Source organism: Sturnira hondurensis, unplaced genomic scaffold (genome assembly GCF_014824575.4).
Source record: "Sturnira hondurensis isolate 20B ecotype Veracruz unplaced genomic scaffold, ASM1482457v3 Scaffold0002039, whole genome shotgun sequence".
In the NCBI taxonomy this organism is placed as follows: Eukaryota; Metazoa; Chordata; class Mammalia; order Chiroptera; family Phyllostomidae; genus Sturnira; species Sturnira hondurensis.
Genome location: NW_028074670.1, coordinates 2336141 through 2614728, shown reverse-complemented (window position 1 = coordinate 2614728; position 278588 = coordinate 2336141). Strand labels below are relative to the sequence as shown.

The following is a 278588-nucleotide window of genomic DNA, read 5'->3' as shown; positions in this document are numbered from 1 at the left end:
ACAAAGCACGTGTGATTTTGTCAGGCGTTGTCGAGCTATAGAGGCAATAACAGTTCACCCCAGGGTTTGGTCTTCGATACTATGCTAACTGAAAAATACCATCTAAGAGTAGTTTTATTTGACATTTCTCTTATCATGAGTAAAGTTGAGCATTTTTTCATATTTAAGAACTATTTATATTTCCTTTTGTGTAAACTGCCTACATCTATGTTTTACTACTGGGTTTTGGTTATTTTTTTCTCACTGGTTTGTAAGATTAATTTTTAACATATTAAGTAAATTAGGCCTGTATTGGTGAGATGAGTTGCAAAGAGCTGGTCAGGTAGGTTTTTTCAAGCTCTAACAGGGGACAGGTGTGGCTGAGCAGAAAGACGGGAAAGGAGGGGACTGCCTCACTGAACTTCACTTACTCAGAGCCCTGAGACCTATAACAGAACCAAGAAATCTGTATATCCATATAAGAATTTTTTAAAAGATTTTATTTGTTTATTTTTAGGGAGGGGAAAGGAGGAAGAGAGGGAGAGAAACATCAATGTGTGGTTGCCTTTTTTGCACCCCCTCTTGGGAACCTGGCCCACAACCAAGGCGTGTGCCCCAACTGGGAATCGAACCAGTGATCCCCTTGCTTCACAGGCTGGCACTTCCCCACTGAGCCACACCAGCCAGAGCTATATAAGAATTTTGAGATAGCATTAACTCAGTTTTTTGCAGTTTTTAAAACTAAATTAAACAGCTTTCTTTTATAGTATTCCTTGTTAATGTCTTAGGAATTCACCCATTTTGTGTGTGTGTGGTACTGGGTAAAGGTGTGACATTAAAGCTGTTGTCTTTGGGATTGGCATGTGCCCAGGAGATTGACTCTGGTTTGTCTTTCAGATTGAAGGTGTGTCTGCTGGGTACTGTCCACCAAGTGATGAGGACAACAGCGCTTTTCTGGCTTTTCGAGAAATTCCTGTACATATTGCCCTCACCGTAGTACCTCCTGCCAATATAAGTTTTTGTTGCATGCCACTGTGTGGTACCAGGAAGACATGACACAGGATGGCATAGACCCTGTCCTCTGGGAGCTCACACTCAGGGGAAGGCGTGTAGGGCACAAACAAGCAAAACAAGCTCTATCTAATTAAGATCATTGCTGTAGTGAAGCAGAATATAAAGTGCAGCAGGAATAGCAAAGGCATACCACAGTGTCAGCTGAGTTGTGTGCATTTTTGTTTGTTTACTATTCATGGAAGGCAAACACTTATCCCCACATCATCCAACTTCTCATCGTGTTGGAGTGTTCCAGGGGCCTCTCTTTAAGACTGGCTTTAACCAACCCATCAGAGTAGAGTAGATGCTTCTGGCCTCCAGCTTCAAAGACATTCAGTACAGTGGGTGGGGTGTGTTTGTGTGGAGGGGGGACATCAATTCCACCTTCATACTAAAGATTGTCCCCTCTACAGATCTCGCAGTTGAGGAGCCACCGAGTCCTTCAGGCCCTGACAGCAGAAGCCTGTGGATGGGTGCCGAGCGGTAAGGTCCTTTTCAGGCCCCTGGGGCCTGGGTGGGGCCCAGGTCAAAGCCTCCCATGGATCTGCTTTTTATCATTTGAATCCCTCACTACTTGTCCTACAGAAGTTTGTAGATTTATCATTATTCAAGGAGAATTAGAATCAACACTGGAGGTCAAAAGATCTGAGTTCTAATCTAGCCCCACTGGCCCTGCTAGTGATTTACCACTGTGTGCCTTTGGGTGATTATGAAATCTCTGTGTCCACAGTGGACATATTAATGCCTCTTTTATCCTTCAAAGGATATTATGATAATGAAATGAGACAGTATATGCAAAGAGGCTTTGAAAAAGCACCCTATTTTACCTGCTTTATGTCACTATATTTAAAGTTCATTCCACAGAAAGGCATAGTCACCAATTCAGAAGCACCGCTGCCCAGACCCAAATAGCTCTGACTTAAATACTGGCCCTCTCACCCACCAGCTACATGAGCTTAAGCAAGTTACATAACCTTTCTGACCCTCACTTTTGTCATCTACTGAACGTGTATGATGGGGATTTTATAAGGATTAAATGAAATAAGGTAAAGTGCTTAGCACACAGAATGTAAATCACAGTGAGAACTTGCAAACAAAATGTAATCTCCAAAAATATGAGGCTTATTAAAAATATTCCAAGGTAGAAGAATTATTTGGAGGTTGATGAAGTGTATTTTAATAGTAGTTTATTTTTACTGTGTGGTGACAAACCTAACATTTATTAGAGATTTTTTACCTTAAATGCCAAAATATTCTTTATTTCAGTACAGCTGGCATTATGTGCCAGATATTTTAAATTTTATTGAATAATTATAATTTATTTGAGATTGCTCTCAACTTATTTAAAGTAGTAGGCTAAGTCAGCAATGCTGTTTACTATATGAGTAGGTGGAGAGCTTAAATAAAGAGGCAGTTGCAAAAAGGAAAAAAGAGACATAGAATCATACCTAAAGTGAGCTGCATTTGTTACCCTGAAGATTTCTGTGTTGCCTGTGTGTTCTGTTAGGAGGAAATTAGCATTCATTTAATTATCATCTTCAGATGGAGAGGGAGTCTGCCTGGTTTCAAAAGGAAAGGAGACACACGGTTTGGCTGTTTGTCTCCAGTTGTAGGCTCCAGATGGCTAGGTGCCTAGGTTACCAGGCCATTGCTAGGTTGAGACCTGTACTTTCAGTTGACTGATCTACCATCACAGCAAAGTCCCACACCCTTGCTGGTGCAGTTTTTGCTCCTTGATCACAGTCTGTCAAGTTGTTGGTGAGGGTGTGTGGGGGGTGAAAGATTGGTCAAGTTGCTTGTCACAAGGACCTGAAGGGTGAAGAGTCAGTAAAACTGGGTGTGGCTGCGGGATGAAGGGCAAGGAGCCCCCTTCAGCATCATAACGAGCATTCACTGCTGCTGTTCCACTCATCTCGTTCTGTTCAGCCACTTTGTCCCTCATTTTTATCTCCCAAGGGTCCAGCATGCTGGAAACGAGTTTTGTTTGTTTGTTTGACCATTCATGCATGGTTGAGTGTTCTGTATCCTGTTGAAGTTAGCCAGCTTGGAAGCCCTGAGATTCTGTGTCTGCTGCCCAACCCAGAGTTTGGGGCTGGCGAGACTGAATTTCCCAGAGGCCCAGACATTCAGGACTCTAGACTCGACTCATCTGCCACCACTGTTCACTGCCTTCTGGGCCCAAGTGCACTACTGTGACCATATACTGCTGTGGCCATATATTAGCTGTGACCATAGCTAATATATTTTGAGCACATAACCTTTGAGCCACATACTCCCCTGAGAAGTTGAAGCGTTACATCATCCTTACAGTAGTCCCATGAGTAATGATAGATGGTTAAGCAACTTGCCCAAAGAAAACAGCTAGTAAGTGGTGGAGATGAAGACGTGCACGAGCAGTGAGGCCGTAGATGTGCTTTTAGCAGCCGTCCTCTACTGCCCCCTAGCAACCCCCTCTTCCTCATCCATTAGAGTTCTGAGTTTGGGGTAGGATTTTACTTAATTTGCAAGTATACTTTCAACACAGTTTATCATCATGGGATGTCCTTAGCCAGGCATTCAAGGCAGAAAGGAACATTACTAAACTGCTTTTACCACTGAGGCTGGAGGGATCACGACTTAGGGTATTTAACTGAAGACCTTCATCCTTTCCACTCTGTTAATGTCCTCCCAGCAAATGGGAAAAGCTAGGGACAGGACAGCCACTGGCAGTTTGGGCTTGAGAGTGACACCTGTGCTTTGGAGACAAGGGCTGTGTAGTGGCTGTAGATGACCTGTCCTGCTTCTTTTCCCCCTCTGCTTCCCTACCCCTTTTTATCATGCTGTTATTCATTCATCAAATGCTTGTTGAGTGCGTACCATGTGTCGGCCAGTGGGCTGGGTTCTGAGAGCCCTGCCCTCATGGAGCGCCCAGTGCTGGTCACAGCACCGTGACGAGGCATCCAGGTGCGGGTGATACTCAGAACTGATGGAAGGATGGGAGGGAGCTGCAGCAGAGGGCCTGGAACCCAGGGTGCCGACTCAGCAGAGGGAGAGCAGTCAGTGCCAAGGCCTGATGGCGGGAAGTGTGGAGGAACTAGATCTGAGTGTCCTAGGGCAGAGCTAGAGAGGTACGAAGGGTCCAGAGTGTGAAGGATGCTATGCTGAACAGTTGGCTTGCACCTTGAGAGTTAAAGGGTTTTGACCAGGTGGGACATGAGATCTGCCTTTTCAATAGCTCACTCTGGCAGCCATGTGAGAGGGGCCTGAGGGCAACAAGACCAACAAAACCCAAGGCAGGCGGGTACAGCTGGGGGCTGAGTGATCCCGACTACCTAGATCTCAGAGGGTCTTCTTTTCTCACCATTGCAGTTGTGAGCACAGAGGTGCTCAAAGCCCAAGGAGAATGGGAAGCCGTGGACAACATCCAGCCAGAGACAGGTAACTGCAAGAATATACAGCAGCTAATTACATCTCCAGGTAATCAGCTGTTGATAAAGGTGCTGTCTCACATGTGAGGCTGATGTCTCTGTGACTCTGGGATTAGGAGACAGAATTCCTGAGTGGTCTTATTTGAGCTTTGTGATAAAGAATAAAACTTCCAAAGCCAAATACGACATTCTGGAGGGAATGAGAATGCATGCCTCTGGGAAAGGGCTGAGCAGAGACAGGGAGGACCATGGTCAGGGTCTGCCCCAGTAGGGTGATGAGATTAGGCGGAAGGATGGAGGCAGGCAACCAGGGCTCCTGTGTAAAGTTGAGCAGATTAGATTGTTCATAGTACAAGGAAGTCCCTGGAGTCAGGGGCTGAAGCCATCTGCTGGAAGGCTTGAAGGGCTTGGTAAAAACGGTGTCACCTCCCTTTTGAGAGCTAGAGGGAAGCAGAACTAGGACCCGTGTTTAGCCTGAGCCCCACTTGAGCTCCTGGAGAGATGTTACTATTAACTGATGAGTTAATTCCCTGTGGACTGGAACAAAGGATGGAGAGGGGTCATTCTTATGCATGGTGCGAGAAGGAGCAGAAAAGAAATTGGGAAAGACCCCTAAGCAAACCTGTGGTACATTCTTGTGTGGGTACCTACTCCAATCAGTGACTTGCCACCTCACAGATGGGTAGAAGTTAGGGAGCCCCTGAGGGGCGTATCTGTTCCTCCTCGCTGCATAGGTTGGCAGTCTGAAAGGGGGGTTGGCCCAGCAGACGATGCCAGGCCCTTGAAAGAGGATTAGTTGTAGTAGCTTTGGGTGTCTGATGTTTATAGCTGGAAGCCGGGTCTGGGCTTAGAGGTGGCAAACGTTTGCTGACAGAATTTCAACTGTTGTAAGTGCTGGGGTGTCTTCCTCTTCATTTTGCCACAGGGAGCCAGAGCAGCTCAGACCAGCCCGGGCAGCTTATCTCCTTTGGTGAGGCCCTGCAGCATTTCCAGACTGTTGACCTCTCCTCCTTCAAGGTATGACAGTATGAGGGTTTGGGGTCCCAAGCAAAGCACCTTCTTCCAGGAGCCAGGTTTTTATCCCACCAGGACAGGGCACAGGGTCCTGGTTGCCAAAGACTCGTGTTTATTCAGGGCCCCAGTGGCGTTTCTGGGACTGTGGCCCAGAGTTTATGTGACCCTGTCATACAGAGGTCCCATCATAGGGATGGGAGGTCTGGGGTCAAATGCTAGGCAGTTCCTTGGGATCAAAAGCAAGGCAGACTGTCCAGAGAGCCAAGTTATTTGTGGCTAATGTAAGAAAATCTTTCATTCCTTCAAGGTATCAGAAGCTATTGGGGAATGTAAAAAACTATGATTGAGAAAAGAAAGGATGTTGAGAGTAACAGCTGGCAAACTTTCTGGGGCATCTTGAGTGACCCAGAGTAAGTTTAGAGGAATGGGATTTCTGATCTTCTACCTGGAACCTGGCCCAAGAGAGAGGCTAAAAAGACAGGAGTCGGGTTGCCAGAAGCTGCTCAAGTCAGTTTGTTAAAAGACCTGTGGCAGTGGCCCTGAGCGATGAAAAGTCAGCGTGGCCTGGTTTAGGAAGGGCTGGTTGTGGTAGTGGCACAGGCTCTGGTTACCCCTCTGAAGTATCTAACTCCAAAAAGAGGTCTCCACTAAACTCCCGTCCCCACTGGCTGTCTCATCCTGGAATCTGAGAGTACTGCTAGATTTTAAAAACTATGTCCTTTGTGGAGAGACAGTGACAGACACCCAAAGGCTACATACACACAGCCCTGCTGGGAAACCCAGTCTGGTGTTTGCGAGGCCACATGGGGGAGTCTCCGCGGCCAGTGCTCTAGCCTCCATGACAGTCAGTGGAATAGCTAGTTCTGGAAGAGCCCGAAGGACCAAACGTAGACAACTGACTGATAATGCCTAGGCTTGGGGACCTCTCTCTGTTACAAAGAACCTGGGAGCTAGGAGAGCCCATCTCCAGGGATTCCACAGAAGGTGTTTCACGCTTCTGCCCCCTCCCCTGGCCCAGAGACCAGCCTAGGGGAAGTACTTCTTTCTGCAAGTACAGTCTCTGTGCTCAGCCTGATGATAAGTTCATCAAAGCAGGTGAACCCAGCGTGCTACTCATTACTTGCAACTTTCTCCCCAGAAAAGAATCCAACCAACAGTTCGAAGGACTGGGCTTGCTGCCCTCCGGCACTGCCTCTTCGGGCCTCCAAAGCTCCACCAGGGCCTCCGTGAAGAAAGGGACTTGGTCCTGACCATTGCTCAGTGTGAGTGCACTGGTGAGGTCAGGCAGAGAGCACTGTTTGCCCACCTGGGATGGAGCTTCCCCCGAGGGTCTTGCACTTTCCGTGTTGGTGTGGGGAGCAGGAACTGAGGGGTAAACGTTCAGGAGAACAGGGTGTCTTGAGTACAGTCTGGACCTACCTTGAGAAGCACTCAGCCATCCCCTGAAGGGCAATCCAACAAAGAGCATGCACATGTCTTGGGGCAGGTGGCCTGGATAGCCAAGACCCAGTGCACGGCCGAGTCCTCCAGACCATCTACAAGAAGCTGACGGGCTCCAGGTTTGACTGTGCCCTCCTTGGAGATCACTGGGAAGATCTGGGCTTTCAGGGTAAGAGAGAGGAATGGTTCTCCTCCTTTCCCTGGACCTCTGATTCTAGGACTAGAGTGATTGCCCAGGTAGTCCTCTCCCTGTCGTGCCAGCGCCTTGAGATGGGATATCTGAGGGAAGGAAGGCATCCAGGGAGAGGGTGGAACAGACGCAAAGGCCTTGACCTGAAGCATGCTGAACTCTGATAAACTGGGTGGCCAAAGTGGAGGAGAGAATGACAGGAGAGAAGTCACCTTTCGGACCATTATAAAACACTTACTCTAAGTAGCTGGGAACCGTTGGAGTGATATGATTTAGAATCTAGTTTTTTCTTTTAACTCTTCCATGAATATGGATGAAAATTTTGTTTTATTTTTGAGTGAAACAAAATGATTTCACCTGGTTTGGGGTTGTGCTACTGTTCTTTTCAAAATCATCAAATCATGCTTGTATAGAATAGGAAAATATCTTAATTTAAATAGGAAACTTGCTACACCATAACTAATGGGCAGTCTGCTGACATCGGCATGTTGTCCTCCTCATCTGTAATTGCCCTGAATATTTCCTCTGTTTACATTGAAAATCACACGAGTGTTTGATTTTTGTCTCAACCATTGACCAATTTAAAAATCTCAAGAGAAGAAGCAGAATCTGTTGTATTTACTCATCTATTTACTCTTTTCAGTGTTCTTTCTTCCCATCTGATATTCCAAGATTCCTTCTATCATTCCTTTCTGTTTCAGAAATACCCTTTAGCCATTTCCTTATGTAGGTCTACTGGCAATAAATTCTCTGAGTTTTTCTTCATCTGAGAATGACTCGGTTGCCCCTTTATTCCTAGAGGGTAACTTCTCTGGATATAGAATTTCAGGTTGGCGGTTCTTGTTCAGCACTTGAAAAATGTGCTGCTTCCTTCTGGTCCTGATTGTTTCTGATGAGAAAGCTGCTTTAATTTGAATGATTTCCCCCCGCTGGTTAAGCAGTTGTTTTTCTCTCTGTTGTCAACATATTTTTTTCTTTTCAAAAAAAATTTTTTTCTTTTTTTGGTCTTTGGGTTGCAACAGTTTGATTAGGATGAGTCTTGGTGTGGATTTCTTCAGGCTTATTCCATATGGGGTTTGCTCAGCTTCTGGAATCTGTAGGTTTGTGTCCTTTGCCAGATTTGGTAAATGTCCATCCGTTTCTACTTCGAGGCTGTGTGGGCTCAGCTGTGTGGGCTCTGATGACACAAATGCTGCTCCTTATTATTGTTGCAGGCTCTGTTGTTATTTTTCATCTGTGTTATAACTCATTGATCTCCCAGGTGCTGTTCATTTTGTTTTACTTTTTCTCTCTTTTTTCAGAATGGGTAATTTATATTGTTCCATCTTCAAGGTCACTGGTTCTTTCCTGTTATATCTCTTCTACTGTTGAGCCCATCCACTGAGTTCTTAATTTTAGTGGGGTTTTTTTTTGGTTTGTTTTTTTTTTAGTTCTAAAGTTTCTATCTGGTTCTTTATAGCTGATGTTTCTTTACTGAGAATTTCTGTTTTTTTCATTTGTTTTCTAAGTGTGTTAGTAATTATATATCAAAGGCATTTGTATATAATGCCAGTGGTCGTTTTCTATTGTTGCTGCAACAAAGTATCCCAAGTTTAGTAGCTATACCAACACAGGTTGATCAGTTCTGTAGTTCAGAAGTCTGAGCCAGGTCTTTTGCAGGGGCTTCAGGAGGGACTCTGTTTCCTTGCCTTCTTCCCCTTCTAGAGGCTACCTGCCTTCCTCCTTCTTTGTAGTATCTCTGCTCCTGAATCCGTTCTCAGATCTCTGTTTCTGCTTCCCTCTTTCACTTCTTACATCGGGCCCACCCAGACAGTCCAGGACACTTTTCTTATCTGCTGACAAGCAACCTGCAGTCTTAATTCCCCTTGGCCTGCAACATTACCTGTACATAGGTTTAGGGGCTTAGGATGGGACATCTTTGGAGGGGCCATCATTCATTCTGTCTACAGCAGTTGCTTTAAACTCCTTATTAGATCATTCAAACCTCATTGTTATCCCAGTGTTGCAATCTACTGATTGTCTTTTCTCATCCAAATTGAGATTTTTCTAGCTCTTTGTGTAACAAGTGTCCCGGACATATTGGGTATTGTGTAATGACACTCTGGATCTTCTTTAAATCTTCTGTTTTAGCAGGACTCCTCTGATACTGAGCCAGTAGGGGAAGGGGCATGACACCTCACTACTGCTGGGTGGGGGTGGTAACCCAGTTACCCCACTTGGCATCCACTAATACCACTGGCTGGTAGGGGCCGGGGTGTCTCACCACTGTTCCCATGTAGCCTCTACCGACATCCACTCCACTGATACCCCAGAGGGAACGGGGGCTCCTTAGCCCCAGGAAAGGATAAAAGTCCCACTTTTCTGACTGCCATATAAGGGCATCTAATTAAAGTTAGTCAGGGGAAGTCTAGGCTCTCTCCACTTGGCCTATAACTAAGTTGTTGAAGCTCACGGGAGCAGGAGCTTCATTAGTAGTGTTCCCCATCACCCTCACTCTCCTCGTGGTTTCTGTTATAGGAGCAAATCCAGCCACAGACCTGAGAGGAGCGGGCTTCCTCGCCCTCCTGCATCTGCTATACCTGGTGATGGACTCAAAGACCTTGCTGATGGCCCAGGAGATTTTCCGCCTGTCTCATCACCATATCCAGGTGGGGCTTTGGTGGGAAGCCAGCAGGGAGGGCTGGGGAGCTAAGACCTGGGCATGGGCTCTTCTGAGCAGCAAGGCGGACCTTCCGGGTAGAATCTTTGATCGCTGAGGGCTCTTAGGACAGCTAAGGCAAAGCAGGCGTGGTCTTCCCCCATTGGTGCTGGAATCCAAGCTCCGCCCCACACTATTGTGTGTGTCAGGTGTTGCCTTAGTTCCAGAGTCTTGGGCTCCGGAACTGTGCAATGGAAATCATGGGAACGTCAGCTGGATAGCTGGGAAAATTACATGAGGTAATGTGCAAAAGTACTCGGTGTAATTGTGGTGTTGGCGTTTCTACTCATGCTGAGGAAATCCCTGAGCCTCAAGGAGGAGAGTCAGCCTGTGTGTGCCCCAGAGAAAGTTTGCCTCTGAGGGTCAGGTGACTGGATTTACTGATAGGTCAGAAACGGCTCCTGTAGGCCCAGGTGTCTGTCCAGGCCTGCTCTCTGGGGTTGGGTTTGATGTTTTCCGCAGTTAGTAGAAAGCAGTACTCCCTCCATTTTAAAAAAACAGGTTTGACTTGTTCTTGCCATTCATCTATCCCAGCTTCATGGGACCTGGAATTCATTCACGAAACAAATACTTATTCAGCATCTCCTCTGCTAGTTGTTGTTCTGCGTGCTTTGAGATACATCAGTGAGCAAAACAGAGAAAGAAGCTTCTAGCAGAGGAGACAAGATAGTAAGCATAATATGTACAGAAATTATGGGTTGTGTTAAACGGTGATAAGCGCTAAGGAGAAAAGTGCAAGTGGGGTAAGGGTTGGAAAATGTGGGGAGGGGTTATAGTATTTCATAGCATGGTCAAGGTAGCTTTCATGAGAGGGCAAGACTTAGAACAGGCTGTGGAGAGGTGAGGATGTTAGCCAAGCCGGTTTCTGGGGGGAGAGCATTCATTCCACCCAAGGGAGCAGCCACTGCACCGTCCCACGGGGAGAGTGTGTCCGGCACGGGAAGGAGTTGCAGGGTGGCCGGCTGGAGCGGAAGCAGGATGGGAGGCAGGAGGAAAGGAGGTCCCCGGTAAGAGGGACCAGTGGCTTAGTGCCTGGTGGGTATGATACGGACTTTGGATTTTACTCTGAGCGGAATAAGGGTTTTCAGCAGGCCAGAGTACATGATTCAGCTTGAAATTTTGTAATGGATCCTACCAGCTGCCAGGTTGAGATAGTCTAGGGCAGTGATTTTCAACCAGTGTGCCACCAGAGGCACTCGGGTGTGCGGCAAGACTTTTTAAAACATGCAGTACCTGACTGTTTAGTCAGGGGCACTGATGTCTTCTCCTCATCAAATAAGAAAATGATACCAGTCAACACAACAATAGCAATCCAGTGCGAATGAATCAAACTATACCTATTTTTTCTCAGTTCAACAAAATATTTTTTGGAGTGCCACAGATTTTTAGTAATTAGTTTATGTGTACCACGAGATCAAAAAGGTTGAAAATCACTATTCTAGGGCGTTATAATCAAGTTAGAGAAGATGGTGGTTTGGAGCATGGTATTTTCAGAGGAGGTGGTGTGAAGTGGTCAGAGGCTGCATGTAGAATCTCAAGCGAATGGGCTTAACAGAGTAGATCCAGCATATTTTTCTGATGGATTGGATGTGGGTGTAAGAAAAGGAGAGGAGTCGGTGATGAGTTTTAGTTTGAGCACCTGGAAAGAGAGAGCGGCCGCCAGCTGTAATGGAAAGGGAAGAGCAAGTGGGAGGGTTCAGTTTGCCCCACGAACGTTGGGTTGAGGTCAGGCACTTTTCGTAAGGACGCCGCAGACGTCACGCGCCCTTCTCTGAGCCTCATATCAGGAGCACATAATGTCGGCCCGTCTCTCTGCCGGCGAGGCCAGCCCTGACCATTCAGATCAGGAGATAGCTGCTGGGTCTGCGCTGTGGAGTCACTGTTTCTCCCTTTGTGATTAATAATTGTGTTGAGGAAAATAATTTGCAACAATGCAAATATTCTGTTTCTCCTCAAACAGAGGAGAATGCCAATGTTCTGTTTCCCTCATCCTCCTACATTTATTAATTCTGTAAGAATTAATAAAATTTGTAAGAAGAATTGTCTGTGCTCTTCTATTATTCAGGTACTTTTTTATTATTATTATTTTTTATTTAATTCTTATTCAAGTACAGTTTTTTGTTTTATATTCCCTGCCTTGCCCCCCCCCCACCAGTGCTCCCCACCTCCCTCCCATTTCCACTTCTTATTCAGGTACTTTTATATCAGCTTGGACTCATGGATTTTTTTAACCCTATGAGTTATAACCCAACGTTATCATTTCTTTTGTTGCTCAAATTGTTCCATCTTTGGCCATTTGAGCATTCTTGCAGGGTGGCCCTTTCACCATGCCCTGTCCTGAGAACTTTTACTCTCTGGACACAAAAAGTTGATCTAAGTTTATCTTGTATTTTCCCTGAATAATTCCCAGCCCTGGAATCAACCACTCTCCAGGGAGCCCTTGTTCCTTAAATTAGAGAATGATATTTAGAAACCAAGATCTGAGCGTCAGGCATTCTCACTGCTGTTAAGATCTCTTTCCTTCTAGGCTCTCTCAGCGGACCGAGCTAGTCACATGTGTGTGTTGCTGGTTCACTCCCAACTCTGACAGGAGAGGCCTTCAGTAGCCCTCCGCAGAAACAGGCAGGGAAACAGGCAGGCCGTGTGCCTTCCTGCTGCCTGAGGGGCAGGAGCCCGAGGGTGAGTGGCTGAAGGTCCGACCTGCAGCATTTCAATCAGGTCATTTTACCTTCTAGGCTAGAGTGGGGCAGGCCCGAGGTGTGAAAAGTGTTGTTGACCATATTAGTCCTTGTCTCACGACCTCAGTTTTTTCCTTTGTAACTTGCGAATGTAACTCCAACCCTGTAAAATTATTCTAAATTGAAGATAACCTATGTATGCCCTGGCTGGTGTAGCTCAGTGGATTGAGTGCAGGCCTACAAACCAGAGGACTGCAGTTCGATTCCCAGTCGGGCACATGCCTGTGTTGTAGGCCAGCTCCCAGCAGGGGACCCACCAGAGGCAACCATACATTGATATTTCTCACCCTCTCTCCTTCCCTTCCCCTCTAAAGATAAATAAATTTAAAAAATTTTAAAAAAGATAAGCTATGTAAAATGCCAAGCACATTAGTCATTTAGTGTTACTTATCAAACTAACTTGATTTCCAAAAGTAAAAATACATTTTTTCATCTTATGTATAATACATACATAAATATATCTTATGTGTTTTAAATTCATGAAATACATGTGTGTACACACACACACAACTTTAGTAAGGTAGGACCTTTGAATCCAAAACTTCTTAACTACAAAACAAATAATTATTATACAGTTCCTGCCACCTGGGCATTTTTTAATTTATAATGTTTATAATGTATCTTTTGGGGAAAAACACTCATTAAACCTTAAGACTTCCCATGTGCCTGTGTACAGCAGGAAACACTGGAGGAGGCAGGAACAGGACTTCGTGAGTACCAAGCCTTGAGCTACAGCAGGACCCCACAAGTGAGAATGTGGGCTTGTTCTGTGGTCGTCGTGATGCAGGGGGCTGATGTTCGGGCTGGGTCTGAGAACCGTCCCAGTTAGCTTATGAAACAACGTGGTCTCTCGCACTGACTCTGCTTCACTACAGCAGACTCCCGGTGTTGAGGAGTGTCTTAGCCATCACTGATCTGGCCCTCGTTTCAGACGCAGGGAAATAGAGACCCAGAGAGGGGAAATGGCTTGCCCATGGTCCCACAGCTAATGATTTCCTGTAAATCATCTCAAACCTCAGTTTCTCCCTTCTTGTGATTTATGAAGACTCACAGACGACCTTCCTGCAGAAATATAGAAGCCAGAGCAGAGGGTTATTGCCAACTCAGAGTCCCTCATTTGTTTTCAAGGGTAGGCTTGAACAAGGTGAGGTTACCAAGCATGTAAACATGCCAGGGAGGAGCATCCCTGACAGAAGGAACAGCAAGGTGAGAGAGGAAGCACTGGGTACTTGATCTTCACGGACCCAGGCTGACCACTCTGACCAGTCAGTTCGTCCCTTCACTTGCTGGTCTTTGTGAAATTTGCCGGGATTTTTATTTATTCCGCAGTACTCTCATATGCATGTCAGAAAATATGAAGAAACAGTAGCTTCTTAAGTAAGAGGGCTGGATGGTATAGGTATCATTTGTCTGTGGTTTGAGGCAAGTCTCTGAACCTCTCTATGCCTATTTGCTGTTTTATGAACTAAAGGGTTTGGCTAAAATAATTCTAAGATCCTGTTCAGCTTTATACACACACACACACACACACACACACACACATACATACACATATATACACACATATATATATACATATATATATACATATATATAAATATATATACACACACACACACACACACATTTCCTTGAACTATTAGTAATTCCAAGGTTTTAAAATAAAACTTGATCTCAAGAGCCTATGGCTCTTACCCCTGCTTAAGAGACAGAAACAGATGGGTTCTGGTACAGAGTAGCAGAGGAATTGTTAAAACTTTTCCTTATGGAAATCTCTCTCTGTTTTAAATATTTTATTTATTTATTTTTAGAGAGGAGAAGGGAGGGAAAGAGGGAAAGAAACATCAATGTATGGTTGCCTCTTGCACGCCCCCTACTGGACACCTAGCCTGCCACCCAAGCCTGTGCCCTAGACTGGAAATCAAACCTGCCACCCTTTGGTTCCCAGGCCAGCACTCAATCCACTCAGCCACACCAGCCAGGGCTCAGCCAGGGCATCTTAATAGGAATATCTTTAATTACAAATAAAAATTTTATTCAAGTTTTCTACTTCTTCTTGAGTCAGTTTTGGCAATTTTTTCTAAAGGAATGTGCCCATTTTGCTTAAATTGTCAAATATATTAGCATAAAGTTGTTCACAATATTTTCTTTTTTTAAAAAGATTTTATTCATTTATCTTTAGAGGGAAAGGGAAGGAGAGAAGGAGAGAAACATCAATGTGTGGTTGCCTCTCATGGGTCCCCTGCTGGGAACTGGCCTGCAACCCAGGCATGTGCCCTGACCAGGAATCGAACCATGATTGTGTGCTTCTTAGGCCCGCACTCAATCCACTGAGCTACACCAGCCAGGGCACAATATTTTCTTAATATCCTTCCAAGGTCTTCAGGTTCTATAGTGATATGCCCTTGTTCACTCCCAATACTGGTGATTTATGTCCATTCTCTCTTTTCCTCAATCAGTCTAACTTGCAGTTTATCAGTCTTACAGATTTTTAAAAATAAAATGTTTTTTGCTTAGAAAAAGATTCTATGAATCTTGAAAACACAAGGTTTTCTAGGAGGCAAATATGAGATCGGAGTAACAGCTGGGGGACACAGCCCTGCCAACAGCCAGTCCTGTTTCTCTCCGACGAGGAGAACTGAAGTTTCAGGTACCTGTGGTACATCCTGCCAAAGGGGAATTGGCTCAGAACTAGAAATGCTGGGGAAATGGACCCCAGGGCCTCCACGGGTCCCGACAGTGTCAAAGTGCTTATCCCACGCTGTCCTGAGGAGGAGTGCCCCAGCAGACCCTGCTGCGGGCCAGAGGGCCGAACCACGGGCATGCACGTCCTAGCAGTACCGACACATACAGTGTGTGTAGTCTTCCATGCAGTTTCCATCCATTTGATCGCACCAGCATGACAAGCCTGCAGAGGGGTTGGGCAGAAATGATCCTTGTGAATCTCCTTTTCACAGCGAAGCAGGGTGAGGATCAGAGGGGTGAAGTACTTCTGCCCAAAGCTGGGTAGCTCGTAAGTGGTGAAGCTGGGCCTGGGACCCATGTCTCCTGACAGCCAGTGGGCAGGCTCCTGACAGCAGTGGTTCTCCGCCAGCAACACACTTCAGAGACACCTGGGGGTGCAGAGGCCTGGACCCTCCCCAGAAGTACTGAATTGGAATCTCCAGTGATGGGGCCATGTCAGCAGCCACCAAAGACGATCTGGTCTTCCTCTGCAGTATTCAAAGGTGTTTAAGCCCAAACGTGAGGCATGAAGAGAAGTGAAATTTTATTTGTTTTTTTTTAATATTTTATTTATTTATCTTTAGAGGGGGAGGGAAGGAGAGACGAAGACAAACATTAATGTATGGTTGCTTTTTGTGCATCCCCTGCTGGGAACTGGCCCCTGCCGGGAACTGGCCTGCAACCCAGGCATGTGCCCTGACTGGGAATCCAACCGCAATCGTCTGGTTCGCAGGCCCGTGCTCAATTTACTGAGCTACACCAGCCAGGGCCTATTTGGGGTTTTTTTAAAGATTTTATTTATTTACTTTTAGAGAGGGAGAGAAACATCGAGGTGTGAGAGATATACCTATTGGTTGCCTCTCACACACCCCCAGCTGGAGACAGGGCTAGAGAAGTCAAATTTTAAATGGAATCTCCACAGTGTCCAGGCCTGGTTTCCTCTGCTCTTAGGTCCCTACACCCAGCCTCAGTGTACTATTTTAGACTGAAGGGACACTTTTCAGATCCAAGGGAACTGCCAGAGGAAAGGAGACATTTACATCTGAATTCCAGATTTTCACTGCTTTTTAATGAGTGGGATTTAAAAGAATGTTCCTGAAAGTGAACGAATACAGATGAATACAGTTTAAATCTTCTGCTAATTGTGTTGCTACCGTATTCTTGTTCTCTTGTTTTTAGACTGAAAAAAATCAAAGGAAAGGGTGAAATGCAAATATATATGGTAATTAAATGGGCCATCCGTGAAGGTATAAACGACCTCAGCCACACACTGAGGCAACACTAATAATTATGAACGTTTGTGAGCACCTACTCAGGCTGACGCTGTGCGTGTGGGGTCTGAATTGCTCCTCAGAGCCCCTCTGTGAGGCAGATGGTGGGATAATAGAACATGTAAACTGTAGATAATAAAAGCTATCTTGCCCTGGCTGGTGTAGGTCAGTGGATTGAGCACAGGCCTGCGAACCAGAGGATCGAGGTTCGATTCCCAGTCAGGGCACATGCCTGGGTTGCAGGCTGGTTCCCTGCAGGCCAACTCCCAGCAGGGGATGCACAAAAGGCAACCAAACATTGATGCTTCTCTCCCTCTCTCCTTCCCCTCTAAAGATACATAAATAAATAAATTAAAAATAAAAAATAATAAAAAATAAAAGCTATCTCATAGAATTTTTGTACTGATTAGTCCCCAGCATGGCCCTTGTATCTGGGTGTCGGGGTCCCCAGGAACCCCCAGGTTCTCGGGTTCACTGGGAGGCCTCGCAGCTGAGTTAGCACAGCCAGAGCAAAATCAGCAAAGGGAAGAAGTGCGTGGGACAACATCCAAAGGAAACCAGGGGCAAGCTTCCGAGAGCCCCTCGCAGGGGAATCTCACTGGACACACTTAACTCCTCCGGCATCGCACTGTGCAGCAAACTAAATGGTGCCGACCCGGGGAGCCCACTAGAAATTTGGTGCCTGAGGTTTTTATTGGGGGCTGGTCACACAGGCGCCATCTGACTAGCGCATAACAGAGTCCCAGAAAGGGAAGCAGGTGAACACAAACCATATTATTTGCACAGGGAATTTAGGCACAGTGAGTTGTGCTGAGGGAATGGTGGGAATATCTCAAAATCCAAGTTTCCAGATGCTAGCCAAGGGCTGACCTTGTAGGCAAACTTTCTAAGGACAGCAGTTTTGGGCCTGCTGTGTTAACTCAACGTTTATTTGCTTCTTCGTTTTGAGAGATAGAAAAGCCGAGTCTCACAGAGTGTGGGTGGCCTTCCTAAGGACACACAGCTAGCAGGTGGCAAGGCCGGGCTCTGGGATCCAGGTGTCATGGAAGGCTGGGAAGGAATCTTTGTGGAGCCGAAGATCCTCTGCGGCTCGGTCAGTGCTGCCTGCCTGGACCTCTGCGGTGGCGGACACAGTCTAGATCTGTAGTGCCCGATACAGCAGCTAAGCCTTACCTGTAACTACTGAGCACTAGAACTATTGCTAGGATGACTAGAGAGTGGCATTTAAATTTTGTATAACTTACAATGACATTTAAATGTCCATACGGGACAGCACAGCACATCATAATGTAATGAGTTTTCTTCTCAGAGGAAGTAGATGGGATAAACAGACTTTGCTTCTGGCTCTAAACTAAGGAGTGCACTGATCTGTGTGTCCCTCTCAGTGGATGTCCTTGTCTGTGTGCAACAGTGGAAACTAACAAGTAATATGCACAACCTTTTCATCTGTTTGGTTTTTTGTTATTAAACAGGAAGGAATTTGTGTCTCCGAAAATAAAGCACTGCAGTGGACCCCCCGCAGGGGATCCTGAGGCCCATTCTGGTGAAGTGCCCCGGCTGCACACCATGCCGCCCCCTCTGGGGAGTTTGGGCTTCACAGCCAGTTCTGAGGCCTCCATTACGAGAGAGGGGATGTGCCAGCAAGTCAAGGCTGACTTTCTACCCACTTTTCTCTGATTTTGGATGAAATGCTTACGCGCAGTCACATAACCAGAAGCATAGAGAAGGGAAGAAGTGATAGTTAGGCACCTGGGCCTCACTCCTCTTGTGTTCATCCTGACCCCAGGGGGCGACGCGGTCCTTGGGTGGCACATGGATAGGTCAGGGGAAGGCCTATGAGAGCTAATGGATCTGGATGTTGAAGAGGCGGGACAGCTCTCCCAGGAGTTACGCAGACCAGCTCAGAGCGAATTAACCTCAGTTGGAATCCTGGTTCCACTGCCTTTGGGAAGATATTCAGAGTCACTGAGCCTCAGTGTCCTCATCTGTAAGATGGGACGGTCATGGTGAACATTAGGTGTAAGCACCCTTAGTATCGCTGCTGCCTCTGGGCCATGACCATTGTCATTGCCCTCCGGCTGGGCTGGATGGTGGAAGACGGGAAACACAGAAGGCAAGACCTGGGCTGCCACTGACCTGGTGCCACTTCCATTCCAGCAATTCCCCTTCTGCTTGATGTCTGTGAACATCACCCGCATTGTGATCCAGGCCTTAAGGGAAGAGTGTCTCTCCAGGTGAGTCCCCACACTGCTCAGCCCCCAGCCCAGCTCATTAGTGACCCATCAGGGCCAGGTTCCCTCCCTCCCTGCCTCATCCCCCCAGCTTTCTTCCTCACCTGCTGGCTTCTGGGGGCACTAGGCAAAGTCCCCGTGCACCCGTGCCAGTCTCTCAGCCCATCTCTCCTCCCAACCCTCCCTCAGGTGTGAAGGCTCTCTGGGGAACGACTGCCCTGGGAGAATAGTGGGGGAGGGCGCCCAGGTGTCAGCTTTTGTCCCCTGCTGAGCAGATGACCTCCCTTGTCCTGCAGGGAGTGTAATCGGCAGCAGAAGGTGATCCCAGTGGTGAACAGCTTCTATGCCGCCACCTTCCTCCGCCTCGCTCAGGTCTGGAAGACGCAGCAGAAGACCATCTCAGACTCGGGCTTTGTCCTCAAAGGTGTGCTCTTTCTTCCCTGGAGACCTCGCTCCTGAACTGCTAGTGTCCCCAGGCTCAGGGGCCCCAGGGTCGGGGCTAGACTGGTTTTGGCTGCAGTCTCCTTCCAGCCCACCCTCTGGGGCGTGATAGTTCTCCTTTCTCTGCTACCCTCCCCTGCATTTCTGCCCTCATACCCATGGTGATCCTATTTGCTGAGTCAGAGCGGGGTCTGACACTGGACTGACTGTTCAAAGTTGCCGTTGTCTGGGCCGAGGCAGTGTGTGGCCCCTGGGGCATATCTGGTTCCTTGATCTCCCCCTTGGTGAGCTCCTACTCTTAAAAGTCTCCTTCCCCTGCTCTCCATAGGCTCTGGGTTGGGGGCACTCCCTTGAGCTGCTGGGCCCCGGACTGTGCAGCCCAAAGCCCACTTAAGCCTTTTGCTCCCCAATGTCTTCTGCTCCAGACTTGGAAGCGTTGGCCAAGAAGAGCCCAAGGCGGCTGCTCAAGACCCTGGAGATCTACTTGGCTGGTGTAGCGAAGGGACAGGCCTCCTTGTTGGCAGTGCAGACATGCTATGGGGCACAGGCCCCTCGCTCCAAGGATCTCACTTTCATGGGCGTGTGTGACCTGCCCCCACCCTCCTCCGAAGGCACACGGCTGAGCTGACCAACCCAAGGCCGGCTGACTGAGGGACTGCAAGGCTGGGCCGCAGGCAGGCCATGTGAGGAACACCCTGCCTGGGCCAGACCCCTTCCCATCTCAGCAGAAGGGATGTAGGCAGCTCCCAGGCCTGGTCGGAGGGGCTGAGGACCCTCATCCTGACACATTGGGCAGTTAGACTTGACCCACTCCCTACAGATCTGCCTCTAAGCAAGAACTTTGCTGGAACCTTCGTTGGGCCACAGGTTACCAAGTTGGGTTCCAGGTCATCTTGATGAGAGTGAAAGGATCATGAAGGGAGAGAGTCCAGTCTGGATGTTCCACGTGTCCCCACATAGAAGGACATTCCTAAGTAGGGCTTTCAGGCCCCTGCTGGCCATACAGGAGCCAAACAGGAGCACAGGGTAGTTAGAATTTGAAGGGAGAAGCCAGCAGTGGCAGCTGCCAACAGGGGGCAGCACAAACTAGACCAAGCTGCCCAAGGCTGCAGCTGGGCTGGCTTCATCTCCTCCATCCAGCAGGCCAGTACCTGGGTCCCCCTGGGGTTTCTGGCCTTGTATTCCCACTCTCCTCTCCCCCATCTCTCCTCCCTGCTATGTGTCTCTGTTGCTACCCAGCTGCCTCCCAGCTGGGCTTCCCCATGGAGGCTGCACAGTTCCCATCAGAGATGGTTTTCTAGTCTGGTTGAAGGAAGGACATTCACACATCAGCAGTTACTTAATAAAAGAGTTGTTCTGGGATGATGGTTCCATGTGTTTTCCTCCAAGACAGGCCTTGTACCTTCCTGGGGCCCTGTGAGAACCAGGCGCTTCAGCGGGCCAAGGCATTGGTCAGGGTTCCAGGAGAGGTTGCTCTGCCCCGGCCAAATTCCCACCGAGTTCACGTGACGTCCACCCCGCACTTGCAGGTCCAGAGACTTGTATACTCCCAACAAGTGGGCGAGGCGCCCCTGACTCTTGTTAAGATTGACTGATGTGACTTCCGCCAAGATGGAGGCATAGGTGGAAACACTGTGCCTTCTCCCACAACCAAGTTTGAATACAACAAAGGTTTGGAGAAACAAAGACACGACCAAAGGACAGAAAATTGAATTATACGGAAGTCCGACTACATCTAACCGTTCAACGGGGGACGGTAAGAGGGGCGGAGCCAGCAGCGAGCAGGGCCCCCGACCCAGGCGCGCAGGCAGAGACCCAGGCGCGCAGGCAGACGGGAACCAGTTTGGGTGCGGGGCAGACCGCGGGCGCATATTCGCGCACAGTGAGACAGACCACGCAGGCCCCAGGGGGCGAGGGCTGACGGCGGTGGCACACTTGCGTGCAGTGGGACGAAACACGTGGGCCCAGTGACAGCAGCAACTGCGGCACCGGTGAGGGCCGTGGAGGCAGGGGGCGGACAGGACGCCATAGTCCCTCTTTGACCCCGCCCCCACATACAGCGTCACAACCCAGCGACTTGGTTGCCCTTTGGCACCGGTGAGGGCCAGGGCGGCAGGCGGTAGACGGGACACCAGAGTCCCTCTTTGACCCCGCCCCCACATAAGCGTCACAACCCAGCGACTTAGTTGCCCTGCAATACCAGTGAGAGCCATTGTCGCTCTTTGACCCCGCCCCCACATACAACGTCACAACCCAGCGACTTAGTTGCCCTGCTCTAGTGAACACCTTAGGGCTCTGATCCTGCTATGGAACAGGCACAAACAGCCCAAAAGATGGCGCAAGAAGAACTCAAAGTCCCAGAGCCAATAACTCTAAGCGACCGAGAAATTGCCAGCCTCTCAGAAGCACAATTCAGGACACTATTTATCAGGATGCTCACAGAACTGGTAGATTATAGTCACAAATTAGAGGAACAAAGTCACAAATTAGAGGAACATATGAAGGCTAAACTAATTGAAATGAAGGGAGATGCACAGGAAACCAATAGTGATGGAAAGGAAACGGGGACTCAAATCAATGGAATGGACCAGAAGGAAGAACAAAACATCCCACCAGAAAGGAATGAAGAAATGAGAATTCAAAAAAATGAGGAGAGGCTTAGGAACCTCCAGGACATCTTTAAACGTTCCAACATCCGAATTATAGGGGTACCAGAAGGGGGAAAGAAACAGCCACGAGTGGAAAACGTATTTGAACAAATAATAAAGGAGAACTTCCCCAGTCTGGCAAAGGAAATAGACTTCCAGGAAATCCAGGAAGCTCAGAGAGTGCCAAAGAAGTTGGACCCAAGAAGGAACACACCAAGGCACATCATAATTACATTAGCCAAGACCAAAATGAAGGAGAGAATCCTAGAAGCATCAAGGGATAAGGGGACAGTCACCTACAAAGGAGTACCCATCAGACTGTCAGCGGATTTCTCAAAAGAGACCTTACAGGCAAGAAGGGGCTGGAAAGAAGTATTCCAAGTCATGAAATCCAAAGACCTACAGCCAAGATTGCTTTATCCAGCAAAACTTTCATTTAGAATGGAAGGACAGATAAAGTGCTTCTCAGATAAGGTCAAGTTCAAGGAGTTCATCATCACCAAGCCCTTATTATATGAAATGCTAAAGGGACTTATATAAGAAAAAGATGAAAAATATTAACAGTGAAAGGACAGCAAACACACAGTTATTAACAACCACACCTAAAACAAAAGCAAACCAAGAGGACAGCTAGATCAGGAGTGGAACCATAGAAATGAAGAACACATGGAGGGTTAGAAACAGGGGAAGGGGAGAAGGGGGGAGAAGGCACAGAAAATAGCATAGATGGTAGGTAGAAAATAGATAGGGGGGAGGGCGAGAATAGTGGGGGAAATATAGAATCCAAAGAACTTGAGACACGTGGTTATAAACTAAGGGGGTGAGAATGGTGGGGGAGGGAGTGTGCGGGTGGAGGGGAATGAAGGGGGGGAATAGAACAACTGTAATGGTATAATCAATAAAATATATTTTAAAAAATAAATAAATAAATAAATAAAAAAGATTGACTGATGTGAAACGTCCACACAGGTTTTTCCTACATTCGTTTCTGGGGCAGCTGGCTCTGTTGCTCCATTCACACAAGGGCTATGCTGGGGACGGGTGGGCAGGTGAGAGCCCCACTACACTGCTCCCCTGTCCTCTGCCCTCCAAGTCACAGGAGACCACTGTCCAGCCCTTGCAGGCCTCTCCAAGTCCAACCCTCAGGAGGCAGGGCCCACCCAGCACAGCCACCAAGTGTGGAAGGGTACTTGTAACCGCTCTCAGCAGGACGCCTCAAGGGTGGGGCTTCGATTGAAGCCTGCAGTTTGCCTGTGTCACCTTTGCCAACCTGAACTGATCCTTTGTTCGTCTCACTTCCAGCCCAGGTGCTTAGCTAACCAGCAGAGATGGCAGGGAGACTGGTGGGGCTGGAACACAGGCCGCAGCTCAGCCTCCACGAAGGAGGGTCAGGTTCAGTGGTTCCTTTCCTGCAAATCTCTTTCGCTTGCTCTGACACCAAGAGGCCAACGCAGCAGACCTGACTGTGAACACTCACAGCACAGCGAGGACCCAGGCCAAGCGGGCCTCCACTGGAGGGAGGCCTGCATGCTCCCTTTCTTCTCCATACAATGCTCTCCACATGAAGTGCTCTCCGCTTCACACTCTGGGACACTAGCAATAACATAGCCCAGGGTGGAGTTCTACTGACGGGTCATTAGCAGGAGGTGTGTATAAGCCCTCTGAGAGTAGATGCAAAAATCTTGATCTGCATTTCTTGGTGTGTAAAGGTCTGCCTAGGCCTGTCATGGGAGAATTAAAATGCTTCATAGCCCTAAAAACATCAGAGCCACGGCTTTGGTGCAACTCTTATTCCCCTTTGTAAGATCATCCCTGGAACTTCTGGTCAACATGGCAGAGCAGTGTTCTTCAAAGAAGAAACAAATCTGGTGTGGCCCAGTGGACTGAGCACCAGCCTGTGAACTGAAAGGTCACCAATTCAATTCCCAGTCTGGGCACAAATCTGGGTTGCGGGCCAGGTCCCTAGCTGGGGCATGCAAGAGGCAACCAAATCTCTTCTACGTCGATGTTTCTCTTCCACTCTCCTTTCCCCTCTCTCTAAAATATATGGAATCTTTAAAAATAATTTTTAAAAAATTAAAATCCCTAGTACATGCTCTGTGGAGACAGTCAGGTGGATGGAAAACTGGCTATCTCTGTGCAGAGAGAAAGGGATGTGCAGGGAGCTGACTTTTTTACGATTCTTGGCACAAGATCAACCAGATGAACTTGTTCAGAATTTCTGTTTGGGATGGAAGAATCAAGCAAGTCAGAGCTCAGAAGCCAGATGGCCCTGAGGGCCCACGAGGGAGGGTGGGTCTGGACAGCCTCCACCCAGACAGGCCTTGAAGACACAGCCCCCACCTTGCTCCCCCGACCCATGCCCTCCAGGATGGGAATGCCTTGGGGCTACCCCGGTCTCCCCCTATTTAGCTGTCTAGCCCCTCTGATAGTCCAGCCACCACCCAATCATGAAAGAGCATGAACTAAGGCCTAGACAAGGAAAGGCAACCTTGGCCAGGATGCCATGGAGGCAAGCTGAGAACCGGCACCACGACTCTTGTGCTTTTCCAGCAGCCTCAGGTGGCTCTGGGCTCATCAGACTGGTACTACTTGATGCAATGTGCGTACGAAGTGACAAGCCAGACATCTGCACTTTTGCTTGCTGGGCATATGTCATTTGGAAGCTGCCTTGCAATGGTTTATGAGGGCAGATGGGGAAATACTGGCTTGAACGGAGAGGCACCCCCAGCCTGTTACCATAACTTTCAGCTGGGAACGTGAGACTGATCTGAACCCCTGGCTGAAAGTGATCCTGCGGCCTGGCACTGGGCCACCTCTCTACAGGATTCACAGCAGAACCTGCCAGGCGCACTGGGATTCCTGGCCCCTCTGCCTTAATTATGCAAAACCAGCTCAGGCCTCTTGGAATCGGGGGTGGAATTGTTCCTGGGTTCCACATTACCCAGCATGGGAATAAGCCCTTGCGAGGAGGCTGGGCAGACGGAATTAGCCCAGGGCAAGCAGTTCTGGCAGAGTCGGGAAGACACTTGTCTCCTTTATTGAACAGCTGCAGGGGCACCTTGAGGCTGACCAGGCAGCAGGAGGAGGAGCAAACAGGCAAGCAGGTGGGCGCAGGGAGATGCTCCTCTTACTTCCAGTTCTTAAAGAATTGCTTGAAGATGGGACTCTCACGGCCCTGGGGCAGAATCTCCACCTGCAGGGACAGCAGGGAGACATCTTGCTCACAAGGTTGCCATCTCTGCCTCCTCCAGGCAAGGCCAGAGCCATGGAGGAGGTTGCTGGGCACCGGGCCAGAGTCCACACAGTCCAGGCCAAGGGTGCCCCTCCAGATAAGACAGGAGATGAGAAGCATTACAGACACAGCTGAGGGAAGAGACTGCTTCCAGGACAGAAGTGAGGCTTGACCGATGCACCAATTTCAGATGAGCCTTACCAGCTCCCCTCAAAATGACTTGTGGCATCACTGAGCTTGGGTGAGAAGGGGCTGTCCCAGCTCGGGGCAATGGCCCAGGGGAGGCACACAAGCTGCCCAACATCCTCTTAGAAAATAATATGTACTTTTTAAGGATTGAGAAGGGCTTTTCCACTGGGGGAGTCTGGTAGGGAGGCCTGACTATTCCCGACTGTGTCTGAGGCCTTCCTGCCCTTCTTGTCCTGTCTGAGGGGCAGGAGGCCATGGGGAGGCCCCAGGGGAAGGCTGGGGCACCACGTGTTGCCTCACCTGGGTGTTGGGGGCATATCGCATGCGAGAGATGAAGTCCTCGGCCACTTGGAGGGCCGCCTGCCGCTCCTTCTCGTTAGCTTTCCGCCCTGGATCAGAGGAAGGAGATTTTTTACAAGAGCAGGAACACTTTCTACCCTACATGCCATTTTTCTTCAGGAGACTTAAGGGGGTCCACAGAACGGCTGGCAACTTTTGAAACAAACGGACCAGGAGGTGCTGAGAATGCTGAGGAGGTCCCTGGAGGCATGGGGTCGGCCCCTGACACTTCTCCCAACCTGGCAGCTCCAGGCCAGGTGGAAACCGCCCCTCTGCCTGCTCTCATCACCCTAACCTGTTCAGACCAGGGCCACAGGAGCAGTCACAAGGACTAGTGTGCCCTGGCGTCAGGCATAGAGCCGTGGCCCCAGGACCACGCGACTCCAGGACCCCTGCCTCTTGAGTCCCAACCGCTCCGTGATCAAGCCTTCTTCATACAACTGACCAGGACAGAGGGTGATTTCCTCCAGTCTTACTCCCTTAGTGCCAGATAGCAGACAAGGACTAACAGTTATGCCAATGAAGAGCACATAAAAAGGGAGACACCAGAGTCCATTCTCGCCCGTACGCAGTCCCTGTAACACCAAATGGGCTCTGGCTTAAGGCATTTTTCTAAGGCAACTATGTGGTGAACTATAGTTTGTTCTCCTGTGCTAAAACAAACGTATCAAAATGGAACCTTGTGGTGAGGGACCCCCAAGCCCCACAACGTAATACCCAGCCTCAGAGCAGTTTCAACCTCTTGCAGGAGCGGAATTTTAAATCAACCCAGGTCTGGAATTTCCTGGTAGTGCTAGTGAGGTGATCTGGCTGGTAAGACCCCTGTCCGCCCCAAGGGAAAGTGGCCTTGCCTAAAATGATCCATTCTTTTCACTTCTTTGTCCCACTCTCTTATTCTTTTCTTTTCCCCAAATCTGAGGATGTATTTACTGACTTACGAGTAAGCAAGATAGAACATCAATCAGTTGCCTCCTGCACATACCCCATCAAGGGATCGAACCCCCAACCTGGATATATGCCCTGACCAGGACTCAAACCTACAACATTTTGGTACACAGGATGGCACTCCAATCAGCTGAGCCGCCTGGCCAGGGCTGTCCCCACTCTTTCTGCCTATAGAAGACTTCCGCTTTGTGCAGAGTCTCTCAGTACCTTTCCTCAGCACCGCAGCTGGGATGCAGCTTTGCTCATGATCTTTAAATTTGCCGTTGAAGTTTTGTTCATTAACACCGTAACTGCAGAACCAGCTGGTTAGCCCAAACGGGCCTTATCCTGGTTCTAACATGAAACTGAGCTGTTTTTCAGGGTCAACAAAATAAAATCATCAAGTCATGCAGCCAAAGTATTCCGAGAAAATTTTGACTGTCAGTAACATTCAGTACCAGTTTGCCCCCAACCTCATGAAACCAAAAAAACTGAGATGTGGCCGGGACTTGATCGTGGGGATCTTTTCAGAATCAAAGGGTCTGTTGTCCAGAAAGGTCGGGGGCTGAAGCCCTCCAGCCGAAACCTGTCCTGCCAGCGCTTCCAGGTGCCAGACCATCCTTGCCCAAACCCTCCATCTGGGAGGCAGGTTGGACCTTGCTTCCTGTCTCCTTGCTGGTCGACTTCCCAATAGAGCTTCTTTTCTCTTCTCGAAAGCCAGCACCCTAGTTTTGGCTTCTGTGCATGTCCAGCAGCAAGCCCCTGCTTGGTAAAAACACCACCACCCAGGCTGAAAAACCCAATTACCTACAATCTGACTAAACTGATGTAGATACTTCCTGTGATTTGACCAGCAATCGACAAGACACTTTTCTTCCTGGCTGGAGTTTCCCGTTTCTTCTCCTCTGGTTTGTCCTTAAATGGTTCGGGTCTTTGCTTGGGGTTAAATACACGTCCATGGACACCCCTGCCCCCATACCCACCACCCCATGCTTGGAACTGGTTCTGTGGGAAGGTACCCTGCGGCAGGAGGGCAAGGTGACCCTGGTAGCACAACCCACCCCCCTTCACGCACACGCACACTCACATACCCTTTAACTCTCAGAAACCTGCCACACTGCTTGCTGCTCCAGGCCCTTCCCTGAAGCCACAGGAATTTCACCTAGTAGCCGCCACACTTAGATCACCTAACCCTTCTCTATCTTCTAACCAAGCTAGGGCTGCAAATTCTTCTTGGCCTTGATTGACCCCACAGATATTTACTGAGCAAACACATTACACCATCAAGATACTAGAGATGATACGGCTCCTGCTTTCAAGCAGTTTAAACACTGGTTGGGGAGGTAAGGCGTGCTCCTGAAAAGGCAGGTGTGGAGGCGGCGCAAGGCTCCCAGGGTCCCTCAGACACCTGGTTCTATTTCAGCACCTCAGTCAGACCAGAAAACAGGCCTCCGCACAGATGTTTCTCTGTCCAGCCAAAACAATGTCTCGGAAAGACAAGTTCTACTCATGCACTACCCACTGGATAAAGTGAGCTTCAATGTATCTAAAATTCCTGTTACACCTCAAGGCAGAATGGCAGGAACAGGGTGCTGGGGGCTTCTCGGGCTTCAGCCCAGACCTAGTGCATCAGAACGGAAGCGGGTGGGAGAGGGGTTGTCCAGTGCTGTTTTCCCAGGCCCTCAGCCCTCAGGTATGCTAAAGGTCGGAACAGCTGCCTAGAATTTAGGGGATGGGAACAGAACAGAGAAAACCCTCAGCCTGGAGGTCAGGTCTGCAGTATCAGCTCCCAGAGGCTGTCTTCTGAAAGCAGCCAGGCAGGCCCAGCCCTCCAGGGGGAAGCCTGCTGGGCCTAGAGCAGGCACAGGTCTCAGGCTGGAGAGCAGGAGCCTCACGTACCCTTCCAGATGTAGATCTTGCCACAGAGTCCATTGTCCAGCACAAAGCAGTCATCAGGTATCAGCAAGTCAAGGGCAAAGGGGCTAGAGTCGGCCACCTTGGTCAGGTGCATCTGTCCAGTGGCATCAGAGACCTTGGGAAGGGTGTGTCAAAACAATACAAACACGGCCACTTTAAAAAGGAGCTGAAGCTGAGGTCCCAGAGAACTGCTTTGCACATAACATACCTCAAACTTTTGGAATGTTAAATAGGACAAAGTAACATTTAGATTGGGCCTAAGCAACTCTGTTTCAAAGAACTGTTTGCAAAGACAACAAGAAAGCAGTATGGTGGTGACTGGACTGATGACTACAAGGCGGAAAATTAAAAACACTCAGAATTAGCAGCACTGTTTTATTATCTGTTCCGACAGAACTGCCTTCTTTCTGTTGATGTAACTGTCCCCCTTTCCTTTCTCACAAACACCCTTTGCCTTTGTCTCCTAATCGCAACACTCTCTGGGCTCCTGCCTGAACCAGTGAGTTCCCAACAGCTATTCTTTTGATTTCAAATAAACGCTTGGTGCCTCTCAGTTTAAAAGGCCTTTGTATCTTCAGGTTAACACAGATAAGCAGTGTGGGATCACCTCCTTCTCCCAACACACGGTCCTAACCTCCGTCCAAGAAGGGGGCTGCCCACCTGCACCACAGCCCCGCTCCACTGCCCAGGCCCAAGGAGCAGACAGGGGGCAGGGAGAAAAGCTCTGATGGGCAAATCCTGGGCAGCCCCCACCCTCACATCACGCTTATCACTGCAGCCCAGAGGCACCAAATTCGTCTAGAAATTAAGTGGACTCCACATTACAAATAAATGTAAAGACGTCAAAAAGTAAAGCTCAATATCTCCTTCAAGTCTCCTTCTCCAAAAATGGGCTGGAAGTAAAATAGCATATATCTCCCCAAGAGGGCCAGGCACCCCTCCACTTCCCCTCCTCCACTTCATCCCAGGCCCAGGTAAATTGCCCTGGTGCCTGGACCACCAAACTGCCCACAGCTCTCTCCTCTCCCTTCAGCCCGTGGTGCATCAGGCTCCCACCTCCTGCCTGGGCCCCAGGGCAGGTCCAGAACACCCACCTTGTACAGAGCCGCAGCCTGGGCATTAGTTTGGTCAGCTGTGAGGTCTTCCTCAGGGTTTCCCTCCTTCAGGGCAGGCTTGGCACCCAGGACCTGCAGGAGTTAGGGTAGGCCAGGTTTCGAGGGGTTCCTGTGCACCTGCCCCCGACCTTCCCAACCCATTACACTCAGGGCCAGTGGCTCTGGCGGGGCAAACTGTCCCGCACAAGGGTACCCAGTAGAGGTGAGTGAGGGCTCACTGCCGCCCCACCTGCCAGGCCACTGGTCCATCTGCCCACAGGGGTACTTTACTCGGAATCACAAGGCAGAGAGTAAAGCAGTGGCCCAGATGCTCATGTCCCCGAGCTGGTCACAGCCTCTCAGCAGCTTCCAAGCAGAGGCCACCCACCCCAATGCCCCTTACCTGGATCATCTCGGCAGGCTCCTCCCCATCGGTAATGATCTCCACCTGGGCCTTGCCCTGCCGCTCACTGTCCCGGATGGCCAAGGCCAGGTCCCGCGCCTTGTTGCGCTCCAGGATGTTGGACTTTCCACCACACCAGACGAAGATGTTCTGAAGGCAAGTGGGAGGCCCAGGTTAAAGAAGGCCTGAGAGCGGTCATCACAACACTGCAAGAGTGTTTCTCCGCCCAGCCCCCCGGCTCCCTCTGCTGTTTTTCTCCATGTCACTTATCAGTGTATGTTCCAATGTCTTTATCTTTTATATAATCTAGCTCCCCTGAGTAGAGTAAGCTTCATTAGGGCATGAGTGCTTTGTTTTGCTTTGTTTACTGCTGTATGCCTAGCGCTAAAACAGACTGGCACATATTTAGGCACATAATAACTATTTACTGAATGAATGAATGAATGAATGAGTGAGTGAATGCCATCCCTGAGCATCCCACCTGCACCCTGCCAGGCACAGCCCTCATCTCCTCCCCCTAAGCTGGTCCTCCTGCCTCCATCTTACTGCTTCCAGTCCTTCTGCCAAACAGCTCCTGGGCTGATATTCCTGCCCCAAATCTTCACCACAGGAGGTGGTCCAGACTTCTCAGTCTCCTCCTGGGACTCCCCCTCCTTAGCAATTTGCGATCCCATGGCTCCTGTCCCCCCACCCTGTCCTTGCTATTAATATGCAAGTCTATACGCTTCCCCACCTCAGTGCCTCAGCTCACCTGTCCCTTTGCCTGGAATAGCTTTTCCCCTCCGTGAAGGTCTAGTCAAATGGCAGCTTCCTGGGACAATGGCTTTGGCTCAGGTTTAAGAGTCCCTCCCTGCCCGAGCTCCTCCAGCACATTTCCCTGCCTCTCTTAGAACTCTCATTGCATCCTGCCATGGACTACTGCAAGTGACAGGCCAGGCCTTGGCTGCCTCTTCGGGGCAAGCAATTAGTGGCCCCAAGGCTGGCTCGAAGTAGGCATCCCAGACTCACTGAGTGAAAGGAAGAGTGAATAAACTAATGAACGGTCCAGCGGGCAGCTAACTCAGAGGTGCAACGGCTCTAAAAGGAGGTAGGCTCCAGTGCTAGAGGCAACGGCTAGACAGCAGAGGGAGGTTTCTGTCCTTCTGAATGCAGGGATGTTTCTAAGGCTGGAGCAGCCCCACTTGGAATGACTTACAGCTTCTCAGCTTCTCTCCTTCTCCCCTGGCCTCCCGGTCTCTGCTCTTTTAGAGATGGTGCCCATACAGAGCGCTCGGTCCCACCCTGCCGACCAACCTGGCCCAGGTCCAAGATGAAGCAGTCCCCTGTGTTAAAGCTGTCCCAGCTCAGTGCCCGCTCAGTGGCGCGGATGTTCTTCTTCCCCTTCACCTGGTAGAGTTTCCTGATGGCAGCTGGGGTGGCCTCCGGGGAGATCTTGTGAAATGCTGACTCCACTCCACCTTCCTGCAGCCCAGATGGCCAGCCTGAGTGGGCTGGCGGGGGGCCCAGGGCCCTCCATACCCCATCATCCCAAGGGAGACAGGCAGAAAGGTGGGGAGGACCCGGTCCCGAGGGACCTGGGCCTTTTGTAGGGTGAGAACCAGGTGGAAGGGGGGCAGGCTGAGAGAAGCCACAGGGTGGGCTGACCTGGTACTTGAGGCCCCTCGGGAAGTAGCTCATGAAGAGGTCGGACTCGTTGCCCTGCGCCTCTCGGTGCTGCACAGGTCGCTCCCCCAGCAGGGTGTTGAGGTGCACGGCCAGCACGGCGCAGGCCCCCTGCTCGTCCCGGGATGACTGCTGGCCTGGGGCGGTGGGAGGGGGCAGGGCCAGGCCCATGAGACCCACGCCAGCCCCGAGGGCCCCGATCCCCCCTACCCTGCAGCCCCTCACCTATCCACAGGTGCAGGTGGGACAGCTCTTCCGGGCCATTGTGAAGCACTAGGTAGGAGTCCCCCGAGAAGAAAATGCCATGGTTCTCATAGGCCACTGGCACCGGCTTCAGTTTCTCCACCCGCCACACATGTAGGCCAGGGTCCTTCACTGATGCTGGGAATGGAGAACTGCTGTGGGAGGAGACGGGGTCGGCTGGAGCACAGAGATGACGCAGGCCTGGGGAGGAGGGGTGCTGGGAGGAGAGGCAGCCTTTGGAAATGAAGGAGAGGAGAGTGAAAGGGGATGGGGGCACTGCGTACCTCTGGGGAATGGGTGCGTACATGCTGCTTCCGGATCTGGAAAGACAGAAAAAGCCATTATCATTACAAACGTCACGACCACCACTCTTCACATTGGTCTGGGGAGGCCCTTGTAGGTGACCAAGTGCTGTCATATTTATCAACCACTTCACCTCCAAGAGCCAAGAGGTTATCCCTGGCTCCATTATACACGCAAAGAAACAGAAGCTCAGAGAGTCTAAGTCCCAAGTCACGCAGCTGGTGAGGGGCGAGGGGAAACCAGGCCTCGGGCTCCTGGGCCAGCGTCTTCCCCATGCTGTGGCCTCCCAGCCACCCCTCTTCTGCTTCCAGAACTCCGGGCATGGTGTGAGGCTGGAATATAGTTCTCTCAGCAACAACTGCTTATAGTACAAAAGTCTAAAATCAGTTACTGAGGTATCCACAATTTAAAAAAAAGGAAAAGCAAATTAGACCCCAAATAATCAAAAGAAAATAAATAATAAAGATGATAGCAGAGATTAATAGAAAACAACATACAAAATAGGCAACTCCTTGAAAAATACAAATTATGAAAGTTCACTTAAGAGAAATAGATTAGAGCCCTGGATGGTGTGGCTCAGTGGATTGAGTGCCAGCCTGCGAACCAAAAGGTCACTGGTTCGATTCCTAGTCAGGGCACATGCCTGGTTTGTGGGTCAGGTCCCCAACTAGGGGTATGCAAGAGGCAACTGATTGATGTATCTCTCATACGTTGATGTTTCTCTCCCTCTCTTTCTCATTCCCTTCCCCTCTCTCTAAAAATAAAGAAAATCTTTTTTAAACTTTATTTTTAGAGAGAGGGGAAGGGAGGGAGAAAGAGAGGGAGAGAAACATCAATGTGTGGTTGCCTCTCACATGGCCCTCACTGGGGACCTGGCCCACAACCCAGGCATGTGTCCTGACTGGGAATCGAACCAGGGACCCTTTGGTTCACAGCCTGTTCTCAATCCACTGAGCTACACCAGACGGAGCAAGAAAATCTTTAAAAAAATTTAAAAATAAAGGTGAGCTGCCTTGAAAAAAAAAGAAATAGATTAGAAATCGTTCTAATATCTATTTTTTTTAATTTTAATTTATTTATGTATCTTTAGAGGGGAAAGAGAGAGGGAGAGAAACATCAATGTATGGTTGCCTTTCGTGCGTCCCCTGCTGGGAGTTGGCCTGCAGGGAGCCAGCCTGCAACCCAGGCATGTGCCCTGACTGGGAATCAAACAGCGATCCACTGGTTCACAGGCCCGTGCTCAATCCACTGAGCTACACCAGCCAGGGCCTAATATCTATTAAAGAAACTGTTTTTGAACTTAAAAAGTCCTCTCCCCTCAAAAAATCCCAAGTCTGGATATGTTGTACTAAAAATTTAAGAAAGACATAACACCAATTCTATACAAACTCTTCTAGAAACTAGAAGAGAACACTTCTCAGTTTATCCTACATTGTCAGCATTATCCTGCTATGACAAGACCAGATACATATATTACAGCAGAGAAAACGAGACCAACATCACTCCTGAACACAAGGCACAAAACACTGCCAAAATTTCTGCTTACAGAATTCAATAATATAAAGGATAAAATATTTGACTAAATGGGCATTTAGCTGCGGAATGCAAAGTTGGTTTAACATCTGAAAATCAATCAGTATAATCACCCTATTAACTATTTCTTTATTTTTGTGTTTTTAACTGTAGATCCATTTATTTATCTCTTTATTTTTATCTCAATAGATGCAGCAAAAGCAGTTAGTAAAATTCTACACCCATTCCTGATTTTTTTAAAAAAACTTTTAAAACAAAAGAAAATCAAACAACCTCCCCAAAAAGAAACAAAGAAAACTTTTAGCAAACTTCCTTTTTTGAAAAGACATCTACCCAAACCAGAAAAAACAAAGCAAGCAAACAAACAAACAAAAAACCCTACAGCTAACATTAGACTCAGTATTTATTGAATACCTTCCCTCAGTCTAAACTCCCTCTGAGGAATCTCACCCACCCCCAGGCGTCAGCTGTCCTTTCTATATATCCAGCTCCCCTTAAATGCCAGGATGATGAACATCTTCTTTACTCTGTGGGCCAGTGACAGAAACCTCTTCTGGACAAAAATTATTTAAGGAAAAAAATGCTAAAGGCAAGCACTTAAAAAATATCTTTTTATTTTATTTTATTTATTTTATTTTTTAGATAGAGGAGAAGGGAAAGAGAAAGAGAGGGAGAGAAACAATAATTGTGGTTGCCTCTTGTGCATCCCCCACTGGGGGCCTGGTCCGCAACCCACGCATGTACCCTGACTGGGAATCAAACCAGCAACCCTGACCCTTTGGTTCGCAGGCCAGTGCTCAACCCACTGAGCTATACCAGCCAGGGCTAAAAAGCATCTTTTTTAAAAAAAGATTTTATTGATTGAGAATGCAAAAAGAAAGCTGAGAGGTAGATACACTTTGCTTCCTTGCACAACCAAAAGAAGGACAATAACCAATTTAAAAACAAAAAACAACCAGAACTGCCAGAAAATTGAACAGTATGGAAGTCGGACAACCAAGGAGTTAAAGAAGAAACATTCATCCAGACCAGTAGGAGAGGCAGAGAGGACGTGTGGCAATGAGGAGGCTGGAGGACTGGGTGGTCCCACATTCACGTTCAGATAAACGGAAAGTAAGACAGACAGTACAACTCAGGGTTCCAGTGTGCGGAAATAAAGCCTCCAAACTTCTGGCTGGAAAAACCTGTGGGGGTGGTTGGTAGCAGGAAAAACTGCCAGTCTCTTGAAAGCAGGAAGAGAGCCAAGCAAGGCATTGTTCCCTCTCTGACGCCTTTCCCACACACAGTGCCACAACATAGCAACATGGGTTGCCCCACCCTGGTGAATACATAAGGCTCTGCCTCTTACAATGTAACAGGTGCTCCAACACAAAGAAATACAGCCCAAATGAAAGAACTGATCAAAACTCCAGACAAAGAACTAAGCAACGAGGAGATAGCAAACCTATCAGATGCAGAGTTCAAAATACTGGTAATCAGGATGCTCATAGAAGTGGTCAAGTATGGTCACAAAATAGAGGAAAAAAGTAAAGGTTATGCAAAATGAAATAAAGAAAAATATACAGCCCTGGCTGGTATGGCTCAATGGATTGAGCGCTGGCCTGCAAATCAAGGGTTGCTGGTTCAATTCCCAGTCAGGGCACATGCCAGGGTTTTGGGCCAGGTTCCGACTAGGGGGGCGCACAAGAGGCAACCACACATTGATGTTTCTCTCCCTCTCTTTCTCCCTCCATTCCCCTCTGTCTAAAAATAAACATTTAGTAAATACAGTAGCTATAGCTTCACTCACTGTCTCTTTCATATTTTCCCATTACCAGAGAGTTTCTTTTTTTTTTAGCTTAAAATGCCGACGCCACACCAGCAAAAACTGCAGCATGATTCATGTTGTGCTCTGAACAGCATTTTTATAAAGTGAGCCCCAGTGGTGCAGCATAAGGGCCTGGGCACTGGAGGGTGAAGAGGCGAACGGGCACCATCAGGAGATTCTTGGAGGCTGGGGAAGCAAAGGACAGTCTTTGGGGGAGATGGACGGAAGAGCAGAGGGAATGAGTCTGAGTGGGAGAAACAGCAGTGGTGATGGACGTAAGATACCACCTGAATTATGACTTCCCTTTCCCTCTCTTTTCCTAACTTATAACATAGCCGATGGCATTCTGTGGGTAAGGACACTTCCCCAAAGAGGTAGGCGGGGAGGGTGAGGTTTGGAAGCAGGAACCTGTAACATTTCTGCATCCCACAGAGAGTCACATGCTGTGCCCACATCCCCCCCCCCCCCGCCCCGCAATGGGCAGCCAGCCTGTGACTCACGTCCGAAGTGGTGAGGCAGCAGCCCTCAGTCCAAACCAGGGTGGGGAGCTCAGAGCAGCTGGTATGAACAAAAGGGCCAGTTGTCAGCTTCACTCTTTTTCGCTCTGTGTTACTGATCTGAGAACTCAGGCTGAAACTCAAAAGCAAGCAGCCCACAGGTGGGACCCCAGGTCTGGAAAGCCACTGCGGTGTCTTGATGCAAGGGGTTGGGCAGCCTGCTCCTCCATCAACCTGGCCACCAGCCAGAATGACCTCAGGATCTCATGAACACAGGGATGCCCAAATCCCGACTTGGAGATCTGGATTCCACGGGTGTGGAGAGGGGCCTGTGCACCAGCACCCTGAACTTATGTTGCAGGTGATTCTGATGCTGCCAGTTAACTGTGCAGAACTGGGTCTCAGTTGTCTGCCCATGAGAATGACCCGAAGGGCTGTAAAAAGTCCTGATATCCAGGCCACATAGCTGACCAGTTAGAATCAGACTGAGACCCTGGCTGGTGTGGCTCACTGGACTGAGTGCTGGCCTGACAACCAAAAGGTTGCCAGTTCGAATCCCAGTCAGGGCACATGGGTTGCAGGCCAGGTCCTCAGTAGGGGATGTGCAAGAAGCAACTAATCGATGTACCTCTCATACATCAGTGTTTCTCTCCCTCTCTTTCTCCCTCCCTTCCCCCTCTCTCTAAAAATAAATAAAATCAGAAACTCCAGGACACTCACATTCCCGCTGCCTCTTGGATCCCTGCCCCTCAGCCTGCTGTTCCGAGAGCTCACAGAACTCACAGGCAAGGTCCACCTCACCTCTGGCCTTTCACTCTCCTGTCCTCCCATCCCCTCTGCCCAAGCACACAGCTCCTTGAGCTTCCTCACTGTACACCTCCCTCCTCACATCCATCAAAGCCCCCTCCTCTCTAGGTCCATGTCAAGTCCCAGCTGTCCAAGGAGAATTCCAGAATATACAGTGGCCTTGTCCTTGTCTGGGAGTTCTCCGAGCCCTCACCTGGGAGCACACACTTCAGTCCCTGCTTGCAGGCTCCCTTTTAGTAGGACCCGACACCTTCAAGTCTCAACCAGAGGAGGGGACAGGCCTGATACTCCTGCATTCCTCAAGCAGCCCCCCAAAGGCTCTATTCAATTCCATTCACAGACTATGCAGGGAGTGTGGCACTGGGCAGGATGGGGGTGGGGGGGCTGAAATGAAGAACCACCACTTGTGGCTCCTAGTCTCCCAGGAGGGGCCGTGAAGCAGGGAGCTGTCACAACCACGGGGACCGCAAACTTCCTCTGGGTGGCAGATGTCAGAGAATCACATGTCAGCATTACAAGGGGCCTTAATGCCTATCTAGTCTTACTCCACACCCACCCCTCATACACGCACAGTGCAGAAATCCCCTCTGTAGCATCACTCTCCACCCTCTTCATCGCCAGGCAGCCTCTTCTGTACCTCTTCCATCGAAGCCTTGGCTTTTCCCCTCTCTGCCCGGTACAGTGAGTCGTGGGCCTGCCTGCCTTTCCTGCTAGACTCTGCGGACCTTTTGGGCAGGGACTGAATCGAGCTGGAACCTCACACTGTGCCTGACGCCCTACAGGTGCTCAGAGAGTGTGTTTCATTAGCTGGACTTGCTGGGCTTGGATAATTGGACCAAATGGAGGCTGAGAGCACAGGATTTCAACAGCCTGAGACAGGTGAGGGCAGCCCCAGGCAGAAAGCAGGACTAGGGATCCACTCAGACTTTCCTGGGGCAGAGGTTAGGGGAGGACACACAGAGGATGAGGTGGGAGCGGGGTCTTGCTGATAGGCCTACCTTTAAGGCAATCAATGCTTGGAGGCTGTCAAAATGACAAAGGTCCCTGGTGGATATCTTTGCTCCCTGATTCCATTGATCCCTAACAGGTTCCTTTACCTCTCAGTCCCCGTTTGTCCCTGGTTGTGAAATAAAACGGTCCCTACGCCTCTCCCCCAGAGGGAGGAGGCGTGAGTATCAGTGCTGGAAACGACACCTGATCCTCCCAGTCAGGGACGGGAAGGATTCCCAGGAAGCTGGGTCCACAGGCTTTGTTCAAAGACTCCTCTGCCAGTTCTCTCACCAAGTAGGACCCCTATCCTTCCTCCTGCTCCACCTTCATCTCCCTCTCAGAATCCCACCCCAGGCAGCCAGCCAGACCCTTTGCTGGGGTCTTGCTGAATTTGCAAAATAATACACTGGAATTCAAATGCTTGGCCTGCCCCTCCGGCCCCTGCCCCAGCCACTCCGGCCCACTTATCTACAGTCACACACAGTCCTGTCTTAGGGACAGGTATCCTCAAATCAGAATGTACTTCCAGGCTGGCTGAGGGCCTTCAGGAGTCCAGCTAGCCCTCACCTGCCCACCTAAGAGAGTCCCAGCCAGCCACTGCCCGGCCTACTCTCACCTTCTTGCTGCAACTCTGCTTCCTCTTCTGCTTTGCAGGCTCTACTGCCCCACCCAAGCCTCTCACTTCCTTCTGACTCCTCTGGGGCTACTCCACCCCTGTCCCACCCCTGCTCCAACCCCAGCTCAAGCTGAGGCTGGGCTGGTTCTGGAGAGGCACCCAGTGAGGCTGAATGTACACCCTAGCCCTGGCCAGGACCTCCCCAGTGGCTTTAGCCAGTTGCCAGCCCTCCTCCAGGGTCAGTATCTCTGAGTCTGAGACCAGCGAGAAGAGCCACACACAACGAGAAAAGCCACCTATTCCCTATTCCCCACTCACCAGCCTCAAGCAGGCCTGTCTGCCCAGAGCCGGCCTCTGCTGGGTTAGTCACTTTTTTGGGTGGCGTTACTGCCTCTGCAGTTACTTTTCCCTCCTCCCTGACGTGTCTTTTTCCTTGCTCCGAATGCATTTTCTTTATTTTAATTGATTTTTAGAGAGAGAGAGAAACATCTTTCCATTGCTCCATTGATTTATGCATCCATTGCTTCTTGTGTGTGCCCTGACCAGGAATCAAACTCCTAAGCTTGCTGTATTGGGACGAGGCTCTAACTAACTGAGCCATAAGGCCAGGGCTAATTTTTTTTTCCACATCAGGTGGGTAATGTGCTGATGCCATCACAAGATCTGAGGGAGGCACATCCCACACAAGAGCATGCACACCCAACCACTCTACAAACTACATAAGACTCCTGAATGCATTTGATTTTTTTTAAAAGCTCAGTCCCAAGGCCCTTGGAATATTCCTTACGGATTCTATACTGTGTCCTGCATGCTGGAGGCCTTTTATGTCTACTCTTGGTCAGCCTGTCATTCATTCATTGACCACACGTTCACTGTCACTTAGTCTCCACACCAGGCCCTCTAAGGGACAGCCATAACAGTAAGTGTGATTCTGGCCTCGCCCAGGGACAAGCAGCTTGCCTACATCACATCCATAGGACCCTAGAGTAGGCTGGTCCAACACACTTGCTCATCTTCCAGAGGAAGAAACTGAGGCCCTGAGGACACAAGTGACTCACTCGCCCATGGTCACATAGGGAGCAGGAGGCAGAACCAGGGAAGCTTCCATCCCATTCTGAATCCCGGCAGGAAGGCCGAAGCGGAGCTCGTGTGTGCTCCAGGAGAAAGGGAACACCCAGCTACCCAGGGATTCAGCCAGGCCTGCCCCGGCCCAGGGCTGGTCAGCAGGATGGTCAGAGACAAGGCTCAGCCTTCAGCAAGGCTCCACCCAGGAGGAGAGATACTGTGGGCAGTGGAACTAAATCAATCCACGTGTTAAAATTTCTGGACCAGAACAAGATGGGCAGTTAAATGTTCTCTTCAAAGAAACACAACCTCTAGCTGGTGGCTGCATGTCTGAGCAGCTCCCTGGCCAAACTGCTGGCTTTAAAAATAGGGTAATCTAGGTAGGAACTCTAGCAGGGCCTCATCCCCAGGAGAACCAGAGGCTGGGCAGATAAACTGGTACAGCAGAAAGAGGTGGGCAGTTTGGCTACTTACTGGCTGCGCTTCCTGGGGCAAGTGACTTGACTTCCTGGAGCCTCCGTGTGCCCTAACTGTAAAATAAGAATAAAGATAAATGTGAAGATTATGAGATGGTATAATTAATGAGCAAATAATAGATGCTTAATAAACCTGGACTTTTTTCTCTTGTCAACACTGAGGATTTACTAAGGGGACCTCAGTAAATGGACACGGCATCTTGGGAAGCAAGGCCCCTGGTCCCCCCTCCAACTTGGAGAGATGGAGTTAAACTACAGACCGTCCCTCCTCGCCCCTGCCACCACTCCCACCACAGCACATCGGTCCACTCTCATCTGCACCCACGTAGAACCCGGGTGGCTCTTGGTTCCGGCCTCTATGTGCCCACCTGCGGCACAAGGATGAGGACTCACTGTTCTCTACACTGATGCCTTACCTGGGTAAAGGTGCCCCCCCACCACCACCACAGGGGGAGGGAAGAGGTTTGCAAATTAAGAGAGAAAGGAGTAGATCTACCACACTTTGACTTTAAGAAGGTACAAGATTCTAAAACCTGTTTTTCCTAGACTCACATTTTTCCTCCCTGTCCGGTCTCCCCAAGCAGGAATGCTCCGTTTGTCCCAAGCGAAGTAAAATAAAAGCTTCTTTAGCAAGGACCCGCCCTCTCCCGCCCCTCCTTACGGGAAGCCAGGAGACATTAGTCACGCGGGGGCGCTCCAAAAAGGAGAGGGGGAGCAGGGCGCCCAAGGAGGCGGCCCCGGTGCAGCCAAACGCCGCTGAGCTGCAAAGGGGGGCCCAGGGGCCCCAGCGCACCAGCGGTCAGACCCTAAACGCAGCAGACTCGCTGGCACTTCCGCGCCCGTGGTCCCGGACCGGAGTGAGTGGATGCCTGCGGTGAGTCAGAGGGCGGGGCCGGCCGCCTAAGCCACCTGGGGGCGCTGCTGAAAACTGGCCAGCCATTGTCTGCACTGTCCCTCCAATGGTCCCTCCTGGGACACTGGTGCGGAAACACCTACACTTGGGGCAGGTGCTGAGAAAGCGGAGACGGCGATGCTGTGCGGAACATGGCCTGAGAGGGCCTCCCTGGATCACAGTGAGGGTCACAATCCAGTCAGTCAGTGGAGCCTCGGCACCAATCGAGTTATGACAGTTACTGTTCCCTGAATGCCTACTCTGTACTTTCTGCTGTAAACGTGATCTCCGCTGGTCCTCACACCCACCATCATTCCGCCTAAGAGATGAAGATTCGGGGAGGCTCAGAGAAGGTGGATGTCTATGTAAGAAACGTCCAAACTTGGAGGAGGCTCAGAGTTGTCAATGTCAATGTAAGAAAAGTCCAAACTTTTCGAGAATTTTTATGAGTTTATTTGAGCCAAATTGACAATTTCTGGAAAGCAAAATCTCAGCAAACTGGGCAAATAATCTAGAAAATGGCTGTTTTAGAGCTTATTTTATACGTTGGAATCAAAGGAAGAGATTAAGGGGGGTTACATGAGAGTTATTGGTGGTAGATTAGGGAGAAAGCAAAGCAGGGGAATCTCTCAGACTGGGAAAGAGTAAAATAGAGACACGCACCGGGAGGGTGGTCTTCTCTTCCTGAGAAAGAATTCAGGAAGAGAAGAAAGTCTAGCAGGGGTGTCTAACCTTTTAGCATCTTTGAGCCACACTGGAAGAAAAGTTGTCTTGGGCCACACATTAAATACACTGAGACACATAATCACAAAAAAATCTCATAATGTTTTAAGTAAATTTACGATTTTGTGTTGGGCCACATTCACAGCCATCCTGAGCTGCATGCGGCCCCACTGGCTGCAGGCTTGACACCACTGGATAGAGAGTAAAGATTTTCTTCACTTTCCAAGAAAAGAGAGGGGCATGGTGTAGAGAGACACACTAGCATTGAGGGGTGCGGCTTTGGATTTTTATTGGATTATAATTGGATTTAAAAAGGGTAGGGGGCTGCTGACGTGTGGCCCCTGGGCTGTTGAGGCGTTGTAACTGAGGCTGCAGTTTCTTCCCACGTTATCTTCCGCCTGCGGCTGTAGGAAGCGGTTAGTCACATATGTTCTTGCTTTCAAACTCAGAAGAGTAAAATGGCAGTCATGTTTAACAGGTCAAATCCCTGCTGGGCAAATCGCTGACTTTGTCCTTTCACGTACTCCTCTTCCATTGGTGGGTACAGGGTAGTTAACATTTACAGCACATAGAGATGGTTTGGGGGAACAAGACAACAATGAGGGGTTCTGCGGTCTCCAACTCTGGTGGCGGGTGTGCCCTGAGGGGTCTGGAGATGCTCTGACATTTCGAAGGAATGTTAACTTTGATGCAAAGAGACAACAGACAGGCTCACTTAAGGTGAAGATTGACGTTTGTCAAGGAAGCTGCGGGCCCAGGACGTCACTACCGGCCACGACCCTCTTTTAGTTAGGAATTTTTATGTTCACACCATGCTGTGTGGTTATTTTTGGTCTCTGAGAATGTAAGGCCTGCCGCAAGGGCTGACCCTGAGTTTATCAGGTTTCGTGTGTGCCCCTTTTTTGTCCACACTTCCCCTGTGGGTCATAAATCAATCCGAAGATGCATTAGGGACCAACCTCTTGATTGGATAATGTGGTCCCAGTGTTCCCTGGATGTCTTAGTGTCAGCATTTGTCTTGCTGAAGTGGTGAACCCTTGGAGATAGGGCAAGACTATATAACCTTGGGTAGAAGTCCAGGCTGAATTTCTCTCCAGAGGAAATGGCAGCATCGAAGAAAAGGGGCCACGTGTTACTCTAACAAGCTCAGGGGCACCTGCGAGACAGCCTTACCAACTCAGGGACCCAAAGGAACCGCAGAGGATGGTCTGAAATGGAATTTTATTAACCGAAAGCAGTTCATGGCAGGAAAAATACGTGTCCTGGGCCCGTATTTCCCCCTAACAAAGGTCAGTCTTTACCTTAACTGGGCCTGTCTCCGTCTTTCTGCATCTATGATAACAGACCTTTGGAATGTCAAGGTAACTTCCCTTTTTCCCAGACTCCTGGGGCACAAGCTGAGTCCACAACCCCCCTCATTGTTATTGTTGTCATGTTAATTGTTACCTTTTAACTGTCCTTTACCCACCCATGTAGAAGAAGTATGTGTCTATCATTATACCTTTTATCCAACCCCAGAGGTTTCCCCACTTTGCTTTCTCCTGCCTCCGCTGATCTATCACAATGGACTTCCTGTAACCCCTGTGGCTCCTCCTTTGATTCTAGTGTGTAAAATAAGGTGCCATTCTCTGGAGCATTTCTTAATCCGTTGAGGTATTGCTTCCTGGCAATTGTTGTTGATTTGGCTCAAATAAACTGACCAACTATTTCGACAGGTGTGAATGTTTCTTATGTTGCCAGCAGGTAAATGGGAGGCCATCGGGTCACATGGGCCTTCACTAAGAAACAAACAAGACACTTGTTCCAGCTAATGTGGCTCAGTGGGTTGAGTGCCGGACCCTGGTTGGGGGCAGGCGAGGGGCCACTGATGCGTTTCTCTCCTTCCCTTTCTCCCTCCCTTCCCTTCTTTCTAGAAATGAGTAAATAAAAAGTCGAAAAATAAAAAAATAAAAAAGAACCACTCTCTGTGGCTGGTGTGGCTGGGTTGGGTGGCACATCATCCTGTGTGTGCCCTGAAAATTCACAGGTTCGATTCCTGGTCAGGGCATATACCTAGATTGTGGATTCAGTCCCCAGTCTGCGTGCCTAAGGGAGGCAGCCGATCAATGTTTCTACCTCCTATTGATACTTCTCTCTCTCTCAAATCAGTGACTTTATCCTTGAGGGAGGATTTTAAAACAACAAAACAAAACAAAAAATAACACTGGATCATTTCTACCCTATAGGCTATCATGATCCAGGTTCCACTGTCTGTCTAACTTTTCTGGGTGTCACATCTAGAATACAATGTATGTGCAGGTGAGGGCACACCATACACCTCTCCGGTTTCACAATCAGACCACGAGATGGGTTCTCATTCATTGGTATTATTATTGTTACTGTTATTTTAGTGTGGCCTATCTACTTCCTATTGGAAACACTAAAGTGTTGTTCATTATTAATCTGATTCCTGCTAGTTGTGCAATTAGGAACTGTAACTTTAAGGCTTAATCAGGCTAAAGCTGTAAGAACACAACAGTGTCAATTACAATTACCATCTAAAAACACCCAGAGGCCAGGAGGATAGTAAGAGTATTGCACATAGATTTCCTGTGCCTCAGCAGCCATTGCAGGGGCCAGGTTTTTAAGACACTTCAGCTTCCATCTCAGTGAATACACTTAATAGTCCTTGTTGGGTTAGAGGGTAAGCCTACTCCCATAATTGGGCTCTAGTATTTTTACATAAAATTTCTTTTTCATTATTATTTTCATTATTATTTTTACATTAAAATTTCTTTTTCTAATTATTCTTTTCCTTTAACCTTCTGCAACTTCTCTTATTCTCAGTTTGCCTCTTTTTACTCATTCAGAAATAACCAACATCTTAGGACAAACTACTTCCTTTTAACTTCTCTCAAAAACACACATATACCTTTCCTTCTTTCTGCAATAATACTCCTACTAAATTTCAAATGAGAAACCACAGAAACAGTGCTATGGATAATACAAGTTATACACTTTTAGCAGTTACAAATACTTGGGCTGTGTAAGAACGGGGTTTGGGAAAAGCCCAAAGGACAAGTGTAACTATTATGATGACTAATATTAGCAGACAGGTAAAGACAATCAAACAATTTTTTTTTTTAAGTTCAACACCAGGCTGTGAGAAGATAGGCTTGTGGATGCTTGGAACAGCTGTTTGCCTTTGACGTGGGCAGCTTCATGTTCTTGTTCTCGAAGAACATTTGATGTCCTCTGATAAGGTTCCTTCAACAAGGCTGCAGAGGGTCTTCAACTGATGTCTTTTCCAACGGACAAAATCTGGTTGTAAGTCATGGTCTTTGAAAGCTTCCTCTCCCCGGTGCACACTGTGAAACGAATTGGTTACTAATTTATCAATTTCTTTAAGCTGGTTAATGAGCCCTTGGTAACAATGTAGAATGTCTCTTTTAGTAAGGTTGGTTCGTAAGCCCCTTCATCCAGAGGCATTGGGTGACGAGTGACTAATGAGGAGACAGGCTACATTTTACCAAGAGGAGTAGATCTAGGTTGAGGAGCACTCTAGGGAGAGCTTTTGGCCAAGGAAGATGAAAAGCTTCTGAAAATCTACCTCGCTGAGTTTTAATTGTTCCATTTGTACATTCCACCAATTCAGAGGACTAAGGTGATAAGCACAGTGAAAATGCTGTAGAATAGGCCAAACATCACGAATGGATTGCATTGCTCTCCCAGTGAAACGAGAGTCTGTCAGTCACTGTGTAACTCAGAGAGAATTCCCCAACTGGGGATTTTTTTGTCCCTGTTGATAATTATCTACCATTACAGCTGTGCTCTCCTGCAAGGGGATGCCTCAACTCAGTGAAAAAACATACAATTCATAGCAAATACATATTGTATCCTCGATATGGTTGCATGTGGGTGAAATCCAATTATGTAGCTCAAATAGACCTAAAGAAAGTGGGAAATATCCTTGGGACCTGTGATTTTTCCAAGATTATACAGATAGAACATCTGCCATACACTTTATGAGCTACAGTAGGAGGTTTCCAGTAATATTGTTTAATCCATGATATCATCTTTTCAGGACCCTAATACGTTAGCTCATGCCCAAGTTGAAGTGCAGGTAACTGAGCCCCTATAGGTAAGACTGGTTGCTGACCAGGTCTGAACTATATCTGTTTATCTGGGTCAAAGGTTTCCCATTTTTGTTTCCATATCCTCTTTTCTTCTTCTGCAGCTATAAAAGAGAGCCTTTTATTCCTTCAACATAAAGAAACATTCTTAGGTCTATTGACCAAGGTAATTTGGCTTCTTATTGCTGCTTGTCTAATTGCAGCCTCAGCTAAATTATTTCCTTTTGCTTCCATGGTGAGCACTTTAGAAGGTCCTCAAATTTTGATAATTGCCGATTGTCTTAGTTGGATGTATAGCATCTAATGATTCCGCAACCTGTTTTCCATTCTTTGTGGGTTGTCCTGAGAAGTTAAGAAGCCTCACTACTTCCACACCATTCCAACGTTGGGAGCTACTCCAAAGGCAGAGAAGCTATCAGTGCAAGAATTGGCTCTTTGATCTTTGGCCGATTGACAAGCTTGAGTTAGAGCAACTAATCCAGCATGTGGGCCAGATCACGTTCAGGTAAATAAGAACCTTTAGTTTTGTCTGCCATAGAAGTTATTGCATGTCCAACTTGGTAATGTGCCCTATTCATCTTTCAGATAAGATCCATCTGTAAACCAAATTAAGTTAGCATCATCGGGAGTTTTCTGTAAACCACTTCTAGGAACAAGGAGGTGGTTAATAAGCACAACGCAATTGTGGATGCCTTCATTCTGCAAAGAAGGGAGCAAAGTTGCTGGGTTAAGATTGTTTTTACAGCCCTGGCTGGCGTAGCTCAGTGGATTGAGTGTGGGCCTGCAAACCACATGATCTCAGTTCGATTCCCAGTCAGGGCACATGCCTGGGTAGCAGGCCAGTTCCCAGCAGAGGACACACCAGAGGCAACCGTACATTGATGTTTCTCTCCCTCTCTCCTTCCCTTCCCCTCTGAATATAAATAAATAAATTTTTTTTAAAAAACCATACCCTTTAAAAAAAAAGATTGTTTTTACATTGAGTTAAAGTAATACTAGGTGCAAAAAGCCAGAGTACTTCATGAGAAGCCAGGCGACTAATGGAAGGATTTAGTGTGGTCAGAGTTCAGTGGGGATTCAGCAGAATGCAGAACATAAATAAAGGAGCGCCCATAACTATTTCTTCTGTTTATTTGCATAACATGGCTGTAACGGGGATAGCTGTCATGCAGAAAGAGAGCCCTTTTGCTACGGAATCTAACTGCTGACTATAATATACAATAAGTCTAGGATAATATCTGTGTTTTTGAGGTAAAATTCCTGAAGCATTTCCTTTATTATCATGTATAAAAAGAAATAAAGCTTATAAAAGGTATTCCAGCATGGAAATTTTAGATAATTCGTTCTTTAGAGCTGTTACAGTTTGTTTCCCTTTTGGGCTCCAATGGGTCAGGTTGATCTGATTTTATTTTTTATTTTTTTGATCTGATTTTAATAAGACATATAGAAGCTGGGCCATTAATGAAAAAATTGGAAACTAATTGTGTCAGAATCCAGTAAGACGCAGGAAACCTCTAGCTGTTTTTTATTGTTTGGGTGTTGGTTTTTAGATGAGGAAAGGATTTTACTCTTCTGAGTCTCCAGGGTTAATCAGTAGCCCATTTTTAGATATTAAATGACCAAGGTATTTGACGTGGGGTAAACAGAAGCAAAGCTGTTACAGTAGGCAGCTAGTTACATAGTAACAAAAGAGAAGGGAGCCACATACCTAACTGAACTGGCTTAGCTAGGAAGGGACAACTTCCCCAAAACTACAGGGAACAGATGCTAATCCCCAACTAGGCACAAAAGACTGATTTTCCAATCCTTCCAGGGAGCACCCAGCCTGTTCCTTCAGATTAATGGTGGGTGTTGGGGGATAAAGACTATGGAGGAGCCCTGGCTGGGGTGGCTCAGTGGATTGAGCACAGGCCTGTGAACTAAAGGGTCAGCAGTTCAATTCCCATTGAGAACACATGCCGGGGTTTCCGGGCCAGGTCCCCAGTCAGGGGCATGTGAGAGGCAACCACACATGGATGTGTCTTTCCCTCTCTTTCTCCTTCCCTTCCCCTCTCTCTGAACATAAATAAATAAAATCTTTTAAAAAAAGACCAAGGAGGAAATTAGAAATTCCTTTGCTGGCACATGCATAGTAGAAGCCAGATTGCACAGGGAGAGATCCTTTTACTATGACGCATGCACAGTAGGAACGAAAATGGCAACCATAAAGTGGAGTAAAGAAAACTGGGGGGAAAGCAGCTAGGTTAGGGGCATGAAATCCTGGAAGATCCAGGAAACAGATTGGGTAAGGGGAGACACCAGCCTAGCCCTGGGAAGATCCAGGAAAAATACTGGATAGTTTGAAAGAAAGCCTACTCTCTCCCAAGCCCAAAGAAATATAATCAAAGCTTAACAAAGGTACAAGTCTCATGCTCTCTCTCTTCAGCAGCTGTGTGGGCCAAAGTGTAACAGGGGTGGGATGAGGTCCAGAACTCGGGGTACAGGCCAAGAAGTCCCAAACCCCCACTAATGTGACTAGGGAAAGGGGAAGTGGAAGAGGGTCATTGATAATTACTTTGCACACCTAAAGAACTTGGGCCTGTGTTTTAGTAATGCTAATAGCTGTGCTTGTTAACAATGGCAGCAGAAAAAGGCAGAAGCTACCAGAGTACCGGCAGAGGTAGCTGATTGTGGAAGGAGTTGTAAATGAAGTTTTGGAGGGAGATCTGCACTGGGATTTAAACCCAAGTATGGGGCCGCCATGCTGTCTTGGTCACGTGGCTTGAAAGGATGAAGAAGGACGTCCACCGGCCCACCAGGAGGAGGGCCTATGCCGTTTTGGATTAAGAGCAGGATCCTAGCTGAGCACAGATGACTGAGAGAAGAAGCTGGATTGGAATCTGCCTGGCTAAACTGCAGACTTCTGTTTCTTTTTCTGAGAGACAGTTCCCCTGACTGTCCTGGTTTGGCAAGGGCAGGCAGGACTGTGTGTGTGTGTGGCTATTTAGTTTTAGTTTTAAGGGACTTTGGGACTTAAAAACAGAATCTGCCATTATTCTGAAGCTTCATAACTTTTAAATAAACTGTTCCTTTCCTTTTCATAAGTCTCTGGCATTGGGAGTCATGGTTTTTTTTTGGTGGCGGGCAATAGAACCCAAAGTGGTTCTGTTACAAAAGTGCAGCAATGATCACAGTGGGCAGAAACAGACTAAGCTAGACGACTGGAGCCTCAGATGCCTGGCTACTAGCAGCTCTGGGTCCTGGCAGCTCTGGGTCCTGGCCCTCCTCCTGAGCATGGTGAGCCCAGGTGCAGGCCTGTAGTTCCAGGGGCCAAACTTCTTCTGCAGCAAGACAGAGCTGAACCACCTTCTCAGAGATGAGACATCACCTAAGCCCCTCCTTTATTATTACAGTACTCCAATAAATTTCCCACTCTACCTCAAATCCTCCTGTGTGTAACCCCTGAAGTGCATTTCCTGTGATAGCTTGGAAGAATCTTATTTTCCTCCAGCAACATTTTGGGACCCGGGTCCCTTTGTGGCTAGCTGCTGTAATAGGTAAATTGTGTCTTGGGAGTCTCATACAGTTGTCCCTCGCTATATCGTTCACTTATTGTGGCTTCACTGAATCGTGGGTTTTTTAAAAAAATTATCTAATTCTGTATCGCAGAGTTTTTGCTATATTGAGGGATTTTGCAGTATATAGGTATTTATATAATATTTATTATTTTAATTACTTTGGCTTAAAAATTTTAAAACACTGTAAAAAATATAAAAATGTTAATTGAAACCTATTAAAATAATATGAAATCAAAATAAAACACAGTTTCATCAGTGAACAAATACCATACTGTACACAATGGAAATACAGTAGTGCACTATTGCTTGCGCGAGTTTGCCAACGTGAAATTGTACATGGCACACTATTGGCTGATGGACTGGAAGGCGACCAACCACAGCACGGTGTTCTGTATCCTTGGCGCTGATTGGTTCAGTGGCCCTAGTATCTGGTCTGTTTGCTCTCCCCCGAGTGTTCAGCATCTCTCCTTGTACATTTTACATCAATGTCTGATCACTGCATGTAGTGTTGCTCTGTGGTGTTGTGTTTTTGTGAATTTTTGTAAAAGTTTGAATTTATTTCAAGCCCTACAATGCCACCCAAATGTTCTGTGCCTTCTAAGGCTTCTGACAGTGAACCTAAGTGCCAGAGGAATATGCTTACTATCAAAGAAAAGATGGAAGTTCTCGACATGTTAAAGGAAGGCAAAAGCTACGCGGCTGCAGACTGCCATTATGGGATCAACGAATCTACTGCTTGCTACATAAAGAAAGACGAGAAGAATATTTAGGTCTACGGGAACAATGACTTTTAACAAGACTACAAAGGGGGTGGTCACTTCCCACAATAAGGCCTAAAGAACTTGAGACACGTGGTCATAAACTAAGGGGGGAAGAATGGTGGGGGAGGGAGTGTGCAGGTGGAGGGGAATGAAGGGGGGGAATAGAACAACTGTAATGGTATAATCAATAAAATATGTTTTAAAAATATATTTTATTGATTATACCATTACAGTTGTTCTATTCCCCCCCTTCATTCCCCTCCACCCTACACACCCCTCACCGTCCCTTCCCTCCTTTAGTTTATGTCCACGTGTCTCAAGTTCTTTAGTTTCTATATTTCCCCCACTATTCTTGCCCTCCCCCCATCTATTTTCTACCTACTGTTTATGCTATTTTCTGTACCTTCTCCCCTCTTCTCCTCCCATTCCCCTGTTGCTAACCCTCCATGTGTTCTTCATTTCTATGGTTCCATTCTTGATCCAGCTGTCCTCTTGGTTTGCTTTTTTTTTCTTTTTTAAATATATTTTATTGATTATACCATTACAGTTGTTCTATTCCCCCTTCATTTCCCTCTATCCGCACACTCCCTCCCTCACCATTCTCCCCCCCCTTAGTTTATAACCACGTGTCTCAAGTTCTTTAGATTCTATATTTCCCCACTATTCTTGCCCCCCCTATCTATTTTCTACCTATCGTCTATTCGATTTTCTGTACCTTTTCACCCTTTCTCCTCCTCCCACCCCGCTGTTGCTAACCCTCCATGTGTTCTTCATTTCTATGGTTCCATTCCTGATCTAGCTGTCCTCTTGGTTTGCTTTTGTTTTAGGTGTGGTTGTTAATAACTGTGTGTTTGCTGTCCTTTCACTGTTAATATTTTTCATCTTCTTTTTCTAATATAAGTCCCTTTAGCAATTCATATAATAAGGGATTGGTGATGATGAACTCCTTGAAGTTGACCTTATCTGAGAAGCACTTTATCTGTCCTTCCATTCTAAATGAAAGCTTTGCTGAATAAAGCAGTCTTGGCTGTAGGTCTTTGGATTTCATGACTTGGAATACTTCTTTCCAGCCCCTTCTTGCCTGTAAGGTCTCTTTTGAGAAATCCGCTGACAGTCTGATGGGTACTCCTTTGTAGGTGACTGTCCCCTTATCCCTTGCTGCTTCTAGGATTCTCTCCTTCATTTTAGTCTTGGCTAATGTAATTATGATGTGCCTTGGTGTGTTCCTTCTTGGGTCCAACTTCTTTGGCACTCTCTGAGCTTCCTGGATTTCCTGGAAGTCTATTTCCTTTGCCAGACTGGGGAAGTTCTCCTTTATTATTTGTTCAAATAAGTTTTCCACTCGTGGCTGTTTCTTTCCCCCTTCTGGTACCCCTATAATCCGGATGTTGGAACGTTTAAAGATGTCCTGGAGGTTCCTAAGCCTCTCCTCATTTTTTTGAATTCTCATTTCTTCATTCCTTTCTGGTGGGATGTTTTGTTCTTCCTTCTGGTCCATTCCATTGACTTGAGTCCCAGTTTCCTTTCCATCACTATTGGTTTCCTGGACATCTCCCTTCATTTCAATTAGTTTAGCCTTCATATGTTCCTCTAATTTGTGACTATAATCAACCAATTCTGTGAGCATCCTGATAAACAGTGTCTTGAATTGTGCTTCTGAGAGGCCGGCAATTTCTCGGTCGCTGAGAGTTATCAGCTCTGGGACTTTGAGTTCTTCTTGCGCCATCTTTTGGGCTGTTTGTGCCTGTTCCGTAGCAGGATCGGAGCCCTAAGGTGTTACTAGAGAAGGGCAACTCAGTTGCTGGGTTGCGACGTTATATGTGGGGGCGGGGTCAAAGAGGAACAATGGCGTCCTGTCTGCCGCCTGCCACCATGGCCCCCACCGGTGCCGCAGCCACCACCGTCACCGGGCTCACGCGTTTCGTTCCACTGCACTTGAGTGTGCCACCGCCGTCAGCCCTCCACCACTGGGTTCGCCCCCTGGGGCCTGCGTGGTCCGTCTCACTGTGTGCAAATGTGTGACCGCGGTCAGTCTGCCCCACACCCCGACTGGTTCCGGGCTGCCTGCTTGCCTAGGTCAGGGGATCTGTCCTGCCTGACCCTGCTCCACTGCTGGCTCCGTCCCTCTTACCGTCCCTGTTGAACGGTTTGTAGTTGTTGGACTTCCGTATAATTCAATTTTCCGGTCTTTGGGTGTGTCTTTGTTCTCCAAACCTTTGTTGTATTCAAACTTGGCTGTGGGAGAAGGCACAGTGTTTCCACCTATGCCTCCATCTTGGCGGAAGTCCTCATTAAAATATATTTTTAAAAAAGAAGATATAAAGTGTTGGTAAGCTTCCTACTCATTCAGTTTTATTTTAGGGCTGGCTTTTTCAAATTGCCAATTAATTAATTGGCAATTAGTTAATTGTGCATACAAAATTAATTTACATGTCAAAAAAAGCTCCATTTTGGCCATCCTATGTTAATATTACTTCTAGATACCTTTTCTGTAAGCAGATGCAGAAAGGGCTCCCTGTGAATTATACATCTATAGGAATATTAATAGGGGCTTGGGGCTTGTCAGCCTTGGTGGCATGATTTCCCATGTTAAGTTTAGTTTTCTTTTGAGATCCGCAGAGTCTGAAGAAATTTCAAGGTATATGGGTGGGGGTTGAAGTGTGCTGCTTTATGGGTTGAGCTATAAGGAGTATGTCATCTCCCTAGCCACGTCAACCCTTTGTGTGTCTTGTTCTCTCCCTAGCTAATACAACTTTGGTTATATAGGGTGCTATATAACCAAATTTTTTGTGTGCGTGTCCCCAGATGAATTGATTATTTAATTATAGCTGTGTTGGAATTCCCTATGGGGCCCTGCATATTTTGAGAGATGCCCTCTGACAACACCACATAGATTCTCAGTCACCAAAGAATACCTGAAATTTGAGCTGCAGGGAGTAAATGCCTTTTATCTCTGGAGCTAAACAATTCAGTCATTTATCCAACAAAACGATTTGTTTGAATTTTCGGTAAACAATTCCAATTGAAAGGCCCAAATTAAAAACCAGTCACCCATTGTTTCCCTCCTGCCTCTGAGTTACCTCAACCCTTATTCTTAGCCTGGGTTATCTAAACCCTTAACCTTTGGTGCTACCTAAAGGATTTTTTTTTACTTTATAAGAATAGCTCAAAACCAGGGCTTCCTACCTTGAAACAAGGAGGTCTGGAATTCTAAGAAAAACTCACTAAGTTTACTCAATGCAAAGCAGGGAGCTGGTGGGGCACAATGGGGCCCTGCTGGTACCTAGCACCAGGTGCAGGTCTGCAGGGTGGTCCTAGGTGGGTTTCTTTAGAACCCTGCTGACTATGCCAAGGAAATATTGATGTAAAAATATCCAAACCCATATAGATGACCAACAGACATATGAAAAGATGCTCAACCTCTCTAATTACCAGAGAGATGAAAATTAAAGCCACAATGAGATACCACCTCACACCTGTCAGAATGGGTGTCAATAATAAATCAACAAGCAAAAAGTGTTGGCAAGGATGTGGAACAAAGGGAACCTTTGTGCACTGATGGTGGCAATGCAAATCGGTGCAGCCACAGTGGAAAACATTATGGAGTTACCTCAAAAAAATAAAAATGGAACTCCCGTATGATACATTGATCCTGCTTCTGGGTGTATATCCAAAGAAATCCAAAACAATAATTTAAAGAGATATGCACCCTTATGTTCATCGTAGCATTATTTTTACAGTAGCCAAGATATAGAATCAATCCAAGTGCCCAACAACAGACCAGACAACTGTGTTAAAAAGTTGTGAGATTTTATATATATATCAACCATGGAGAGGGGAAGGAAATTTTACCATTTGCAACAGCATGGATGGACCTAGAGGGTATTATATACTCAGTGAAATAAGATAGTCAGAGGAAGAAAAATACCATATGAGTTTACATAAATGCAAAATCTAAAAACCAAAATAAATTCTTTAAAACACAGAAACAGATAGAGAGACACAGAGAACAAAGTGATGGTTGCCAGAGGGGAAGGCTAAGGGACCCTTAGGGCGGTTGGTGACAGCAGCTGTGAAAGAATCCACAAAGAGAGGAAAAGGCAGAGGGCGAAGTGTATTCACTCCCCAAGAATGCCAAGGGGCTAGGCATCAAGAAATGCCCCAGCAGTGAAGAGGCTTCGAATTTTTATCGGATTATAAAAGGGAGGAGGTTTGTTGTGTGGTGGCTGGGCTGTGAGAGGCGTTGTAACACAGGAGGTTTGGGTTGGTTTTGTGTGAGCTAGAGTTTGTCCCAATGTTCTCTTCTGCCTGTGGCTGTAGGGAGCAGTTAGCTATGTTCTGCTCTTGCTTTCTGGTAATTTCCAGTCTTAAAAACATAACTCAGAAGACAGAAATGGTGGTCATGTGTAACAGGGTCATAGGCCTGCTTGGTAGATGGTGCCAGGGTAGCAAATGGCACCAGCTTCATCCTTCTAGGGACTGGGTAAAAAAGGTGAAGGGATTAAGAAGTACAAATTGGTAGTTACAAAATAGTTGTGATAGGTATAGAGTACAGGGAATAGTCAGTAATATTGAAATAATTATGTGCAGTGCCAAGTGGGTACTGAAAATATCAGGGGGATCATTTTCGTAAAGTATATGATTATCTAACCACTATGCTGTATACCTGAAGTGAATATACAACACTACTGAATGTCAATGGTAACTGAAAAAATTTTCAAATATGTCCAAACCTGTAGAGAATTATGAGTCATTTGAGCTAAATTGATGACAATTGTCAAAAAGTAAAATCTCAACAAACTGAGAAAATAATCCAGAAAATGGCATTTTTACACTTTTTTATACATTAGAATAAAAGGAAGAGAAGTAAGAGGGGGTTACATAAAATTTATCGGTAGATTAGAGAGGTGGGAGAAAGCAAAGCAGGGGAATCTCTCAGAGTGGATAAAGAATAAAACAGAGACACACGCTCTCTGACACTGGTGAGTACAGGGCAGTTACCATTCACAGCACAGAGAGATGGTGTTTGGGGAACGAGATAACAGTGGTCTCCAGCCTTGGTGGTGGGTATGCCCTGGTGGTGGGTGTGCCCGTGTGTCCAAATGGAGATCACCTGGACATTTCGAAAGAATCCAACCTTAGATGCAAAAAGACAATAGGCCCACATAAAGAATAGCCTTTGTCAAGAAAACTGCAGGTGCAGGATGTGACCACTTGCAGCTCTTTTTAAAAAAATGTGTATTTATGGACTTTTTTTTAGAGAGAGGAAGAGAAAGAAACATCAATTTGTTGCTTCTTTGTAAAAGATTTTATTTATTTATTTTTAGAGAGAGGGGAAGGGAAGGACAAAGAAAGGGAGAGAAACATCTATGTGGGAGTAAAACATTGACCGGTTGCCTCTTGCAGCCCATCTGGAGACCTGGCTCACAAGCAAGCAACCCTTTGGCTCATAGGTCAGCACTTAACCCACTGAGCCATACCTGCCAGGGCTGTGACCCACTTTTAATTAGGTATTTTTATGCTCAAAACCTTCCTATGTGGTTACTTTTTGGTCTCTGAGTTTGTAAGGCCTGCCAGGCAGGCCTCCCCTGAGCTTGTCAGGTTTAGTATGTTGGCCCCCTTTTTGTCCACATAGATAACTTGTCCAGGTTCACACTGTCAGTTCAGCAGTAAAACCAGGATCCCAACCCTGGTGGTGCTAGACCGGCAGTGCCTCCCCGGCTTCCTCTTCATTCAGAGGAAATAGGCCAGACAGTGTCTCTGGCAGGAGGCCAAGCATTCAGGAAGTTAGGCAGCAAATGATCTGCTCTTCCACCTTGGCTTCTAAATGAGGAGAGCCATGGGCAAACCCCACGAGATGTCAGGTGGCAAAAGGCATCAGGTTCAGGGCACAGCCCTCGTTCCTGGACACAGTGGAAATAGGGATTTTTCCTTTCTTGGGAAGTAGCTTCAGACATTTGAACCAGTCTGAGTTTCTCCAAGGGCCACTGATGGGGCCTGGGGTAAGGGAAGCAATTCAAAGCTTGGTTCTACCCCTCTTCATTTGGGTGACGCTGGGCAGCAGCACTCTATTGAGGAATGCTTAGAGACCATTCTCCCTCCCCTTGTCCTCCCTCCTCTGACCAGCTGCTCACCTGCAGACTCAGCTTATTAATTCCTTCTCTGAAACATGTAGTGATCCCTAACTCCCTCCACAGTGCTTCCCGAATGCTCTGGGCATCAAGACCACTGCACCATTTGGGTCTGCAGCCTCCAGAACACTTTTCAGCCACATCCCACCAACAAAGGTGGAATTGTATCCATGGGCAACCTGGGCAACCCCTGGCCTGCTTCCAGACAGCTACTAAGTAGGCACAGTCCTTCCAGAGCGTTTCCATTTTCTATATTTTTAAGGTAAAATTTATGGTGAAATGCACAAATCATAAGTGTACAGCTGAATGAGTTTTGATACATGCAAACACTCCTGTCACCCAAGATACCCCTACCAAAAGAGAAAACACTTCCACTACTACCATCCCCAAAAGTGCCTCTTCCACCAGTTGGCTCCTCCAGCACAGGGACCATGTCAGGTTACCCTTGTGACCTCAGGACCCAGCAGAGCACTCAGCAGGTAATAGACACTTCAAAAATTAAAAAAAATCAAATTTTTATTGATTTTTTAGAGAGAGGAAGGGAGGTGGGGGGAGAGATAGAGATAGAGAGAGACATCAATCTGTTGTTCCACCCATTTATACACTCATTGGTTGATCCTTGTACGTGCCCTGACTGGGAATCAAACCCACAACCTTGGCATATCAGGACAATGGATCTAACCAACTGGGCTACCCAGTCCGGGCCAAAAAAATTTTATTGATGTTTTAAGTAGAGCAAAATCCCTACATTCTAGTACTGCTCTAGCCTCTGTCACTTTGGGAGAGTTGCTTAAACAGGTTCCTTGCCCTTGAAGTGAGGACCATACCCCAGCCCTCCTACCTTGAGGAAATGTGGGGGTCTGCTGAGACAACCTATGAGAAGCGGTTTGAAAAAAAGGCCTGGACATGTGCAAGGGCTGTGATCATTACCATCATCATCATTATTATTTAACAGTTTTTAATGAAAGCTGTATATAAGATTACTCCTGCAACTTCTCAGTTGTTTTGTCCTTATAGTTGCTCTTTTCCTCTCCTACTTGGTGAGATTTAGCTTTATGTTTAAGAATCTTTTTACAGTCTCTGTCTAGCCTTAGTCTAGTGATGATCACCTCGCTGGGGTGAACGCCACATGAACAGCTGCACCATTAGTGCGCTCCCGTCGCACCCATTCAGTGTAGGGGATGTGTTTCTGGACCACTTTGCCAATTTGCTGCTCTTTGCAGTGTCCTTGAGCAACCTGAACATCAACCTTTCAGATGGGCACAGATCAAACATTGTGCTTCTGTCTCAGCTCTTTTGAAAAAGGAGACATAACCTTCTTGTGAAGGACTCTGTGGGAAGGTACACTGAAATGCCTCTTACAGTTCTTGCTCTGGTCAGAAATCAGNCTTCCGTATAATTCAATTTTCTGTCCTTTGGTTGTGTCTTTGTTTCTCCAAACCTTTGTTTTATTCAAACTTGGTTGTGGGAGAAGGCACAGTGTTTCCACCTATGCCTCCATCTTGGCGGAAGTCCTCTGTCTCAGCTCTTTTGAAAAAGACATAACCTTCTTGTGAAGGACTCTGTGGGAAGGTACACTGAAATGCCTCTTACAGTTCTTGCTCTGGTCAGAAATCAGAAAGGGATTGAACTTCATTTTGGCCACTGGTGCTTCAGCAATGGCCGCAAATGGGATGAGTAACCACTATTATTAATAAGCTCCTACTTCTAGGACAAACATCCAGCTGAAAGTAACCAAGACAGGAAGGCATCAGACACTGACTTCCGGACTTGGCTGCTTGGATTCCGGCCAAAGTCTGAGGGTGCCAAAGACAGCCAGGTTTTTTTTCTTCTGTGCCCATGGACCCAGGCTGTGAACTGACTTCCAGGGCCATGAATTTCCTGAAATTGCAAAGGATTCTCCCCAAGCTGTCGCACAGCCCTCTCTGAGCTTCAGTTTCCCAGTAAAATGCAGGTGCTAGACAAGGACAGTCTCTTCCGGCTCCTCTGATTCCAGCCTAGAAGTTTAGGCTGAGCTGTTGCCCTTCCTCAGCCTGTGGGGCTGACAAGGATCTGTCACAATACCCCAAAATTCCAGCACCAAAATTCCCCATATTATTCCTTTGACGGCATTGACTCCCAATGCTTCTAGTCCTTAAATTTGATCTGCAATGAATTTTTCTAGATCATTGCAACCAGTTCTGAGGAATGGCCAGGGGTCTGGATGGCCAGATTTGGGTTTTGTTTTGTTTTTTGCATAGAGCTCAAGATTTTAAAGTGTTTTGTTTGTTGTTGTATTTTAATCACTGCTAGATGCTCAGAAGCACCCTAGACAGTGACACTTTGGAATTCCATGGTCACTTTTTGGAAAAGCGGCACTGTCCAGTACAGTAGGAACGAGTAGGCCAGGAGGAGCTCAGGGGGAACACAGTGATGGAAGGGAAGCACACAGCGACTGGGGCAGGAGGGGCTGGCTCCCAGGGAGGACATGAGAGGGCAGGGTTACCTCTCAAGCTTAGGGTCACATCGGATCCTTCCACTACTGTAAGGTCATGATAAGAGCTAAGTAGACATCTTATTATCTTCATTTTACATATAAAAAAAGTGAGGTAAAAATAACTTGCTCCCAGACCCACTAATTAAATGACAGGAAATGGGTTGAGAGTGTGGCGGTGGGACCCCATGCCTCCCTCCCAACCCTCACTGCCCTCAGCTCCCTGAGGTGGAGCTGGGTGAAGATGGGGGCCCTCTCCTCTCCCAAGGCCCACAATGCTTTCAGCACTGAATGCCAGTGCCAGCTGGGTTTCTGCTCACCCTCTAGATACCTTGTTTTTCATTTTTTTTTAAGTTTTAATTCAAAATATATCCACAAGCAGTTGCAAAAATAGTATGGAGTATTGATACATGCTACAACCTGGACAGACTTTCAAACATCACTCTAAGTGAAAGAATCCAGTCACAAAAGACCACATATTATATAATTTGATGTGTATAAAATATCCAGAATAGGTAAACCTACAAAGAGATTAGTAGTTGCCTAGGACTGGAAGGAATGGGGAGGTTCTTAGGGGGTGACCACTAATGGATTCAGGTTCCTTTCCGAAGTGATGAAAATGTTCTGAAGTTAGATTGGGGCCATGGTTGCGCTGTGAAATATACTTAAAAAACATTGAATTGTACACTCAATGAAGTTGTCAAACAGAAAAACAACAGGGCTTTGAACCTTTGAAAGGCAAAGCCATCCTTGACTCACTTGCACCCCACTTAAAACAGAGAGATCCCATGTCTCTATTACCCAGTTTCTCCTAAGGAGGTCATCTTACATAACTATATTAAGTGTACCTTCCTCTTTAAGGTGGGGATCCTGAAGGTCCAGAGCCCTTATTTCAAAGCTTAGGTTCAGATCCTGGTGGTAACACCTCACCCATCCCTGGGGCTTTACAAAATACCTGACCCCACACACAAACACCATTTGACCCTCAAGGAAAGTCTGTGAGCCAGGGCCTCCTCATTACTTGGTTTTCTTGGTCAGGAGATGCTTCCTCCCACCCCAGACTCCCTCTGTAGGGTTTGCCAAATTTAGCAAACAAAAATTTTTACCCGTCAACCCTGTAAAGCAATCAGTTCTAATGTGCCAGCCAGTCCTGGGTGGGTCTGCTCATCATTTTAAGACAGCATTGATTACAGACTTTTGAAAACTGGGTCTCCCAGGCCAAAGCCTCACTTGGGCCATTTTCTCCAGCCTTTCTATTCGTGCCTCAGTTTGCCCATCTAGAGGCGGGTCCAACATTCCCCTGCAGATATATCGCAGGGTGATGGGCCGGCGGGAAGGCCAAGGGGAGCTTGCTGGGGTGGAGAGTCCCACCCCAGGCCTTTTGTTAGGATTTAGGCAGGCAGGAAAATGAGGAATAAGAATGGTACCTCTCCGGGTTTGGCCCGGGTACGACCTCCCCTCCTCCCAAGCCGGGACTAAAATCCCAGCAGGGGAGGACTGCAACCCCTTTGCCAAGCCCAGGTCCAGTGGACTTTCACGGATCCGGTCAAGAGCCTAGAAAGGTCGCAGCGCCCATCCTGACGCCCTCGAAGACGGATACCGCGCCCTTGCCAGTCCCGCCCCCCCGCTCCCCACGAACTACAATTCCCAGCAGGCGTGGGCTGCAGGACCGGAAATCCAGGAGCAGCGCGTTCGCGACCGGAAGATAACGTTCTGCTCGGTGGGAACCCCATCGCCGAGTGGGGACTTCTCTGAAATGGAGAAGCGGGAATCCTCTCCGCTTAAGCCCGGCTCCCGGGCTCTGCACACTCCGTTCCGCCGTGGGGTCGTCGGCGCTAGCCCTCCTCCAGCCTGAGTCCAGCCCTCGCCTGTAGCTGGGGCTGGGAGGAGGAGGAGGAGGGGATGATGGGTGGGGGCTTGGGCCGGGCGCACAGGAGGGTTGCCGAGGGCGCCTCCCTGACCTCTCCTCCAACGCCTGGAGAGAACTCCCTTTGGTGGAGGGAGGAGCATCTCCGACCTGAGGCTCTACTAAGCCTGTTAGGGCCCTTGGGTGGCCGATAGGGCTCCTCGGGAAACCCAGAGGAGGCTTAGTTCCTCCACGTCCTGGGATGTAGGTCCGGGTGTTCGTGCCCAGGTTTCAGCTTTACATGGCAATGCCAGGTAAGGCTGAGGGCACCAGGGCACTCCCATTCAGTATGTTCTCTCCCAGTAGTGCTGGGCTCACACCTCAGGGTCAGGCGCCAGAACCTTTGTTCTAACTTCCGAGGTTACCCAAGGATTCTCTGTGGCACTGCAGAAAGGACTTACCAAACCCTTCAGTGCAAGCCGGGAATTCAGGGGTCCAGCCTGTTCGGTGGGATGAGCTGTGCTGAGGCCCCACTTCATTCACCCTCCGGGCCCAGGGCGTTCTCTCCAGAGGCTTCTCAGCTGATTTCTGGCTCCCAAGTGGGGATTCAGGTTACACCTGTATCGGGAGCAGTGACACCACAGTGACCAGCAACACATTGGACTGTGTCTCCAACCTCATTTTCAGCTTTTACACTTTCTGATCTGGTCATACACTGTTACGTCCCTGACCTTCAGGGTTGATAGGAAAAGAGGCCCAGTATAGCTAGGACCCTCTAATGTCAGTGAGATTTTAGTCTTCTGTAGTTAGTTCAAGACCAGCTACTTCCTGGAAATACTCAATAAGTTGGAAACAACTCCAGAGAGGATGTGCCGATTGCTCCGCTTCCGTTGCTAGCAGGAGTTGGGGGTCATAATAACTGGTCAGGTGGTCTCTAAGCATGCTCAGTTTTGTCTGGGAAGTTCTCAGAGGCTTGGTTTTCCAAACATTTCTGTTAAGACAACCAGCCTTTTGTTCAGTAGCCTCTTTGGCCTTAGACACAAAAGATAGGTACCATAGAAACTTGGAGACTTGCACTGCCCCAGTTCCTGGGCTCGTTAATAGGAACCTGTTCTCTCCTTCCACGGTGAGCTTCTGCATTCCAGAGCATAGCACACGACTTTTGAATGAGTAAGAGCCTGTGTTACTTGCCTGTGATGTGCCAGAACCATTTAATGCCCATCTCTGCTTCCTGAATTGACAGTGAGCAGGGTGCAGTTAAAGTCACAGGGCAGTGTTGATAGGTCATTACAGGGAATGTGGCTGAGGGTACAGTGTACTAAAAGTTGGATTCTTTCCCCTTCAGAATTTTGGGGGCCACGCAGGAACATACTCTGCACATGGAAATGCCTGCACCTACACTGGCTACACTTCCTGGTGCAACTACAGGATTCCCACTGTAGCAGAGGTGTCTTTAGCACATGAATGTTTTCAATAAAAGTTTGTTAGAACTGGCATTTAAAGATGGGGGGGGAAGCGGAGGATGGTCGAGGGGGATTAAATGGTAATGGAGAGACTCGATTGGGGTGATGAACACAACACTGTGTACAGATGATGTATTGTAGGGTTGTGCACCTGAGACCTGTGTACTTTTGTTGATTGTGTCACCGCAGTAAATTCAATGAAAAGGAAAAAAACCTAGCTTTTAAAAATCAAACAAAAGTCATAGTTTTAATAACACCTTTCATGTACAGTGGAATTATGGTTGACTTTTTGCCTTAATATTGTTTGTACATGTATTTTAAGTCTTTCATGTATATAGGAGGACCTCACAGATTTCGAGGCAAGGTCTTCGTATCAATAACAGATAATAAAGCTTGTGTTGGAGGTCCTGCAGGCCACGCCCCTCCCTGTCAACCAGTGCCAGAGGTGAGGGGCGGCCGCCCTGCTTCTTGTCACCACCAGGGGTCACCCTTTCCCCTTGGAACCACTGCTCAGGCCCCTATACGGCCTGGGACTAGGGTGAAGGACTGAGGGCTTTGGTCCTGTCTGTGTGCATAATTAGATAGCCTTGGCTGGAGGTCTAGCATCCACCTCCGCTTTAGTCTCAGCTTTCTTTGGTAAAGGTGGGGAGGGTGATCTCCGGGCCGTCCACACCCATCAAGGAAGGATGTGGGGATGGAGGCACATCCTGGAACATCTCTGTCTTGTCTTTCCTAAGGCTAAGGTAGGAGGCCAGGCCAGGCTGGTTTTCTGGTCTCTCTAGGCTCACCAGTCTTAAGAGAAAGGAACTAGGGTGCCGCGGGAATAGGAGAAGCCTGGCACCCAGGCTCTGGAAGAAGGAAGCCTAAGCAGGGCCACATTACAACAGGCCAGGGAGTTGGTGGTGGGGGGGGGGAATCTGGGGAGGAGGAATACAGCTCCCCCCCCCCTGCCCCCACACTCTGGAAGGTAAATAAAGAAAAGGACCCTGTAGGGTGTTGTCCAGATCTAAGTTACCCAGAGAGGAGTCCTTGGTAATTTGTATGCATTTAGAGGAGGGGGTATTTGTAGGTAACAGGGAGGAAAAGGGTCTCAGGACTCTGCTCAGTCTAGGGCTGGTGGCCAATGGACAAGAAAGGAGAAAGCCATGGGTCTTTCAGAAGACAGAAACCAAGGATGTTTGCAGAGAGGAGGGCTTTGAGTAAGATTTGAATCCACAGCTACAACAAATATTTTCTGAGAGCCTGCTGTGCCATACTGTGGGCTGGGCTCTTGGAATTTGGGGGTGAACCAAACAGACACAGTGGCAACCCATTTAGAGGGTTTACAGTTGAGTACGAGTCTATAGACTAGCTCTGAAATAAACCTGAAATTTGACTATGGTGGGAGCCCCAAGAGTGTGGGGGACAGGCTGCCCTGGTTTGGGATCCTCAGCTTAAGCGGTGGACTGAAGGAAGAGGGCCAGAGTGAATCAGCAGAAGAATGGCAGGTGCACAGCCCTCAGAGAAGAAGAAGCCTGGCAGTGGCTGGGTGCCTCCATCAGTTGGAGCGTCATCCTGTGCACCAAAAAGGTTGCGGTTCTGATCCCCAGCGGGGGGTGCCTATGGGAGGCAACCAATGAATATTTCTCTCCTACATCGATGCTTCTCTCTCTTCCTCTCCTTTCCTCTCTAAGATCAATAATTTTTTTTTAAAGGGCAGAGGGGGCCCTGGCTGGTGTGGCTTAGTGGATTGAGCCCTGGCCTGTGAACCAAAGAGCTGCCAGTTCAGTTCCCAGTCAGGGCACATGCCTGGGGTTGTGAGCCAAGTAGTGCCCCCCAGTGGGGGGCGCTTGAGAGGCAACCACACATTGATGTTTCTCTCCCTCTTCCTTTGCCTTCCCCTCTATCTAAAAATAAATAAATAAATAAATAATTTTTTTAAAAAAAGGATGGAGGGGAATAAAGAGGGAAATGGGACAACTATAATAGCATAATCAATACAATATATTTTTTTTTTAAAAAAGAAGGAGCCTGTTTGAGGTTAGAAGGGGATGAAAGAACCGTGTAGCATTATGTGTTTGCATCTTTCCTGGGCTTTCCAAATACCAGGACACGTCTGGACTCTTCCCTGGATAGACTCTGGGCAGTGGGCTAGTCGATCAAGTTTAAAAACAAAGGAGCTACAGTGATCTGCATAATAAGGAGCTGAAGTGGAGGGGAGAGGGCCCAGGTCTGGGGGAAGGAGAGTGTGCTTGAACCACCTGTGGAGAGGACATTGCCAGGTGCAGAGATAAGAGTGGATTTGGGAGGGGTAGTCAAAGGTTTTTGAAGTATAACATACATATAGTAGAGTCCTTTTTCAATTTATTTTTTATACCGTGTTTTGCTATACATTAAGAGGACCCTCCTTTAAAGATCTAAATTCTTCCAACTGAAATTTCCATAAGTCAATAGGGTGCAGAATGGGCCACCTGGGGCTCCAGTTGTGGAACCACGGAGAGAAGGTGGGTGTTAGTGAGGCCATGGGAAAAGGGGAGATGCTGGGGCGAGAGAAGTAGGTAGTGGCGTGAGCTTACGAGGCAACAAGAAGCATTTGGTGTTCATGCAATCAGTCATGAGCATTCACTCAAAGACTTTAGGCAGAGCCATCACAGGACAGTCTGCTGGAGCAAAAGTTCCGGAACAGGGGAGGGCAGGGGGTGTGAAACAAAGGCGCACTGCCCTGGCAGGGGCCGAGGCAAGCAGGGCAATGCCAGCTTCTGCACCTCACCCTGGAGGCCAGGGAAAGCCAACCTGGACTTTCGGCCCAGCCCTAACCCTTGGAATCTATTGAAAGCTAGTGTACTGCTTTCCAGAAAAACAAAGGCAAACTATACACCAACTTTTGTATCCACATTCAGGAGAGATAGAGGGAGGGTTGGTTACAAATTTCTGAAGGTGCAGTGAAAAAAAAAATCATGTACCAAGGAGGAACAAGAGCCAGAGACCCATTTTAGGAAGCTTGTATGGGCCTCTGTCCATGTGTCCTTTAGTCCTTCATCTCGCATTACACCTGCCACCTGAGGAAGATGACTGGGCAGGCCTAGGAGGACAGTGGGCTGCAGAGGAAGAGGGGTCTGCCAGCTCGTGCTAAACCAGCCCTGACAGTCCCCTTCATTCCTCTTCTCTCCCTATCGCCAACCACCTTCTTCAGGACTGTTCCAGACATTAACTAACCCAACCACAGACAGTTCAACTGGAGCTTGACCTGCTCAGATGAAAATATCCTGAGGGCCGCATTCTCCCTTACACCCCACAGGACCTAGTTCTCCACCCCAGGCTTCCCCTCCACATCCCTTCCTGTTCAGGCCTGTGCCATGCTTGTCCCTATTTCTACCCACCCCCTTCCACTCGCTCCTCTGATTCCAACTGCCCCAGGAGAAAAATCTTCGCATTCTCAGCACCCTTCCCTCTACTTCCCTGGCCATGGGAAACCTGGCTGTCCTGTGGTGGCCTCCCATTCCCAGGCCCTGCCCTTGCCCTGACCTCCCACTGTGAGGGTCCCACCTACCGCTAGGACATTTTTCTCCCAGCACTTCCTCCTGTTTGAAACCTGTATGGATTGCCCTGGCTGGTGTGGCTCAGTTGGTAATGGAAAGGTTGTGGGCTGGATTCCTGGTCAGGGTCCATACCTAGGTTGCAGGTCTGGGCACATAGGGGGAGCAAACAGTCAATGCTTTTCTCTCATGTTGACGTTTCTCTCTCTCCCTACCTCTCTCTCTAAAAGCAATGAAAAAATAGCCTCGGGTGAGGGTAAAAATAAATAACTAAAGATATCTGTACTGACTGATATTTTTAATTATAAAAATAGTTGTTTACCATAACAGACATCTCAAGAGTATAGAAATATAAAGCTATGGCACAGTCCTGCCTGGTCCCACGTTCCTGGGAGATGCGTACACTTGGCTGCAGGGTTTACACTCTTGGCCTCTACGGGGTGATCTCAGTGATGCGCCAGTTTCCTCTCTTCAGGCTAACAAATAATTAGTTAAAAGGATTCCGTAGCTCACAGCCTTCCCAGCAGGGCTACAGAACCAGCCAAGGACATGTCCCCAGGGTTATAGCCAAGCTGGCCTGGTGGAGGCACCCTGAGCACAAACACCACCGTTTGCAGCACAACTGACTCAGACCCCAGGTTGTACCACTAGGGTCTCCATCTCTTCCCAGGGTGTAGTCCTCTTGGTGCCTACTTTACACTCAAAGGCTAGCATGAGGACATTTGATTGGCAGAATGCCCGCACCCCAGCTGCAAGGGAGTCTGGGAAGGCCTCATCTGACTTATGTGAAAGGAAGCAATATTCTTGATGGAGAATGTCCCAGAGGTAGGAAATGCAGGAAGGCAGATGTCCCCGTCAGTTCTCTGGGAGTCCAGCCACCTCCATTTCAGCAGGTCCTGCTCTACGAACCACACCCCTCACACCTGAAACCTCAAGCTACAGCCTGTTTACCTGTCCTTCAGGTTCTCGGAAACCACCAGTCCTCACAGTGCTCCCCACTGCGCTCTGCCAGGGGTCCCAGCTAGATGCCACCACCTTCTCTGTCTGCCGACAGCTGCTGCAGCCATGGCACCACCACTCCGGAAGACCTAGTATCCACTGTGTGCACACTGTGTGTTTCACATGTCGTCATGTCATGTGACCCTGGCAGGAGTCCCACCCCCGGCCCCCGCCTGGAGGAATGCCATATTAATGCCCCCATTTACACACAAGGAGATGGGAGCCCAGAGATCCTGAGCCTGTCCTTGGGTTTGCCCCTCCCTCACTCATAGTGGTCCCTTGTGAGCAGGGTCTGTGTCATGTTCCTTCTCTGCTGGGGATCTTTGCTTCCCAATGAGCTACAAGCTGCACCTCAAAGTGATCCTCAAAGTGTCCCAGCAGTCGAGCCTTCTCAGGCTCCCGCAAGAACAGCCTTTCTCAAACTTGACTGATCACAAGATTGATCTAGGTTGCTTGTTAGGCATAATATAGATTCCTAATTATCTCCTGGAGCATCTGCTCTTACGATTTCAGGAAGGTCGGGAATCTAGGGCATTTGACAAGTCCTCTAGGGACTCTTATGACCACACAGACCAGGAGATACTTCTCCAGGTAGCTGTTTGTTTCCTCAAGGTGGACTGAGACCGCCCTGGGCCTGTAAATTATGAGCTGCTCTCAACGGAGATCAGAACCTGAACAATAAACAGGGAGAATCACTTTGTGCTTTGGAAGGACCATAACACAGGCAGTCATGTGCTGACAGACAGAGGGGCCCTGACACCTTCAAAATATGTTTCCAGAAATTCTCCTTCTAGTAAACCCGTCCCAGGGGAGTAGCCATGGTTGTGCACAAAGCACTCCTGTGCCAAAGATGGACAACGATTTAATATTAGTGTGGCTCCAGCCAACTGAGCCACACTAGCCAGGGCAATCAATGTGTATTTCAAGAGACTTTACATACCACCCCGCTACAAGCACCAAACCCAGGGGGTGGGTTTCCCAATCCACACTGCCTTCACCTCAACCACACCCTCCCTCCATGCAGGGCTTTGCATAGGCAAATGTCACACTAATATTGGAGCCATACTAATATTAAAGATGTTTAATAAATACCTACTGAATGAACACATACATCCGTCAGAAAAAAGAAGCTTTCAAATTAAATAGGACTGCACGTCTCTAAGCTTTTCACTAACCTCCATTTTCTTGGTCACTGATCACGACTCACCAGCAATTACGGCAGTCATGAAGGATTTAAGGAGAGTGTCTGCAAGGACAATTTCCTGTTTTTAATTGGACCTGCCCATTAATGTCATGTCTTGTGAGAATTGGGAAAGGGCTGGTCTGGCTGATCCCAGACCAGGACATTGGGCTCGGACAATGAGGATGTCCACATGGGCCTGTGTGACTAACAGGGCACAGTCCTGCAGGCCTGGCTGGGGGGACAGAGCCAGGAGGCAGGCCTCCTTCCTTTTTCTTCTCCCCATCTGCCAAGGCCAATGACTGCCCCGAGTTGAGATGGCATGGATTCCACCCTCTGCCTGAGGTCCTTTGGCTCACCCAGGCCCTGACATTTGCCTATGCAAAGCCCTGCATGGAGGGTGTGGTGGAGTTGAAGGCAGTGTGTGTGTGTGGGGCGTGCCAGGGAGGAGACCCCCATCTCTGACTCCAGGCCTGGACTGTCTCTTTGTTTTTTGTTTTCTCACGTTTCCACTGCACCAAACAGGCTCCCTGTTATGCCACCCCAGTGACTCTTCATGGCTTCTTAAGTGCCTTTCACCTCTAGGTCTCAGGAATCACCTGACTCAGGTGGTTCCTCTCTGAAGGCTGCGGCAGTTCCTGCCCCGGTGCTCTCTCTGCATAGTCCCCCAGCACCGCGGCCTCCAAAGACACAAGCACATGGCCTTCAGTTCCCCTTCGTGCCAACAGGCAGGACCTCAGCAAAGGAATAAACACAGGAAAGTTACAGTGCCCTACGTCATGAAGGCCTTACATTCATGATCCCAGGCTGTGTTTCCCCATTCCCTAGTTTCAACAGGATCAGACACAGAGTGCCAGCCCTTCTTTTTCCTCCAACTCTTCCCAGAAGTCAAAGTTCCTAAACTCACTCAGGTAGCAGAACGCTGGAAGTCACGGGCTCATTAGGGAAGTCGGCGAGTACCATGTGTCCAAGTTCATCACAGGAAAGTGGGGTCAGGACCCAACCCTAGGTGAAGCACAGGGTGGCTCGGGTGTTTGTGTATAGGCTCTGGGCCAGGCAAATTTTGGGTTGAAACTCACCCTCCACACTTACTGATTAAGTCACCTTGGGAAAGTCATTCAACTTCTGAGTCTCTCAGTGCTATGGATTGAATTGTGTTCCTACAAGATTCGTATGTTGGAGCCCTAACCCCCAATGTGATTGCATTTGGAGACAGAACCTTTAGGGAGGTAATTAAGGTTAAATGAGGTCATAAAGATGAGGCCCTGATTTAACAGGACTGGTGTGCTTATACGAGGAATTGACAACAGCCCTGGACAGTGTAGCTCAGTTGGTTGGAGCATTACGGAGTAATGAAAGGTTGCCAGTTCAATCCCCGGTCAGGGCACATACATAGGTTGCCGTTTTGATCCCTGGTTTAGGCACCTACAGGAGGCAACCAATTGATGTTTCTCTCTCACGTTGATGTTCCTCTCTCGCGCTTCTTCTCTCTCTAAAGCTAACGAGAGCTCTGACTGGTGTGGCTTAGTTGGTTGGATGACATCCAGCAAAGTGAAAGGTCGCCGGTTTGGTCTCGGGGTCAGGGCACACGCCTGGATTGTGGGTTCAGTCCCTGGCTGTGGCACGTACGAGAGCCTGATCGATGTTTCTCTCTCACATCGACATTTCTCTGTCTTTTCCTCCCTCCCTCCCACCTCTCTGAAAGAATAAATAAATAAAATCTTTAAAAAATAAAAGTGATGAGAAAAATGTCTTCGGGTAGAGATTAAAGACATTTTTAAAATAAATAAGTAAACGAGTTCATTAATTTAAAACAGAGAAAGTGACACCAGAGATCTCTGTCCACGCAAGCACAGAGGAAAGGTCATGTGAGGACACGGCAAGAAGTTGTCTGCACGCCAGGAAGAGAGCTTTCACTGGAAACCACCCGTGATGACACCTTGATCTTGGACTTGTAGCCTCCAGACCAGAAATTTGTTGTTTAAACCACCCCACCTGTGGTGTTCTGTGATGGCAGCCTGAGCTGACTCACACACTGGGTTGGTTCATCTGAAAAGCAGAGATAAAAACAGTCCTTGCATCCTGAAGCTATTGCGAGAGTCCGTTGAGGAAATACACGTGTGGTGCCTGCTTGTTCAGTTTTCCTACAGCACCTACAGCGCAGTGTCTGGTGTACAGAGGATGTTTAAGAAATACCTACTGAATGAACACATACATTCGTCAGAAAAAGAAGCTTTCAAATTAAATAGGACCGCATGTCTCTAAGCTTTTCACTAACCTCCATTTCCTTGGTCACTGATCACGACTCACCAGCAATGACAGCAGGCATGAAGGATTTAAGGAGAGTGTCTGCAAGGACAATTTCCTGTTTTTAATTGGACCTGCCCATTAATGTCATGTCTTGTGAGAACTGGGAAAGGGACAGTCTGGCTGATCCCAGGTGAGTCTGAGCCTCCAGGAGGAGGGGAGATTGATCAGAGAGCTGTAGGAAGCCGTGGATCCCCTTCTCTCTTTGCAGCCTGGGTGCAGAGGCCAGAGGGGCTGGGGAGCACAGCTGTGGGGGGTGGGGTGGGGGCTGGGCCCTGGGGGTGGCAGTGGGCGAAGTTGGTCTGGGGTTGGAAGCCACAGCACGCCCACCTTCCAGGTGCTTGTGAGATGCAAATAATGGGAACAATAGGGGCTCTGTCCCCAGGCCCTTTGTGGCAGAAGCTAGACTTCAGGAAGGCATAGCTCCTTCACCTTGGCCATGGTAAGACTTGGTTCTGGGGCAGCCCCAGGTGCACAAACTTGCCCTCCCGTGGGGGCCAAGGACTCTGGGCATGGAAAGGTACCCCGCGGTGCCAACCACTCCCTGATCCGCTCCCTGCCTCTTTTCAGGACAAGCGCAGGGGGAGCAAGCCCTGGTGAGTACTCAGCTCCTCGCTTTCCATCTACCCTTCTCTCTTGCCTCCACCTCACCACCCTTTCCTGGACACGGCCACCATTGGAGCGGTGCCTGCTGTGCCTGGGCCTGCCCACCCAGTGGGGCCGTGCCTCCACTGCCCTGTGAGCACTAGGGCTCGCCCACTGCCAGCTGCCCTTGGCCACCGACTCACCCAGCCGGGTACCCAGGGACACTAGCCCCGTCCCGGACTCTTCACTCCTGCTGCCCTGTCCCAGGCTGCTGTCACACAGCTCCAAGGGGCTCCATTCACATGATCATCAGTGTGAATGCCCTAGGATAGTGCGGTGCGTGGCTGACAAAAATTCAAGGGTCACTTGGGCAGAGTTGACTATAGTCTTATTGCAGGTTGGGGCCACCCCTTCCACCCCCCAAATGTGTAGGTAAGTGACACAGTGCGGGGGGGCGGGGGCTGGGAGAACAGGTCCCTTGCAATTTTGAGTCTCCCCTGAGTGGCCTCTTCGCCATCTGTGTCCCTCATAGTCCAGCACTGCTGAGTCACTGGGGCCTCACTGCCATCTGCCTGGGTCAGAACCAGGAGTGCATGGGGTAGGGGACTGGCCTAGGTGCAACAGGCAGCTTGCCGGGAGGCGTTCCACCACTCCTGCGTCACTGGCCCTGCTGCGGTGCTGGAAAGGCCCGTCCTGAGTGGTTCCTTTAAGCCGAATGAAGCATTGAGGCCTGCTGTGGGAGTGCAGATGGTTTATTGTACTGGGGAGAGAGAGTAAGTCCTTGTGCTAGACTGGGGGCGGGCCGGAAGGAGACGAGGCCAGTCTCATCAGTCTCCCTTCCAGACTCTGCAGGGTGGAGAACAGATGTCCCCTGCCCGTCTCCTCTGTCCACCCCCGGGACCTGGAGAAACAGGGTAAGTCCAGCTGCTGAGCCAGGGCTGGGGGGGCGGGGAAAGTGGGGGCCACCACTCTTCCTGCACTTCTTCCATCCTCCCTGGGCTCATTACCCCTTCCCAAAGGCCCAGGAAGAGGAGGAAGAAGAGGAAGATAAATATGAGCTGCCCCCCTGTGAGGCTCTGCTCAGGAAACTAGCCCCTGCCCACCTTCCTGGAGCCGAAGAGGACTCTTTGTACCTGGGTGAGGGCTGGGAAGTGGAGGCAGAAAGTTGGGGTGGTCAGGCAGGGCAGGAGTGTCCCCACGAGGGCAGAGCCTGCAGGCCTGCTCTCTTCTGTGTCTGCAGGGCAGTGAAGGGACGCCTCAGCCGGCAGTTGCTGGGGCCTTTTGACTCAACGGGGACAGAGAGAATGAGAAATGGAGAAAGGAAGGGAGGAGGAGGGGAGAAGGAAGGCGGAAGTTGGGAAAGGGAGAGGAGTCTGGAGGGGTAGTGTAACCAAGGCAACAGTGGGAAAGCTGGAGGCCCAACTCGGTCCCAGGGGCCTGGTGTTCCTTCTCAGAGATCCCAGCAGTCTCAGAGCAAGGGTAGAGGTGCCCAGAGAACCCACTGGCATCCCACCCCCACCCCTGCGGGGCTCTCCAGGCTGGGCCAGTTGGGGGCAGGGAAGCTGGTCTCCTCCAGTTGCCATGGAGACAGGACTGTCAGGAAGCCAGTGAGCTGGGAGGGCAAGGAGGGAGAGAGGAGGAAATGGAGGCTAGGTTCGGGTAGGGAGGAAAATGGGAACCTACTTGGGAGGGACCTAGTGACTCACAATCTTGGGGCCTTTTCCAGATCACTCTGGACCCCTGGGCCCATCCAAGTCACCAGCACTGGAGCCGGAGCCGGAAAAGGTGAACAACCTTTGTACCAGCATCTCCTTCCCTGTCTGCCGCACCCCAGGCTACCGTTTCCCAGTGAATAAATCTAAGAAGCATCTCATTTGCAAGACCCCCACACCTGCATTCAAGAGACCCCTGAAAAATTAGAGGCATCAGAAGCCTGAACCCTGTGAACAGTCACTGCTCCCCTCTGTTTGGCCTGGTCCTCTCACCCTCCCAGTGTGCATCACCCAGGACTCGCCTTCTGGCCAGAGGTGGGAAGGTTGGGGGAAGGAGACAAAACAGGCTCTGTTGCCCATCCAGGGACCGGGGGCCTGAGGACCCGTCCCTGCTGAAGAGGGAAGAAATCCCCACTCAGCCGCCAATCACTGCCAGTTCTCCTCCTTCATGATCCCACTTTGGGCTTTGAAGGCTACTGTTCTCATCATTCACTTTTATTGGAACAAAAAGGAAAACAAGGAGAGACTCACGACAAAGAGCCACAGGATGGAGGCAAAGGGAAGGGCACCCCCTTTGTACAAACACTGGTGTCGCAGTGTTTTTCTAAGTGGCACAGATATGCACTGCCCTACCATCCTTGCCCTCCCCATGCCTGTTTCTCCTTCCTACCCCTTCCCACCCGGTTCTTCCTCACCCTCATTGTGTCCACAGCTGAAGGCAGCACTGAACCTGCAGGCGGCCGTGAACCAGGGACAGCCCTCTGGGAGGCCAGGTAATGGGGATGTCTTCTCTCTCTCCAGGACCTACGCACCTGACTACCCCGAAGAGAGGGGAGTCCGGCCCCACAGGGGTAGAGCCCAGCTGCCTTGCAGTCGGTCTCATGCTGTACCTGGTCACTGCACGCCCCTGGCTCCTCCCTATTTTCACCTGCCCTGCCATCCCCCTAAGGTGGGCAGTTGAGGGGACTGAGACATGAGCTGCTTTGCCTGAGATCACACAGAAGCAGAGTCCGCTGCGGTCTCCCGGTCAGGTGAGGGGCTCACAGGGCACCTGCTCTGCCTGAAGGACCCTCACTATTGAGACACACCTGAATATCACCCCCACCCAGGGGCCCTCTGATTCCATTCATGTCACTATTGCCTCCACCGTCCAGAGACTGTCCTTTAAGGTAAGTGCCTGGAGGCCTATGACACCAGAGCCCTGGATGTCGGACCGGGAGGGACCTTAGCCCACAGGTTTTTGTCTGAAAGGGGCCCCAGGAGGAGCAGCCTCCCCCTGCGCAAGGTCAGACCCCTAACCTAAGGCACATTTGTGTTTTACATGCTCAGTGGTTGGTAAACCTTCATGCCCTTGAGGGGGGTTTGATTTTTGGAACAGCTCAAAGTCATTTGGAGCCGAGCCTGGCAAATCGGTTGGGAGGTCAAGCCAGGCACTGCCTTGGGGTTGTGAAGGAAGATGACAGTGGTGAGGGTGGCTTTCTACCAGGGCTTCGGTGCTGGCTCCAAGGATACCCCTGGATAAGTTCGAAGGACGCTCTGCTCCTCCAGCCTGTGTGACTCAATTCCCTTCTCCCCATGCTTATGACTGACAGTCCTCTCTTCTTCCTCCCAGAGCTGACTGCACCAGCCCCAGTGGTGAGCGGCCCTTCCATCCCCACTTCACACTCTAGGGTTCTGGCTAGGAAGTCGGCAGGGTTGGTGTGGGGTGCTCCCAGGAAGGGAGGACCAGGAAATGTCCTTGAGACTGAGGAAAAAGGCCCTGAGCTGAGTCCCTCCCTGTTGGCCACAAGCCCTGGCAGGGTGTCAGCCTCTCGTCTTGGGGGTGCTGCCCAGAGCTACTGGCCTTGCCCAGAGCTCCTCCTGGCCACCCACAGTCTGAGAGCTGGAGCCTGTGAGCACCTCTGAGAGGGGAGATGCTCGTGGGGTGCTCCCCTTCCAGGCCAAGGAGCAGTTTTAATCATTCCAGTTGGCTCCCAGAAGGAGGTTCACTTGTGAGTGAGGTGCCAGCAGCCTCCCCTACCCCCAGTGATGGCTCTGCCCTCCCTCTCACTCACTTGTCAAACCCTGGGTCCCACATACCCTTCCCTCGCTCCCTTAGGTGCCAGGCTCTGCAAAGGAATCTGAAGAGGACATCTACCTGGAGTGTGAGCCCAGCCCAGGTGAACACTTCCCTCTGCCCCGGATCCATCACACCCTGAGGCCCTCAGCTGCCCACAGCAAGACACGTACTTCTGACTCCATTTTCTTCCCTCCTCTTTTCTCACCACCCCCACCAATACACGTTTGCCTTTGGACACATGCAGAAGCACACATACTTTCTCCTTCCGTTCTGGTTGGCTCCACAGTAGCCACAGGGGTGGGACCCCATAGAGCCAGGGCTGTGGGAGGGGCTGCCTGGCTGTTGCAGCCTGGTTGGAAGTTTCCCAGGAAGCCCAGGCTGCAGGGAAGCAGCGGGGGGTTGCAGCAGGCCTCAGCCCCTCTCTGGCCTGTGAGGCGTCCTTGCCTCACTCCCAGCCCAGCAGGGCCTGCCCTCTGTTTTAGTCCCTGCTTTGCCTCAGACTCTGAGCTCCCAGGGCCCGATGCCCCCAGTCCCTCTGCCAAGGACATCAGTAGTACACAGGTAAGTGCCCCACCAGGTGCTTGTGAGTGTTTGAGTGTGAGTGTGTGTGTGTGTGTGTGTGTGTGTGAGAGAGAGAGAGAGAGAGAGAGAAAGAGAGAGACATGTACACAGGCTTCCGCAGCCCTGACCCTGGGATCTCTGGGTTCACTGGGCCTTTCTTTTTGAAGGAAATAAAGACCCTGACCTCTTCCCCAATTTTCTCCCCACAGGCCCTCCAGAGCTCCCCAGGAAGCCAGGAATGTAAGAGGCTTGTGGTCACGGGAAGTGAGACGGGAGGGAAGGAGACTGGGGGTGGGACTTCAGGCCCAGAGAAGCAGGCCTGCAGGGCCCAGTAGCTTCTGACCAGACCTCCTATGTCCCAGGAAGCTGCAAATGCCACCTCTAAAGGCAAGTAGAGACATCTTCAATACAAACTCTGAGGAGTACTGCCAGCTCCCACCGAGCCACAGTCTTGCGGGTCACAGACATTCCCACAGCCCACTTGCCCCACTTTGCTGAGGGAGTCCCAGCAGCTCCGCCCCCAGTTGAGAACAAGCTTGAGGAGACCCCCTTGGGCATTTTCTAGGGTCTGCATCAAAACAGGAGGCTTCCAGCCTGTACTTCAGGACCACCCCTCACTTGGAGGCCCCATGTGGCCTTGCTGGTGGGTCATACCAGAGCCCAAGACCTAGAGAGGAGGGGTGAAACACCGGGTGGCCTGCTTTGGGTTTCCGCTTTATGCGCACGCCCCTCCAACTTCCCCCACCCCTGCAGCTGGGCCCCAAGCTTCCTTTGTCTAATCCCCTCCCAGCCCCAGCGCTATGATCTGCTTCTTTCCTCTGCAGCTCCCACCAGAAGCACCGCAGCTGCTGAGGTGAGGAGGGGCCGGGAGAGGGCTAGGGGCGGAGGCCTGCCAGGAACGCTCTTGGGCTGGCATCCACCACTGCAACTCGCATCAAACACGTGTGTGCGGCGCCGTGGGTACCAGGCACTGACACATCTTTGTTCAGCTTGCACAGACTCAGTCTGGGGAAGGCAGCTGTGAACACAAATAACTGCACCTGGGGTTCTCCACTCCCCACCCCCTTTGGTTTGCCAGCACACAGTCTCTGAGTGTGTGTGTATGTGTGTGTAGGACGACGGTCTGCTGGGTCAGCCTTGGTACTCAGGGAACTGCGACCGACATGCTGTTGAGAGTGCCCTGCTCCAATGCCAAAAGGTGGGCAACTGCAGAGCCCCTTGGCCTTCTCAGTCACCCCTTCTCATGGGCTGTGGCTGGTTAAACAGATAGGGATGGTGGGGCAAGGTGTGGGGGATGGCCATCGAGGGCCAGGGCTGCAGGTGCACGCACAGAATATGAGGCTGATGGATGCGTCTCCTCCACAGGACGGGGCCTACACCGTGCGCCCCAGCTCAGGCCCTCGTAGCTCCCAGCCCCTCACCCTGGCAGTGCTTCTCCATGGCCGGGTCTTCAACATTCCCATCCGGCGGCTGGATGGTGGGCGCCACTATGCTCTGGGCCGGGAGGGCAGGCACCATGAAGAGGTGGGTTTTGGACGAGGTGGAGGACAAAAGGGCAACAGGGACAGAGCAAAGAGGTGCCCTGGGCCTAGCCGGGGGTGTTTGCCTAGGGAAAACCCCACATTCTGTATTTTTCTGGAGTGGGTTTAAATGACAGTGGCCAGTGACAGTTGCCAGAGGTCCACCTTGCACTGGAGAAGGCACTTCCTCCTGCTGTCTCAGCCTGCACAGGGCCTAGGTGGGAGCATTTATTTGTACCTGGAGCGAATGAGCTGGGAGGAGGGCAGGGCCCAGATAGTCCAGACTCTTGTCAGTGCCAGGGCTCAGCTGGCCCCCAGCACTCGCTGGGCTGCACACTAGCGCTCGGCTCCGTGTGCTGGGGGACAGGCGTGGAGGCAGGTCCTCAGAGTTATTTCCATCTGGCCTGGGAAACATGAGTTGGCTGACAGCAAGCCCGGGGTGCCGTCACAGGTAAGTTGCACAAGGCCTGGAGTTGGGTAGCACAGTGCCAGTGGAGCCTCGTGACACAAACAGGAGGGAAAATATTTACAAAGTGTCAACAAGCCCTCTTGCCAGAGGCCATCAGTTCCTTCAGGAAGTTTTTCCCAGCACCAGGCCCCAGGGACTCACCAATGCCTCACCTCTCTGTCCAGCACTTCTCCTCTGTGGCTGCCATGGTCCAGCACTACGTGCATCACCCCTTGCCTCTTGTGGACAGACACAGTGGCAGCCGGCAACTCACCTGCCTGCTCTTCCCCACCAAGCCCTGATGCGCACCAGCAGATGTCCACACCCACCTCTGACCCCATGGGTTCCTCCTGCCCCATCCACCTGTCCTCCCTGGGCCGTGTCCCTTCTCCTCTCCCAGGTCTCCGCCCTTCCAGGCCCTCCTTGTCTGCTGTCCCAGTTCCTGCAGGCCCTGATGAGAGGCACCGGTGAAGGTTGCCCAGAGACCCCATGCCATGCTCACCCAGAGCCTAGCCCTGTGCTCCCTGCTGCCTTTCCAAGGCTGGGCTGTAAGGGTCAGGCAGGGCCCCCATTCCCAGCCCTTGGGGACCAGCTGTGCCCACCCCGTTGCTAAGGCTTCCCAAGCAGCTCTGGATGAAGGCCTCCTCAGGGGAAACTGAGCCTCATGGGCACTGCTGGGACACAAAAAGAATCCTCTCACATCCTTTTAGAAGGCTTAGTGCAGGGCTGGCATCTTGGAGGGACTTCGTTGCCCTGCACGTATTTTGCTTTCAATAAATACTTGTTGGATAAATTCTTGAATTTGCTGAGCAAAGCAGAGGTGGCTTCCATGAGGTTCCAAGGTTCTCAAGTGTCCCAGGGCACAGTCTAGTGCTGGGAGTGCCAACAGCGGTGGCCAGGCCAGGGCAATAGGGCCTCCCCGTTTCTGCCCACTGACTGGGGCGTTTGCCCTTACATGGCCTATGCTGAGGACCATCTCCAGGGTGGCTGGTTCTGGTTTTGCTTTGTTTGCCGGTGGTCAGAGAGGATTAGGGAGGGAGGCTCAGTGTGTATTTGCCACTCCTTAAATGGTGAGAATGGAGTGAAGAACAGGCAGACCCCAGGAAACCCCTGAATACTGGGCTCGCTAGTCGTAGAGTACTGAGAGTGGCCCAGTGGCGGCGCTCCGAGAGCAGGAGAGGCCACCCGAGCAGCGCTGGCGACAGGCCGCAGGCCTCGAGGCCCAACGCGCTCCAAGGCTCCCGAGTTGAGAGATGAGCGGCGGGGCGGGGAGAGGCAGGGCGGGGGGAGGGTGGAGGGTCCGGGCCTGGCACGGCGCCCAGAACACTGGGTTCCGGAAGCGCCACGTGACTGTGACTCCGCAGAAACAAAGGGCGGCTCTGCGGCGCCTGGCGCACAGGCAGGCACTCAAGGCCTACACTCCTATCCACTTTGGCCCCAGGCCATACCTCCGGACGGACCCTGGGCTCTGGACAGGCGGGAGGCGCGGGATCCCAGGGATCCGAGGGGAGACCGGGAGAGATGGCGGAGGACACTGGAATGCGAGTGCGAGGCTGGGAGCGATCTTGGTCAGGGCCTGCCCATGGGGCGTTGAAGGTTGCTGCCGTCATTGCCGCTCTTGTAAATTACTTTGGGCCTGGATTTCCGTTACAGAGGTGAAGATAGATAAGCGTCCCCACCCAATTGTTCCGGGGTCAGGAAGCTTAAGTGAGGCTTTCCTCATAAAACGACCAGGATTGTGCCTCGCCTAATGCGCAGTACTCTGGCTCCTCTCACCCAAATAAGCACTTTCCAGTCGCAGCAGGGGGTAGTTTTCCGCCAGGACACCAGGAAGAGGATCAGGACAGAGCTGCTGGCACAGGGCTGAGGAGGGTGAGCCCTGCTGTATACGTTTGTGGGGAGCAGATTAGCAGCTAGGGCCTGTAGCAGAAGCAGGGGGGGTAGGAGACCCCCAAGACAGCCTCCCTCGGTTCTGTTAGCCAGCTCAGGCTCCCTATAGGTACTGGATGGGAGTGGCTTCTCTCCTCTACACTTTCCCCAGATTGACTCCCACGGAGAGGCCCTTACAAGGGCCCCAGTTGAGGGACTAAGTTCAAGGAGCTAGCTAGCCTCCATGCCTTCCTTCCCTGGGAAAAAGAGAGAGGGAGCAGTCCCAGCAGTGGGGACTGTCTGCAGTAAGGGACCCTGAATGCCAAAAAGAGTGTGGTCTGGAGAGTGACTCAGCCTGGCTACTGCCTCCCCAGCCTACAGTTCTATGCTTCCATGTCCCCTTTTCCAGGAGCCCTCCCTAGCGATGGCCTTTTCACTTGCCCCATTACTGTGCACCCAGGGTCTGGAATATAGTAGGTGCCAAATATTTGTCGAGTCAAAGAATAAGTCAAATCTACCCTAGATTCTTTAAAGCTGATAACATTCCTTAAAAATTAAAAAAAAAATCCTGAGGTTATGTGTATTGATTTTAAAGAGAGAAGATGGGAGAGAGACAGGCAGAAATACTGACATTCAGTTGCCTTCCGTACATGGATCTGCAGCCTAGGCATGTGCCCGGAATCAGTGACCTTGTGGTGTACGGGATGAAGCTCGAAGCAACTGGGGCACCCAGCCAGGGCCGATAGCGTTCCTTGATTAGGGTGCCCTTGGAAAGAGAAGTGTCAAAACTAGTGCTGCCCAGTAGAAGTTTCTGTGATGATGGGAGCATTCTATATCCACGTTGTCCAGGACAGTAGCCATGAGAGGTTATTGTTACTTGAAATGTGCCCAGTGTGACTGAGGAACTGAATTTTTAATAATAATGTAATTGATTTTAATTTAAGGAACCACATATGGTTCATGCTATCCTACTGTTCCAAGTCTGTCACCTTCCCAAGTGCGAGGGGCAGTGGTGGGTGAGAAAGTTGCAAAAGCTGGTGGAGGGTGGGGAGGCAGGTCTGGAGGAGCCTGGGAGGCCGCTATAGTGAGTGTGGGCAAAGGGGAGCCATCGAGGCCCTGAGCAGGGGGCACACAGGAGGAACCGTGTTTTAGGAGGAGAACTCCAGCTGGGAAGTGCTCAGTGGGTCGGGGCAGTAGAGTAGCAGGGAGAACCATGAGTGGCTGCTGATAGGTCTGTGATCCAGGTGAGGGATGACAGGTCTTGATTGATTTGCCACGCCAGTGTCCCTGCACACACCTCATCCCCATGTCCTCTCACCCAGCGGGCCAGACTCTAGAAAATTCCAGGCAGGGTTACCAAATGGGGGATCAAGTCTTGGAGAGATGCCATTGGCTGAAGAAGTCCGTGTGTTACTGAGAGTGGTTACCTGTCTCCATTGGCCGGGAAGGATCTGTGGGACTGAGGAGACCTGAGGAAGTGCGTAGCGGGGAAGGACAGGAAAGCCACAGTTTCCCACCCTTTCGAGACCACACCTGCCAGGGCCAGAGTGTGCTCTGCAAACCGCCCCCCCCTGCCCCCCGCAAGCTCTCAGCTGTGGTTTCTCAACCTTGGGAAAAATTGGCACTCGAGTCCAAAGGACCCAGGCCTGAACCTGGCTCACCCACACACTCCTCGCATGAGCCTAACCTCTGTCTCTTCATATTTAAAATGGGGCTAATAACCTGGCTGGTGTAGCTCAGTGGATTGAGTGCGGGCTTGTGAAGCAAAGGATCACGGTTCCATTCCCAGTCAGGGCACATGACTGGGTTGCAGGCCAGTTCCCAGCAGGGGACACATGAGAGGTAACCATTTGTTGATATTCCTCTCCCTCTCTCCTTCCCTTCCCCTCTAAAGATAAATAAATAAAATCTTTAAAATGGGGGTAATAACATCTACTTCTTTGGATTGTGGTGAGGATGAGACACGATGTGTATGAGATAAACTTAACCTAACACGGAGCCTGACACATAGTGGGGCTAAATGCCTCACACCTAGTAATATTGCTAACTATGAGTAGGTCGAGCTTGGTTCTGGTCCCACCTGAGTACTCCATGTTCAGGGGCTCCTCCTGACAGTGGCTTCCCCAACACACACATGTACATGTGACCTTTAGGTGTTACTGAGATTGCTGTTTTGTTTGCTCGCCTGGCTTTCCCATTCCTCTCCTCCTGGTAACACCACCCACTTCTCCCACCGTAGGACCAGGCATGTGACCCACTTCTGGCTAGGACCAAAGCAGGGCCAATCAAAGCCTTCTTTGAGGTGGATTTATTGATGTTGAGAAGGCCCCTTTCCAAACCTGAGTTTGGGCTGCAAACAGTTACCTTCCCCGCCACACAGACAGAGCCTGTCTGCGGAAGTCAGGCAAAGACAGGCAAAAAATTGGTCTCGGCGACATTGAATGTTGCCCCAAAGTCCTGGCTTTAGCCAGCTGTGCGAGCTAGACATTTCTTTTTAAGTCTGAACTAGGGGAGTGTGGCCTCTGGTATTTGTAAAGAAGATGACTGCCTGGTGCAGACCCTTGTGACCTTGAAGTCTGGGGTCATTAAAGAAGCACCTAAAGCACAGAGTCAGTGGCAGAACCAGAATTCAGACTTGCATGGCTGGTTCCAGACCCTCCGTGAACTGTATCACACATCACTCACAAATGTTTTTTTTGTTTTTTTTTTAAAGATTTTATTTATTTATTTATCTTTAGAGGGGAAGGAGAGAGGGAGAGAAACAGCAATGTATGGTTGCCTTTTGTGCATCCCCTGCTGGTAGTTAGCCTGCAAGGAACCGGCCTGCAACCCAGGTATGTGCCCTGACTGGGAATCGAACCGCGATCGTCTGGTTCGCAGGCCCGCGCTCAATCCACTGAGCTATGCCAGCCAGGGCCACTCACAAATGTTTATTGAGTGCACACTTTGTGCCAGATACCAAACTAGCTTCTCATCCCTCCTCCAGCACCTGCTCGAGGGCTCTCTTCCCCACTTCATTCCCATTCGCTAAGGACCCTTGAATCAGGAGATACTAAAAAAAAAAAAGCCCTTCTCCACTAGGACAGGGCCCAGAATACTTACTGCCTTTCTAGAATCAATACTCCCAGAGCCCTCCTCCTGTGCCAAAGATATGAGAGGAGCCAGCCACCTACCTGCCTACCTGCCAGAGTCTGCTGAACAGGGAGCCAGTCTTAGCTCTGGCCCCGGGCACCCAGGCAGAGACCCTGCCTGCACTGATGGCCACTGTGACCATTTATGGGGATACTAAGGCCATTTTAAAACTGCTTTTGGTAACCCTGGCCAGGTAACTCAGTTGGTTGGAGCATCATCTTGATGTGCCAAAGTTGCAGGTTCGATCCCTGGTCAGGGCATATACAAGAATCAACCCCTGAGTGTGGAGATAGGTGGAACAATGCATTGATGTTTTTCCCTCTCCCTCTTTCTAAATTCAATCAATCAATCAATAAAATTGCTTTTGACCTAAGTTCTCCCAGATGTTCCTTTTTCTTCGATTTGCGATTCTGGCTGAGGAGAAAAAGGGGCACAGGAGCAGGGCTTCAGGGTCACAGTTTCCAAGTCCAGTCCTCAAAGCAACCATGGGCCATGACGATGATGTGACCGGTCAGTAACAAAAGGAAAAATGCAGCCCACTGAGGGAGCTTTTCCTGAAGCCAAGAACCATTCTTTAAAGGGACATGAAATTCTTCCTTCTTTTTTGGTCAGATCACTTGATTCTCCTGAGCCTTACCTTTAAAATGGGGTGCAAGGGACAGGGTGGTTGGCCTACATGGCCTTGGAGGGCCTCCCAGCTCCAATACTCCAAGATCCTCGGGCCCTGGGCCAAGTGCACTGCTGCCTGGACTGTATCTCACAGCCCGGCCGGCCTCCCCCACATTGTCTATCTCCACCCGCTCAGATCTCTGCTCAGCCCCATGAGGCTGGCCCTCTCGGCTGAGCTCTCCTGCCTGCTGCTTGGGAGAAGCACCCCATCCTCGGTGTACTCTGGATTACATGATAACCCAGGAGGTACAGTTTACAAAAAGCAAGTGTGGTTTTGAATAGCCTAATGTTTGTCATGAGATAAGGGGTGGATCAAGCCCAGCCCCCACGCAGGCCTGAAAGTCAGAAGAACAGACGTCAGAGACCAGGAGCAAAAATCCGAGAATAAACACCACTGCAGGGGAGCTGGGAGAGGAAGAGCGTCAAAAGGGATGAAAGTTCTGACTGAAGAATGGTAGCACAGAACATCTGAGCTGGGAGCCGCGGGCCATCTTGTGCTGTCTCCTCGTGCTACAGAGGAGGAAGTGAAGGGCCAGGGAGGGAACAGGAGTCTGTGATGGGTGGGAGTTACATACATTTCTTTCTCTAGCACCACCTCAGCTGAGGATAAGGCCTGAAGGCGGAAAGGAATTGAGGGGAACTTGGAAACTGAGTCTAGGAGAGACCAGAAGTGGGAAACTGGGGCTGACCCAGGCCCCAGTCCCAGCAGGAGCCCTGGGTCCCTGCTCCCCAGCCAGCTCACTCTACCTGCCTTCTTGGGGCTCCTTTCGTTTGCCCTCAACCCACAGCTCAGCTCTTAGTACATCACAGACGGGCCCCAGTGGGCTTGAGCGAGGGGCTGGCAGGAGAACACTGGCCAGAGAATAAGGAGAGCCGATGGGTGGATGTTCTCCAGAGAGCCTGGAAACTCCACACACCTTGTTAAGAAGCTGTGGGAAGATGGGAGATGAAGAGGGACTGTCATTGCATTTGGAACAGACTGCACTCCCCCCACGCACTTACACTTTGGAGTCCTAAGGGGTTCCCAGGGCAGGCAGCTTTCATGGATGCTGTAAACCCCAAATACTGGGGCTGGGCTCAGGGGAGAATAGTAGAGGCAGGAGTGTGTCTGTGAACCTCCTGCCACGTTCAGTTCTGAGATGAATCATACATAAATCAAGCATGAGATGAAAGGCCACACTGGAATTCTCCCCATACACTTCCCGCCCATGTCTGTGGCACCTGCAGCTGTGGGTAGAGGGTTTTTATAGAAGCCATGTCAAGGGCCAGAGAGAAATCAGCCCCAAAGTTCCCAGATTGACCTGAGATGCCACCCACTTTAGGAAGGCTTCCAGCAAGGAGACTGCAGGCTGGCTGGGAAATCTCCCAGGGCCCTGAGCTGTGACTGCCCTTGATCACACAGGCTCTGTGCTGCCTGGGAAGCTGAGGCAGCTGTGTGACCCAGAAATGGGGTGCCCAGGCTTGACTGCTTTGCCTTGACACCCTCTCTCTGAGATCAAGAGGCAAGGCCAGGGAGTTCCTGGGAGCCTCCTGCCTGATTCCAAGAGCCTGGGAGTCAGCTCTGCAGAGATGCAAGGTGGGGTGTGGGTGAGCTCAGCCTGCCTCTAGCATACAGAGCTTCTTGCACCTCACTGCAGCCTAGAAAATACACCTGTTTGTTACTTTCTACCTTGGCCTTTCTAGATCTTCACCTCTATTCCTTTTGGAAGTATAGCAGAGCCACCTAAGATTCTGAGAGCAGATGCTGATTAGAGCTGGGGTGGCGCTGAGCACTTCTCAGTCAGCGCGGCCCCCACCTGCATAGGCAGCCTACAAGTAGGGTGGGGAGCCAGAGCCCTGACTGTAGGGGACGTCGGGCAGAATGGAGGGCCTAGGCATCCCTCAGCCCTCAGGGAGCTCCTTTCCATGTGAGCTCATTTCCTCTTCAGGGAGCAGTCAGATCCTCTGATCCCATTAGCAGGGTGGAGCCTTCCTTCGCCTGCCCTCACCTCTCACTCTCGATGCCCAGGCCCAAGGTGGGAATGCCAGGGCCCTACCACCTTCTGGAGGACCCTCAAGGCATCGTCAGCTCATTGTCAGGATGAGGATCCATCCATTCAGCTTCTCTTTACTAAAATAGGTAATAATAATAATAACAACATAACATGGGTAACATGTGTGCCCACCTTTACAAAGTGCTTTCATGACTAATTAGTGCTTCAAGGGATCCTAGCAACAGTGCTGTGACATCGAGGAGGCCCTAGGTGAAGAAGCTGAGGTCCAGGGAGTCCAGGGAGTCCCAGTGGCAGGAGAACCAGGAGTCACACCCACGGGGTCTTCCCACAGCCTCATGCTGCCTTAGTCCTGTCCCACAGACGTGTTCTTTTAGGGGACCCAATTTAGACAGAGGAACTTTTCTTAGGTGCAAAAGGCTGGGAGAATAGGACTTGTGTATTTGGTGTACAAGCTTGGGGCAAAGTCTGCCTGGGAAGGCCTGAAAACATTCTGGGAGCAGAACACGGGGAGGGACCCAGGGCACTGGAATTGCAGCCCTCGTGCTCCTCACTCAGACAACGGCTCTGGCTGGCACCAGCTGGGCTGGGGCTGCTGCTTGGGGCCGAGGCCGAGGCCTTCGCTGGCCTCCCTGTGGATGACAGGGTTGAATGGGGCCTTGCTCGTCGCCTGCCTGGTTCCACCTTGAGCCCGCCCTTTCTCCTCAGCCAGGCCTGAGCTCTCTGGGTGGCCATGCGCACATCTTCACGACCCGCACAGCAGTTCTTGCTGCTGACCTAACTGCAGAGGCCGATGAGTTCAGGCTGCCAGGCTCTCGGGCAGGTGAGCACACAGTGCCTACTGGAAGGAACAGCCTGTACCAGCTGCACCACCCCTCCTGACTTGGCTCCCGCCTGGTGGGAAGAACTTTGGTGGAGCTGGGGAGGGAGGCAGGTGTGCCCTTCTCATTGGAAGGACCCAGAGATGAGACTCCCAGCTGCGGGGCCCCTCGGGCCTGGCCTACAGGGCACTCCAAACCCGTTTTTTGACTCTTCCATCAACCCTATCACCTACACCTCGTGATCAGATTAAGCCACATCTACCCAGGTCCCAGCTTTGCCCTACCTTGAACCCATTTCTAGAACCACTAGAATCATTTCTAAGTTTGAAGTATATTTATTTTTATGTTAGATATTGCAATCACGTGGTAGTAAATTTAAGAAGTGTAAGAGTATAAGACAGAAAAACAAGTGTCTCTCCCACGCCTTTCTCTCAGCTTCTCCAGACAAAAGCAGTGTACCAGTTTCTTGTTTGTATTTCCAGAGATAAGTTAGATTAAACATTGGATTTTAAAATTAATTAATTAATTTATAGGGAAGGGAAGGGAGGGAGAACGAGAGGGAGAGAAACATCAAGGCAAGGGAAAAAGCACTGACTGGTTGCCTCTCCTGTGCACTGACCAGGGGGAATAAGCTGCAATCCAGGCATGTGCTCTGACCTAGAATCAAACCGGCGAACTTTTGCTTTGCGGAATGTTCAACCAATGGAGTCTCACCGGTCAGGGCCAATATAGCGGTGTCTGATTATCACGGCTCACTTAGCCAGGTCACGTCTTGCTTAACTTTTCTGCTTGGGGTGAGAAAGGAGAAATTCCCCTGCTTTGAACACTGCTTGAGAATGGACAGGAAGGGACCACAGATAAACTCCCCACAGCAGCCTGCGTTTCAGCTGTCTCCCCTTCACTGCCCTTTTACCTGTTACTTCGCTGGATGCTTGAGGCAAGAGTGAAGAGAGCGGATAGCATTGGCCTCTTTTCTTAGACAAGAAGCTGAGGAGCTGAGATGTTAAGGGGCCTGAAGATCGCACAGGAAGCTGGGGCACCCTGCTTTTCCCATACCATTACCCCACCTTCCTATTATATTCTCTTCGTCTTCTAAACGACCTGCATTTTTAAATGTCTCTTTGCCATAACCAGACTGAGATGTGAACATCATAAGGGTAGGGTCAAGGACTCTTCTTCTGTCACCACCTCCAGGCTGGACTCTGAGCTGGACTCTGAGCTGTGCACCTCCTCAAGAGGGGCCAGTGTGGCCTGAATCACATGACAGAAGCAGAGGGTGTGCAGTTCTTCCAGAGGCACCCAAGTCCCTGAAGTTTGCTACCTGGACACACGCACACCCCCGACTTCCAAACTCTCTGACCCACAGGCCTGAACCTCATTAGTCCTTTTCTTGCATGGTTGGCTTAGTTTACAGCCTTGCTCCGAAGGCCAAGGTGGTCAGTTGGCTCCCTACAGTCAAATAATCCTGAGGCAAAGCATTCTGTTCCTTGACCATGAACTGTACCAAGTGCTGCAAATTACAACTGGATGACAAAAAGCTCCCGTCCCTCCATGAAGTGCAAAGTGTACAGTTCTCTAGGTCAGGGGATGACTTCCTCTGTGATCCTCTCCCCCTCCCTACCCCTCCCCACTCCCACTTCTGCGATCCTCGGGGTTTGTCTGGTTCATCTTCCCATTCTGTGTTTATGTGAAGATGCCCTTCGGCAAAGCAGGTGTCGCTCTAAAGGTCATAGAGTGCCCAGAATGATTCGATTCTCAGGAAACAAGGTAATAAAAAGGGACAGTGGCTTCAGATGGTATGCGTTGTACCTGTTCAGTGAGGCAGCAGAAACAAGGGGGAGATGACGTGTTTCTGAGAACAGCGAGTATCTGCCACGGCTGGTTTGTGAATCAGTCTCTGTTCTAGTGTGGGTGTGAGGATGTCAGTGGGACGTGGAGCTCTGGGAGGGAGGGGCTGGAGGGAGGCTTGTGGACCAGAGGGGCTGCTAACCTGAGAAACTCTGAGGGCTGGGCTGTTGGAGGGAGAACAGATAGAAGTTGGGGTCCTGGAATCAGAGAGGGGATTCCTGAGCGTGGAGAAGGGTGAGTGGGGTGGCAAATCTAAGGTGCAGCAGGGCTTACAGAGTGCCAGCTGAAAAATGAATCTACGCATAAAACAACTCATCTGCTCTAACAACTGTTTCCCCTTCCTGCCTTCTCATTCTGCTCAAGATGTCACCATCCTGATAGACCACTGCAGCCAGTGTGGGGTCAGGGTCTCACCTGACTGTCACCGAGCTCTCCAGGGACCAAAGAACTTTTGTGGGATCTCACACCCCACCTGCCTTCCTGGAATTCCAGCCACGGCCTCCTGCCAAACCCTACTCCTCACCACACTCCACAGCCTTGTTCTCTGAATTTCCGCCACAGCTGGTTGTGTGAGGCCAAGTTGAACCTGACTGCGAGTGAGGGGGTGACTGCCAGATTAAAGTAGACGGAATTGCTTTGTCAACCATTGACTACTGAAAGCGGTAGTCTCTCTTTAGTATAGCAGCATAATAATACCATTCCTCCAGAGAAACTACTGATGACGTGCTAATAGAATCACCCACCTATAGCCGGGGCTTAGTCCGTCAATAATACTTGCAGCGGCAGCACAAGGGTTCACAGCTGGTGCACACCCTCACTTGGTCTCTGGGTCTCCACTCCTTCTCGGTTCCCCTTCTGTTTCACTAGCCCCTCCTTCTCTGCATAGTTTTCTAGTCTCTTCATTTTCCTGATGTCTCAATGCTGGAGGGTCTCAGAACTCAGTTTTTCTCTTCTCTGTCTTCAAGCACACTCAGATGACCTCATCCAGGTCGATAGGTTTAAGGCCCGTCTCTCTATGGGGACAGCTCCCAAGTTCCTATCTCCATTGTAGGTCTGTTCCCAGAACTCCAGGTTTGAGCTGCCTACTCAGCACTTGACCCAGATGTCCCATAGACAGGTGAACACACTACCCAACATCAACCCTTTACTTTCTCCTAAACCTGCTCCTTCTACAGCCTTCCAGAGCTATGGAACCAGTGGTCAGGCCAAAAGGAGTTTAAGAGTTCAAGGATTCTTCCTTGGTGTCTTTCTTTTGCTCACACTTCATAGTCAACTTACATCAGTAAATCCCACCAGCTCTACTTTCAGAGTGTGTCTGCGACTTCCCTCGCTGCCACTACTCCTAGGCGCTGAGTCTTGACACAGCTGACCAGGCTCCATGTCATCTGGCCCACTGCCACCTTCCTGGTGTCGTGTTCTGCCGTTCCCCCTACTTTGCTCCTGCCACACTGGCCCATTTGCTGCTCCTCTGACACCCTGTCCTACCCCTGCCTCTAGGCCTCTGCGCGGCTGTCCTCCAGGCCTGCAGTTTTCTCTCCCAGGCACTCACAGAACTGGCTCTCTCATTTCCTCCTAGTCTTTGCTTAAATGTCACCTTTTCACTTCCCTGGACCACCCTATCTAAGATAGCAAACTCTTCCACATTGCACACTCTAGACCCTTCTTTGACTTTTTTCAGACTATAAGATAAAGTTTACTTAGAAAGTCACAGAGGTAGAATAAGTGAGCTGAGAAGAAGTGGGCTCAGGAAACCAGTTACAGAGGCAAAAAAGAGCCCTTGGGGCTTAGGAGAGAGAGGCAAGGGAAACACCGGAGGGGAAAGGGAGTGGGGAACGGTGCTGGCGTACTTGGTAGAGAACGTCCCTCATTGCATTCATTCATTCATTCATTCAGGATTTAAAAATATTATTTTAATTGTTGTTCAAGTACAGTTTTTCTGTCTTTCACTCCCTTATTTTTTTTAGCACTTATCACAACTTGGCATACTGTGTGTGTGCGCACACAAATGTGTACCCATAAAATATTTTTTGGTTTTCAATTATCTGCTTCTCCTCTTTGGAATATGAAACTTTCTGAGAGTGGAGAATTTGCCTGAACTGTGTGCTGCAAGACACCAGCATCTCGAACAGTTCCTGGCACATAGCTCCTCAGTTATCAAAGTTGTTGAATAAATGAGGCTTAAAGAGGTTAAATTAGTTTGCCAAGGCCACACAACTAGCAAACATATAAACTGAGGGTTCACTAAATTCCTCAATGTCACAGAGGAAGGGGGAAAACTGAGATTCAGGCCCAGGTCTGAGTTAGTCTCTATCTGTAACCACTGGATCCTCCCGAGGCCAAATAGCTGGATTCCCCAACCACCACCTTACTGATCAATACCCTGCTCTTCAGCCTCCCCCTAGGTTCAAGTCATTCTTTAGAAAGCACAATAAACTTTATGTTCTTTGTATAATTACAGCATAATACATATTCAGCCTAGAAAATAGGAAAATATATGCCCTGGCTGGTGTGGCTCAGTGGATTGAGTGCCAGCCTGTGAACCAAAGGGTTGCTGGTTCGATTCCCAGTCAGACTTCCCTGGACCACCCAGGGCACATGCTTGGATTGTGGGCCAGGTCCCTGGTGAGAGGTTTGTGAGAGGGATGTTTCTCTCCCTCTTTTTCTCCTTCCCTTCCCCTGTCTCTAAAATTAATATATAAAATATTAAAAAAACTAAAAATGCTTAAAAAAGAAAATTAATTACAGTTGACACACATTATTATATTGGTTTCAGGTGTACACCCCAGTGATTGGACATTATATAACTAAGTTATTGCCCTGATCAATCTAGTTCCCATGTGATACTATACCTAGTTACTACAATATTATTGACTATATTCCTTATGCTGTACTTTACATCTCCATGACTATTCTGTAACCACCAATTTGTACTTAACCATTTCATCTTTTTCACTCATCTTCCCCACCCCCCTCCCATCTGGCAACCATCAAAATGTTCTCTAGGAATCTATTTCTGCTCTCCTTGTTTGTTTATTTTGTGTTTTAGATCTAACTGTTGATAAATATATATTTATTAACATATTATTGTTCATATATTTTTAAAGATTTTGTACATTTATTTTTAGAGAGAGGGGAAGAGAGGAAGAATGAGAGAACGAGAAAAATTGATGTGAGAGAGAAACATCAATCAGTTGCCTCTCGCATGCTCCCAGACCTGGGACCGTACATGAACCCGCAACCCAGGCATGCGCTCTGACCTGGAGTTGAATTGGTGACCTTTTGCTTTGCAGAATGATGCCCAACCAAGTGAGCTACACCAGTCAGGGCTATTGTTTATATTTTTGTCTTTTTTTCCTATTAATACTTCTTAAAGAAGACCTTTTAACATTTCATATGACACAGGTTTAGTGGTGATGAACTCTTTTAGCTTTTCTTGTCTGGGAAGCTCTTCATCTGTCCTTTAATTCTAAATTATAGTTTTGCTGGGTAGAGTAATCTTGGTTGTATGTCCTTGCTTTTCATCACTTTGAACATTTCTTGTCAAGCCCTTCTGGCCTGCAAAGTTTCTTTTGAGAAATCAGCCAACGGTCTTATAGGGGTTCCCTTGTAGATAACTAACTGCTTTTCTCTTGCTGTTTTTAAGATTCTCCCTTTGTCTTTAACCATTGGCATTTTATTTATGATGTGTCTTGGTGTGGGCCTCTTGGGTTTATCTTGTTTGAGACTCCTTGCACTTCCTAGACTTGTATGTCCATTTCCCTCACCAAATTAGGAAGTTTTCTGTCATTATTTTTACAAGTAGGTTTTCAATTTCTTGCTCTTTCTCTTCTTCTGGCACCCCGTGATGTGAGTGAATGTTGGCATGCTTGAAGTTGTCCTAGAGGCTCCTTACACTATCCTCATTTTTTGTATTCTTTTTTCTTCTTGCTGTTCTGATTGGATGTTTTTTGCTTCCTTATGCTCCAAATTGCTGATTTGGAACATAAGGAAGCTTCACCTACTCAACCATTAATTACCTGTAAATTATTCCTTTCACTTAGTGTAGCCTTAATTTCTGACCAGTTTTTTTTAATGCTATTGAGGCTATCACCAAGGTCATTGAGCATCTTTATAACCAGTGTTTTGAACTCTGAATCTAGTAGATCGCTTGTCTCCATTCTGTTTAGTTCTTTTTCTGGAGTCCTGTTTTGTTCTTTCATTTAGGACATATTTCTTTGTCTCCTCATTTTGGTAGCCTCCCTGTGTTTATTTCTACATATAAGGTAGGCCTGCTATACGTCCCAGGGTTGGTAGTGTGGCCTAATGTAGTAGGTGTTCTGTAGGGTCCAGTGGCACAGATGCCCCAACATCCAAGTTGGGCTCTTGAGGTACACACTTCTTGTGGCCTGTGTACACCCTCCTCTTGTAGTTGAGATTTGATTGCTATAGGTAGGTCAGTGGGCAGGATTTTTGCCCCTAGCCAATCAGCTACAAAGACTGTTGCTACCATTGACCACCAACCACCATGGAGGATCAACTGTGCAGTGACCCACCCGACAGAGTAGGACTTACTTCAGCAAGGCTCTGTTGCCCACTGAGTCCACCCCTTGAATGTATTGTTTGTGCAGGTGGTTGGGTGGTGAAGCTTTTAAATGGTCTGAATCTATCCACTAGGTGCTCTGGCTCTGGGGCCTCCTGGGAGGTGCAGGCCAAGGTCAGCTACTGACTGTATTATGTCCTGGGCTTCCCCGTATGAGCTACACAGTGATCTGCAGGTGGCTGCTACTTGTGCAAAGTTTGGAAGTGCCCAGATGAGGCCAAGCTGTGAACCAAGACCAACTGCTGTTAGTGCCAGGCCTAGGTTCACTTAGTAAGAGGTTCAGAGCATGCTGAGGCCAGATGCTGCTTATTTGAGAGGATTTAGGAAAGTCTGAAGCATGAGCCAAGATAGCCACTGCAAACAGTTTGGTTTGGCTCAAAGGTTGAATGAGGTGGAGCATTAGGTAATCACCAGGGCTGGCCAACTGCGTGGGCAAAGTTAATGGAGCCTCAGATATGGCACCCACCTGCACACTTCTCTCTGGGAGAAAGCTGTCCCCAACAGCTTTTGCCCTGATGCCAGACAATTCAGTTCCTCACTATATGTCCCTGGTGACTTTGGAGCTCAGAGGGAGTGAATCTGACTAAGTCTGTACCTAGGCCCTTTAAGAGGAATTTCCTGGGACTCCAAGCCCTCTGTTTCCTTCAGAGTCTCAACCCACACTGGTTTTTACAGCCAGAAGTTATGGAGGCTTTTCTTCCTGGGACTGAAACCCTGGGCCGGGGTGCCTGGTGTAGGGCTGGGACCCCAAGCTCCTCAGGAGGGACCTCTGTAGTCAAGATATTCCTCCCAATTTTTATCTATTACATGTGGGTCTGAGACCAGCCTGGTCTGTGTCTCTACCCCTTCTTCCAGTCTCCATGTAGCTTCTTCTTTGATTCTCTGGTTCTAGGACTTCCATTCAGCCAGATTTCAGGAGGTTCTGAATGATTTTTGTTCTGTAGCTTAGTTGTAATTTTGATGTGGTTGTGGAAGAATGTGAGTACTGTTTACTTATGCTGCCATCTTGCCTAGAAGTTGGAAAAATATTTGTAAAAGGCAGAAAAATATTTACCAATTGCCCAGAATCCAGAGACTGTTGTGGTTACTATGTTGTTATTTTATTTCAGTCTTTTCTATGACATTGCGCATATTAGAAACATCATTATAATCTGGGCCACTGGTCATAATCCTTCATCCCGACTAATCCTAACATAAGAAGCAAACACATATGATGGTCGTAGAAAGACAGGCAGGCTTCAAATAGAAGACACAAAGATGGAGATAGCACCAGGCCATGGCAGACAAGCAGGAATGGACCTGAAGGATATGAGGGAGAGGCGGTGAGGGATGGGGTGGCTGTCTCAACAGTGCACCAGGGAATGTTAGTATAGTCAGGTGGGAAGAAGGAATGGAGAGCTATGGACTGTAGCTGAGCCTGCGAAATGTGAACTCAAGAAGGACACTTCCAATGATTCCTGTGTGGGGGGTGGAGATACCGAATATACAGAGACCATTTAAGGATAAAGCGTTCCTATAAAAAAAAACTCAGAGGCATAGGCAACTGACCTAAAGGGGATCACAAGAAAGGGAAGAGTCAGGGATCACTCTCAAGGTGAGTAGAGTAGCTGAGTGACTGGGTGAAAAGTGTAGTTTTTATTGAGACTTTGAAAGGGGGAGGTGCCTGAAGGACAATCCTAGATGTTGATAACTGGCAGAGAGCAGCTGTGCAGCTGCAATGTCCTAAGGGCCATTGTAAACACAGACGTTTCCCTGAGAAGGAGAGACTGGTGAGGGGAGCAGATGGAGAGAAACGAGCATGGGAAATTTTCTGGACAAGAGCTTCTAAGCACCCTTCACAACCCACCAGCTGAAGCCTGCACTCACTTTCTGCTCTGTAGGACCCATCATACTCCAGCACTACCTGCCTCCTCCTGTTCAGGGAGGCTCTGCACTCCGCATGGAGCTGTGCCTTCTCCAGCGTTGGCAGCCCGCCACATTACATAGCTTGCCCCCGGAAGCTGGGCTGCTGTCTTCTCCGATGGGTTCCCACGTCTTGCTTCCCAGCCGGCACATAGCATAATTGCCATAAATACTCCTTAACTTGACTTCCCTTTTCCACTCTTCTCTTGTCATCCAATTTCCCACTCTGTCAGTTTTGTTTTCTGCTTTGGCTGAGCTTGATTCTGAGAGTTGCAGGTAACCTTGGGGTGTTTCTGTGAAACGTTGGTGACTAGGGCCCAACCAAGCCTGGAGGGCTGGTGTCCAGTACAGATTCCTCTAACAACTGCCCAGACCAGCTTTAAAGTGTCTGTATATCAGCTGGGGTTCTTGTTGAGAAGCAGGTTCTGGTTCCTGTGGCCTGAGAGCCTGGTTTCTGAAAAGTTCCCAGGTGACATTGATGGACTCTACTTGGGGACACAAGGACCTAGGTGCCTTTGAGAGATCAGTTTAATTCCTCTCAGCTCTAGCTTCTTTCATCCCCCAAATAGGACTCTGAGCACTTTACTGGGTTATCTCAGAATCAAATGAGTCAGCGTTCATGAAAATAAAACAAACCAAAGACTGTGAACAAATGTCAGATGTCACTATCTCATGTGTGGCTGCCAGGATGAATGTAATCAAATACACAAAAGGCCTTAGCAGGTGTGCAGTAAAAGTTAATTGTACACGTAATAATGGCCTGATACCAGGTAAAGAGACTGCTAAGAGAAACCACACCCACATTTCGGGTAAGGGATTAGTCAGATCTGGGATGGAGGCCGAGGATGGAAAGGAAGGAATGTGTCAGGGATGCACAGTTCCCTAGGCCTGGATCTTTCCAAGTGGGAAATACCCCACCCCCAGCAAGAAAAATTCTGTCCCTAGAAGCCAGTCAGAGCTCCCTGCTCCGTCTTAAGAACCCCCACTAACTCAGCTTTTTGTAAGAATTCACACCTTGAATTCTTACATTTGCCCCACTTGTCTGAGCCCTCTTACCCTGGGATTCTGGGGTTGACCTTAACTACATCCCCCTATTTCCCTCCATGGCCCCTGACCCTGTCCCACTATCCCATCACCACTGTCACACACTTTTGATGTTCCTAACAGACTTCCATGCTGGCACCAGCCTGTTCCAGGTGGGGTTCTGTTCTGCCCGGTCTGTACGACAGGTTGTACACGCACTGCCATCTCACATCAACGGGATGAGTGTGCAAGCCATTACTGGCAGCCGGTGATTATGCCGTGTTGACTAACTGTTACTTGTGCCAACGGAGAGTTGAAAATAACTCCTGGTTTCAAGCCTGGGGGTGGAAGAATGATGATGTCAATTCGGACCAATAAGTTTAAGGGCCAGGGTTGGTCAGACAGCAAAGTGGACATGTGGGACTGGAGTAACCAGAGCCCTCAGGCGAGAGTGACGGGGTTAGAGACATCCATGAACATGTAATTGCTGAATCTGTATGGAAAGAAAAGAACAGAACACTAAAAATTAGACCTTTGGGAACATCTCTGTCAACCCAGGAAGCCAAAATGAGTTTTCAGGAGAGGGTCATTCTGCCCAGATTCTCCAGCAGACTGTGCTCTCTCTGGTCCTAACTGGCTCCCACCCGGGCCCTGTCACGCAGGGAGCTATAGGGCAGCAGACGAGAGGACAACTGAACGTGGACCTCACTTTTCCAGCAGATTCTCAGGCCAGTGTTTCCCCCTTGACCTTCCTTTCAGCGCCCTTTTATAGACCTCCCCAGGGTCCCCCTGCCTGCACCAGCTGGTGTTTCTAGGCCATCTTCTCCCTCATCTAATTCAGTAGAAGCAGAGACTCGGAAGTTTCATGTGGACACCCAACTCCTACCCCAGGAGCTGAGAGGGGGCCCTCTCTCATCCTCTCCTCTTCCTCTCATTTCCCCCATTATAACCGACCCCCCAAAATGGGGGAAACAAAAAGAGCCCCATATTTCAATCTACGTTCTAACTGTAGTAGGTCCTATGGGACCATCTGTCTAGAGCCCTTTCCTGAGGATTTCTCTTCCGTTTCTCCACGAGCCATGGGAGCTGCCCTGTTAGTACAATAAGACTCCACCTCCCCCCGCTCCCGCCCCACTTTTTGGCCTGGTTGGACGGGGATCTACTCTCAGACTCATCCTGGTGCTTGACTCTCCTTGCCAGAATTGATGGATCTGGGAGGAACACCTGATGCAAACTGGACTAATGCTCACTTCCCCAGGGTGTCTGGACTGGGGTTTGAGAGAGTCAAAAGTATTTCTCTACAAAAAATTAAAAAAAAACACACCAAAATATCAGTAGAAATCATTGAATATTTCTATCCTGAAATCCACTAAAATGACAGTGAAGGAATTTATTAAAAAGGCATAAATGAGCAAGAATAAAGGGAACTTTGGAGAATTTAGAGCAACAAAGTTTTAGGAGCTGGAAAGCAGATGGTTGAGTGATAACTCAGTTAGGAGATCTCAGACAACCGAATTCTAAACTGGCTGTGTGTGAAGCCAAGAAACAACCCACTTACATCATAAAAATTCCAAAAGGCTTGATACTGGAGGCACCAGGAACCACTCACTCAAAGGAAGGTTAAAGATGGGCTTAAAAACAGGACTGATCATTGGCTTCTATTAAGAAGCCAATCTCTCCCCAATTGTCCTTAGTGAGTGAGTGTCCCTCCTCCATCTCAGCAGAAGGCACTAGAGACCTCCATTAAGAAAGGATGAGCCCTGGCTGGTGTGGCTCAGGGCACTGAGTGCTGGTTTGATTCCAGGTCAGGGCACATGCCTGGGTTGCAGGCCAGGTCCCCACTTGGGAGCAGGTGAGAGGCAACCAATGGATGTTTCTGTCACACATCAATGTTTCTCTTCCTCTCTCTTTCTTTCCCGTCCCCTCTCTCTGAAATCAGTGAGCATGTCCTCAGGTGAGGACTGAAAAAGAAGGATAAAACAGGTTTTCTGGACCGGGATACATCAGCCACAGTGTCCCACTGGAAACAGGGTGTTTAAGCAGAAGCGCCCTACCTCCTAAATGAGGAGGCTATCACCCGTCCTTTCTCCTCCTGCAGCCAGCATACTGACAGACAGCCTTATGCTCTCTGCATAGCACATTGGCAGAAACTTTTCTGTGAAATCTAACAAAGCCAAGAAAAAGACATACAGATACTGACATCAGAGGCTTCCCAGTGAATTGACTCAGCCAGATCACCCTGAGGCGAGATCCTCAGAAATTTTGATCTGCCCCATATATGCACATGAGACTTCCAACTAGCTTTATTTTGCCCCACTCCCCAGGATGATGGCCAAGTGAGACCCAATGACCACCCTATAGAGCAGACCCAAAGAGCAGCCTGTACAGACTGACTCAGGTCAGAGGCACTGGGAAAGACTTGCTCAAGATGGTGAAACTGATAGAACATCTATTGCATTTGAACACACTGAGAGATTTATACCACTCTGCGACTGGTTAGCAATGAGTATACGGAAAGCCAGGTGAATGAATGAAAATGAGACATTTAGTAACTCTGGGAATAATAGAATTGTGCAGAGTAGAGAACATGTCCATTAGGATGATTGAGAAGTTGGGGGAGGGGGTGAGGTGGCAGGGTGTGGTCTGTGGGAAGTCAGTCTCACCTTCCGTAATAAGAATTCAATATCTAGTACTTGAAACTCTTCCATAGGTACCAGAGGCAACACCACTAGCTTTCCCGTGAATTCTCCCTTTTTTGCTTAAGCTCATCAGGATTATCTTCTATTGCTTGAGAATGAAAATATCATAGCTAAAATGTTAGCCACGTAATCTTGGGCCACTCACTTCCTATCCCTTGGTTGGTGCTCCCTTCCTTATTTGCTGGTTGACACCTTTCAGCAGTCAACCTTTTTCACCTCCTCTCTCCTTTAATTCAGGCCTTACTATAAGTATCTGCCACACCCATTTACCAAAACTCAACTTCCTTTGTGGGTGGGCTGTGCCTGCGTAAGGTGTCATAGTGAAAGATGTTGAGAAACCTTGAATAGAGGAAGCCTGCCTAGGGCTTCTCCCCTAGACGATCCCTGTGGGGGAAGGCTGGGGGGCGACAGAGCTGAGTTTCTAAGAACTTAGTTGTGATTCTACTGCTCCCCAATCTTGGACTTTCAGCTTTGACTGTCCATACTGTAAATTTCAAGTTGATTTATGTATAATTTTTTATCCCACCTATATATTAGACAAATTTTAATCAACCTCACAATAGGCAAAAACAATAAAAAAAAAAACAAAGACAGACCAAAACTCCAGTAAAAGGTCAGAGAAATGAATGCTTCAACAAGCCTGTGATGATAAATTGATTTAATGAAGTGAAAATCTTTTTTTCTTTAATCCTCACCCAAGAGCTTTTTTCTTCATTGCTTTTAGAGAGAGAGGAAGGGAAAGAGAGAAACATCTATGAGAAAGCAAGAAGCATTGATTGGTTGACTCCTCTACATGGGGATCTGCACCTGGACAGGGGTTGTTTGTGTCCAGACTAGGGGTCGCACATGCCTGACCAGGAATCCATCCCACCACCTGGGTATGTGCCCTGACCAGGAATCAAACCCACAACCTTTTGGTTATGGGATGAAGCTTCAACCAAATGAGCCACACCAGCCAGGGCTGAAGTGGTAAACCTTGTTACAAGTTTGTTGGTGGGTAAGACAAAATAGATATCACATAATTTTAGAGTAACTCAAGATTAAAAAAACAATTATTGAATACTGAAGCATTCTGGATTATGTCTCACTGCATATAACAGACAAAAGTAATAACAGTATGTTTCTTCTGAGGTTAGCAGAAGCCTGGAAGTAGGGAAACTGGAGTTAGTATGGCACCTTTCTGGTCACCAGGGACCTATGATCCCTTAGTGTTCAATGCTCCTTTTCAAGCTCCAGGTATCACATTTGCTAAGTGGGCATAGAGATGAAGAATGAGAAGGGTATTTCCCTTCTATTTGAGGGAGACTTCCAGGAAGTCCCACGTAATACTTCCACATACATTTTAACATCCTGCACTTAATCACATGAACACACCCAGGTGCAAAAGAATATGGGAAATGTCATTGTTTAGCTGAGTACATTGTACCCAAATGGGATCATGAATGAGTGCTGGAGTAAGCAACTAGGAGTTTCTGCTACAAACACTCACTATGGGGCAGGTGCTTCCAGGCCCAAGAAATACAAAGATGAAGATGACACATTCCTGCCCTTAAGCAATTCACGAATGTTAGTAAGGCACTAATGATCAACTCAATATAATGTCATTAGAGAAAAACATTTTGTAAAGATGCAAACAAAGACTATGGGAGTAGAAATGAAGTAGCAATGAGTTTTGTCTAGAGACACAGGACGAGAGTCACAGAGAAGGTGACCATTGAGTTGGGCCTTAAACAGAACAGAAATTCAGAGCAGAGGCCAAAGAATTTCAGGGGTGGGAAGGAGCAAGCACAAGGGGAAACATAAACAGGTGGATTCTTCAAGGGTCATTTTCATAAGTTTGTATGTCTTTACATAGAGCTGTCAGAGTCCTGGTAGAAGATTAGGCCAAAGTAATGTGGTGAAGAGCCCAGAAAACTCCCCCTAAGGCAGTTGGTGATTCTGGGATGAACAAGAATCCTCAAAGGCTTGTAAGCAGGGGTATCATGCAGTCAGATCAGTCAGTTCAAAAGAAAAACATGAAATGAGAGAAACAATGAACTAAGCCAGAGAGAAACATGGGAAGCACAGCAATGGGCTAAGGGACGAGCTAACCGTTCAAGGGATCGGTGTTATAGACCTTGAACTAGGCAGAGGAGCACGTGGGAATACCGAGGAGAAAGCGATTTTGAGAGACAAAAGTTGGATAATCATGGGCTGGATATCAAAGAATGAGGATTAGACAAGCAACTAGCAGGCGCTGAGGTGTCTAGTCAACCCCTGAGTGGCTTCTGATTCTCAGTCTCTCCTGTCTCTTCCCTAAACAAGGTGCCATCACGTGCCTGGCACTGGAAATTCAGTGGTGGACAAGGCAGGTGTGCTTCCTGCCCTCATGGACCTCATGCCTGGGGTGAGGGGCACAGATTAACCAAGCCATTTAAACTCAGTGTGGGGTCAGGCACAGTCCTGCCCTAAGAGGAAGCAACTGCGAGAAGCTATCTGGGGGAAATGGGAGATGAGCAGCAAGGCAAAACATGGGAATCAGCACTAAATCTGTCCACTTGGGAATGGTCATGCAGACTCTGGGTTGCACCAAAGCTTCTGTAGAAGACCCAGCGCCCTGCCCCCACTGGCCAGTCTCCAGCTGCGTATTTCAAAGCCTAAGCCTTCAGATAGTGAAAGCATTGCTTCAGGCACTTGAGAAGGTTCAGAGTTTGTCTGGCCTAGAATAGCACGCTGTGCTGGTGAGCATGTGAGGAGGTAATTACTTTCTTTCCTGAACTGTAGGTGGGAACTGTAGGTGTGTAACTGGCTAGGCCTTTCTGGAAGGCAACTTGGCAATAAATGTAAAAAACCACTTGGGGATATACATTCCCTTGACCTGGTGATTCTTCTAGAAATCTATCTCAGAGAAATACTTAAGGAAGTAAGCAAACTGTTTATATTAGCAAAAATTTAGAAATTTTCTTATTGTCTAACAATTAAGAATTTGTAAGTAAATTAATGGGATGGAATTCCACTAAGCCATGAACATCCACCACAGTCATCTTAAGATGTATTTTGAATAGCTAGGTGAATAAATGAATTTTCTTTTTATTATTGAGCAAATCATTTTGGTTAAGTTCTCTTTTAAAGTTTATTCTATTCTCATTTGAGTGAATGAAGGGAAGGGAGAGAGACAAACATTGATGTGAGAGAGAAACACGACTGCCCATCTCCTGCGTGCGTCCCAGCCGGGATCGAGCCTGCTACCCCGCTGGCTGGGATGGAACTGGTGACCTTCCGCTTTGCAGGATGACACTCCAACCAACTGAGCCACACTGGCTGGTGCTGTTTTGGTTAAGTTTTGAACAGTAAAGAAATTTAAGTTACATGATTATGCATGCCATAAAAGCTCTTGATAATAAAAGGAAATTTTGGTTGAAGTTATAGTTTTACTGAATTTTTAATAAATATACCTCTTCAAAGATAGAGGCTGTGCTGCACACAAACCTCCTCTAAGGAATTACTTCACTTCTCAGAGTAACTCTGCACAGGCGGTGCATCTACAGTAATCTACTGAATTATCATCTGAAACGTACATTCTGTTTTCAAATATTGAATTAGTGTATTTTCACTAAAGCCCATTATGTTCATAATAGAACTAAAGTTTACTATTTTAGTATATACAGTAGTTAAATAATTATATTCTCAAGGCAAAGAACAAATTAATGAAGTGTATCACAAATATATTTGTGAAATCATGATACCTTGGAATAGCAACCGACTGATACCAGGAAGTTTAATGATCCAGAAAAATCTAATCATCTTGCATGTTCCAAGAATAATCTATGCTTGGTTATTGAACTTTTACTCTATTATCCAAATTTGAAGCATGTGGAAAATCATCAAGAAGAAAAGTAAAAAACAAAAATAAATTTGATTCCAGCTTCAACACTCAGAGACAATTCACTGTTGACATTTAGGGACATTCACTCCAGATGTTTCTATATGCAAATATATAGGTAAGAATGAGAATGAAAAAAGCGTGTATAGGTAAGAAAGAGAATGGAAAGAGAATTCTCCATTTTATAGAGAATGGAAATACCTACAAGTATCATTACCCAAAAAGGGATCACACTTTTCTTTTAAACAAAAGCATGACATTTATCAGAAGGAAAAACTTGAAGAAATTCTTTTTTTAAAAAATTTTTTATATTTTTTTATTTTTAATATAATTTTATTTAATTCTTGTTCACGTACAGGTTTCTGTCTTATATTCCCAACCCTGCCCACCCCCTGCCCCATGCTCCCCGCCTCCCTCCCCTTTCCACCCCCCACCCTGAAGAAATTCTTAAACTTTAGAAAACATTTCATTTTTTAATAAAAGATTTTATGTGTTTATTCTTGGAAAGAAAGGAGGGGAGGGAGAAAGAGCAGGAGAGAGACATCAATGTGTGAGAGAAACATCCGTTGGTTGCCCCTTACACACGCCTCACCTGGGGACCAGGCCCACAACCCAAGCGTGTGGGTTGATTTCAATCACACTGGGTTGATTTCCCAGTGTGCCCTGACTGGGAATCAACCAATGACCTTTCACTTTGCAGGATGATGCTCAACCAATGAGCTATGCTGGTCAGGGCTCAGGACATATTTCTTGATGCCAAAAATACAGCTTCCTAAAAATAACTCTTTAAAATTAAGAAAAAAGGATAACATTGAAAGTTTTGAGTCAGTTTTAAAAACACGTTTCAACTTTCAACAATATCTACTCACTTCCAGCCAAAAATCATGAAAAAATTTCACACACTTTCTTAATTTCCTCTCCTGTGGCCTCCTCTTTCTAATTTTGTTGATTGTATCATTTTGACATGGGAAAGGTTCATAATACTTATATTCCATTATTTTATCACAATTCTCACAGCTGTCTGGTTGGTTCTATTTTAAAATGGATCTGGTGTTTTTTACCATGACTTCATTCCTATTTGTGGAGCCATTCCTTAATCAGGGGGATTTCTCATCAAGTGGTGTTTTTTTCACATGCATCTCATGGGTTTTCCATGTTTCAAAGGGTCTGTGTCATTATACTTAAAGTGCAAGTTGGGTAAAAATTCTTGGGTCAAATCTTTCCGACATTATTCCTTTGAGATTTACTCTAGACCCACAATTTTCAACTGTTTTCATCTCATGGCACACATAAATTAATTACTAAAGCTCTGTGGCACACCAAAAAATATTTTTTTGCTGATCTGACAAAACAATAGGTATAATTTTGATTCATTCACACCGAACAGCTCTTGTTGTGTTGGCTGTTGTCATTTTCTCACTTAACAATATGAGGAAAAGAGGTCAGTGCCCCTGACTAAATAGTCAGCTGTGGCATGTTTTAAAAATTCTTGTGGCACACCACTTGAAAATCGCTGCTCTAGACATTGCTCCACAGATCTTACAGGACCTTACTCCTTGCCTTCTGACACTGAGTGTTGCTTTGGGGTTTGCCTAAGGCTAACCGACATTTATTTCTTGTACAGGACTTGCTTCTTCTACTTGGACACATTTAAAATTCTTTTCTCAGATTTCAGCAACTTCACCAAAATCTACCCAAATCAGTACACTATTTAGGATATAAATTCAGACAGAAACTCCAAAAAACAGTGGCTTTGAAAGACAGAAATGTATTTGTTTATCATTTAATGATATAAACTGATGCAGCAACAATGTTCTAGTGAAACTGTCGGGGGTTCAGGCTCTTTCTAGGTTGTTGCTCTACCATCCCAAAGATGTTGTCCTTGTCCACATAGACGAAGATGCATTTGCTAACCAACAGGAAGGGGAAAAAGAAAAAGGGAAGAGCACAGCATTCCTTCCCTTTAATGATATTCCCAGAAGTTGCATATAGTAATCTTTGGCTCATATCCCATTGGACAGAACTTGGCCAAAAGACTCTATCTAACTGCAAAGAAAACTGGGAAATACAGTCTTCATTCTGAGTGACCACATATCCAGTTAACAATATTCTACTACTATGGAAGAAGAGAGGATGAATATGGAGAAAAATAAACAATCCTTGCTGTGATCAATCTGTATCATTTTTTTCCATGGGTTATGATCTGTCCTTTCCTTCTGTAGCTTCAAATCTTTGTCTTGGAAAAGGTTTTTTCTGTAACACCTGTGAATATATTTTTTTCTGTTCAATTTATTGTGCTTTCTACTTTAGGAATTTCAAGTATTCATCTTTTGTACTTCTGTATGTCTTATTAATTTTAACATTTGAACTTGTATTTGTATTTTTTGTACATGTCTTCCATATTCATTGTGCCTGCACCTTGATGACTCCCAGAGGGAAAGAGGGAGAGAGGGAGTAGAATGAGAGCCTGGGAGGGGTTGTCTAGGTGAGAATGAAGGTGAGAACTGCTGGTCCAGTGCCCAGGTGGACCCATGCCTACCTCAAATGGCATGATGCCAGGAGGAAGAGTTGATATTGAGGGACAGAATTAAGAAATAAAGTGGAGTCACTATGGCCAAGCTGCTAAATTATTAAAATCAAGTAGGCTGAAGCAAAAGAAAATTATTCTTGCTTTACCTAGCCTAGCAACTTAAAGACTTGGAATTCCCACTTGTGCCTCAGTGCCTGGATGTACTTAAATTCCATAGGTAAACCTCTGAAGAACTTAAGAAAAAAATGTTCATGTGCTGCTGATGTATATATCTCTTATATATCACCACTTGACGTGCTTAAGAAAAAATGTTTCATTTTCCAGACTACCTGGCATCTATTAGGCAGACCACTGGTCACCTAGAAGATCACCATCCTGAGCCAATCAGCAGGCTAAGAATGCAGGACAGACTTTTCTCAAATGTGCTCTTTTTACTATAAAAACTCTCAAACTGGGAAAGGCAGCAGCACCAGACCCAAGATGGCAGCCAGCAGGAGGCTGATGAAGGAGCTTGAAGAAATCTGCAAATGTGGAGTGAAAAACTTCCATAGCATCCAGGTGGATGAAGCTACTTTATTGACTTGGCAAGGGCTTATTGTTCCTGACAGCCCTCCATATGATAAGGGGGCCCTCAGGATCGAAATCAACTTTCCAGCAGAGTACCCACTCAAACCGCCAAGGATCAAATTTAAAACAAAGATCTGAAAAAAAACCCCAAAACAAAAAGCAAAGATCTGTCATCCTAACATCCACGAAAAGGGGCAGGTCTGAAAATAATTAATTTTTCAGTAATTAGTGCTGAAAACTGGAAGCCAGCAACCAAAACTGACCAAGTAATCCAGTCCTTCGTAGCACTGGTGAACGACGCCCAACCTGAGCACCTGCTTCGGGCTGACCTAGCTGAAGAATACTTTAAGAACCATAAAAACTTCTGTGAGAATTTAATAACATTGGTTAAATGGCAACCCGACGTCTATGGCGTGTGACTGAACTCCAGCCTGGCCCGACCTGGCCTGCTTGGGAAAAACTGCAATGTCAGGTCTGCGGCCACCCCAGGGGAGGGTCTGCCAGCCAGAGGACACAGCTCTTATTCGAGAACTTTCTTATCAGAGAGGCTCCTGAGGTCAAAGGTTGGTGGCAGCCATTTTACAAGATGTGCTGGTCACTGCAGACAACACTAAAACCAGAACGTCCATTTGAAATTCCATGGTCACCTGTCAGCAAGTTCCGTCCGAATGTGCCATGGAGCTCACTCTCCAACTGCCCAGTGCAGCAGCCCTCCCTCAGCCCTCCCTCCCCACCTAGCCAGCACGGGTCTGGGGTCACTGGCACCCTGCTGGCCTCTTCTTTCAAAGCAGCTGGCCAGCCCAGCCCAGCAACAAGACAGCCTTCCCTCTCCCTCTGGACTCACAGCCTTTGCAGAGTCAAGCTCCACTTGAAGCTCCCTCCATAATGCCTTTTACATGTGTTTTATATACTTCTGACTGCCTTTTTTTAGTAGAAATAAAAATTGACCTTAGAATTTATCCTCAAAAAACAAAAACAAAAAACCCTCTCAAACTTTTCTTTCTTCTTGGAAACACCCCCGGTATTACCCGTGGCGGGTTTTTTTGTTTTTTTAAAAAAATTGTGCTCTGGCTGGCATGGCTTCGTGGATTGAGTGCGGGCTGTGAACCAAAGGGTTCAGGTCCAGGTTCAGTTTGATTCCCAGTCAGGGCACATGCCTGGGTTGTGGGCCAGGTCCCCAGTAGGGGGCGAAGGAGAGACAACTGAGGCATCCGCACATTGACATTTCTCTCCTTCTCTTCCCCTCTCCCTAAAAATGAATAAATAAAATCTTTTTAAATTTTTATAACAGATTTTTTTCCTCTCCTGAGGACCTGTTTATTGACTTTAGAAAGAGAGGAAAGGAGGGAGAGAGAGGGAAAGAAACATTAATGAGAGAGAGAAACATCAAGCAGTTACCTCTCGTCCATGCCCCAGCCGCGGACTGATTCTGCAGCCTAGGCGCATGCCCTGGCCAGAATCAAACCTGTGACCTTTCGGTTTACAGGACAGCGCTCCAGCCAAGTGAGCCCCATCAGCCAGGGCACCTGTACTATTTTTGAATGGCAAATCCTGAAACTCCTGAGTAAATATTTGTCATTTATTTCTAGCCAGTGCCTCCTGTTTTGAGCTCTTCTGACAGCATCTCTCCCCGCTCTGGAGCTCCGGATTTATTTGTGCCAGAAGAGGTATTGCGTTAGTGCCAAGGGCTCTAAGCCATGGCCTGGAGGAGCGTTCGTGTCAGAGCTTGGTGTGTAGACAAGGGTCGGGTGGCGCAGGTGCCAAGAGAAGTCAGCAGAATCTTGCAGTGCCTGGGAGGGAATTTGTACTTTATCCAGAGCAGTGAGGAGCTGTTAAATGTTCAAGCCAGGAAGAGGCAGGGTAAGATTTTATTGAGAAATATGTAATGACCTTATGTAAGACCATTAATTCATTCAAAGGATTCTATATGCATTAATCACATTGGCACCCACATAGATTACAGCAATGCCCGCATATGGGTAAAACACGTTTTCATTCTGTTGACCATAATTGGCGCACATCATGATTCAGAGACCCTTTACAAAACTTTGGGCCCACACCCTCCGCTCCACTGGGGCCCAGGGCTCACAGGCTTGGCATTGCAGGTCTGGTTAATGTCAATGCTGCACCGTTCCTCCTAACAGCAATTAGCAACAGGTTCAGCTTCTTTCCTCAGGTTGGGAAGATAACGTCCCCAGCATAAAGAGGAATGCTTGCCTTCCCATTTGCTATAAGGGAAAAAACACTTCTAAGTCACATAATAGCTGTTACTTCTAACCACTTAAATACAGTTGGCCCTTGGACAGTGTAGGGACTAGGGGTACTGGAAACCCATGCACAAATTTTGACTCCCTCAAAACTTAAGTGCTAACAACCTCCTGTTGACCAGAAGCCTTACTGATGACATACACAGCTGATTAACACATATTTTGTATGTTATATGTATTATATTCTGTATTCTTATAATAAAGTAATCTAAAGAAAATGTTATAAAGAAAATAATAACAGAAAGTACATTTCTATTGTACTGTACATATTTATTAAAAAACATCCATGTATTAAGTGACCCCACAATTCAAATCCTTGTTCAAGAGTCAACTGTATATGCAAACAATTAGGGAGGACTAATACCTCATACATATTTATAGCAATCAGGACTGTTAGCAAAACTAAGAAATATTATTATGTCATCAGTTTTTAGTTTGCCTGACTCTTTTAATACTCACAACATCTGCTAAGGTAGATGCTAGGAGCACAATTGGAATTAACTACCTAATTATGTGATCTTTTGTTCAGTACCCGTGGCTTGTGATACATTCAAGAGAGCAAGGAGCTCTCTTTCTTGTTTACCCTAGTTTCCTCATGCCTCAGACAGTGCCCGGATGTGGTACACATTCAGAATGCATTTGTTGAATGGATTTTTGAGTCCCCCTTCTACAAGTGAGGACACCGAGGCTTGGAGATATTAAGTAGCTTACATTGGAGATGTTAAGTAGCTTCAACTATTAGGTCACCAGCTAATCCAAACCCGTATCTGTTGGACGTCATCTTCTCACTGACTCCCAGAGAGCTTAAGGTTTTATAAGGATCCCACAGCTTGGTTAAGTTCATAGCTATTAAACAGAAAGCTACTGAAAGATTCATTAACACCTTTAAAAAAATCTTAACCATTTTGAAAACACGAGTCAGAATTCAGAGGTGAGCAACAGGAAAATGGTTATGTTTCAACTTGCCACATCTCATAAACATACTACCCTGGGAAATCCACACCTGGCATTTGAGAACAAAAGCTGGCATAGAACTTGGAGGAAGTGTTATTAGGAATTTACCCACCTAAATCTTCCTAAGCTTATTATCAATAAAGAAGATGTTTTCATCAAAATAGAGATCACTGTGGTTTTACAGCTTTTTTCCTCAATTACAATCCTTATCAGGGGAGGACTCCAGTGTCATGGCCACAGGACATTCATCATTCTTACCTTACTTATTTGAAATAGTTGGCTAAAGAAGGCTGGATCCTGATTCTAGACCCTTCATCACAACCAGCCAGGCCTGGGCACAAATTCCCTTCTAAATACTCAGTATTTTGGGGCCTCTGGAAGAAGCAAAGAAAAATAAGATAACCATTTTCCCTGGGAAGGATATTGATGTAATTTGTACAAGCACCTATGGGAACAGAGGGAACTTGATTCCCTGGGAAAAGGCTCCATTGGGAATAAGTAACAAGTCTTGGGCTATTCCCATTCCAGTCCCTTTCTAGGCAGGAGTCTCACCAAGCTGCCAGGCAGGCCCTCAGCCAGACAATGCAAGAGCAACCCTGTGTGAAGTGCAGGTATTGCATCAACCAGGAGATGAGCCCAGACCTTGCCTTCTGTCCAGGTTCCATCACCCAGAGTGTGACTAGAAGGAGAAATGAAAACCACCAGCATATGACTTCAAACTTTCTCTCTTCACTGAAGCAAGGGTAGAGGTCAGAGTGCAAAGGTCTTAGAAACTTGAATTCTCTATAATTTTAGAAACGAACATTGACATAGATTTTGATGGTCTCTGAGCCATCTCTGAGCTGCAAACAATTTTCCCATGTACCACCCCACCACGGTGGACACACCAATGTTATTATTCCCAAATTAGAGACAAAGAGAGTATATCACACATCTAAAGCCATGCTAGTTCCCCCAAAGCCAGCCTCCCGGTGGACTGTTGCTCAGTCATGTTGTTTTGCTTGCTTTTCTCTCTCTTTAAGTCAATCAGCTACTACTTTTACATCACTCGTTCTCCATCTTTGGTGTCTCATCAGAGAATCTAACGAACGCTTTGCATTCTCTTCCCCTCAAAAAGCACATCTATTCACCAACATACGCATGCATGTGCACACACATGCAAACACACAATTGTATATCAGTGATCAGGGCTCTCAGAGATCCCCTGCAGACCATGGACACAGGGCTGAGAACCCTACTACAAGTAATGTGTGTGAGACCGAAGGGGCATAATAACCACATGCAAGGTATGAACCATATTTCCTTGTTTAGAAAGTAAGCTACAGAAAACATTGCAGGGACTGCAGAGAAATCTGATTTTGAATATGTATATTAGATTTTATGGAATTTTCTTAGCTGATATTAGATTAATTTTCATAGATGTGATGACAATGTTTATGTATACAGAAGAATATCTTGATCTTTAGGAGATGCTTAAGTATTTAGAGGTGAATATCATAAAGTTTGCAGTATGTTTTCAAGTGGTGCAGAAAAAATATAGAAAGATGTAAGGTTGAACCATATGATACTTGCCAAGATTATATAATTTTTACTTTATGAAAACAGAAATTGTGTTTTACTTAACCTAATTTAAAAGTAAATATAGCAAACTACTAATAGTTTAATCTATGCCATGGTATATGGATGTTCACTGTAAAGTTCTTCCAACTTCTCTGTACATAGGAAATTTTCATGATAGAATGGGGGAAACAGAAGTTTCTGTTTGTGATAGCTCTCAAATCTACTCCTCTATTAGTCATCTATTGCTATGTAACAAATTACCCCAGATTTAGTGGCTTAAAACAACAAATATTTTTGGGTATGCACCCAAAAGAATTGAAAGCAGAGACTTAATCAAGAGTTACTCGGACACCCACGATCACAGCAGCATTATTCATAATAGCCCGACAGTGGAGCTACCCCAGTGTCCAGCAGTGGGCGGATGGATAGACAAGATGTGGTACACGACCACAGCGGAATATCATTCAGGCTGAAAAAGGAAGGAAATTTTGACACGTGTTATAGTATGAATGAGCTTTGAAGACATTCAGCTAAGTGAAATAAGCCAGTCACGAAAGGACAAATGTTATATGATTCCACATGTATGAAATCCCTAGAGTAGCTAGATTCACAGGGAGGGAAAGTAAGCGGTGGTTGTTGGGGCTGGGCAACTTCACAAGGCCCTCGAAAGCTGCGTCCCACTGCTGCGTTAGTTCCATGTCCAGAGTTTTGTTATTTAAATCAGGACCGGGTGTGGACCAAGCCTGTAGTATGGTCCTTGAAAGTCCTTCCCCTCGGCAGTGGTTGCCAGAGGGGAGAACAGGGAGCTAGTGATTAATGTATAGAGCTTCAGTTTGAAAAGATGGAAGAGGTCTGGAGATGGATGTCCTGAGGACTGCACAATGTGGGCACAGGTGCTTAATACCAGTGTACTGTACACCTGAAAACAGTTAAATGGTAAATTTTACCTATGTATATTGTACCACAATAAAAAACACATTTATAATCTCACAGTGACATCTCAATATACTATTCAGTACAATCAAGTCTCGAGATTCACTGTGAAAGAGCGACCACAGGAGCATGAGAACCAGAAGGCAGGCTCTTTGGGAGCCATCCTAGAAGCTGCTGACCACAGTTTTCCCTCTGGACCCAATGATTCACATGCCCTCTCACATGCAGAATGCACTCACTCCCTCACGAGGTCCTCAAAAACCACACCCCATTACAGCAATCACTCAATATCCAGAATTTCGTTATTTAAATTAAGGCCAGTGTTGATCAGGCCCTTGGTACAGTTCTTTGAGAGCACTTCCTGTCAATCTGTGGACCTGTGAAAATGAATATAGTATCTGCCTACCCGTGACACACACCGTACACACTAGAGGAACAGGTGTAGGACAAATGCTGTAGACATTCCTTTCCAAAATGAAGAAAGTGGGAGCCATAAAGGAGTCCCACAAAGGTTCACAGCAGTTCCAAAATCCAGCCAGGCAAATGTCGGAAGTTACTTAATTAGGTTTCAAGAACTTGGAATAATTGTCCATGGTTCTAGGTTTTGCCAGCCGGGCCTTTCTTTTTTATGAATGGTAGCACACATGTTTGTAGATGAGTAGATTTCTCAGCCTTTTTCCTGGCATTAGAATTTGGGATGTCCAACGGCCTTTCTTTAGTTTGTACTGTCTCTGTCCCTTTCAGTCCAACTTGGCACTGTTTTTGCTGATATCGTTCTCACAAAAACTTAGTGGGTCTCGTGTGGTTCTCCTTGGGGTTCACTCCATTGGACAAAAGTTACACCCACAAATCTCTGTGACATAAGCCCTTCTCCTTGGCCCCCTGCTGAGACAGCAAACAATGCCCTTAAGTTTCTTGGAGGTCCTATTGTTTGACTGAGAGGACCTATAAAACACGCATCCTTTAAAAGGTGCTTTGTGTCCCTTTATGCTACTGTGAGGTACTGACATGTCTATTTCTGAGGTCTTAACAAAAGACTCACAGTCATACCATTTGCTGCCCTATCTTTAGGTTGCTGTTTGAATTGCACCTTGGATTTCAACTTTTCTCAGGAGCCATTTCTTTCTTTTAGCATCTTCTGCCTCTGGACAGGCTGAGCATTTGTAAAAGCACCAAGTGCTAGCTCCTTTTTGTTTAACAGTCCTTCCCTCAATTTACCCCTCTCCTCTTGCATTTTACTATAAGTAGCAAAAAGAAGACAGGTGTCACTTTAGTCACTTGGCTTGGAAATCTCCATAGCTGCCTACCACTGCCCCTTTCTGCTTCACTCCTACTGTTACTATTCTCTCCAGATGAGCGGTTCTCAAAGTTTTGGGGGTCAGGATCACTTTATACTCTGAAAATTATTAAGAACCCCAAAGTTTTGTTTATGTGGATTATATCTACCAATATTACTACATTAAAAATGAAGCATGAGAATGCTCGATTCGTCAGCACATGTACTAAAATTGGAACGATACAGAGATTAGCATGGCCCCTGTGCAAGGAGGACGGGCAAAAAATCAAGCATGAGAAATTTCAAAAATATTTATTAACTCATTAGAAAAACCATTACAGGCCCTCCTCTAGCCAGGCATCCTCATGAGAGTGACATGATCTTTAAACCCCGCATTGCAATCCCTGTTGCACCGCCATGATGCCCAGGGAACCAGGTTGACCTGACAGTCCAACTGCTTCCTTATGATCCAAACTTCTAGAAGACTATCCGAAGCGCTCTACTGTGGGGGCAGACAATGTGGGCTCCAAGCAGATGTGGCAGCCTTGCATGACCCTCCTGGGAAGGCTGTGGTGCTGCTGAAAAGAACAGCGTGATGGCACCCCAGCTCTGGAGAAGCTCTTCCCTCATATCTTGGGGAAGGTGGGCTTTGTGTTCACCAAGGAGGACCCCACTGAGATGAGGGATATGCTTGTAGCATAGGAGCTCCAAACTCAAACTGGGGAGCAGCTTAAGTGTTTGTGATATTCTGAAAAAAAAACCACCCGGAGGACTAGCAGATGTGGACATGCCATTTATTACTCACATTACCGGGGAGCACACTGACGGCAGCGAGGCGGTGGGAGAGAGACCACACCTCCTCTAGTCTACACTCCTTATAGAGGGTCCCAGACAAACAAGGCACGTGTCCTGTGCGTGACTCTTTACACTATGTTACCTCAGTGTAAAGAAAAGGTCAAGAAGCAGTCACAAGACCAGAAGTTGCTCCCAAAAGGATATAAGGAGGACGTTATAATCCATTCCCAAAACAATACACATTCCTTCTGGCCAGGGGCTGTCTGACTAGCCCTCAGTCATGGGACAGGGAAGGGCCATGCCTGTTGATCCCACAATGCTGCTAGCCAATAAAGTGCCAGCTGCTGCCCGTGTGGTGCCCCTGCCTCATGTAAAGTCACTGTGCCACCCCAGAACACGATCTGGGGCCCGAGAAAACCTCCTCCTCCCAAGCTTTAGGCATCACCACTAAAATCTCCAGGGCACCACTGAAATCCTGAGCGATGAGTGATGTGCAGCTGATTAGTGCTGGAGACAAAGTGGGAGCCAGTGAAACCATACTGCTGAGCATGCTGAATATCGCTCCCCTTCCCTTGGGGCTGACCGTCCTTCAGGCATTTGACAGTGGCAGCATCTACAACCCAGAAATGCTTGACATCACAGAGGAGACTCTGCATTCCTGCTTCCTGGAGGGTGACTGCAATGTTGTCAACATATGTCTGAAGACATATGTTACCAAGTGTTGCCTCAGGACCCCTTTCTATCATCAGAGGTTACAAGCAGGTCCTGGCTTTGTCTGTGGAGACAAATCACACCTTTCTGCTTGCTGAAAGGTCAAGGCGTTCTTGGCTGATCCATCTGCCCCAGTGGCTGCTGCCACTACTGCTGCTCCTGCTGCTGCCCCTGCCCCAGCCCCAGCCGAGGCTGAAGCAAAGAAGAGTTGGAGGAGCCAGACGAGGATTTGGACTTAGTCTCTTTGATTAATCACCAAAAAGCAACTAGCTCAGCCAGCTCTATTTGAGTAAAGGCTAACTTCTCTTAAAAAGAAAACAAAAACAATGTTCAAACATTGACGGTGTCATCACACATGTCAAGTAGCCTCTGGAAAACTCCACAGCATACTCAGGATATCATGAGGGTAAAGAAGGCAAATAATATCTTAGTATTGTTATGAAAATAGTTTTGACCTCACAAACCCCCTGGACGGGTCTTCAGGACTGGGGTTGTCTGAACCACACTTTGGGAACTGCTGTCTGGATCATTCTCCTCAAAGCAACAACTTCCCATCCCCTCAGGAGCAAGTTTCAGTCCCTTGCCCTTCCACACCTGTTTCCTGCTCAGCCTTCCACTCATCTCCAGGACTCCAGTCCTGCCGGCCATTCCGTGCTGCCTTGAGGCCTTTATTCTTTCTCCTCGTACTCCCCATCGCTCAGCAGTCATTGCCACCACCAGACTCCCCTCCTCTCCACGACCAGATGAGCTCAGAGTCATGAGGCACTTTGGATTCTCTGTGCCTTGCTAGCTTTGCTTAAATTTTCTCATTAGAATAAAAATTACGTAGTGGGACCCTAACTGGTGTGGCTCGGTTGGGCATCACCTGCAAGGTGAAGGGTCACCAGTTCGATTCCTGGTCAGGGCACATGCCTGGGTTTTGGGTTTAGTCCCTGGTTGTGGTGGGGTCAGAGTGCCTAACGAGAGGCAACCAGCTGATGTGTCTCTCTCATGTGGATGTTTCTCTCCCTCTCTTTCTCCCTCCCTTCCCCACACTCTAAAAATAAATAAAATCTTTTTAAAAATTACATAGTAGCATATGCTTCTTAAAGAAAAAGGGATATAGAAATATATAAAATTTAAAAAGTCTCTTTACTCCTACTCCCCAGTGGGTAACTACTAGAGACTGCTAGTTAGGCATCCTTTTAACACACACATATGTCAGGGATGTGTTTCTTTTTATTTTTTACAAAGAAAAGACCATATTACACATATGTCCTAGAACTGGTTCCCTTCCTCCCTTCCTTCCTCCCTTCCTTCCTTCCTTTTTCTTTCCCTCTCTCTTTCTTTTGTAAAAGCATTGTAGATATTCTTTTTTTTTAGTTTTTAGCAATTTATTTTTTTCCAAATTTTTTATTTAATTATTTTTCAAGTACAGTTTTCTGTCTATTACTCCCATCCCATCCCACCCCCATGCTTCCCCCCTCTTTCCCATTTCCACCCTTCTCAGTTGTTGTCCATGTATCCTTTATATATGTTCCTCTAAATCCCTCCCCTATTTCCCCTGAAATTCCCTCCCCTATCCCCTCTGGTCACTGTCAGCCTGTTCTCTATTTCAGTGTCTTTGGTTATATTTTGCGTGCTTGTTTGTTTTATTGTTTAGCTTCCTGTTAAAGGTGATATCATATGGTATTTGTCCTTCAACACCTGGCTTATTTCACTCAGCATAATGCTTTCCAGTTCCATCCATGATGTTGCAAAAGGTAGGAGCTCCTTCTTTCTTTCTGCTGCATAGAATTCCATTGTGTATATGTACTATAGTTTTTTGGTAGATATTCTTTGGATAAATCTACTACATTTTTCCCCAATCCCCCCCACACACACAAAAAACAATGCTTATTTATTTGAATGGTTTCATTAAATAAGTTCACAAGGGTAAAAATCTTCAGACAAAGTACCTTTGGACAAAAAAGTACAGTTGTTTTGAGTTGCTGCCAACTCAACTGGTAAAATATCCAGTTAGCAATTGGGCTAGAAACCTCTAATATTTGAACATATTTTACTTTTTACATTTAAATAATATAAAGAAAAACTACAACTCAGGAAAAAATTAATGTAAAAAAAGACACTCAAATGAGAAACAAAATTATTTAAATGGGGACCCAGTCTGTACCATTAGAGGAATATAAGTAAAGACATTCTATGCTTAAAGTTTTCCGTAAGAGGAAAAGCCTCACACAGGCTTTTAACATACACTGATAAAGAACTAAGGGTCTGCCAGTGGTCCCGCTCTGGGCTCTGGGTGACGTCTCCCCTCCCACACTGCTCAGGATGCCCACCTTCCAGTTATTGGGAATCTCCTCTGTTCCATCCTCCTTGCTCTCTCCCAGGCAGTTGTGAGCAAAGAAGTAGACCAAGTGGGTAGATTTCCTTGAAAAGTGTACAGAATTCCTGTCCTCTTCATCTCCACTTTCCAAACACCGTCAGTTTGAGCTTTTCTCATTTTTTCACCTTAAGGACACAATGAAAACCACCCATGAGGAAGAAGGCAGTATATCTCCACCTTTGTGAGTTGGTTTCTTGTGACTTGAGCTGAGTGAACGCCTAGAAATGTACAGTTTCTGTATTCAAGGAACAAGAAAAGCACACAAGAAACCCAGTCCCAGCATCCCTCCCTACTTTCAGAGCACTGTGGAGATCACAAACAAAACCAGTTAAGCAAGAGATTATGCAGAGCTTTGAGTTCTTTTGCACACTGAAATTTAAAATTGTTACATAAATTATAAACCTGTCAGCCTTGTCCTTTTATGGTTTTTGTATTCTCAGTCTTGCTTGGAAAGAGCTTTCCTAATCCCAAGATTTAGGGGGGGAAAGAAGTTACGTATTTGATTTTGGTACTTTCAATATGGTTTAACTCCTCAATCTATCTGGAATTTATTTTAGAATCTTTTCCCAAATTGGTGGATCAAGTAATCCCTCTAGTAGCATTTCCCTATTTATTTGAAATGTCCCCTTTAACAGGTAAAGTATTCTTCTATTCTTTGGCTATTTCTAGATTGTATTCGGTTCCACTGATTTGTCCTATTGATTCTGTGTCTATTTCACACTGTTTTTATCATTAAAGCTTCAAAGTCTGTTTTGATATCTAAAAAGGATATTTTCTCATTTTTCTTTTTAAAAAAGATTGTATTTATTTTCATTTTCAGAGAGAGGGGAAGAAAGAGACAGGGAGAAGCATTGAGGTGTGAGACATACATTGATCAGTTGCCTCTCATATACCCCCAACTGGGGACCAGGCCCGCAACCTTGGTGACATGTGCCCTGACCAGGAATCACACTGGTGACCTTTTGGTTCACAGTCCAGTGCTCAATCCACTAAGCCACACCAGCGAGGCCTCATTTTTCTTTATTTTCCCAATTTTTCTTAACCTTTTTTGTACTTCATTAGTTTTAACAACCCAAAGTAAAACTGAGTGTATTTTCTCATCTGAAAAGATCAAAACTTGGAACTCTACAATCATCTGGATATCAGCGAGGTCCACTCAGGAAAATGGAGTCTTCTCTGTCTTTCAAGCAGAGGGGATCCAACACAGGGAAGTAGTGTCATGAGACAAAAGGACTAAGAAGCCTAATGCAAGAACAGGAAGCTATTTATTATAAGGGGGATGCAACGGGAGGAGGACGAGGTAATATTATAGAGTAGGAGTCATGTGGTGGGACTTAGAACTTCACTCAGGCAGCCTGATGGGAGCTGGGACCACGGAGGGAGGCCTGCAGAACAGTTACTGGAGCCATGTAGGAGACATAGCTGTTGCCAGAGACACCCCATGAAGGAGAGAAGAAGAGAAAAAGAGAGAGAGAAAGATGAGGAGAAATACTCCACTTCTCTAAGCTTTCACTGGTGCTTCCCATTGGTTGAATCTACCTGGAAGCCAGAGGGTAAGGGAGCCTGGGAAATGTAGTCCTCCTCTATGATGTAGCACAAAGGTTAGGAAAGTCAAGGAATTAATTAGAGCAAAAGCAGTTAGTTGGCCACAACTACATACTAGTAATCTTGGGAAATTTAACCTCCGTTTGCTTCAGCTTTCTCCTCCAAAAAGTAGGGATAAATAATGGTACTAGCCTCACAAGGCTACTGTGAGAATTCAATGCATTAATATGTGTTAAATGCTTTGTAAGCATTTAATAAATATTATTATTATTCTGTAAAATGAAGATGACCATTCCTATCTTTCAGAGTTACACTCAACAATAAAGTGAAGTAGTGACTGTAAGATGTCTGCATGATGTTGTGTACATAATACCGGATACTTCACAAATGTTAGCTCTCCTGTGGCCCCACTGCCTCACTCTTAGTACATGCTCAATAATGTCTATAGCTGACAATAATGGTGACCTTGACCTGGGGAGAGGCAGTTTCCTGAGAGTTGGGAGGGCCATTCTTGCTCTTTTGGAGAGCTAAGAGGACTCTGGAGGGCTGGGACTTCAGGCGTCTGGGCAGCGCATAGCCCTGCATCAGCCAGTACACCCAAGTGTAGGGGTGCATTTGAAATGACATCTTGCATCTTTTCGAGGGGGTTCTGCTCCCATTGGTGCCCCTTCTTGGATTGTAGTGTGTTCTTCTTGGCTCATGGTAATAACTTCATTTCTATCACATACACAGTGTGAACATTCATGAGTGTACAGTGCTGTCTGTGTGTTGAGTGCTCTACCATTCATGACATTGCCCCATCTGATCCTCCCAATGAGCCCTCTAATGCAGATCAAGCAAGCTCCACTATTGCTGCTGTACTGCAATGGAAGTCAAGACTCCAAGAAGACCCAAAGGCCCACAGTGACTTGGGATGAGGCCACCTCACTCTAGTTCAGGATTCTTCCTATTCATATCTCAGGCTGCCCCCCTCAGAAGCATGTGTGGATTAATGTATACACACACACACTCACCTACCACCACCACCACATATATAATAGATTCAAAATCCCTGAAGAGAAGGTTCATGATTCTTCAATCTTAGTATCCCCTGCAACAGATAGTGCCTGGCAGCTAGAAAATAAGTGATTGTGAAATTGAGTTGGCTTTAACTTCCGAACTGGGCCCCCTTGGGGAGTGAGAGGGGCACATAGATGAGGATCACTGCCAGAACCGTTGTTCAAGTCCAACTTGAACAAACTCTGAGTGTTGTAGCCCTGGATTCTGGCTCTATTCAGACCATTCTCAGGCCACCCACGGAGAAGAGAGGCCCCATCACCAAGAGAAGCTGTGATGCCCTGGGAAGTACATCTGCCCCCCTGGCTCTACCCCAAGGTGCCGAACAGCTTCTTCTGGAGGGTGGGGGTCCTGGAAGGCAGAAGCTTGTTCTAAAACTATGGTAGTGATAATCAACCAATTGCCTCAGCTGCCCACTCAGGGGCCTGGCATTCACACTCGTCCCTGGCAAACTAGTCAGAGAAGAAGTCTGGCAGGTGAGCATGAAGCACTGGCAGGAAGCATGGAACACTAAACATTACAAGCCTGAATTAATAAAATAGATTGCCATTAGGGCATCACTGTCTGCCAGGCTCTTCTACATAAATATAACTGGTTCTACTTCTCACTCAGCCAAGGCAGGAACACTGCTGAATTCTGACCCTGCCCTTTGTACTGGCTTCAGCTATGATACTTGCTCTCCTCTGATACTTTGCAGAATGTACATACTAACTGATTTGGCTTTGCCTCTGTGCTTTTTCTCCTTACCCTGAAATCGTAGGCCACTCTGTCCTGTCAGCTTAGCACAGGTGGCCCAGGCAGCTGCCCACGCCACTGCTGTGTGCTTTGGAGAGCCCTGGTGATGGCCTCATTCTCTCCTCTGCCCACAGAAGTCCCAGCGCCCTTGAAAGTCAACAGGAAAAGGCAGGGTCATGAATTAGGCTACAGGCAGCGAGTGGGAAGAACCAAAAGCAAAGACTTCACTACAGCCCGAGAGACCCTTCAGTTGGTCCCTTTATCCCTCAGGCCCCATTTCCTCTTACTCTTCTGTCACACCACTCTGTTTCTGGAATATGCCAGGCCCACTCCTGTTGCTGGGACCATGAGTCACTCGGTGCCTAGAAGCCTCATACTCCCTCCAACTTCCTGTTTGGTGCTTTGTTCTAAAGTCATGTTCTCACTGAGGCCTTCCTTGACCCCCCTCTCTACATCCTTTATTCTCTCCCCCTGCTTTTTCCTTGGCACCTCTCACCATCCATCGTAGCTCGTTGGCTACTGTTCTCCCGCCTCGGAGGTTTTGTCTGTTTGCTCACTGCTGCATCTCCAGCACCGACAACAGTGCCTGACCCATAGCACACACTCAGTAATATTCAGTAAATTCTTGCATAAATGAGGCTGGACTCTGAGCTGACACCAGGGAGCCATGTGGTTGGAATCTCCCTTCAGGCCTGACTCAGTTCATCTGTCTAATGACAAGGGCATATGTGCTGCTGTGTAAGCTGCCTTCCAGCAGTAATTATTAATGATTTCAGGCAATATCCTTTTACCACCCTAGAGTGGCTCAGACACAGCCAGCTAGGGATGGGAGGCAAGAAGCGGTTGCCAGATGACTAGCTGGGATCTCAAGTCATCCACCCCCAGAGTTAATCCTCAGTGAGGCTCAGGATTATTAGCTCTTGAGACTCACATGACCTCCTGGCTGGACCAGGCCCTAAATGACCATGAGATGCACTTGAAAAAACAACTCCAACATAGGGAGGTAATACTGAGGCCTGAGAAGAAATAAAGATTTGCTGAACTTCGTACAGAATTTTTGCAAAATTAGACTTGATCTAGCTCTCATTCAACAAATACTTCTCAGGACTCCCTCTGCACCAGGCACTGTTCTAGGGCAATGAACCAGAGGGACGAGGTCTGGACTTGACCTGTGTGTTTGTTGTGAGTCCTGGTGTGCCATTCCTTCCCAAGGCCTAGGGCCGACTTCCCCGTGACCTCCTGCTCTTCACGTGTGAAATCGCCCCTGACCCATTAGCCACACATAGATGGATAAACCCTCTTCATCTCATGAACTACACCAGCCAGACCCATGAGACTCTGCACTGATTCCGCCACATACCCCTCCTTCATACCAGACACATCAACTTTGTACTTCCGTCTAGCTTTCAGGGAATTTCAAAGTTCTTCTTCATCTTACCATTCCCTGACAAACTTACCTTCTGTATGTGTGGGGCTAACTTTCTCAGGGGACCCCAACCTAAACTATGTCTTCTGTGTTCAGCACCGTGATCTGCCTTCCCTATCTGAATCATCTCTCCTTTCCCTTCCCTTTCACCTGCCTCTTCAAAGCTGCTCGTTGCAGCTAATCAACGTCTCATCTTCAGGGGGAGGCAGCCTTCCTCAGATCCCAGCTCTTGACAAACTCCCCACTGCCTAGAATGCCCACTCACCACAGGTGTGTTACTGCCCATACCACCCATCTTTCCATGTAACGACCGGCTGTCTGAGGCTGTTTTGTGCGCCTGTGTCTCATCTCTCTGTGAGACTGTAAACTCCCTGAGAGCAGGGACCACTTTCACTTTCCTGTATCTTATACAGCCCAGTACCCATTCACTGGGCAATCAATCAGTGATAGATTTGACCTGGATTCACCAAACTGTGATATTTAAGAAGAATACATTTGGGGAAATGTGTATTTTTTTAGAGATACAAAGAGAAAAATGTAGAACGCCAGTTTGGAATATGGTCCGATCACCACAATGTAAACAATGTATTCATCTGGGTAAAACTGCAAGGCAATCGGTGAGAATAGGGCTCTGTTAGAGTGATGTGTTGCACTAATCTGTGAACGTTGCTAATTCATTTTGTCAATGTAAGATCATGAAAACCTGTAGAGAATGTTTATAAGAGTTTATTTGAGCCAAACTAACGGCATGAGAAAGCAAGGTCTCAAATGTTCTGGAGAATGACAATTTTGAAGTGCCCTTTATACATCTGGAATTAAAGAGGGAATTAAGGAAGATTACATGAGAATAGGAGAAAGCAAGACAGGGAAATCTGCATGATTGAATTACAGGATAGTTTACAACTCCAAAGGGTATGAAAAAAGAGGATTATTCTGGCTTTTCAAAGGCGTGTTAACCGAGATGCACAAGAGCAGTGGACAGGGCTTGCTTAGGGCAAGGATAAACCTTTTTACAGTCCTGGAGCTCACTACCCACCATGACCCGCCTGGTTAGGAATTCATGATCTGATCACCCTGTGAGGTTACTCTCAGTCAGATTTACTACAGAGCCCCCTGCTTTTTGTCCTTACTTGTTTATGGATTTGAAAAGATTTTGAAAAATACATGGAGAGCTTTAAGTGTCCTGGAAACATCCCAGTCTTGGGTGCAAACTCATTAAGTCTTTCCTAGGAAGTAAGAGAGGGGAGTGGGGTGGGCAGGATTGATGGTCCTTTAGAGACTTTGTTTACACACAAATAACTGAGCAAAAGGGAAAAGTATCTCAAGCCCACTTTTTACTTGCAAATATGGGAATGGGACAGAAAAAGAAATAGTTTAAAATAACCCAGTGAAATCACATGAGCATAAGGATATTTTTTTCTCTCAACAAGAATGGGAAACTCCCTGAGTTTCTCGGCACTTCGTACCCCAGTAGGAGGGAGTATACCTGTCCACCTAGGCAAGAACTGTTCTAGACACTGGCTTTCTTCGAGTCCTTAATCTTTTCTACATGTTCATTTTGTCCATATCAGATATTGGCTCTCAAAGGTAAGGACCCCACTGTTTTTTCCTATAAAAGAGATGGCCCCACCGTACACCTAACATCTAAGAGGAACTTGGGAGATCATTTGGTCCAATCCCCTCATCAGACACAGGAGAACTAAATTCAGAGAGTGGGCATGTGCCAAGGCCATGTAACCAGGGATTTTGGGCGTGGGGTGGGAGGAAGTCCTAGAGAGCTCTGGAGTGTTCAAGCCCAGCCATTACACTATCACTGGTTAGCCTGGATATTTAGAGTGTCCCTCTGGTAAGCGTGCATTGAGCACATACCCCTTGGGCCAGAAAAATGATAAAAGACCAACAATAAACAAATGATATTCCCTAACATTATAGGAGCTGAAAATTCAGAGGGAGAGATGGGGCAAGTTCATGGATAAACACAAAGCAGAAAGGAGGGAGGATAGCAAGAGGCACATCAAGGTGGGCCAAGAAAGGCTCTGTCGTTATTAAGCTGGTCGTCAAAGCCTTGAAGGTTTTCACCACAATAAGAATGAAGACAGAGGCACCATACCAGTTGAGCTGATTTATCAGATACTTATTGATCACCATCCACCACATGCTAAGCAAAGTTCCAGGCACTTGAGAAGCAAATCTCTGCCTTCATGGAGCTTACATTCAAGTAAAAATGGGAACAGATATCTCACAAAATGTATGAGTAAAAGCAGGTTACACAGGCTGGAGAGATTATGAAATTGTGCAGCCACTGGAGAAAACAGAAAGGCAGTTCCTCAAAATACTAAACATGGAATGATCATCAGATGCAGCAATTCCACTGCTGGTACGTACTCACCCCATGCAGAAATCTGGGGTGAGTGGTCCAGACAGAGTGATCAGCAAGTACAAAAGCCCTGAGGCAGAACCAGCAAGGAGTTTAATGTGCCAGAGCCATTGCCATGAGCATCCACTGGTTTAGCTCTGTGCCTCTTCGGTCAGTACCAATGGTATCAGGGAACCTGCTTAAGAGTGGAGCTGGGAAAAACTTCCCTCCACCCTGGGGGAAAATGCACAGTACGTAGGACTTTATTTGGGTGAGGGGTGGGGGAAATGACTTGGTTTTATTAAACTTGTATCAAAGTCACTGTAGATGCTAGCAATGATTCTTCTTTTAGAAACATGACCATTCAGACCACAAGAGCTGCATATGACCATAACTTCATTTCTCTGGAAAGAATTCTGCTGGGACAGGAACTGAGAATTCTTTCTCCATGACCTCTGGGTGAGTTTGTGTTCTATGAGAATATTGGCTTTTGCATTTCTCATTAACTGCTCTCATAGTTCCTGGTTTAACTGTCATTAAACTCTTTTATGACTTTCGCCCTCATGGAACCAAGAATAAAGGTAAGTAAAGAACTCATCCAAGGCAGAACATTCCAACAGTCTGAGGTGATTCCTTTTCATAAAACCTAAAGTTTCATGCCAGGGAATTTATAGAAAAATAAAGCCAGAATAGTCAAGTGCAAATGGTATCATTATAATGATGTGAGATGGAACAAGATATTTCTTTCAAGGCATTTTAATTGCCAGATGCAAAAGATAGTAGAAACTCTTCTTGAAATTTTGTCATCCTTATGGCTAATGACCAGTGGGGCAGTATTAACGACTCTACAACATTTCTGACAACATGTGATGGCCAAGAGCCAGTAATGACTTCAGAGTGAGCTTTCTCAACCTGCCAGCCCACCATCTTGGCTAGGCCTAAATGCCAGCTGCCTGACTCAGCCTGATTTGCAGGTCCATGGTTTGTTAGTCCGTCCTCATGTAGAAGCTGATACTCACAGTAAAGTTTTTAGGATACTAGTCTGAAGTTCAATGCTGAGGAATGTGGTGGACCTCACAGTGATCTCCGGAGGGATCTTCTGTGTAAGCCGCAGTGTTCTGGACAGAGCATGGGAAGGAACAGAAGCCAGGAAGTCTGAGGTGTCATCATGGGTCACATCTGTGCTGGATATCTTTAGTGTGCTTAACCTACCCCAGAGCCACTCCTTACTCTTGTCTAACCAGCTCTGTGGCCCAGGAGAGTGATCTATATTGAACTTAACAGGCAACCTGGTTTTATTGAGGCCAGTGAGGATCTCTCAGCAGGATAGACAGGTTGAGTGTTCGTTCCCCTGATGTCCTAGGTCTCTGTGAGCCACTGTATCCTACTATTGCAGGTCTCTCTCCCTAGGTTCTGGCAATTGTGCCTTCCTCTCCCTTGCAGGCCCAGGTAGGTCTACACAGCCCCATACTGTTCCTTGTAGTTTCTTCTCACCTTGCCCCCTCTTTACTGAAATCTGCTGAAATTTTCCAGTTAGAGTGTGTCCTTCAGGACCCTGGCACTAATGAGCTAGGTGGCCCTGGTCTCACCAACATAGGCACCATTGCTGTGGTTTACTCATCTTTAAATTGGAAATTAAAATGCCAGCTCTTATATACTTGTTTCTCAAAGTTTTCACAGGGTAACAATGGACATAAAGCACTAAACAAACATTTTTAAAACATGCTCCAGATGAAATTGCAGGACAAAATAAAAATAGCCAGAAAAAAAACAGCCCAGCTGGTGTGGCTCAGTGGATTGAGTGCCAGACTGGGAAGCAAAGAGTTGCTGGTTCGATTCCCAGTCAGGGCACAAGGGGCAGGGGCAGGTCCCCAGTATAGGGTGAGAAAGAAGCAACCACACACTGCTGTTTCTCTCCCTGTCTTTCTCCCTCCCTTCCCCTCTCTCTAAAAATAAAGAAATAAAATCTTTAAAAAGAATTCCAGAAAAAAAACAAAAAACAAAATGGAGGGACACAATCTACCAGGTCTAGGGTTCAGAACACTGTATGCTCAATGAACTTAGGGGAAAAATAGATGAACTCAATGAGAACTTACACAGAGAGACAGAAACAATTTTAAAACACAGTAGGAAATAAAGAATACAATGAGGGAAATAAAGAACACAGTAAATGAAATAAACAGCAGATTAGATGATGCTGAGGATTAAATCAATGATTTGCTAAGACAAGGTAGCAAAAGTGCCCATTCAGAACTGCAAAAAGAAAAAATGAATTTTTGAAAATGAAGATAGATTAAGGTACCTCTGGGACAACATTAAGCATAACAACGGTCTCATCCCAGGAGTACTGGAAGGAGGAGAGAGAGAGAACAGGCGCTTGAAAACCTCTTTGAAGAAATAATGACTGAAACTTCCTTAACTTGGAAAAGGAAATAAACATACAAGTTGAGGAAACAAAGAGAGTTCCAAATAAGATAAACACAAGAGGCCCACACCAAGACACATCATAATGAAAATTCCAAAGGTTAAAGGTGAAGAAAGAATTTTAAAAGCAGCAAAATAGCAATTAGTTATGTACAATGGTGCTCCAATAAGACCGTCAGCTTACTTCTCAATGGAAACATTGCAGGCCAGAGGGACTATCATGAAATATTCCAAGTGATAAAAAGCAAGGACCTACAACCTAGATTACTCTACCCAGCAAGACTATCATATTTATTTATTTATTTATTTATTTATGATTTTCTTGTTTGTTTTTTAGAGGAAGGAGAAGGAAGGGAGAAAAAGAGTGAGAAAAAACATCAATATGAGAGAGAAACATCGATCAGTTGCTTCTTGCACATGCCCCGACAGGGAACTGAACCCACAACCTAGGCATGTGTCCTGACCAAGAATTAAACTGACAATCTTTCACTTTGCAGGATGACACCCAACAACTGAGGCACACCAATCAGGGCACTGGCTATCATTTAGAGTCAAAGTGGAGATAAAGAGTTTTCCAGACAAGAAAAAGCTAAAGGAGTTTGTCACCACCAAGCCAGTATTATAAGAAATGGTAATGGGACTTTTTTTAAGATGAAGAGAAATAAAAAAATATGAATAATAAAATGGTAATAACTACATGCCTATTAATAATTATTTTAAACATAAATGAATTAAGTGCTCCAATTAAAAAGACATAGAATGACTAAATGGATAAAATAACAAGACCCTTAAATATGCTGCATATAGAAGACCCCTTTCATATCAAAAGACAGACAGCCTGAAAGTAAAGGGATGGAAAAATATATTACATGCAAATGAAAAAAGCTGGTGTAACAATTCTTATATTAGACAAAAACAGACTTTAAAACAAAGGTTATAACATAACAAGAGACAGAGAAAGACATTGCTTAATAATAAAGGGATTAATCCAACAAGAGAATATAACCCTTGTAAACATTTATGCACCCAATATAGGAGCACCTAAATGTATAAGGAAGACATTGATCAACATAAAGGGAGAGATCGACAGTAATAAAGTCATAATAAGAGACTTTAACACCCCATTGACATCAATAGATAGATCATCTAGACAGAAAATCAACAAGGAAATAGCTCTTAATTAATACATTAGACCATATGGATTTTTAAAAGATTTTATTTATTTATTTTTAGAGAGAGGGGAAGGGAGGAAGAAAGACAGGGAGAGAAACATCTATGTGTGAGAGAAACATTGATCTATTGCCTCTTGCATGCCCAACTGGGGACCTGGCCTGCAACCTAGGCATGTGCCCTGATCTGGAATCAAACCAGCAATTTTTTGGTTTGCAAGACAAAGCCCAACCCACTGAGCTAAACCAGGCAGGGCTAGACCAGATGGATTTAATTGATATTTTAAAAATATTTTTCAAGCACATGTAGAACATTTTCCAGTATAGGTCACATGTTAGGCACCAAAACAATTTCAATAATTTTAAAAGATTGAAATTATACCAAGGTGGCAACCATTTTCTATTGGCATCATGGCTGCCCTTAGACCTCTTGTGAAACTCAAAATCATCAAAAACAAGATCAAAAATTTTATTCTACACCAGTCAGACCAACATGGTAAAATTAAGCATAACTGGCAGAAATCTAGAGGCATTGACGATAGGGTATGCAGATGATTCAAGAGCCAGATCTTGATGCCTAAGATTGGTTATGGGAGAAATAAGAAAAGAAAGTACATGTTGGCCAGTGGCTTTTGGAAGTTTCTGGTCCCCAACATCAAGGAACTTGAAGTGCTACTTATATGCAACATATGTTACTGTGCTGAGACTGTTCTCATCTCCTCAAAGAACTGCAAAGCCATTGTGGGAAGAACAGCCCAGCTGGCCATGAAGCAAAGAAAATGAATATACATCTTGTGTGCACATTGTATCCGTGTTAATAGAATCATAAAATTCTGCCATCTGGTAGAAGGTAGGACAGGAAGGAAGGAAGGAAGGAAGGAAGGAAGGAATGAAGGTAGGTCATACCAAGCATTACCTTTGATCTCAATGATATAAAATTAGAAATCAATTACAAAAAAAAACCTGAAAAAATGCATGAACACATACAGGCTAAACAATATGCTACTAAATGATGAATTCGTTAACAATGAGATCAAAGAAGAAATCAAAAGATAATCTGAGACAAATTACAATGAAAACACAATAACCCCAAATCTATGGGACACAGACAAAGCACTTCTAAGAGGGAAATTCAAAGCAATACAGGCCTACCTCAAGAAACAAGAAAAATCTCAAATTAACACCTAAGAGAACTAGAAACAAAAGCCAAAAGTGAATAAAAGAAAGGAGATAATAAAGATCAGAGCAGAAATAAACAGAGTCTAAAAAATACAAAATATCAATGAAACCAAGATCTAGTTCTTGAAAGTATATAATAAAATGACAAACCTTTAACCAGATTCACCAAGAAAAAAAAGAGAGGACCCAAATAAATAAAATCAGAAATGAAAGAAGATAAGTGACACCACTTATATTTCTGACACTACAGAAATACAAGTGATTATAAGAAGATACTATGAACAATTGTATGCCAACAAATCGGACAACTTGGGAGAAATGGATAAATTCCTAGAAACACACAAACTTCCAAGACTGAAACTAGAAGAAACAAAAAATCTGAACAGACCAATAACTACCAACAAAATCAAATCAGTACAAAAAACTTTCAACAAATGAAAGTCTTGACCAGATGACCTCACAGATGAATTTTACCAAACATTCAAAGAAGAACAAACACCTATCCTTTTCAAACTACTCCAAAAAATTGAAAAGGAGAGAAGGCTCCTAATCTCAATTTATGATATAAGAATCGCCCTGATTCCAAAAACAGACAAAAACATTTTTTAAAAAGAAAGAATTATAGGCCAATATCCTTGATAAATATAGATGCAAAAATCCTGAACAAAATATTAGCAAACTAAATTAAGCAATACATTAAAAAGATCATACACCATAATCAAGTGGGGTTTATTACTGGTATGAGAGTTTGGTTCATATCTGTGAATCAATTAATGGGATACACCACATAAACAAAATAAAAGTTATGTAATTGTATCAATGGGACAGAAAAAGCATTTGACAAAATCCAGCATCCATTTATGATTAAAAATTCTCAGCAAAGTGGGAATATAGGGAACATACCTCAACATCATACAGACCATATATAACAAACCCAGGACTAATGTCATATTCAGTGGTAAAAAGCTAAAAGCATTTTTCTTAAGATCAGGAACAAGACAAGGATGTCTACTTTCACCATTTGTATTCCATGTAGCATTGGAAGTCTTAGCCACAGCAATCAGACAAGAAAAAGAAATAAAAAGCATCCAAATTGGAAAGGAATAAGCAAAACTGTCTTTATTTGCAGATGACATGATATAATATATAGACAGAACCCTAAAAAGTCCACCAAGAAAACTATTAGAACTGAATTAAAATGAATTCAACAAAGTAGCAGAATACAAAATTAATATGTAGAAACTGGTTGCATTTTTATACACCAATAACAAATTCTGAGAAAGATAAATTTAAAAGAATGATCACATTTACAATTGCATCAAAAACAATACCTAGGAATACATTTAACTGAGGAGGTAAAAAACCTGTACTCGGAAAATTATAAGTATTGAAGAAACTGAATAAGATACAATTCAGTGGAAGCATATACTATGCATATGGATAGGAAGAATTAACATTCTTAAATTGTCCACACTACCCAAAGTAATCTATAGAGTCACTGAAATCCCTATCAAAATATTAATAATATTTTTCAGAGAACTTAAGAAATAATCCTAAAATTTATATGAAGCCACAAAGGACATCAAATAGCCAAAGCAATCTTGAGAAAGAAGTGCAAAATTGGGAGTATCATGCTACCTGATATAAAACTACACTACAAGGCTATAATAATCAAAACAGCATGGGACCAGCATAAAAACACACGAATAGATCAGTGGAATAGAATAGAGCACCCAGAAATAAACCCATGCCTATATTGTCATTAATCTGTGACAAAGGAGGCAAGAATATACAATGGGATAGACAGTCTCTTCAATAAATGGTTTTGAGAAAACTGGAATGATACTGCAAAAAAAAAAATAGATCACCTTCTTATACCACATATATAAACTCAAAATGGACTAAAGACTTAAATGTAAGATCCCAAATCATAAAACTCCTGGAAGTAAACACAGCAGTAAGCTTTCCAACATTGCTCTTAGTAATATTTTTTTGATATGTCTCCTCAGTCAAGAGAAACAAAAGAAACAATAAACAAACAAGGCTGCATCAAACGCAAAAGTTTTTGGCCAGAAAAGGAAATCATCAACAAAACACAGAGATGGCCTATGAATTGGGAGAAGATATTTGCTAATGATACGCTCCATAAGAGGTTAATGTCCAAAATTTATAAAGAACTCATACAATTCAACATCAAAAAAACAAACAATCCAATTTATAAAATGAGCAGAAGACCTGAATAGACATTTTGCCAAAGAGGACATACAGGTGGCCAACAGACATATGAAAAGATGCTCAACATCACTAATCATCAGAGCAATGCAAATTAAAACCACAATGAGATATTCCCTCACACCTGTCACAACAGCTATCATCAATAAATCAACAAACAAAAAGTGCTGGTGAGGATGTGGAGAAAAGGGAACCCTCATGCACTGTTGGAGAGATATCAAATTGATGCAATCACTATGAAAACAGTATGGAGGTTCCTCAAAAAATCAAAAATAGAACTGCCAGGGACTTCCACCAAGATGGAGGCATAGGTGGAAACACTGTGCCTTCTCCCACAACCAAGTTTGGATACAACAAAAGTTTTGGAGAACTAAGACACACCCAGAAATCAGAAAACCGAATTATACAGAAGTCCGACAGCTACGAACCGTTCAACGGGGACGGTAAGAGAGGCAGAGCCAGCAACGGAGCAGGGTCAGGAAGGACAGACCTAGGAGCGCAGGCAGCCTGGACCTACTCGGGGTGCAGGGCAGACTGACCAAGGTCGCACATTCGCGCGCAGTGAGACAGACCACGCAGGCCCCAGGGGGTGAACCCAGTGGTGGAGGGCTGACAGCGGTGGCACACTCGAGTGCAGTGGAGCGGGGCGCGTGGCCCTGGTGATGGTGGTGGCTGCGGTGCTGGTGGGGGTCATGGAGGCGGGCGCCGAGGGAAGCCATTGTCCCTCTTTGACCCCGCCCCCACATACAACGTCACAACCCAGCGACTGAGTTGCCCTGCTCCAGTGAAAACCTAGGGCTCCGATCCTGCTACTTAACAGGCACGAACAGCCCAAAAGATGGTGCAAGAACTCAAAGTCCCAGAGCCAATAACTCTAAGCGACCAACAGATTGCCAGCCTCTCAGAAGCCCAATTTAAAACACTATTTATCAGGATGCTCACAGAATTGGTAGAGTACAGTCACAAATTAGAGGAACTTAGTCACAAATTAGAGGAACATATGAAGGCTAAACTAATTGAAATGAAGGGAGATGTCCAGGAAACCAATAGTGATGGAAAGGAAAATGGGACTCAAATCAAGGGAGTGGACCAGAAGGAAGAACGAAACATCCAACCAGAAAATAGTAAAGAAACAAGAATTCAAAAAAATGAGGAGAGGCTTAGGAACCTCCAGGACATCTTTAAACGTTCCAACATCCGGATTATAGGGGTACCAGAAGGGGGAAAGAAACAGCCACGAGTGGAAAACTTATTTGAACAAATAATAAAGGAGAACTTCCCCAGTCTGGCAAAGGAAATAGACTTCCAGGAAATCCAGGAAGCTCAGAGAGTCCCAAAGAAGTTGGACCCAAGAAGGAACACACCAAGGCACATCATAATTACATTAGCCAAGACTAAAATGAAGGAGAGAATCCTAGAAGCAGCGAGGGATAAGGGGACAGTCACCTACAAAGGAGTACCCATCAGACTGTCAGTGGATTTCTCAAAAGAGACATTCCAGGCAAGAAGGGGCTGGAAAGAAGTATTCCAAGTCATGAAATCCAAAGACCTACAGCCAAGATTGCTTTATCCAACAAAACTTTCATTTAGAATGGAAGGACAGATAAAGTGCTTCTCAGATAAGGTCAAGTTCAAGGAGTTCATCATCACCAAGCCCTTATTATATGAAATGCTAAAGGGACTTATCTAAGAAAGAGATGATGAAAAATATTAACAGTGAAAGGACAGCAAACACACAGTTATTAACAACCACACCTAAAACAAAAGCAAACCAAGAGGACAGCTAGATCAGGAGTGGAACCATAGAAATGAAGAACACATGGAGGGTTAGAAACAGGGGGGTGGGAGGAGGATAAGGGAGGAGAAGGCACAGAAAATAGCATAGATGGTAGGTGGAAAATAGATAGGGGGAGGGCGAGAATAGTGGGGGAAATATAGAATCTAAAGAAGTTGAGACACGTGGTTATAAACTAAGGGGGGAGAAGGGTGGGGGAGGGAGGGTGTGGGTGGAGGGGAATGAAGGGGGGACTAGAACAACTGTAATGGTATAATCAATAAACTATATTTAAAAAGAAAAAAAAAAGAACTGCCATATGAGAGAGCAATCCCACTTCTGGGTGTTAATCCAAAGAAATCCAAAATACTAATTTGAAAAGATCTAGCTATATGTATCTATATATCTATATCTATATCTATATCTATCTATATCTATAATATCTATCTATCTGTCTATCTATCTATCTATCTATCTATCTCTATGTTCAGTGCAGCATTATTTACAACAGCCACGATATGGAAGTAAAGCAACCTGAAGTGTCCATTGATAGATGATTGAATAAAGAAGATGTGGTACATACCTACAATGGAATATTACTCAGACATAAAAAGAATGAAATCTTGTTATTTGCAACAACATGAATGGACTTAAAGAGTATGCTAAGTGAAATAAGTCAGACAGAGAAAGACAAATATCATGTGATTTCACTTACATGTGGAATCTAAAAAACAAAATAACCAAACAAAAGAGAACAAGCTTATAGATACAGAGAACATTTTGGTGGTTGCCAGATGGAATGGGCATTGGGGGCCTGAATGAACATGGTAAAGGGATTAAGAAGTACAAATCAGCAGTTACAAAAGAGTTGTGGGGATGTAAAGGACAACATAAGGAATATAGTCAATGATACTATATTAACTATGTATGGTATTAGGGGGTACTAGATAATATAAGGAGATTACTTCTTAAGTTGTATAATTGTCCAACCACTATGCTATACACCTGAAACTAATATAATATTGAATGTCTGCTATGTTTGAAAAAATAAAATACACATGGGTTTTTATTAAATACCAAAAAAACTAATTGAACTTCACTCTGATAAACATAAAGACATTAGGTGGCCTATAACAATTAAATCCTAAAGTCTATCCTCAAATCAGGAAGGTAGATAAGACAAAAACATTTCTTTTCTCTTTTTTAAAGATTTTATTTATTTACTTTTAGAGAGAGGGGAAGGTAGGGAGAAAGAGAGGGAGAGAAACATCAGTGTGTGAGAGACACATCAATCGGTTGCCTCTTGCATGCCCCCATCTGGGGACCTGGCTGACAACCCAGGCATGTGACCTGACTGGGAAGCGAACCAGCAACCTTTTGGTTCTCAGGCCAGTGCTCAGTCCACTGAGCCACACTAGCCAGGGCCATTTTCAATATTTCGTATCCATCAGGGTAGTAATGATTAATCTTTTTATTAGAAAAATTTCTAAACATAGATAAGAACATGTTTTTCATTATGAATAAAAATAGCTTTGTTCTCATTACTATCAAAAAGTAACTTATATAGGAAAAAGTATATTTGGGGGCTGAAAAGACTGGTATTGACTTTAAGTGCCAGTCCTGACACATTTTTATGTCTAACTTTAAGCAAAACACTCAATCTCTGTAATTTTTTTTTCTGATCTGTAAAATGGGGATGATAGTTGTCTCCCTTATTTACATATGAGATAACAGTAAAAGTCCCTTGTAAACGAAACCAGGCTATCTTGTAATAGGTCCCCCAAGGCTTCTTTAAATCCATCACCTCAGATTATTCTCATCTAATTAGGGTAAGTGAGGGCACTGAATACTGACCTGATTTGAGAGAGGGATGGTGTAGGTTTGGGGGAAAGGCACTGAGGGGACAAGGCAGAGAAAGTGCCACTGTCTGATTACCCTAGCATCGAGGAGGTTTTAGCTGATCCAGCTGGCTGCAGTCCAGAAACAGAAGTGAGTTCAGCAGTGAACAAGGCAAGTCCTTGCCCTTGAGGACTTTAGCCTTCAGCTTTAAGCCAGGAATCTGAGTGTAAACCACTGAAAATCCTTCAAGAGGGGGTTATAATCACCAAAATGAGTGGTTCCCACAAAGCCCCATGCTGGTTGTGCAAGGTACTCTCTGCCTCCGGCTGAGAGAGAGAGCTCAGTACACTCAGTAGGGAGTGGGCTAGTATATGGCAGGGTAAGAACTTCAAGAAGATAGGAAGGGGCCAGATTGCTGGGGCCTCAGAGCCAGGCTTGATGACATTTATATTCCAAGCATTAGGAAACAGAAAACCACCATACATTGTTAAGCAAGAGTCCCGAGGTGAAAGTAAATGTTTACCAGGATGGGTTTTGCAAAGATGGGCAAGATGGAATGATGAAGAGACTTCAAAGAGAGAGAGAGCAAGAGGGAGACTTTTTTTACTCTTTTATTTATTTTGCATTTTTATTTATTATTTTTATTTTATTGTTCAAGTACAGTTGTCTGCAGTTATTTGTTTTTAATTATATTTGCTTATATATACATATATATATTGTTTATGCTATTACAGTTGTTCCCACTTTTCTCCGCCTCTTATAACCCATGAATTAGGATATGTGGTTCCACTTCCTACCAAAGGCAAGTTCTTCCCAGAATATTTGTTTTCCTTCTAAACACAGTTTATTTACCCTTCAAAACAAGAAGCTTACACAACTGTGAGGTGACTGTCATGGCCCCACAGGTGCCAAATCAGATGAGGTTTCTACTCAAGGCCCTTGGCCTTTACAACAGCTTGTCACACTCTACTTACCAAAGGTGTGTGGGACAGGAGGGGAGGCATTTTTAAAAAACATTTGAGCTGATGCAATATTAACCCACCAGTATGTCAGAGATGACCACTGAGGTTTAATTTGGCACTTTTTTCTTTTGTAATCGGCTTCCCTTTATTATCAACTCATCTTGCATACTTGGTCCAGCAGCAGCTGCCGGTTTGGCTATCCAGGCCAGGCTTTGGCTTGGCTCAGACTCAGAAGCACCTGGATTGCTTCCCTTTTGTCTCAGGTCCAAGTTGTTTATTTATCTTCCCTAGGCTAGCTGAGTCATTAAAAGACATGTATTGGTTTGCTTTTTCAACTTCTCTATTCCCTAGAATTTTGCTTTCTTATTTTATGCAGGATAGGATAGAGTATGCTGAGTATTTTATAGCAGAATTTGGGGTATGAGTGGGGGAGGAAGGCCTAATCTGAAACAAAGGGCATTATCCTTTTATTTTTTTTATCCCCTGCATTATCATATTCACAACCATATCACAAAATGCAACATTTATTGGTACAGAAGATAGGGAAGGTACTGACCTACATACACGTTATGATTCCTGCTTACAATCTGGAAAGGAAGGAAGGTGGGAGGGAGGGGGGAGAGAGAGAGAGAGAAACGTCGACTGGCCACCTCCTCTGTGCCCGACCAGTGGATCAAATCCACAGCCTTTTGGGGTACAAGATGATGTGCTAACCAACTGAGCCACTTAGCTAGGATGGAAATGAATGTTTATAATATCACTTTCATTTAGGTGAAGAAACATTAAAGCCTTTATTATCTTAAGAAATGAATTGATAATAATGTTCTTTTTAGACCCCTGTTTGGTTTTTAGAGAGCTTTGGGGCAACAGAATTTGCTCCTATCTATGGAGCGATGAGTGGTGCTTATGAGCCAGAGGGAACCCGCTCAAGTCACAAGGGGGTATTTTCTAAGTGGCCCAGGTGCTTGAGCCAGAAGTGGGGGCCATCACAGGGCAAGTTCAAAGCCCATTTCTGACAGGTCTCATAGAACCAGAAGATGAATACAGCAGGGACAGAGGATTCAAGTTAGCATTACCTAGATAAGTTGAAAATGTATAAACCTTAGAATCCAGGGAAAAAAAACAGAGAAGATCTCCACCATAGGCCTTAGTTGTTACATGTAAGAATGTCATAGCAGCACTGCCAGCAACAGCAAAAACCTGCAAACAGCCCATACAGCCAATGAGAGAATGAAGAAGAAAACAACAGAGTATTCGCAGTAGAATATTACACAGCTATCTGCCACAGCACAGACAATTGCCACAGACACCAGCAGTGCTATGTGGGAAAAGCAAATCAAAGAATACATACTGCATGATTTATTTTACACAAAGTTCAAAAACATGCAAAACCAGCATATGTTCAGGAATAGGTATTTTTAAGGTAATATATGAAGAAAAACAAAGGAATATCAATAAAAATTAGGCAGGGGCTGGGGTGGGGAGGGAGGTACAAGGGGCATTCAGGAATTTGGGTTTTACTTATATCTTAAGCTGCGTTATAAGTACTTGGGTGTGCATTTTTAAATATTTTGCTCATATGACCTATTTTTATATGCATTTAATATTTAATTAGATTTTGAAAAACTAGATAGGGGTGGAAGTTTCCTGCAAAAGACGTAATTACAAAGCCTTATCCTCATAATCCTGGAACTTGAAACTCGTTAACTCTCTCTTTGTTTAACAGCCAGACAAACAAAATGAAAAGGCCAAGCAGATGAAAGATATATTAATAGATGAAGAAAAGTGACCCAAGAACCTCAGGTTTCTCTGTCTTCTGGATCACATTTGCCTTTTACCATTTCTTCTTCTCCTTTCTGAAATCCTCACTGGAGGATATGTTCATTGATTTTTTTTAGAGAGAAAGAGAAACATTGATATGAGAGAGAAACATTGATTGATTGCCTCCCATATGCACCCTGACCAAGGATGGAACCCACAACCTAGGTAGATGTTCTGACTGGGGATCATACCCACAAACTTTTGGTATACGGGACAATGCTCCAACCAACTGACCCACTCAGCTAGCATCCATTTCTTCTTTTTAATATTTCATTTATTATTATAGTCAAAAGCAAATTTGCCCTGGCTGGTGTGGCTCAGAGGACTGACTGCTAGCCTCTGAACCGAAAAGTTGCCAGTTCGATTCCTGGTCAGGGCATGAGCCTGGGTTGTGGGCCAAATCCCCAGCTGGGAGTGTGCAAGAGGCAATTGATTGATGTATCTCTTACACATTGATGTTTCTCTCCCTCTTTTTCTCCCTCCCTTCCCCTCTCTCTAAAAATAAATAAATAAAATATTTAAAAAATACATTTCTTACAAAATAAATAAATAAATTAACAAACATTTTTTGAGAACAGATTAGATTGTCAGGATTGGACATAGGCTGAGCATAGTTTAGATCATAAGGAATGGACAGTGGAAAGCAAGACATACGTGGGTCCTGTCCTCATGAAGACAGAAAATTAAGCAATAAAGANTCCCTTCCCCTCTCTCTAAAAATAAATAAATAAAATATTTAAAAAATACATTTCTTACAAAATAAATAAATAAATTAACAAACATTTTTTGAGAACAGATTAGATTGTCAGGATTGGACATAGGCTGAGCATAGTTTAGATCATAAGGAATGGACAGTGGAAAGCAAGACGTATGTGGGTCCTGTCCTCATGAAGACAGAAAATTAAGCAATAAAGATAAAGGAGGTCAGGAAGTACACAGAAGTACAAGAAGCTGGGATAGCACAAACCATCACAGGCAACTGAGCCTTGGGAGATGTATTGCAGAGAGTAGTAAGGGCAGAGCTTATCATGTGCCAGGCCATGTGTTAAGCACTTTACCTATTCTATACACTATATGTGAGTCATTGAATGGTCACAACAACCTTAATGAGGTAAGAGCTGTCACTATCCCCATTTCACAGATCAGGAAACTAAGGCATGGAGGGGTTAAGTGACTAGCTCAAGGTCATACAGCCAGGAAGTGCTGAGCCAGGATTCAAACCCCGACACACTAGTGTGGTTAAGCACCATACTCTGCTGCCCCTCATGCTTCCCTGAGCAAATGACATTCTGGCTGAGACCTCAAAGATAAAGAACATCAAGCAGGAGTAGAGGAGGAAAATGAGAATTCTGAGCATGTATGTATGTGTCATTTGAAGGTGGTAAATACAAGTGCTAAAGTAAATATTTTACCACACGAAGTTTAAAAGATCTAGTTGAAAAGAGTGCTCTTTAATTTCTTTCTCTCTCTTTTTTTCCCCCTAGACCTTGGTCTAGAAGAGACTGTGGAGGGATGAGGTGCAGCCCGGTGTCAGGGAGGTGGCCTGGGCACTGTCAGTTTCCATGGGCAAGACACAGACTGTGGTGCCAGAGTTCTGAGGGTTTTTAAAGGCCCATGGCAACAACTGCCAGGGCTCCTGGGAAAGTCCCCAGGCATCCAGGATCCTACGGCCTTGGCAGTCCCTCTGCCCCTCTTGGCCTCATTTCCCAAACGGACCCAACATTAATCAAGCACGAGAACCTGAGGCACGACCTAGCAAACGGCTGGCAAACTAATTTTAAAATCCAATTTAAAGTTGTATATGTGTAAGTCCCCGTGTATTCCTCTAGAGGATTCTATCTTTCAAGTAGAAAATTTTTAAGTCAAATAAGGTAAACTGTATTTTGATTCCCATCGAGCCTCAGTGCAGGGCCCAAAGCCTCAGGTCAGTGCTAATCCTCTCTAAGTGCCCTTATAAGCAAGTCACAGCTTGGGAGTCAGGGCGACTCCACGGCCCAGAGAGAAAGGTCAGGGCTGCTGACATTTATTGTGTTAACACTGTTGATGTGTATTTGGCTTTGTCTGGCAGGAGAGAAAAAATAGAAGACACGAATTACAGTTGCTGGAGTTGGGGAGAGCGAGGCTTCCGGGATCTGCCACATGTTGTCCAGCTTCCTAAATCCTGGGCTCCCTCTAGCCTCCTACCAAAAAAAAAAAAAAAAAAAAAGGATTCAGAAGAAACAAGAGTGAGGAGACAGCAGAGTTCTGCGGCAGGGAATGGAGCAGAGAAAGCAAGACAGGGGACAGAATGTGGGGAGAAAGCGAACACAGACGCCAGCACTTCATAATACCTGCTTGTCTAACTCAGAGTCCTGTCTTTTTAGTGATTCTGTGTTTGCCAGGTCTTGGCCTCAGGCGCCAATGGCGAGATAAAGCGTCCTGTCCCAGAGCCAGCAGCAGAGCCTGTCCTGTGAGGATGACAGCATCTTGCTTCCCCTAACAAATGCCTTTTGCATTCAGCAACCCAGATTTATTTGTCCAGGCTTTTCTTCTTTCTGAGGCCTAAGCTGGGTAGATACATCTAGAAAATTTCTCCAGGTTTTTTTTTAAGGCACTTTCTAAATTTCATTGCCCCTGCCTCACACTTTTTGTCTCAAAAGAACAAACTTTAGGATAACCCAAAATGACTCTTGGCTACCTGAGGGGTCATCCTGCTGTGGCCTTGCCCCTGCACCCCCAGCCAGAGTCATCATCCATGCAGGTAAAAGTTTTGAGTGACTGGAAGAAGAGAGCAACACTGGACAGACATCCTGGAGAAGAGAGGAGGGGTGCTGGCTAGGATAGGTGGGTGGGAGTAGAAGGAAGCTCCTGACAGAAACACTTGATAATTTGGTTGTTGTGGTGGGATCCAGGGAGGCTCTTCAGGATATGACTCTCAGGAAAGAAGACACTTCTATTAGGAGGTGAGCAGGGCAACGAGACAAGTCATAGGAGGGCTTTTCCATGATGTTATAAATGTGACTCCCTGGGGCACGACCACCAGGGTCTGCAGCCAGGAAGTGGTCACACTTTCACTAGGCAGCTCACAGAATAATGGATACCAAGCCCTAAGCACATGCCAGAGCCTGGTATATGGTAAGTGGTCTTCAGATATGAGCCAGTATCATGATTGTTATTGAGCAGAAAACTGCCTCACAAAGTATTTAGCCATTGGCCCAGTGTTGTCTTCAAAAGCAACCTGGTCCACATCTGAGCCCCTTTGTTTTTGTTTCCATAATAAATGTCTCGGAGCCTTGCAGCATACCTGGCACTGCATGGTTTATAGACAAACCACCATGGTCACCTTCCATAGGCAATTCAAGTTATTAATGGCCCCTTTTAAACATTTTAAATACAGTACCAGTATTGAGTCTAATATTTCAGGTATTATGTGACCATCCAAGAATACAGTGGAAAAGAAGCCCTTCAATTCTCTCACCTGTTTATAAACAAGCCATTATGCCAGGCATGTGTGAAATGCTGGAGGTATGAAGATGAATAAAACATAGTGCCTGCTATTTGCAATAGCCCCAAATGGGAATACTATCATCATAGTTGATGGATCAATAAATTGTGGTCTATTAACGCAATGGAATATTATATGGTAATGGAAATGGATGATGACTGCATACAACAATACGAATAATTCTTACAAACATGATGTTGGTCAAAAAAGCCAGGTACAAAACAATATATACTATTTCTGGTCTATTTTTGAAAACTGTACAGAAACAGCTGAAACTAATCTATGCTGTTGAAAGACTGGATAGAGGTTCCCCTGGGGAGGGAGACAGAGAGAGTAAGAGAGCACAGGAGGGTTCTGGGTGCTATAATGATCGGTTTCTTTATTTTGTATTTTATTTTTTTAAAGATTTTATTCATTTATCTTTAGAGGGGAAGGGAAGGAGAGAGGGAGAGAAATATCAATGTATGGTTGCCTCTTGTGCGTCCCTTGCCAGAAACTGACCTGCAACCCAGACATGTGCCCCAACTGGGAACTGAATTGCGATCCTTTGGTTCACAGGCCCGCATTCAATCCACTGAGCTACCAGTCAAGGCTAATGTTTGGTTTCTTTAATCTGGGTGTTGATTGCATACATATGTTCAGTTTGTGGAAATTCTGTGAGCTGTACATTCACAATATGCGCATTCTTTTTGCTTGGATGTTATGTATCAGTAAAAATTTAAGGGGGGAAATATCATGCAGAGGATATCTCATCCTCCAAGCTAGTTGGAGGAAAGAGGTAAATTTAGTTTACCACGGTAAACATCATGATAAAGAAATATATAATGTGTGATACAGTGATATAGACAGAAGAAGGAGCAAATGACTGAGGTTCAGAAATGGAGCAGGGTTAGCAGGCCTCCTGGAGGGACCGTAGAGCGAAATAGGAGCTGAACCTCATCCTCTGAGGCTTAATACTTGGGAAAGAAGGTGAATACTATTTTAGATACATTTATAGAGAGAGGGCTGAGATGTTAAAGACACTCACCCCCAAGGGCCTCATTGATTCCCTGATGAGAGTGGAAGCGAAATGTGAGAAGTGAACATGGTGATAATTTAGAATAACTGGGAATAACTCTGGGAATGTTCCCAGAGTCAACCAGAGACAAATAAAAATAAATTGATGGGTTGTATGGAAAGAGCCCTGAGGAGGTATAAACCATAAACTTGAAGTGGGGCCATTCTCATTAATTGGATGGCCTTTTTCAGGATCATAAAAAGAAAATCCAGGTTGAAAATTTTACTTGGAAGATGTGGCAAAAGCAGAGAACCTGGCAGTAGTGAGCGAGCAGCTTCAAATATCAGCTCCAGGGTTCAGCCAGGAGCAGAGAACAATAGTCTGTGAACCCACCCCACCCTCAGTTTTCCTTTCATGGCTCTGACCACTACTCAGCCTCACTCCAGGTTCTTCTTTCTCTACTCAGAAGTGAAGGATTAGGTGATCTCTAGAGAGTCCCACCTTGTACCAGGCTTTTTTTTTTCCCTACACAATTTCCTTATGATCAGTTTTGAGTACCTAACCTGATCTGATGTATTCCATCTCCAATCCAGAATTCTCTATGAGTTCTCTGCCTTTATGTCTATTCAACATGATCAAATTCAGTATGTTCCTCAGCTCAACATGTTCAAAAATTAAATTCATTATTTTCTTCCCCACCTTCTTCTGGGCCTTGACCCTTTCCTTCCTGCTGAGCATTTCCTTGGGCAGCACTGCCATCCACTCAGCTGCCCAGAGTGGGTGCCTGGGCCTCCAGCCCTCCTCGCCTATTCAGGCATCAAGACTGTCAATTTCCCTTTTAATAACAACTCTCCTCTCTGGGGCAGTCTCTTCAGACTCACCTTTATTTTCTAAATCTGAGCCCCCTCCTTTGCAACAATTTTATGGCCAGTTGCCCTGATTCAACTGTTATACCTCCCTTCCAACCTCCAGGCCCTGGTGGTCTTCTAGAACTCAGATGATCCAGTCACAATGCTTTTATTAATGCAGCTAAAGCCAGGTGATACTGTGCCAGGAGATGCCATCATCTCGCATCTAAGGGACCTCCCTTTTCTCTCTTCTTTCTCCCTCATGTCCTTGTCTGCTTCTACCATATTTATTTTAAGAAAAGTCTTATATTCACATGGTATAAAAAAAGTAGACATTACAGAAAAGTGTCGAATAAAAAGCAAGTTATTGGACTTCCAGCCAAGATGGAGGTGTAAGCAGACACACTGTGCCTCCTCGCACAACCAAAATAAAGAAAACAACAATTTAGAAACAAAATAACAACCAGAACTGACAGAAACATTGAACTCTGTGGAAGTCTGACAACCAAGGAGTTAAAATAGACACATTCATCCAGACTAGTAGGAGGGGCAGAGTCAGGTGGCCGGGCAGAGTGGGGTCATGGCAAAAAAAAGTGGTGGCACCATGCACACAAGGCAGCAGCTGACAAACCCTGGGCACCAAGACAGCAGCCAGCAGACCCAGCAAGGTGGCGATTGTGAAATGGGACATGGTGTGCAAGGTGGCTGGTTGACTGGGTGGTCCCACATTTGCATGCAGATAAACCAGGCAAAACTGGGGAACGAGACAGACCACACAACCCAGGGTCCCAGTGCTGGGAATTAAAGCCTCAAAACACCAATTGAAAATACCTATGGGGGTTGAGGTGCCAGGAGAGACTCCTAGCCTCACAGGAGAGTTCGTTGGAGAGACCAACAGGGTCCTAGTATGACACAAGACCACCCACATGGGAATCAGCACCAGAAAGGCCCAGTTTGCTTGGGGGAAGGAGCGGAAGGAACTGAAATCTGACAGAGAGTAGAGCAGGGCCATTGTTCCTCTTTAGACCCTGCCCGACGTACAGCATCACAACGCAGTGACTTGGGTTGCCTCCCCCTGGTGAACACATAAGGCTCCTCCCATCATACATAACAGGTGCAACAAGACAAAAAAAAATGGCCCAAATGGAAGAACAGATCAAAACTCCAGAGCAAATACAACTAAGCAACAAAGAGGTAGCCAACCTACCAGATGCACAGTTCAAAGCACTGGTGATCAGGATGCTCACAGAATTGGTTGAATTTCGTCACAACTTAGATGAAAAAATGAAGGCTATCCTAAGTGAAATGAAGAAAAATGCACAGGGAACCAATAGTGATGGGAAGAAAACTGGGACTCAAATTAATGGAGTGGACCAGAAGGAAGAGAGAAACAACCAAACAAAAAGAATGGAGAAACAAGAATTCAAAAAAATGAGGAGAGGCTTAGGAACCTCCAGGACATCTTTAAACGCTCCAACATCCGAATTATAGGGTACCAGAAGGGGAAGCGAAATAGCAAGTGGAAAATTATTTGAACAAATAATAAAGGAGAACTTCCCCAGTCTGGCAAGGGAAATAGACTTCCAGGAAGTCCAGGAAGCTCAGAGAATCCCAAAGAAGGTGGACCCAAGAAGGAACACACCAAGGCACATCATAATTATACTAGCCGAGATTAAAATGAAGGAGAGAATCCTAGAAGCAGCAAGAGATAAGGGGATAGTCACCTACAAAGAAGTTCCCATCAGACTGCCAGCTGATTTCTCAAAAGAGACCTTACAGGCAAGAAGGGGCTGGAAAGAAGTATTCCAAGTCATGAAATCCAAAGACCTACAACCAAGATTACTCTATCCAGCAAAGCTTTCATTTAGAATGGAAGGGCAGATAGAGTGCTTCTCAAATAAGGTTAAATTCAAGGAGTTCATCATCACCAAGCCCTTATTATATGAAATGTTAAAGGGACTTATCTAAGAAAAAAAACATGTATAGTAAAATGACAACAAACTCACAGTTATTAACAACCACACCTAAAACAAAAACAAAAGCAAACTAAGCAAACAACTAGAACAGGAACAGAAACACAGAAATGGAGATCACATGGAGGGTTAGCAACAGGGGAGTGGGAGCAGAAGAAGGGAGAAAGGTACAGAGAATAAGTAGCATAGGTGGTAGGTAGAAACTAGACGGGGGAGGGCAAGCATAGTATGGGAAATGTAGAAGCTAAAGAACTTATGATCCATGGACATGAACTAACGGGGAAATATGGGTGGGAGGGGGTATGCAGCGTGGAGGGGAATGAAGGGGGGAAAATGGGATAACTGTAATAGCATAATCAATAAAATATATTAAAAACAAATAAATAAAATAAAAAGCAAGTTATCTTTTTCTCTCTCCAAACTCCAGTCCTACTTTCCAAAGTTACTACCAGTTCTTGCATACATATCCTGAAAAAAATGTCTGTGTATCTCTGTTTATCTATTTTTTCATTTTAAACAAGTAAGATCATTGCTTCTTGGCCTTTTGGCTAAGATCAAGTATAGTAATACAAATAAGATCATAGTGCTGTGCACATTAGTTTTTTGAAAAACAAAACACACTTAGGAGATCTTCCCATGTTCACATATATAGTTCTACCTCATGTTTTAGTAACTGCATACTTCTCCATTACACAGATGTATTTAACCTGCTGTCTGATACATGCCTAAGTGCTTTCCAATGTTTCAGTAAACACCGTGCCAATGATTTTGGCATAATTTTGCGGGAATATCCCTTGGGTAAATTCCTAGTGGTCGAATTGTTGAGTCAGTGAGAACAAGCATTCGAAATGTTGACATTGCCCTCTAGAAGGGCTGAATCTGATTACACGCCCAGGAATACTGTAGGAGGGTGCATATTTCCCATAAAGTGAACACTGGGCATTACTAAACTTTTGTTTTGAAATGAAATTTCATTGTTTAGTGATGCATTTCTTTAATTATGAGTTAATTCTTTAATTAATTGAAGACCTTTCATACATCTATTAGCTATTTCTTTTTTTTTTAAATCCCCACCTGAGGACATGCTTATTGATTTGAGAGAGAGGGGAAGGGAGGAAGAAAGAGAGGGAGAGAAACACTGATATGAAAAAGAAACAGCAATCGGTTGCCTCTCATACGCACCCCAATAAGGGCGAAACCTGCAACCCAGGCGTGCGCCCTGACTAGCAATTGAACTTGTGACCTTTGGATTATGGGACAGTGCTTCAACCAACTGAGCCACAACAGCCAGGGCTATTTCTTTTCTTGTAGTTTACTCATATCCTCTGCCTTTTTGGTGATTAGTTTATGAGTCTGGGTGTTTGAACCATTGTCTAGTATCCCAGGAAACTTACTACATTAAATAACTCGGTGAACTTTGGTGGCCCCTGAAAGTTCAAATAAGGAACTGCTCTTGGAGCTTCTGTTCACTGGTACTTGGCCCAACCAGCTGATCACACCCTACTTCTTGTGTGCCATCATCCCGAGAAAGAAACCACCACCCATCAGCAATCACCCTATTCTTTTTTTCTGTTAGCCCCTGGCCACCACTAATCTATCTCTGCAGATTTACCTATTTTGGACATTTCACACAAATAACATCATATAATATGTGATTCTTTGTGACTAACTTCTTTCACTTAGCTTAAAGTTTTCAAGGTTTGCCCATGTCATAGTATGATTTAGTATTTCATTTATTTTTATGGATAAATAATATTTCAGCATATGGATATACTACATTTGTTTATCCATTCATCCATCAATTGGGTCCCCAGTTGGGGGTGTGCAAGAGGCAATTGATGTTTTTCTCCCTCTCTTTCTTCCTCTCTTCCCCTCTCTCCAGAAATAAATAAACAAAATCTTTTTTAAAAAATTGTCTTTGGTGATTTTGGTTGCTTAGAGTGAATGAGTAAAAACGCAAGACTCAGGTATTCAACGCCTACTCTCCCTGCTCAAGTGATCTGACATGTGTCTGAGGGAATTTCAGGACGAAAACATGGCAGAAGGCCAAAGGGAAAGGTCAGAGCCTGGCGCTTTCACTGGTAGGAGCAGTAGGCCTGGCATGGGCAAGAGTCCAAGGAGAGGGTGAAATCTATGCACACCAGGCCATGCCAGCAAGGGCTACCCACAGGATAGATTGTGAGAGATGGTTGTCAAGGTCCCGCCAGAGTCCAGACACCATTAATGTAGTCCAACCTCCAGGTGAAATGCTGAATCCAAAGGGATGCCTAGGGCAGTATCTCTGAAATAGATTCTCTGGAATAGGGTACCTCAGAACATTGTAATTTAAGCTGGACTGTGGGCAGTATCCAGGGTATGTGTTGGTGGGCAGAGGAGGGGGGAGAGATTTATTTTTGACAGTTTATTTTGTGAAGTTTATATATTTTTAAAAATTAAAATTCAGTTTTCTCCCTGGGGATATATGATTTCAGAAGAACCAACACAATGTAACATGAGGTGGGTGTCCTCACAAAGGGGTCTGCAATGATGCTGGTATCTCAGAAGCAGGTCGTCTGGATTTGGGAGCTTCCCACACAACATGTGCCACAGAAATGCCTAATCTCCCTAGGGAGGCTGACTAGAATGAAACCTCTTCATCCACCACACTCCACATTCTAGAGGTAGCTCACTTCTGCTGTTGTTGTTGTTAATCTTTTTTGTTTTAACTTATGAAAATAATTCTTGCAAATTTTTACAATTTTAAATAACATAGGTGTAGATACAGAAAAAGTGTAAATCTTACCCACAGAGGTAGCCACTATGAAGTTTGGTACTGAGACTCCCAGAATTTATTCTATGGATCCAAATACATTATATACTTGTATGTTTGGACTTACATGTATACAATAATTTTTAAAAGTTTTTTATCCTCACCTAAGAATTTTTTAATTGCTTTCAGAAAGAGCAAAAAAGGAAGACAGAGCAAGGAATGGAGAGAGAGCAAGGAAGGGAGAGAGAGCAACACTGATGTAAGAGAGAAGCACCGATTGGTTGCCTCCCATATGAGCCTGGACTGGGCACTGAATCTGCAGCCTAGGTATGTGCCCTGACTGGGAACCAAACCTTTTAGTTATGGGATGAAGCTCCAACCAACTGAACCACACTGGCCAGGGCTGTATATAATAATTTTAACAAAAACCAAGATGATACTCTATATTCTTACACATGTTTTTTACATAGCAGACTATCATGGACCTATTTTCAATCTGTACAGATAGTTCTATCTCAGATTCTCTTTAATAGCTGCATAATATTCCATTGTAAATCAATTTAATTAATGTCTCAATTTTCCTATTAGTATCCATTTAAACTGTTTCTATATTTTTGCTACTATAACAATACTGCTATAAATACACATGACATATTTACACACAGAATGCTAATATTTCTTTAGAATGGATTGCTAGAGGTAGAACTGCAGAATACTAGGGAATGTGAATTTAAATTTATGAGAGATATTAGAAAGGATTCTTTGTGCATAAGTGGTACATGTTTCTAGGGAGAGATTCATAGCTTTCTTCGGATCTAAAATTTTAAAGGGCTATGAACCATTGAGTCACAGGGAGCTGGCATTTCCCTGTGGCGCTGGACCGTGGGTAGTGAGTTTGCAGGTCTTGAGCAATATTGAGCAGGTACTTGTCCAGCAAGGGCCACTTCTGTCCAGGTCTAGGACTACCTGCAATGAGAGTAGGTAGCGGCATTCACCAGTATGTCTTGCTCCTGGAGTAAAGGTGAAATGCCACTCAGAAACATAATCATGGCCACAAACACTTCCTGTGTTCCTGGATGGCGCTTGGGCTCAATTAAATCAGATATGTGTGATGTAGTGGTCAGCTGGTGTTCTTGGTTCTCAGGTTGGGAAGCCATTTCCACACTGCCTATGGCTTTGTCTACAGGCAGTGAGGACAGTGGCCAGCCTCAAATCTGCTTCACCACCTCTCCTCACCCATGTTGCCCTCACACCCGGTGTCCATAAACCTAACCAAGTAAGACTATTCCCTATCAGACCCAGAGACAACAGTCTGTGGTAGTCCACAGACAGGGGCCTTACACTCTGCAGGGCCATGGGCTTCATCATTCAAGACTTAGGGACTTACGGCTTCATTCCAATCCCCAAATAAAATGAAAATAAGGCTGCAGGGTACAGGCAATTTGGATCTTGACTTATGAACTTCAGCAATAACCCTGCAATGTTTCCAATAGCTCAGAGGTTCTTACCTGGGGAGTATATTTTTTGTTGTCACAGTGTGATGGGCTGGGGGGCAAGGTGCTATCACATTCAGTGAGTGGAGCCCAGGGTTACTGCTATGCATCCTTCAGTGTACAGAACAGCTTCCCACAACAAAGAATTATCCAGCACACAGTGTCAATACTGCCAAGGTTGGAGAAACCCTGCAAAATATTTGATTAATAGCACTATACACTGTTTTGGACCAGAGAGTGATCACACTGTTGATATTACTTCCATATGTTACTTGGACCTGTTCACTTGCACATCCTGGGCTGTCTCTTTTATAATCACTCTCACATGAACTCAGAGAAATCCCTTCTAAACAACCGAGGTTGAATTCTTAGCCTACCCTCTCCTCTCAATTGGTCTAGGTAAGTGGTCTTCAAATTTTTGCAGCTTTTAACTCCAAAAATAAAAAATTTAAAATATGTTATCAACATATTTTAAAGTAGATATCTAAAGTTTTTCATCACAAGTACAGTTGAAAGTTTGTAACTTTCATTATGTTGTAAATATTGGCATTTAAATATAAAAACCATCACTCTTAAATATATCCAATAGAATCTAAATATCATAGTTAACACCTGCCATCACTCATTTTTAAAATACATGAAGAAAAAATAAATACTTGAACAAATTCTTCTTTAAGAGTGAGAAAAATTTCTATAGTTTCTTTTTCTCCATGAACTCCAATCTACCTCTCCAACAGGATTTTATACTAACGTAATCTATTTTATATTTTGTGTTGAAAGTCTTCGATCACCTTATCACCTACTCTGTACAAAAATATGCATATAAATTGAAGTACATTAAGAAAATGTTTATTCTAAGAGTGAAAAATATTTCCCTTGGTTTGACATAAAATCAGTCCACAAATGATCGAAATATGAAATATAACTTTTTATTATTATCAATTAAAAATGTGTGTATGGTTTATGAAGTGAATGTTTTCCTTTTCCAAATAATTTTAAAATCCATGGAAGAATATTATTTACTTTTAGGAAGAGACAGGGTTCACTATTGATTCTAATCTTATTTTTCATTTTTATAGATGTTACTGGGTAACACTGTTCATATAAATAGGTAAAGTTATGAAAAGAGTTTTGTTAGAACAATGAAAAACTTAATATTTTTAATTTCTTGTGAGTTAAACACCAAAACAACAACCAACAAAAATCCACACAGTGATCTATCATCCAAAATTATGTTAATGATCAGTAAAATCATCATAAATTCATCAAATTATGTAGAAACAAAGGATTAGACAAGATTCAACTTGCAAAAAAATTTTTGTTATTAGAACTATTCACTTTCTCAATACCTTTGTTAAGCACCCTAGAGATTCAGCTGGGATGGAGGTTTTCCTTCTTTTAATCGAAAAAGAGAAGGAACATTTGCCCGTGCATTTAAAGTTGCGGGTTCAATGCCCAGTCAGGGCACATACCCAGGTCATAGGGTCAATCCCCTGTTGGGGCACTTACAGAAGGCAACTGATTGATGTTTCCCTCTCACATCTATGCTTTTCTCTCTCTTCCCCATCATCTCTTGCTAAAAATCAATAAAAATAACCTCAGATGAAGATTTCTTAAAAAACTTTTTCAAACAGGAGAGAAAGGCCACTTGTGAAAGGAGAATTGGAAGATAAGAATATATTCTTCCATCTCAGGCATGTGAGTTTTAGAAAATAGTTCATGCAGGAGTTGGGGATCTGGAAATTCATTCAATTGAAACTACTAATGTCTGAGCAGACCTGGGAGAGCTTCATGCAGTCCCAGTGCCCTATCCTGATTTGCAGACTGCTCCTCTAGATCCTTGCTACTCAAAGTGTAGTCCATAATCCAGCAGAATCAGCACCACCTGGAAGCTTGTTGGAAATGCAGAATCTTGCTAAAATGCACAGATTAAAGAGATCCACAGGTGATTCATATGTACATTAAACTTTGAGAATCCACTGCTTACAGCAAATGTGTCCATGGTCCTAAAGAACAACACTTTAATCACACACATAATATGGGTCTTGCAGGCCTCTTGAAGATGTAAGGTTACTAGCATTGATTCAACCACCAACTGAATAGCATAATAGGTTTCAACACCGGCTCTTTATTAGAATCACCTGAGTTTCTTTTTAAATTATTTTTAAAATTTTTCAATTACAGTCAACATATAATATTATATTAATTTCAGGTATACAACATAGTGATTAGATGTTTATGTAACTTACAAAGTGACCACCCCAATAAGTCCTTGTTTTTTAAATATACCCAAGGCTTTCCCCAAACCCAGAGATTCGGACTTAAGTCTAGGGTGGGGTCCAGGCATCAGGTGATTTAAAGTGCTCCAGCGACTCTAGTGTGCAGCCAAGACTGAAACCACAACTGTTCCTCCAAATTACTTTTCTTGAGAAAGGTTGCCCATTACTCTGAATCCTAGCTGTTGTAGTTGTCAAGGAACCCCAGAAACAGATTCCACCAGTTCTAACCTGCACATAACCTAATCTGTAAGAACTGGGTTGAAGCCTCCCACCCAGTTGAAAGCCTGAAAGGAAGGAACCCATGTAGGAACCAGTGCAGAGGAAAGGTCTGTTCCAACAGGACATACTGAGTGACCACTCTGTAAGACTCCCTTCTTGTGATAGATGCCACGAACCCTTTGGGATTACATATAAAGGGTAATATCACTCCAGATCAAGTTTGGGGGTAAAGACTAGAGCTCTGCTCCCCAGCGGATGAGAAGATCTCAACCTCAGTGGATCCTGACCTTGATCTGGTTTGTACTGTTGTCCTCTGCCAGGCTGTTAATTATAGTGCAGTTAAACCAAAATCTCTTTACATTTCTCTTCATTGTAGGGTAAGTGGAGGCAGTCTGGCTTCCTTGTCCAGGTGTCTGGGGAACTAAGGGAAGCTGTGTCCCATAGCCTTGGAGGGGCCTGATAACCAGTGTTCTCATAGCCTTCAGACTGGGTCTGATAAACCATTCCCATAACATGGAGTGGGCTTGTGTGCGCAGAATTATGTTATGTTATATAATGTTCTGGTAGTTTTCTGGCTTTGTTCCCCTCTAGTACTTAAACAGGTAGGGACTCCCTGCTGGGGGCGATGATGGAAGACACACACAAGGGGACAGGTGCCCCAATGGGTGCCACTCTGGGGAGCAGGGGCCATGACATGTGCCATTCAGATATATGCAGACAGACACGTAGCTTGCAGTGTGCATGGCTCACCCACCCATGAATAAAGGCATGCCAGGCATCCCAACAGCTCTGTGGATATTTTTCTGTTGGCACGAATACCACGAACCTGCCTGGCCTTGAATGATGGCAACACATTCATGGATTGCTTTTTCCAGTTAAATGGACTGTAAGAACACCAGCTACTCAGGCTTCCTGGAGAACTGGGTAGCCTGGACGACTGAAAAACTATCTAAGTACTGTATGGCAAAACACCTTGGCAAGCAGGTAAGGTCTCTGTGAATTGTAAAGGTAACACCATTGAGGACAGGGTCACATGCTCCCAAGTACCTCACCAATTCAGCATTCTCTCTCTTGGGGCAACTCCATTCTCCCTCAGAGCAGAATTAGACAAGACAAAAGATAGAGAAGTCCCTTCCTACTTCTATGCCAACAGCCTCAGTTTAGCAGGAGATAGAACAGGATCTTCCTTTGGCTGCCTGGGGAGGGAGTTCACCATGGAAGGATTCCAAGGCCAAATCAGGTATCAGTGGGAGGTTAGTCCAAATGCACTAAGCCAAAAATACATACATACATACATACATACATAAATGGAAAAAGAGAGATGAAAAGGTGGGGCAGGGAGCCTTAAGTACCAAGCAAACAAAGCTGGAGACAGAAACAAAAGCAAGTAGGTATATACTAGTAGGACTAAGCTGGCAATCATCCAGGGGAAGATTCAGCCCTGAGTTCAGGGCAAGTCTAAACTAAGGCCAGTTGCAAGATTCCTGAAGTGTGGGGGAGGGGTCTAAAGAGGAAGTCCCCAAATGGTACACTGTCAGTAAGGAATAGCACCAGCCTTCAGAAGAAAGCTGAGGATTGTAGGTGGTAAGTATACATGATAGCAAAAACAATCTCAACCTCAACCTGTCCCAACAAAGATACAGGCATAACTTGGAGTTATTTTGGGTTTGGTTCCAGAATAAAGCAAGTATCACAATAAAGCGAGTCATAATCTTTTTGTTGGTGGAGGATCTTGCTTCTCTAAGGTACTGATAAATTTCCTCGGCATATTCAGTCACATTTATCACATCTGTACCAGTATCTGATGTGTCCTCAGGCTGGGAATAGAGAACTGAATCTACCAACATAGGGGAAACTGCTAAAATCCAGCAGGAAGTGAAAGTCTGACTTAAGTGTCTACTGTTGTCTACTTCATACACATCCTCGAATGCCATCCCATCACTCCCTGTGCAGCTGTTTCTGTCTTCTTACTCAGGCTCATCCATGCAGGTAACGTAGGTTATCAAATCCTTGCTTGGCTGACACACAGGCCCCACAGTCAGAGAGTGCTTTCTTCTGACTTGAGGGAAGACAGTTTCTGATCAAGAGAAACACCTGAGTGTTTTGGTCCCCTGGCCACAGGTCCTCCTGAACTGCCCATTCTCAGTTAACTCACCTGGCACTGTTCTTTTAGGGGATCCTTGCTGAGCCAGGCTCTGGTTATCATCTGACAGGCATGAGGACCTCAGGACACTGGAGCCAGGACCACTCCACTCTTAGAGCTGCTGAAATGCATCACTTCAGTCTCCACAGGCTGCTGTAGGAGAGACAAGGTGGATTAGTCAACCTCTTCCACCAGGATCTCCAAGGATGCAGTGAATCTCTAGGACAGAGAGCACTAAGACTATGATTTTCCCTGTAATTGTTATGGCTGAAAGGGAAGAATGTACTCTTTACTCCAAGAACTTACCTTTTCTTTTCTTCCTAAGAACACTCTGGGTATTGCCTAGCTGTGTTTCTGGTTTGCAGATCCTAGTCCCTTGAATAAATCTTTGCCATTTATTTCTAGCCAAAGCCTCCAGACTCTTTTTGAGTTCATTTGACAGTATAAATGTTAGATAGAACAAGAGTCTCAAGGTCTGGGCAATTCTTACTAAATGATATCTTGCTAAATGTTAAAATGTAGCAAAGTATTTTGTAAATACAGTTTTAAACAGAACATGCTCTACAGGAACTCAACAAGATGAGTGTAGCTAACTGAAAAAAAATCAATGTGTAATTGACTAAATAGTGTATATAGGCAATAGATTAGCCTCCCCTCAGGGAGGCCAAGCTTTGGGTGTGAATCCCCTGTCTCCCTTACTTGCTGCAAGTAAATAAAATTACCAAATGACAACCATATCTTGTTCTGGAATAGGACACCCCAAGAGGGGAACCCCTTGAGTTCTGGTGCTACAATGGGCAACTCAGATGGAACTCTCCTAAAGGGACTCCCTCTGGGCCTGGTGTGTATGCTCGGTGAAGCAGTCAGCAGCAGCAGCTTGTCCAAGGCTTACTTGCCTAGGTCTCCACTGAATGAGGGATCCGTTCTGTTGGAGACTCCTGCTTGATGCCGACCACTGGAATTGCTTCCTGGCCTGCCTCGGCCCTGAAACAGCGGCCATTTGAACCTGGGTTTTTTTTGGGGGGGTTGGTGCTTCAGAAGGGAAGTAGGTAGGTCAGCCCATGGTTGCTTTAGTTAGTATTTTTATTCCTGTTTTGAACATAGGGTTGTCAGAAGGATAGTTTAATTTCTGGTTCTCTCTTGGTTTCAGGTTGTGTGACATCAGATTTAGGGCTCCAACTACTTCTAACTTGGGGGTTGGGAAATCACTGTAGGGCAACCCAAAACATCCTCTAGCGACAATTTCTGGTGTTGCTGTCTAGTGGTCAGGGAACCCTGGGTCACTGATAGGGTTTTGGGTGAGCTAAAGGTTATGAGATCATAGACTCTACCACCCTCTAGTTTCTTTCTTGTAGAAGGTGGATTTTGTTTTTTTTCTGCGTATGTTTGCATTTGCTTTGCTTGTCTTATATGTAAATGTGCTGGCTTGGGGAGGGAATGCAAATTTGGTGCCTGAATGTAGCCCCTTGGGGTGCATCTTCTAGAAATGGGTAAAAAGAACAGTGTTTATTTACTTAAAGAAATTAAGTGCTTATACAAATTAATGTAATGAATGGGTCAATGGTAGGAAACTGCCTGTCCTGTCCAAGGTGAATTCAGGAGGCATTGTTTTCTAAGTGCAGCTTCTTTGCTTCCTCAGGTTTCAACATATCCCATGAGACCATTTACTTTATACACAAAGGCTTCTCCCCTGCAACTCCCACCCTGCCTCCACCCGAGGAATGCAATTTCTGGAGCACCGACAGCCAAGGTGGAACTCATGATGTGAAATAGGAATGGCATCCAAACCTTGCAGTTCCCTGCACAACAATGAGATTCCCACCAGACTGGCCTCATGCTTTTCAGTGGAGTGATCTGGGGTAGAAGAGAGGGTCTCTTACCTAGAAGACTGAGCAACAAAGGTTTGGCTATAAAACTCAGGAGCCAGTCTATGGTTATTGGTGTAAAGATAATGCTTGGGGTTGTGTGGTAAGAAACTGGTTTTATCTGAGCCAAAAAAAAAATGAAGCACATTTTGTAGGCTGTCTTAATAAGACTCCCACTGCTTCCCTTTGTCTGAAGGATAAGGGGGGGGGGAATTACATGCCACATCTCTTCAAAGAGTCCCATTGATATAAAGAGACACTCTTTTAGCAGGAGTGATTTCAAAAATTTTATCAAAGGGGTGGTAACACAGGTCAAATACCTTAGGAATATTGAAAATGAAAGAAAACTAAGATTACCTGATTGGATTGGTGCCCCCCCAAAAAAGAGATAAAAGTCTGCTATGATTTTAAAATGTAGGTAGCCCCGGCCAGTGTGGCTCAGCTAGTTGGAGCATCATCCCGTGTATCAAACGGCTGTGGGTTCTGGTCTGGGCATTACCCAGGTTGCAGGTTTGATCCCGGTTGGCGTGTGTAAGGGAGTCAACCAGTCGGTGTTTCTCTGTCACATCAATGTTTCTCTCTTTCTCTCCCCTGCTCTAAAAATCAATAAATATAAATAAACATATTTTTAAAAATTGTTTAAAATGTAGGTAGAATCAACTATACGTACATATTTTGATTAACAGAAGCCAAAAGTCTGGGCTTCCTAGCCACATGATGTGGAGGAAGATGGAAACAACATTGGGAAATGAACTGCTCATAATATGATGAAAATTTTGTTAAGAAGCCGTTTACTGGTTCCCTGTCCATTTATCTGCAAGGATGGTTTTGAGTGGGCAGGTACACAGTCATACATTCCCTTGTGTCAGCCCAAACAAGTTAAGAAGACTCTTGAGACCTTAGCTTCTTTTTTAAGCAGCTTCTCCTCTCTCTTCCAAAGCTGTGGGGTGGAACAGGTTGAGGTGAGAGAACTTTCTCTTGGCATCCACTAGATGCTTCTGTGTCTCCTCCTTGGGGAGTGGCCCCACTCAGCCAGGGCACAGGCCCCTACGGCTTTGGGAGTCTGCTGACTGGCAGCAGGATGGGCTGGCCTGGACACTTGCCCTGCTGTGGAGGCTGCAGGTGGAGCAGCCCAGTGTTTTGTCACAGCCAGATGCAGTTATGGATGTTTAGGAACAGAACCCTGCACTGCTCAGGCGTGCGCTGGAAGGGAGACAGGTGCAGGGAGGCCACTGCACCCAGAACCTCTTTTAGCAGAGTAGATCTGAATTGTGGCATGTGAACCAAACTATTAAACAAGGCATCCTGGGCCTGTCCTCTGCCTTTCACAATTCCACATGCCTGGGACATGGGGGCAAGCCTTGGGGGGGGCGCTTTTCAGCCCATCTTTTCTAGAAGTCTAGAAGCTAGAGGGCTGAAAAGAACAGCAACCTATAACTGTAGTAGGAGGCGACTCCGCCACTGTGGGTGTCTTAGGCTGGAGAGAAGAGGTGAAGCAGGGTGGTGCCTTATGTGAGCAGCCTTTCATGACATTGCTGATTCTCCTTAATTTCCTATTTTATTATCTTTTTTTTAGGTTTGCATTTGGGTTTTATTTTTTTATTTTTACTTTTTTATTTAATTCTTGTTCAAGTGCAGTTTTCTGTCTTATATTCCCAGCCCTGCCCCCCCCCCCACAATGTATGTTTGCTTCTCCTGTGTCCCCCCTGCTGGGAACTGGCCTGCAACCCAGGCATGTGCCCTGACTGGGAATCGAACTGGGGCCCTTTGGTTCACAGGCCCATGCTCAATCCACTGAGCTACACCAGCCAGGGCCCATTTTATTATCTTAACAACCTCTGCCCGCAGCTGTTTTCAGTATCTTCTTGAGGTCAGAATCGAAGTTTCATGCCTAATGTTTCTAAACTGGAGATGGGGTGGAGGGGGTGGAGGGGGTGGGAGGGTCGCAGTCTGTGAAAGATGTATACCCTGTGGGTATATAGGCCCCAAGTGATCTGCTCATCAAGCCTTGTCCCATGCTGAACTAAAAGGGGCAATGAGGTTGTATAGACACCACTTAAAAAATAATACCTGGGTTTGGACTCCCCAAGACCTTTCAAAATGACAGTGGGCCAGCTTTCACAGTAGCCATAATAAAGGGACCAGTAGGCTCTCCAAATAAGGTGGGCCTTCCATTCTTCATGGAGACCACAGTCCTCAGGAAAAATACTCAAAACAACCCTGACCAAACTATGCTAGGAAATCAGGGAGGGCTGGCTTAAATTACTACCAATTACTCTGACCTGGATCACCACAGCACCTAAAGAAACCCTTAAATTAAGTACTTTTGAATTTGAGTATGATAGGGCTTCATGGGGCTCCTCCCAAATTTTAGGATGCCCAGACCCATTAGTAGAACAGGTTGTTAAACATATTATCCAATTAGAAAATATTGGAAATATTTAAGTTTTCACGTAACTGAAAACTTAAATCTAATTTGAATTTACCAGCACCAACAGATACACCCATATGATCCAGGGAACTGAGTATATTTAAAAACCTGGAAATCAGGATCCCTGAAAGATCAACTGAATTCAATATGCACAGATCCTCATTTGGTAAGAATTCTTCTCAGTTGAGAAGAATTCAACTCATTCTTCTCCAAGACTATATGATAAAGCTCTGTGGATGGGATATAGCTTTCTCAGATGATGCCAATTATACCACTCAATGAAAAAGAGGAAACAGATCCACAGTACTACTGTGAACCAGTCTGACAAGTGATGCCCATTTACTATTATACACTCCTGTTCTCAGAAATCCCAGAACCTAGGGTACCCCGTAAGTCAGGCAGCCAGAGAATTTCACTCCTCTAACTGAAAGATGTGCCCCATTCCTGCTGAGCAGGAAGCAGTTAAAGAGGTATGACCTATATCCCCATGCCCTCAAGAATGAGTGAAAAAAACAGTCTATCTCTCGTACATTGATGTTTCTCTCTCCCTCACTCTTTTTCATTTTTTAAGATTTTATTTTAGAGAGGGGGAGGATAGGGAGAGAGGGAGAAAAACATCAATGTGTGGTTGTCTCTCACACAAAACCCAGAGTTGGGGACCTGGCCTGCCACCCAAGCATGTGCCTGACTGGGAATCACACCAGCAACCTTTTGGTTCACAGGCAGGCACTCAATCCACTGAGCCACACCAGCTAGGGCTCTCTCCCTTTCTCCCTCCCTTCCCCTCTCTCTAAAAATAAATAAATAAAATCTTTTCAAAAAATGATTTTGCAGAACAATGTGAGTGTACTTAACACCATATAACTGTAAATGTAAAAATAGTTTAAATAATAAATGTGTTATGTTTACTTTATCACAATTAAAAAAAATAGAATGACTCTAGCTCTACATAGTGTCCTGGAAAAATGGCCATGAAAATTGTTGAGAAATCCACATTTCAGGTCAAATGTGTGTTTGTGCGTGAACATGTTCATAGAAAAAGGCATGCAAGAATACAAACCAAATTTCATAATTAATTCATGGAGTGTGAAGTATTTATTATTTGACTTGTAACGAGGAGCATTAGATTTAGAGCTCAGAACCAGGCTAAAGTTCCAGCTCTATTACTGATCTGATGTGTGACATGGGCGAATTACAGTTAGTTTCTTCATTTGTAAAACAGGAAAATAGTACCTGCCTCATTAGAATTGTTGTGAATTGGAAATATTAGAACAGTGCCCGTCATGATAAGTTATATTGTCATCATTATATTATTGCCTCCTTCATTGTCCTTGAATTCTGTGCATTCTTCCATCCCTCACTATTTTATTGGGATTGAGAAAATATTTGATTAAGTGCCAGGAGAGAAAAACAGAAAAACAAAAACAAATTACGAGTCACCTAAAACTGAGTGGATTCACATAGCACTTATTTCAGATCCCATTAGAGCTAACTTGCTTCTACAGCTATCTGAGGTGATTCTGAGGCCCTTAACGACTGGTACAATTTTAGAGACTTCCTTCTTCTTGGCCTGTCGTCACACAGAAGGTACTCTTAAGACCCACAGCTTAGGAGCTTTTTCCTAAGCATCTCTACATCTTCACTATTGCTCTTTGGTATACCCCAATAAATCACTTCTTGTAGTGCTAATGGTTTCTCTTACTAACTAGAACTCTCTCCTTGATGGTTGACTGATAAAACCTGGAGTTGTATTTGCTGTCTGAGTCAAAAACACAAGTTTATACCATCTACTACCACATTAATATTCTTCAGGCTGAGAAATCTGGCACCTTTTAGGCAGTGATTAGATTTTTCCTATGTCTTTTAGAACACTTCATGTTCAGCAAATCTCATTAATGTTAAATAGGAAACAAACCAGTAACTTCTCCTGGTTTACTTTACCCTAAGGGCACTATATGGAATCAGAAATCTTACTTCTTTCAGAACAGGATGGCAATGAATTTCCCTAATAGTAAAGAATTCTCAATTTTATTAATTATAATGCTTGTGACTAAAGCAAAGCAGTAACTCCTTTCATTGATTTTACATTATCTCCAGGGTTTCTCATCTCCTCTTCCCTTTCATCCTTTATATTCATTCTTTCCTCTTGTTTCCTTCCCTTCCTCTCTTCTCTCTCTCTCTCAAAACATTCTTAAGCACCTCTGTTTGTTAGGCACTCAGCAACAAAGGCTGAGGAAAAGACAACCTTCTCATTGTTGTGGAGTTTACGCATGCATTGGGAATTGAGACATTCCTTAAATAATCACCAAATCTGTAATTTCAGACAGCATTTGGTGCCATATAGGAAAACACAGAACCCTGTAAGAAATCTGTTGGTGTAGGCTTCATCCAGGAAGTGCCAGCTGAGCTGGAGTAGGAAGGATGAGGAGGAGTTAGTCAGTCATTTCCCCTGCATTTAGAGCACCAGTCCCTGAATCTGCCTGATAAGAGGTGCTCATAAATATTTGGACGAGGAAAGGACACTATGAAAAATGTGTCCAGCTTTGTTTTGATACTAACCACTTAATAAAATTGACTGTTACTAATGAAAGGAAATCCAAAGTAGAATACAGAAGGACAAAGTGACACGAGGATGAGAAGTAGCAGCTAAATAACACTCAGGCCTTTCAGGGTATATAGAGTCTTTATCCTAACAGCAACGAGAAGCCACTGAATGATTATTTATTACAGCTGACATTAAACAAATATGCCTATTATGTGCTAAATACTGTGCTAAAGACTTTACTTGCATACTTTCATTTAATCCTTGAAGCAATCATATAATAATACTACTATTTCAATTTTACAAACTGAGGACACTGAAGGGTAGAAAGGTGATTTGCTCAAAATCTTAAATGTACAGAGGCTGGACTTTATAACCCCTACTATCAACCAGGATATCACACATGCTACGAGCAATTAAAAGGAAGCCAGTATGAACAGCTAATCCTAATCTCCTTGGTCGGAACAGCCCCACTGTGGAGTTGGTAGCAGAGATATCAGGGTTTAATGAACTAAGCATTGAATTGAACTAATCCCATTTTTCCAACTCCATATTAATCAAATAACCTTGTAATTATATTCTGGCTCCCCATTTAGATTTTTCTGCAGAAAGATAATGCACTGACCAATCTACACATGCGGTTTGTTCCAGTTGGCAATTTTATTGCTCATTATGCATTAATAAATTGGCATTCTACTATTTTTTAAAAAGGTGAAATACACTAAAATATATGAAATAATCTTAAAGTTTTTTTTCATGAAATTAGTTTAAAAAAGAAAAATAATATATATTGTCTTTTTTATAATACTTGCTTTGAGTGACCACAGATATGGTCAAGAAGTCTAGAGATGAGTACTTTCTTTATCTTCTTTGTCAAAGGCCCTAGCACAGCCCAAGAGCTTCCATTGTTTTCCAACTGGCAAACTCCTTTCCTTCCGCATATACTCAGAGGATTGTTCTTCATATGAAAATAAGCAGCAGGAGATTGCTACTGGGGTCTCATTCCTGTCCCCCGGGGTAATATACACCCTATCCTAGGAGCAGGCGGGTTCCCAACAACATCATTAAACACGATGTTAATGTCCTTGAGGCCACAACCACAGCAGCCGCTGCCAAACCTGCACTGTCTGCAGCCCCTACACCAGACGAAAGGACACCCGTCTTCCTTTCCACTTGTGGGCTCCTTCCAAACGGGGACTCCATGAAATGTTACTGACGCCCTACTCCTTGTTGGCTCAAGTTTTGTTCTTTTTTTCTTCTCTCTACAATTTCTTTAATGGGCAAAACCGGGACAAACGCAAGTGGATATTTAAAAGTGAAAGTTTCATGAAATGTACCATTTCTCCTAAGATGTCTGCTTAATGACATACAATGGCTAAACAGTGCTTTCCTCCAAGAAAAATATTCAAGTCTCTTGAACAGAAGATTGAAATGACACTCTAAATATCGATTCCCCCGCCCCGGACCCCCACCTCGGCGACGTAGGAAAAGTCAGCAAGTGCAAGGTCAGCCTCCTGAGAGGCCTCTTTCTTGAATGGAGAAAAGAATGAAGCTGAAGGCTCAACAAAGGGTAGGGCCTCTCAGCAACTTTAGCGCTGGGTGTGGAAGGGGGACTGCAATCGTTTAAATCGATGACAAAACTTTCACTATTCTGCTTTTTAGTCATTTTCACCACAGAGTCTTTAACCAAGAAATTACATACAGGAACACATCTTTCTAGCCAAAAAAGAAAAAAAAAATTACTAGCAACTAGGCGTCCCTCCTCAGGATTTCCATCTGCCAGCAGCATGCAGGGTTGGGAGGAATTAGGCGGTGCGAAGAAGCGTAAGCCTGGCCGCCAAGATGGCCACTTTCACAGGACTGAGGGACACTGGCTCGCTGTCACCCGACCATCCAAACGTGGGGCCGCCGGAAAAACCCACGGGAAACAGCCAAAAGACAAAACCTTCACGATTCCCATCGCTGCCGCTGGGGGACGCGACCTCGCCGCCACACACCCGGCCAACGGTCGGGAGGGAGGTGCCATGTCACAGCACAAGGGGAGCAACTCCACTAAGTCCATGCTGCTTTTCCTCCCACATCATACGCAGAAGCGTACAACGACCCGTACACTCGTGTTTCAACTTATCCCTTGTTAGGAGTGCTTATAATAGCTAAATATTCGCCGGCGGTAGCATAACCTCCGCGCCCTCTCACTGCCTCGCAGAGTGGTTTAGCCCGAGCTCCCCTCGTCGCGCCTCCCCCTCCCCCTTGCGCCAGCGGCGCACAGGCGCGCAGCGTCGAGAGGCGGGCCCAAGCCCGGCGCGCGAGGGCGCTGTGTATAAATACTGCGCCGCCTCGCTCACCGCCTGGTTCGCTCCGCACCGTCCGCCCCGACTTGAGCTTGAAGTCGTGCTTGCGCGTTTCGCACTCGTCGCCTCACTGCTTCCTTTTTCTCTTTCCTCAACGTCACTGTCACTCGCCGCCACTCGCCAACACCAACATGAACGGGCAGCTCAACGGCTTCCACGAGGCGTTCATCGAGGAGGGCACGTTCCTCTTCACCTCAGAGTCTGTCGGGGAAGGCCACTCAGGTGAGGTGACGGGGCCTGGCGCTAGGTGAGGGTGGGGCTGCACGCCCACCCCGGCTGGCTCCGACGGTGGCGCCCACACAGGTTGCCTTTGCTTGCTGGGCTGTGGGAAAAGCGGCGGCCGCGCGCCCTCCGCGTGTCGCCCTCGATGCTGAGCGCGTGTCCGCCGTTCCCCTCCCCCTTCCTTTCCTTCTCTCGCATCCGGCCGCGCGCCCCGGCACGCGGAAGATTCCAGAAAAGAAGAAGGGCGGAGGCCGCGGCTGCTTGTGCTCTATTCGGGGAGGGCACTATTTCTTCCTCTCCCTCCTGGTTTACGAAAAACCTCGAGTGGGCGACCCGCCCGGAGTGCTCGCGCCCGGGCCTCGGGAACGCGCTCCCCGCATTGCAGCGGCAACCACGTGTCTGCCTCACTTGGCATCTGGGTCGGGGTAGTGGCGGTGTTGCCGGAGCGCTCGGAATTGTGGAGTCCGGCCCTGGTACCCAGAGACGCCTCTCCCGAGTTCCTTCGCTTGGGTCATCTCTACTCCCGGAGAATACGGTCCATCCGTTAGGCAGTACATGGCCTCGCCTTCGAGGTGGCAGTCTCCTACTAAATATAGCGCGTGTTGGAGAAGGCATGCCTTATTTGGGCCGTACTTGAAACAAGGATGGGAGCGTGAATTAAGCCTAAGTTGCCATTGTGTTCTCAAGTTTTTGGTGCTTACCGTTAGGCAGGGTTTTACCTCGTTTCCTTCTCCTGGCTTTGTCCACTGCTCCGCCATTATGGGGATCGGTTCACACGTGGACGAGTGAAGCTCTTTCAAGGAACTTTGAATAATTCTGAAAACCTCACCTGGTAAAGATCGTTTATTTTGCTGAACTGCTTCTGCTTTTTCTCAGGTTGACCACAATATATGCTTATCTAGTGTGGTGGTTTAAGGGTCCATTTCTCTCCTGTAAGTCTACTGTCCCTTTGATGAAATTCCACAAGCATAACCTACTGGTGTGGAAACAAAACCCGAGATCCTGATGAGTAATGGTCGAATGACTTAATCATTTGAGTCACAGGCATTTGTAACAGTTTGTAGATTGTCTTGAACCTTTGGCTTGACTGGAGTGTGCATTTTGCTTGGGTATAAAAAATTCAGGAAAGCGATAGGGGTATTTCTCTTCCTTTGCCAATTTTTAATAGATGACGATAGAGAAGAAAAATCATCAAGGATGTGGAAGACATTTGGGCATTTAGCAGTCTGGTCAGCTTCTTTTATTAGACAATGCATAACAATCACATAATTTGCCATTTCATTCCTTTTGTTCATAAAGTGTCTTTGCTTTCGTTGTTTAACTCTTGTTGACATCATTTCTCATTGCCCTAATTGGTGTACCTCAGATCAAGGAGAAATTGATGAGGAAAAAAGTTTCCCTTTCTGGTTGGTTGCATTTATAATGCAAACTTTAAATTTTGGGGATAAAATGTTAAGTATGGTTTGAAAATGAAAACACTAAATAAAGCCAAATGTTTCCTAGCTTTGCTTTTAGATGTGAAGATAAAATCGTTCTGTTTCTACGTTCACTTGAGTAATCTTGATAATGTGGATGTTATATTTAACGGTGGGAATTATATGGCCTGGGAACTTAATTTTTCAAAATGTAACATACTATGCTACATCCAGTATTTATTCTATAGGTAAATAGTTCCTGGTAAAACAGTGCCTTAATTACATAATTCTTAAGGTTTCCACTATTTGAAATGTTACTGAATTGTACACCTGAAAATGTTTAGTGGAATAGTAATATTTATTATATAGGTGTTAACCAGAGTTATGAGAAGAAAGCTCTACCAAAGATTTTTGACAGCTGTGGTTATCAGAAAGTGGGAATGGCATAACTTACATTACATTAACAGTAAGTTAAAGAAATTCAGCTAGGAATTTTTTTCCCCCAGATAAGATTTGCGATCAGATCAGTGATGCTGTCCTTGATGCTCACCTTCAGCAGGATCCTGATGCCAAAGTGGCTTGTGGTAGGTTCAGAACGCTGCTGCTACTTGTTTTATTTTATTTTTTAAAGATTTTATTTATTTTTGTAGAGGCGGGGGGTGGGGACAAGGATGTGCCAGAGAAACATTGATTGGCTCTCTCTCGCATGCCCTCAACCAGGGACCTGACCAAGAATCAAATCAGCAACCATTTGGTCCAAAGGACGATGCCCAACCCACTGGACCACACTAGTTAGGGTCAGAACAACTGATGAAAGGGTAGTGTCATGAAAATTATAAAAGTGACACTTGAGTGTGAACCTCTGTTTTATTAGAAACTGTGGCTAAAACTGGAATGATCCTTCTTGCTGGGGAAATTACGTCCAGAGCTGCTATTGACTACCAGAAAGTGGTTCGTGAGACCATAAAACACATTGGATATGATGATTCTTCCAAAGGTATATTTTAATGAGTTGGCTTTTCTAAGCTCATTTTCCATATATTTTCTAGAGTGTTCTCTAGCTCTATCTTCTAAGGATGTTTCTGTTAATCTTTAACTCCACTTGTATAGTTTTATTATCCTTCTGTTCTAACCCTATTTCATCCTGAAAGTACTGTGTTTAGTTATATTTGATTTCTTTAGCAATACAGGTGATTCTTGAATAGCACAGAGGTTAAAAGCATAGACCTGATCACTAGCACCCTGCTGCCCTCTTCTCCCCACCCCCCCCAACCCCCATACACAGTTGACTTGTCATTTATGGCCAAATAGCAGATGTTATTCAAGGAATAATACGGAATCCCAGATAATAGTTGCAAGAAGGTATTACTATAGTTTTAAAGGAAACTGCTTCATTTTATTACAGGGTTTGACTACAAGACTTGCAATGTGTTAGTGGCCTTGGAGCAACAATCACCAGATATTGCTCAAGGTGTTCATCTTGACCGGAATGAGGAAGACATTGGTGCGGGAGACCAGGTATTGTGATAGGTGCTATCTCCATCTCTTCTAACATTGCATTTTGAGGCTTGGATTGATAACATTGGTGACTTTCCTTTGTTAGGGTTTGATGTTTGGTTATGCCACTGATGAAACAGAGGAATGCATGCCTTTAACTATCGTCTTAGCACACAAGCTCAATGCCAAATTGGCTGAACTACGCCGCAATGGCACTTTGCCTTGGTTACGCCCAGATTCTAAAACTCAAGTAAGTAATGATCATATAGTTAAATTACATATATGCATTGGCCCAGAATATTAGTAAGTTACTTGATTACAGCTGACTAATTGAAAATTGAAAAAAGACTAGCATTTGTCTTTTGTAACTTAGGGTAGAAAACCAAAAACAAAACTTGTTTAGTAGACTGATGTCCTGTGTTGCCTTTAAGGTGACTGTGCAGTATATGCAGGATCGAGGTGCTGTGATTCCCATCAGAGTCCACACAATTGTTATATCGGTTCAGCATGATGAAGAAGTTTGTCTTGATGAGATGAGGGATGCTCTAAAGGAGAAAGTCATCAAAGCAGTTGTACCTGCAAAATACCTTGATGAGGATACAATCTATCATCTACAGCCAAGTGGTAGATTTGTTATCGGTGGGCCTCAGGTAAGGCCTTCAGTGTACTCTTTTGGATCTTCTGTGATGGTTACTGGCAAGAATTTGGCCACTGTCACCTTTTCTCTCTCTCTCTCCTTTTTTTTTTTGTTGTTGTTGTTGAAACCCTACTTGTGAATCTGGAGGTTATTGCGGAGTGATACAGAATAGACATTTAACAAACTTGATCTAGAATCACTTACTGGAAAGGATAAGGCATAAAATGACTTAAATTCTTGTAATTTCAGGGTGATGCTGGCTTGACTGGCCGGAAAATCATTGTGGATACTTACGGCGGCTGGGGAGCTCATGGAGGAGGTGCCTTTTCAGGAAAGGATTATACCAAGGTGGACCGTTCTGCTGCTTATGCTGCTCGTTGGGTGGCAAAATCCCTTGTTAAAGGTGGTCTATGCAGAAGGGTTCTTGTGCAGGTATGTATTCTTTAATAAAACTGGAGTGATTCAAAGGCATGTAAGTGGGAGGGCATTTAGTAATTACCTACTTGTATTTTTTTCATACCAGTGTATCCAAGAGTGGATCTGTTGATGACTGACTCTTATTTCAATCCTTTTAGGTCTCCTACGCTATTGGAGTTTCCCATCCATTGTCTATCTCCATTTTCCATTATGGCACCTCTCAGAAGAGTGAGAGAGAGCTATTAGAGATTGTGAAGAAGAACTTTGACCTCCGCCCTGGGGTCATTGTCAGGTAAAGATGGTAAAGCCTATTGCCAGTGAAAAATATTAAGGGTGTGGGGGTGTGAATATGTATGAGATATATTTAAGTCTGAGGACATGAAAGGAAGACTCCTTAAGTAGGGGAACATTTTTAATTTTCTAGAAATGTGTTGGTGTTATAAGTTGCCTTCAGTAAGGCTTAAATTAAGAAAAATCTAAAAGTATAGTGCTCCATGGCTTGGACTTTAACCACCCTAGAGAGTCTTCCATATTTGATATTGGGCTTTGTGCTCATCTTTCCTAAGAATGTTTACTTCAAAGAAATTAGTACAGATAAATGGGATGTTCAAGACCATTAATAAAGAAAATAACCATGTAGGGTGTGGGCATGGGACTTTGGTGGTAAGTATTTCATGATCTAATGAGTTTTTAACACTTGAAATTTCTCAGAATAATGACAAGTTTTTATATTTGTTGAGCCAGGGATGGAAAAACAAGAACTATAGTTACTAATTAAGGACTGTACAAGGAGTTTGGACACCAGGGAAGTAACAAACACTTTTGCCACAAACTTTTTTCCTAGCAAGCTCCAGGGAACTGAACTCATTTGCCAGAAGTCTTGAGAATGAGTCTTGCTGATTGTTTTTGCTTAATTTTAATTGATTGCTACATATTAAGTTACGGACTTATATATTCCAGGGATCTGGATCTGAAGAAGCCAATTTATCAGAGGACTGCAGCCTATGGCCACTTTGGTAGGGACAGCTTCCCATGGGAAGTGCCCAAAAAGCTTAAATATTGAAAGTGTTAGCCTTTTTCCCCCAGACTTGTTGGCGTAGGCTACAGAGAAGCCTTCATGCTCTGAGGGAAAGGGCCTTTCTTCCTAAATTTTCCTGTCCTCTTTCAGCTCCTGATCAGTTGCAGTCACTCTAGTCAATGACATGAATTTTAGCTTGTGTGGGGGAGTGTAAGTTCGGCTTGCTATTCTGTCCCTAGGTTTTTTGTTCATTATAATGAATTTAGTGAGCATAGGTGATCCATGTAACTGCCTAGAAACAAACCAACAACACTGTAGTAAATAATGCTTTGAAATTGAAACTTTGTGCCCTATCACCCAACCCCCTAAAATTCTAATTGCATTGACTTGCTCACCAAATGCTGAAAATGTCCTTGTAATGTGCACGTAAAGTACTTGTAGTTCCATTATAGCTTCTGTCTGGCAATGCCACAGCCCTGTCAGCATGAATTTGTAATGTCTCGAGCTCTATTATGGATGTGAAGCTTTCCCTTTACCCTCCCTATAACCTCCCTATGATCCATTTTTAATTATGTAGCTCTTTGTCAGGGAGTGTTCCCTATTCAGTCATTCTTGCATGTAACGCAAGTTCCAGTTGGAGCTCTAGCCTGACGTTAAAAAAAAAAGGGGCAGTTACCATTAAACCATCTCCCTGGTGCTTATGCTCTTAATTGCCATCTCCTAAACAGCACCAAATCAAATCTCTCCACTTACTCAGCTGTCTTTTGGAGGACGTACGTAATAAGGTTTTTTAGTAAACCAATCCTATGCATGGTTTCAGCACTAGCCAAACCACCCAACTCCTAGCTCTAGAAAAACAGGCACTTGGCACCCTCGTGATGTCATACAGAGAAGTCATAGGGCAGTACCTGAGGGTCTGTAGGTTGCACACTTTGGTACCAGATAACTTTTTTTTTCTTTATAAGAAAGACTAAGTACTCCACACTGCACAATAACTCCTCCCAGGGTTTTAACTTTGTTTTATTTTCAAAACCAGGTCCAATGAGCTTTCTGAACAGCTGGTGTAGCTACAGAGAAACCAGCTTTCTTCAGACAGCAGTGCTTTTGGCGGGGAGGAGGAAAATCCCTTCATACTTGAACATTTTCTAATTGCTTATTTATTGTATTCTGGGGTATGGCGTAAGTACAGAGAAGCCATCACCTCAGATGGCAGCTTTTAAAAGATTTTTTTTTTTCCTCAACACCATGATTCCTTTAATGTTTCCAGCATTCCCAGGTAGGCCAAGGTGTCCTACAGAAAAACCTTGGGTTAGACCTACAGGGGTTCTGGCTGGTGTTAACAAGGGAGGGCAGAGCTGGTGCAGCTGGCCATGGAGAAAGCTGACTTGGCTGGTGTGGTACAGAGAAGCCAGCTTGTTTACATGCTTATTCCATGACTGCTTGCTCTAAGCAGAAAGTGCCTTTCAGGATCTATTTTTGGAGGTTTATTACGTATGTCTGGTTCTCAATTCCAACAGTTTAATGAAGATCTAAATAAATGCTAGGTTCTACCTTAACTGTGTCTGTTATTTTAAAGTTTTGGTATGAATATGATCCGAAAACAATCTTGAACCCTGATTGTAATTGTAATCTGTTCTGGGCAATCATATCAACCCTACCTGCAGGCATTTTATTTAACAGGCTTGAAAATCCTATCCCTTAAAGATTTGGTTTTGGTTTCTCAAGTGTTGCCTTTTTCAGCCAATGGAATAGCCCATTTCATTCCTTATTTTGCAGTAAGCCATAATATAAATTGCCATTGTTTCAAATTATCTAAGATTAAGGGGGTAAAAACGACTAATAGAATACAGGCTTCCCCCACTATCTTAAGTCTTTTGTAACCCAAAATGGAGGCTGCAGTCCCCCCCAATAAACTTCCCAATAAAAAGGGAAGAAAAGCAGAGTACTATAACTCATAAATGCAAAAACAAACCCCTGCCTCATAGGATTTCTTCGGTTAGTCCAAATGGCTTAGCCCATGCATACTAATTTAATGTATGTCTTACGTGAAAATGAAGTGGCTTAATGCGGATATGGAAAATGAGGGGCATACCTGTACTTACGAAAGTGGTTAGTCAAACTTTATTTTTAGACAGTTGGGAAGTGGAGTGGGAGACATCCATTGGCTGCTTCTCATGCCCTGTCCCAGACTGAACCTGCAACCTAGGCATGTGCCCTGACTCAGATGACCTTTTGCCTTGTGGGACCATAGTCAGGGCCAGTATTGAAAATTTCAACCCACTACATTTCATCTTGACTAATGGTGAAAAATTCTTAAGTATTAATCCCTTTATAAATAAGTGTAAAGGGCTGTGATTATGTGTTCACACATTGCAATTTGAAAAGTTCTTAAACAGGAATCAACTTGCAAAATAAGATAACAAATGAACTAAAATTTAAAGTAATGGAGATACAAGTTTCCAGAAGGTTAAGCTGTATTTGTAGCAGTTTACAGAAAGTTGATCAACATAATTTTAACTATTCTTTCTTGAGCCCAGAGCTAAAAAGTACAGACGGGAGCCTGCCCTGCTGCAGATGTGAGACCCAAGGAATGCTTGCTTAAGAATACCTGTTTGCCTGAAGGCTTATGAATTTAGAAATGGAGGGGAGACTAGTTTATATCTTGGTATCAATGGATCTTCTCTGATTTGCTCAGGAACTTGAGAACTTTGGCTTTCATGACACAGAAAAGCTCCAGGATGTAAAAAGTCTGTAGATGTCAATGCATTACTGTTTAAAGTTAGATATGCATGTTCACCAAATAAGGTGATCTGAGGATGTCTGGATACCTGTAACCTGGTGGGGCAGCACCAGAGAAGTAACTGCCTTGTGGTTAGGTTCAATATTTGTCAGGAAGATAGGTACCTAAGAAGTGTTTGTCCTCTATCTACTGGGGGAAGGAGGGGAAGAGAATAAAGATAGGAAGGAGGAGGAGCACAAACCCAGGGAGGAAAGTAGGGAGCAAAGGCATGAAACAGGATGAAAGTGATTAGTTAGGAATATATGACAGACCAAAATGTTGGGCACAATGAAAATACTACTTTTCCAGCCAAAAAGGACATTGATAACCCACTCCCAAAACAGCTGCCACTTGCACAGTCTAATTTAACTCCCTTGAACAACTTAGACCAGCATTAAGATGACGTTACTTCCTCTTCATCCCAACATCTTCATTGGGAAAGTGAGTCAAAGCATTGGTATAGTAACAATTTGGGAGTAGCAGCATTCTTGTATACATTGAAAGTGCTTCTGCAAGAGTGAGGAGTGACTTTTCTTAACCAAAGGGAAGAGGGTGATGGTGTTGAGGAAACACGATAGCTGAACTTACTAGCAAAGAACAATATAATGCTGAGGTACACTGTCACTGAGAGATGTGCAAAAAGATTAGAACCAGTGTTTCCCCCACAACATTCTTAATAAGTGCTCAAGGCATACTGGTGTATAGCTGTTGCATACAATGCTTGTATGAATCACAACTTACTGCTATGGCCCACTTGGCCTCAGTGGGGTGCCCTCATTCAGGCCCCACCTCTAACTACATTGTAGCCCTGCTGTGGTCTCCCTAGCTAAACTCCAATATAAAGGCTGAACACAGAGTAGAGACGAAGTTGACAAATTTAAGAAATAAGAATTGCTAGGACTTGAAGTTATAAGAAATGTGAGGAAAAGGTTTAAGGCCAATGACTCAAATGGCTTGGTGAAAACAATTGCCATTCACTAATAAAGGAGCAGGTCTTGAGTTGGGGATGAAGGTAAGTTCTGCTCAGGACAAGAGTTTGAAAGCTCTGTGGGATATCCAGGTGGAGATAGGTCTAGGTCTAGGACACAGGAGAGAAATCTAAGCATCACTAGAAACCATGGAATAGACATAATCATGCCAAGTGTGTACAGTGGAAAAACTGTCTAGAGTGAGATCACTGTCCGAGCAGGAAAGGTGGGGTGAAACATAAGCATGAGGGACTTCTGGCCAAGATGGAGGCATAGGTGGAAACACTGCCTCCTCACACAACCAAGTTTAAACAAAGTTTTAGAAACAAACACAACCAAAACAAAACTGTACGGAAGTCTGACAACAATGAACCATTCGGCTACACTGGTAAGAAGGGTGGAGTCAGCGGCTGGTGGAGCAGGGTTGTGCAGGAAAAAGCAGTAGGACCAAGCCAGGCACGCAGGCAGGTCCCAGGAGCAGGGTGGCAATGGGTGGACCCAGTGGGGCACAGGGTGGCTGGCTGGCTGTAGTCACACATTCACACTCAGATAAACCAGGCTAAGGAGCAAGCAATAAGATAGATTGAGCAGGGTAGGGCCCCAGCGACAGGAATTAAAGCCTAAAAGCACCAATTGGAAAAACTTTCGGGAGTTGAGGTGCCCAGAGGCTCCCGGGCTTACAGAGTTTGTTGGAGGGACCCACAGGATCCTGGAGGGTGCACAGGCCCACACACCTGGGAGCCAGCCCCAGCGCGGCCCTGGTTTCTTTGTGGGAGGCAGCAGAGGGGACCAAAATCGGAGAGAGCAGAACAAATGCCACTGCCCCTCTCTGACCCTGCCCCCACATACAGCATCACAACCCAGCAACCTGGATCGCTCTGCCCCTCATAATAGGTGCAAACAGACCAAAACATGGCTCAAGAACACCTCAAAGCCCCAGAGCCAATACTTGAAATAGCCAACCTATCAGATACACAGATCAAAACACTGGTGATCAAGATGCTCACAGAACTGCTTGATTTTAGTCACAAATTAGGGGAACAAATGAAGGCTAAACTAATTGAAATGAAGGGAAATGCACAGGAAACCAACAGTGATAGGAAGGAAACTGGGACTCAAATCAATGGAATGGACCAGAAGGAAGAAAGAAACAACCAAACAAAAAGAATGGAGAAACAAGAATTCAAAAAAATGAGGAGAGGCTTAGGAACCTCCAGGACATCTTTAAACACTCCAACATCCGAATTATAGGGGTACTAGGAGGGGAAAAGAAACAGCCATGAGTGGAAAACTTATCTGAACAAATAATAAAGGAGAACTTCCCTCATCTGGCAAGGGAAATAGACTTCCAGGATATCCAGGAAGCTCAGAGAGTCCCAAAGAAGTTGGACCCAAGGAGGAACACACCAAGGCACATCATAATTACATTAGCCAAGATTAAAATGAAGGAGAGAATCCTAGAAGCAGCAAGAGATAAGGGGACAGTCACCTACAAAGGAGTGCCCATCAGACTGTCAGCTGATTTCTCAAAAGAGACCTTACAGGCAAGAAGGGGCTGGAAAGAAGTATTCCAAGTCATGAAAGACAAGGACCTACATCCAAGATTGCTCTATCCAGCAAAGCTTCCATTTAGAATGGAAGGGCAGATAAAGTGCTTCTCAGATAAGGTCAAATTAAGGAGTTCATCATAACCAAGCCCTTATTATATGAAATGTTAAAGGGACTTATCCAAGAAAAAGAAGATAAAAAATACGAACAGTGAAAGGACAGCAAACTCAGTTATTAACAACCACACCTAAAACAAAAGCAAACTAAGAGGACGGCTAGGTCAGGAGCAGAACCACAGAATGGAGATCACATGGAAGGTTAGCAACAGGGGAGTGGGAGGAGGAAAAGGGGGGAGAAGGTACAGAGAATAAGTAGCATAGATGGTAGGAAGAAAATAGACAAGGGGAGAGCAAAAATAATATGGGAAATATAGAATCTAAAGAACTTGTGACACAGAGACATAAACTAAAGGGGGAGGAATGGTGGGGGAGGGGGTGTGCAGGGTGGAGGGGAATGAAGGGGGGAATGGGAAAACTATAATGGCATAAGCAATAAAATATATTTTTAAAAAAGAGAAGCATGAAAACAAATGCAATCCTTTATCAAAGTTACTGGGATTGCCAATTTACTACTAATCTCTCTCACAAAACTGAGTTGTTTTTTGTTTTAAATCTATGCATTCTCACTTCCTAGCCTGGTGCCAGGCATTTGAATTTTCAGAGAACTGAGGAGCTTCTATGATCATCCTTGTATATACAAACCTACAAAGTGACCAGACATTCCCTAATACCTCACCAAGTTTGGTTAATACTTCACATTACCTTCTCACTAAATGACAGAATAATGCTAAATATTAAGCTTATTTTTAGGAAAACACTACTACCAATCATCTAAATTTCCTTACTGGTTTAATTCTGCTATTGTAACTACTCTCATAATTGCTAGTGAAAAACTTACCAGCTGTATAGATAGAAGAGAAAATTGCTCTGTGTGCATTTAGAACCTGATCACCATCCTAATCATACTTAAGAAAACAAGTTTTTTTCTTAAGCTTCATTATTTCAGAATTATTGTAAGTGACTCTGAAAATTACAAGAGGCAAGGTGCAAAACCTTAAGTCAGACAGGAAGTTCAAACCATCAACCCAATCTTTACTAGGTTTATGTCTGAACAAACCATATTACCTGTCAGCCTGGGTTTCTCCAACTGTAAAATAGGAGTAGTGACCATTAAGGACTAAATGTAATAACAGGCACAGTGCTTTGCACAGTGCTTAGCATATAACAAGCACTTGAGAATAATTAGCTATTATTTTCATTACGGTACATCAAATATCTATAAGGATTTTTTCAAATTTTTACTGCATAGATAATGGTCCTGTAACTGGCTGCTCCCACATCCGTACCCAATGTCTGGCCCCTTTAGAACTCTGAGTGGGTATGGTCAGAATTTGAAGATTCTGTTTTGGAAGGACTAGACTCTTCAACTGGCTCAAAGGGTCGCAAGTTTGCGTAAGTCACCTCTTGGGCCAGTTGCTCCAGGGAAGGGCGGCCTAACGCCAGATTTCGAAGTGAGATACAAGTCATCAGGAAGCTGAAAGAGAGGAGAAAGGCCATCCAGTTCAACCTCCTGTTTCAGCATAGGCATTCCTACCACAGTCCTTGGGGAACACCTAGTTCTACCTCCTCTCACCCAGGCATAAATGAGAATTCCCCCCTGCCCCAGAGACCCTCACATCCCGGATGGAAGGACACCCTACTTATACAGTCTGGTAGAGGATTCCAGGGTGAGGCAGGAATAACCCATGGGGAGGGTAGAGGTAAGATGAGGCAGAGCAAGACAGCTAGGCCATCAGACACAGGTCACTTACTCTCCCATTAAGTCAGGAAGAGGAAAATGGAAGAAAAAGGCTAGCCCTAGATCATCCTTTCCTGGGAGAGAGTCCCTACTCTTACCCTCACTAGAGAAAAGTTGCCCACCTTGCAAATAACGACAAAATGGTTAAGTACTGTTGGTAAAACTTACCTGCGGCGAAAAATATAGAGCTTTCGCAGCAAGAAACGAAAGAATCGCTCATGGAAAGGGGTGTTTCGCCGGCGTTCAATTTCCTGGAGTCTTTGCTGACGTTTAAGAAAGGTCTGAACCAGAGGTATTGGCTCAGGTCCTCCTTTTACTTCCCCTTCTAGCAGAGGTTGCAGCTCTGGAGGTAGAGGCCCCGTTTCTGCTCAGGTGTCAGCAAAAAGAGGAATCACTGAGAGATTCACAGATCATTCTCTTCTAGAACTCCCCTTTCAGCTAGAGGCTTCAAGTTAATTTTTTAATGGCTAGATCCTCATTTACTACCCTAACTTCTTGTACCCAGGGGCTACCTCAGCCCAAATCTTTATATACTCACCACTTCCATTCTCTACCTTCTCTTTCAATTCTTGCAGATATGCCAGGTCTTGCTCCAGTGCTAGCTCCGTAGTGTTGACATAGATGTACATGTAACATGAAGGGCTGGGTGATATTGTGTACACCTTATGGTATTCACCAGCAGGCAGCTGACAGAGGAGCAGAAATGCATTATTTCACTTGTAAACTTTTCCTAGCCAGCCTATGGGCTTCTATACCACCCACTCCCCCACCCCACAAGCATCTTCTCACTGTGACTTGGGAGTCCCAAGGAGCTGACCTCTAGAATCCTGCATGAGACTATTCACAGCCAGGGGTCTTTGCTCTTTGAGACCTCACTGCATTACTGGTATGGTAAAGCATTTTGAGTCTATAAGTTAACTCCACTCATCTAAACTTTTCTGCTATTGTTAATTCCAGCAAAATACCTGCATTTTTTCTCCCTCCTGAAGAGTCTGGTTCTTCTGTTCTGCCACCAGCTCCACAGTAACCTCTCCTTGCAGCAGTTGGATGCTAGTGTTGCCCAGGTCTTCACTCACAAAATTCTCTAGGTGCAGCCCTGACAGAGGCAACAAAGTTCCCCAACTCACACCATGACAGAGTGAGCTCAATCCCAGCAAGAACAGAGACATCAGCTTCACCACCTCCACCCATCAGATTTCATAAATATTCCTCTCCCCTCTCCACCACATGCAATGTCCGTGACCAAGGAAGCGATGAGGAAAGACAGCAAAGCCTCCCCTAGCTTTCTTCCATACCAGGGAAATCTGCAATGAAGACCACCTCAGTATGGTTGTCCAAGCTGCTCTTGATTTCTTGTAACTTGGCCCTCCAAGGAGAGAGATCCATCAAAAGTGGCTGCAGCCACGATGTACGCTGGAAGGGGGACCAGGCAGCCTGCACAATGTCCACACGAGGGTCAAAAATCCTTAGGAAAGAAAGCCATGTTTTAAGAAGGCCACAACCACCTACCCACTAGAATTTCCAGTTGTTTCTTTTATCACCATTCCCAATAGAACAGGGTTTCTAGATAGAAAAAATGGCTTAAGTCAGCATGATATTACCAGTCCCGGGCAGACAGAGAGGGGAAAGAGATTCTGGAGCACTGGGAAGAATGAGGATTAGTGGCCATCTGAGAACTGTGTTAAGTTTCTAGCAGAACAAGTCATTATCTTTTCTTTGGGATGATGGTGCCCCCTGCTGGAAGCAATCAGCTATGCCTACAACCAGGTCAACATGGACATGCAACAGAGGACAGACAGCCTTTCAAGCAAGACAACACTAGAGAGCATGGGCCATTCATCTTGGCAAAAGGAGCTGGACTTCATTCCCCCCCCTCCTCTGCATCCCTTGCCCACCTCTGCTGGAAGCGGTCATTGATGGAGACCCAAATATCAAAGTAGATCTGGGGCTCAGTAACATTGTACTTGGGAAGCAGGCGGCTCAGGCAAGTGGCATATTGCTTCAGCATGTCTGCATGATCCTTCCATCGCCGGCTCTGTGTGAATACCTGCCCCAAACCCCTATATTAGTCCCACCTCATCGTTATCGACCTACTGGATGAGTCATGCACCACCAATGGTACAGGGAGATCTGGCTATTTAGACCAGAAGAACAAAACGACAACAAACTTGTCTCTAGGGAAGGATTTTTCATTGCCTGGCCTAGTGGTGGTACTTACCTTTCTTAAATCTAATCTCGACTCAAGAAAGTGAATGATATTGACTTATTTCAACCCATATAAAAGAAGGTTCAACCTGGCTCCTGAGAAAAGGCAGTGACCCAAGTTTGTTTCATTTTATAATTGTGTTGAGGCCCATATCAGATCCTAAAGCTCAAGGGAACTTTGAAAAACAGTAAACTGTCAGCATCAGAAATCTCACCCCAGGGTTAAGGTAGCCCAGCTCGCCAGTGTGTCCATCACGGTAGGTGATCTTCACGTGCTGGTGGGAACGGGAGTGCACCATCATGTCCCAGGAATAGCCATACAGCCCATTTGTCCAATTGTTATAGCCCTAAAAAGGTAGGGCAGAGGAAGTCAGCTCAGTGGTTCTTATGCTAATCCCATCTTCTACCAAGAAAGAGCTATAGTACCAGTCCCATTTTTCCCCTCTACTTTTCCCCACTTGGAAAGTGGCTGTCACCTCTGCCACTTTCCAAGCTAACCCCCTACCCTATACATACCTGGGTGAGGAAATGGGAATAGGGTAGGAAAAGCTGCTCTAGGAGGTAGAGCAGGGTGAAGGCAGCACCTAGCTGATGGCGCAGGCCTGGCTTCTGGCCACCTTTGCCCCGGTTCCTCTTATACATGCAGGAAGCACTGGGCTGAGGGGCAGCCTTGAGGGGCAGCAGTTCTTGCAGCCTTTTGGGGCAGTTAGACACCAGCTTCCGAGGCCACTCAGGGGAGCAGAAGAGAGGGCTGCTGGCCAGCATGACATAGGGGAACATACCTAGAAAAGCAAGTAGAAATAAGCATTTCAGGAGTTTGGTTTGGGGAAATGTAGGTAATTTTCTCAATCCCCTTTCCTTAAGAAACCTCTCCCAAGTATCCCACTTATGACAGAAGTTCTTAACTAAAAGATACTTACTTTCCATGGATTCCTTACTATACAATAACTACCTGAGCCCAGAAACCCAATCTTCTCCTCCCCATTTATTTCCATTCCACAATGATTGCACCTGGCTCAGTTTAGCTGCTGTTCTCATCTCCCAGTCTCAAACAATGCCTCTGGCAAGTCACTCCCTAAACACCCATGGTTTCTTATTTCCTACCAGATGATAGGTACTGACCAATGCTGAAAAGCTGCGAATTCATGCAGTGGAAGTAGGTCACGAAGAGGAAGCCAATGGATCTTGAAGCATCGAAGAAGAGCAGGAAACCAGCTGAGAGGTCAAGCAGCAGTCCACACCAGTGCACCACTAGTAGGCTCGTCATCTCCTCGGACAATATCAGTCTGTGGACGTCAGGGGCAGGGTCAGGCACCAGCCCACTGGAGAACCCAGCTTTCATAGCATATTCATAGAAAATATACACCGACTACCTTGTTCTTGCCAAAGGATCCATCCAGTAGGTGGGTAGAACCGTGCACAAAGACACCCACGGGTTTTCCAACCCCTTTACATTCCCCACTTTAGGTGTCCAGTTGTTTTCAACATACCCTATGTAATAAGCAAGGGCAAATCTCCTAGGGCAAATCTGATTGAGAAGTGAGTGTGCTGTGGGGGGCAGATTCCTCATAGAGGTTATAAATGAGAAGAAACTTTAAAAGGTGAATGCTTGACTAACATGATACTGAAGTCCAGCTACAGGGCATAGGAAATAACAGAGAAGAGAAAAAAAAAAAACAAAGCAAAATAAGAGAAAAGGAGAAATAAGAGGAAGAGAGAAATCAGAGAGGCAAACCTCTGCTTTGTAAAAAGTTGGTAATACTGGTTCTCTCAGGGCAGGAATACTGCCTGTCTGCCTTCTCAGTCGATGGCTAAGGAATCCTAGTGAGGGGATGGGTGGCAACCGAAGGACACAGACACCACCATGGCAACCACTCAGGGGATCAAGTCACCTAGTTCTGGCTCTTTCCTTTTCAAATTTCTTTCCCTTCATTGCCCCCAAACCATAAGCTGCACAGGGGCAGCTAGGCCTAGATCCTTTTTTTTTTTTAAGATTTTATTTATTTATCTTTAGAGGGGAAGGGACGGAGAGAAGGAGAGAAACATCAATGTATGGTTGTCTCTCGTGAGTCTCCCGCTGGGAACTGGCCTGCAACCCAGGCATGTGCCCTGACTGGGAATCGAACCTCGATCGTGTGGTTCACAGGCCCGAGCTCAATCCACTGAGCTACACCAGCCAGGGCAAGATCTTTTGATATCATCAATTTTGCCTTCTGCTGAAAAAAGAGATGAGTGGACAGAGAAAAGCATGCTGCAAACTGAGGCAAAGTAGGAACTGCAGACATGACAGGTAAGTCACCTACTCTGGACCTGTGCCTCAAGGAGGCCTCTGCCCTGACTGCCACTCACTTAAAGGGACTGAAGAGCCAGTGCCGGGACAGGTGCTCCATGGAATAGCCTTCCACCCAGTCTGCATCCAGCTTTTTCACACCCGCAATGAAATACACAATGAAAATCTGCAAACACAAAATGCAAAACAAATTATGAAAATTTAAAAAAAGAATCTTATTTTGTGCAGTCAAACATAAAGTAAGTTCTGATCTCAGTTCAGGGTCCAAAGAAGATTAGTTCCATTCTTCTACTCACTCACCTCAGATATTCTCTCCTTCAACAAGCACCTACTGACATCCCACCAAGGCCAGGCACAGTATTAGGCACCAGGGAAAGTCACAAAGCACAGACATTATTCTCTCACAAGGATTCTAACCTGGTAGGGACAAAGGTCTATTCTTTCCATGACAAGGTGAGAGCTCAGAGACTAGGGTATTGGAAACAACAGAAAAGCCAGCCTACCCTTCCAGCAAAAGGAAAAAAAGGAAAAGATCCAGGGAGGCCAAATAGAGTACAGCCTGGCAGTGGGATGGCCATGCTGATAATGGCTATCAAAGAACACCTCCCCCTCCTAAACTCTTGTACCTGGCCACGCAGCACAGCATAGTTCCAAAGGGGCACGTGGGCATTCCGCTTTCGGGCATTCAGCAGGCCATCCACAGACCTACACCAAATGAGGTAAGGATTGAGGAGAGCTTCTGAGTCCAGCCATATTTCTACCTTCCTTTTTCAATGTAATAATCTATCTCAGGACAACTTCCATATCTTGTCTGGCTCACTGGGCTATTTTGAGGCCCTTTAGAATAGGAGCAAATTTTAGCGGTGATTATTGTAACTCATAACTGAAATCTTACTAATGAGTCATAACAACAAGTTGTGTTTAAAAAACACAACCAAGGTCCCAAGGTCTCTGCCCCTCTGGGCTCACAGAAAGAAAGTCTGCTCCCTCTTCCATGTGACCACCCTCGAAGTATCTGAAAACAGCTCTGTCTGGCTTTAGTCTTCTTCTTCTCTCTAAAAGGATTACAGGAAGTGGAATAGATCAAGGTACCTGGGGAGATATGGAGAAAGTGAAGGGGTAGGAATGAAGGCATTTTGCTTTTGCCATCCCAAGTGCCCCAACCTCACTGACCCTTCACCCTCTCAAATTCATCCAAATTAAAATCTGACCTTTGCCAAGCATGGTTGAAATTATGCTTGCTGGGGCAAATTCTAGGACCTCAACCGGTCCCTATCTCTGGTAACCATTCTGACCCATCCAACACCTCCCCTTTTTTTCCCTAGACTCATACCAGTAGTTGTTTGCATCCGTGAAGGTCAGCTGAAAAGCCAACAAACCATACAGATAGGAGTGGTTGTTCCATGACGTCTTGTCCAGGAGAAACACATACCAGTATGGCAGCAGGAATAACACACAGCTTATCCGGTAGCAGAAGCCCAGCATCATGCCCAGTGCCCCTGGGATTTGTGGGGGAGAGGATTAAGAGGTCAAAGGGTCATCACAGGCCCAGCTCCCCTAGGACAGGCTGTGAGTGGGATTAAGAAAAGTCCTCAGACATTTTATAACCAGGTACAACTAAGTGAAATTAAGTGTTATTTTAATATTTTTTTAAAAAGAGCTATAGGGTCACATCTCAGACAACACATAGATCAATGGGGTGAAATTATGACCACAGCCAAAGTGAAATAAGGAACCCAAGACCTTGATCATTCACCAGCATGCTTTGTATTTCTCTGTTTTAGGTAGGCCAATCAGTATTCCCACAGTTTTCCTCACCCAGAAACATGATAGTATAGACAAGATACATCCAGTCAAGTGGCAGTGGTTGCAGGGCATCCAGCAAGGGGAAGCGGCACACGTCTAGCCCATCCAGGTATCTTCGGTCCAGGGAGCTGAGCCCCCGCTCCTGCGGAATGTCCAGTACCATCAGCAGCCCTGAGAAGGCAGTTGAAGGGGTGCCATCAGGCCTCATCAAAGGAAGCAGTCGATCGAACCTAGCTCCAGGGTCAGAATTCTTTCCTAATCCTGGCTCTTCCATTTATTTATTCATTAAACAAAAATTACTGACTGCACTATGCCAATTGTATGATCAGCTACTCCCCCTCATAGCCAATTCCCCATCTGTAAAAGGGCACTCATAATATCTTACCGAGTTACAGAGAAGATTAAATGAGAAAAGCACACAAAATACTATAATGGCTGTTCAGGTTTTGATAGTTAATATTTATACAGGTCTGTGCTACAGAAAGTAGTCTAGGGTGGTGCTTCTCAACATTCTCCACTTCTTGGCATACCCAGAAACAGCAGTGTTTGGCTAACACACTGGGGTAAACAGAAGGGGCTACTCAGGTCAGGAAGCCAGCCCCAGTTAAAGCAGGGTTTTGCAACCTCTGGACCATTCACATTTGGGGTGGTTAATTATTTGCTGGGAGACACTATCCTGTGCATTATAGGTCAATTAGCCACCTGTCCCTCCCCCCAACATACATATGACAAATAAAAATATCCAAAGACATTGCCAAATGTCCCCCAGGGAAGCAAAAATGTTCCATGTTGAAAACCACTGGGCTACGGGATTAATAGCGCAACCTATCTGTAACCCATTCAACAGGAAGCTCTGGATTAGGGAGTCACAGCCAAAATGTCTGCTCTGTCACCTCTGCCATTTCTCTGAAGTTTATTCCTCTGCCTCTATAGTTCCTCCTCAGATCAAAGCATTTCTGGCTCCAAACCCCAATCAAAGGAGACAAAGCTGGGTTTGATCGTAAATTTCACAAATACTTCTTCCAGCATACTGAGAAAAAAAGGAGGTAAGTCCACCAATTAAGTAACCAAGAAATGGACAAGGGACGGGTGTCATTATCCTACTCCAACTACACGGGTCCCTCCCAGAAACTAGACTTACCAAAGAGAAAACGGAAGACAGCCAAGCTTGCAGGATCCGTCGGTCGATTCAGCAGGGTCACCAGGCTCCCCCAGCTGGATACATCTGTCCACTCAAAACCCAAGAGTTTCCTCATGCAGCTGGCCTGACTGGACCTTAAGGTCTGTCCAGCCTTGCCTTTCTGTACTTTATCTGCAACCAATAAATAGAAAAAGATGTGTTCGTGTATGAAGTGTTGGTGTTTTAAAATCGGCTCATTCCCAAATCACAGCCCCAACAGCCCAGGGTTTCTGCCTACCTGGGTTCTCCCACTCATCTCTACCAGAAACACCCCTGCGGTGTAGCCCATGCTCCAGGATCCGCCAATGCCCCAGAACCTCTCTCAGACTACAGCCCCCTAACCGCTAATCCAAAATCATTATCACCCCGAAACGGCAGACTAACATCTTTCTACAAACCCCTTCCCAAGCGAGCCCCCTTCCTTCCCCAGGACCCACGGGACAGTCCTCCTGCCTCTGCTACTCTGAGACCAGAGTCTCCCAGCTCTCTCCACCTCAGGGTGGGGTTCTGCGCCTACCTGAGCCGGGCGGGCCCCGCACAGACCTAGCCGACACTGCCATGGTTCTGCAGAGGTCTAAGTCTCTCACAGCAACCGCCTCCGAGGTATGGGCGTAGCGTGGGGCAGCTGCCCTAAGCCACGCCTCCCCGACACATCAGCATGGAGCGCCCGCCGGAAAGCGCCGGGACTGTCGCGCCGGGACTGTCGTGAAGGGCCGTATCCGGCGGCTCCTGGCTCCCCGCTTGGCGGCACAATGCGAAGCTGGAAGCCTTTGGGGCGGAGCGGATGAGGGCGGGCGCGACGGGGAGTGGGAGGGCTTTGCTTCACCTACGGAGAGAGGAGGCGCGAGGGTACCGCTGAGGCCTCCAACCCCACTTCACTCTTTCAACTCTAGGAAGACTCGGATTCCCACAACTTTCCTGGTTCCTTTCCCATCCCCAGTGGGCCTCTCCCTGACATGAGCAATGCAGGCACGTATGTTAGACTCTTCCCCAGAGAGGTTGACCGCTGAGTTGAGGACGCACTTGGAAGGGCCGCCCTGCCCAGAGAGAATGCCCACTTTCCTTTATATTCTCTTCCAGTACATGCCAAGACCAGAGGTTTGAAGCAGTCGAGGAAACCAGAACAACGTAACTGGAGAGATGATGCAGAATGTATGGTTCATCAGGGTGTCACAACCTGTCAAAGCCGGGCAGATACACTCTTGCCTTTGGGAGATGGAAGAAAATGTGCATAGCCTTAGGGATGCTTGCCATACTTTTACTCACTGGTGGGCGAGCCAGGTACGCTGCAAGCTGCATGTGTAACTAGGGGTAAGCGCCTCTTTGTTTAGGGGGGAACAAAGCCAAAAAACTGCCAGAACATTATGTAATATAATTCGTGCATGTGAACCCACTCCATGTTACGGGAACAGTTTAACGGACCCAGTCTCAACGCTATGAGAACACTGGTTATCAGGGCCTTCCTAAGGCCATGCTCCCCTTAGTTACCCAGACACCTGGATGAGGAAGCCAGACTGCCTCCACTTACCCTACAATCAGGAAGATTTTTAGAGAAGCCAGTCTCAAATAGCACTGTAGTATCTTAATTTTCTGCCCTGGATTTGGCCAGCAGGATAAGAGGAGGGCATACAGGAGCAGCAGTTCTCACGGATTTGGTCTCAGGACTCCTTTATGCTTTACAAACCATACTGAAAATCTTAAAGAGCTTTTATATATATGGATTATATTTACCATATTGAGAAACGTCTGTTGATTCACTAAAAATGTGTAAGTCCATTAATGTTTACATAATGTTCTTTTTTTTAAATATAATTTTTATTTAATTCTTGTTCAAGTACAGGTTTCTGTCTTATATTCCCAACCCTGCCCGCCCCCTGCCCCATGCTCCCCTACATAATGTTCTTATTAATAAAAGTATATTTGCACAAAAAGTGTAGTTCATACAGTCTTACATGTGAATCTCTACTGTGAGGGCTTCATCGAAGACAGCTGGATTTTCATAACTGCTTCTGCATTGGATTGGTTGTAAAATGGGGTTGACTGATACAAGGGTAAGAAGGAAATCTGGCCTCACAGATACTTACTTAGTTCGGAAAGGGAGAAGCATTTTAATAGCCTCTTAGCTAATTAAGGATATCCTTCTTTAATAGCACACCTAAACTTGTAAGTGGTAGTTTTTAAAGGTTACTCAGATATGGAAATTGAAATCATATCAATGAACTTCATGCTCAGTTATACGAAAACTATTGGTATATCTTGTACTTTGAATGGACATTTTACTCATGCTATTATATTGTAAAATCATGCATGAGTAAAACATTGGAAGACAAAGTCATTTGCTGTCGCATTGAGTATGCAGCTCTTCCAAAGGCAGAGGCTCTTAAATGTAGGGAAGCTGCCAAACTCACAGTGGCCGATACAAATTCTAATTTTTTTAAATTAGAATTTTAGTTTTCACCTGCAAGTTTAAATTTTATTATTGGCAACAATTACCGTCTATTATTTTCCTTGAAGATTCAGGCTCACTCCCTTCATTTTTAGGAAAATATCAGACAACTGTGCCAGTCTGAATAACGATAGTTTGTCTGTTGTCCCTTCAAGTAAATTGTGCTTAGTTATACAAACAAACAAACAAAAAACCCAGAAGAAGACAAAAGCAAAGGTGCACAACATCTTATTTTATTAGGGAATTGAAAATTAAAACCTGTTAGAATGGTTTTAATTTAATATTAAAACATTAATATGTTTTATTAATATTAATATTTAATATTAAAACAAAGATTAGCCCAGCTTGTAGTTTAACTGTACAAATGCTTTTTCTTAGAACTGTCAGACAACCACCACCCATGCATATGCAGGAGTATTGTGTGCTTAGTTCCCATTTCTTCACACAAAATAGTAAAAAGACATGTACTCTAGTGTCAAGAGTTAATAAAAATAATTTGTACTGCTTCATTAACGGTGTTCTTAATTGAAAATAGCATTTTAAAATAATGTATTTTATTTACTTTTAGAGAGGAGAAGAGAGGGAGAGAAACGTGGGAGAGAAACATCAATTGGTTGCCTCTTGCACACACCCAACTGGGGACATGGCCCACAACCCAGGCATGTTGCCCCAACCAGGAATCCAACTGGAGACCTTCTAGTTTGCAGGATGACACCCAACCCACTGAACCACACGGCAAAAAAATGGCACTTCAAAAAACTGCAAACGCACAGCAGGGAGGAACGCTATGACGACTACTACAACTTGGTGCTACTGTGTCATTCTGCTAAGTTGTCAACAGTTTTACCCATTTTTGCTTTTGTATCAGTGCAAATGTTCACACAGTTAAAAAGGCAAATAACATCAGTATTATTATAAAAGTAGTTTTGTCTTTAAAGACTTGAGGGGTTCATGTGGAGGACCACTATCCTAAAGGAAAAGAATGGCAGGGGTAGATGTAAAAATAGGGATTACTGAGGACAAATGTATTTGGTAGCTGGAATCACTGGGCCAGCAGGAACAAGGTGGGACAAATCTCTGGAAGCCACAGATCCATTTAGGTGATGGATCTCTTTCTCTTTCTAAAGATTGTATTTATTTATTTAGAGAGAGGGGAAGGGAAGGAGAAAAAGAGGGAGAGAAACATCAATGTGTTGTTGCCTCTTGTGCACCCCCTACTGGGAACCTGGCCTGCAACCCATGCATGTGCCCTGACTGGGTATTGAACCAGTGACCAGGTATTTGGTTCACAGGCTGGTGCTGAATCCACTGAGCTACACCAGCCAGGGCTAGGTGATGGATCTCTTAATCAACTGTCAAACCTCTGTCCAAAGGAACTCAGAGTGGGTTGGGAAGTTTGGGCTAGCTCTACTAGGACCACTCAAAATTAGATGATTCCATTTAGTTCAGCATTTGTGATCTATGTTCCAAGAACTGGACAAATTAAGTTGTGGCCTCTGTCCTATCAGAGTTTCAGGGTGAGGAAACAATGATAAAAGAATATAGAAATAAGCCCTGGCTGGCGTAGCTCAGTGGATCGAGCATGGACCTGCGAATCACACAATCGCGGTTCATTTCCCAGTCAGGACACATGCCTGGGTTGCAGGCCAGTTCCCAGCAGGGGGCTCACGAGAGGCAGCCATACATTGAGATTTCTCTCCTTCTCTCCTTCCCTTCCTCTCTAAAGATGAATAAATAAAATCTTTAAAAAATAAAAAAAAATTAAAAAAGCTAACATCATAAACCTAAAGAATTTTTTTAAAAGAATATAGAAATAATAGAATAACAGTAGAATACAGAAAATCATAAGTATTAAATAAAGTTCAAAGTGCTATGGGAGCACTGACAAAGGAATGAGGTAAGACTGGAGAAATCAATAGTTTTTTTTCAAAAAACTGAGGTGAGCTTTGAATGATGAGTACAATTTTGAAAAGAGAGAAGGAAATCAAAAGTTTCTAATAGTCCTTTAAAAAGTTCTTAATAGCTCTTGCAATGTGGCTCAGTTGGTTAGAGTGTCATCCTGCAAACCAAGGGGTCACCTGTTTGGTTCCCAGTCAAGGCATATGCCTGGGTTGCAGGTTCAGGTTCGGTCCCCTGCTGGGCACATTCGGGAGGTGGCCAACTGATACTTCTTTTTCATATCAATGTTTCTCTCTCTCCCCTTCTCCCTCCCTTTCCTTCTCCCTAAAATCAAAAATTAAGAAAAAAATTATTTAAATAAATAGATGAAAAGTTCTTAATAGTCTTCGATGAACTGAGAGCATTCTAAGTAAGAAAAATACAGCTAATAAATGAACACCTTTCATTCCATGATCTTAATTTTTTTTTGTTCAAGAGGTTGATCTTCAGTTTATCCTTTTAAGACCAACATACAAAGATCCATGGCATTTAGCACTAATTTATTCACAAAGTAGTCCAAAATTTAGGAAAGAAATTTCTTTATGGGTTTCTGCTAATAAAGAGTATATTTGTCTTGGTTCAACCACTGTGGAAAATAGTGTGGATGTTCCTCAAGAAATTAAAAGTGGAATTGCTTTATGACCCAGTGATTCTACTTCTGAGAAAATACCCGAAGAAACCTGAAACACCAATTAGAAAAGATATGTATATCCCTATTTTCACTGCAGCATTTTTTATAATAGCCAAGATATGGAAGCAACCCAAGTATCCATCAATAGATAAGTCGAGCTTGGCCATGAAGTTGCATGTGCCAGGCAGCTGATGGAGGGGTGGATCTGGACCCTCAGCTACAGTTACCAAGCCTGCAGGCTGCTGCTCATGGTGCCCAGCAAGGACCAGTACTTCCAGGAGCCAGCACTTCTAGGAACCCGATGTTGGCTGCTGCAGGAAATACTCCCTGTCTGGGTCCAACATTGTCTTCTGGGTGCTGGGAGCCCTATTCCTGGCCATCAGCCTCTGGGCATGGCGTGAGAAGGGCATTCTCTCCAACATCTCAGTGCTGACAGATGTGGGAGGCCTTGACCCTGGTGAGGCAGTTCGTGGTGGCTGGAGGTGTCATGTCAGTGCTGGGTATTGCTGGCCCCACTGGGCTTGCCAGGAAAACAACTTCCTGCTCAAGTGTTTCTCAGTGTTTCTTAGCCTCAGTGTTTCTCAGTGTTTCTCAGTGTTTCAAGTGTTTCTTAGCCTCATGTTCTTCCTGGGGGTTGGTGACAGGGATCCTGGCCTTCATCTTCAAGGACTAGATACAAGAACAACTCAACCTTTCCATCAACAACAATATCAAGGCCTAGCAGGATGACACTGACCTCCAGAACTTCATTGACTTTGCTCAGTAATATTGGTCTTGCTGGGGAGCCCAAGGGCCTGATGACTGGAACCTCAATATCTATTTCAACTGCACTGACCTGAACCCCAGCCAGGAGCCCCACCCATGGGGGGTGCCCTTTTCCTACTTCATGAGGGACCCTATGAAAGATGTTTTCATCATCCAGTGTTGTTACGATGTCCGGCTCAAACTGGAGCCGGATCAGCAGGGCTCTATTCACACTAAAGGTTAAGTGGGCCAGATTAAGTGACCACCAGACAACCTGATCGTTGTGGCCTGTGTCATTGCAGGCATAGCCCTACTCCAGATCTGTGGCATCTGCCTGACCCAGGACTGCATGAGCATTACAGCAGTGAATGCCAAATGGTGAGGCTGCCACACTGGCCATGGCTACCTGCCTGGCTTACCCAGGAACCCTCCACTGTGATGTGATGGGCAAGGCTGCAAGAGGTATCTCTGCTTGGACCTGAGCCCCGTGTAGGGCTTCTGTATGGCTGTGCTGTGTTCTGAGAAAGCCACATGGCTCTGTCCAGGCTGCCTGTCCTGGACCTGTGTGCTTGGAGAGTGCACGTGGCAGTGTGCACGTGCACAGGAAGCCCCTGTTCCCTGTTGGGGTGGTGGGCTCTCCAGGGGACTAGGAAGGGTACTGGCTGAGACCCGCCTCTCTGCATGGTGGTGTGGGGCAGGAGTTTGGACCTGCTGTTGCCTGAGACAGGGTCTCGTGCAGATTCAGAGCTCTCTTCTCTATTAGCCGTGACCTTGATGTTCCAGGAGCGTGCTTCAGCCTCAGTGTCTCAGACTCTAAAACAAGTCCAAGAATTTTCTCCTCCTTGCTTGCCTCTCAGAATCAAACATGATGATGGCTACAAAGTACTCAAATAAACAAAACTTTGAGAAGCCCCCCTGCCCCTCAAAAAAAGATTAAAAAGCTGCGGTACAAAGCAAATAGAGACAGACTCAGAGAGAGCAGGATGACAGCTAAGGTCGGGGAGAGTTAGGGGTGGAGAACAGAAAGGAAAAAGGACTCAGATGTGAACAACAGTGTGGTGATCATGGGGGGTAGTTATAAGACGACTCAATGGTGATAAAAATATATATGGTGTCTAGCAGAAGTAATGCTTGCTTGAGTGTGGGTGGTAGGGTACGTGAATGTCTCACATGAACTAGACAGCAATTTGAACATTTCACCTAAAATATTATATGGTGTGCTTGAGTGTGATATTGCTATGTTACAGAATTACATTCTTATGATTTTGTAATATAAGATTTTGTATGAAGAAAAGGGCATTATTTGTGCTGGACCCTGTACAATTTTTTAAAAAAATGCTGTTTCTGAAAAAGAAAAAAAAACCCTATGGTACATATACATACTGGAATACTACTCAGCCATAAAAAAGAATGAAATTTTACCTTTTGTGACAGTATGGATGGACCTAATGAGTATTACATTAAGTGAAATATGTCAGACAGAAAATGACAAATACCGGAACTTCCGCCAAGATGGAGGCATAGGTGGAAACACTGTGCCTTCTCCCACAGCCAAGTTTGAATACAACAAAGGTTTGGAGAACAAAGACACACCCAAAGACCAGAAAATGGAATTATACGGAAGTCCGACAACTACGAACCGTTCAACGGGGATGGTAAGAGGGATGGAGCCAGCAGCGGAGCAGGGTCGGGCAGGACAGATCCCCTGACCTAAGCGAGCAGGCAGCCCGGAACCAGCCGGGGGTGTGGGGCAGACTGACTGCGGTCGTACATTCACGCACAGTGAGACGGACCGAGCAGGCCCCAGGGGGCGAACCCAGTGGTGGAGGGCTGACGGCGGTGGCATACTCGAGTGCAGTGGGACAAAACACGTGGGCCCGGTGATGGTGGTGGCTGCGGCACCGGTGGAGGCCGCAGTGGCAGGCGGCAGACAGAACGCCATAGTCCCTCTTTGACCCCCCCCCCCACATACAGCGTCACAACCCAGTGACTTAGTTGCCCTGCTCTAGTGAACACCTTAGGGCTCCGATCCTGCTACGGAACAGGCACAAACAGCCCAAAAGATGGCGCAAGAAGAACTCAAAGTCCCAGAGCTGGTAACTCTAAGCGACCAACAGATTGCCAGCCTCTCAGAAGCACAATTCAAGACACTGTTTATCAGGATGCTCACAGAATTGGTTGATTATAGTCACAAATTAGAGGAACATATGAAGGCTAAACTAATTGAAATGAAGGGAGATGTCCAGGAAACCATTAGTGATGGAAAGGAAACTGGGACTCAAATCAATGGAATGGACCAGAAGGAAGAACAAAACATCTGACCAGAAAGGAATGAAGAAACGAGAATTCAACAAAATGAGGAGAGGCTTAGGAACCTCCAGGACATCTTTAAATGTTCCAACATCTGGATTATAGGGGTACCAGAAGGGGGAAAGAAACAGGCACGAGTGGAAAACGTATTTGAACAAATAATAAAGGAGAACTTCCCCAGTCTGGCAAAGGAAATAGACTTCCAGGAAATCCAGGAAGCTCAGAGAGTCCCAAAGAAGTTGGACCCAAGAAGGAACACACCAAGGCACATCATAATTACATTAGCCAAGACTAAAATGAAGGAGAGAATCCTAGAAGCATCAAGGGATAAGGGGACAGTCACCTACAAAGGAGTACCCATCAGACTGTCAGCGGATTTCTCAAAAGAGACCTTACAGGCAAGAAGGGGCTGGAAAGAAGTATTCCAAGTCATGAAATCCAAAGACCTACAGCCAAGATTGCTTTATCCAGCAAAACTTTCATTTAGAATGGAAGGACAGATAAAGTGCTTCTCAGATAAGGTCAAGTTCAAGGAGTTCATCATCACCAAGCCCTTATTATATGAAATGCTAAAGGGACTTATATAAGAAAAAGAAGATGAAAAATATGAACAGTGAAAGGACAGCAAACTCACAGTTATTAACAACCACACCTAAAACAAAAGCAAACCAAGAGGACAGCTAGATCAGGAGTGGAACCATAGAAATGAAGAACACATGGAGGGTTAGCAACAGTGGGGTGGGAGGAGGAGAAGGGGGGAGAAGGCACAGAAAATAGCATAGAGGGTAGGTAGAAAATATATAGGGGGGAGGGCAAGAATAGTGGGGGAAATACAGAATCTAAAGAACTTGAGACACGTGGTTATAAACTAAGGGGGGAGAATGGTGGGGGAGGGAGTGTGCGGGTGGAGGGGAATGAAGGGGGGAATAGAACAACTGTAATGGTATAATCAATAAAATATATTTAAAAAACAAATAAAAAGCAAAAAAAGACAAATACCATATGATCTCACTTATATGTGGAATACAAAGAACAAAATAAAAAACAAACAAACAAGATAGAAATAGACTCAGATTGGGGAACAGATTGGGGAAAGAGGGGTTTGGGGTGGGTGAGGTAAAGGGATTAAAAAGCACAGTTGGTAGTTACAGCAGTCACAGAGGTGTAAGTTACAGCATAGGGAATAGAGTCAATAATACCCCTATGTGTGGGGCCAGGTGGGTACTTGAAACACCAGGGGCACCACTCTGTGAAGGACATGATTTTCTAACCACTATGCTATACATATGAAACTAATACAGAATAATATTGAATGTAAAGTGTATAAAAATATATATTAAAAATTATCTTTCTGTCTGCACTGTGGAGAAAGAAGCTCTCTTTCAGATCTCTCAGTTCAATACCCCAAACATTTAGTAAGTGCCTGTTGTCAATGTAAGAAACACCCAAACCTGGAAGAATTTTTATGAGTTGATTTGAGCCAAGCCGACGAGAATCGCTGGGAAGCAAAACCTCAATGGACTGATAAAATGCTCTGGAAAATGGCAGTTTTGTACCTTATTTTATACATTACAATCAAAAGAGAGGGGCTACATGAAATCCATTGGTGATAGATTAGGGAAGCAGGACAAAGCGAAGTCGGGGGGCATTCGGGATTGGATAAAAAGTAAAATTACAGGCTCATATTTCTTTTATATGGGTGGGTCCAGAATAGTTGACAGTCAACAATTATGGTGGATGCAAAAGACAATACACAGGCTCAGTTAAGGTAAAGATTGACTTTTGTCATGGCAGATATTGGCCTAGGGAATAAGTTTTATTTTCAGACTATCCTGTGTGGTTACTTCAGGTCTCTGAGTTTGTAAGGCTGCCATGCAGGCCTCCCTTGAGCCTATCAGCCCCTTGTGGCCCCTTTCCGTCCACACTACTATGTACAGGGCATATGTTATTTTCTACAAGGGGCACCAAAGTAAAGACTCAGCCCCTGCCTGCCTTCCCAGAATTTAGAGTCTCGAAGGAGTCAAATGTGTATGCAGTTCATAGCAAAACATAGCATATTTTCTATAAAAGGTAAAGTAATGGAGGTCAGAAAGAAGAAGTTAACGTCAGTGGGGAAATCTGGAAGGCTTCATGGAAGCAATGTCTTAAATATGAATCAACTTTCCATGGGCAGTGATGAAGGAACCAGGATATTTACTCATCATGAGAAAGGCTCACTTGAGCAAAGACACAAAGGGGAATGGTGTACTTGGGGAAGGGTGTGTAATTTGGTATGACTAGGGGCTGGGAGCTGAGTTTTAGGGGATAAGCTTGGAAAAGCATGTTGATAACAATCTGAAAATGTCAAGCTAGGGAATTTGGCTTTACCCTGGAGGCAGGGTAGAGAATTTTCAAATTTGAAAATAACACGTTATTTTCAAATAACATGAAAATAACACGTGCAATGGATGGGAAAAGAAAGGTCAGTTTGGCCTCGGCCTAGTGGCTCAGTTGGTTGCAGGATCAGCCTGTATACCCGAAGGCTGCAGTTCTGATCCCTGTTCAGGCAATGTGCAGGAGGCGACCAATTGACATTCCTCTCTCACATCGATGTTTCTCCGCTCTTGCTCACTCTCCCTTCCTCTCTTTCTGAAATTAATAAACATATCTTCAGGTGAAGATTTAAAAATTTTTTTCAAATAAACGTCAGTCTGGAGGTGGATGGATTGTTTAAAGAGATAATGTTGGCATTGCCCAGGAAGCAGAAGCTGGTGTGGAAAGGAGGGTGTTGATATGGGAGACATAACCGAGAAGGCGTCTAGACTTGATGATATCCCATTGCAGGTGTAGGATGGATGGCTCAGGGATTCCTAGCTTGGGACACTGGTCGAATGGGAGCACTTACTACCCAGGAGGAGAAATATTGAGAAAAAATAAAGGGGCCAGTTTGGCTCTTAGAGGTGTCTATGGACTGTCCATTTGCAGGGCATCGGAGAGGCAGCAATGGCAATTGAGAGGGGTCAGGGCTGGAAATACAGATTGGGGCTTGTCCATAAATGGCTGTTGAAATCATAAAGGTATTGTTACGGGAGAAACTTGGTCCATTGGTGTGCAAGTAGGGTTTATTGGTGACATGTTCTAATGGAAGAGAATGGCAAGAGAAAGGTTGGCAAGGGCAGGGCTGGCATGTGCTAGGGTGGCAAATGCTAGGGTGGCAAGAGCCCCAGGTTCTCTGTTCTGAGGACTTAGATAGTTGGCAGGGTGGGGGTGAAGAAGTTACACATTGACTGACGGGTGAAGGTGGTGCCAGGGGAAGGGACATGACTACCCAAACTTAGGTATGTGTGGGCGTCTGTTAGCCCAAAGCCTTATGTTGGCCCAAACTCCATTTGTTCCTCTTGTTAAACAGATATGTGACAGGAGGCAGTTAATTAAAGTTGGGGCAGTTACCCCAAGTTATTTATGGGCTCTTCCTATAAACATTAGGGACTCCCCGGTAAAACAGATAGTGACCAGAAGTAGGCAATTAACCAGAGTTGTTTCACAGGCTTCTTCCTTTGCAGTTTGAAAGGATGCAGAAGGATCCCCCTTGGCCTATGATGAAGATGTGGTTTGGGATGTAAGCAGGAGCCTAGGTAGCCAAGCATGGATGATGAGAGGAAGCTGGGATATAGACGGGAATCTGCCCAGCTAAGCTACAGACTTCTATTTCTTTTCCTGAGAGACCATACCTCTGACTGGCCTGGTCTGGCAAGAGAGGACAGGACTGTGAGCTTGTGCATGGTTTTTGTTTCTTTTTTTAAAACTGTCGTTCAATTACAATTGTTCCCATGGGTTTTTTTGTTTGTTTGTTTGTTTCTAAAGGGAGTAATATTTAACAGCAGAATTCTGACATTTTTCTAAACATCTATAACTTTTAAAAATTATTTTATTTATTTAATTTTAGAGAGAGGGGAGGGGAAGGAGAGAAGGAGAGAAATATCTATGTGTGGTTTCCTCTCATGTGTCCCCCACTGGGAACTGGCCTGCAACCCAGGCATGTGCCCTGACTGGGAATCGAACCGCGATCCTTTGCTTCACAGGCCTGTGCTCAATCCACTGAGCTATACCAGCTAGGGCTAAACCTATATAACTTTTGAATAGTTCCTTTCCTTTTCACAAGACTGCCACTGGGAGTCACAGATCTCATTGGCAGCTGGCAACAGAACCCAGAGCAACAGAACCCATTGGTTCTGTTACATTGGCATTATTGACATTTTGGTCTGAATAATTCTTTGTTGTGTATTGGGAGGGATGTCCTTTCCCACACTGGAAGGTCAGCATTCTTAGCTTCTACCCACCAGAAGCCAGTAGCACGCTTGTCCCGCCAACACCTCAGGTGTGACAACCATGCGTCTTTAGACAGTGTCAAATGTCCCCTGGCAGGCAAAATCAACCTCATAGAGAACTGTTTCTCTAGGAGAGTGTGGAGCCAGAAAAGAGGATGATGGCCAAGGGCAGCTCCTTCAGGTTCTAAGAGCGCTGTCAGAAAGGATGAGAGCACATTGCGAGAGATGGGGGTGATGATGACACAGATGGGGGGCCAGTAGTGTAACAAAGAGGGGTTTGGAGGCCAAAGAGGCCTTGTCAGCGGTGAGAGCTCTATGACCCTTCAGGATCTTTTCCTGGAAGTTACCGACAGTACATTTCTCCTGGCACAGAGCTTTCCTTGACTGTAAGAGAATCAATGAATTTTGTTTCTCTTCTTGTGCCCTGCACATATTACCATTTCTGCTCATAGTATATTATTGGGTGCCTTCCGAAAGATCTCACCTTGTAAGGATAGTAGCAAAGTGGTATTTGTCATGACAAAGGGTAGCACTGTAATATTTGCACAGCGAGGCCAAACCTATAGGCACTGTGCATGGTGGAGGTGAGGGTGAATGGGTCACAGGCCCAGCTGTGTCCACTTTGGAACCTCCCTGATGGATGTGGGGTCCAGGCCGAGTGTCAACTCCCTCAGGACACCAATGTATGTCCTAAGCTGGTAGTGGCTTAGCAGTAACACCTCAACTATTGTAACCCTGATTTCTTTTTTTTAAAGATTTTTTAAATTAATTTATCTTTAGAGGGGAAGGAAAGGTGAGAGGGGGAGAAATATCAACTGTGTGTCCCCTGCCGGGAATTGGCCTGCAACCCAGGCATGTATCCTGAGTGGGAATAGAACCGTGGTTGTTTGGTTCCCAGGCCTGCGCTCAATCCACTGAGCTACACCAGCCAGGGCGTAACCCTGATTTCTGTCCTGGGGACCCTCCTCCACTGCTTCTCACTCCCCTCAGAAATCCTACTCTAGCCTTTTGTTTCTTGGTACCCCTCTTGTCCCCCTACCTACCACCCATCTTAGTATCTAGAACTCTTAATAATAGTAATCACCGTAGCCACCATTTCCTGAGGGGCTTCTAAATGCCAGGCACAGAAAATTAGGTAACTGAGTCCTAGAGACATTACAGAAGTTTGTCCAGGGTCACACAAATATTAAGGTATAGATCAGCGTGTCAAAAGAAATATAATTTGAGCCACATTTATAATTTAAATTTTTCATTAGCCTTATTAAAAGAGAATAAAAACGGATGAAATTAAGTTTATCAGCCCTGGCTAATGTAGCTCAGTGAATTGAGCACAGGACTGCAAACCAAAGGGTCGTTGGTTCAATTCCCAGTCAGGGCACATGCCTGTGTTGCGGGCCATGTCTCCAGTGGGGGACACTTGAGAGGCAAACACACATTGGTGTTTCTCTCCCTCACTTTCTCCCTCCTTTCCCCTCTCTAAAAATCTTTAAAAAGAAAGAAATTAATTTTATCAATTAAAAAATTTAAGTCAATATATCCAAAACATTAATCGACATGTCATCATTATACAAAATTACTAGTGGAATATTTATATTCTTTTTCACATAAGTCTTTGAAATCCAGTGTGTAGTTTACTCTCACATCACACCTCAATTCAGACTGGCCGCATCTCAAATGCTGCACAACCACCTGTGGCCAGTGGCCTCCGTACCAGACAGTGCAAGTGCATGTGAATCAGGATTTTGGACCCACCTCCACTCGGCCACACTGCAGCCTTTCTACTAATGGCAAGGACGGGGGCAGCCATATTCTCTATGAAAGCAGGCTGGTATTGTTCATCAAAATTCAGGTCTGCAAAATGTAATAATCTTATCTAATTGGGGATAAGATTTCATTATAAATTAGAATAAAGTGTCTCAAGATGCTACAGAAGTCCAACATTAGACCCCTTAAAGTATTTGTTAGAGTAGCTGACATTTCCCCTGGGAACTGTTACTTCTTCTCGGATGGGACAGAAATGTTTCTCTCCTTCTGCATGTCTCTGTTCTTGTTCTGCTGTCTTAATAAATGCCATCCAGGAAGGGTGGATTTTCTGTAACCTAGAGCCAGGCTGGTGGAGAAATCCTTCTCCCTGGACCCCCTCTCTGATCCCCAGGGCAGTTCTCTCACCTTTTCTGACCTGGCTCACCAACCCCAGTGATGGTGGTCCCTGAAGGGAAATGCAAGACTTTGGAACTCTGGGAGAAAGGGAGAGGTTGGCTCACCATCATCTCCTGATGCACACAGTGGACAGTCCTTCGCTGCAGGCACTGTGCTGGGCACACTGCAGGTGCTCTTCTTTTACTGCTCACCCCACCCTCTGAGGTCAGCCTTAGCACCTGCAAAACCCAGAGAGGCGAAGAGGTTCATTCAGGGTCATGCCATGAGTAACCCACAGCTTTCTGACACCTGCATCCAGGACCACAGCATTCCAGACTTTGGGGAATTAGTGCTTTCTGCTCATACACAGACATGGAACCAAGGGCTTGTCCAGCAAGAAATGTTCCTATCTGCTCACTGCTTCCATGTGAACTGGGTCTGGCAGGGTGCTTACAGATGACTGAAGTCTCAAAAAATTGGGGTCAGACACTCGAACATAAAAAAAGAAGCTGGCTGCTTTTTCTATATCAGGGGTCTAGTCTCAGGAAACCTGGGAGGGCTGCTTCCTCTTTCTTTTCTGATTCCTGGCAATGGAGTAGACTTTGGGTGCTGGGGAGCCCTGTTGCTTTAAGCCTAAGCCTTGGTTTGGGAGGAGACTGGGAGGGCAGTGGAGCTGCCGCCTACCTGGGGGAACCTGCGTGAGGTGTGGCTGGAACTACTCGGAATGCGAAGTGGGAGGGGGCGGGCTGAAAGTTGGAGAAAGCAGGAAGTGAACCCAGGGCGGCCGGGAGGAAACAAACTAAGCGAGTTCTGCTGCTGACAGGCCCGAGCTGCTGAGACATGGTGAGCGCGCTGGGAACTAGGAAGGGGCTGATTTTAAGACAAGCCAGAAGGGGCTGGGGATCAGGAAAGGGGAGTAGGTGGCAAGTTAGAGGGCCGGGCCAGTGCTGACTGTGACCTCTCTGACAACTGGCTGCAAGTAGCTCTGAGCTGTCCAAACTGGTGTTCCTGATCCTTCTCTACTCCCTCCCTTCCTCCCTGGGCCTCGGTGCGGGCCTGGAACTGGGCTTCGGTGGGGGTGGGGAATCCGGAATCCAGGCAAGGAGTTGCCTGAAGGGCCTTCATCTCCTCCTCCACTTTGCGCACCCCCCCTTCTGCCCCAAGCCTGGTGTTGTGACATTCCTGGGGAGCGCCTCTGCTGTTCCCAGTGCGGATTCCAGCCCTCCTCTCCACCTTTCGCTTTATCCCTATAGAGAAACCCAAAGAATTTGTTTCTCAGAGTGCAAGGAACTGGCCCCCTGTCTATAAACATGAGCAAGAACTAAGGGTTTGTAAAAGAACCAGGAGTTGGTTATCTGTAATAATGTATTTTGCACCCACTCCCTGCCGTTGTGTCTGGAGATCCAGAGAAGGGAGGAGCTTAATAATGTTTTTCCCTCCTTGTTCAAAAACCTTATCGTGAAGCCTGAGAATGAAGTATTAAGCAGGGAGTACTTGCCCTCCATTTCCCCCAATGCCCAGGCTGCTGTTTTTATTTAATATCTGCTTAACTGGTGATGGCTTGGTTCCTGCACATGGTGCTGAGTGGCAGTGGCGGTGGCGGTGGCGGTGGTGGTGGGGAAGCAGAAGTTTGTGGCCCAACGGCTCTGTCTTGGGGCCTTGTGAGGGACTTGGAGTTGGAGCCTGGTGGCCCAGCCGGTGCTCTGGGTCACAGCAATTAGGCTGCCCAGGAGGCCGGGGCCGGAGCAGCTCTCCAGCTGCCTGAGGGGAGGACTGGGCCAGGTGAGGGTGTTCGCTGGCCAGCACAGGCATTTTTGATGAGGGCTCAGTGGGATCTGGGAATTGGTAAATAGTGGGGGGGGGGGGGGGTTCTGCATTGTGAGACGCCAACTCCACATGTCTTCTCTAACCCTCTTTAAGGAGCAAGGAAGAAGTGAGAGGGATTCACTGTTGTGCTTCTCTTTATTGTTAGAGGCCCTGAGAGCCTGAAAAGAAGTTTGATTTAGTCTAGCATCATGGGCTTAAAAATGCATTATTTTTTTATTCTCTTTGTAAAGAGTTCAGGCTTTACAAAATGCTAAAGTCCGTCTTAGACCTTCCCCTCCTCTGGCTTCTAATGCTGAGTGTCAGTTCCTCTACGGCTTGGCTTAATTAACCCCTGTGTTGCTGCCCAGGAGGATGCCAGTGGAGGTGGAGGAAATGATCGAGTGCGGAACTTGCAGAGTGAGGTGGAGGGAGTCAAGAATATTATGACCCAGAATGTGGAGCGGATCCTGGCCCGAGGAGAAAACTTAGACCATCTTCGCAACAAGACAGAGGATCTGGAAGCCACAGTGAGATGGGGAGCCCACTGGGGGCAAGAGAAAAGAGAGGGAGGGAAGATCTTAGAGGGGGTTGGTGGTATTGGGGGCAAAACGAACAGGAGGGAAGTCTGCCTTTTTACCTGTTTTGGGAATCGGTGTAAGCCGAGCCCGGCTTCTGATGCTGTTCTACTCCACCAATCGGTCCTCGTCCGGGGAATGGGCCCAGTGACTGGGGTTGGTGGCTGGGGCTGACCCACGGAGGGGTCAGAGTAGTTTTCTGAAACAAAGTAGTGAATCCAGGCATTTCTCCTATGAAATTGACTTTCCTTTTGAAGGATGCCTCTGACAGTTGTTCAAACCTGGCCTCCCCTGGGCAAAATATTGGCTTTGGAAAATCCTCTTAGGGCCTTTGACCTTCTCCAGGAGTTATGAGGCAGGGGGTGAAAAACTGGTAAAGGCTTGCCAAGTCATCTTTTTAAAAAAGCTGGGAAGAGCAGTGAAATTCTTTGATGGTGACCTCTGCTAGCTGAAGGCTAGGATAGTGTGCCCCACATACCTCGCTAGACCTCATTCTTCTCTGTCTCCAGCCAGGGGCCAAAGCCAGGTGCTCAGGGAGGAAGTAACCCTAAAGTTCAACGAAGTCTGGAGCCTGAAGGTCCTTGTCCATAGGGAGACACTGGCTGCGGCTCTATGAGTCCTTAGTGTAGTCATGGGCATAGCTCCTTTCTCTCCCTGGGACTTAGAGCTTCTTTCCACAGCATAACCTGGGGAGATGGCCCAGTGAAACTTAGATTCTGTGCCTCCAGTTTGGAGAGAAAGCATTTTCCCTCACTTCCAACCACCATATTCCCCTGGCCCCTTCTCCAACTTCTGCAGTCCCCATGGGCCAAGGAGTCATGGTCCCTGTCCCTCCCAAGGGGTGGATTGTGCTGCCAGTGGCATAGCCCCAGGTGTGAGCACGTGTAAAGGTTCCTACACTGTGCGTGACAGTGTGGGGTGAAAAGAGAAGGGGGCAGGGAGGGGGCCTGCAGGGGGCTTGGCCCAGCAGATGGTTATGAAAGTACTGTATTTGTCAAGGGAGGGGGACAGGACACTTTCTTTTTAATAGTCTGTTACCTCAACTTATCACTTAAATATTTAGCTGTATGGCATGTGGGTCTGGGTTTGTCCTTTTGTTCCAGTGGGAGGAGGCGCTGAGTCACTCTCCCTTATTCCCTACAGTCCGAGCACTTCAAGACAACCTCGCAGAAGGTGGCTCGGAAGTTCTGGTGGAAGAACGTGAAGATGATCGTCCTCATCTGTGTGGTTGCTTTTATCATCATCCTCTTAATTGCGCTCTTTGTCTCTGGTGTCATCCCCTAAGTGACTTAGGGAGCCCCTCCCACCTTGCCCTCCTCTTCCTGGCATTCCTCCATGGTGGGCATCCAGAGGGGCCCTGTTTCCCATCAAACTCCACAGGGAGTGCTGCTCAGTCCTCTGTCCCCTCACTCTGAGGTCCCTCTGCCACACTGTCTGCCCCAGGAAGGACCTTGGTCACCCGCAAGGAGAGAGCTGGAGTGTGGCTGCATTTCGTGTGTCCTCAGAGTTGGTTGGAGAGACCCAGAGAGCCCAGCATGTGGCTGGGACACTGATGGTGGCTGGTGGGCAATAAAGACCCTTCAGTATCCCTACATTTGTGAACATTTGTGAGGTCTTTGCGTTTGGTCTTTGGCCCTTTTCTCCCTGAGGACACCCTCTGGCTGAGATTCTCCTGTTTGTGTCCCAAGTTGTTGGAGGCTGGGAAAGTGTAGTTTTGGAGAAGAAAGATGGAGCTTCCCTTTTTTCTTTATTCCCTTTGCTCCATTCAAGATCACAGGTCTCGAGAACATTTTCTGGGAGCCTTGGCACATGGAATATGCAAAACCTTCACAGCATTTTCAGATGGTATGCAAGACTCCTGAGTGTCCCCCTTGGGTCTTACCATTTCACTTCATTATGTTTCTGATGGAAATGTTAAGTGAGACATGAATCCTACCTGCGCTGTACATCCAGGAATCTGGTTAAGGGCCTCCTGCCTCTCCCATCATTGCCATTTCTCTTCCATGGCCCTGTTGTAGCCTAGAGTCGGAGTCAGGGGAACTGGACTGCTTTTCCTTCTGTGGTTCTGCCAATTCTATTTGTCTTTTGCCTGCTCCTGCCCTTCTGGGACTGAGCAGGGCCGCTGGGTCTCAGCTGTTCTCAGGGGGCGAGCATCCCTCCCGCGTGTCCTGTGGCTGAGCACAGTCAGCATCACAGGACAGGCTCCCTGGCTCTCCTTCCCCTCTGCGTGGACAAAGGGACTCTGCCTTTGTGCCCTCTGCCCCCAGGTTGCACTGCCATTGTCACTCTTTCCAGTGTGCAGTCTGCCTTAGTTTGGGGAAGGCTTCTTGCTATCTCTGTCCCTGTTTCCCTCATAGGTTTTCCAGAGTTAAAAACAAACTCTTCGGGGAAGGACTGTGGGATGGGCAGCGTTGGGAGACAGGAGCTGGGACTAGTACTGCACCAAAAACGGGGGAGGAGGAGGAAAGCACAGAACAGACTCTTGGGCAGGCTTTGCCGCGACGATGGTCATCCTCTGTCTCCTCCGTCCACTGCTGGACCCCAGGGCCAAGGAACTGGGGTGAAACCTCTTCCTCAGAACCCAGACTCTCCAGGATGGGGGTTGGGTTTGTGCTCATAGTGGGTCAGCCCCAGAGAGGGAAGACCTCAACCGCCTTCCTCGGGAGGGGCCACATATTTTATTCAAATTATAGGAGAAAATTTATTTAGAAAGTTACAGAGGTAGTAGAAGTCAGGGAGCTGGGCTGCCTAGGCTCAGGAAATGAGTTACAGAAACAAAAAAGGGGGGCCTTTGGGAAAGTCAACAGTAATGCGCCTGAGGAGAAGAAGATGGGGAAGGGAAGGCCAAGAGGGGCCACGTTGGGGGTGGCACAGGGTGGGGTGAACAGGTGACTGTTGACCTCCCTGCAGCAATGAGGGGAGGATGAGGATGGGAAGATTCACATGGGGAGGGCCATGGGGGGCAGTGAGCACAACAGCCTCACCTGTCTTCTCACTGAAGCGCAGGATCAGATCAAGGCAGGGCTGCACTTGCCCTCCCGGGAAAGACAGAAAAGCTAGAGCTGGCACTTTCCCACGACGGGTCTGTTTTTTAATTGAGGCAAAAGTCACATAACATTCCTTTGACCATTTAAAGACATACAATTCCGTGGCAGGTAATACATTCATAATGTTTATTGTGAATAAACTTTTTTTTAGTTTCAAAACTTTGGAGGGATCTGTTTTTGGTTAAGGGTGAGATGCACTTCCCAGGGTGGCAAAGACCCCCACCTGTCTCAGGTGTCTCCAGCGCCCAGCCGTGCCTGACAGTGGTGCTCACACAGTTGCTTGTTGAGTGAATGAATCCGGCCCGAGTAAGCCCAATCTATCTGACCTTGGATGCAGCGCCAGAGAGACCTGGCTGAGGCCCGCCCCCCTCCCGCACCGTGTCCATTTCGTAGATTGGGCCCCGAGCTGTAGCCAGCGAGTAGACCTGGTGTCAGGCTGCTCAGGCTCAGCCCCAGCAGGGTAAGGGGTTGGGGAGTCGTCTGGAGCTGGGTGGAGGAGGCACCCCAAGGATCCTGGTCAGCGTAGCAGACTGCTTTCGATTTTGGACTTAGTATCCGCTGCTGGGGAAGGCGGGGCGCACCCCACTGTTCCCCCGCCCTTTCCCGCCCCTCTGCTTCCTCTCGGCTCGGGTGTGGGAGCCTCTTTGCCCGCTGAGGTGCTGGAGCAGCCGGGCAGCGACTGCAGCAATGGTGAGGGCCCGGGCCGGGTGGGGCGGGCGGGGAGAGGGGCACAGGGTGAGCAAAGTGTGTGCGACAGAGGAGTCCAAGGGCGGGCGCTCCCAGGACCGCAGGTCCACAGGCAAGGTACCACTCCAGGGGCAGGGCTGGGGCCGGAGCCTCCACTGCCCTCCCAGATGGGGAGAGAAAGTGGAGTGAGCCCTATCAGGCTGCCCCTGTCCCGCATGGAGCCAGTGATACTTTGCTTGCACTTCCCTGAGCCTAGTGGTTGCAAACATTGGCCTCAGAGTCAGACTGAAGTTCTGGTGATGGCCACTTACCTGCTGTGTGATCCTGGGCAAGTCACGTAACCCTCCTGGGCCTCCTTCTCCTCATCTGTGAAGTGGGGTCAGTAACACCCACCTTGCTGGGTCCATATGAGCTTACAGGAGATAGAACAGCAGAGACCTACCTGCCCGGCACTCAGAACCCGCTCCTGAGAAGTCGTAGGCAACTGATGACCTCCAGCCCTTTCTGGGTCTGTGAGAAGTCAGGCCTGGCCCAGGGAGTGGGAAACCTGAGCAGATGAGGTGGTTGGGGATGGAGCCAGCATGTGGCAGGCTATTGGAAGGGAAAGAGAGAGATGTTTACAACTAAAGTTCTGCTGAAGTTATCAGAGTGTGACCTAGGCCTGACTCCCTCCTAACCCCTATCTAGGGACACATTCTTGAGATGAGTCATCCACCACTCCTGCTGCAGATTCTGGCCTCTGCCCTCTTTTGCCAGCTCCAAGGCAAAGGTGTCAGGAACAGGTGGTGCCAGTTGCTCTCCTCCCCTCCCCGTGGGAAGATGGGCCCAACAGGAGGCAGGCTCGGAGCTTTAAGGTTCTGCTGCAGAAAAGCTGGCAGAGGTGTGATGGAAGGGCCCGGCTATGGGTCGCCATGCCTGGATGGCCTCATCGCCAGGGCTCTGGAGGCAGGAAGAGGAAGCTGGGCAGGAAGGTAGTGCTGAGCTCTAAGGCCATGCCAGGAAACTGAGGGTGGCTCTGAGGATGGGACAGAGTCCAGAACCCACTTCCCATCATGCAGGGCAAGGGATCAGGCAGGGATAGAGGTGGGCTTCCAGCTGGCCCTTAGCAGTTCGGGTGAAGAAGCTCCTGAAATGAAGGCTGAGGGTACGATAATTTATTGGGGGAAAGTGGGACACTTGAGTACTCACAGGTTGAGGCAAATAGCAGATCAGAGATTGGGAAGGGTACGTTGATCTCTCTCCCTGTCCCATTTCCTGTCCCCATTGCTATGTTCTTTCATTCCAGCCCTTTCCCTTCCTTCTTCCCATCCCCCTCCCCTACCTGATCCTTCTTCCTTTCTCTTCTCTTTTCCTCTTCTCCAACTTAATCAAATATTTCTTGTTTTTCCTTTGTACCAGACATGGTGATGGAAGGGTATCAGGGATAGAGTAGGAACCCTGATGGGAAAGATGGAAATAGAATGGGTAATGATGTGAATTCATTCATCTTGTAGATAGTCCTCTCTCATGTGCTTCCCAAAGAATTTGGGTTTTGGCCTCCTTCACATGCAACAAGGTGGGTTGACAGCATCAAAAGGCCTGGAGGGTCTTGCCCTGGCTGGTGCAGCTCAGTGGATTGAGCACGGGGCTGCGAACCACACGTTCGCGGTTCGATTCCCAGTCAGGGCTCATGCCTGGGTTGCAGGCCAGTTCCCAGCAGGGGACTCACGAGAGGCAACCATACATTGATATTTCTCTCCTTCTCTCTTTCCCTTCCTCTCTAAAGATAAATAAATAAAATATTTAAAAAAAAAGGCCTGGACCCAGACAGCTAAAGCATTTGGCCTCTCTTTGCCTACATTCAGTTTAGCACAAGAATTGTGCTAAAGAATGTGATCTTTGCCCTGGCCAGGTACCTTAATTGGTTGGAGTGTCATCCATACACCAAAAGGCTGTGGGTTCGATCCCTGGTCAGGGCTCGTACCTAGGTTGTGGGTCTGATCTTCAGTTGGGGCTGGTGAGAGAGGCAGCCAATCCATGTTTCTTTCTCACATCAATGTTTCTCTCTTGTCCTTCCTCTCTCTCTAAAATCAATAAACATATCCTTGGGTGAGGGTTAAAAAAAAGAATGCAATCATTGAAAAAGAAAAAAAAGAATGTGATCCTCAGAATCTATGTTGGTTCAACTCCCAGGACTTCTACTCACTTGCTCTGTGACTCTGAGTGAACTATTTACCCCCTCTGAGCCTCAGTTTCTTATAAAACTGAGATAATAGTAATGTCTTCATTGGGTTGTTTTGAGGATTATTAAATGAGATAAAGGTAACAGAAAGGTAGCAACACTGCTTAGCTCAGAGTGGTGACCACTGAATGGTGGCTGTTATTACCATCAAGACATAACACCTTCTCAACAGCCTGTAGAGCAGGGGTGTCAAACTCATTTTCACCAGGGGCCACATCGGCCTCACGCTTGCCTTCAAAGGGCTGAATGTAATTTTAGGACTGTGTAAAGGTAACTACTCCGTACCAGTTAAGCGAGAGCTTGGTGCTGCCGCCGGGTAGAAACAAGGTGGAGGGCTGGATTGGGCCCATGGGCCTTGTGTTTGTCCCCTGTGCTGTAGTGCCTGATGGAAAGAAACTAGATGCAGGTTCTCAAAGGCCCATGTAAAGTTCTGTATGTAGGTTAGAAAAAATTAAGGGCACAAGTTTACCATAAGAAGGAGCTTGCTTGGCTGTATATTTTGTAAAAACATCTAAAAGGTTTGTTTTTTAAAATTTGTATTCTATTTTATTTTTAAAAATATTTTATTTATTTTTAGAAAGAGGGGAAGGGAAGGAGAAAGAGTGGGAGAGAAACATCAATGTGTGGTTGCCTCTCATGTGTCCTCTGTGGACCTGGCCTGCAACCCAGGCATGTGCCCTGACTGGGAATCAAACTGGCGACCCTTTGCTTCATAGGCCCGTGCTCAGTCCACTGAGCTAAACCAGCCAGGGCTAAAAGGTTTTTTTTTTTTTTTAAAAAGAGTTTATTTATTTATTTATTTATCTTTAGAAGGGAAGGAGAGAGGGAGAGAAACATCAATGTATGGTTGCCTTTCGTGTGTCCCCTGCTGGGAGTTGGCCTGCAGGGAATTGGCCTGCAACCCAGGCATGTACCCTGACTGGGAATTGAACCGCGATCCTCTGGTTGACAGGCCTGTGCTCAATCCACTGAGCTACGCCAGCCAGGGCCTAAAAGGTTTTTTTGAGCACAAGTATTGTGCAGTTCTTGGGATCTGTTTAAAAAAAAAACAAAACTGGCCCTGGTGTGGCTCAATAAAATGAGCTCAGGCCTGCAAACCAAAAGGTCACTGGTTCAATTCCCAGTCAGGTGCCACATGGGTTGCAGGCCAGGTCCCCATTTGGGGGTGTGCGAGAGGCGACCTATCGATGTTTCTGTCCCTCTCTTTCTCCCTCCTTTCCCCTCTAAAAGCAAATAAAAATAAGAAAAATAAAGCTAGGGAAAGTTGGACTACTATTTATTGAGCATCTAGTGTGTGTCAGGAATTGTGCTACGCATTTTATTATATGTCACATGTCTTAGCTAACATTATGGTAGACATTGGCACCATTTTATAGATGAGGAAGTGGAAGGTCAGAAAGGTCACGTCTGCGGTCTTCCGTCACTCTGCTGGTGAGCGGCAGAGGCAAGAGTTGAAGGGACGCAGGGCTGCCATGCAGAGCCCTCATCCTAGTCTCTGAGCTCAGGTGAGGAAGGAGTTGATACATCTGGTCGCTGCGCAGGCCCACCTGACCACTGTGATGACGGTTATAATAGGGTTTCTTAGGCACTAACTTAGAATGGAGACAAGAGAGTTAGGACGGGGAGATTTTGAGAGCTTTGTTTTTAGAGGAACTAAGAACATTTGGCCTGGAGAAACCTGAGGGGGCATTTGGACATTGAAGGAGGGGAATTCTGTATAGAGGGTCACTGTCACAAACATTTCATGTGTACGTACCACCCTCTGTCTGGCAGCATACTGGTGCTCCCCTCCCCGCCTGGCTCACCACCTCAAGTCCTTCAGGCCCCTGGCAGGGCTTGGCAGTGCCTCTCTCCCCTACCCATCCTTTCTACACTCTATGTTCCCCCCCGCCTGGTGGACATTTCACACCCTTGCCGATGGCACTTCTCGCCCCTTCTGGCTGGCCTCTCTGCTCTAAGTTTTCTCACTTCCATCCATGCCAATCTGCCACCAACAGAGAAATTATCTGATACACGTCTACAGTGTCGCCCTTGGCTCAGAAACCTATGCCAGCCTAGAACAAGAACCTATCTTGTTCTATCCCTCCCTCCAAGTGAACTTCCTCTTCTTGACTTCTACTGCTTTCTCTGGGCCGCCCTGCCCCTCTACCTTTGCCTTCTTCTGCCTGGCCCTTCGCTGTCCCGAGTGTGTCTCTTCTCTCCATGCCTGGGATGCCCCAGCTCCACCCCAGCCTTCAAGGGCTCACCCCACCCCGTCTGTGGAGGTTCTCGGGAAACACCCGCCTGCAGGCAGCTCCAACACTCACTCTTTGTATCTCCCAATGTAACTCCTCACTCTTCTCTAATTGTGTCAAACATGCCTCTCTCCTCAGCTTTTAGGTGTCTTCCTAAGAACAGGTACAATTCATTCAGAAAATATTTTCCACATGGCTTTCCACTAGTGCCTGTGTACCAGGCACTAGTCTGAATTCAGTGTGGCAGCAGGCCGCTTGGCCTTGACTCTGGTCAATACTTCCTTCCACATCCTGTGGTTCTTTAGTTGAGTGGGGCCGAGGAGGGCCAGAAACTTGAGCCTGAGTCCTCTGTGGTTCCTGGAGTGGATGTGTTCTTGTAGGCCTGGACCTACCTTGAGTCCAGATGGGCCTGGCATCCAGTGGGGGGAGGAGGCTGCAGATTGCAGTGGGAGGCATGGCCAGCTCTCCTAGAGAATGTGACCCGATGTCACCCCACGTTGGAGAATAAAATAACAACAGCTGTAGCTTTCAGAGTAGAAAAAATAATATCCAGCATCCCAGTGATCTCTCATAGTGATTTTCATTTTTAAATCTTTGTCCATTTCCAAGTTTTTGCCTTGGATGATTTGAATGTGTGGAATGCCTTGGACTGTTTGTAAGTGAGAGGCTCTGCCCTGGCTGGTGTGGCTCAGTGGATTGAGTGCCGGCCTGCAAACCAAAAGGTTGCTGGTTTGATTCCCGGTCAGATCATGTGCCTGGGTTGTAGGCCAGGTCCTCTGTTGGGGCATGCGAGAGGCAACGATTTGATGTTTCTCTCATACATCAATGTGTCTTTCCCTCTCTTCCCCTCTCTCTAAAAATAAATAAAATCTTAAAAATAAAGTGAGAAGCTCCAAATAATAGGACCTTGTTGAATAATCTAGTCATCATAATAGTGTTGATGAATGTTGACTGAGGAGCAGGTAGAAATGAGTGCAGCTTTCCCGCTGTCTTTGTTACCCCTCCTTGTTCCTCAGTTTCTTTCTTTTTTTTTTAATTTTTATTTATTTTATCTTAGAGGGGAAGGGAAGGAGAGAGGGAGAGAAATATCAATGTATGGTTGCCTCTGGTGTGTCCCCTGCCGGGAACTGGCCTGCAACCCAGACATGTGCCCTGACTGGGAATCGAACCACGGTCGTGTGGTTCGCAGGCCCGTGCTCAATCCACTGAGCTACACCAGCCAGGGCCTTGTTCCTCAGTTTCTACGTCTCCTGGCCTGTGAGCACACCCATCTGCCATGGTTTGCTGTCTCCTTTTGAGACAAATATTGCTTTTCTAGCTCGTGAACAAATATTGACCTGCTTAGGTTTCAGATGCTACCCCTTGAAATGCCTGCTGGGCTAGATAAACACACTGGAGTAACAGCTCTTGAGAATAAGTTGCTTTTAGATAGGCTATACTGCAACTGACACACTCACTGAGTCCAGCACTGTGCTGGCCCCTGGGGCCCTGATTCCAGGTGGACAGCGGAAGGGCACTGGGCCCTGGCTTCCCTATGGGAGCTTGTAGCCCAGTGGGAAGGTAGGAATCACGAACTGGAGTGCCTAGGGCTTGTGTGCAAGGCACCTTCAAGGATCCTGAATGAAGATTCTTGCCTGAGTAGGCGGTGGTCCTCTGTGACCCCTGTATCCCTTCCTTTTCTGTGGTTTTAAGTGGAATTCAGTCTAGTGCCAAAGTGTCTGCAGCAGACAATGGGCAATATGTTTTGGCAGGAAAGGGAGCTTGGCCAATGATCTGTGGGGAGGAGATGAGAAGAGGGATGGGCTGTGAGGGGTCTAGACTGGGAGGAGGGAATTGATGTGGTTTGTTAATCCTCTTGTGTTCATTTCCCTGACCTGTGCCTCGACCTGCTCCTGGACCTTTTGCTCTCCCCAGGGCCTCCTGCCCCAGGTCTCCCTCAGTGGCATGTGTCCAAAGCCCAGTTCCTCTCTTGTGACTCAGGGTTTTTTCCTCTCCCTGTCCTCTCAGTGCCCCGAAGCTTGGACCCTGCACCTCCCTTCTTAGTCCTTTAAAACAAGCTGGGTACTTTTGTCAGTTAGAGCCGCTGCCTAGGCTGGGGGATCCAGGACTTGATCTCATGTGTGTGAGTCAGGCCCCAGTGAAGACCCTGGCTAGCTGGAAGGCTGGAGGTCAGTGGCCGGGAAGGCTGAGATTCCAGGCAGAAAGGGAGTCAACTGGTCAAGCTAGAAGGCAGAACTGGCTTGACCAGTCAGAGGCCCCAGGAGGGAGATCTGATCTCAGCTGGTGTCTGTGGATAAGGCAGAGGCCTTATGTGTGAGGCAGAGGCCATGTGTGATGGTCCGAAATTATCGTTCTAGCTCAGTGGGGTAGATTTTTCTTTTTGGTCTCTAGCCAAGTAGCTAGGTTCCTCCTCTTTGCTAGGGGAAGACATAGGGCAGGTGTGCTCTCGTTAGAGGTCATCCTAGAGCAGGTGAGCAAAGTGTTTCCTTCGTGGGAGGGTGGGGTCCTGGGAAGGTCCTATCCTGGGGGCACCTTAGAGGAAGCTGAGATGCTGGAAACCAAGGCTGACCTAGGGCCTGCCTTGATGGGCAAGAAGAGGGGCCTGTGAGACCGAGGTGAGCCGTACACACTTAGGAGGCTGGCCCTTGACTCCATACATATAGTATTCTTACACGAAAGAGCTGTTTTCTCTACCATACATTACACACATGTGTGCATGCCCCCACACACATTGGGAGCAAGGAGACCTCTAGGTCTCAGGACCAGATGAGGGCCAGGTTGGGGTTTCATTCAGCTCTGACCTTGGGCTTGGTACCCAGGCAGGGAAAGAGTTGGAGCGGTGCCAGCAGCAGGCGGACGAGGTGAAGGAAATCATGCTCAAGAACTTTGACAAGGTCCTGGAGCGTGATGGGAAACTGGCGGAGCTGGAGCAGCGTTCAGACCAACTCCTGGACATGGTGTGAGGCCTGGGGGAGCAGGGAGGTGGGGAGGCTAGGAGCTGTCAGAGGGAGCTGTTAGGCTGTGCTCAGGGTCTCCAGGCCCTTGCTGGGGGATCTGAGGGCCAGTGTGGGCCTATGGGTTTCTTGAGGCACCCCTAGCCTAGATATGCAATAGACAGGCCTTGGTTTGAAGTTGTGGAGCTTCCCAAAGATTGAGGACTGACATTGTTAACTAGGGGTGAACCCACAGGGTTGCAAATTAAGGGCCACACTAGTGTCTGAGACCAGGAGTCAGGCTGGGAGGATCCGAGGGCAGGGTGTGTGGGGAAGGAGAACATGCAGATGGAAAGGATGCAGGAGGAGACTACATCCTGCTGGGGTGGGGTTGGGAGGAGCTGGCTCTGGGGCTCTGTGGAACCACTAACTCCCATCCTGTGTCTGGGGGCATCCACAGAGCTCAGCTTTCAGCAAGACAACCAAGACCCTGGCCCAGAAGAAGCGCTGGGAGAACATCCGATGGCGTATCTACATGGGGTTGGCGGTGGGCGTTGTTCTGCTCATCATCCTGATTGTGTTGCTGGTCATCTTTCTCCCACAGAGAAGTGAGGGCGGCAGTGCTCCACAGGCCCAGGATGCAGGTGCTGCCTCAGGGCCTGGGGACTGACCCAGTTGGGCCTGGAGGAGAGGCCAAACGGCCTCAGTGACTGGTTCTGGTCTCCAAAGAACCTTGGCATTTGCTCCCACCTGAGCCACTGCAGTGAGCGCCCAAGGGCAGCTCCGAAGTGTGCACCTTTGCATCTCCTATCACGCCACACACTGGCCCTTGAGGGCAGCCTGCTGCACTGGCCATGCCAGGCTTGCCCCACTTGGAGCTCAGTAAACGCTGCTGCTTGGTTAAAAGCTGCTGTTTGATTAACAGCTGGTAGGTGTGTGTGTGTCTTTCAAAGTCTTCAGTCTGTTCATTTTGCTCTGCCTTTACCCCTTAGGCTACCTAGAAAGGCTACCAACTGAAGGGCTCCATTCTTGGGAAGTGGCCCCTTCCTCTTACTTCCTTATTGATCCAACCCTACACAGACAGGTGTTAAGGCACAACTGCCCCCAAATGAGGCCTTTCAAGTGTTGCCCTCTGAGCTTGCCCCCTGAGACTGAGAGCTGTTATTATTCATTCTGGGGAGGCTCAGAGGACCAATGGCACTCCCGATGGGATTTCAAAGATTTTTTTTAAAGATTTTATTTATTTATCTTTAGAGAGGAAGAGAGGGAGAGAAGGAGAGAAACATCAATGTATGGTTGCCTCTCGTGAGTCCCCTGCTGGGAACTGGCCTGCAACCCAGGCATGTGCCCTGATTGGGAATCAAACCGNCTGAGACTGAGAGCTGTTATTATTCATTCTGGGGAGGCTCAGAGGACCAATGGCACTCCCGATGGGATTTCAAAGATTTTTTTTAAAGATTTTATTTATTTATCTTTAGAGAGGAAGAGAGGGAGAGAAGGAGAGAAACATCAATGTATGGTTGCCTCTCGTGAGTCCCCTGCTGGGAACTGGCCTGCAACCCAGGCATGTGCCCTGATCGGGAATCGAACCGAGATGGCGCGGTTTGCAGGCCCCCGCTCAATCCACTGAGCTACACCAGCCAGGGCTCGCACTTCAAAGATTTTTATATCACGAGGCTCTCACCTTCAGATAGACTTTTTGTCCTCTGAACACTTCCTCCTCCCCAGTTTCTCTGCTCATGTTTTTCCTCAAGCTTTACATCAGATCACAGGTGAGGCAGGTGGCAGTGGAAACAAAAAGGGTCACTGTGGTGCTGTGATGCAGTCACAAAGGCTGAGCTAGGGTTTACCCTGTAGGAAAGAATTTGGAAGCCCTGGCTGGGGAGCTCAGTTGGTTAGACCATCATCCTGATACACTAAGGTGGGGGTTTGATCTCAGATCAGGGCACATGCAAGAAGCAACTGACCAATGAACGCATCAATAAGTGGAACAACAAATTGATGTTCCTCTGTCTCTCCCTTTTTGTCTCTCTAAAATTAATAAATAAAAAAAGATAGGCCTGGCTAGTATGACTCAGTGGATTGCGTGCTGGCCTGAGAACCAAAGGGTCACCAGTTTGATTCCTGATCAGGGCACATGCCTGCGTTGCAGGCCAGGTCTCTGGTTGGGCACGTGTGAGAGGCAACTGATCAATGTATCTCCCTCACATCAATGTTTCTCTCCCTCTCTTCCCCTTTCTCTAAAAAGTAAATAAATAAAATCTTAAAAAATGGATAAAAGTAAAAAATACTTTAAAGAAAATAGAGAATTTGAGCTTTTTAAAGTTCCAGGGCTAAACAGGGCCAAGTAGGCAGTGACTTCAGTGACCACAGGAAAAAAACATCTTTGGGTAAAGGCCACAGAAGAAGGAAGGAAGCCCTACTAAAACCTCAAAACCGCGGAAACACGGTAGCACATTCCTCGGGCTACTTAACTGCATTTCCAACTCAAGTGGGAGTGGGAAAGTGAATTCAGGGTCAAGGATGGAAGAAAAGTTCCTTATTAGGTAGAGGGAGGGCTGTTGACAGAGAAACTATAAAAAACCCAGGAGCTGCGTGGACCCCTCACAGAGCTCATGATTTCAGAGGCAGAGTAGAGAGGAGCTAGGAAAATTTCTTGGCAAGTGGAATGGGGGAACTGAGACAGACAGCTGAACAAGCCAACTGAGCAATTTACAGCCAGGTACAGGCACCAGGTTGGAAAGCCTCAGGTGCCTAGTGATGGGCAAAACTGGTGCCAGACCTCACCCCCAGGGTGGCCTTTCTTCCCCTGGCATTTTGCTGGCCATGCAGTTTAGACCTTCCTGACCTTTCCTCCCTAGAGAAAATATCTAGGCCCCAAGAGCATTGCAGCTCCAGGCCCAGAAAAGCAGCAAAACCAGGTGGCAGGTCAGGTTCAGTTTCAATGACTAATGACTCCTGGCCCAATTAATAGAGACTGACCTTGAAAAGACACACCTGGAAAAGCTGATGAATATTCTATTGAGTTCCTTCCCTAAGAGCTCCTCTAAACTCCCAGCCTTTAAAACCTTAAGATGAAGGATCTAGCACACATTCTCCCTTCCGGCTCCGTGCCTTTCCCTTCTTCTCACCCCACCCCATACGCATGCATCTCCTGAACTCTAAGGGAACCCATGAGACTTGCAACTAGGGGAGCAATGGGCAGCAGCAGCTTGTCCTAAGCTGACCTCCCTGAACCTGTCCCCAAAGCCCCCCTTTTCTCTGACTTTCCAGTGAGCTAAAAGCAACCCTGCCTCAGTTCACTTCTTTCCCATAATGTTTCTAGGGAGCCAAAGCAGGCCTTCCTGGGCTGTCTCCTGTTGCTTCTTCCATCCTAAGCCCTTGTTTCACTGTTCCCTGCTTTAATAAACATACTCTTGAAAAATCGCCTGGACTTGTGTTGTGAAATCTTTCCTGCATGGAGTCAAGAACCCACAAGTTACAGGCTGGTCTGAGGCAGACTCACTCTGGGCTGGCCCCTGACCCGTAACACTTCCCCTGGGCGTACTACTGTCTTCCTTCCCTGGGAAAGATGGGGGAGAGCACTTGGCCTTCACTTGGATCCCAGTGAATTTGGGCAAGCCACTTCCCTCACCTGTTTGTTGTTGTTTTTTGCGTGTGTAAAAAGGGATAACAACACTTAGCTCCCAGGACAATTGTGAGGATTATTTATAAAATACCCATGTATTTTATACCCCTGTGTATAAAATACCCATCCATCATTGAACGTTCTAGATACCAAACAAATGGTAGGTATCATCCAAATCATTTACTGCTCAACTCTGCCTCATGTTGGAGACACCCGTAGAAAGAACATAAAACTATCACACCCAGGCCTAGATCAGTTAAATCAGAATCTTTGAGGGTTAAGTATCAGACTATTTTTTCCTCCTGAAGCTGCAATGTCTCCTCTTCTCCAGGAGACTCATGGGTAGCCATGGATGCAAACTACGTATTTAATTCAAGCCCCTACAGGACCTAGGGGAGAAGTTAGCAATGGGCTTAAGGTCACACTGATAGTCTCGTGAGCTGCTAAGACCCCGGGTTCCCCAACAAGTATCCCTCTTGGTTGGGGAGGTTTGCGACCCACTCTTTACTTTTGTGTCTAAAACAAAAGAAATGAGCAGAAGTTTTGGGATTTTTGGGGGGTGGGGTGGGGGCGTCGGTTCGGGGAGGAATCAAGCGCCAACTCCTGAACCAACCAGAACTCGGGGGTTCATTAATGCCCGGTGGGTCTTGGGCAGAGCAGCGGGAAGCGCCCTGACTCCGGGTCTTCCGCTGGTCTCTTAGACCCCTGACCCCGGGCCAGCGTCTCCTTTCTGAGTGACCTTCAGCGTCTGCACCGCTAAACCACTCCGAGCCGAGGACCCCTGCAGCCCACTTAGCTTTTCAGGACGCTGTCGGCGCAGTCTTCACGTCACTCCCCACGTACCTAAGCACTCTAGCCTCAGACTAAAAAGTTTTGTATTCAGCCCCGGCCTCTGCCATTGGCTTCTGCCTTTGGCCACCTGACTTACTTAAGCCAATGAGAGGTGAGAAAATTAATACTTCCGCTTTGTGTTCTCCTAATGAACCACAGTGTTCACCTTTCGGATGCTATGGTTGGCCATCTTCTTTCACCTCGCCAGCTTATTGGCCAGTACTGCGAAAACGTAGTGCGCAGGGTCCGAGAGCTGCTGTGTCAGACAGCTGGGCTGCCATGGCGTCCTACTTTGAGGAACACGACTGCGAGCCCACGGACCCGGAGCAGGAGGCCCGAACTAACATGCTGCTGGAGCTCGCTAGGTGGATGGCCGAGGCTGGGAGGTGGGGCCAGGCTGCGGGTTTCTGGGTTGGGGCTGGCTGGAGAAGACGGATTATCTGGGGTAGCAGATTCTGGGGAGGACGGATGAATGATCTGGAGAGTTAGCCTGGAGGCCAGATTTGAGGGAAGTCGATCATTTGAATCGTCTTTGGGCCTCCCGGTTAAGGGGATTCTGGGAAAGACTGGATGGAGTAGGGGGAGTCGGTGACTGGAGGGCAGCGGGCGCTAGGAGGTGCCGAAGGAGAGCCATGGGGGCGGGGTAGGGGCCGTGTAGATGTGAGTAGGTACTTTGGTTAGGAACACCGGGCACGCGGACACTGCCACATGGAATCTGGCTTTACCGGGTCATTCCTGGGTGGCCTGAGTGACTTCTCTGAGCCTGTTGCCGCAAATGTAAAATGAGAATAAACAGCCTGCGTAATTGAGGTTGTCTGATAGCAGCTGTAAACTATTTCTCACTCTGCTTTTAATCTAGTGAGCACTACCGATTGGGGGTAGCTAAATTATTACCACTAGCTGGACAAGGTATTTACCTACTGATGTTGAGTGCTTTGTGGAGGCAAAGAGGAAGTGTAGTTTTCTTTGATTCCCACTTTGCGTCTTTCTTCCCAGGTCGCTTTTCAATAGTATGGACATCGAAGGCTTGGGATTGGTAGTAGATTGGGATCACCACCTGCCTCCACCTGCTGCCAAGACTGTGGTTGAGAACCTCCCCAGAACAGTCATCAGGGGCTCTCAGTCTGGTGAGAACACTGTTTCTGTTTTTTGGGGCAGGTCTGCCAGACCCCTTCCCCCACAGTCCCTCTCAAGCCAGACTGTGCACTGGTCCTTCAGTTTTCCAGGCCAGGTTGGGGCAAGTGTCCTTTAGGAGGGGGAGCTGGGACGTGGGGCCTATAGCAGCTGTCCTGATCAGCGCTCCCTCCTAAAGAGCTCAAGTGCCCCGTGTGTCTTTTGGAATTTGAGGAGGAGGAGACTGCCATTGAGATGCCTTGCCATCACTTCTTCCATTCCAACTGTATTCTGCCCTGGCTGAACAAGGTACTGCTTCCTTTCTCCCAGCCCTCACTCTGCCCAGTTTTCAAGCCCCTTTCTTTTTATGAACTGTTGGGGAATCAGAGAAGGAAGAAGGCTCAGGGTGAGAACTGGGAGTAGGGGATGGATATTAGCTTCTAAAGATCAGACCTGGGCTGGAACAGTTTGACCTGGTGTTTTACTCCTGTTTTACCCAGACAAATTCCTGTCCCCTTTGCCGCCACGAGCTACCCACTGATGATGACACTTATGAGGAGCACAGACGAGATAAGGTAGGAGCTGGTGCTAAGTGGAGGGGGTGGTAATAGGGCTCCCTCAGGCTGTCCTTGATCTCCCACCTCAGCATGCTTGGGTAGGTCTCGGGTCACTGACTCTGGCTGTGTTCCCTGTGACTTTGGTGAGGGGCATCTCATGTCAGGGGCCTGAGAACAGTGAGAGCTAGTTCCATCAAAGCTGCCCCATCCCTTCACTTACAAGCCCTCAGATATGGCCCCTGCCTCTTTCCTTCAGGCTCGTAAGCAGCAGCAGAAGCACCGACTGGAGAACCTGCATGGAGCCATGTACACATGAGGTGGCTGGGGCTGAGAAGTGGTCCTCATCTTCCTCCTGTACCTTGAATCCTCATTAAAGGTTTCTTTACCTACCCTGTGACTGCATTGCTTGCGGGCCTGGGCAGGGGTTCTGCGCCCTCACGAGGGTCCTACTGCTATTGGGGAAGGTGGGCCTGGACTGCGGAAGACACTAGGATACACAGCCTTCCCTGCCAAGCCTGCTGGCCTGAGGGCACTGGAGACCCAGGTCAAGTACCTGGCCACTGGACCAGCTAGGGCTTGAGCCTATGCATTTGTGGTTGGAAAGCAAAATATGTCATGGTCTGGCACCCAGTAGACATTTAAAAATGCACCCCTTTCCCCCTGCAATTTTTAGTCAACCTTGGAATCCCACGCACTTTCTTCTTCTAACATTTTTAAAGCTGCTCTTTACACAACCCTCTACACCCCCATCCCCTTATACGAAGGAATCAAAACTTCAAACTAGACTTTGAGTGGGTGAAGGAAGTGTGGAATGATCAGATCAGTCAGTTCTTTAAACTGCTTAAAAGCCCAAACAGGGCTTCAGGCTCTTGGGGGGGTGTTTGGCTAGCACCTGCCATCCTGCTCTCAAAGAGTGCTGGGCACTCAGGACTCTTCCCAGGGGCACGGGCTTCCTCCTGTTTTTCCCTAGGGAAAGCTAACCTGAATCAGGCCCTCTGACTCTCCAGAACAGACTACAAACATGCAAATTAGAATTCTTTTAATAGATATATATATAAAAGTACTAAAATACCCACATGGTTCTGCTGTTATTTGCCCTAGAAAAAGTAAGGGGCAGAGTGAAGAATCCCAGGGCCCAAAAGTGGGCCTTCCCACATACTAAGGCATGCCCCCTACCCGCAGCACTTTTATCCTTGCCATTCCCAGCCCCCAATTCCTGCAGCACGAAACCCCAGTGATCTGGCCCTGGCACTGGGGAATAGAAGGCACCTGAAGGGTTGGCTGGGTGACTGCGGATATGTGACCTTTAAACATACAAACAGTGGGGGGGGCGGGTCATGCACAGCTTAGGCAGCTGCCAGGACCCGCTCCTCTATGGCACAGGTGGGTGTGGGATGGCCCCTCGTCCAGGGGCAAGGAAGCCTATATCCCAATAGAATACTTTCTTAAAATTGTTTTTGGTACAAAATAAATTCAAAGAAGACGGGCGGGGAGCAGTGGAGGCTGGGCCAGCCACCCTCCCCAGACCTCAGATCATGGCTATGCTCTCAGGGGCACAGTTGAGGTGAGTGGAGGTGCTGGTGCTCCCGGAGGACTTGCAGGCCCGGCCAGCAGGCTGCAGTGCAGCCACCAGTGTCTCTGAGGAGACTGTCCCAAACTCATAGCAGAAGGTGCCGTAGAAAATGAGGATGTCGATGACAAACACCCACTCGCACAGGGCTGCCCCGTGCTGCAGCTGAGAACTCTCATGGATGAAGAAGACACCGCCTGGAATGGGGCTAAGGAAAGGTCCAGTAGGATATGTGGGGGACTGGCAACACACCTGCCTGTAACTATGATCTGTAACTATGCTGGGGCAAAGGACTAGGCCTGACATCTCAGGAGAGGGTGTGGAAGACCACACTGGGCAGTGTTATCTGGAAGGTGTGCCATTCTCCCCCAGCCATCTTGGGTGAGAGAAGGGCTGGGCTATCTTGGAAGGATACTGAGGATCAGGGCGACAAAGGCGATGGCTGCCAGCACAATCCTCAGGTAGGCCATAGCCAGGTCCTGGGGGGCGGTGGCCCCATGGTAGGAGAGGACACAGTGCAGGCAGACACACAGCAACCCGGCTGGGAAGGCCACACCGGCTCCGATATAATGCAGAGATTTGGCATGATCCACCTAGGCTCAGAGAGAAGGCTCATCAGTGAAGTAGCCCTGCTTCTCTAACCCCTTCATAGCTTTTCTTTCTCTTCCTTCTTCTCCCAGGCCCTGCTTCCCTCACCCCCAACCTTGAGGGGCTACCCCTGTATCTTGGGTCAACCCTCAGGAGACTGAGGGTCCCAGCAGACCGCCTACAATTTTAGAAGAAGTTCAAGAGGTGGATAGGTGGGTCTACCTGAAAGTTCCCGACCACCACAAGGCCTGCAGCATTGGTGCAGCCTGTGATGAGTGTTGTGGTGTTAATCCAGGAATGCCGACTCTGCTCCAGGAGCTGCCCGTAGAGCAGGAGGCCGAGCAGGGCCACTGGGGAAGAAGAGCATGAGTGGAGCCTGCTAGCTCTCACCCCTTCAGACACTCTGAGAGGCACAGGGAATAGATGGGTGGGTGGTGAACTGGGTTTCCTCAGGTTCCAGCCAGCAGAATGGCTGTGTGGGAGTCAGCCTCTGGCTTTCACGAAACAGGTGGAAGTGGCCCCTCTTGCTTTAGCCCTTGGTTGGGTGGGCTTGGCTGGGTAGCCCTTGGTAAGCAAAGGCTTCTTCGGGGGAGGGTGTGGAGGGATGGGCTGGACCGGGCTGGCTAGAGGGGCTAAGGGCACAACTCACCCATGAAAGCACCCACGTTGCCAATGAGGCTGAAGAGGCAACTCTCTGGGGGATATGTGCCGCACTTGCTGGGGGGAGGGGGCAAGGACAAAGTGAGAGAGGGGCAGGAGCAGCAGAGGGCCCCCCTCTGGCCCACTTGCTTTCTCCGTGCTTGATTTAAGCCACTGATTTATGAGAAAGACCACTGTTTCTCACAAACTGGTCCCAGGCTGGCACTCCCTCCCCTCCAAATAAAGCAGAGCTCGTGTGTGACAGGTTAGGAAGTACCCAGGATTGCTGGGCAGACCCCAAGACTTCTTGGACTCCCCAAGACTGTCGAGGCCTGTAGCTGGTCTGGCTGTCCTTGAGCCAGATCTCGGGCTGGGCAATCAGAGGGCTTGAGCTTAAATCTAGCTACCTCTACTTAATAGCTGCATGACCTAAATGGACGACATACCTCAACTTCAGTTTCCTTGCCTATAAAATAATGAAAACAATAGCTGCTTCAGTGCTCAGAGAATTAAATGGCGTTATTCATGTAAAGCATTCAGCACAGTGCCTGGCACACAGTAACTGTCAAGGAGCACTGTTATTAAGTGCTCTTAATATAATTATTATTCCTGTGAGACCCTTTGGTACAGGCCTTTGCTTGATGAGGGGCTTGGCTGGGAGTCTATCAGTGCCTTGGACCTCTCTGATCTGCCCCGTTTCCAGGCCTTACCTGATGAGGGGGACGTCATCCAGGGTGCAGCAGGTCTTGGGACCCCCTTGCTCATCGGGGTCAGGAGAGCAGGACTCGTTGTAGGACCTGGAAGGCAGGACAGAGTAGATTGGTGGAAACGGTTCCCCTAACCATTCGGCCTTTACTTCAGATACCACCCTATCAGACCTCCTCCCTTATCAGAGAGCAGGAGAGCCCACTTCTTGGGGCCTGCTTGAGACAGAAGCCAAAGGGGCAAAGGGATGGTGGGAAACAGGTAAGTGGGCACAGAGCCATGCCTGGGGAGGGGCAGGCGCGCCAATGTCAAAGAAGAGCAGTGAGGCTCAGGGTCTCCATCTGGCTCGCAGCAGCCCCGGCCCAAGAGGGAACAGAGATGAAGGGAGCTTTAGAGTGAAGCTGTCTGCAGAGTGCGCCATACCAGTTCTCCACAGGGCACACGTGGCGGTTCATCACGGCCATGGCATACCTGTGGGAGCAGAACTGTCACCTGACGACCCTCCCAGCCAAGCCCAAGCCCAGCCTTCCCCCACTGACCAATGTCTCTTCCCTTGATTCTGGTCCCATTCAGCCTCATTGCCTAGCTAAGGATTCAAGCTGGGGTGGCCCTGAGGCCTGACGCCACACTAGAACCTACAGCATGGCCACAAACTAGAGGATCTCTGGAATTTGCTGTGACTAGCATTAGGTCTGTTGGGGACACCTTGCTGGACAGATTGTCCCAAGCGACTGACTACATGCCCAGGCACCAGGCCAGGCTTTGGAGACAGAGTGACCCTGGGTATCACCCTGGAGCCTGCAACAGGACAAGGGACTTTGTGTGTCCCATCGAACTCCTGTCCTTCCTCAGCCTGGGCCCATTTTGTTTCCTTGCTGTCTCCCCCCTCCCCCTCTTTACTTACACAGTCCATAGGCCAGTGATGGAGAATGCTGACAAGCTGACAGGAAGGAGGATCCAGGCGGTCATGAGGGGGGGGAGCCAGGGTGGTAGTGGTGTGGGAGGGATGACAAGAGGTAGGTGGGGAGGAGGGGGCAGGATCAGCTACCTTAAGATACTTCTCCAAAACCATCAACTGCCCCAGCCTGGTGGAGAGAGAAGGGTCAAAGTCCAGGGTCCAGTGAGTGGCTAAAGCCGTAACGGGCGGGGGTGTTAGGGTATCACCCGATTCGGGACACCCACTGGAGCTCAGAATGCCCACACTTTGGGCTCAACCCACACCAGAGTGTGGTCACCTCTGGCACCCACCAGGGCCTCCACGTCCCACCCAAAAGCCACCAGCATGCTCGGGGACTCAGGCGGCGCCATAACATCTGCACAGGTAGTAGTCACCCTCGCCTGAGGTAGCCAGGCTGGACGCCATGCTACAGTTAGGACGGTCTAGGGGCCAAGCCAAAGAAAGCCTGGAGGGCATCCAGGCCCGGCAGAGGGGCTGCCGCACCCTGGAGAAGGGCGGGCTCAAGAGGGAAGCCCAGCCCGGCCAGCATGGGCGCCTGGAGCCCGTGGCCAGCGAGACTCTGGACCCAGGAAACAAGCCTTCTTCGGTGATCCTTGGGGGTCCTGAGAAGTAGGGGGCCCAGTACGCACCTCCCCTGAGCGCCCTGCGGCTGCCGCGCACTACTCACTCCGGCGTGGCGCCATCCGGGGCTGCGGCCCTCAAAGCGGCCCTGCAGGTTTAAAGGGCCGGCGGCCACGCCCCCACCCCAGGCCGCGTCGCGCCGCGCCGCCCGCCGGGACCTGGAGTCCCCGCCCCGCGTGCCCTGTGCTCTGCTCGGGACTACAAATCCCGAGCCCCAGCGCAGAGACCCGGTGCAATGGACGTGCTGCCCAGCCCTGGGGAAACGGGCATGAGGACTCCAGCGGCGGCTGTGACTCCGGGATGCCCAAAGGATAATCCCGGTTTTCGTTTCTGCAGTGGAAGCTTCGGGAGGCGGGAAGCCGGGGGCGGGGCAGCACCTTCCACCACCACTGGTGATCGTCATTGTGCACGTGGCTGGAGGTGGCCTCCTCCGCCCCTGGGTACATTCCGAGGCAGGGGAGGGCGGACTCCAGGTCACTCCGGGTTATCTCCCTCATCGTGGCGCCCCGTGTCTGCCTCTGTCCCAGGCTAGGTGCCTCGTAGAGAAAGAAGCCTTAGCTCATCCGTAAGGTCAAGCAACCATGGTTTGACTTCTGCTACGACGGACACTGCAAATTTTGGAGGGTGCTACTTTCACCAGATACATTTTCAAGGGTACCAGTACACATAGTTTTACTGTCCAGAAGTCAGTGTCCAAAATGTTACCCCAGTGCTCAACACTTAACGCAGAGACCAATTCTAAATAGAAGCACGTGGCCAGGTGTTAGTATGCAATAGTAGGTAGGTGGGAGACCCAAAGCAATTTAAGAAAAGGAAGCAGGATATTGTGAAAATAAATCACCTACCAGCTTCAACAAAACCTACAGGTCACGAGTGCCCTCGTTGTTCTTTCCCTAGTTAAAAGGACGGAATACTTTGAACATACCAGAAGGGTGCCTGGAACTCTAAAAGGAAGCCCGAAATCTGTTGGGAGTTTCTGTGAGATGACACTGGCGCCAACAAATCATTATCTGAAGAGCATGGGCCCAAGCTGCCAGGAGGCAGGGGGTTGTGAAGTTCCACAGCACCGGTGAGGCAAAGGTAAAACTGTCCAGTACTGTGCAGAAAATGAAGCAGATAAGCTGGACAATGGCTTGAAAAAAGAGAAAAAAAAATTGGATCTAGTGGCAGTTAAAATGGAAAGAGGAAACCTGTTGGAGAGACCTTTTCCAAATCACATCAAGACAAGTAGTGGAAGCATGGCTGTTCAGAGTGATTACAAGATGACCAGGCTGGACAGACCAGTGGGGTGTAAAACTCAGTCCAGCTGCTGCTGGCTGTACTGGTGCCCCAGAACAAAGGGGTCCCTCTTTCCCATTCACAGAGAAGCTCCATCTTCTTGCTCAGGTGTGTTTCTGTTGGCACAAGCCCCTTTTCCCTCATCTTCCCAGTGGTGCTATGAACCCTCACCATTTCCTACTTCATCAGTAACTTTGCCATTCTTAATCAACACTGTTTCTTATTGATCAGGGTTTGGGTTCCTGTCCAACCTTTATCTTGGGGTTGATCCGAGAGGACTAGTCAAGCTCTAAACTGGCTGTTTTAAAATAAACTGGGTAGACAAGCACTGTAGAGCTGTGAGAAGAAGGAAGATTTTGGCTTAATATGACATTATGAGTAGTCCTTAAAATAGAATTATCCCCCAAAATAAGAGCTCCCTGGGACCAAAAGGCTCTTCATGTGTAGTCGGTAAGGGAGGAGTCGTGTATCAGACAAGTAGGACCAGATGTCTTTAAAAGTCCCTTCCAGCTCCAAAGCCACATGAGTCTAGATGTTATGTTCCCACCAGGACGGTTCTTAAAATAGGCTAAAGCAAGAGATAAGATTTCAAATGCCGATTCTGTGGTGCCGAATGATGTCAGGGGCAGGCATTTAACCTTCACTTTCCTTACACACACAAATGATTTCACAACTCTTGGCAAAAACAGTGCTGTAAAAATAACGTTTATTGGTTAAAAACAATACTGTCTTTGAAAAGTACCTTCCTCCCAGTATTTTCAAATTATTTGCATACTTCACTTTATTCATCCACAAAGCAGAAACATTGAAATGAGAAAACAGAAGACTATATGGCTTTTTATACATTTAACATCACAGCGTAACCAGTGCAACCAGCCTGCCATTCTGGTGGCTCTGAGAAGGCCGGGGGGCTACTCACTCGGGTTTTTACTTCTAGTACCACTCCAGTCATTGAGGAAATTTGGGGTGGGTGCCTATGGCTTCTTTTTTAAAAAAGATTTTACTTACATACTTTTAGAGAGAGGGGATGGGAGAGAGAGAGGGAGAGAACTATCACTGGGGTGCCTCTTGTACACACCACACCCCAACTGGGGATTGAACCCCTAACTCAGGCACGTGCCCTGTCCGGAAATTGAACCAGCGACCTTTTGCGTTGTGGTACGGTGCTCAACCAACTGAACCACACCCATCAGGGCCTTATGGCTTCTTAGCCATCTAATTCCTCTGGGCGAGGAATTCAAGGAGGGAGCTTAAAATGTTTCAAATAATTTTCAACATTCCACTGTGATTCTCCCAAAAGGCTCAGAGGTAGGAAAATAATCTGTCCTTATTTCTCTTTCTATATATAAAGGTTTCATTTATATTTGTAAACCAGTTGGGATCTACTACCCAACCACCTCCAGATCCCACCGAATGCACAGCAGATTGAATACCCACTACCCTAGGCTCACCTCTAGTTGGCAGTGCCCTCAGGGGAGACCATGGAGATGGAATGTCCTTTTCAAAGGCTCTTCCATGGGAGAATTTGATACTGCCCATGCTGGTCCTGCTATCTGGCCAGCCTCCACAGGCTTCTACTCTCTCTTACTCAATACAAAAAGCTTTACATTCTTTTCTTGCTTTTCGTTCGTCAAAGATTTCCATGCTTGCCAACTGGCTAGAACTCAAGCTTCAGTGTTTATTTTTGCACAGCCCAAACCCCTGCAAACCCCAGCTTCCTTCTGTATCTCCCACTGTGGCCCAGGAAACACAAAACTTTAAAATCCAAGGCTTACCCTCAGTTAAGTGAAGGAACACTTACGTAAGATACCTGTCAGGCTACCAGACTTTTTTTTTAGATAGCCAAGAATGCATCTAGTCAAGTGGGTGTCGAATCTGCAGCAGCCTGCTGGAAAGCTCCAGCTAGCCTAGCGCTGTTGCCACCGCACCACACAGCATTGGCCAATCCTGTCTGGGAACAGCTAGAGCCTGTGGGAAATGCTCTGAACATTTGTTTCCCTTGATGGCAGAGCACCGATCTGAAAACAGCTGAAAGATGTCTGGAGGCAAGCCTAGTGAATAAACTGGGCCCCAGATAAGGGGTGGCAATAACCAATGACCCTGTGCTAGAAAGCTCTCTGATGGCTGAGGGCCATCACCAGAGAAGCATTTCAGGCATGCCTGGAGCAATGGCAGCCTCCTCACCATCTAGATGGTGCAATAATTCTCTGAAGGACAACCTCAGTGAGTACCAGGCTTAGTGATTTACAGTCATACTGCATAAATTCGCTAAGAATTAGAATGCTTTCTTGAATGGAAAATATGTTGTATGCACTTGATAGGCAAAGTGCTTCAAGAAAAAATTTACATGCAAGCAGTTCCCATCAGTTTCTTACCTGAGCGTGTAAGGATTACATGACAAACACATAAAGACAGTAGGTACATGCTTCCCTTCTCACAAAATAGAATAGAGGCTAAACTTTCAGGTGCTGTGCCCAACCTCTTCTGGTCTTGTTTCTAAATTTCTATAATAAATCCAGGAAGCAGGCCATTCAGCTGTGAGACGATGGACCCCAAAGGTATTTCCAGGTTGGGAAGCCCAAGAGTTCCAATGAGATTCTATGTCCAAGTCAGAAGATCAGTCGAAGAGCTGGAAGACTAAAATGACTGGTTCTCTGAGCTGCAGGGAGATTGGGATGATGGCACAGCCTCCTTCACTCAGGAAGCTCTGGAGGGTAGTTAACATTGTTAAGTCAAAAGGCACTTGGAGTCCAGCTGAATAAATAGAGGGCAGACTTTCTCCTTTAAAAGTAGAACTGTGCTCAGGACCGGCAAGGTTAAGGCCTTTAACCTTGGGCCAGCTCTTTGGGTCAGGAGCACTGTGGTCCCTTCACAACCAGGTCTTTTTAACTTATCCACCTCACTCACCTTCCTGCATTCTTCTGTCACTGCAGCTGTGCCTAGCTGCATTTTAACAATGTGCTTTAAGAGTGCCCTCAGGTGTCCTCTAAGAGAAAAGCTGCTGAGATGGACCAGCTAGACTGATCTTGAGACCCTGATGTGGAGAAACCCCTGGGGCAGGGGGGACTTTGGTTTCAAGAAGTCTCAGTGCTTGTCGGCTCATGTAACCCCCAAATTTCAAGTCATTGAGGTTAGGCTAATGTGCTGGAAAACTTAAGTGGCAGGGACCAGAATGGATGCCCTGTGGATTTCTCAGAATTCAGCTTAAACCTGCATTAGGAAAAATGTTCACTTAGGGGAAAGCACTGATATTCCTGGGATGTTTATTTGAAGGATTTGTTGGGAGATTATCTCTTGGAAGACGAAAGGAGAAGGAATGGGGCAGGAATGAGAGATGTTCATTTCCTTTCCTTTGGGGTATTGTGCCTTTTTTAATCTTTGCAACTACGGTTCCAAACAGGCAATTATTGCTGCTGATTTCTCTTTAACAGTTCAAGACTGTTAAATCACATTTGGAGGGGCAGTTTCAAGCGGGTTCTGATAGTTCCCCTTTAGCGATGAGGTTGAAAGCTAGAATTCTATAGTCTTAATCAAGGGAGGTTTTGCTACAAGAAATTTTTGAAATTTAGTTTTGGCATCATCTTCCTAAGTCTCCTTATCTAGATTATACAAAACCGTGAAACCTGACAGAAACTTGAAAAAGCCATGGAAGGAGAAGGAGACATGCTTGCAAGCCAGCCTCGAAAATGAACACCTCTCCCTGTATTGATATCAGATTACTGGAAGAGCTCGTCAGAAAGGTATACCACCAGGACCCCACACCTCCTCAGTCCTCGGCAGCTGGAGGTGTATAATCACATTGCAAGGCGGGGTGGAACTGATGGACTCTGAGACCAAAAGATGAAGGAAAGAACAAAGAAACAGGGGGAAAAAAGATCTAGAAGAACATGAATGAAAGTGAGCAGATGCACGGTAGAAAGAAACCATAAAATAACAAACATAGCCCATGGAGCTGGGTGGAGCAGCAGTGCCCAGGTGTCCTGGGCATATGAACTCATTGAGAAAGCAGCACATTGGCATAAGGCTTCTAAACCTTGGCTCTCCTGGGAGTCTGTGCTCTTAGAACACCAAACTAGCCAAAAATTCTAAAAAATCCTAAATCAGGCTGGTCAAGTGGGCCAAAAGAAAGACTGCCTACCAGGGAGTTGGTCAGGCACAGTCCCTACAACATCCTTTCCTAGGAGCTCTGGGAGGTGTCTGTGTATTTGTATGTATGTGTCTCAAGATCAGCCTAGACTGGTCCTGGCATCCTCAAACTAGGGGTGAACTCCCTGGGCAGTGACTCCAGCTTGGAGGGAATGCCTTCAGCCTGGTCAGTGTCGGCTCTGGCGCTTTGCAATCTCCTCCTTGATGCGCAACTTGAGGGCCTCTCGCATGGGTGGATCCAGAGGCGTGTGTGCTGACACCTCCTCACTCACCCTTCCTGGATCATCGTCCTACGTGGGGGAAGAGTCAGGAAGCTCAGGGCCTGGCCTCTTCTGGAAAGACAACCTGCCCTGTCCCTAGATAATACTCTCAAAGAACTCCATTTGATTCATAACTTCTTTCCAGTGCCTGTCATTTCCCAGGTATCCCCTGTAACAGTGATTCTCAACTGAGGGTCATATGAGCCCTCTCTGTTGCCCACTGAGGATCACTGTGTGATGGAAGGCATTGCCCAGCAGTCTATGCTCCCATACAGAGCAGACACTTCCCTCTGACCCTGATGAAAGCAGTGGCTTGGGGGCTAGCAGGGATTTCTACCAGTTCCTAGGACCTTCAGGCTGTAGCTGTTTCCACCAGGCGTACCTGATACACGATAACTGATGTGACTTCTCCGCTGTCTGCCTCATATTCTAAGCAGAAGAGCTGATGGCTAGAAGGCTCTGGCTCGGAGCCTCCACTACTGCTGCTTTCACCGGACTCTTCACAGTCTGGGTTGCTTGGGTGGGTAGAGCAATCTGGAAGGGTGAACGAGAGGGAAGAGGGGAAGGCTGCTGGAGGCCCTGACCACAGAGATAAAAGCCCCAACTTTTTAGTGAGTGTGTTTGTATATGAAATGTAATGCTAGTCAGGAGTTTTATTTACATTTGTATCCCTGCTCCAGGGCCAGCACAGAGCTGCCACACAGTAGGTATACAGTATACACTTGTCTAGTGAATAGGGTTGGAAAGTAGTGGAGAGGTGGATAGAGCTCAGCCTGGATTCAAATGCAGGCTGTCATTTACTAGCTCTGAGATTTTGGGCAAGTTACTTAACCTATCTGTGCCTGTTTTCTGGTTATGAAACAGAAACAACAATCCCTGCCTTACAGGGTTCCTTTGATAACTATATGATAATGTACAGAAGCCTAACAACACTTCAAGTAATGCTCAACAAATCTGGCATCATTTGTTAACTATTCTAATCTCGAGGTCTCAGGAAAACTGGGGAAAAAGGCCTTTTGCTAGTTTGAGGCTTCAGTCCACAATTATGTCCTGGTGGCCTTCATCTGTGCCCAGCTTTTTATCTGTTAGGTAGTGGGAATACTAATATATAGGATGATGGGGCAAACTGGCAGGCAACTTCCTGTTGGCTCCAAAGTATGTCTTGTAGTAATAATATTTAACTGGGGGCCACGAGCCCTCCCTGTTCTCCAGGAGGAATGACTGGTCAGAGTTTGGGGACCGTCCAAGTGGAGGTTCTGAGAAGGGAGTTAATGAACTGAGCCTTAGGAAATAAGTATATATTTTTTCCTTTTTTCCATATAGAGAAGGGGAGTGCGTTGAGGCAGAGGGTCCAGGGCCAGAAGAGAGCGCGAGCTTGAATTTGAAGGCGGGCAGGGAGGGAGGCCTCACCTCTGTGTCGCGGGAGGTACACTTGCAGGTCCGGCTTGCGGGGCCGCGTCGGTGCGGGCGTGTGCCGCCTCCGAGCCTTCTCCTTGGCCGCCTGCTTCACCTTCTTGTCGTAGTCGTCCCTGAGGGGAGCCGAGTGGGAGTCAGGGACAGCCAGCCTGGCCGGGCCGGGCTAGGCAGGGGCGGGAGGAGGGCGACGGGGTGGGACGGTACCGGGCGAGCTGATTCCGCCGGATGTGGTGCACGAAGCCGTGGCTCATGTCCAGTCGCCCGCCGGGCTTGCAACAAACACCTGCCCCTGGATTCGATGCGGCTTCCATCTGGAGCGCTGTGCGCGGGGCAGCCGTCACCCCAACGGCCGCGCTCCCTTCCGGGGAGCTCGGGGCGCTCCTCGCCCGCCTTCCGGCCTAGCGCTCCGACCTTCCGCCCGGAAGGGCCGCGGGGCCGAGCGGCACCGCGCGCGGAGTTCCTATCGCGGGTGGGTGGTGAGCGCGCGCGTCTTTTTTGTGTAACATTACCTTGAGAATGGAGGATTTAGGCTTACTGCTGCTACGTCAGACGGTTGTGCACCTATTACACCACTCAGCGTTCGCTGTGGAGCCTTCCCATCCTTTCTCTAGGGTTAGGGTGCTGTGAAGCTTCGTCACCATCTGCGTGACCTCGGCTGACTGCTGAACCCCGCTGTGCCTCAGTTTCCTCCTTTGTAAATGGGAACTGGAGAGCACCTCGAGAGCTTTTGAGGAGGCGAGTGCTCTAGCAAGACCTGCAGCGGCTCCTGGGCCTTGTGCCGGAGCTTTGCCGTTGCCCCGTTACTGCCCGGGCCCAGCCTTGGGAGGACCCGCGGCTTTTCAGGCGTCAGAGCGTGTGCCACTTTCGAGTTCCCCCTAAAATAAACAAACAAAAAGACAAGATTAGGAATTCGTGATTAGAACTGGGACAATCCATGGTGCGCGCGCGCACACAGCTGAACTGAACACCGATGATCAACAGAATACGCGGTTGATACGCCGGGGATGAATCTCGAAAGAAATACAGCGGAGGGAAAGGGACTGTGTCGAAAAGGACGCGCCGTGTGCTTACTTATATGTGAAACTAGAAAATGCCAGCTAACCTGTAGAGACAAGCAGACATTTTGGGGGCTGGTGGGTAGATTCATTATCTTGATCGTGGTGCTGGTTTTAGTGTGTATATCCATTTGGCATTTTTTAGACAATTGCACACTTAAAACGTGCCGTTTTGTGTCAAAACACCTCAATTGAGCTGTACAAAGAAAGTTCCGAGTCGTGAGAGTCACAGGCCCTGAAGCCTCGGCTTTATTAGCGTCACTGTAAATTCCTTCTGTTTCAAGTTTGCACTACTGTGTGATAACAAGACTAGTCCTCTAAACGTGGAATTAATTAGAGACCCAGGGTTACTGCAAGGAGGGGATGACTTAGGGATGTCGCTTAGTTCTCTAATGCAGAGTTGTTGGTCTCTGAAGCGCAAGAGACGCTCCCAATTTTGGTTTCGAGGCACACTGTGTCTTGAAGAAATCTGGAGCCAAATAGGAGCTTTTTTTTAAAAAAATATTTTATTTATTTATTTATCTTTAGAGGGGAAGGAGAGAGGGAGAGAAACATCAATGTATGGTTGCCTTTTGTGCGTCCCCTGCTGGGAGTTGGCCTGCAGGGAACTGACCTGCAACCCAGGCATGTGCCCTGACTGGGAATCGAACCACAATCCTCTGGTTCGCAGGCCCGTGCTCAATCCACTGAGCTACACCAGCCAGGGCCAAAGAGGAGCTTTTTTAAAATCCAGAATTCCCAGTCACTAAAAAGTTCCAGTCACTTTCAACTGGAAATTTCGGGTAAGGTGGCAGTAGGCCTCCAGATGGTTCTCAGCTGCGCGCGCAGCCATAAAGAGACCGCAAAAAGCGAAGTACTTCCTAGTTTCCTGTGAATTGATTTGTCCCCGTTGGCGACCGGTAGAGAACGTTGAGCTGGATAACAGCGCTGCTCCTGATTGGCTGTTTGCGAGCGCTGCTGCGCGCCAGGCTCCTGCGCTGGGCGACTCTGCCGGTCGTGGCTATGTCCGGCCGGTCCAAGCGGGAGTCTCGTGGTTCCAACCGAGGGAAGCGAGAATCCGAGTCTCGGGTCAGCTCGGGTCGCGTCAAGCGCGAGCGAGATCGGGAGCGGGAGGCCGATACGCCGATCACCCGGGGTAGCCCCGTGCGCGTGAAGCGGGAGGTCGAGCAGGCGAGCGCGAGGGAGGCCCCGGCGCCCTTCGTGCCGGCCGTGCGAGTGAAACGAGAGCGCGAGGCTGACGAAGACTCCGAACCTGAGCGGGAGGTGCGAGGTGCGCGGGGCCGGGCAGGACTCGGGCTCTACTCTTGAGTTGTTTTTCTCCTAACTTTTCCTGCCCGGGGGAACTCCATACTTCACCGGGGTCCGCGACTCGGCTCTCGATTGCGTCTTAATGAGGAGAGCACGTCTTATAATAATGTTACAGCGTTATTTCTATAACAATAGTAATGATAGTAGTTACAATGTTTCTAACAACAGCAGCAGAAGCTGCTGCTTTTTTTTATCGAATGCCCAACGCGGGCCAGGCGTTGTGCTAATTATTTTACAGGTGTCACCTCTTTCAGTTTTTGCAAAACATCTGAGGATTGAGTGTGGTTGTAATTTCTGGAATTAGACTATTCAGAGTTGATCAGCATTGAGAGGCTGAAAGTCTGGATTCTGATCTTGACTCTGACTTTGAGAGAGCGGGTTTCATGTGTTTGTCTCTCTAAGTTGATGGAAATAGTTCTGGAACTCGTGACCTTTGAGTGTTTCTGACACTTGCCCATGTCACTGTTCTTTTCCTTGCCGCACCCCTCCCCCATGACTGCACCCCTTCTGCTTCTGTAGTAATTTTCAACTTGACCATATCTCACCAATCATGAAATAGGTTTCCACCACTTCTGAAACTGTCAAGGTTTCCCCTGTTACCCCAATAGGTTTCCCCTGTTACCTCAGTTACATCATTTGCTTCTGTGACCTTGTAACTCCTGACTTGATCATGTTTCTGTATACTTGTTTCCTGATGAGTTTTTAGGACCCTACTGAAGGAGCAGGTGAAGGGTGTTACTAGGCTACATGCTAAGGGTAGGGCTTCAGGGGAAGGTATTTCTCATTCTCCAAGACTTTATAATATTCTGCTTCTAGTCCTGATTATCTATATGTGATTATACTCTTTTTCTTTAAGTTGTTGCTGTTAGAAGCATTGATTTGCAAAAACTATTTATAGAGTTGGAAGAGGGAGGGAGAAAGAGGAGAGAAACATCAACCTAAGAGAGAAACACGGATTGGTTGCCTATTGTACATGACCCAACCAGAGACTGTACCTGTAACCCAGGCATGTGCCATGACTGGGAATCGAATCAGCGACCCTTTGGTTCACAGGCTGGCACTCAGTCCACTGAGTCACACCAGCCAGGGCACGTTGGTTGACTCTTGTAAGTGCCCTGAGTGGGACTGAACCCACAATCTTGGTGGGTGTATGGGGATGACACTCTAGCCAACCGAGCTACCTGACCAGGCCCTTATATGATTATACTTTTGTATTAACTCTTAAATTTCTTGCTTAGGGTTCTGTGTTTGACATTTTTTTGCATTACACATATGGTCCAGGATATCACACTGCTCATAGAAAGTGCTTGGTATTCTTTGAATAGTCTAGTTAGTAATTTCAGGGTATTCTGTAATTTTCTTTACTTATATACTCCATCAGCCTCATGTTCCCTTTCTTTGGAACAGAAGTTGTTTGTTAGATGTTTTGTGGAGTTGTGGTATGTAGATTGTTTTCTCTGAGACACACTGAGATCCCAGTTGTTGTCACTGTCTTTTTTTCTTTTCCTTTTATCATGAAATAGATCACAGGTACTAAGACGGGCTGGATGTAATGCAGAAATACATTGTAAAGAAGAGTGTGGATGTACACTGTTAAATCTACCACTTGTCAAGAACCATGAAGGATCTGAGATTTTACCCTATTTGGAAGCTACCAAATTAGCCTCTTGCATTTTCAGGGATGCTGACGGAAGACATGGGACTGTTGGGCCTGAGACAGTTTATTACAGAAGTAACAGTAGTCAGAATGGAGCATTGGTGTCATTTCCTCAGTCAGTTCCCACAGTGCAATATGAAGGGAACCCAGTGGGCCCAGTGGGCAGCCTTGCAGGAGGGGAACTGTGAGTTTAGAGAGCCTGGGTTTTTTACAGTGGGCTGTGAGATTGCCTCCCCATTGTTCTGTGTAGGGAGATACTATCTTGGTCTTCTAAGGTGGTTCACTATGCAGTCATCCTTGACAAGACAGTTTGGAGGCAAGTCATCCTTGACAAGACAGTTTAGTGCCTCTGGTCACAATATGTGCGGAAACATGAGAAGACCCTTGGAAAATTGCTTCCTAACACTGTTCAGCTTAAGAAGTGGGAAAAAGTAGAACTGGAGAAGGTCTTCTAGGCCCCTTTCCAGTTGTATCTGCCTTCTTTGCTTAGGTAATCACTTTTGCATTTTTTCCTAATCACATCTCCTTTTATTAGTTATGCTTTTACCTCATATATGCATCTGTAAGTAGTACCGTGTTTTATTTTATATTTGATATAAATGGAATCACTCCATGTGTGGTCTTCTGATTTGCCTTTTTTTTTCTTTTTTGCTAGCCATATTTTTGAGGTTCATCCAGATAGATAGATGTTCGTGGCTACATGGTGTTCCATTAGTGATATATGAAAATATATTTCTCCATTTTATTTGTAGTAGACTTTGGATTGTTTCCTGTCTGGACTCTTTCAAACATTGCTGCTATAATTTTTTTTTAGTTAAGGACTTCTGGTACACGTGCAAAAATTTCTCTGCAGTATATAAATAGAAGAGAAATTGCTGGGTCAAAAGGTCTGCAGATTTTCAGCTTTGATCTTGCTGTGCTGTTTGCCAGGAGGTTGTAACAGTTTTCCCTCCCACCGGCAGGACATGAACATTCTCATTGCTCCGCCTATTAGCCAACATTTGGAATTTTCTGATTTTATCTTTTCTTCTGGTAGGTGTGAAGTGGCATATTATTGTGCAAGGAGACTTGCATTTTCTTGATTATCGATGAGGTTGAACATATTTTTATGTGTTTGTAGGCTGTATTCTTCATTTTCTATTGGGTTGTCTGTTTTTTATCGCTTCACCAGATTTCCTTATGTAATCTGCAAACAAATCATTTGTTGGTTATATGTGTTTCAAATATATTGTTTTAGTTTGTGGCTCATTCCATTAGTGAGCTTTTCTGGGTGTTGCCAGGACACATGTGTGGGAGCTCATGCTGATTAGTTTTTCCCATTTCTGTTCGGGTATTTGACCCTGAGTATGGGTTTCCCATGTTCACACCCTACGGTGATTTTCCTTTCAGCAAAGAATGGACGCGTGGATTCTGAGGACCGGAGGAGCCGCCACTGCCCCTACCTGGATACCATTAACAGGTCTGTAGGACTGGAATGCCTATGCAGGACATTCTTTGGAATGCACATCAAACAGCACATTAAACAATTTTATCCCTTTTAAAGTTTTCTGTCCAGAAAATTGTGCTTCTTGCCATGTATATTAATCTTTGCTCTTCAATGTAAAGAATCAGAGGGCATGTTTTTAGGGTGCATATATCCACAAAGACCTTTTAGCTCACTTTGAATTTATGTGATGAAATAATGGGATACATAGTGTCAATGACAATAGCAATAGCAAATATTATTTACTGACTGCCACTGTGTGCTAGATACTACTGTAGGTGCCTGGAATTTGGCAGAGAAAAAAAGACAAAAATACATTCTAATGCTGAGGTAGCTATCTCATCCTTGTACTTTTTTTTCTGATTTCCGGTGATGTCTCAGGGTGCTTTTCAGTTTATACTCTAGAGGCTCTCCATTGTTGTAGGCACAAGCCATTTGTGGCTGTTGAGCATTTGAAATGTGGCTTAAGGAACTGAATTGTAAATTTAATTTTAATTATTTTAAATTTAAATGCCAATAGCTATGTGTGGCTAGTGGTTCCTTTAATGGACTCTGCAGTTTTACCACGACCGTTACCAATTAATTAGAGTTAATGTTTGAGAAGAGATTACTTTGTCATCTGTGGATTCAGTGGAGGTAAAGTTTTTTTGTCCCTTACCTTCCCAGTGCTCATATACCATTACTTTGCACTCAAACGGGTAGGTCTATTTGTAGGTATTTTCCTGGTACTCCTTAGGCTTCACATTTATTTTTATAGGGAAAAGTAAGTTTTCTTTACCTATTTATGTCTTTCTATCACTTGTCCTTTGATTCGGAATTCTGCTGGGGTCCTGCTACTACTCCTGCTGTGGCTTTTCCCCCGCAGAGAAAGCGGCTGCAATGGAATGTTCTCAACTGGTTGTAAATAGTGAAAAGAAGGATCATTGGCATTGTGTGTCCAGTGGGGATACCGTGACACTACTTTGAGGCTTGGTGGGTGGAGGTGCTGTATTTGTCTAGGTAAGGCATAGTTAACGTTCCCCATGATTTAAATGTGGTTATTGAACCATTCTCTGCAGGATGCTGTATGACATTGTCGAACGCGGAGTCAATGCTGCTTCACTTGGGTGCTGTCCTAGACATCTGTCCTTACTAATTGCTTTTGTTTTGTTTTGTTTTTTAGGAGTGTGCTGGACTTTGACTTTGAGAAACTGTGTTCCATCTCCCTTTCGCATATCAATGCATATGCCTGCCTGGTGTGTGGCAAGTACTTTCAGGGTAAATAAATGTTTTTGCATTATAAACTTAACTAAATTTTCAGCAATAGCCACAGGTCTGCTCCAGAGAGATTTTTTTTTTTTTAAGGAACTGAGCTGCTGCTGTTAGGAGTACTGTCTAGTAATCTCTATCTTTGATTCCAGGAAATTCATTACTCTTAGAAAGTCAGTAGGGGGTTCTCTGATGATCAGAGCCTGAGGGCGCACGAAGGTGGGGGGTGGGGTGGGGGTGGGGGGGGGGAGAACGAGTTAAGTGCAAGGCTGCCTCGGAGATCCCAGAGACTCTGGGCTTTGAATCTCTGGTGTTTTCCATACTCACATCTTTTTCTGAGCATCCTTTGGCTCGAAGGACTTTTTCATTCTGTTCTTTTCTGGCAATTTATTATAAGGAAAACTCCTCCAAAACCAGAACTTATAAAAAGTCATATACTTACTCTTACATGTTTAAACTTCAGTCACCTTTAAAGTACTTCCCATTTGATGCAATACACCTATCAAGACTTTTTTCCACTATTCTGAATGGTTTTTGAGGTGGTTAATTTTGATGATTTTTAGTGCTTCTGCCATTTTTTGTTTCACCTCTTCTACATCAACAAAATGCTTCCCTTTGAGGACTTTTTTTACCTGGGGAAACAAAAGTTTTTTGGAGTGAGATCAATTGAATAGGGAGGCGGGGTATGGGAGTCATTTCTTGTTTTTTGGTCAAAAAGTGCTGAACACTCAGAGCAGTGTGGGCAGGTGTGCTCATAAATTGCCCATTATGAGATGGGCAAACGTGTTGAAAGAGCCTTTAAAAAAAAATTCGCTGAAGCCCAATGTAGCCTTTCACAACACCAGCTGGTACGCTGATACAGATGGGTTGCTAGAACACTCACCTAGCGGCAGAAGCCTGTACTAGGAGGAACCCACCCTCCAGAAAATAATTCAGGGCTTTTCAGGGTCCCCCATTGTATTATATTCAATTCATACAGAACAAACACATGCTATGTACATAGTATAGTGGAGGATTCAAAAGAAATATAAACTATATTTCTTACTCTTATAAGGATCTTACAGTCAAGGCTAACTCATAACAATCAGCAAACTCAGTAATACTGTAAAGATTACTGCTAGACTCTGTGGCACTGAATACAAATAAGGACAATAGGAGTTGGAATATGAGAATACAAAGAGCACTGTTAGCTGGAGCATTTGTGTTGAGTTCATGGAGGAGATGGAGGTGGCACTTGAACTGGCAGGACCTATAGGTTTTGAATGAGTTAAGGGAGAGATATTCTAGAACGGAGTGGCAACGATGAACAAAAGTATTCAGGGGCAGGATTGTCCAGAATGTGGGCAGTTGGAAAATCAGGACTGGGTGATGATGGACTGTCACAGCGTGTGTGTGCATATCTGTGTGTGTGTGTTGTATATAATACACACATAGATACTCCCAATTTCTGATAATACATGCCGTCAACTTGTATATGTACATATATATGCACACACATTTATATTTCATATTCATACATAGGAAATTAGTTCCCCCAACCAATGTCTTACGCCATCCAGGGAATAAAGTGGCGATTTTGCTCTTCTCTTGCTAACTCTTGTGATGAGAGAAGTTCATGTGGGAGATTCATTTCATGGATGGCACAGTACTTTGTTTTTGCTAATGTTAACATGTTCCAGTACAAAATAATGAATGAAAAAATCAAACTTGATCTTCGCCTTTCTGGAATATGCCCTTTCCTCTACAGCCTTTCATTCTTCCTTACAGGCAGGGGTTTGAAGTCTCATGCCTACATTCACAGTGTGCAGTTCAGCCACCATGTCTTCCTCAACCTCCACACCCTCAAGTTTTACTGCCTTCCCGACAACTATGAGATCATCGATTCCTCGCTGGAGGATATCACGGTGCGTGTCCCAGAGGGCTGGCTTGGAACCACGTCTTCCAAGAACCACTCCAGGGATCCTGGGATCTGCCTCACCCAGGGGAGAATCTCAGCTCCTTGGTTTCGAAGAGGCTTCTTTCCCTTTGGGAGGAACCAGAGAAACTGAGAAAGGAAGTCAGGATTCATGATTATGGCCTTCGGTCTGCAATGTAGCCATCATTTCTGCTTTTAATGTTGAAGGTTAGGACTGAAAAATATGGCTACTTATGAATTGGCATTTTTATGAAATGAATTATCTTCCCACACTTGGAGTAAGGGTGTGAATTGGGCTGGGCACAGGACAGTGGATACCAAGCTGCATCCCTGTTCCTAGCTACTTCTGATACATTGGTGCCAGAATGGCCACCCTGTCCCACTGTTGGTTCCTGTTGGTGACCTCTGCCAAGAGTCACTGTATTTAACTAGAAAGCATGGAAAGTCCTTTGGGGCTTTGATTAATTATGGAACTTTTGATTATTATTTTTCTTTTCAGCGAATGCCTGCATATTCACTGCACTGAAAACTCTTTTTTAAGGAAAGGTTCGTGTTTAGAGTGTTCGAAATACTGTTATACTTATGCTACTTTTATAACTTTTATAGGCATATTAATAGTTGAAGCTAAACTGATTATGGACATTATTTACAGAGGGAAAAATGAATAACCTTAAGGTTTCAAAGGGGGTTAGTAGCTACTTCTGTCCACCCTGTGACGTGACAGATGTAGCTCTACGACTGGGAAGGATCTGATCCTGCCCCTCCGACCCTGGGGAGTCGTGAGGTCCCTTGGCCTTCTGTACTGGGGTGGAGGCGCTTCCGCACTGGGCCCATGGGCTGGCTCTGTGTAAAGTCTCACTTAAGACCCAGACCCTTGCTGCCTGCGGAGACTTGAGTGTCCTGCAGCTTTTGCAGTGATTTACCGTGAAGTTGGCTGGACCTGAGGTTTGAGGAAAAACCTGAGATTCAGTAATTTTGGGTTAAATACAGCAATCCTCTTCTAGATTAGTAATGTGGGGAGGGCCTACTCCATGTTACCTTAGCCTTTATACCTTTTGTGGGGAGCTCTTTGGTTGTGTGGTGAGATGTTCATGACCAAAGGGTGTTTCGTTTTTGGCAGAAATTGCTATTCCAAATATATCTTGTGAACTAGACGGTCCTAAAACAACGTAGAATTTTTGTTTGCTTTGCAGTACGTGCTGAAGCCCACTTTCACAAAGCAGCAGATTGCAAACTTGGACAAGCAAGCCAAATTGTCCCGAGCGTATGATGGCACCACTTACCTGCCAGGTATTGTGGGCCTGAATAACATAAAGGCCAACGACTATGCCAACGCTGTCCTTCAGGTAGGATCAAGAAGGGAACAGTGAGGGAGAGGCATGGCGAGGGAACACTATGGAGGTCGGCCAAGAAATGACCACCTCTGCTAGAGTGCAGTCAGATGGTCCCCAGACCCCCAAGTCTGACTGAGGACTCGGCTTGAGTGTTTGTTCTGCACCAAGCAGAATATCCTACGTCTGCTCAAGGCGCTGCTGCCAAATGGTGCGCCCTTCCTCAGCCTGGGCTCAAGGTCTCGGGGGCAACCAGGGGGTGAGAGACAGAACCTGTGTGCGGTCTGGCAGTACCCGATAGGAAGTACACGTGCCAGGTGGTGCAGGCATTCATTGTGCCCGCTGTCAGATGTGCTTAAGCCCTGAAGTAGGAAAGGCAAAAAGTGGAAGTTGTCCTACTTGTAATTAAGTTTTATTATTTAAAATATTAAATGAGGGAGAAAAATAAAAATTAACATGAATAATATGCACATTTCAGAAAAATTAGAAAATATCAGTAAGCACAAGTAAGAAAATTAAACAATAATCCTACTTTACAAAAAAATCTCCTGGCTGGTGTAGCTAGTGGATTGAGCGCAGGCCTGTGAATCAGAGGATCGCGGTTCGATTCCCAGTCAGGGCACATGCCTGGGTTGCACGCTGGTTCCCTGCAGGCCAACTCCCAGCAGGGGATGCACAAAAGGCAACCATACATTGATGTTTCTCTCCCTCTCCTTCCCCTCTAAAGATAAATAAATAAATAAAATCTTCAAAAAAATCAAACATGATTATATGAAATGCTAAAGGGACTTATATAAAGAAAAGATGATGAATAATATTAACAGTGAAAGGACAGCAAACACACAGGTATTAACAACACCTAAAACAAAAGCAAACCAAGAGGACAACTAGATCAGGAGTGGAACCATAGAAATGAAGAACACATGGAGGGTTAGGAACGGGGGTGGGGGGGGAGGAGGAGAAGGGGGGAGAAGGCACAGAAAATAGCATAGATGGTAGGTAGAAAATAGATAGGGGGGAGGGCGAGAATAGTGGGGGAAATATAGAATCTAAAGAACTTGAGACACGTGGTTATAAACTAGGGGGGGGGAGAATGGTGGGGGAGGGAGTGTGCGGGTAGAGGGGAATGAAGGGGAGGGAATAGAACAACTGTAATGGTATAATCAATAATATATATTTTAAAAAAATCAAACATGAGCCCTGGCCAGATAGCTTAGCTGGTTGGGGTATCGTCCATACCCCAGAAGGTTGCGGGTTTGATTTCTGGTTATGGCACATACCTAGGTTGTGGGTTCGATCCCTGGTCAGGGCACATTCAGGGGGCAGCCAATCAATGTTTTTCTCTCTCCCCCTTCCTCCCTCCTACCTTCCCTCCCCCCTCTCTTCCCGTTCTCTCTAAAGTCAGTAAAAACATCTTCAAGTAAGGATTAAAAAAAATAGAATGAAAAATTATAAACATGAATACTTACTGTGTGGGGAAAAAGATGTATAAAGTATACAGTGAAAGCTTAATTTCTTTCCTTGGTACTCTGTCCTGGGGGAGTTGACAGCATATAGACCTCCAAAAGTTTTCTCTGTGTGTGTATGTGTGTGTATTTATGTATATATATACATGCACACACACACATAATACATAATAAAAATTTTTATTGATGAGAGAAAGAGAAACATTGATTTGTTGCTTCGCTTATCCGTGCATTTTCTGGTTGATTCTTCTATATGCACTGACTGGGCATCAACCCATGACCTTGGCATATCAGGACAATGCACCAACCAACTGAGCCACCTGGCCAGGGACCACATGCATGATATTTTATCATGTAGCAATATGATTTATTTTGCTGTTCCCCAATTGATAGATAAAATTCAACTTGTCTTATTTTTTTTCTTTAAAGATTGTATTTATTCTTAGAAAGAGGGGAAGGGAAGGAGAAAGAGGGATAGCAACATCAATGTATGGTTGCCTCTCATGTGTCCTAGACTGGGTATCGAACTGGTGACCCTCTGATTTGCATGCCCACGCTTAATCCACTGAGCTGTGGTGGCTAGGGTTCATTTTTTTTGTTACTACTGTTACAGTGATTATCCTACTTCTAGTCTTACACTTTATGTAACAATGTTACCTTTGATTATGTTTCTTTAACCTTCACTTCTTGTATCAATGCATCTACGACCTAGAATCTAAGCTGTAGAGGGTTTGTAGCAATTTGTAAACCCACCAGCAAAACAAAAGGGTATTCTTCATTTTGCATTATCATTGTTACCACTGAATACTTTTTCCATTTTGATAGATGTATCCTGTTTTTAAACCTACCTTTTAAAAAAACCTCACTTGGGAAGTTGATAATACATTTTTTCATGAATTGCTGGGCTTTATGCAGTTTTCTATTGGTGGCTCATTTTACTGAGCTTTAGTAAGTGTTTTAGCCCTTTTCTATTGTGTATGTTGCACATCCTTCTAGTTCTTGTTTTGGCTTTCAAACTTTGTTGATGGTATTTTTGCATAGAGAATTCAGTATAAAAATTAAAAAGAATATCTGTTAGGTTTGGCGTCTGCCATTGGTGTCATGCCTGGGAAGATCACAGCCTTAGGTGAGCAGAGGCTGTAGACGGCCCCGCTTACACTCTGTCAAAGCTCAGCCAAGACCGCCCCCGATGGACGGACAGGGTTTGAACACCGTCAGGGTGGTTAGCTTGGTTTTGTGATGGGTTTTAGTTTCCCTAGGAAGTTCTCTTCTTTGATAAAAATAAGTTGGTGAACAAATCCTCTGTGAAAATGCTTCCACTAAAGTAAGGGTTGAATGGCCTGTGTACTCTGAGTGGAGACCGGATAACCTCTCTCCGAGGGAGGGCACCTATCGTTTGGATTGTTGCTGAAGCCAGAGCATGGGTAACATAATTAGGATAAACATTACCATATTGCTCTCCTTTTGAGAGCAACTTTTTTTTTAGTGGTTACTTTCTAAGCAGGAGGTCCTTGTTTCTTTAGCTGAGCTAAGCTTGTAGGGGCTTTCCTCGTTCCCTCTGAGCTCATGGTACCTCTGCATCCTGAGTTGTCTTCTCCAACTTCTCCTGGGTTTGTTGTGTTCCACAGAACTCTGTCCTCCTCTCGAAATGCATTACTCTGCCAAAGTTGTGCTCCTAGTAAACCCAGTGCTGGTGAGGACTCATGAGCCTGTCAGGAAGAACCTGGGGGAAGACTGCGTTTATTTCGAGTCTGTTCTGTGGTCTCCACCCCGCCCCCAGTTCCCCAGTTTTGTTGCTCACACTAATGAGCGTGTATTTATTCCTTAATGAACTAACATGGCCAGTATGTCTTTTTGCTTAGTGAACTAAAATTTATTTTTATTCCTTTTGACCATTTTCCATCACAACAGTACATTCCTTTTTACCATTTTCCATCATAACAGTACATTCATTTTTATATACACTGTGTGGGTTTATTACCACCTTTTGGTACCATATTTGGGGAGAACACCAAATTTTATTAATATTACTTTAATGTGTGTTTGAGAGGGAGGGAAATTGTCGTCTCCAGATAGTTGTTTCTGCCTCAGCCAAGTGGATGATGAAGAGCATTTGTGTCTCTAGCCTTTAATTCTTTTTTAAAAAAATATTTTATTTATTTATTTTTAGAGAGAGGAAGGGACGGAGAAAGAGAGGGATAGAAACATCGGTGTGCAGTTGCCTCTCATGCATCCCTCTGGGGACCTGGACTGCAGCCCAGGCATGTGCCCTGACTAGGAATTGAACTGGCAACCTTTTTTTAAAAAAATATATTTTAGTGATTATACCATTACAGTTGTTCTATTCCCCCCTTCATTCCCCTCCCCCCTGCACACCCCCTCCCCCACCATTCCCTCCCTTTAGTTTATGACCACGTGTCTCAAGTTCTTTAGATTCTATATTTCCCCTACTATTCTTGCCCTCCCCCTTATCTATTTTTTACCTAACACCTATGCTACTTATTTTCTGTACCTTCTCCCCCCTTCTCCCCCTCCCACCCCCCTATTTCTAACCCTCCATGTGTTCTTCATTTCTATGGTTCTGCTCCTGATCTAGCTATCCTCTTGGTTTGCTTTTGTTTTAGGTGTGGTTGTTGATAACTGTGAGTTTGCTGTGCTTTCACTGTTCATTTTTTTAATCTTCTTTTTCTTAGATAAGTCCCTTTACCATTTCATATAATAAGGGCTTGGTGATGATGAACTCCTTAATTTGATCTTATCTGAGAAGCACTTTATCTGTCCTTCCATTCTAAATGAAAGCTTTGCTGGGTAGAGCAATTTGGCTGTAGGTCTTTGGATTTCATGACTTGGAATATTTCTTTCCAGCCCCTTCTTGCCTGTAAGGTCTCTTTTGAGAAATCCGCTGACAGTCTGATGGGCACTCCTTTGTAGGTGACTGTCCCCTTATCTCTTGCTGCTTCTAGGATTCTCTCCTTCGTTTTAATCTTGGCTAATGTAATGATGATGTGCCTTGGTGTGTTCCTTCTTGGGTCCAACTTCTTTGGGATTCTCTGAGCTTTCTGGATTTCCTGGAAGTCTATTTGCTTTGCCAGACTGGGGAAGTTCTCCTTTATTATTTGTTCAAATAAGTTTTCCACTTGTGGCTGTTTTTTTTTTCCTTCTGGTACCCCTATAATCCGGATGTTGGAACGTTTAAAGATGTCCTGGAGGTTCCTAAGCCTCTCCTCATTTTTTTGAATTCTTGTTTCTCCATTCTTTTTGTTTGGTTGTTTCTTTCTTCCTTCTGGTCCATTCCATTGATTTGAGTCCCAGTTTCCTTCCTATCACTGTTGGTTTCCTGGACATTTCCCTTCATTTCAATTAGTTTAGCCTTCATATGTTCCTCTAATTTGTGGCTAAAATCAACCAGTTCTGTGAGCATCCTGATCACCAGTATTTTGAACTGTGCATCTGAGAGGTTTGCTATTTCTTTTTCTCTTAGAGTTATTGGCTCTGGGGCTTTGAGTTCTTCTTGAACCATATTTTGGACTATTTGTGCCTGTTACATATGAGGAGTGGAGCCCTAGGTGTTCACCAGGGCTGGGCCACTCAGTCTCTGGGTTGTGATGCTGTATGTGGGGGTGGGGCCAAAGGAAAGCAATGGCGGGCCCCCTCTGCTGCCTCCCACCACCACCACCACGGGCTGTGCGGTCTGTCCCACTGCTCGTGAATGTGCGACCTCAGTCAGCCCACTTCTGGGTTCGCTGCTGGGGGATGCGCCCTCCGTCTCACTGCTTACTCCTCTGCTGGTTTATCTGCATGCGAATGTGTGACCGCAGCCAGTCCGCCACCTGGAGCCCTCACTGGGTCAGCCCTACACGGGGCTGCCTGGGCACCTGGGGTCAGGGGATCTTTCCTGCCCGACCCTGCTCCGCTGCTGGCTCCGCCCCTCTTACCGGTCGAGTTGGAATGGTTTGTTGTTGTCAGACTTCTGTATAGTTCAGTTTTCTGTTCTTTGGCTGTGTCTTTGTTCTCCAAACCTTTGTTGTTTTCAAACTTGGTTGTGGGAGAAGGCACAGTGTTTCCACCTACGCCTCCATCTTGGCAGAAGTCCTGTTAGTTTATGAACTGGCAATCTTTTGATTCATAGGCTGGCACTCAATCCACTCAGCCATACCAGCCAGGGTCTTTAATTTATAAATTGAAACATAGTCATAGGCTTAATTAGAGGAAAAGGAAATTATTAAACAAGCTAGTTGGTGAATAGGGATTTCAATACCTTTTAACAACAACAACAAAAAAACTAAGTGTAGGAAACAGAGAAGCCAGAGAACTTATACGTAAAACCCATGGCATGAACTAAGGGAAAGGTGAATGTTGAGCAGGGGTTGGGGGGCATGCAGGGCAGAAGGGGGATAAAAGGGGGAAAAAATTGGGACAACTGTAATAGCATAATCAGTAAAATATACTTGAAAAAACTCATGTTATATTCATGTCAGCAAAGTGTGCAAAATTGGACTTTGTGTGAAGTTCCATGTGCAAGATGTTGCATGACAGAGTGGTAGGGGAGGTTGGGGGTGGAGATTGAGCCAAAAGGAAAAAGGACTCATGGGTGTGACAGTGGTGTGGTGATTGCTGGACGGAGGGGGTATAAGGGGACCAAATGGTAAGGGAAAACATGCAATAAAGATTAAACAAAAAAGAAATGTTGCTGTAATGTGAACTCTAAACGTGAGCATTAACTTCTCACTTTTTAAGGCTATTGCAGGCACAGCTCTGATAGAATAACTTTAGTTGGAAGAGCTTGGCTCCCAGGGCCCCTGCAGAGAGGCTTTTGATTAATCAGAGTGTTTGACTCCAGGCTCTGTCTAATGTTCCTCCTCTTCGGAACTACTTCTTGGAAGAAGACAATTATAAGAACATCAAGCGTCCTCCAGGGGATATCATGTTCTTGCTGGTCCAGCGTTTTGGAGAGCTGATGAGAAAGCTCTGGAACCCTCGAAATTTCAAGGCACATGTCTCTCCCCATGAGATGCTTCAGGCTGTTGTGCTTTGCAGCAAGAAGACTTTTCAGATCACCAAACAAGGTAAATAGCAAGTCATTCATATTTTTTGACACCGTGGGCTGAAGGTGCCTGGCCCAGCCAGAAGACTGCAATTAGCTGGACCCTTGGATTCCAAGGGAGAATGGTGAGAACTGAGTGGAGGTTGGGAGGGAGGGACTAGATTTTTGGGTTTATGAGCCACTATAAGGAGCTTGGATTATATCCTGATGATAATGGGGAGTCATTGAAGGCTTTTAAATAAAAATATAACATCAGATATGTTTAGAAATGTTATTCTGGCTGAGGAATGACTTAGAGAGGAAGTTCAGTAATGGCTTTTGGTGGTTGATGAGGTGCATGTTTGGAGTAGAGTTGATAATTGAAGGTCCTGGTTGGATCAGAGAGCCTTGGGAGAGAGTAGAGGTCAGAAGACTAAGAGCTTGATCTTGAGCATTTAATGGCCAGGTAGAGGAGGATCGCCGGGGGGCGGGGGGGTAGGATGGTGTGGCCCAAGAAGAAGAACCATGGAGTATTTGAATCTGGCCAACCAGTACGTGGTTCGGGTCACCGTACTGCCTCCTAGCTTCGACATGTCCCTCTCTTCTATTTCAGGGGATGGAGTTGACTTTTTGTCTTGGTTTCTAAACGCTCTGCACTCAGCTCTGGGAGGCACAAAGAAGAAAAAGAAGAGTGAGTCCTTCCATTTTGTACAAGAGCTCTTTTTTGTTTGCTTCCTTTTAAGAACACTTTGCCCTTCTTACCCTTTTCTCATTAACTATTTAATCTTTTTGTGTTGGGATGGTATTTATGGACACATGGGCTAAATTTTTTTCTTGAATAGGCCCCTCTCTATTTTTCTTTTTTTTAGAGATTTTATTTAATTTTATTTGTTTTTATTTTTTCTGCTGAAGAGTTTTACTTGTCATGAGAAGCAAAAGGAAGCCACTAATGAGTGACATCTTCTCCCTCTTCGCCCATGGAAATATTTATATTGCTGACTTTTTTTTGTTTTTTTTTATTTCTTTCTCAATTTTTTTCTCTTCTTTATTCCCCTCCATCCTGCACCCCATCTCCCACCAGCATTCTCCACTTAGTTCATGTCCATGGGACATACATATAAACTCTTTGGCTTTTCCATTTTCTGTACTGTTCTTAACTCCCCCCTATCTATTTTCTACTTACCATTTATGCTTCTTATTTATTGTACCTTTTCCCCAGTTCTCCCTCCCTGCTGATAACCCTCCATGTGATCTCTATTTCTGTTCCTGTTCTAGTTGTTTGCTTACTTTGTTTTTGTTTTTAGGTTCAGTTGATAGTTGTGAGTTTGCTGTTGTTTTACTGTTCATAGTTTTGATCCTCTTCCTTTTCTTAGATAAGTCCCTTTAACATTTCATATAGGGGCTTGGTGATGGTGAACTCCCTTAACTTGATCTTATCTGGGAAGCACTTTATCTGCCCTTCCATTCTAAATGAAAGCTTTGCTGGATAGAGCAATCTTGTATGTAGGTCTTTGCATTTCATGACTTTAAATGCTTCTTTCCAGCCCCTTCCTGCCTGCAAGGGTTTTTTTGAGAAATCAGCTGAGAGTCTTATGGGAATTCCTTTGTAGGTAACTGTCTCTTTTGCTCTTGCTGCTTTTAAGGTTCTGTCCTTATCTTTCATCTTGGGTAGTGTAATTATGATGTGCCTTGGTGTGTGCTTCCTTGGGTCCAGGTTCTTTGGGATTCTCTGATCTTCCTGGAAGTCTTTTTCCTTTGCCAGATTGGAGAAGTTCTCCTTCATTAGTTTTTCAAATAAGTTTTTAATTTCTTGCTCTTCCTCTTCACCTTCTGGTACCCCTATAATTCAGATATTGGAACGTTTAAAAATGTTCTGGAGTTTCCTAAGCCTCTCCTCATTTTTTTGAATTCTTGTTTCTTCATTCTGTTCTGGTTGAATGTTTCTTTTTTCCTTCTCCAAGTCATTGATTTGAGTCCCAGTTTTCTTCCCTTCACTGTTGGTTCCCTGTACATTTTCCTTTACTTCATTTTTCATAGCCTTCACTTTTCCCTCTATTTTATGACCCTATTCGATCACTTCTGTGACCATCCTGATTACCAGTGTTTTGAACTGTGCATCTCATAGGTTGGCTATTTCTTCATCACTTAGTTCTATTTTTAGAGCTTTGATCTGTTCTTTCATTTTGACCATATTTTTTTTGTCTCTTTACAACTATTAGTTGTAAGGAGCAGAGCCTCAGGTATTTGCCAGGGCAGGGCAACAGACATCACTGCAGTGTGGCACTGTATGTGGTGGTGAGGGGGCATCCCAGAGGGAACATTGCCACTTGCTGGGCTCTTTGCTGGCTTTCAGTCACTTCCCTTACTACCCACAAGCAAATTGGGCCCTTCTGGTGCTGATTCCTGGGTGGGTGGGTCTGGGTATGTTCTAGGATCCTGTGGGTCTCTCCAATAAACTCTCCCCTGAGGCTGGGAGTTTCTCCTGATGCTGTAACCTCCACAAGTTTTTACAGCCAAAGGTATTGAGGATTCATTCCTCCATGCTGGAACCCTGGGTTGTGCAGACTGTGTTGCTCCACAGTCGTTCCTCTGGGTTTAGCTGCATGCAAATGTGAGACCACCAGCCCCCACTTTGCTGGTCCTACTCTGCCCCAGCTGCCTGTCTCTGCCCTTCCTATCAGTCTGGGTGAATGTTTCTTTAACTCCTTTTATCAGCCAGGCCCTGTATGAGGTGGTCAAAGGGCATTTTGTGGAGCAGACAGACATAAAAATTATTCACACAAATAATTATAAAGCTACCGTGGTGGTATACATTACAAAGGTACTTCTGTGTTTAGTGGTAGCTTTGAGTTTTATGCTAGAAGATGTTGGCTTATTTCCGAAATTTAGAAGGTAGGACTATTATGGAAATACTTTCCAGCCTGATAGAATTTGCATTTTGCTTTGTGTTTGTACAGCTATTGTGACTGATGTTTTCCAGGGGTCTATGAGAATCTTCACTAAAAAGCTTCCTCATCCTGACCTGGTGAGTAGGTTGAACCTGAGTCTCAGACTGAGAGGATGTAGGGTTGATAAAGAGGTGCTTACAGAAGCAGTATGGCCTCTGGCCCCAGGAAGAGGGTCTACAAAACACCTGCCAGGGGCTAGCTCCCTCGGGTTCCTAGCCTGTTAGCGTGCCTTGAGTTTGGGAGTTAGTGGTTGGGTAGGGTCTGCTGGTTTAAGTGGTCTGGTGATTGGGTGGTGCTGGTGTGTTTTTTCAAAAGCTCAGATAAGCTTTCTAGATCTAGCTTTTAAAATAGTCTTGGTATTTAAGTAAAATCTCTGCAGATGGAAGCCTATATTCTTGCATTAATCTAATCAGGTGGTGAAGCTGCCCAGTCTGTTGACTTCACTTCATTAAAAAAGGAAGCACAATGTAAATGTAACAAAAACACTGTTTTTGTATCTGTGCTGGTCTCTCGCTCCTTACACTTCCTTTTTCTTTCTTTTCTTTTCATTCTTAGCCAGCGGAAGAAAAAGAACAGCTGCTTCATAATGATGAGTACCAGGAGACGATGGTGGAGTCCACCTTCATGTACCTCACACTGGACCTTCCTACGGCACCGCTCTACAAAGACGAGAAGGAGCAGCTCATCATCCCCCAGGTGCCGCTCTTCAACATCCTGGCCAAGTTTAACGGCATCACTGAGAAGGTAGCCCATTTGCACACCTGCTGCCCTGCTAATACCTCTTTGTCTCTTGACCACCCCCCCCCCTACTTATTTATGCATTGGTTGCTTGTATTTATTTATTTGTTTATTTTATCAAGTTGTTCAAGTTTTCTCCCTTTGCCCTCCTCTGTCCCGCCCAACCCCTCATGATTTTTAATTTTCTTTTCATTTTTCTTTTCATACTTAGAAATTGCCACATGTGTGTAATGCATTCTGTTATAAAGGGTGTTGTCCTAGGTGAGCCTCTCAGACCCATGCTGTTTCTAGCTGATTGCCCTACGACTCCTAACTGGAATTGTGCTGTCCTCTCTTATATTTTCCAATGTCGCTTTAAACCTCCTGCTTCTGGTTAGTATGGAGGAAGGAGGGGCAGGTAGGATAGAAGAAACTCACAAAAGTAGGAAAAATCCCTACCTTTAAAAAATATGACATCAGTATTAAAGTGGAAAAACTAAAATATAAATAAATAATTTATTCTTACTGTGTCAAGTTAAAAGTTTCTTTTTTATCTACTGAGCTGTTTCTTGGTTTAATTCCCTTCTTCATCCTGGGTTGAAGATTAAAGATTTAATCCTTTATTAGCGAAGACTCTTGTTTTCACATATTAAATACCAACCAAAAAACTAGTTAAAGGAAAGAGGAACTGTATTGGAAGGCATGTCTTAGGGTCTTAGGAAGGCTTGAACTGAGCAGGCAGGACTTGGGAATGACAGAAACTGGAGTGATGGCGTTCTCAGAACTGGTGGTCTGTTGACCATCCCTTACAAGGGCTGCTGTTAGCCTGATCTCAGCGGCTCCACTACGCAGCAACTGCCTCTCCGCTCCAGGTTCCTGGGAGGGAGTTGAAAGGCCTGCTTGGATCAAGTGTTCTTTCTGGTCAAGGGCCCTGGAATAGGGATCTTTCCTTAAAAAGGGGGTGTTGTGATCTAGGCAGCCACCCCAAGAAGTCTCTACAACATAACCTTCCCTGACCACCGTTACTGTTTCCATCCAATATCCAAGTTAGTTTTCAGGAATTTTTAGTGATATAATAAGGGGAACATAATAAGCAGAACAAGCACTGGGTGGCCATGTGCAGTTGCAGTTGCCTAGGTCACAGGCACGTGTATATGCGCGTGTGCGTGTACACACACACACACACATAGGTAACAGTATCTAAAAGGTCATTTATTTTGGGCAGGTGAAAGAGAGACGTTAGGCCTCGTATAGCTCGGTTCTTTATTTTGTTGGCTTTAAGGGACAGATCTGGGAATCTAAACTCAGATTTTTCTTCTGATGTTTTCAACTATGTCACTTGATTCCTATTATCACTGTTCAAACTTAATATTAAGGTTCCCATGGACCCTAAGTATTGATTTAAATTTATTTTTACTGTAACGTTGCTTAAGTTAGTATAAACTTAAATGTTGCTATAAGTTTCTTAGACGTGCAACTTTTAAGTATAAAATTATAGCAAACTTAAGAGTTATATACAATCAAAGCTTTGTAACCAATAAAAATGATTAACAGGCTATTGTATTTGTTTAGCCAGAATCAGATTGTTCCTTGGTATGTGAATGTTGTACTAATGTCCATGGTGAAATTGTCCCCACCACTCCGTGCTTTCTTATGAACTACTAAGAGATCATTGTAGGCTGACATCATTGAGGGTTTTTTTTAATTGACTAGAGAGAGGGAGGGACAGTCAGGCATCGATTTGTTGTTCCAATTATTTATTTATTCATTTTTGATTTTTATGTGTGCCCGAACCAAGGATTGAGCCTGCAGCGTTGGCGTATTGGGACAATGCTCCGACCAACTGAGCTACCTGGCCAGGACTGTTCTTCACATTTTGACTTTTGATCTTTTCCCAGGCTAGTGATATGCTAGGCATTGGCAGCAAGCCACAGCTTCCAGTCAGCCACGCAATCATAAGAGTTAAAAGTTGATGCTCTACAGTGTATTCATTGTATTAGATGATTTTGTCCAACTGTAGGTTAATGTAAGTGTTCTGCGCACATTTAAGACATGCTAGGCTGAGCTATGATGTTCAGTAGGTTAGGTGTATTAAACGCATTTTCAGGTTACTATATGTATTTTCAGCTTACCACACCCCATCATAAGTAATTGAGGAGCATCTGTATAATCTAGATACTAGTCCCTTATCAGGTGTGTGACTTTGCAAATATTTTCTTCCGTTCTATGGATTGCATTTTTACCCTCTTCATAGTATCATTTGAAGCACAAAAGTTTTCAGTTTTGATGAATTAAGTCTGTTTTTTCTTTCATGTGTACTTTTGTTGTCAAATGTAAGAATCTATTCTGGCTGGGTGGCTCAGTTGGTTAGAGCATCGTCTTATACAACAAATAGTTGAGGGTTTGATTCCTGGTCAGGGCACATACCTAGATTGTGGGTTCAGTCCCCAGTCAGGGCATGTACAGGAGGCAACCGACTGATGCTCCTCTCTCACATTGATGTTTCTCTCTCGTTGCCCTCCTCTCTCAAATCAATAAAAAGCATATCTTGGGTAAAGATTAGAAAAAACAAATTAAAAAGAGCAGTAAGAATCCATTTTCAAATCTTTGGTCATGAACATTCCTCTATGTTTTCTTATAAGACTTTTGTAGTTTTAGCTCTTACATTTAGGTCTTTAATCCATTTTAAATGAACTTTTGTGTGTGGTGTGAGACAGTGTCCAACTTCATTCTTTTGTGTGTGGCTCCGTAGTTGTCCTAGCACTATTCGTCGAAAAGACTTTTTTCCTCATTGAATTACGTTAGCATCCTTGTTGAAAAATTATTTCACTCTAGACACATAGGTTTATTTCTGGACTCTTCATTCTGTTACATTGAGGTATATTTTGCTTTGTAATTAGTTTTGAAATAAGAGAGTGCGACTCCTCCAGCTTTGTTCTTTTTCAAAGAAGTCAGCTGGATTCTGACAGGGATTATCTCTGTAGATCATTTTGGGGATTATCACCATCTTAATACTAAATATTCTGATTCATGAGCATAGGATGTTTTTCTATTTGTCTGTACTTTTAATTTCTTATACCAGTGTTTTATAATTTTCAGAGGTAAGTTTAGAACTTTGTTAAATTTATTCCTGAATGTTAAGAAAATTTTACTTATTGATATGAGAGAGAGATCAGTTTGTTGTTCCACTTATTTATGCATTCATTGGTTGATTCGTGTATGTGTCCTGACTGGGGATCAAACCCATATATTTGTCAATTGGGGCAGGATTCTAACCATCTGAGCTACCTGGCCAGGACTGTTTTTAAATATTTTATTTTTTTTATGTTGTTGTAAATGGAATTTATGTTTTCTTAATTTTAGTTTTGGATTATTAACTGCATGTATGTAGAAATTCAGTTGATATTTGTATATGGTTGTTCGTGTCTGCAACCTTGCTGAACTCTAATTCTGACACCTTTGTAGCAGATTTCTTAGGATTTTCCATACTTAAGATTGTTATCTGCAAGTAGAGATAGATTTACTTTTTTTTTTTTTGTAGTTTGGATGCTTAGATTTACTTCTTTTTTTCCAGTTTGGATGTTTTTTATTATTAGTATTTTTTCTTGCCTAATTGTTCTGGCTGGAACATGTAGTCCACAGGTGGCAAACACAAGGCCCGCAAGCTGAATCCCGCCCTCCAGCTTGTTTTATCTGGCCCGGCACCTTGTTTCTACCTGGTAGCAGCGCTGAGCTCTGGCTTAACTGTTAAGAAGTAGTTACATTTATACAGTCCTGAAACCACATTGAGTCCTTTGAAGGCAACTGCAAGGCTGGCGTGGCCCCCGGTGAAAATGAGTTTGACACCCCTGCTTTGGTACAGTGTTCAATAGAAGTGGCATATGCACACATTTTTGTTGTTGTTCCTGACCTTACAGGAGAGCATCCAGTCTTTCTCCATTAAATACGACGTCAGATACGCTTCTTCATCTGGCGTTGTCAGATTGAGACTATTGCCTTTTATTTCTAGTGTGTCGAGTGTTTTCCTCATAACGTTGGATTTTGTCAAATGGTTTTTTGTGCCTAATGAAATGATTTTATGGTTTGTAGCTTTTGCTTTTTATTCTATTAATATGGTATAGTGCATTGATTGAATTTTGGATGTTAACCCACCTTTATATTTCTGGGTAAATCCCACTTGGTCATGGTGCATAATTCTTCTTACGTGTTGTTAGATTTGGTGTGCTAGTATTTCGTTGAAGATTTTTGTATTTGTGTTCATAGAAATGTTGATCTGTAGTTTTCTGGTGATGTCTCTGACTGATTTTGGTGTCAGGGTAACACTGGCTTTGTAAAATAAGTTTGGAAGTGTTCCCTGCTCTTTTGTATTTGGAAAAGTTTTTGAAGAATTGGTGTTCATTGTTTTTCACATGTTTGGTAGAAATTGCCAGTGAAGCCATCTTGGCCTGGACCTTTCTTTGTGGGTAGTTTTTGGTTAACAGATTCAATCTCTTTCCTTACAGGTTTATTCAGATTATCTGTTTCTTAAGTTTTTTTTTTAAAAATATTTTATTTATTTATTTTTGGAAGGGAAGGAGAAAGAGTGGGAGAGAAACATCAGTGTGTGGTTGCCTATCATGTGTCCCCTCCTGAGGACCTGCCCTGCAACCCAGGCATGTGCCTTGACTGGGAATTGAACCAGCGACCCTTTGCCTCACAGGCCCGTGCTCAATCCACTGAGCTACGTGTTTCTTAAGTTTTGGCAGTTTGTGTCTTTCTAGGAGTTTGTCTGTTTCATCAAAGGTATCTAGTGTATTGGTGTACCATTGTTCCTAGTATTCCTTTATCATCATCATTATTTCTGTAAAGTCAACAGTGTCTTTATTTTTGATCCTGATAATTTGAGTATTTTCTGTTTTCCTTGGTCAATCTAGCTAAAGGTTTGTCTTTTTGAAGAACAAGCTTTTGGTTTTACTGATTTCAGAAATACTGTTCTATTCTCTAGTTCATTAACGTCTTCTCTAATATATTTTGCTTCCTTTTTCTGCTTGCTTTAGGTTTAGTTTGCCTTTATTTTTCTGGTGTTTTAAGGTGGAAGGTTATTGATTTGAGGTCTTCCTGCTCTGGTACTTAAGCACTAATTTGATAATTTTCTTTCCATCTCTAGGAATATAAAACTTACAAGGAGAACTTTCTGAAGCGCTTCCAGCTCACTAAGCTGCCTCCATATCTAATTTTTTGTATTAAGAGATTCACTAAGAACAATTTTTTTGTGGAGAAGAATCCAACTATTGTCAACTTCCCTATTACGTGAGTATTACCCTGCTTCACTTTCTCTTAGGGGGAGTGTGCTTGAATTTCTTTTCATGTTTTCGTACCACTATTAATTTTGGACTGTTTAGTTGGAAATTGCAAGGAACAGAGCCTACCCACACTATATAAGTCAGGAATTTTTATGTGAAGGCTACAAATGTTTCAAGGTTCTCGTGGACAGATGTTTACATGGAAGCTGCCCCCTCTTACCTTCTTTCCTGTTGCTTGCTGGGAATCCTAATCTTTCATTGTAGGGAAAACAGCTGATAAAAGTAGGGTAGGACAGGTAGGATTCTGCCTGGCTTTAAAGATAATCCTGAGCAGTTCAGGTTCATCTGTTTGCAGTCATTGCATCTTCTTGTAGACTGTACTTAGGCGTGGACAGTGAGGATGACTCCAGATTTGTTTCTCACCTTGGGGTCCTTCTATCTTTTTTTTTTAAATATATTTTATTGGTTATACCATTACAGTTGTTCTATTCCCTCCCTTCATTCCCTTCCACCCGCACACTCCCTCCCCCACCATTTTCCCCCCCTTAGTTTATAACCACGTGTCTCAAGTTCTTTGGATTCTATATTTCCCCCACTATTCTCGCCCTCCCCCCTATCTATTTTCTACCTACCATCTATGCTATTTTCTGTGCCTTCTCCCCCCTTCTCCCCCTCCCACCCCCCTGTTTCTAACCCTCCATGTGTTCTTCATTTCTATGGTTCCACTCCTGATCTAGCTGTCCTCTTGGTTTGCTTTTGTTTTAGGTGTGGTTGTTAATAACTGTGAGTTTGCTGTCCTTTCACTGTTAACATTTTTCATCTTCTTTTTCTTAGATAAGTCCCTTTAGCATTTCATATAATAAGGGCTTGGTGATGATGAACTCCTTGAACTTGACCTTATCTGAGAAGCACTTTATCTGTCCTTCCATTCTAAATGAAAGTTTTGCTGGATAAAGCAATCTTGGCTGTAGGTCTTTGGATTTCATGACTTGGAATACTTCTTTCCAGCCCCTTCTTGCCTGTAAGGTCTCTTTTGAGAAATCCGCTGACAGTCTGATGGGTACTCCTTTGTAGGTGACTGTCCCCTTATCCCTTGCTGCTTCTAGGATTCTCTCCTTCATTTTGGTCTTGGCTAATGTAATTATGATGTGCCTTGGTGTGTTCCTTCTTGGGTCCAACTTCTTTGGCACTCTCTGAGCTTCCTGGATTTCCTGGAAGTCTATTTCCTTTGCCAGACTGGGGAAGTTCTCCTTTATTATTTGTTCAAATACGTTTTCCACTCGTGACTGTTTCTTTCCCCCTTCTGGTATGGGGTCCTTCTATCTTATTTTTTCTCCAGAGGGTAAAGTCTGGAACATGTCCAGTTTTTCCTTATTGATGAGGAGGTTGCAAATTTTGATGTATGGCCCTATTTTTAACTAACCATGCAGTTGTCTCTTTATGAACATTTGTGAGTATTTTAGTGCAAAATTGGGAGGTGTTGTACCAGGTGCTTTTACTTTGCCACCCTCTAACTCAGAAAGCTCCTGCGAAGCCCTTGTCAGGGTAGGCAGTTGACTTTCATTCTCAGACACTGTGTTTCACATGCTGAAGAAGGTATCTCTGAGAACATAGGGAAGCTGGTCGCGGGGCTGGCAGGAAGAAATGTGGGTCTCTGTGTTGACCTTTAACTAAGGTAGCAGTTTCTTGTTGAGAGGAATTTGGATGAATATACGATGAGACTAACATGATGTTTAGTTCAGTGGTGTTTTTTTTTTTAACCATCACAAAGCAGTATGGGAGCTGTAACGGACAAATGCTCATCATCTTTTCTTTCTCCCTTCATTACTCAGTTGCCCAAACTGTACCAGGATTGCTGATTTTCTCCTTTAGAAATAGTTCCAGTTCTGAATTCTCTGGTGTGTTTAAGAGGGTAGTATCTAAAATTAAAGAGGTCTCTTGCAACCAGGGGAGCAGTGGGCAGTGGCAGCTTGTCTTAGGCTAACCTCCTGAACTTGCCCCCGTGGCCCCATTTTCTCTGACCTTCCAGTGAACTTAAGCAGCCCCGCCTAGACTGTCTCCTGTTACTTCTTCTATCCTAAGCCCTTCCTTGTTTCACTGTCCCCAGCTTTAATGAACATACTTCAAAAAAATTAATGAATTACATTAAAGAGGTCTAAGATCTGGGCTGTCCTAGCTGTGTGACCTTGGGCAGGCCGTTGCATATTCTGGATGTATTGTTTCATGGATAAAATGAGAGGCTTTAACTAGATGAGCCTTAGGGGTCCTTCCAGGTGTAACATTTTACTGCTTCTGGGTCTGTGATTACCAACAGTCCGAGGACAGTGGGAGGGAGGGAGAGAAAACCTCTCTAGTTAGAAATACAGGACGAGTTCCTTTTCCCACATTTTTCTTCCTGTTCTTTCAGTAGCGTCTTGTTTGTGTGACAATTAGAGTGAAATTTCGGTACGTGGAGGCCGGCTTTCTGCTACTGTGCGTGAGACCACAGAGGGGATTTGTTTGAAAGTCAGCCTGTCAGGGTTTTATTTGAGAACTGGATTCTGGTGGATCGCCACAGTCACAGGCCGTCCTGGAGGGAGGGAGCACTCTGACTCCGGGGCAGCTCCAGAGACAGGGAATCTGTGTGGATAGTAGTTCCTGCTCAGTCACCACAGAAGTCTCCTTGCTCCATCAGTTTCTTTTATGTTGGGCCTGGAGTATGTTTGTTTTGCCACGAGTTGCATTGTATTTTTGGTAATTGTGACTTCAGCGATTTGTCCCTCAGAAAGCTTGCTTTGGAGAAGCTGAGAAAAGGGTTATAGGTCACCATTAAACAGCATGGGTTTGAACTGCGTGAGTCCACTTATGTGTGGATTCTTTTCAGTAAATACAGTATGCCCTTTATGTCCCCAGGTTTTGTATCTGCAATTCAAACAGCCTTGGATTGAAAACAGTATTTTCAGTTCACGGATGAAAATCTGAGGATGCGGAGGCCAATTGTGCACATACCATTTTATAGAAGGGGCTTAAGAACTGAGTTTTGGTATCTGCAGAAGGTCTTGGGACGATTCTCTCTAGATACCAAGATACAACTGTAGTTAAGTTTTGGGGGAGTAAAAATATATACATGGGTTTTCAACTGTGCAGGGGATCAGTGCACCTGACCTCCACATCATTTGAGGGTCAGCTGTACGCCTTGACTAGACAGCCTTTTGGAGAACATCAAATTGTGTGACTAATTCTGGAAACCTGCACTTAATTTCTTACATAATGAAATTACTTTTAGAGTAATTTGGTTTTAGATTAACAAACTCCCCATTCTTGAAAAGGACCCTTTTCATACCTAATTCTTCTGTGTTTTATCCATAACACATCTTTCTACCAGAGTTTAACAGACTTGCAGTTGAGTGCCCTCTGCTCATTTGGAGATAGGGTTTGGGAGCACAGGTTTAAAGTTTTACTTTCAGCCCCAGCTGGTGTAGCTCAATGGATTGAGTGGTAGCCTGGAAACCAAAGGGTTGTTGTTCGATTCCCAGTCAGGGCACAGGCGTAGGTTGCAGGCCAGTCCCCAGCAGGGGGCTTGAGAGAGGCAACCACACATTAATGTTTCTCTCCCTCTTTCTCCCGCCCTTCCCCTCTGTCTAAAAATAAATAAATAAAATAAAGTCTTAAAAAAGAAAAAGTAAGGTTTTACTTCCAGCTAATTAGGTGTTCTCTAAATTGGGCTGTTCTGTTGGGGAGATGAGTATGGTTTCCTCCTTTGGCTGTGTTTTCTAAAACAAAATGATGTAATGTATCTTCATTCCCTTTGTGGCAAAGGGAATTAAACAGTTTTGGTTCAGCCATGAAAACTTGAGTATAAATACTCCTGAAGATTTCTTAAGGACTCTTTCAGATGAGTCTGGACAGCTGTTGTTAAAGCAGAGGAGAAGAGAACCGAGAAAGTCAGCTCTCAGCAGCTGGCGGGCAGTTTGGCTATCCAGAGCTCGCGTGGATTTTTTAGGATTCATGTAGAAACTGTAACATTGAATATGTATTGCAGTTTATATGGGGCACTGTTAGCCTGTAGAAATAAATAGCTAAGCTAACGCATAAAAAGCTATATAATATACCTAATTAGAACAAAATTGCATATTTGTTTATAATTACATGGTTTACATTGAAAAGCTTTTATATATTTTTGATAAATAATATACTTTCAGCCTAAAATTGAAAGGGAGATAGCTACCTAGAAGTCCTAGAAATGACCCCCTAGATATAATAACTGTTGTTAGCATGTCTCAGGCATTCTAGGGATGACATTGCTGTGTTTTATGTTGTGAGTGGTAGCACATCAGTTCTACAGATTGGAAATATGATATAATCTCTCATTCTCCCTTGTATTACTTAAATTCTTTTTTTAAATATTTTTTAAAATTTATTTATCTTTAGAGGGGAAGGGAAGGAGAGAAGGAGAGAAATATCAATGTATGGTTGCTTCTTGTGAGTCCCCTGCTGGGAACTGGCCTGCAACCCAGGCATGTACCCTGACTGGGAATCGAACCGCTATCGTGTGGTTCGCAGGCCCGCGCTCAATCCACTGAGCTACACCAGCCAGGGCTATATTACTTAAATTCTTATAAATCTTTCCCCATTTAACTATTTGAAAGTTCTTAGTAACTGTCTTAGTAAGCATTTATTATGGCCCTTTACTTTGCAGTAACTAGTACACATTTATATTGAACTGATGGATAGAGTTCAACAAATAAAACACAAAAAGATATTTTATTCCAAGTATAGTAAGAATGTTATTTTATATTTGAAAGTGTTCAGATATTAAGAATAAATTTGATGTTTCTAAGCCCCAGTTGAAGGAACCTAGTCAGTAGTTTCAGCAACTAGAACGAGAAATTGGGAAGCTGTGGGGTAGCCAAGGTGGTCACATAAAGAGAAAGCTGGGCTGCACAAGGAAGGAGAATAAAGCTGGGGTTAAAAGCAGGAAAGAGGGCAAGTAGCTCTCTTAAATCCTGCTTTTTCTTCTGTGCCTGGTTCCGGCTGCATTTCCTAGTATGAAAATCTTTTTTTTTAAGATTTTATTTATTTTTAGAGAGAGGGGAAGGGAAGGAGAAAGAAAGGGAGAGAAACATCAATGTATGGTTGCTTCTCGAGTGCCTTCTGCTGGGGGCCTGGTCCACAACCCAGGCATGTGCCCTGACTGGGCATCAAACCCGTGACCCTTTGGTTTCCAGGTTGGCATTCAATCCACTGAGCCATATCAGCCAGGGCTGAAAATTGTGAATGAATTCCCCTTTTGCATTTAAGCTATGGGTTGGTTTCTATTACTTGTAACTATTCTCCTTGGCTAAAAGAAAGACAAATAAAGAAGCAATGTCCCAGAAAATCAAAGAAAAATAAATCAGAATGCCTGGTTTGCCGTACTGAAGTTTTTACTGTGATTACCTGCAGTGGCAGCTCACATAGTCATGTGGTCAGGTCTTCATTAGCCTGAGGCCAGAGACCTGGCATTGCCTGAATACCAAATCTGCATCTGATTCCCAGGCCAGGCAGAGGATGAGGGGGTTGCACCTGGTGTCTCACTTAATCCTCCCCATCTCATCGTAGAAGAGCCTTAAGTTATGTAACCTGCTTAAACTCATGCTTGACTCAGAAGTAGAAGAGCCTGGATTCTAGTTCAAGTCTAATGACTCTAGGCTCTTCACTACACTTGACTGCTAGAGGTGCTTATAAAATGTGTTTTTTTCACAGAGTCAATCTTTCCAGTTTAGCTCATTTTTTTTTGCAGATTATGTGACTTTCCACAAACCTGGGCTTCCTTGGGTCTGCAAACCTACCTAGAGCCAGGATTCTAAATACAGGCTCCAACAGATTTGGGGTCCATTTGTGTAAGACAGTTGCTGTTTGATCTTCTGGCTTTATTTTTATCATCACCAGAAATGTGGATCTGAGAGAGTACTTGTCTGAGGAAGTTCAAGCAGTACATAAGAATACCACCTATGATCTGATTGCCAACATCGTACATGATGGCAAGCCCTCCGAGGGCTCCTACCGGATCCACGTGCTTCATCATGTGAGTAGCACAGGGTGGCAAAAATAGGTGTTGTTTCTTTGGCATTACAAGAGGGCAGCTCCCTTGAGTTTGCCCTTTCTTTATCCTATGTTGGGATTCTGCAAGAAATAAAGCTGTCTGGTGAGTTTAAGGCAGTGGTTCTCAATTTCAACTGCACATTGGACTCATCTAGGAATTTTAAAGTAAATCTGATATTCGGGCACCACCTCAGGCCAGTTTCATTCGGACCATGTAATTTGTGCCTGTTGGTTTTCAAGTCTGGTAGAGGCCAGGGATGCTGCTAAATATTCTACAGTGCACAGGAAGCCCCCAAAGCAAAGAACGATCTGGCCTGAAATGTCAGTCAGGATTAAGAGTCAGCATTAGAGTACCTGGAGTTGGGAGCCAGGCGTCACTGGTGTGTGAGTTTCCCAGGAGGGTACATTTCATTGTGCGGCCAGACTGGAGCCTCACCCCCGACCGTGGAGTCCTCGACCGGCAGCACCGACATCCTGAGAACATCATTAGAGGTGCAGAACCTTGGGCCCCACCCAAACCTGCTGAGTCGGAAGCTACACTTTTTAAAAAAGATTGTATTGATTTAATTACATTTATTTTTAATTTTAAGTTTTATTTTTTTAAATAGAGGAGAAGGGAGGGAGATAGGGAGAGGAACATTGATTAGTTGCTTCTTGCATGCCCCTAACTGGGGACCTGGCCTGTAACCCAGGCATGTGCCTCGACCAGGAATTGAACTGGTGACCTTTCAGTTTGCAGAACAATATGCCCAACTCACTAAGCCACACTGGTCAGGGCTGTTCATTTAATTTTAGAGAGACGGGAGGGGAGGGAGAAAAAGAGGGAGAGAAATACTGATTTGAGGGAGAAAGATTGCATGCTCCCTGACCGGGAATTGAACTCACAATCTTTTGTTGCGTGGGATGACGCTCCAACCAACTGAGCCCCCCTGCCGGGGCAGGACACTTTTTCTTGAGGATTTCTGTGTTCTGTGGGATGGTGGGTGGGAATGTCCATTTTTAGTTTCCAGTAGTTAACACTGTACCTCCCAGGTGAGTGTGTCCAGTCGGTCATTTCTGAGCAGCAGAGAGACATTGTAGGTGAGGAGTAGAGGACTTTTTCTTTTTTCTCTTTATTGTTCACCTGAATTCTTAAAAATGTATAGTGTTTGGACTTTGGTATACTTAAAGGACTCTCCAGCAGGAGTTGTGTTTGCCAAGGTCAGCACCCTGAGAGCTCTTTAAACTGAATAATGCCAGCAGAGGTCATGCGCCCTTTTACCCAGGGCTTTTGTGGGGTGATGGTCTCTTGGCTATTCTGATTATTCTTGCAACTGTGGTGTTTTCTCTGTACACACTTTGGTTTTGGGGAGCAGACTAACCAGCCCTTCATATTTTTTGCAGGGGACAGGCAAATGGTATGAATTACAAGACCTCCAGGTGACTGACATCCTTCCCCAGATGATCACACTGTCAGAGGCTTACATTCAGGTGGGTTGGCCACAGGCTTGGTCAGTGCCGAATTGATGGGGTCAGTGAGAGGAACAGTGTGCGTGAAGACAGGAAGTGGGGTTGCAACCCCTTGGTTGGGCTGGGTGCCTGCTGGGATGCACTGAGGAGTGAGATTATATGGCAAGAGATTTTCAGAGAAGAGAAAAGCAGGGGAGTGTGGAAGATTTCTGAGTGAGCAAGGAGGTTATGCTTATGGCCAGGTTAGTTTTGCAGAGGTGTGGGATCTGATTTCAAGTAGGAGGAGCTGGGAGTCATCAGAACACCAGTTAGGAGTCAACTCTGAAGCTCTCCCCATTTCTCTAGGCAGATTTAGCACTTTTTGGGACTCTACAGCACTTTCTACCTGTCTTTATTGGAGCACTGACCATCTCACTTTAACTGTGTTCTCTATTGGATTTGAGAGCCGGTGTGGAGCAGAGTGTCTGTCTTCTCTTTATAACTGCCCTAGTGCCTGGCGAAGAAGGAAGACAGGCTACCAACAAGCTCTAGCTTTATAAAAAAGAGGGCAGACCCTTCTCATTCTACAGTTAACTCCTAGCAACTTTGTCTAAGTTTACAGGTTTGGCTATGAGTTCATTTTTAGAAAGGGAGTTTGGAGTGAGAAGTGAGAGGGGGATGGATAGATGGAAAAGTGAAAATTAAATGAAAGTGAATTTTATGAAAGATGAGTTATCTTCAGGGGACTTAACAAGTCTATAAGTTGAGCCACAGGCTGTGTGTTGCCTAGGGTATAGTAGGTATTTTACAAATATTTGTAGATTGAATGGAATGCCAGGTCATAAATGTCTATTATACTCATTTCTTACAGATTTGGAAGAGGCGAGATGATGAAACCAACCAGCAAGGGGCTTGAAGAAGGGGAAGTCAGGGTTTTGCTTCCAGGGGACCTAGGATGAAGATGTCAACAAGAATACTGAAGCTGTAACTGAACATAGGCTGGCTGGCTTGTTTCCGGGGCCAGCCCAGTTTGCGTGGGTTTTGGTTCACACCGGAGCTCGGGAGGGCCCACCTGCCTGGGACAGCTCTGCGCTGTCCCCCAGCTGTTCTTTGATCAGTCTGTGGTAGGTTGACGTTCTTCCTATCTAGCTCCCCTCTGACTCCAGCAGGCCAGACTCGTTTACAGCTGTATGTAATTTATTTCTGAGTAGCTACGAGTATCTGAAGGACAAGGTAATTTTTTCTAAGCAACCTAGCCTCAGGATTCTAGGAATAGAAACATGAAGTCAGTAGCACCCTTTTCACATCGTAGGTAGAGAGTTTTCCTGTGGTTCTCATCATTTCTGACATTTTGGGGGAATGAATAAATTTTCCTGTTTTTAAACCAGCCTCTGGTTTTATGTCCTTCCCTTAGGCAGTTTCTTTTAAGCCTCACAAATTGTCCTGCAGTCTGTCATCTGGGGGGACATCATGCTTGTGTCTTCCTGTCAGCTTGTGGGTGGTGTGTCAGTAACAAAATATCTGATTAAAAGTGATAAATTATAATTGTACTTAATGAGAAGCCTGGAGGTAAGTGGTTGTAGCCTGTAGTGCAGGGCTGTGTGAGGGAAGGGGGAAGGAAGGGGTCTCACTGCAGTGCAGTCCTGAGTCTCAGCCAGGTCAGCAGGGAGCCCAGAGCAACGATTGCCCATCAGAAGAATCAAGCAGAAACAGCTTTCATCGAGCCCGGTCACTGAGTAGGAGAAGTGAGACCGTGGCCTGAGCACTGTGCCAGAGCTGAAGATGCGGGACAGCTGAAGATGCTGCAACTGGCGGCAGTCGTTCAGCTGTAGCAAGTTCTCGTAAAGGGCCATGGGTGCTGTGCACTTCTGTGGCTGCCACCCTTTACTTCTGGGACACAGTGCTGTCCTCATTTGCCTCTGACAGCTTCAGTATTTCTTTGCAGCCTCATCTTCCTCTATGCAGCTATTGAACGTTGGGGTTCCTCAGGTGAGACCCTTTCTTCTCTCTGTTTACTTTTCCATGGACCATTTCAGTTATGCCTGTGGCTTCTTTAGGGGAGATAATTCCCTTCTCAATCCCATCTTCTTTAGGAGACACTTGTCACTTTAGGGGAGATGACTCGCATCTTAATCCCAGACTTCTTTAAATTTTTTAATATAGAGCCAGCTGCCTACTTGATGTATTTTGGGTGTCTTAAAGTTGACTCAATTGCAACATTGTTTAAAACTGAGCTTGTGAATTTTCTTACACTTGACCCCTTTCCTGGTTCCTAAGTAGGCAAAGGGTTCCACCATTTATCCAGTTACGTAAACTAAAAATTATTCTTCTCCCATCCTCACTTTCCTTGTCTAATCCATTACCAAGTCCTACTAATTTCACTTTGTGTTTCTTGAATTTTCCCACTTCTTTGCATTCTCTGCCAATGCCTAGTCTAACCTAGTGTTAGCCTAATCCAGGGCTAATCAGGAGAAAGAAAGTATAATAATTTGATCAGGGGAAAATATAAGTTCAAGAATTATTAACTATAGGCCTGGCTGGTATAGCTCAGTGGATTGGGTGTGGGCTGTGAGCCGTGGTGGTGGTGGTGGGGGGGGTCTCTGGTTCAATTCCCGGTCGGGGCGCATGCCTGGGTTGCGGGCTGAGTCCTTAGTGGGGGCCACCTGGGAGATGGCCACACATTGGTGTTTCCCTCCCTCCCTTCCCCTCTTTCTAAAATAAACTCTTAAAAAAAAGAATTATTAACTAGAATGGGATTAACTAGTATGCAGAGAACTCTAAAGAAGGCGGGAACAGCAGGTTCAAGAACAGCTACTTCTCCTCTGGCAGACAGAGTGTCCGAGGCTGAGATCCAGACCTTGCTGAAAACCTCCCGAGAACCTGTCAGAAATCTCTCCAGTGTGTTAGGAAGAGCTGTTTACAGTTCAGCATCTCACGTTGCTACTAAGCTGCCTGTGGAGTAGCAGGTAGCTACTACACTGCGTGCCCAGTGGAGCTGCCGGGTGTGGGGCACCAGGCACAGCAGGAGCTGGGGAATCTGCGAGTACTGCGGGAGCCTGACTCGGGAGGAAGCTGCAGTGCTGCCTTCCATGAGCACGCTGGCCCCTGGGAAGCAAAGCCCTTCCTGCAGTGTCTCCTGTATCCTCTCAGACAAAACCTCAGTGTCAGCTGAAGGGGAAATTTAAAGGTTCCAGATCAACCTTCACAGAGCAGGCAAGAGGGTGAAGTGGGAGCTGAGAGTGCTGGGTCGCTAATAGGCACAGTCCACCTCCTTGAGGACGCGGCTCCCAGGTGCGCCCTCACACATTGAACTGTACAAAGACAGCAAAACTGTTTATGCCTAACAGAAGCAACTAGCCTTCGTAACAGCAAACGAGTTTTCACACTTTTCTAAAATGAATGCACAGTCCCAAGAATCATGTATTCATTGATGGCCAGATTGTTTATTCTTCAAATCCAGTCACACTTCCACAGAATATTCTGTTACCTAAACACAGTTGTGAAAGTAGCTTCCAACAAATTTCATATAAAAATGGGAAGAAGAGAAAAGTGGTTAGCATATACAGATTATGGAGGTATAACAAGCACATGGAAAATAGGCAGTGTTACTTGTCCTCAGTTCTGTAACGGGTCACAATGCTGTGACTGACACCTGTTTTTTCCACTGCCCCTCCATGTTTACTTTGCCCTAAGCCTGGACCGCAGCTCGGGGTTCTTGGTAGAGTGATCTCAACCTTTAGTCCCCAAGGGCCTGACTCCTTAATTGTCCTGCTGCTGCCCCCTTTCGGGGGTTGCTGTAGTTTTCCCATTAACTTTTACTGTTGGACATATCTTGCCTGCATGGTATAGAAGGAACCCAATTTCCCGTTGGTAATCAGGGGCAGTCACTCTGTCCTTTTTAACCCTTGCTCTTTTACCTCTAACTTCACTTACCTGCTCATATATTTCTAACTGATAGCACTCATTCCACTTCTCTGTGATTCTGTGACTGTCTTCCCGTTAGACTCTCAGCTCTAAGAGGACTGACAGGAACTGTTTGTTTTATGGGAATGCTTGGCACTTAGGAGTTAATCACTAATGTTCATCGAGCAAATGGCATCATTCCAAACCTCTGTTCTCTGTATCCTGCACAAAATATTTTGTCTCTTTACACCCTCCCAAGATGTCAACAGTTGATACTATTACCTGAAGGGTTGGGGGCTACTGCTCAGAGCTGACTGTCGTGCCCTGTGTACAGTAGCTTAAGGTCCTTTGTGAGTGGTGTAGGGCTTGCTTCCATCACTGCTGCCTGAGGCAGAAGCCTGGCTCGAATGTCTTAACACCTGTGACCCCAGCATCTGCTTCCTGTTGGCGACCTTGGGCTCCAGCCAGTCTGAACTGCAGCTGAGAACGAGATTCTGCTTTCTCAGCTGGAATGCACAAAGGAAAAGGTACGAATGTGGAAGACGTATCCTAAATTTAAAAGACGTGATAGGGGAAAACTTGCCACCCACAGGACCGTAAATGAATGAGTACACCTGGTATATTTTTACTGGTAGAACAGTGGACAGAACACTCCGAGGGGAAATCAGGCAAACCACCCACGTGAGCATTTCACGAGAGATGAACTATAAATGGCCAATAAACATGTAAAAAATGGTTACTCAGTAACAAAAGAAGTGAAAATTAGAACAACCAGTGAAGTCATTTTAGTATTTTAGATTAGCAAAGATTTGAAAGACCACTAGTACCCACGTCGGTGGGAGTGGACACGGTCCCTGCTCCCTGCTGGGGGCAGGAGTTTGTGTGTTGCAGTTTGGTGACACCGCCTGCACGAACACTCAAGACACGTGTAGATTTTTGTCCCCAAACTTCACATCTTGGAACTGATCAGATACTGATAGTTGATACTTAAGAATGAAAGTTTGTATAAAGAAAAAAATATGAGCCAATCAACAATGGTGATAGATATCTCTATTGATCCGGAAAGGTTATTTTTGAATGAACAAAAGAGTTTACAAAGCAGTGTGTGTAGGATGCTCCCATTTAAAAACCTGTCGTACCTGTTTTCACGCCTGTGCAGAGGAAAGCTTGGAATGGTATGTAATGTTACGATGATTATGTTGTGGATTTTAAACCTCATTAATGAGGGAACATAAATGTCACTGTTTTTATTTCTCTATAATTGAACTAGAGATTTTGGCTCTTAAGCCCCCAAACATCCTATTTCCATTTGAAAATAACTCTGTCATTTAATAATACCCAGCCCCCCTGGGGTAGCTGCCCACCGAGTCCTCCTTCCGTTTCCCGGGAGGGATTCACAGACTGCCAGATCGTGAGCAGCGAGGTTGGTGACGTGCTCTCCGCGGTCTGTAGGGCTCCATCAGCATCACGCATCTTGCCTGGTCTCTTCCTTCCTGTGCCCGCATTGGCGACACATGTCAGACTTTTCTCAAGGTCCTCAAAATCTGTGAGCACTTTGTTCACAGTCATTGGTTCTTGTGGGCCCACCGTTTTGTTCATTTCTGACCATCTCTTAGGTTCCCCCGTATTACGTCGGGGCGCCCTTTGACCCAGTCCTCAGATCTGTCTAGGCCTCTCTTTAAGGCTGTTTTCTTCATTCTTTTTAATGTGTTCGAGTCAAGTTTCCCCAAGGAACTCGTGTTCTCACACCACAGCCTGGGAAGTGAAGAACAAGTCCTTTCTGCTATTGGGCCCTAACTCCCCCTGGGGCTTTCTCCCTGTGCTCCTCTTGGATGCAGGGTGCTGGGCACCTGTTGGACCCTCTGACTCTCAGCTACGGCCACTTTCTGCCAATTCTCCCATTAGCTAATCACCTGACCTCCACTGGAGTGAAGCCTCCTCTTCCACTACCAGGAGCTCTTTCCAGCACTTGCCCATCTGATAATCTATTAATGCCTCCCCTCCTTCGTGGTTTGGCTCTTCATCTTCCCAACCAACCTTTTTAAAAAATTTGAACACTCTTCTTTATGGGACTTTGGTCTTGCAATTGAAATAATGACCTTAAAGATAATAGTCTGCTGTAGATTTATAAAACTATACTTAAAAGTTTAAATTCAGAGGCTGAGAATTTGTGTGCATCATCCTTTCCTCAAGAGCAGGGCCCTGGCTGGTGTAGTTCAGTGGATTGTGTGCCAACCTGTGGCGAAAGGGTCACAGGTTCGATTCCCAGTCAGGACACATGCCTGGGTTGTGGGCCAGGTCTCCAGTAGGGGGTTGCTCAAGAGGCAACCACACATTGATGTTTCTCTTCCTCTCTTTTCCTCCCTTCCCCTCTCTCAAAATATAAATAAATAAAATATTTTAAAGAAAAGAACGAGGGTTGTCTAGAAAGCTCCCACTTGTTGCTTAAGTGGTAGATGGGTGTGGAAAATAGATTGAAAAGCATATACATCCTGCTCTCGTGCTCTCCTGGGGCTGGTGGGGTTGTGGGTGAGCCCCACTCTTGTTTAGTCTGCAATTCTGAGTTTTCTACAACAAACATTAGAAAATATGATAAAAGATCTTTTGTAAATTAAAGGACACTTCCAGGCATTTAGGCCTTTAATGCTAAAGGTTTACATATTCCTTTTTCTGTGTTTTTAGTTTTTGGCACCCTAACCACCTCACCTCATAACAGTGAGTGGGCTCTGGGAGTGGGGCGTTGGGGGGGGCAGGATAGAAGCAGTTAGAAGAGGGAGAGGTGACACAGGCATCCACTTGTTCATCCAGGAGTGTAGTGAGGTTGGCCCCCCAATTGACCTTCATGGTGAGGCTGTGACCTCTGCAGCATCTTAAAGGACAGTGTCTTTTTCTTTTTAGTGCAGGGAAATAGGACTTTATTAGCATTGTTATAGGCGCTGCACGACATAGGGCCTGATCCTTGGCACATGTAACACCATCTGTGCTTTGAGGAAATAAATTGGCACAAATCCAAACAACCTGGAATTTCAGGTAAAAGTTGGATTCTCACCTTATAAAAAGAAAAAAGAAAACCTTTTTTTACATTTTAAGCAACAGAACATTTAAAATATGAAAGTTTGCCCAATCACCTTCCTACCAGTCATTGATCATGCCAGAGATTTCCTGATTAAAAAAAAAAAGTTTAAAGATTTCATGTCTGTCTTTTGTGGCACTTTATGTTCTCATTTTTTATGCTTCTGAATTTTGAATTTTGTGGAAGTGCTAGCACAGTATTCATAAAAGCCAGTGTCTTGCATAGGCAGAGATGGGGTGAGGCAGGGCCCAGCCCCTCTCCCTCTCTCCCTCTCTCGTCTTGGGAGCTGGTGGAGGATGCTGGGGGGCCCATGGGGATTGGCTGGCTCCCGTGGGAGGGGAAGCTGGGCTGGGCTGGAGCTCCTCACTGACATCCTCCAGAAGATGCTCTGTGGCTGTGCCTTGCCCCCAGAGAGGATGCAGGTGGCTCTGGTTTGGGGCTGCACTTACAGATAGGATGGATAGGATGGACAAGACTGACACAGGACTGAGGGCACAGTTGCAGGCTCATGGTCCACCAGCTTAAGGTCCAGATCTTTTAAAAGGTTTTATTTATTTATTTTTAGAGAGAGGGGAAGGGAGGGAGAAAGAGAGGAAGATAAACATTAATTGGTCGCTGCTTTCATGCCCCCAACCAGGGACCTGGCCCGCAACCCAGGCATGATGTGCCCACACTGGGAATTGAACCAGTGATTCCCTGTCTTTCGGTTTGTGGGATGATTCCCAACCCACTAAGCCACACCAGTCAGGGCCTTACGGCCCTTTTTAGAAAAGGATGTGAGTGTGGGAGTGAAGGCTTCTTCTCAGTGTGGGTGGGCAGGCAGCCTGAGGAGGAGTCTCGTCCTGTGGGAGAGCTCTGGCGTCCTGGAGAGGGCCTCACCGTTCCTTACTTGGCTTCCCCTTCAGCATCATATCTTTGCTGCGGACCTGTGGCCAGTTGATGGCAGAGCTGGGACCAGAGCCCAGGCCTACTGTCCCAACCCGCTGCCCTTCCTGTTTCAGCAGGGATGGTTGGCCTGGTTCTTCCTGGTTTGGGGAGACCTGGGAGCTGGGAAAAGCCAGCTGCCCCAGTCTCCTGGGCAGCTCTCTGACCCCTAGGCCCTGCCAGCTGTCATAAACTGGTACCTGTGGGACAGGTCTGAGTTGGGGCAGACATTTCCTCCTATTTTCGCCCACTGCCTCCCACTGGCTTGTGACTGTAGGTTCCAGGAGCAGGGCTGGGCTCCCACCTCAGATGGACAGGGTAGGCCCTGGGGTGTGAACTCTGGGGGGGCAGGGGCTCCCTGTGTTACTCACAGTTCTAGCCCTTGCCCCTGGAATGTGGCCTGGCTCCAGGACACTCACTACGTTTTGAAAAAGTGAGTTTAGAAATGAACCCACTTTTGTGAGTTCATTGTGTTAGGGACTGGCTCTAAGCTGAATTGTAAAGTGGACCAAGTTTGCTCTCAGGGGGCTTCAAGTTCACTGTTGAGTCTGTCCCTCTGAGGGTCACTTTCCTGCCCCGAGGCCCCTGGTCACAGAGGCTGCACGTGACCCGCCCCTCCATCCTAAGGTGATGGTTCTGAGATGAGACAGAAGAAGGAGAGTGTCTCGGAGGGAGGGTCAGTTGATGGTAGAGTTCCTGTCAACATTTTGGGCAGCAAAGTCTGATTTCCCCTGAGGCTCAGGAAAGGTTGGCCTTGGCCTGAATGCCTCAAATACTGAAGATCAGGGAGTGCAGAGGGTGCGCTGTGGCCTGTGAGGAGGAGGGAGCTGCTGGCAGCAGCGGTTGCCTCTTTTGTGCTTGGGAGCTGCTGGCAGCAGCAGTTGCCTCTTTGTGCTTGGCCCTCTTTTGAGAGGGCCACCCTCCCGATGGGTGCAGCCCCCCCCCCCCAGCAAGGGGTCGGACTCACCTGGCACAGCTCTGAGTTTCCCTCAGAAGTGGGGCTCCTGGATGCACTGGAGAGGACTGAGAGTGGCTGCGCACGCCCCCAGGGCCTGCCACAGGGACAGCGTCAGGGCCTTAGGCCCCACCCCCACTCCCTAGTCCCAGCTCTGAGGGGCGTGGGAGGCTCCTTCTGAAGGTGCCACTCTCACTTCAGCTGGCAGGTGCTCTTGGTGTGACCTCCTAGGCCTCTCAGGCCACTCCCAGGCCATGGGGACTTCGGAGTTTTGCTGGAGGAAGTGGGGTGCTCATCCCAAGACACCCACTTTTCACGCCCACCAAACATACATGACTCCGGGAACAACTCCACCCCATAGCACACGTCAGAGTGCACTCCTTTTGGCTGCCTGTCCCTCTCAGGCTCCTTCCTGCTCATTCTTTTGTGGCTTTTTCTTGAGCCCTCTGAGCCTGCCTTTTCTATATTAAAGCAGTGAGGGGAGGCGGCTGTCCTGGGCCCAGGGGGTAGGGTCTCTGTGGATCACAGACCCGAGAAGGTCAGGGGCTATGGGAGCTGAGGAGAGTCGTGGGACCACCTGGGAGGGAGGGCACACCTGGCAGGTGGTGCGGGCATCTTGGTCCCTGGCTGTCAGGCTCTGCAGCTGCACGGAGTGTCGCTCCACAAACTGCTCACACTGAGGAAGGAGAAAGTCACTGTTGGGCACACCCAGACCCACTGCAGGACAACCTGCCTTGCTGCCCTGGCCTCTCCGTGGGCCTGGGTGGCCCCAGGGCTCCCTCTGACCCAGCATAGGTCCAGACATCAGCCCCCCGAAACAGTTGGCCTGGGCCGAAATGCAGGTTTCTGTTGGGAGACCTGGGCACCGCCACCCCTTGCCCCCGAATTTCAGTTCTAGAAGAAATCTTAAAGCTCGTCTTGTCCTTGAGCTGTGACGTGGGCAGTGGGGGGCACTGGCAGGAGAGCACTGTGCATGGGGCTGCCTCCTGGGGTCTGTCTTACTTTATGGGGCTGTCATCCACGCTTAGTACTGGGACTCCAGGGCCTCTCCTTTTGTCCCCACTCAAATAACAACACTGGAAGGAGGGATGGGATCTTGGAGAGAAGCCTAGGCCCTCTCCTGCTCTAGCTGGCCCTGGTGTGACTCATCTCCTGATGGATAATGGGCCCCGCATCTTGTCCACAAGGGAAGACTGCTGGTCCTCCAAGCCCACGCCCTTCAACCAGAGGCCACTCCTGACCATAGCAGTCTTTACCTTATTATAGTCCCCTCATTGTTTGGCCCATGTCCTGTCTGAGCTCCTGTACATCTCTGGCTGGGAAGCCTTTCTTGGCTCAACCCTGTACTGCGGGCAGGCGCTGGGTCCCAAGTTCCCATTGCCTGCCCTGTACCTTTTGCCTGTCCTGCTGGAAGCTGAGGCAAGCTTGGCGCATTGCCTGTGGCATGGCCTGCTCGCTGCTGTTCCCTGCCTGGGTGGTCACAGACATGCAGAGCTGGCACTTGGAGTCTTCTGGTATCCATTCTTCCCACAGGGACTGCAGAGCTGTGAGGCCTAGACAGGAAACAGTCAAGGTCGCCCTGCAGAGGTGTTTAGTTCCTGTCTTCTCTGGTGCAAGGAATCGGGGGTGGGGGTCATGCAAGGCTGGGGGAGGAAGGCTGAGAGTGGGCAATGGCAGGGCTGGGGCAGCAGGCTCACCTGGGCCAGTGCCACTCTCCAAGGAGCACCGGAGGACGAGGCCGCAGACCAGCTGGGGCAGCATGCGGCCCAGCAGAACGTCCAATAGGATGACAGTGTAGCGCTCGGCCAGGCACTGGCAGATGCCACCTGCCACCAGGGGCACCACGTGGCACACCTGGGCCACAACTGGGGCCAGTACACTCTGGGGTAGGGCCAAGAGAGGGCAGGGTAGAATGTTCCCTTGCAAGGTCTACTCTGTGCCACGCCAGCTGGGCACTTTGTAGACATTCCCTCGTTCCCTTCTGAGAATTATTATGCTGTTTACCCATAAGGACACTGAGCACTGCTGAGTCCAGGAGACTTGCCCTGAGTCAGTAAGTGAACCCAGGAGCCAGGCTGTGGACCCAGCTCTGACTAAAGACTGAAAGTGCTGAAAGGGTCACAGCTAGCCCAGAGACGTGGACATCACCACGGTCACACGCATCCTGGGGAGGGGGTGGACCACATCTGTGTCTTCTCCCTCCTGACCCATGGGATGGATTAGTTGGTGGCTCCCAAAGACAGCACGTCCCATGTTCCGGGAGCTCCAGGGGAAGCCAGGAGTTCCCCAACCCATCTCAGTTCCAAACACGAGATCTGAGCCGGAGGGCGGGGTGGGAGGCCACAAAACGCAGGCTCGTGCCTTCACCGTTCATTCACTCAAGTGATACATGTGAAGGACCTGCATGCGACAAGCTGGCCTCGGTCCTGCTCTTGCTCGCAGCTCCTGCTAGGAGTAGGCACAGGCCTGTGTATGGGTGTGATATCTTTCACAATATATCCACCTGTTTGCATGGGAGCCCACATTTGGCCTCCAGACAATCCTGTGCTGTCAAAGGCCGGCCCATCCACTTGTGCCCTGGGCTACCCTGCCCCCTCCTTCACAAGGGCTTCACCGGGGATTATCCTCGCCCTCCTTCCTCATTACTGCTCCCATCTGCCCATTGGTCGGCCTCACTGGTGTGTGAACATGCCAACACAGCTTCTGGCCTTAGAAAGACTCACCCATCTCTGCTCCCCTTCCCCAAACGACTTCTTGAAAGAGCTGTCCATACTGGCTGCTCCTTTTCTTTCCCTGCAGCCTCCCTGGAGCCCACTCCGCTTGGGCTTTTGTCCCCATCGCTCCTCCAAAACAGCTCTCAAAGTCACAACCTCTGTTGCCGATCCTCTGGTCACATCTTGATCTCCCAGCAGCTTTTAGCCCAGGTGATCACATCCTCCTTCTCCAAATGCCTTCTTCTTTTGGCTTCCATGACATCACGCAATGGTGTCCCCGCACTTCACTGACTGTCCCTCCTGGCGCTATTTTGCTGGCACTTGCCTTCACTTGACTGAGCCTCCTTCTGCACTAGGTCCACACCACGACCCCGATGACCCCACTCATTCCCTTGGACTTAAACCTCATCCTTCGCCAGCGGTTCCCAGAGTGGTGTCTCTGACCCAACCTTTTGCCTAAGGCTTGGGTATTCGGCTGCTTGCTTGACATAACCTCTTGTACGTTACACAGGCATCTTGAACTTAACAATAATAGGGAGAGCTCCTTTTTTTTTGTCCACATCTGTTTCTTCTCAAGTTTGTCCATCTCAGCATGTGGCATTATCAAAGATCTGGTTCCTCAAGCCCAAGTCACCGTCGATTCCTCATTTGTCCTCACTCCCCAAGTTTCATTCATTACCAAGTCCTGTTGGCTGACCTCCCAAATGTACCCGCAGCCTACCTTCTCCCATGTCTACCCCTGCAGTAATCTAGATATTCTTTTTGCTTTCATTCTTGCCTCTCATCTGCCCAGTGTGCTCTTCAAACAGCAGGAGAGTGTTCTTTCTGAAGTGTAAATCAGATCCTGGCATTCCCTGCTCGAAACCCTTCACTAGCTAGCAATTGCATTCAGAATAAAATCCAGGGTTTCCTCACTTGGCTTAGACATTCCTGCATGGCCCAGCTATACCTACTCTCTGCTCACTTCTCCGATCACTCTCCCCCTGGCCTGTCCACTGGGGCCGCACTGGCTTTCCTCAAGCTTGCCAAGCTCATTCTTGATTGACGCCCTTTGTCCACAAGGGCCTTGTTGACCTCTGGGTCTCAGTGTAATAGTCACCTCCTCAGAGACTCTCCCTGACTAACCACCTAACCCCGACTCTCAAGTCATTGTCCATCACCTCACTTTCTGGATACTTTTGGTGGGACTGGGCAATCTAAGCTGCCCTGCCAACCCCTGGCCCTGGTGACACTCTCTCTGGCTACACACACCCACCCAGCCATCCACACACAGCCAGAACAATGCAGGACACCTGGATTTTCAAAGACTCTCCTAGGTCCTAGAGTCCTGCAACTGTGAGAAGTTACCAGGCCCTGATTATGGGTCTCTAAGGGGATGGCCTAACAGAATAAATAGCAATAAGGAAAGCCACGTTTGGCCCTGTCTGGGTGGCTCACTTGGTTGGAGCATCATCCCATGCACCAAGACGTTGCAGGTTCGATTCCCAGTTGGGGCACAAATGGGCAACAAATAATCAATGTTTCTCTCTCACACTGATGTTTCTCTCTCTCTCTCTCTCCCCCCTTCCTCTCTCTCTAAAATCAATGAAAACATGTCCTTGGTGAGGGGGTGGAATCAAAAGCCCAATTCGGAGGTGACCAAGTTGTTGTTTTTCACAGGCTTTTTTCCTAGGATGGACCAGTTGTCACAGCTCCTAGCTACAGGGGACCAAGAGAGGGTGGCATTGGGCCCAGCCCCTTCCAGAAAGACCTAGCGCAGCTGCCAGCATAGGCTGGCCTATTGGCCCCAGCAGGGGCCGCCTCAGCCCAGAGCCTGGATCCAGTCTCCTGCTCAGAGTCTGACCTTTGCCACCTCCTCTCTCACCAGCTTGCATCCTAAACGTGCAAACTGGCCCCACCCCCCGCCTGTCCACAGCTGCCCACGCTGTATGGAACCTTGCAGTAGAAATGTGTTGGGATTAGGGTGGGGCTTTGTGGAGAGCTGTGGCCAGGGATATAGCTTGGGGTCTGCTCAGGGGTTTGCCCAAAGAGTAGAGAACTGCTCTCCTCATCTGTTTTAATTCTCTGCTCTGAACCTATTGCTTTCTGAAAAAGTCTCCACCACAATGCAAACTTGGGAGAGCAGGTATCTCGTCCGCTGCCATGAGCCCTCAGTGATCAGCCCGCCTGCCGGTCTGGGAAGGGCTGATGGGGAAGAGTGCCTCCTCACTTGGGCCCATTTCAGGGCAGGACAGCACTGGGCGATGGTCACTACAGGTCTGGAAGATTCCGAGTTGGGCTCAGGCAGGGAGGGGAGTCCGTCTGTGGAAGTTCTTCTGAAAAGTTAGTGTGTTCTACAGAGACCCCCGGAGACTCGCTTCCATCAGTTGCTGAGCTGCTGGAGGGCAAGACGGGGTCTCGCCCTTTTGTGTGCTTTGACGCCTGCATGGCCCCCGCCTGTTAGTCCCCACCTGTAGCAGGGGACTAACATTAGTTGGATGGACTCTAGGCCTGGCACCTGCTGGGCCCCAGTCTGAGCGCCGAGGTCCCTGGGGTGGGGCCAGTGCACGAATGGCTCTTCTCCTAACTTCTGGCAGCCAGCTGACCCCTGTGGGAGGTGTGAAGAGGGATGGGGGGAGGGGAGCTGTGGGGGGCCTCACCTTGGGAATCACAGCTTGGACCCGATTGAGCAAAGTCCTGCAGAGCCAGCAGTAGGGGAGGGGGATGGGGAACCGCTGCATGGAGAGATCCTAGAGGAGAGAATGGCAGGTGGAAGTCGGGTGGGCACCAGGAGAAGGCATCCTCCAGGCTCGTCTTCTGCCCCTCCTGCCTCAGGCCCCACCTAGAGCTGCTCATTTCCCTTCCAGTTCTGCCCCCACCCAGGGCCTAAGTGCTCTTGGGCCCTGGCTGTGTCCTAGCTCTGGGATTCCCCGCCAGGGTGGGGCCTCCCTCACCTGTGTCTGAGGCCCAGGCTGCTCCCGGAGGGCCCTGGGCAGCACCGGAAGGACCAGCCTGTTCAGCAGAGGGTCCGACAGCTCCAGCTCCAGCCCTGACTCTGGACGCCCAGATTTACACAAGCCCAGGTGCTCGCAGATGGCCCTTGGGTTCTGGAGAACAGTGCAGGGTGAGGGGGTGATTAGAGAGGCAGAGGTCCCCCCATTCCTGCTCAGGCTGGCTCAAGGACTCAGGGACTAGGTCCACTGTCTTTGGCCTGGAACAGTGGTGGCAGGCTGGGTGGGGCTGGGGCTAGAACTCTGTGGTGCGAGTGGAGAGACAATGAGGCAGAGGTGGGGCTCTGTGGGACCTCGGGACAGGCGCCTGGGACTGAGGGTAAACGGTGTATGTTTGTCAGAACAAGTGAGTGTGTGTGGGTGTGTGTGCAAGTTTGTATGTGTGATTGTGTAAAGGGTGGGTTTTACGTGAGACTGAGTGTGTGCATGAGTGTGTGACTGGGCATATGTTTGTGTGAAGAGCGTAAAGGTGTGTGTGGTGTTTGTGAGTGTGTGGGTGGCCCAGGTACATGGAGCAATGGGACTGTGAACTGGGCGCCTGGCTGAGAGGCATGGCATCTCCTGGACTGGTTGTGGGCAGGAGAGAGAGAGAGAGAGAGAGAGAGAGAGAGAGAGAGAGAGAGAGAGTGTGTGTGTGTGTGTGTGTGTGTGTGTGCTGGGCTGGCATGTGGAGTGGGGGGATCTCTGGGTCTGTGTGGGCAGGCAGGTCGCAGGCCCTCACGATCTGGCTTTGCAAGTAGTCGATGACCAGCGGGAAGTAGACTTCAACCACGTGGCGGCACCGGGGCACCAACAGCTTCAAGGGGAGGACTTCACACTCATCCTCCAGAAACTTCCGAATCGTGTCCTGGGAAGCAGGTGGGAGCCAGCGAGGGTGGAGAGAGGACAGTCAGCCTGGCGGAGGTCAGCCTCTGCCCAAGTCCCTGCACACAGGGTCACCACCTGGCAGAGTGGTCACCCCTTTCCCAGGGCACTAGAGTTCAGAGAGTGCCAAGGAGTTAAGTAGTTGGGCACAGGTAGGGTCCCTTTACCCTCAAGGACAACCATCTCTGGCTGGGCTGCTGAGCTCTGGGCATCCCAGAGCTCTCTCCTGGCCAGCAGATGCCTGGAGTCCCAAGGCAACCTCAGGGCTCACCCCTGGCCAGGAAATGGCCCCTTTAAGGGGCTACCCTTTTCTTCCTGCTCTGTCCCCCATCTCTTGGCCCTCAAGCTTCATCCAGGGTCTGGGCCCCATTACCTGGAAAATGGTCTCCTTGGTCATCTTGGTGAGGATGTTGATGATGTCGTTGCATTCCTGGCACAGGTCATCCTGGGGAGGGGCACCCCAAAATGGGGGACGTGAGGGGAGGCTCTTTCAGGCAGAGGACGACAGGGCACTCCAAAGCACAGGGATAGAACCAGCACATTCTCTCCCACCCCGTCCCATCCCCTAAGGGGCCCCCAACCCCCCACAACCATCCAGAGCCCACACAGCGCACTCTCTCCCAGGCCACTGTCCCAGAGTGTGATACTCACAGCTCCCGCATGTCCCCAGACCTCCTGTAGGCAGTGCCCCAGTGCTCTGCACTGCAACGCTTGCTCCAGGCTTTGGCACCAAAACTCGGGGCCCTGGGCACAGGCCTGGGATGAGGTGGTCCCTACAGCTTCTGTTTGGGGCCAGAGCAACCTTGGGTTCCAAGCCATACCTGGCACCCTGACCTCACCCACCCTCCAAACCCACTGTCTTTTTCAAAAAATTTTTTTTCAAGAGATTTTATGTATTCATTTTTTAGAGAGGGGAAGGAGAGGAGAAAGAGGGAGAGAGAAAAACATCAATGTGTGGTTGCCGATTATGTGTGCCCCCGTCAGGAACCTGGCCAGCAACGCAGGCATGTGGCCTAGACTGGGAATTGAACCGGCAACCCTTTGGTTCACAGGCTCACTCAATCTACCGAGCCACACCAGCCAGGGCTCCAAGCCCACTTGCATCGGTAACGCACCAAACATGCTGGAGTCAGACAGCTGCTCCAGTGCCCACCAGCTGTGCGCCGTAGGACGAGCCCTGGGGCCTCTCTGAGCCTCAGCTTCCTCATCTTTGAGATGAGGATGACATGCAGACTAGGAAAAGGCCTGGCATAGACCCAGAGCTCATTAAGTGGGGGGAGCGGTCTTGATGCCCCTCAACACCTGGCCCCAGGTGGGAGAGAGGTGAGGAGAGGCTGGGGAAACTCACCAGCCCCTGGGCCACAGAGTGTGGGCAGCAGCAGCAGCCACAGCAGCAGGTGTGACGTGGCCATGGCTCCTCCACAGCCTGCACAGTCTGCTTGAGGTGAGGGCCTTTATAGCTGTGGGCGAGGATGTGGGGACAGGGCTGTGTGGGGGCACTGGTGACTCAGTGTTTGCCTTTGTCCCAGAGAGCCCTTCAGGCGCTTTAATTGCCCTTTTCCCAGCAGAGACACTCCCGCTTGCCCCCCGCCCTGCCCCCTGCCTCTGCAAGGGGAGCCTTGTTCCTGCTCCCCTTGCCCCTGCCCCTGCTCCCATGGGCCTGGACACCTGGCTCCCTCCACCCAGGAGGCTCTTGAGCCTCCGCATTGGGTCCCATCTCTTTGAGCTGTGGGGAAGAACCAGAGGCAAGGCCAGGGCAGCCAGAGTGAGCCCCTCCCGTCTCCACCCCAAGCCTCTTGGGCTTCCTTTGTTCTTGAGCAATGCTCTTAAGAGCTTCCTGCCTGGCTCTGGACTCAGGGCAGGTGCCAAACCAGGGACCCTCTTAGGTCACATCCCCCCGCTCCATCCTTCCCCTTTCCCCAGAAAACTCTGTTTCTATGGACACATGGTACGCCTTAGTTGAGAGAGTGTTGACATGAAACAAAGAGGAAGCTAAAAGCCAGAGAAACTGAATGCGAGGAGGTAGGGGCTGAGATTCCCAGAGTGCGACTGGGCAGCCCTGTCCAGGGGATGCTGCCTCGTTCTGCAGGTGGGGGCTGGGGCGCAGTTGGTGGCTCAGGAGAAAGAAACCGTCCCCTGCAGCTGCAGAGGCTCTCAGGTCAGGCCCATGAGGCAGGGCACACCTGAGGGAAAGCACACCGTCTGACACAGGCAGACAAGCTGTTGCCAATGGAGGGAGGACAGCTTTGGCTCATTGCCACCACTGGGTGACCAGTTTATCTGATGGCTAGGGAGCCCTCGAGACTCTGGGAAGTGCTCTAACCCTCACGGTGCAGCCAGGGAAGGGATTGTTGCCACAATGAAAACGGTTGGACACAGGGTGGTCAAGTGACACCTTCAAGGTCACACAGGGGTTCATTTGTGTCAGCCTTAAGGTTCTGTTGGCCTCAAGCCCTTGTCAGCATGATAAACACAGTTGCAATCAAGAGAATTGACCAAGGATGTGTGTAAATGTGTGAGCAAAGACTGGGAACCCGGGCAGTCACATACAGGCTCAAGGAGATGGAACTGAAATGTGTCTGTAGTTTCATGTGAAACAACTGGTACCTGGGGTGGATATAGTCAGGCCTGGCGGAGCAGGGGAGCAGGGATTGGTGGGTGGCGACCCAGGGTGCTGTGTGGATCAGGCTAGTGCTATAACAAAGAGCCCTGGAGTCCCCTGGCTTTCCACAGCTCATACTTATTTCTTACCCACATCGAAATGCAGAGCAGTGGGTGAGGCTCTGGTCCACACAGTCATTCAGGGCCCCAGGAGCATCCCTCTTCTGGCCCTGCCTTCCCCCAGGGCCTAGAGTCCTCCCTGGAGCATCTGGCTGGCAGGTCACAGAGAGAAAGAAGGGTAGATGGTGAGGGAGGTTTGGGCACCAGGCCTGGGAGTGGTGTCCTCCATTTCTGCCGTCAGTTCATTGACCAGAACTCAGCCACGTTCCCACCAAACCATGGGGAGGGCTGGTGGATGTGATGTTCTTGTGTCCCTGGGGGTGGGGAAGA

The 278588-nt window shown here is 46.6% G+C and overlaps 12 protein-coding genes, 2 long non-coding RNA genes, 1 other non-coding gene and 5 pseudogenes across 32 annotated transcripts in view; 11 read left to right on the top strand and 9 right to left on the bottom strand.

Moving 5' to 3' along the window:
- Positions 1 to 20551, top strand: part of ELMOD3 (ELMO domain containing 3) — a 24100-nt gene extending 3549 nt beyond the window's left edge. For 3 of the 7 annotated variants that reach the window (XM_037039466.1, XM_037039463.1, XM_037039469.1), the window contains 10 exons: positions 877 to 954; positions 1446 to 1511; positions 4377 to 4449; positions 5365 to 5456; positions 6592 to 6715; positions 6940 to 7062; positions 9601 to 9731; positions 18672 to 18748; positions 19042 to 19169; positions 19612 to 20551. In XM_037039466.1, coding sequence (XP_036895361.1) covers positions 877 to 954; positions 1446 to 1511; positions 4377 to 4449; positions 5365 to 5456; positions 6592 to 6715; positions 6940 to 7062; positions 9601 to 9731; positions 18672 to 18748; positions 19042 to 19169; positions 19612 to 19814 — 1095 coding nt within the window. In that variant the 3' untranslated portion in view covers positions 19815 to 20551. Of the gene's footprint in view, positions 1 to 876; positions 955 to 1445; positions 1516 to 4376; positions 4450 to 5364; positions 5457 to 6591; positions 6716 to 6939; positions 7063 to 9600; positions 9732 to 18671; positions 18749 to 19041; positions 19170 to 19611 lie in introns of all 7 variants that reach the window. The other 4 variants (XM_037039493.1, XM_037039465.1, XM_037039477.1 and 1 more) reach the window with 4 other exon arrangements.
- Positions 20552 to 24846: 4295 nt separating this feature from the next.
- CAPG (capping actin protein, gelsolin like) lies at positions 24847 to 60983 on the bottom strand. Of its 4 annotated transcripts, none has more exons than XM_037039407.1 (11): positions 60891 to 60983; positions 39933 to 39988; positions 32125 to 32160; positions 31823 to 31995; positions 31580 to 31734; positions 31229 to 31396; positions 29936 to 30085; positions 29533 to 29625; positions 28421 to 28553; positions 25559 to 25647; positions 24847 to 25030 (listed from the first exon to the last, which is right to left on the bottom strand). In XM_037039407.1, exons 1-11 carry the CDS (start codon positions 60966 to 60968, stop codon positions 24965 to 24967), a joined length of 1197 nt encoding a protein of 398 aa, XP_036895302.1. In that variant the 5' UTR covers positions 60969 to 60983; the 3' UTR covers positions 24847 to 24964. The 4 variants fall into 4 exon arrangements, with proteins under 4 accessions (XP_036895302.1, XP_036895315.1, XP_036895311.1 ...); XM_037039420.1 differs by lacking the exon at positions 60891 to 60983 and adding an exon at positions 40740 to 40756; XM_037039416.1 differs by lacking the exon at positions 60891 to 60983 and adding an exon at positions 40487 to 40589.
- On the bottom strand, positions 39021 to 39120 carry LOC118982767 (uncharacterized; annotated as a pseudogene).
- Positions 57070 to 57746, bottom strand: LOC118982377 (60S ribosomal protein L26-like; annotated as a pseudogene).
- A 612-nt stretch (positions 60984 to 61595) lies between the features above and the next one.
- Positions 61596 to 77182, top strand: SH2D6 (SH2 domain containing 6). The gene is made up of 15 exons (XM_037039758.1): positions 61596 to 61599; positions 61737 to 61876; positions 70464 to 70489; positions 70876 to 70910; positions 71322 to 71392; positions 71498 to 71615; positions 72205 to 72263; positions 72903 to 72963; positions 73803 to 73825; positions 74289 to 74810; positions 75020 to 75050; positions 75635 to 75663; positions 75925 to 76008; positions 76176 to 76334; positions 76964 to 77182. The coding sequence occupies exons 1-15, from the start codon at positions 61596 to 61598 to the stop codon at positions 77078 to 77080; spliced, it is 1479 nt and encodes a 492-aa protein (XP_036895653.1). The 3' UTR covers positions 77081 to 77182.
- Positions 77183 to 109892: 32710 nt separating this feature from the next.
- On the top strand, positions 109893 to 113620 carry LOC118982612 (60S acidic ribosomal protein P0-like; annotated as a pseudogene).
- Positions 111463 to 111565, top strand: LOC118982758 (U6 spliceosomal RNA). Its single transcript, XR_005065598.1, has one exon. It is a non-coding gene; the product is annotated as a U6 spliceosomal RNA (small nuclear RNA).
- Positions 113621 to 115176: 1556 nt separating the features above from the next.
- Positions 115177 to 160939, bottom strand: LOC118982343 (uncharacterized). 2 transcript variants are annotated; one of them, XR_005065517.1, is made up of 4 exons: positions 160416 to 160939; positions 151847 to 151987; positions 147209 to 147382; positions 115177 to 115256 (listed from the first exon to the last, which is right to left on the bottom strand). It is a non-coding gene; the product is annotated as an uncharacterized LOC118982343 (long non-coding RNA). The 2 variants fall into 2 exon arrangements; XR_005065516.1 differs by lacking the exon at positions 115177 to 115256 and adding an exon at positions 146452 to 146666.
- Positions 143480 to 143637, top strand: LOC118982742 (uncharacterized; annotated as a pseudogene).
- Positions 152861 to 154280, bottom strand: LOC118982351 (uncharacterized). Its single transcript, XR_005065520.1, has 3 exons — positions 154199 to 154280; positions 153623 to 153714; positions 152861 to 152923 (listed from the first exon to the last, which is right to left on the bottom strand). It is a non-coding gene; the product is annotated as an uncharacterized LOC118982351 (long non-coding RNA).
- An 86-nt stretch (positions 160940 to 161025) lies between the features above and the next one.
- Positions 161026 to 167463, top strand: MAT2A (methionine adenosyltransferase 2A). The gene is made up of 9 exons (XM_037039381.1): positions 161026 to 161245; positions 163167 to 163244; positions 163535 to 163657; positions 164066 to 164178; positions 164264 to 164407; positions 164589 to 164807; positions 165044 to 165226; positions 165370 to 165503; positions 166172 to 167463. Exons 1-9 carry the CDS (start codon positions 161155 to 161157, stop codon positions 166272 to 166274), a joined length of 1188 nt encoding a protein of 395 aa, XP_036895276.1. The 5' UTR covers positions 161026 to 161154; the 3' UTR covers positions 166275 to 167463.
- A 4643-nt stretch (positions 167464 to 172106) lies between these two features.
- GGCX (gamma-glutamyl carboxylase) lies at positions 172107 to 181493 on the bottom strand. 2 transcript variants are annotated; one of them, XM_037039358.1, is made up of 15 exons: positions 181380 to 181493; positions 180824 to 180994; positions 179695 to 179853; positions 179210 to 179375; positions 178503 to 178581; positions 177936 to 178042; positions 176709 to 176872; positions 176103 to 176368; positions 175802 to 175933; positions 175277 to 175428; positions 174677 to 174846; positions 174347 to 174477; positions 173920 to 174067; positions 173550 to 173745; positions 172107 to 173117 (listed from the first exon to the last, which is right to left on the bottom strand). In XM_037039358.1, exons 1-15 carry the CDS (start codon positions 181420 to 181422, stop codon positions 172946 to 172948), a joined length of 2256 nt encoding a protein of 751 aa, XP_036895253.1. In that variant the 5' UTR covers positions 181423 to 181493; the 3' UTR covers positions 172107 to 172945. The 2 variants fall into 2 exon arrangements, with proteins under 2 accessions (XP_036895253.1, XP_036895263.1); XM_037039368.1 differs by lacking the exons at positions 180824 to 180994; positions 181380 to 181493 and adding an exon at positions 180576 to 180655.
- A 3707-nt stretch (positions 181494 to 185200) lies between these two features.
- On the top strand, positions 185201 to 187003 carry LOC118982602 (tetraspanin-17-like; annotated as a pseudogene).
- Positions 187004 to 196110: 9107 nt separating this feature from the next.
- Positions 196111 to 199350, top strand: VAMP8 (vesicle associated membrane protein 8). The gene is made up of 3 exons (XM_037039347.1): positions 196111 to 196220; positions 197552 to 197710; positions 198902 to 199350. Exons 1-3 carry the CDS (start codon positions 196218 to 196220, stop codon positions 199040 to 199042), a joined length of 303 nt encoding a protein of 100 aa, XP_036895242.1. The 5' UTR covers positions 196111 to 196217; the 3' UTR covers positions 199043 to 199350.
- A 1892-nt stretch (positions 199351 to 201242) lies between these two features.
- Positions 201243 to 210082, top strand: VAMP5 (vesicle associated membrane protein 5). 2 transcript variants are annotated; one of them, XM_037039344.1, is made up of 3 exons: positions 201243 to 201495; positions 208767 to 208904; positions 209341 to 210082. In XM_037039344.1, exons 1-3 carry the CDS (start codon positions 201493 to 201495, stop codon positions 209548 to 209550), a joined length of 351 nt encoding a protein of 116 aa, XP_036895239.1. In that variant the 5' UTR covers positions 201243 to 201492; the 3' UTR covers positions 209551 to 210082. The 2 variants fall into 2 exon arrangements, with proteins under 2 accessions (XP_036895239.1, XP_036895241.1); XM_037039346.1 differs by lacking the exon at positions 201243 to 201495 and adding an exon at positions 201712 to 202463.
- Positions 210083 to 213558: 3476 nt separating this feature from the next.
- RNF181 (ring finger protein 181) lies at positions 213559 to 215399 on the top strand. Of its 2 annotated transcripts, none has more exons than XM_037039340.1 (5): positions 213559 to 213704; positions 214336 to 214466; positions 214652 to 214761; positions 214953 to 215027; positions 215266 to 215399. In XM_037039340.1, the coding sequence occupies exons 1-5, from the start codon at positions 213619 to 213621 to the stop codon at positions 215323 to 215325; spliced, it is 462 nt and encodes a 153-aa protein (XP_036895235.1). In that variant the 5' UTR covers positions 213559 to 213618; the 3' UTR covers positions 215326 to 215399. The 2 variants fall into 2 exon arrangements, with proteins under 2 accessions (XP_036895235.1, XP_036895225.1); XM_037039330.1 differs by having other exon boundaries at positions 213559 to 213725.
- A 632-nt stretch (positions 215400 to 216031) lies between these two features.
- TMEM150A (transmembrane protein 150A) lies at positions 216032 to 220512 on the bottom strand. Of its 3 annotated transcripts, none has more exons than XM_037039280.1 (8): positions 220099 to 220414; positions 219416 to 219596; positions 218935 to 218982; positions 218517 to 218603; positions 217817 to 217884; positions 217390 to 217517; positions 216995 to 217172; positions 216032 to 216776 (listed from the first exon to the last, which is right to left on the bottom strand). In XM_037039280.1, the coding sequence occupies exons 2-8, from the start codon at positions 219478 to 219480 to the stop codon at positions 216538 to 216540; spliced, it is 813 nt and encodes a 270-aa protein (XP_036895175.1). In that variant the 5' UTR covers positions 219481 to 219596; positions 220099 to 220414; the 3' UTR covers positions 216032 to 216537. The 3 variants fall into 3 exon arrangements, with proteins under 3 accessions (XP_036895175.1, XP_036895185.1, XP_036895195.1); XM_037039290.1 differs by lacking the exon at positions 220099 to 220414 and adding an exon at positions 219953 to 220060; XM_037039300.1 differs by lacking the exon at positions 218935 to 218982 and having other exon boundaries at positions 220099 to 220512.
- Positions 220513 to 223063: 2551 nt separating this feature from the next.
- CUNH2orf68 (chromosome unknown C2orf68 homolog) lies at positions 223064 to 227611 on the bottom strand. Its single transcript, XM_037039314.1, has 4 exons — positions 227395 to 227611; positions 227185 to 227303; positions 226157 to 226308; positions 223064 to 225804 (listed from the first exon to the last, which is right to left on the bottom strand). The coding sequence occupies exons 1-4, from the start codon at positions 227499 to 227501 to the stop codon at positions 225682 to 225684; spliced, it is 501 nt and encodes a 166-aa protein (XP_036895209.1). The 5' UTR covers positions 227502 to 227611; the 3' UTR covers positions 223064 to 225681.
- A 1546-nt stretch (positions 227612 to 229157) lies between these two features.
- USP39 (ubiquitin specific peptidase 39) lies at positions 229158 to 261501 on the top strand. 2 transcript variants are annotated; one of them, XM_037039258.1, is made up of 13 exons: positions 229161 to 229515; positions 232600 to 232669; positions 233856 to 233950; positions 235709 to 235845; positions 237050 to 237202; positions 243494 to 243719; positions 244290 to 244367; positions 246634 to 246701; positions 247180 to 247368; positions 252488 to 252630; positions 258534 to 258669; positions 260070 to 260156; positions 260986 to 261501. In XM_037039258.1, the coding sequence occupies exons 1-13, from the start codon at positions 229248 to 229250 to the stop codon at positions 261028 to 261030; spliced, it is 1695 nt and encodes a 564-aa protein (XP_036895153.1). In that variant the 5' UTR covers positions 229161 to 229247; the 3' UTR covers positions 261031 to 261501. The 2 variants fall into 2 exon arrangements, with proteins under 2 accessions (XP_036895162.1, XP_036895153.1); XM_037039267.1 differs by lacking the exon at positions 237050 to 237202 and having other exon boundaries at positions 229158 to 229515.
- A 3219-nt stretch (positions 261502 to 264720) lies between these two features.
- On the bottom strand, positions 264721 to 277072 carry SFTPB (surfactant protein B). 2 transcript variants are annotated; one of them, XM_037039248.1, is made up of 11 exons: positions 276886 to 277072; positions 276189 to 276319; positions 275911 to 275982; positions 275395 to 275520; positions 274617 to 274769; positions 274323 to 274412; positions 270667 to 270850; positions 270362 to 270522; positions 269565 to 269645; positions 268982 to 269066; positions 264721 to 265772 (listed from the first exon to the last, which is right to left on the bottom strand). In XM_037039248.1, exons 1-10 carry the CDS (start codon positions 276947 to 276949, stop codon positions 269004 to 269006), a joined length of 1125 nt encoding a protein of 374 aa, XP_036895143.1. In that variant the 5' UTR covers positions 276950 to 277072; the 3' UTR covers positions 264721 to 265772; positions 268982 to 269003. The 2 variants fall into 2 exon arrangements, with proteins under 2 accessions (XP_036895143.1, XP_036895136.1); XM_037039241.1 differs by lacking the exon at positions 264721 to 265772 and adding an exon at positions 267783 to 268016.
- Positions 277073 to 278588: the final 1516 nt, after the last annotated feature.

What these genes read in the sequence shown, in the direction of transcription:
- VAMP5 (XM_037039346.1), top strand. Translation starts at nt 202,404, where the DNA reads ATGCCTGGATGGCCTCATCGCCAGGGCTCTGGAGGCAGGAAGAGGAAG. An exon ending in AGAGGAAGCTGGGCAGGAAG is followed by an intron (nt 202,464 to 208,766) that starts GTAGTGCTGAGC and finishes CTTGGTACCCAG; the next exon opens with GCAGGGAAAGAGTTGGAGCG. An exon ending in CAGACCAACTCCTGGACATG is followed by an intron (nt 208,905 to 209,340) that starts GTGTGAGGCCTG and finishes GGGCATCCACAG; the next exon opens with AGCTCAGCTTTCAGCAAGAC.
- USP39 (XM_037039258.1), top strand. Translation starts at nt 229,248, where the DNA reads ATGTCCGGCCGGTCCAAGCGGGAGTCTCGTGGTTCCAACCGAGGGAAG. An exon ending in AGCTTCCTCATCCTGACCTG is followed by an intron (nt 246,702 to 247,179) that starts GTGAGTAGGTTG and finishes TTTCATTCTTAG; the next exon opens with CCAGCGGAAGAAAAAGAACA. An exon ending in TTAACGGCATCACTGAGAAG is followed by an intron (nt 247,369 to 252,487) that starts GTAGCCCATTTG and finishes TTCCATCTCTAG; the next exon opens with GAATATAAAACTTACAAGGA.
- GGCX (XM_037039358.1), bottom strand. Translation starts at nt 181,422, where the DNA reads ATGGCAGTGTCGGCTAGGTCTGTGCGGGGCCCGCCCGGCTCAG. An exon ending in GCGGGGCCCGCCCGGCTCAG is followed by an intron (nt 180,995 to 181,379) that starts GTAGGCGCAGAA and finishes TATTGGTTGCAG; the next exon opens with ATAAAGTACAGAAAGGCAAG. An exon ending in ATGCTGTGCTGCGTGGCCAG is followed by an intron (nt 178,043 to 178,502) that starts GTACAAGAGTTT and finishes TTGTGTTTGCAG; the next exon opens with ATTTTCATTGTGTATTTCAT.
- SH2D6 (XM_037039758.1), top strand. An exon ending in CGCAGGGGGAGCAAGCCCTG is followed by an intron (nt 70,490 to 70,875) that starts GTGAGTACTCAG and finishes GTCTTATTGCAG; the next exon opens with GTTGGGGCCACCCCTTCCAC. An exon ending in TGGAGCCGGAGCCGGAAAAG is followed by an intron (nt 72,264 to 72,902) that starts GTGAACAACCTT and finishes TTGTGTCCACAG; the next exon opens with CTGAAGGCAGCACTGAACCT.
- MAT2A (XM_037039381.1), top strand. Translation starts at nt 161,155, where the DNA reads ATGAACGGGCAGCTCAACGGCTTCCACGAGGCGTTCATCGAGGAGGGC. An exon ending in GCAGAAGGGTTCTTGTGCAG is followed by an intron (nt 165,227 to 165,369) that starts GTATGTATTCTT and finishes CAATCCTTTTAG; the next exon opens with GTCTCCTACGCTATTGGAGT. An exon ending in CGCCCTGGGGTCATTGTCAG is followed by an intron (nt 165,504 to 166,171) that starts GTAAAGATGGTA and finishes TATATATTCCAG; the next exon opens with GGATCTGGATCTGAAGAAGC.
- TMEM150A (XM_037039280.1), bottom strand. Translation starts at nt 219,480, where the DNA reads ATGACCGCCTGGATCCTCCTTCCTGTCAGCTTGTCAGCATTCTCCATC. An exon ending in CAACGTGGGTGCTTTCATGG is followed by an intron (nt 217,518 to 217,816) that starts GTGAGTTGTGCC and finishes CTTCTTCCCCAG; the next exon opens with TGGCCCTGCTCGGCCTCCTG. An exon ending in TGGTGGTCGGGAACTTTCAG is followed by an intron (nt 217,173 to 217,389) that starts GTAGACCCACCT and finishes CTCTGAGCCTAG; the next exon opens with GTGGATCATGCCAAATCTCT.
- SFTPB (XM_037039248.1), bottom strand. Translation starts at nt 276,949, where the DNA reads ATGGCCACGTCACACCTGCTGCTGTGGCTGCTGCTGCTGCCCACACTC. An exon ending in ACTCTGTGGCCCAGGGGCTG is followed by an intron (nt 276,320 to 276,885) that starts GTGAGTTTCCCC and finishes GGCCCCAAACAG; the next exon opens with AAGCTGTAGGGACCACCTCA. An exon ending in CCAAGGAGACCATTTTCCAG is followed by an intron (nt 275,521 to 275,910) that starts GTAATGGGGCCC and finishes CCTGCTTCCCAG; the next exon opens with GACACGATTCGGAAGTTTCT.
- RNF181 (XM_037039330.1), top strand. Translation starts at nt 213,619, where the DNA reads ATGGCGTCCTACTTTGAGGAACACGACTGCGAGCCCACGGACCCGGAG. An exon ending in TGGATGGCCGAGGCTGGGAG is followed by an intron (nt 213,726 to 214,335) that starts GTGGGGCCAGGC and finishes CTTTCTTCCCAG; the next exon opens with GTCGCTTTTCAATAGTATGG. An exon ending in CATCAGGGGCTCTCAGTCTG is followed by an intron (nt 214,467 to 214,651) that starts GTGAGAACACTG and finishes TCCCTCCTAAAG; the next exon opens with AGCTCAAGTGCCCCGTGTGT.
- VAMP8 (XM_037039347.1), top strand. An exon ending in CAGAGGATCTGGAAGCCACA is followed by an intron (nt 197,711 to 198,901) that starts GTGAGATGGGGA and finishes TATTCCCTACAG; the next exon opens with TCCGAGCACTTCAAGACAAC.
- CUNH2orf68 (XM_037039314.1), bottom strand. Translation starts at nt 227,501, where the DNA reads ATGGAAGCCGCATCGAATCCAGGGGCAGGTGTTTGTTGCAAGCCCGGC. An exon ending in GTACCTCCCGCGACACAGAG is followed by an intron (nt 226,309 to 227,184) that starts GTGAGGCCTCCC and finishes TCACCCTTCCAG; the next exon opens with ATTGCTCTACCCACCCAAGC. An exon ending in CATCAGTTATCGTGTATCAG is followed by an intron (nt 225,805 to 226,156) that starts GTACGCCTGGTG and finishes TCCCCCACGTAG; the next exon opens with GACGATGATCCAGGAAGGGT.
- CAPG (XM_037039407.1), bottom strand. Translation starts at nt 60,968, where the DNA reads ATGAAGTGGGGCCTCAGCACAGCTCATCCCACCGAACAGGCTGGACCC. An exon ending in TGCCCCAGGAAGCGCAGCCA is followed by an intron (nt 32,161 to 39,932) that starts GTAAGTAGCCAA and finishes CTGTCTTTCCAG; the next exon opens with ATCCGGAAGCAGCATGTACG. An exon ending in AGCCTGCCGAGATGATCCAG is followed by an intron (nt 29,626 to 29,935) that starts GTAAGGGGCATT and finishes TAACTCCTGCAG; the next exon opens with GTCCTGGGTGCCAAGCCTGC.